The 224,376-nt window shown below is 48.7% G+C and overlaps 4 protein-coding genes and 2 pseudogenes across 14 annotated transcripts; 4 read left to right on the forward strand and 2 right to left on the reverse strand.

Annotated features, from left to right (window-relative positions):
* Nucleotides 1-21,782: 21,782 nt before the first annotated feature.
* Nucleotides 21,783-93,804, forward strand: Nek6 (NIMA-related kinase 6). 5 transcript variants are annotated; one of them, XM_087652896.1, is made up of 10 exons: nt 21,783-22,015; nt 59,633-59,751; nt 67,151-67,291; nt 68,345-68,407; nt 70,600-70,710; nt 76,150-76,258; nt 77,115-77,222; nt 84,875-84,969; nt 89,949-90,062; nt 92,445-93,763. In XM_087652896.1, exons 2-10 carry the CDS (start codon nt 59,662-59,664, stop codon nt 92,553-92,555), a joined length of 942 nt encoding a protein of 313 aa, XP_087509022.1. In that variant the 5' UTR covers nt 21,783-22,015; nt 59,633-59,661; the 3' UTR covers nt 92,556-93,763.
* Nucleotides 93,805-95,277: 1,473 nt separating this feature from the next.
* On the reverse strand, nt 95,278-155,283 carry Psmb7 (proteasome 20S subunit beta 7). Its single transcript, NM_053532.1, has 8 exons — nt 155,215-155,283; nt 154,726-154,819; nt 153,505-153,602; nt 151,243-151,383; nt 143,930-144,045; nt 124,045-124,103; nt 97,791-97,942; nt 95,278-95,520 (listed from the first exon to the last, which is right to left on the reverse strand). The coding sequence occupies exons 1-8, from the start codon at nt 155,274-155,276 to the stop codon at nt 95,409-95,411; spliced, it is 834 nt and encodes a 277-aa protein (NP_445984.1). The 5' UTR covers nt 155,277-155,283; the 3' UTR covers nt 95,278-95,408.
* A 10,597-nt stretch (nt 155,284-165,880) lies between these two features.
* Nucleotides 165,881-167,487, forward strand: Alg11-ps3 (ALG11, alpha-1,2-mannosyltransferase, pseudogene 3; annotated as a pseudogene).
* On the forward strand, nt 167,794-168,313 carry Rps20-ps10 (ribosomal protein S20, pseudogene 10; annotated as a pseudogene).
* On the forward strand, nt 179,396-198,012 carry Adgrd2 (adhesion G protein-coupled receptor D2). The gene is given in 28 exon segments (XM_087654898.1): nt 179,396-179,421; nt 181,237-181,436; nt 181,835-181,968; nt 182,045-182,367; nt 182,369-182,448; nt 182,451-182,537; nt 182,862-182,960; nt 183,282-183,367; nt 183,591-183,872; nt 184,846-184,957; nt 185,631-185,676; nt 185,678-185,758; nt 186,198-186,252; nt 186,254-186,303; nt 186,663-186,714; nt 186,716-186,793; nt 189,528-189,576; nt 190,347-190,373; nt 190,376-190,456; nt 191,217-191,325; nt 191,538-191,640; nt 191,897-191,954; nt 191,957-192,022; nt 192,408-192,541; nt 192,626-192,741; nt 193,499-193,619; nt 197,737-197,778; nt 197,920-198,012. Coding segments are annotated over 28 exon segments (2,790 nt in total).
* Nucleotides 198,013-202,408: 4,396 nt separating this feature from the next.
* On the reverse strand, nt 202,409-224,022 carry Nr5a1 (nuclear receptor subfamily 5, group A, member 1). Of its 7 annotated transcripts, none has more exon segments than NM_001191099.4 (7): nt 202,409-204,011; nt 209,898-210,045; nt 211,693-211,812; nt 217,498-218,126; nt 219,989-220,130; nt 220,235-220,351; nt 223,877-224,022. In NM_001191099.4, coding segments are annotated over 6 exon segments (1,389 nt in total). In that variant the 5' UTR covers nt 220,337-220,351; nt 223,877-224,022; the 3' UTR covers nt 202,409-203,763.
* Between the last annotated feature and the right edge of the window lie 354 nt (nt 224,023-224,376).

Here is a 224,376-nt window from a genome sequence, read left to right on the forward strand (position 1 = left end):
TATCCACAGGGTATCTGTACAATGCTAAAGTATCTCCAGGTATAAACTCACTACTTAAAAAATAACACCTGATTTGGGAAACAAGAGCTAATCAAAGAGCTTGAGGCAACAGCACTGCCCAACACTACTGCCATGGGGGAGTCAACATCAGGAGTTCAGGCCGGAGTGGGTGAGAGCACTTGCTGCATTAATACAAGGACCTAAGTTTGGACCCCAGCACCCACATAGGAAGCTGAGCATGGCGGTGTGCAGCCTGTGACCGTAGAGCTGTTCAAGGCAAAGACAGGAGGATCATGGGGGTTTGCTTGTTACCAACCTAGCTTCAGATCTAGTTCTAGACTACACCTCAAAGGAATGAGACAGAGGGCTGTGGAGTGGGTCATCTAATGGCCTCCTTTGGCCTCCACACAGAGTATGTGTATCTGCAACATGTATGTGCATATGCACACACATACACACATACAAAGAAATCAACACCAGATCCTCCTCCTCACCAACAGAACATAGAACAGAGTGAGCTCAGGAACCATACTGTCAGAACCAGAATCCAGGCACAGTCACATGAAAATATTCTACCTATGATTGCCCTGTCATCTTCCCAAACATCACGGTCTGGAACCTAAAGCCAATCTAGGAACTGTCCTGGGCAGAAGATAGTGAGAGAGACCTAGCAACTCATGACACTTGCTTCTTGTTTCCAAGAGACATCATGGAACAGATGTTGGAGCTTCATGAGGGGTTCTGAAAGGAAGAACATGGGAGGTCTTTGCACTATGCAAATTGTGTCTTCCACAATTAGAAATACTTGCAAATAGAATGAATTTCACACCCCAGGCAACAGTCTTACAATATTGAAGGAAGCTTCTGGACAGATATTTCAAGAAATTGAAGAGGCAGAGCGTTGGGGGACAATTGGGCTAGGCACCTAGAAATTAAGTAAAAGATGAGAAAAATCAGAAAGCTGTGCAAGAAAATAGCATGCAACCTGAATACCATAAATGACTGAGTTGTCAACAAAGTTCATGTGGTCACAAAATGAACCCACATATTCCTGACTACCTGGGCAATGTGGCAAAACTTTGCCTCAAAATAAAAACAAAACCAAATGCCTCAATATCCACTGAACACAAAAATACAAAATGAGCCTAAGGGGACCCAGATCTTACGGGAGGGAGAGATAGGGCTGGAAAGGAAGTATCTCCTTCCAAAGTCAGAACACAATGGCAAAAGCTAAGGTAACTATATAAACATGCTACTTAGAAGCACACAGGTAGATACAAAATAATTTTATTTTATGTTAAAAAAGATGGGTTTCCTCCACCTGTTGTGGTATCCACCTTCAGTGCTAGCATTCTGGAGGTTGGAACAGGAAGATTGTAAGTCTGAGGGCACCAGGACTATTTAGAAAATAAAACAAGGGGTTGGGGATTTAGCTCAGTGGTAGAGCGCTTGCCTAGGAAGCGCAAGGCCCTGGGTTCGGTCCCCAGCTCCGAAAAAAAGAACCAAAAAAAAAAAAAAAAAGAAAATAAAACAAAACAACAACAAAACAAAAAACAAAAGGGAGTTGGGGTGGGGACACAGCTCAGTTGGGAGAATGCCTGACTAACATGAGTCCGTCATTCCATAAATCAGGAATGGTGGTAAATATCTGTAACCCCAACACTTGGAAGACAGAAGCAGGAAGACCAGAAGTTCAAGGTTATGCTCACGTCCATGAGATGTTTAAGGTCAACCTGGACTACACGAGATCCTGTCTTGGGGAAAAAAAATGTGATTGACTTTGGAGGTGGGAATCAAGGGCAAAGAACAATGGGAGATGGCTGGTTTTAAATCTCATAGAGCAAAATGTATTAAAATAACTTTAATAAAGGTAAAAATCAAGCTATAAAAATGTAATTACCCAGTCTCAATGGATACATCTACAAAATAACCAACAGACAACAACAGACATAACAAAGTAGATGGGGGAAAGCCCACAAGTCCTCAACTCTACACAAAGAACTATAAGAAAGTAAGGAGTGCTTAGAGTAGGAGAAATAGTCTTCCCCAGGGAAAAGCACACGAATAGTCAGCCCTGAGAACATACATATGAGTGACATCATACAGACTGAGCAGGTTAAATTTAGAAATTGTATTATAATCTCAAAAAGTGAGAGGAGTGATTTTAAATATGTAATTAGAAGAAGCCTGTTTTGAATGAAGTAGTAAATTTAGACAATGAGTTGAGTTGTCTGTGTAACAAAATCTATGCCAGAGTGGTCCAAATGCTAAATAAATGTTAATAAAACAGAAAAATCGATTTTTTCTTTACCCCTGAGATTTTCAGAGAATCCATCTAAAACACAAATTTCCCATTTGATACCATGCAAAGCAAACCTTTTTATTATGAAAAGTCTGTGCTCCTGGCCTCTGGATTTGGACAAGGTAGACAACCTTCCAAACGCTTAGAACAAAAAAAAAAAAAAAAAAGAATCCATTGGAAGATTCAAGTCAGAAGAATGAGCGGGAACATATAATAAACGAAGACTGACTCTTCAGCAAGCCTTTAGGAGAGAGCTTTTGACCCATTTTATAGTGGGTCAGGGTCCTTCAGTGAGCTTTTGGAGACTTGCCCTTTTTGCTTCGTGTGTGTGTGTGTGTGTGTGTGTGTGTGTGTGTGTGTGTGTGTGTGTGTGTGTGTGTGCAGGCACATGCATGTGTGCCATGATGGTATCTATCAGAGAACAACTTCAGGTGTCAGATCTCACCTTCTACTGTGTTTGAGACAAGGGTCTCTTGCTGTTCACCAGTGTATACCAGGGTCGTTAGCATGTGAGCACCTAAGGATTCTCCTGTCTTTCCTCCCATCTCACTACAGGGATGCTGGGATTACAGACTTGGACTATCACATTCTGGGAATCCAATCTCCGGTCCTTATGAAACATTTTATCTACCCTTATGAACCATCTTTCTACCCTGAGGATGACCTTTTGCTAAATCAGCATTTTGGGGGTTTCACTGAATATGGCTAGGGACCATTTAGGCCTGTCTTCCCAAGATCGGCCCCGTCCCACCCAAAGCCCTTGTCTTTCTTCCCTATCTATTTGGTGGCATGAGTTTATAATCCATTTTACAGATAAGAGAAAGAAGGATTGGAGAACAACATTCAAGCCCAAACCTAACCAACCAGACCTGGCGACAGCTCTGTCCTTACTCTGTTCCTAGGATCTCCCAACAACTGGCGCCAGACTAAATTACACCCTCGCTGGCCCTCAGCTGATTGGCAGGTGAGTGTATCATCAGGGTTCGGGACTCTCGAAGCTCCCCACCACCTATCATTATCTATAATTATGTGAATTCCGGCTTCTGCGTGGGCCTGTGGAGTCAGAGTGTCTCCATGCAGCCAAGAAGTGGGAAAGAAGCTTCTGAAGGATTTGGGTACCCACACCTGAGGGAAGAGATGAGCTCCAGGGCCATAGTAGAGGCCGGAGAGAGGCCACAATGGGGCACTGTGTTTGTCATGGTTTCTCTGGGTTCTCTTCACCAGCTTCTCATGGGCAGGCAGTGGGATAGAAGGAAGGAAGCCTCTTATCTATTTGTCTATCTGTCTCTTTATCTGTCTCTCTGTCTGTCTGTCTGCCTGTCTGTCTCTGCCTTTGTCTCTCTCACACATACACTCACACATGCACAGAAACAGGGTTCTAGACTGCAAATTATGAAGCTTCGAGGAAGGAAGAATTTGCCTCCAGTTCCATCAGATCCATTACATCCTCACGTCTAAGAAAGGGCACAGACGTCAGTGGCCCTGTCCTCCTGACACAGGTGGGCAGTGGAAGGACCTTCTGCATAGGTTCACTTCATAAAAGGGTATCACTTATAGCTCTAAGATTAGAAATAAAGCCCCTTGTCTCAAGGGGAGATAGACAATGACCACACAAGTATGTGTGACACGTCGCGGCAAGCGTCGTGAAGAGCATCTGAGATGGTGGCCTGCCTGGATAACCAAGCTGAGCCACTTTCCCCAGGACCCAGCATCCAAAGCGTAGGTGGAAGAATGAATACCATTTGACATGGAGAAAAGGAGCCTCCCCTCTCCCCCAACATTGCTTTTCTTTAAATTTAAATATTTTAAACACCAAGGAAAGCATAGAAAGTATATGAATATACTTGCCATACATGTTTAAAAATTAATCTTTGGGGGTAGTGAGATAGCGTGGCAGGTTAAGGTATGTCCAGAGCATAGACAAAGAGGGCATAGCTCTCAACTAATTACTCAGAACTACCTTGATATTGAAACATGGTAAAGACATTATTAAAAGAATGTAGGCCCAGCCTGGGTGGTGGTAGCAGTGCACACCTCTAATCCCAGCACTCAGGAGACAGAGGCAGGCAGATCTCTGAGTTCTAGGCCATCCTGGTCTACAGAGTGAGATCTAGGATAGCCAGGTCTACACAGAGAAACCTGTCTCAGGAAAAAAAGAAAAGGAAAAAACCCCATAAGCCCATGTGACTCATGAACACAAATACAATGATATTTAATAAAATATTAGTAAACCAAGTCTACTAACATAGGGGATCCAATGCCCTCTTCTGGCCTTATCGGACACAAAACATACATGTATACATGTATACATATAGGCAAAACATAATAACATACACATACACATAAAAACATAACATACACACAAACAAACTAATCTGGTAAAGACAGCCAGCAACGGGGTTGGAGATTTAGCTCAGTGGTAGAGCGCTTGCCTAGGAAGCGCAAGGCCCTGGGTTCGGTCCCCAGCTCCGAAAAAAAGAACCAAAAAAAAAAAAAAACAAAAGAACAAAAAAACAAAAAAAAAAAAACCAAAAAAAGACAGCCAGCAACAACCCTGATAGTAAAGGACTGAACATTTTCTCCCTGAGGACAGAAGCAACATCAGGATCTCGCTGCTGCCTCCTCTACTTGGCGTTGTGGGTCTTAGCTGGGCCAAGGAGGCAAGTAAGGAAGAATGAGATAGCTTGGAGAACAGTAGGTAACTAACTTGCATTTGTCAAGAGCATGATCATCTATATAAAGAAACAATCCCAAAAATTACTGAAAAGAAAAAAACACAGATGAGGAAGATGGTAGGACCAATATGCAAAACTCAATTACATTTATGTGTAAAAGCTATACAAGTAAAAATAAAATTAAAAATCACTACCATTTATAATAACATTGAAAACATGAATTAGGGAACAAATCTAATGAAATACTCTGTATGCGTTGAAAACTAAAAGTCATTTCCATGGCAAATCCATTCATCTAGGTCTTCCTGGAATTGCCTTGAAAATGATCTAAATGAGTGGAAAGATACAGTGTTCATGAGACCTTAGTGCTCTAACAAAATATCACCAGTTCTAAAGACTTGTCTCAGATCTTCAATTAACTCATAGTCAGCACAGTCCTACTCAAAAGCCTGGCGAGCTTCCCTTGGTAAATATTGACAAATTAATTCTCAGTTACATATGGAAAAGCAAAGACTCTGGAATGGCCAAAATAAAATGTTGACAATGGTAAATTTGGGGTACTCATGCTAATATTTTCAAGACTCATTGTGAGGCTATTTTGAACAAAGCAGTGTGGTAATAGCATCAGATTTGACTGCAGACATGAAACAGAGTAGAGTTAAGAGATAAGCTAAGGCACACATATTTGACAAAGAAATCCAGGGTAATTGACACAAACAAAAGACAAAGAAATAATCCTATGTCCAAATCCATATATAAACTATAATTCATATCCAAATCTCTGGAGAAGCTTAACCCTCATGTCATCCAAAAGTTAACTGAAGATAGATTATAGGTTCAGGTATAAAGTTCCAGAAAATAATGTAGAAAAACCATCTTTGTATCCTTGATACGGCTTCTTCAGATATAATGCAAATGACATAAACCATAAAGACAAACCTTGGAACTTCATGTATCTCAGTTGGTGGAGTACTTGCCTAGTGTGGTGGGTTGAATAAGAAGGGCTGCTATAAGCTTATATATTTGAATGTTTACTCACCAGAGAGTGGAACTATTTGAAAGGATTAGAAGGATCAGAAAATGTGGCCTTGTTGGGGTAGGTGTGGCCTTGTTGGAGGACGTACATCATTGCTAAGCCTGGACTCTGTGTTTCTCTGCCTATCCATCAAGATGCTGTTCTCAGCTGTTGCTCCAGCACTTGCATGCATGCCAGCATGCTCCCCACCATGATGATAATGAACTGAGCCTCTGAAATGGTAAGCAAGCCCCCAATTAAATGCTTTCTCTTGTAAGAGTTGCCTTGGTCATGGTATCTCTTCACAGTGATAGAACTAAGACACCCAGTATTCATGAAGTCCTGTGTTCAATCCCCAGCTTTCTACAAACAAAATGTGACTATGCAGCTATGTAATACCAGCACAGGGAAATGGACACAGGATAATCAGAAGTCAAGGTCATCCTTGGCTACACGGTGGGTTCAAGACCAGCCTGAAGTACTTCAGATTCTGTCGGCAACAGATATAAAGCTTTACAATTGAACTTTATCAAAATTAAAAACATCTACATCTGGTAAGTCGCTGTTTAAAAAAATGAAAAGACAAACCAAACAATGGAAGAGGATGTCTGATAATAGTGCTACTCAGAGTTTTAAAATAACACAAAGATGTTAAATCACTGTATAATAAAATGGGAAACAGATTTTATTTTATGAGCATGGGTGTTTTGTCTGCTCACATGTCTGTATACCACATGTATGTGTATGGTACCCGAAAAAAGAGTCAGATACCCTGCATGGAATCACAGATGATTGCAAGCCATCATGTGGATACTAGTACTCAAACTTGCTTTGTCTAGAGGAGGAGCCAGTGCTCTTGACCACTGAACCATCTCATCAACACCCATGTTTTAAAAGACATTCCTCCCAAAAGACACAGGTAGATTCTGACTATGAATCTGTAGCTTTCAGAAGAGTAGAATAGAAACTTCCCCGTTAAAAGGCCTCCTGAGAACCAGACTTGGTGGTTCAGGCCTATGGTCCCACTTACTCAGGAGGCTGGTTCAGGGGAATTGTAGGTTCAAGGCTTGCCTGGGCAACTTAGTGAGAGCCTGTCTCAAAATAAAAAGAGGACTGAGGATGAAGCTAAACATGGACTTGTTTATTATGCTGGAGGCCCTGGGTTCAATCCCTAGTATGGAGAAAGCATCTTTAGGTGTCCTGGATCATGGTAGGACTCCCATGTGGAGTTATTTTGGGGTATTTTGGGGAGGTTGAAATCGGGTAAAGGGAGACCTATGTACATCACTCATGGGGGAGCTGTCAAGATGAACCCTGAAGTGAAGCCTCTACCTGGCGTTTATGGTTTACAAGGCGGTGTTTGCAAACTGGGTGTGACAGTGTGAACCCGCAATACCAGGACTCAGGGACAGGAGGATGCCCGGAAGTCTGGGGCCAGCTTGGCTTACAGGAGTTACCAGTCACCCAGGGCAAAGCTGAGATAGTCAAATTATTATATGAAGCAAAGCAGTCCAAACTCAAAGAGACAAAAGCATGCTTTCTCTTGTGGACAGACCCTAGATTTTGTGTGTGTGTGTGTGTGTGTGTGTGTGTGTGTGTGTGTGTGTGTGAAGAAACAGAAAGGAGAACGTAAGAAAAGGGAAATATGTCTTAAGGAAGAGAAAGGGAAACAGGCAACAGAATACATGCAACATGGAAGTTAAATGGGAGCCGCAGGCCTTGTGGGAGGGGTGGGGGAAGGGAAGCGAGGGGCTAAGAGATGTGACAAGGGGTGGCAGATCAACAAAAACTAGCTAGATATGGAAATAACACAATGGGGGTTGGGGATTTAGCTCAGCGGTAGAGCACTTGCCTAGCAAGCGGAAGGCCCTGGGTTCGGTCCCCAGCTCCGAAAAAAAAAAAAGAAAAAAAAAAAAAAGGAAATAACACAATGAAACCCAATACTTAGTTTGCTAATTAAAATCAAAACAACTTTTAAAAATTAGGATAGTTTGGGTTTGCAGCCCAGCCATATTCTGCCTGAATGAGGTGAGGCCCCCCACAGAGGTGGAGGATCGGGCCGCAGCTTCTGGGGTTGACTATCCCAGTCCTGGGCCTCCTTTGATGGCTTGGAGGAAGAAGGTTCTGGAAAGCAGGGACATAAGAGGCATGCTCCTAAATCCCCAACACCAATGGCACTCTGCCCTGGAGAATCAGCAACCTAGGCTCAGGAAAGGGCAGAGGGACTCTCTTCAGATGGATTGGGTGACCTCAACTCCAATTAAGTCTCTGTGTATAGATAGGGTGGCAGCCCTGTGCCAGTCTCCTAGGCCAGCATCCTACCCTATTTTCCCTACAGTACCTTACTGCGCAGAGGGACGCTGAAAACAAAAGATGACTTATCAAGGCTGAGGCTTGAAAGTTAAGTGTGTCCTAGCTTTGGACCCAGATCTCCAGATGCAGACTTGGGGATGGCTCGACCTTGATGTGGAACTGAGAGTGATTCTTGGGTTAGAGAGGACATTTTGTAGAGACGAGTGCTCCTGTGACCTCATGGGAGAGACAATGCCATCTTTTCCTTTTGGTTTATCTTGGAAAGACCTTCCATTGCAGAGCCATTTTGTAGTCTATAATTTGTGCCAAGGTTGAGTGGAGGCCAGAGTTGGCTTGACAGCTTAAGAGGGGTCTGGGTCAAAGGCCAGTCCATCTTGTGAGGTTTCCACTAGGTCCTTTAGGTAAGTGACATAAATGTGTATCCATCCCATCCTCTTCTGGCTTGGGGGCCTCTGCCCATACACTGAGGGGAAGGACTAGCTCTGTAGATTTCCATGGGAATTTAACTCTTTCCTACTGTCTGGCCTTGGCCAACTGCCCCCTCCTCTTTAAGTCTTCATTTCTCCTCTCAGAAACTGCAGGTGCTCCTCAGTGGGGAGTGGACAGGCTGACTGAGAACATTTGACAATGGGGCCAACAGAAGTTACTGCTCTGGAATGGGAGCTGAGGACTGTTGCCCAGCAGTCCTTCTCCTTCGAAGAACAGTGAGCTGCATGCTAACCCTGTGGCATGGGTGCTAGCTTTGGCTAGGGGATATACCATGGTGGGTAAGCCCTGATCCTTGCCCTTCAGTCCAGAGAGAAAGGTCAGCCACACCAGGCAGTAGCAGCATGTAGCATTAGGCAGTAGCCAAGGGAGCCACCCAGAGAGGGAAGAAAAACCCTGCCTGGGGCCAGGGGAGGCTCCCCAGAAGGGTGGACTGTTTGTCCAATCACTGACCAATTACTTGAAGGTAATCTGTAGGCCCCCCTCAGTCTCTGCTAGATGAATATTAATATTCTAGGAGAATGCTTTTGACACAGGTCCTGATGGATGAATGAGAGTTTGTCGCCGGTGGACACTCCACAGAAAGGAAACAGCATGTGCTAACATCTAATGACCAGAAAAGGCCTGGCATGCTTGTCTAGGGATGGAAAAGGGACAAGTCCTTACTTGCATGCCACCAATGCTCACAACCGACAGCCCCAACAAAGGACAGGGTAACAGGAGAAAAGCATTTGATCATAGTTTGGCACAGCACAGGGGCCTTCAGACTGAAGTCTTCAGAGCCAGGATGAACCGTCTGTGTGTTTAGCTTCCATGGAGCATGCACACACACGTGCAGGAATGTGATTGGACCAGCTGGAGGGAGCTCTGGAGAAGGGCTAAGTGGAGAAAAACAGCTATGTCATAAGTCTGTCCCAGTATTCCTATTCCCTCTGGCCCCTTAACTGTAGCATTTCTTCCTCCTACGTGTGGGTCAAGATACTTCCTACACAAGGCCATTGAGAGAGCCTCCTTAGGGCTCTCTTACAAGGCCATTGAGAGAGCCTCCTTAGGGCTCTCTTACAAGGCCATTGAGAGAGCCTCCTTAGGGCTCTCTTACAAGGCCATTGAGAGAGCCTCCTTAGGGCTCTCTTACCCAGAGAAGCAGGGTAAGCTGGAGTGACATTTTGAGTTTCAGGGCTGGCATTTTGTGTGGGGGGTAGGGGTGGAGGATGGTAATCTGGTTTCTAGGTCTATCTTGAGGGAAGAGGAATTCTAGAGTCTTTGCTTTGTCTTGGGTGAGGAGAAAGGTGAGAGACAGGAAGAAGAAGGTCCCAATGAAAGTTTGCTTATGAGAAATTTGGGACATTATTTTTCATGGGACGTGTGGGGAAGAGTGGAAGAAAATAACAGACTGAATACAAATTCCTATCTTCACCTCCCAAGTGCTGCGAACTTTTCTGGTTAGTTCCATTGTAGGAGATTCAAATCCAGGGCCTCATGAGTGCTAGGTAAGCACTCTTTCAACTGAGCTCAGGAAGAGTCTCAAATGGTTTCAGTGACACATCTCTGATGTGGCATTCCACAGAGATGATGAACAAACACTGTCATGGAAATTTCTGGAGTCTGGATGCCACAAGTATATGACATCTGTTTGGGGACGGTGACTAGGGTCTGCCTGAGTCTAGGCTCCATTCTTCACAGTGACTGGTGCAGGCCAGGAAGATGAATGCAACTGTGGGGTTTTAGAGAGAACTTAGGGAGACTGATGAAGGTCCCAGGATACAGGGCTGGTCTGACGCAGCTTTCAGCCTGTGTCCCATTCTCCTAGGAACCCTTAAGCTTCCCATCAGCTCAGGAAAACTCAGGGTACTTAGGAATGAGGTGTTCAGTTCCATCAGAAACTCCACTTGTTTTATATGCTGTGTGACTCTGAGTTGGGCATAAGCCCCTCTGGGCCCACAGTCTCCTTGCGGTAGCTCTCCCTTAGAGCCATGTCCCTTGCAGATCCTCTCCTGCTGACCACCCTGGCTGGGCAGGGCAGGAAACCCCAGTGTGTCTGTCTTGGACACAGCTGCATGTGAGCCCCAGCTCTGGGGTATGTATAATATACTTTGGTATATCTGGGTGCTTAACTCTGCAGAGTTGCCAAATGCTGGGCCTTCCTGACCTCACTGCCTGGTAAGATTGGGGCTATGCACCCGGAAGGAAAACACTCCAGAAATGAGGCATAGAAGTGGGAACATGGGGTCGTACTTCCTCTGATGTACCATGTAAAATCTGAGGTGGGCAGGTGTCATGGATTCGAGCAGGGTCCCGTGAACATTAAAATGGCTCCATAAGCAGTTGACAGCCATGAGCCTGGCTGTCCTGGGGAAGTGGGAATGGACAGCCCTGGTAACTGACTTGAATCTCTGAAATGAAGACAGAGTGACAGACATGGAGACTGTTGAGGAGAGAGATGTGGTGAGTAAGGCGTGTCTTGGGCAGGAGAGGACCACGTGCCCAGCCTGCTTTGGAGGCCTTCTGTGGAGTGTGCTGCCTGGCTCTTTCTACTGTGTCTCCCACAGGGCTTTGCAGTAGCTAGGGTCTGCACTGGGGTGGGGTGACTTCGTAGGACCTGAGCCTCTTCTTGTGTTTTTCGTAGTTTGGAACATCCTGCTGAACCTAGGTTTTGCAGGCTACCGGAAAGGCTTCATTATAATTCCCAAGTCAAAAGGCTTTTAGCCTCGAAAGTAGTAGGCCCAGGAGATGTCTGGGTCCTTGACCGATGAGAGAGAGTGTTCTTGTTCTGAAACCCAGTCCACTATTGTTCCTGGACATCTAAACCAACTATCTCTTTCTTGCTGTTGGACTTGCCTAAGTAGTCCTGCCTCTGAAACCTCTCCATGCAGAATTCCTTATCTCTTGACGTACATTCAAGAAGACCTCCAACCTACACACTGGTATTTCTTTCTCTTCCTCCCCACTGGGGGCTGGGCTGGGTTGCAGCTGGTTGGGGCTGAGGGGTTCTCCCCGGACTAGCTCTGCAAGGCCTTTCAACACACTGTTGTAGGCAGAGTCTGCATTCCTTTACCCTTAATGCCTCCTCTGAGAACAAGGAGAAACCTGAGCCTTCTATCCAACCAGAAGAGGTGGGCTAGGCTGGGTAGAGGACCTCAGTGTCTGCCTTCCCTGAGAATGGAAATCCAAGGCCTCCTTCCCTGTTTGGCTGCTAGGGCTTTGAAGTCAGAGAACCTAGCATTGGCCCTTGTTAAACACACCTAAGGAGATAGGGCTGCAAGAGAAGAGAAATTACCACTGATCAGAAAGGATCAGCAATCTCCTATACCCACTCAGGGCAAAGGTCTTCCCACCCAGGTTTCTTCACTGCTCCCTTAGGCTTCTAGGGCCAATCAGAGGTATAAGTTTTCTAGCCTGCGGTTACTGAGCCAGGAAGAGAAAGTAGTTCAAATCCAAGTGGGTTTCACAGTACTCCTCAGTTCTTAAGTTTCTACGCCCCAGGCACAGCTGGAGTCATCCACTGCACCCACTGCATGCTGCACCTCTGTTCTACTTGGGTGTGAAATTCTTCCAGCAACGGTTATTTGTCCAACTGATGTGAACCGACGCTCCACTCCACACTGGAATCAGGAGCAGAGGCAGGAACTCAGTGGTAAAGTAGGTGGTTAGTGCATGCAGGGTGTGGCTTCAGTCCTCAGCCCAATCCTTTCTGGAAACCGAGCCCTTCTTTATTGATTTGTTAATCTTGAAGAAAGCAGAGCGCTGATTTTGTGTGTCAACTTAACATAAAAGCTGGAGTCATCAAAGAGGAAGGAGCCTCGGTTGAAGAAATGTTTCCATGGGATTCAACTGTAAGGTAATGTCTCAATTAGTGATTAATGAGGGCGGGCCCAGTCCATAATGGGTGGTGCCATCCGTGGGCTGGTGGTCCTGGGGTCTATAAGAAAGCAGACTGAATAAGCCATGGGAAGCAAGCCAGTAAGCAGTACCCCTCCATGGCCTCTGCATCAGCTCCTGCCTCCAGGTTCCTGCCCTGTTTGAGTTCCTGTCCTGACTTCCTTTGATGATGAACAGCGATGATATGAAAGTAAAAGCAATAAAATCTTTCCTCCCCATGCTTTTTGTTCATGAGGTTTCATCACCACAATAGAAACCTTAACTAAGACACAGAGATTGGAAGGCAGCCACAGAAACTGGAATTAGGGGATTCTGGTCAGGTTGGCTACCCCTCTGGGTGTGCAGGGGGCAGTGGTACCCTATTCTTTCCCTTCAGAAGGGTCATACTCTGTCTTTCACAATAGCAGACAGACAAAGAGACAGCATGACAAATGTATAGAGGTATCTTTTACAGAATACAAGGTTAAAAAAATTATACAAGTACTCAGCTTTAGAGATAGCTGAACAGATAGTAATACTGAATTAATTAAATAAGATAAACAGACAATGATAAACACTAGATCTTGACATGTAGAGACCTTGATATTAGTGTTATTTTCTGCTATACGTGGGTTTGGTATTATTGGAGGTCTGAAAATGTCATCCTCAAAACAGAGGCCTTAGCCACAAACTACTGCTTGATGTTCTCTTAGCCCCTCTTGAGTGCTGGGGTTACAGGGATGGGGCAACATGCCAGCTGGGCAAGGAAATCTTGAAGGGGAGATGGCTTCCTTGTAAAAGTGCTTTTCTGGTCAGTGTGAGGGCCTGAGTTTGATTCCCTGTGAAAATGCAAGGTGTGGTAGTGTGTGCTTGTGATCACCAGAGAGGCAGAAGTAGATGATCTCAGAGGCTCTGGCTAGATCCTAGCCCAATTGATGAACTCTGGACCAACAGCAGACCCTGTCTCTTGCTCTTCTCTGTCTCACAAAACAAGCTGTGGGAACCGGACTCTTTCTCTTCCCAAGAGGATCATGGGAACCAGATATTCCCTTTAACAATCCACTAGAACTTCTCCAGCTCTCTCTTTATTCAGACACCTTGTCTGATAGTAAATCACATAGCGCTCATTCCAGAGGCATCCTGCTCCACACTCAGGAGGAAAGAATGCTGGGAAAGGCCTACAAGAATCTGTACCAACAGGCCTAGCTGGGTCTGATGCTCTGCAGACAGACGTTTGTCCCATCTTGACTCTGTCCATTGCCATCTGAACACAGACACATGGTCAGCGTTAGTGGATAAGATGGCTCAGCAGGAAACGATGCCTGCTGCCAAGCCTGATGACCTGGGTTGGAGCCCCAGGACCCACATACTGGAAAGAGAGAATTGACTCTCTGCAAAGTTGTTTTTTGACAAAAGACAGACAGACAGACAGACAGACACACACACACACACTCACACACACACACACACACACGAGGGGGGAGGGGGAAGGGGAGAGAGAGAGAGAGAGAGAGAGAGAGAGAGAGAGAGAGAGAGAGAGAGAATAAATTAATTAAATAAATAGTACCTTGTCCTGGGTCTTTGAATCTTCCATCTGAAGGTGTCTGTGTCATATAAAAGTAGGACAAACACGTTTATTGTCCTTTTCCCTCATTAACCTTCTTCTGCCCTAGGGTATCAGCTGAGATCCTTTTGCTAGTCCTGGAAGGGATTGAGATGTCCTTCCCTGAGGTAGCCTCCCCACCCCATCCCAACCTGGTAGGGAGCACGTTCTCACTTTCCAGGTCCTGAGGAGGGGTGAAGCAGCTGTCTTAAGGTCACATCACCAGGAACTGGAGAGCTGGGCTCTGAACTCCCTCCAGAGCCTGGGCTTCTAACTAGACTCTCAGCTCGAGTTCTGCCCAGAGGCATAGTTACAGTATCACGTTATGCAGCTCCAGGCTTCAGGAAGAATGTGCGGGGCTAAACAGCTGCCCGTCCCAGGGCTCTGCTGAGCGATTCTGCTCAGAGCCACAGGCTCTGGCTCCCTGCCACACCGTGCTTGGGCCTGCCTCCTCCATCTTCAGAGGCTGTGAAGCTCTCAGGCTCACTCCCTCTTCCTCAGAGTGAGCATGTACTACTGTAGCCTTTCCAGGGAAGTCACCCCAAAACAGCCAGGTGCCCGGAACACCAATGGGGCAGGGGAAAGGGTTTTCTGTCGTGATGAGGGGTTCAACTGATAGCTTCAGTCTTGGCATAGGGATGCTGCTTCGGGGGTATAGGTGGAAAGTGGCAACACCAAGACAACCATCAGCCCCTTGCTAATCTGGTCTTTAAGATTCAGGCCTTGGGCTGAAAAGTTGGCTCAGTGGTTAGGAGCACTTGTTGGCTGGGGTTCCGTTTCTAGTGTCCACATGGCAGTTCACAACTACCTATAGTTCCAGTCTCAGGGGATCTGATGCCCACTTAAGGCCACCTTGGGCACATGGTGCACATACATACATCCAGGCAAAATACTTATACCCACAAAATAAGAAATTATTTATATATCATATATAATGTATATATATATGATATATATATGATATATATATATATGATATATATATATCATATATATATATGAATCCAGACCTTAGTTGGGTATGGTGATTTACATCTGTAATCACACCACTCAAAAGGCAGAGGCAGAGGCAGGAGGATTGCGTTCAAGGCTAGTCAGGGTTACAAAGTGAGATCTTGTCTTAAACAAGGCTCTGCAGTCCCAGCCATCTTCTTCCCCATGACACCTCCAACATGGCATTGGCACCTGCTGGTGGCTGGAAAAATTACATTCTCCCTTAACCGCACCAGGGCTAAAAAGCCACACTCAATTCCCACCAGTCTGTTCGCTTTGTGTTTGGGACTGGAGGACCAATGGTGTGTCACTGACCTTACATCCAAGAGCCCTTGCTCCCATCTGGTCTGAGAGTAGTCTTTGGGCGTTGGCCATGCAGGAAAGCCTTAAACCCAGAACAGCCTCCCACAGGACATGTGGGAAGGTTAACCCAGGATCCTCACTTGCTCTCAAAGCCAAAAGGACACTGGATGCCCAGAGAGAAACAATCAGGGCAGGACTGGCTGACCTTGTTCATTTGTTTCTGAGCCCTTCACATGTGGCCACGCGGAGAGACGAAATAAGCAACTGAGCCCTACCGGACGCCCCCTATTAGATGATGCATGCTAGGATTAGTGAGATTTCTCAGTCTGTAAAATGCTTCTCTTGTAAGCAGGAGGACCAGAGTTTTATTCCCAGAACCTAGGTGAAAATTCTGGATGTGGGGAGTACGTACTTGCAATACCTTGGGATGTGGAGGAATGAGCATCCCTGGGGCGGACGGGCTGGACAGCCTCACCTAATTGATGAGCTCTAGGCTAGTGAGAGACTGCCTCAAAGGAAGTAGGCAACATTCCTGAGGGTGACACGAGGTTGTCCTCTGTCTCCCCACCCAGGTATAGGTACCTACATTCATCCTCCCGTACCCCAGCGCTGGATGACATGAGGTTGTCCTCTGGTCTACACACACACCACACACACATGCACGGGCACGCAGACACCCTCCCGTACCCCACATTCACATTTAGAAGAAGTGTGAATTAGGACCTCGCCAAGCACCAGTTTTCTTTTGTCTTTTTTTTTGGTCTTTGGTCTTTGTGTTTTGAGACAGAGTTTCTCTGTGTGGCCTTGGCTGTCCTGGAACTCACTCTGTAGTCTGGGCTCAACTCGAACTCGCAGAGATCCACCTGTTTCTGCCTCCCAAGTGCTGGGGGGATTCCAGGCCTGCACTTCCATGCTCGGCAGCAACAGTTGTTCTTGTTTGTTTGTTTTGCTTTGGGTTTTTTTTTTTTTTTTAAATCTGTAAACTCTCTCGTCCAGGACAGGATGCCCACATAGGGAAGCTCACTTAAAGAAGGAGAAAACCAAGTCTGAGAAGGTCCGCTGTTCGTTTATGTTTTTGCTGGGCCAGCTACTATTCCATTCGCTTTCAAGTGTGGAAGGTGGTGCTTGGAGTGTCTGAACAGCAGCAGGTAGCTAGTACCGGGTCTACCCTGAATGCTCGGGGATTTCTGGGCACACCGAGTTCTCAGACTTCCAAGGAGCATCAGGGGCCAAGGTGAACCCTTTACCACCCTTGCCCCAGGGGAGGAAAAAGACCAAGTCTCCAGCCATGACCAACCTCAGAAGAGCTGTGTTCCAATAGCAAATACTCTCAGCTTTAAAGGCTTATTCATCCAGCCTGCGGAGATGACTCAACTGGCAAAGTGCTTGCCAAGCAAACACGAGGACTGGAGTTAGATTGCCAGCACCCATGTAAAAAGCCAAGGGCCATGACAGGTACGTGTGATCCCCTCCCTGTGCAGCCAAGAGAGGAAGGTCTCTGGGAGTCATTGACCAGCCAGCCTGACAGCCTCAAGCCAGTGAGAGAATTCATTTCAAAAACAAAGATGCTGGCTGGAGAGATGGCTTATCAGTTTAGAACACTTGCTGCTCTTGCAATTCAATCCCCACAGAGTTCATAACCATCTGTAATGCGAACTCAAGGGGATCTATTACCCTCTTATGGCCTCTGTGGACATCAGACACACACGTTGCATACATACATGCAGGCAGGCAAAACATTCATAGACATAAAATTAAATTAATTTAAAAAAAATCGAAAGGGGTTGGGGATTTAGCTCAGTGGTAGAGCGCTTGTCTAGGAAGTGCAAGGCCCTGAGTTCGGTCCCCAGCTCCGAATAAAAGAACCAAAAAAAAAAAAAAAAATCGAAGCAAATGGCTACTAAGGCATAATATTCAAAGTTGACCTCTGACCTTCAGACCCGGATATGCTGACTCCAGGGAGGTATCCAAAATGGCACCCCTGGACTCTTTGCCAAGCCTGTGGTCTTTTAGAAGCTGCAAACTGCACACACTCCTGCAGAGGGTCAGTGCAGCATAGTGCTTCCAAAATTCCTGTGTTCACGGGCTCTGCAGAGGGTCCTCAGAACAAAGCTGAGAAGGCCAGTCAAGGTGTCCACGAAAGGCGCAGTTCTGGGTGTTCAACTGGGTGCCTATTATGGCCCATCAGGATTTGAATCTGTGAGCTGAAAACTGGGTGTGGTGGTTGTGTTTTTAATCCCAGGACCTGAACTGGAGGATTCCTGGGCTCTTTGACTAGCCAGCCTAGCTTAATTAGAGAGTCCCAGGGCTCTGAGACAGTAAGAAACCTTGTCTTTAAAAACAAAACAAAAACAAAAACAAAAACAAAAAACCAGGGTGAATACTTCTTGAGGAACAACACTGTGGTGACCTACCACCATCACCCACACACATTGTAAAGGATAATATAGCTTAGAACAGGCCAACTACTTTAAAAAGATGAACCAATAATGGGTTGTGTGGAGGTGAGAAAATCACATGTCCTAAATCTCCTTCATTATCAAATTTCCCAGAGTGTACAGCCTAACCAGCAGCCCTAGAAGGCGAGGACTACAATACTGTCTTTAGGGTCACTAGTGCTGTACACAATACCATGACCAAAGCAACTCAAGGAGGAATGAGTTTACTTAGCTTACTCGTTCACATCACAGGTCATCACCAAATGAAGTCAGGACAGGAGCCTGGAGGCAGGAGCTGATGCAGAGGCCATGGAGGACACTGCTTACTGGCTTGCTTCTCATGGTCTGTTCAGCTTGCTTTCTTATAGAACCCAGGACCACCATCCCAGGGATGGCACCACCCACAATGGGCCAGGCCCTCCCCCTAAGCTATTAATTAAGAAAACACCACCTACATCCTGATCTTATTGAAGTGTTTTCTCAAATCAGCCTCCCTCCTTTCTAGTAACTCCAGCTTATGTAAGGGTGACATAAAACTAGTCAGCACAATTACTCTTGGAGACCATTTTGCCGCTGAGAGTGGAGGTACAGACTACTTCCATGGGGATCCCTGTTCTTTCTTGGACACACCGATGCTTCGATGTAGAGAAGGGAGGGCCCAGAAACTCAGAGGCTCAGTTCCACACTTAATATGGCCTGCAGTCCTCCAAGGGCCTTTCCAAACAGGCAGGTGTCACCAGGTGGAGGGGGCTAGGGTGCCATATACCTTTCCCTTTTTCCCTGCCCTTCAGGAAGACACATGCCTTTGATCTTCCAATCAGAAGCATTTTGGGGGTGAGAAGATTGCTGTGGATGACAACAGATGGGAGGACAGTGAGACCGTGCCTTACCTCCATCAAAAGCCATGTAAGTAAATCCCTAAAATCCTACCACCAAGAAGCCATTGAGGAGAAACTTTGCTCCCAGGATGTGGCAAGGTAAATCTGTTTCTGGTCCCCATGCCTCCCTCTCCCAAACTGCCCTCCTTCCTGTCTACATACAGCAGCAGTGCCTCCACTCAGGAGCACAAACCACCGGGAATCATGCCTGCTTGCTTCTGTGAGCTGCTGTGTCTCCATCTGCAGCCCAAGAATTGCCATCCCCCCCCCCCCCATTAAAGGGATAAAGAAGATGAAAGTCTCCCTCAGAGAAGATCCTAGCTGCTTCTCCAGAGAAGGCACAGAGAGAGCCAAGATGGTTTCCCTTCCTCTACGGCACAGTGATAATGAAACGACACAGCATCATCCTGAAAGTCTCCAGGGCAGACGCAGAGCCTGCCCCAGAGACCACATTCCCAGTGTGGTTGACAGTGGGAGGCACAGGCAAGCTTAGTGCACAGGGAGGCGGCCGTGCTAAATCTGGGAGGCCTTTTGCAAGTACCTCTTTTCGGTGACTCATTTTGGGACTCACTAAAAACTCCTGTGAGTTGAAAACAAAAGTGGCCCAGGCGGAGGTACTCGCACCTCTCCCTCCCTTGTCCTGTCTCTCAGATAAGTGTTGCAGGGAGGGTGAGGGTCTCTGAGCTGACTGAACTTGACTTTATGTCACAGCAGGTCAGCAGGGCCTGCAAACCATCTGTAGGGTCCACAGTAGGGGTGAGAAGGAGGAAGGTCAGGAGCAGGGTGGGTATACTTCTCCCACCTATCCCTTAAGACCAAAGATGCCTTATGTAAGCCCCGCCCATCCTACTCGTGGGCTGGATCCTAATTCTCTTAACATTAAAAAAAAAAAAAAAATCGCTTGCCTACAGCCAGACCTCTAAGGTTCATCATTGGCTGTGAGACCTGGGACATGTTGCTTGACCTTTCTGGGCTTCAGTTTCCTAGCTGGAAAGTGAGGACATTGCACGTATTTGTGACCTCAGTGAGGCCGGGGAAAGTCCTTCCTAGTGGTCTCATGCTGCTCCTTAGCTGTTCTGCAGTTTGCCAGGATAGTTTTTACAGCAGAGCACCCAGTCAGAACATAGCAGGCCTCTCCCCCAAAGGCTTCTGCTCCTCAGTAGAGACCTTCACTCTTCATTGCCTCTTAGAAAGCACCCCTGGTCCTCCTGCCTCTGCCCTGCTTAACTTTATTTATCCTATTTGTCTGCTTCCCAGAGAAACTCAGACTTCCTAGAGTGGGCGCTAAGCTTTCATTGTTTAAAAAAAAAAACAAAAAAACAAAACAAAACAAAACAAAAAAAAAAACAACAGTCATTCATGTGTGCCCGCACATGCTGCAATCCAGTGTATATGTACACATCAGAGACAACTTGTTGGAGTCAGTTCCCTCCTCCCAGAGGCAGGGACCAGCCTGGCTGCTCTGGGTGGGTGACCATGCCTTTCTTATACCAGTGTCCTAGAACCAGGTTGCCTAGCAATAAGGTGCTGAAACCAGAAATCTGTCATCTGCTTCCAGTTCAACCAGTCACCACCTGGGGGACTTTGCACACAGGCTTCATTAAAGCTATCTAAGAAGTGGGCACACAGGTGGCATGGTGCCTCCCTCACAGTAGCTGAACACCATGAGGCAGGCCAAGGGAGCAGTATACAGGTCGTGAGCCTCATTACTGTGGACTCGAGTAGAATAGGTAAAACGGAACATAATCAGCCGGATGCTGTCCTGTGCCCATACTAGTGCAGCAGATTAATGGACAGCTGGAAGGTGCTCTGGGGACACAGACAGTCTAAAAGAATCAGAAGCGGCAATACCTGTCCCAACCAGGAGCAACCTTTCTTGAGGGGAAGTGGGGGTCTCCAGACATCCTAATGGGGTTGTTAAGTATTCATAGATGAAGGCTTTAAAAAAAAAAGGGGTTAGGGATTTAGCTCAGTGGTAGAGCGCTTGCCTAGGAAGCGCAAGGCCCTGGGTTCGGTCCCCAGCTCCGAAAAAAAAGAACCAAAAAAAAACAAAAACAAAAACAAAAACAAACAAACAAAAAAAACCAAACAAACAAAAAAAACCACGCCACTCCGTGTGCATTTGGAGGACATGTGGAGGTTAGAGGCAATTTGCTAGAGTTCTTTCCTCCCTTCGTGTGGGTCTGGAAGATCAAACTCAGGTACTCCCCACCCAGTCCCCAGGATATGTGGCTGGCCCCTAGTGGAGCCGCTTACTCCTTCTAGAACCTTCTGCACCCTGATGCTTGGCTGGCCTGGGACTCTCAGGAAAGCAGTATCCCCAGGAGATACTAGCGCTTTGGAGACAGGGATTTGGATTTATCCTAGGGGCCTACTTTTGTAACTGTATTGAGCACTATTTGTACACTTTTTGTACTATTGTTCATGCTAATTTTTTTTTAAGACAGAGTCTCATGAAGCCCAGACTGGCTTGAGATTTGCTAAATAGCCAAGAATGAATGAATTTCAAACATTCCTGCCTCAGCCTTCCTAGTCAGGGATGACAGGTACCTAATTTCCCTAGTGCTGAGATTAAGAAAGCATTCTATCAACTGAACTGCACCTTCTTCTCCACTCTGTTGGATGGGTCAATTTCAGTCCTGCAAGGGCTGTGATAGGAGCAATGTCGGCTGATGGGGAATTCATGGGTGTGGGGAAGGGTCCACAAGTTGGTTACCCAGCGAATCTGCATCTTATAGAGTCTAGAGCCCGCGCAGAGGGGTTCAGTGGCCAGGATTTGGAGTATGAGCCTCAGTCTTCCAACCTGGGCTGGACGATTAAGCACCCAGGCTGGGAGCGCGCCCCCGGCGCCCCCTAGCCTGCGTGGCGGCCGCGCGCACCGGCGCAGGGGGCGGCGCGGCCCCGCGGCGGGGAGGGGCGGGCGCGCGGACGCGCGCAGAAGCGGCGGCTGAACCCGGCGGACTAGCTGCGGCCGCAGCGCCGCCAATTCGCGTGCGACTCGCGCTTGCCCGCCGCCGAGAGTGCCGCCAGCGCCGGTGAGTGGCCTGGGACCAGCGAGGGGCGCGGGCCAGGGCGTGGGGCCTTTACCCGAGGCGTTGTGGGCGCGCGCGCGTGCCCGGGGAGTCGGCGGGGACGCCCGCAGGAGGCCGAGGTATCTGCGGCGGGCTCCATCCGCCCCGCTGCGCGGGAGTGCGTGCGTGTGCACATCAGGGGCCCCGACTGTGAGTTTGGGGTGGACCGGTGCGTGTGGACTGGCTCCGCTTCGGTTTATCGGTTTATCGTGTGTTTACTGTGGATGCCAAGGAGTACGTGTGCCCACGTGTCTGAACGTTCCCGAGTGAGTGTGTGCACACGTGCACGGGCAAAAGTGTACAAATTCCATACGAGTGTGTGTTTAGGATCCAGGCTGAGCACTCCACACTGCAGGCCAGTGTGTGTGTGAGGTGTCGGCTGACCCTGTCCGGAGACGGTGCTGGGTCGGATTCCGTGAGTCTGGGACCCTGGGACAGACACGCAGATCCCCCAGGTTCTGATTCTGGTGAAAGCTGCTCAGTCTGGCCTTGGCAGAACTCTGCATGGCCACGCAGGCTGAGGAGGGGGCTGCGCTGCACTTGAATTGAGGTTTTCTAAATACGTCTTAGTTCCCTGGCTTTGTTCGTGGCTGTTTCTAGCTAGGCCAGATTTAGACTCTGCCCCCCATATCTAGGGGTTAGGCCCTAGGGAGACCCAGGGCCCTAGATACTTGCTCTCTCTGCCTGCTCCTCTAAGTTAATCATATTCCCCTGATTTATCTGAGCCCCAGAGGCAGTAACAAATGGGTGACAGCACGCTTGGGACACATCCTTAAGGGCTGTTCGTGACGTTTTGATTGACAGTTTGTGCGTGTGTGTTTGAAAGTTTCAACGGCTTTAAAGCAAACTTTAGAAAGTTTCTGTTCAGAGTTTTACACCACTTGCAAACTACAGGTTGACTTATTGAGGGGAAAATGTCCTCACAGGAGTCTGGTGTGTGTAAAAGGGCATGTTAAAAACCCTGTTGCTAATGGGAGAAGAATTTCATTGAATGGGTGCCTGACTCCCAACAGGAGGAACTTAACCAGTGAACTTTGGACATCATCTTTCAGCACACAAAACCTGGAAGGAAACAAAAAAGACCCACGTTCTTTTTTTTCCTCTTTGTCCTGAAAACTGGAGAAGAAAAAATATCCCCACCTTCTGGATGTGTTGAAACTGTTCCCCTCCCCCATCAGGCCCAGGCTCTCCCTGGATCCCCCACCCCCAAATAAAATATGCCTGTGGGGAGCGGAGGAGTGAGTCACTCCCTGGCAGAGGGCCCCACGGCAAACATTTGGGAAGGTTCTTGCCTAACTTCCCAGAAGAAAAGGCCCGGGATTTAAAATGGTCCCTGTGGTTGTAAGCCTCCGAGCTCCGTCTGCTTCAGAGATGACTACAAAAGTCATTTGCTGTCTTTAAAAAGCCCAAGTCTCAGACTTAAGTGTTGACCGGCCAGGATTTAGAGCCGTTTAGGTTCCCAGAAATGGAGATGCTGACCTTTCCAGGTGGCACATGGAGCGGGAAAGGAGGAGGGAAAGGAGTTGGATCCTTTACAGACTGTGTGCTGAGAGAGGTTCTGGGGGTCCTTAACTCTCCTGGTATTCCATTCTGTTTTTGGGTTTGTGCCCAAGGCATCTGAATCATAGAAAGATCAAATGTGTCCCAGGCCACGAGAGAGAGGGTGGTGGCCAAAGTCTGAGCCACCTGCCTGCCTTCTAGGCCTTCCTCCTTCACTGAGCCCAAGACTTGACATTTGACTTCCTAAGGTGCACAGCTTGGGCACTGAGGACTTGAACACTCATGTCCTCATTAGGACTCACCTGTAAGTTGGAGGTTATTGTCTCTATTATCTGAGAAAACAGACACCAGGGGAGATGAACTGACTGGCAGAGTTCTGAGGAAGTAGCACCATGACCCATGTCCACCATTATTGAGGATGTGCCCGGTGCTGGGCTTGGTACACAAGGTTTGAAGTTATTTTTTCTTGTTCCCACCGACATTGTAAGATGAGAACTGTTATGGTGTCCATTCTATAGATGATGAAACTGGGACATAGGCTATAGAGTGGCAGTACACCCAGATTTTGAACCCAGACTTGTCTGGACAGAGTCTGTAAAATCTAGGTAAGTTGATAAATGGCAAAGTCAGGATTCTAGGACCGGCTTCCTTAACTTGAGGCACACCGGCTGGCTACCTTTATTGTGTTTTTGCTCTTCTAGCATGTTATAAAGCTCAGTGATTTATAACAGGCCAGGTTCTGCAGGCCTGCCTGGTTCCAGAATTTGGGGAGAGGTCCTCCCAAGTCTACCGAGCCACCAGAATGAAGGTAATACACAGTCTTTTCAAGTGCCAAGGATGCCCAAACTGTTGTCCCAGGGAGAATACTATTTCTCTCCCTCAGGTTGGACCAAAGAGGGAGGTGAGGGTGGAGGACTTGGTGAATCATTCAAGATTAGATATGGGTTACAGCCAGGTGTGGTGGCCCACGCCCATAATCCTGGCTGAGGCAGGAGGATTGCTTTGAGTTCTGGGCCAGCCTGGACTTACATAGCAAGTACCAGGTGTCCCAGGATTATACACCAAGACTCCATTTAAATAAATAAATTGATTAAATAAACACATAGATACTGGTTGGAGACAAACCTGGACTCGGCCCCAGGAAAAGCCCAGCCTCTGACCTTGTAGGGAGATGGAGCGTGGTCTCCTGAGAGCCTAACTCTCCATAAAATCTCTGACACGATCACTTTTGCAAAGACTCCTTGTCACCTGTCCTTCAGAACTGGGTCCGCCAGTTCACTTCCTCATTCATTTCCGTTTCTGGTGTTTCAGAAGAGGACCGTGTGTAAGTAAGGACCTGTGTGGTTTGGGCTGTGTCTGCCCAACTCTGTGTCCTCCAGGCCTAACAGGGAAAGGTCGTTCTGTCTCCCTTCCAAGAGTGTCATTTGCAGAGTGCTTTGCAATGCAATGCCTAAATGTAAGGTGTGAAATAATAGATGGTATGGGATGGCTCAGCCACGGTGCTGGCATTGATAGATTCCTCTCCATCTGGCCTGTGATTTGCGGAGGTAAAAATAGGCCTCGTTTCTATGTTTTTATTTATCTAATTTAATTTTTGCTGATGTCATCATAGGCAGCAAAGTGCATGTACTTGGGAGTTTGCTAGCTCTTAGGACTGGGGCTGGTGGAGCAGGGAGATTGTGGAGGGGTCATTTAGGATGGCCTGGGTTTCCGTAAAGGGTTTTGAAACTTTTGAGTGGGTGATCTACTATGTTCTTAGTTCCGTCACCCAGGAAAGGTCATCTGTCTGTCCTTCCTTCCTTCCTTCCTTCCTTCCTTCCTTCCTTCCTTCCTTCCTTTCTTCTTTTGGAAACTTTCTCCCATTCCTGTCTGAATTTGGTAGCACACATAATCCATCCTCAGGCCAAACCTGTGGCCTTCTCAGACTCAAGGTCCAGACAGAAGTAGCACTGGGGCACATCCGTTAGTGGTGTAATTTCCTGTGCCATTAATCCTGGGAACTTGGACTTGAGTGTGTGATCTGGCATTTTGACATCTGCCACTCCAGCAGGACTTGCTATGTGAATATAGACCCACACATACAGGGGACTCCAGTTCTGCATTTTAATCCCCCACAGGCGACTTCTCACGCAGTCTGGCAGCTGAGGAGCTGGTCTCCTAGGCAGGCTTCTGGAACTGTGCTGGCTAGAATCGCAACATCCCCCTGAAACCCTGTTCACCACCCCTGGAGCAGCGCCCTGAGGGGGGCCTTCAGATTGCATGTGGGGCCACTGGATTCATTTAGTTCCAAAGGCTTTACCCACGGGGAACTGCTCTTTCTCTTAGACTTCTATGTGCCGGTGACCTCATAGAAAAGAAAAAGGGGGCTTTGTGTAGGAATTTCAGCCAGTGTGAAGGAATGCGACAGGGAAGGGGCGGGCAGTTGCTGTGGGAAGCCTTAGGCGCCTGGCTTCTCCCCAAATTGTTTAACCCTCACATTTCAAAATCAGGGTGGCCCTGGAGAAAGATTCTTTCAAGGGGAGCCCTCCCTTGTTGCCCTGTCATCCGTCAGAGAGGCTCCTGGGGTCCTGCCTTACACACACTCTGACTGCACTCTCAATGCAGGCGGCAGACAGGTGGCATTTGTTCAGGACCCATTCGCTAACACCTGTCCTTCAGCTGGGGGTTTCTGGGAAGGAATCTACTTACAAAGGGGCATGGTTACTTTCCAATGACCTGGTCTGATGTTCAGTGTCTCGCAATGCCAGGGAGAGCAGATCACCAGTGCATGGGGTGGAGGCAACCACAGGAGGCTACTCAGGGTGAACTTTGGGGGCATTGGAAACTGCCGGGTGGTCGATTTTACAGACTGGAAACTGAGGCCCTGAAAGGGTAAGGTACTCATAATCAAATTTAGAATGTGAGCCTTTTCCGTGGAGAGAGGAGGGGTCAGTGGTTAACAGCATTGGCTGCTTTTCCAAAGGTCTTGGGTTCCATTCCCAGCACCCACATGACAGCTTATAACCACCCCAGTTCCCAGGCGTCTGATGCTGCCCTCTTCTGGCCTCCAAAGGCACCAAGCAGGGACGTGGTGCACAGACATACATACATGCAGGCAAAACACCCAGACATAAAGTTTTAAAAATAAAGAATTTGCCAGGCATAGTAGACAGCGGTGGTTTGGAAAGAGGTTGGATTTCAGTGCTGGCGCGCCCCTGTGGCACCTCCAGAAAAGGTTTGGGGATCTGTGTTTGTTTTCTTCCTACTCACTCACCACAGGGCTAGACAGTGAGCCCCCTCGGTTTGGGCATGAAGCTGGAAAGTCTCTGAAGGCCTGTGAGCTATTTCAGGTGTGGTTGTTAGGAAGTGAGGCAGATGTTTTGTTAATTATTTATATAGCGTGGCCCAGCAGAGGTCTGTGTTAATAGGAGTGGTCATCACAGACCCCAGAGGGACCAGAGTCCTCAATGAGGACTCTCAGCCCACACTGAAGTCCACTGGGCCTGAGGGAGGCCACATGTATTGAGGCTGTTCATTTGAGGCTGTTCAATTGGTTATCTCTAAAAGATGGGCAACTCTGATTTCCAGAATGGCTGTCCCTCTTTTGAGGAAGCTTTTGAGGAAATTTGTCCAGTTCCTTATACCTGAAGCCCACTAGGCTTATGAGGGAGGAGAGGCCAATCGGCTACGGAGAGCCACTCCCTGACAGAGATTCAGGCTTCACTCAGGCCCAGCCTCCACTGCCATGTCCATCCAGTGGGCTGTGTGTGCCAGACAGCAGCTTCCGCTTCTCCTCACACGGCAGACTGACCTTCGAATATAGATACTGAGAAGTACAGCGTCTGGGACGAGGACCTTCTCTGAAAGGCCACTGAGCATGAGGGCTGTGAGCTTCTCAGAGGGGAGGGGCAAACCCACCCTGCCTTCTTGTCACCTGTGTGCACAGAAAGGGATCTGCTCAGGAGTCATGTCGAGAAAAGCAGCTCATAAAGAATATTCAGACTAGACGAGTCTGTGGAGTGAAGGCAGGTAAGAGTGCGAGGGCCTGGGAAGAAGGGGTGTGAGGAATAAGTCAGGGCTAGGTAAGTGCAGGGTTCCTCTTGGGGTGATAAAAATGGTTGGAGCTAGGTTGTGCGCCATTATGAATGTACCAGATGTCTCTTTACAATGGTTAATTTGGGTATCGTTCAAATGATAGAACACTTGCCTAGCATGTGTGAAGTCCTGAGTTGGATCCCCCAGCAACACACACACACACACACACACACACACACACACACACAGAGAGAGAGAGAGAGAGAGAGAGAGAGAGAGAGAGAGAGATTAATTTTATATGATTTTAAAGGGAAAAGCAAACCAGAAGAGATTCTGTCGATCTCCTGCCCCATTTACAGATAGGAATTGTGCAGTGCAGGGAGCATGCCTGGCCTGAGATCCTATATAGCTGTCCTGTGGCTTCAATAGGGTTATTCTCCCAGCTTCCAAGCCATGCGTCCTGACGTCTGGGCCTGGGCTTGCGAGTGAGGCAGAGCATCTGCAATCGGAAGCAGGCTGAGTGGACTCTGGTCTCGAAACTGGAGAGACCTGTGTTGGCTAGCATGTGACGCACCCATGTACTCACGCAAGAAACACATCCTGGAGAGATGGTTCAGTGGTAGTTAAGGGCTTGCTCTTGCAGAGGACTCCTGTTCAGTTCCCAGCACACATCAGACAGCTCACATGTGCCTGTAACTCCAGTTCCAGGGGATCAGATGCCCTCTTCTGGTCTCTTTGGGCACCTGCATCTACGTCGCACCCAAACGGACAAGCAGATAAGCAGATACACATACGCGCCCACGTGCGCACGAGCGCACACACACACACACACACACACACACACACACACACACACACACGAATAAATTTAAATATATTTTGAGACAAGATCTCAGTGTAGCTGTAGCCGGTGTGAAACTTCCTAGCTGATTCTCTGCTGTAAGCACGTGTGCTTGGCCTTTGGAAGTGTCCGCTGTGTGGGTTGGGGGAGGGTAACGAAATCTGACCTTCCGACTAACTGGAAGAAACAGCATGTACCACGGTCCTGTGCTGACAGTATACGGTGTCAGTTGTCTATTTCTTTCAGTTGGGAATGCCATTCCATAGGGCAGGACTTGGTGTGTGGCCACCGTGTGTCCTCAGAACGGGTCACACAGTAAGAGCGGGATTATCAGAATATTTCTGCACTCCAGCGTGATGACATGGGTGTTCAGACATCCCAGATCTGGGGACATTTCAGATTTTCAGATTAGGGTTATTCGATTGGTAAAGTCCATGCAATATTCCAGAATTCAGGTCTGATGTCTGAAGCATGGGGCTGGAGAGGCGACTCAGTGGTTAAGGGCACCGGCTGTTCTTCCACAGGACCCAGATTCAATTCCCAGCACCCACACGTCAGTTCATAACCATGCGTGACTCCAGCTCCAGCGGATCTGACACCCTTTTCTGACTTCCGCTGGCATCAGACATACAATTGGTACACAGACACTCATGCAGGGAAGGAATCCATACACCATATACGTAAATAAGCAAATAAATAAAATCTGAAACATTCCTTGTCCCAAGCGTTTCAGATAAGAGATACTTAACCTACGGGAGGAAACTAAGCCTAGAACAGCTTGTACCTCCCGAGTTATGGAATCTCCTTCCTGGGGCACTTCTTTGTTCAATGTCTGTACAGGAGGGCTTGAGGGGAGGCACATGCCTCTCAAAGTTGGTTTTAATTTTGTTGGGGGTGCTGGGGATGGCACCCAGGTCTCCCCCACGCCATGAAGGTTACACTCCCTGCCTTAAACTGTGTTTCTTTTCAAGTAGGCATTGTTGTTTAGAGGGAGTGTCCTTCGTGAAGTGGCTTTGAGAAAATGAAGGAGTTAAACTTTCCAGTGCAAGTTCTAGAGTTGCTGATCCCCAGGTGGGCATGATCCCCAAAGCTACCTCAACCCAGAAATGGAGGATCCTGGGGTGATAAGAGGAAGTCACTCTCTTGTTCTTTTGGTCTTGGTGGATATCTACATGGTAGCAACTCTCATGGCAGCAGACAGCAGAGGCAGGAAGCCTGCCCCAGGGGCTTGGAGGATGCTGCAGCTCCCCGAACTGATTTGTCAGGCCCTTAAGCATGCACACACTGTGGCTGTGACGCAGAGAAGCTACCATGTATGTTTTGTTCCTCCTCTGCAGGAATCCCACTGGTCCTTTTTGTTTACTTTCAATGCCAGCCTCCTCGGCTAGTCTGTAAGAATAAAGCTGGAGTTCGTCTGTGCAAAGCCTGGGAACAGGGTTGGGACTGTGGCTCTTGGAGCCAGCCTGGTGGTGACAGCATGGTACGTGGTTTTCTGTAAGGAATGAAGGGCAGTGGGTCCTGTGCTGCCCTAGGCTTGGCATTAGAATCTTTAGCAGGCAGGTTCATGGTGCTATTCAGCCCAGGCTGGAAATAGCCACCTAGGGAAACACAAGGGATCAGATACGTCCCTCTATCCCTCTTCCTAGGCAATGCAGAGGGAACGATTGTACCTTCAGCTAACAGCTGTCTTTTATACATATATTTCTGGTATCCTACACCCTCTGTCATTGATCATCTATAGGTTAGGCATAGCGTGACCCCACTTTTCTGTTCTCTTAAAGGGCAGTGATGTGTTAGGGTATTTTAGTGTTGGCTTGGGACAGGAGAGGCTGTCCTAAAGAAGCATTCAGCTTCTGGCATGTGAGTTTCTGGATCCTCTGATGGCTTGTGGGGCAGCGTCTCTGAAAGCACACACTGCTGAAAATTCCTGCAACATATGGCCACAGTGATGTGCTAATGTTAGCAATCGAGATACTTAATTACATAGGAAAAAAAAAAACCCTTTTCCTACTCGCAAGGGTTTACTGGAGAGCCTATATGTCTCAGGCCTGAGGGTCCTGCACAGTTTAAATCAGATTGGCAGATGGGGTATCATTATCATGTATGAATTTATTATCTAATAATTATTTTTTAATTTGGTCACAATTTTATCTGGCAACTTCTTTAATTGTTATTTATCCACCTACATTGGATCCATCCTAGTTTGTGCTTGACCTGATACTGGGACCTGGGGACAGAAGGAAACAGGAGTCAGATGGGCCTGAATCTTTGTTGTGTACCACAATGCCCAGGTGGTGCTGAGGGCTGTGGTTGAATCTGCATTTCCCAGTGGGCACTGTGAGAAGTGTATGCTTCCTACTGTGTGTACATCCATAGAGGCCGGCAGTGTGTAGACCGCCCAGCATTTACTGGTTTGATGAGCTCTTTGGGGCCTGGCTCTCTTCTTGTTAGGATCGACTAAATCAGCCACTGCTCACACGCCACGTGATGATGTCCCCTGAACGAACCAGAAACAATCCAGATGCCCCAGGAACCGATGTGAGAACAAGGCACCCCTTCACACATCGCGTCTCAGTTCAGCGTCTTGCCACCACCCAGCATTTTGAGACAGAATGTGAGATCTCGTGGTTGGCTAAATACATAAATATTTTATGTCCCAATATTCTGAAAATGAAGCCCAAATGCACAGAACTGCTGCACATCAGTGCTATGGATCATATGTTATAATAATCTGATGACATGTTGTTTAAATATTTATGGGCTGATGCGACATAACAATGGGGGGAGAGGGGCGTCTGGGAGCAGAGTCATGGCAGATGCTAGAACGGAGGGAGCATATTCTCTCCATCCTGAGATGTGTCACGTGTCGCTGGGGTGTGGGGCAGTAGTGGTGGTTGACATTTATCGGTCATTTGCTGTGAGCTGTACCTGTCAGTGGCTTCATTTTATTTCATCATCACAGTACCCCTTGGAGGATGGGAAAATTAATAATGTCTGCGTTACAGACGGGAAACTAAGGCTCAGGGTAAGACGTGCAGCTAGGAACAAGCTATCAGGGTGACCTGATGCTGCACTTTAAGGTCTTACCACTGTGCCGTTCTTCCACGTGGGTGACAGGTCACATCAGTGCCTGTCCCTTCGCACTGCTCGGAGGACCCCTTACTACATGCTCCTTGGAATTTCCATGTCACAGGAAGGGATGGCTATGTCTGTAAAGTGACAGACGGAATCAAAACTGTGACCATGGGCTGCTATGGTTGAGCGTGTGTGCCCAGCGCACATCCTCAGATGTTCTGCAGCTCTTTCTTTCTCATTTTTCATCCTTGGTTCTGCAGTTGTTACAGGAGGGTTCTCTGCAGATGGTATCCCCTTGTGTCTTTAGTCCCCGGCCCCTGCGTTGGCCTCACCCCTTGCTGCAGGCCAGTAAGTAAAGTTACCAGGTCCTCACTTCCTGCTCAGCTTTGTCATTCCTGCCTCCAGGGAGCCACCTGACTAGACCAGCCAGTGACATCATTCCCTGGTGACATCTGTTGGACATTCTCATGAGCGTCCTGTCCTGAGTTAGCGTGTTTTCTTAACCACTCACTGTCCAGGAAGCTCCCTCAGGGCACAGGCCTCAAGGTTGCCACCTCCATACAGGGCGCATAGACAGCCAACTGAAGTTCAACAAACAAGACTTTCAAAGCATCCTCTTGGAGGTGACAATCCCAGACTTGGTAGTGCCTTCCACTTTGCCAGGACTTTGGAGGTATTCTCAACGCCCCTAGAACTGTAAAGTGCATGTCAGGATCGTGTCAATGGAAGGTGAGAGTGACTGTGTAATTTGTGAGGCCCAGTGTAAAATTGAAGTGCAAGACCCCCCATGTTAAAAGAATCAGCAAGGAGGGAGGGGCTGGGATGTGACTAGACGCATGCAGACGACACACATGTGTAATTACAGCGTTCAGGAGGTGGAGGCAGGGGGATCAGAATTTTGGGGTCATCACTGGCTACTATATGCCATGTTGTGGGCAGCCTAGGATGCATGAGAACCTATTTCAGACCTATTTCCGTCCTCACCCCCCAAAAGGCAACAAGAATCAGAAAACTGGCTTTTCCTTTCTTTGGTATTCACCTCCCTGCCTGTCATGATTTTTATTTAATGTTTACTTCGTGGGCTCGGGAACTCTCAGAGTAAGTGCAGACCCCACCCTGTTGCTCCTTGTGGGGACCACCTGACTCCCACTCTGCCATGGGTGACAGGCTCACTGGGCACCTGTCCTTTGGTGGCAGGACCAATGTGTACTGAAGGTTCAAAGCCCACACCAGCCCCAGGGTTCTCCCAGATATCAAAGGTAATGCCAATAGTGAACCCGGAGAATGACAGGCCACACTTAGCTCCCTTGTCAGGACAAGGTTGGTTGTCCAGGATAGTTTCACAACTGTCCCTCTTAAACACCGTCTTCTCCAACAGAGAAGGTCCCCTTGTCAGTTCTCCCAGAGGAGGTGGGGTTGGGAGCCAGATCATTTAGAGGAAATGATATCTTCATGCAGACCATGATCCCTGGAATGACCACTACCATTCAGCAAGCTGGTCTCTCTTCTCTGGGCCTCGTTTGCTAGACAGACCGTAGAGCCAGCCGTCCTGTCTGTGTTCCTGTCCCTGAGCGACAGAGTTAGCAGTGAAGTAACCGGGCTGCTGAGGAGAGATCAGAATTCGGGGGTCATCACTGTACCATGCCATGGACGGCCTAGGTATAGATTCTGTGGGAAGAGCACCAAGCTGAATGCCCTTCAGAGACCCAAGACATCAGGAAGCTGTAGCTGATGCTTCTGCTAACAGGGACTTGGTTCTAGTTTTGCAGTTAAGGGAGTTGAGAACAGGTAACCAGGGGAGCAGAATGTTTAGCTTCTCAAAGGTCTCTGTGTGAAACTCTGAAGTGGGGAAATAAAACTTCCTTAGTTTCCACTATGCAGCCAGGGACCCAGCCAGATGCTGTGTATGTTTTACCTTCATTTCATTGATTAGCCCTCCTGATCATGCTGCTGAACCCATTATTCAAATTAGGACAACTGAGGCTCAGTATCAGCAGGAAACCTTGAGCCAAAGCTATAAACCAACCCCATGGCTTTAGGTCCCCAGAGTGTAGCCCACAGTTACTGCTGGCATGGCCTCCCATCCCTGCAGCCTGCCATGAGTGTGGAGGTGGGGCACTCAGTGCTTCTGTTCTGCTCATGCCTCTGAGTTCCCACCCTGGCTTCTGGCAGGGAGCAGATTCCAGGGGTAAGCTCCAGCTTCAGCCATGCAAGACTCAGCCCGACCTGCAGCCATCCCTGCCTAGAGACAGAGGAGGTGGGCAGTTAATTTGGACAAGGCTGGTGCAAACCATGCATCCCCCACTTTGCCCACTGTAGCTCCTGGTCTGTCACCTCCCCCCATGGGGCCCCAGTTTTCTTGTTTGCAAAGCCAGGGGTGATACAAGTTTGTTTGTTTGTTTGTTTGTTTAATTTGGCCCTCCGTTCCATGCCAGGTCCATGACTTACTGTGTTGGCAAGCAGTGTAACCAAGCTACAGACTGACTTGCTTGGTAAGAGCTTGGTGGTACCTATGGTGTTCAAGTTGCTTTGAGACACGTGGTAGGTCACTCAGCCCCACCCCCTACCTCACCCCACCCCTCCCCACCCTCACCGAGTCTCCTTCCTCTCCTTTAGTCATTTATTTATCTGAATGAGTGGTGTCCTGTTCGACTGTTCAAAGACATGGTCGTGAGTCATGGGGACAAAGTCCCTGCCTTCAAGCAGCCGGTGTAAGGAGCCACATTACTGCCTTGGAACACCGGGGAAGTTCTGAAAGGGAAATGTCCTAGGGAAAGGGTGGCTCTGTTTGGGGCTAGTGGGATTCCCCAGCTTGTGGGGTTGGAGTGCCCTCAGGTCTTCCCTCCCTGCAGAGTAGCAGTGGTGTGTGGGATTTTTCTTACCCTCTGCCACTGGCCGTGGGCTGGGCTGACCAGGTGATAGTCACACTGAATCCTAGGTGTGACTTGATGAAGCAGATGACATTTTAGTTCCATTTTACAGACAAGAGTGGGAGGCTGATCGTGGCTGGGTCATTTACTCAGTGTCACGCGTTAGGGCCTCAGTCAAGCCAGGATTTGAACCTAGGCCCTGGACTCCAAGCCTTCCCTTCTGACCTCTTCATACCTGTGTCCATGGGTGTCCAGGTAGCAGAGGAGCCACAGGTACCTCTTGGGGCAGTGGGTGCCCTGCAGATGTGTGGTCAGGGAGAATAGGGGCAAACTGCTTGTGCTGAGAAGTGAACCTTCCTGCACAGCCCAGGATTGCATTAGCTCCTTGTTGCAGGAGCTGTTGGGATGATGGGGTTGTGCTGGGATGAGGAGGCTGAGGCTTAAAGAGGCTCCACAGACGACTGAGGTCACACAGCCTCATGATCTGACCCTGTTCACGGCGTCTCTGTACCAGCACTGGCTTCTACCTTCCACTCCTGTTTGGAAGCGAAGTGTGGCAGACACCTTAGTGAACTGGGAGGGTGGGTGTGTGGAGCAAGCTCTTTGCATAATTGTGGAAAAGGACACCTATGCCACTGCAAAAACACCTTTGAGATGCTGCTGATTGCTGGGGCAGATGAATGACAGTGTTCTGCGTGTGCGTGCGTTTGTGATGGTGAGGGCGCTGTGTCATATCCCAGGCAGGGTACACTAGTGCTTTATGGCATCCGGAACAGACAAGCCTTTTAGAAGAATTGTCTCCAGGGCTGTCCTATCCCACTGTTGGCAAACAGGCCTAAAACAGCCAGGAAAGCCGTGTTGGGTATTCACAAAGTGGGGAAACTGGCATTTTAGACTCGCTTATTTAAAGCAGGAGTCAGGGAGACGAGAGACTGAGCGGCTTGTCGCCCCACTGCAGCCTGGGAGCTGAGTCTTCAGGGTTTTCTTACCATTTACAGGTTTCGTCGTCGTTGTTGTTGTTGTTGTTGTATATTTGTAAAATGAGGCTTCTGCTGGCAAAAGCAGGTTTTAGCGTGTGCAGTGGTGCTTTCAAGACCTAATAAGGCCCCAAAGGAGGGCGAGTTCCAGCCACGCTCTCCTCCCCCAACCCTCTGTTCCGTCTTGCCTCCTACACCGTGGGCACAGGGTACCATTCATCTTGCTTCCCATTAACAGAATTACTGCCATCACTTCTGCAGGACAAGATGGGCCCTTTGGAACTGCCTTGGGGACAGAGGCAGGATTGGTCGCCAGGCAGTTTTGCTTAGACAGGGAGTGAAAGAGAAAGGGAGGAGCAAGCACGGGCAGGACTCCCACACAGCATGGACTCCCCGGGTGATGAGGCTTGCAGGTTTTAGAGAAGGGGACCATCTGCTCATGTACCCTTAGGGGCTGTGACAGGGCATGTGATAGCTTAGCTGCAGCACAGAAGTGCACAGATGTGACCCTGCTGAGCGCAAAGGGAGGGAAGGAGAGCATCCGGTCTTTATGGGGTTCTCCTACATCCCCCACATTGTACTGGCCACCTTTGGGTACGTCTTGGGTTGTAGGAATCTTTGTGCCCATTTTCCAAAGAGCGGCAGAGGCCCAGAGTTACATAGCTCCTGAGTAGAGGTTCTGGGATATGACCTTCCCCTTCCCCCAAATGATTTTTCCATTTCGGAATACCCTTCCTGGAGGCTTCAGAAAGGAGCAGAATAAGAGCTCACCATCTGACTGTCACCAACTTGTCCCATCCTACCCTGATTCCTTGTGCAAGTGAATTGACATCTGGGGTTCAGTGTTGTGCCAGTGTTGACCCAGGGCCATGCTAAAGTCCTATAGTCCGTTTGCACATCTGTGGGACCCTGAGAGTGAAGGAGGGAATCCCGAGCTATACCTGCACCCTATGTACCCATTTGCTATAGGAGTAGCAATTATGTCACAGTGATGCCAGCTCAGATAGATTGATTGAGGTTGCCTGATATACCCAACTGAAGTGGCTTTGGAGACTGGGATGGATTAGTAATGTCTTCTGTGGCTCACCAGAAAGAAGAGAGGGCCTGACACTTTTACTGGTCTCTAACCTTAAGGGCGCTGTTGTTCTTGGTCAGAACTCCAGTTCTGTGTGACAGCACACAATTAACTCTAGGAGAGAGGGGGAGGATGACCTAAGCGCACAGTTGGAAATCTATGGGTACTAGAAGGAAGGATTGATGAAGGCTTCACAGCCCCTGAGAGAGCCATCAAGTGGAATTCTTCTACTGTAAATGTTTGTAAAAAGCATTTTTAAACTTCTAGGGATAAGGCTGAAGTGCCTATGTATTTAAACCAGGTCTGTCTGCTGTGCACCACGTTTATTTCCTGAGTGCCTCTGAATAAATGACTTTAGCTCTCAGTCCCGGTCTCCTCATCCTTAAAGTGAAGCTCATTCTCTACTCACAGGACAGTGAGGAGGGGTGTCTCAGGGGATGGAGGACTTGGAGTGCAGATCCATCAGTGACAAATCGGTATTTAGAGTCAGGCCCCGCCCTTGCACCTGCCTTGTGCCAAATTCTGGGCTCCTGTGCTGGTCTTGCATCTCAGGAATTTGGCTTAGGCAGTACTGCCCTGAGGTGGACTGAACAGGACCGTGCCGTCCCCTTCTCCTTTTATGCAACCCCTGGCCTCCAAGGATGTTTTTCCCCCTCTCCTGGACTTGGGGCCCATCTATGGCTAGGACAAGCCCACTTCCTGTGTGATCCTGAACGTAGGCTGGTGCAGCTTTCCATGACAGCCCCCAAGGAACTAGCAGTGTATCCAAGGCCTGGTTTCCAGGGGAGCAACTAAGCCTGGAACTCTTGCCTCCAACTCTAAGAGTGATAAATACGAAAGCCTGAGACTCAGTCCGCACAACCACAAGATACACTGCCCCCGAGGCACAGCCAGCTAGGGTTGCCTGCAGGTTGGTGACATAGGTTATCCTCTAGCCTGCCACATTGCCCAGCGTAACCCTGTGGGCCCCTGGCCTTGTCTAAGACACTCCAGGCCAGCCGGGGTGGGAGGTGGGGATGGATGATGACCGTGGCCCAACCCCAGCACATGCAGTAAGCACAGATGGGTGCTAAGGCAGTCCCAGTGGGACTGCTATACCTGGATTTACAGGGGATTCTGTTTGTCTGTGTTTGAGAGAGGGTCTCATTTTGTAGCTCTGATTGGCCTGGAACTCTCTTTGTAGGCCAAGCTGGCCTTAGACTCATAGATCTACTGCAAGGAAACTCTTTAGAGCAGAGAGTGGAACTCCACCTGTGGTGGGAGGCCATTGGGCAGGTTTGGAGCCAGGGCATCATAGTCTGTGGCAACTGGGGGCAGGGCACTGCGGACGCTAGGGGGGAAGGGACAGGTAGAGGACAGAACTGGCCCAGAGTGAGGGGTGAGTTGGGAAGCCTTTGAGCCTTGAGTGGGACTACAGACCACATCCCATCTTCCCTGTGGTTTACTCGCCCTGGGCCGTAGGGCCAGTGTTGGAGGGCATGGCCTTTCACCTTACGATGTTCCTTATCTGTGGATTCGGGTGAATCAGGTGCCCGCAAGAGTCACAGGGAGAAGGAAATGGAAATCCCAGCGAAACAAATCCCTACGGCAAGTCAAAGGGGCCATGAGTCCTCAGTGATAGCATGAGCCACATTGTGTGTCCTGGGGTGTGTCTTGAGGCAAGGGAGCTCCACCTGACACCCCAAAGTTGACAACTCTCTTAACAGTATGCTATTTGTATATCAATATTTGTCATATTTAAACCGCATCAACTCCTCCCACTAATGTTTTTATCAGCACATCGGCCAGGGCTTTCACACACTACTGGTTGGTTCTCGTCTCTGAACAACTTACTATTTAGTTATTTGTTGCTGGGGATGGGATAAGGTTTTGCTGCATGGTTTAGATCGGTCTGATACTCACTGTGTGCCCTGGCTGACCTTGAGTTCACAATTGTTTATTTAGTGGTGTTAGGGTATGGGGTGGTGGCATGAGGAGTCAGTCAGTTCTCCCTTCTGCCACACCACCTCGCCAGCCTGATGCCCAATCTTGAAAGTGAACCCACAACTGGAAGAGATGGGGTAATTTTCCTAAAGCCACACAGCAAGGAGGCAAGCCCTCAGCCGTCTCCTCTGGAAGACCCTGGGCTACCCCCTTCCAGAACCAATAGCTTTAAGCAGGTGCAGCTTTGTATAAAGACCTGTCAAGCAGCTAGCGTCATCTGAGATGGGACTGTATAAGTAAGAGGCCTTAGGTGTTGAGCCTGAGAATGGCCACTTTATCTGGGAGCCTTAGTGGTCCATAAGGGAGAGGGGTAGGTCATGGACTAGCCAGGATGCATAAAACTGATGTCCCAAAGTCTGTTCATGGCTGCGGCTGCTCTCACTCTGCAGGAGATGCCACTCATCTGGGTGTTGGGTGGGAGGCCCCTCACCTCGGTTCCCTCAGTCACACTCAAAGCTTTCCTGTGAAAAACAAGGTCCTCTCCAACTTGCTGGGGACCATGTGAAAACAACTGATAAAATATGTAAAGCTCACAGCAAAGGGAGAGAAACACCATGGGTGTGTTAATTTTCCTAAATCCGGACTTCTGCATGTTCCCCCCCCCCAAAACCTCCCCCCTCCACAACCCCAATCATGGAAGCTGCCTTGACTCCAAGGGATAAGAGAAGCCAGAGATGATGGGAGTGTGTCAGCCAAGCCCTGGCTGTGCAAGCCGCCTGCCTCTGAGGCATTTAATTTCCCAACTGTGTCACCAATCTGCAGGCACCCCTAGTCGGCCGTGCCTCCTCCCAATGGGAGTGGACCATGTGGTCCTGGTGAGTCTCGGCCTCTTGTATTTATTTACTGTTTGTCTCCAGAAGAGTCTGAGGTCATGCTCTCAGAGCAGTTGCTCTGGGGCTTAGAACCCACCTGTGCTTACTGCATGTGCTGGGCTTGGGCCAGGGTCATCACTATTCCAGCTCCCCACCCCCACTGGCTTGGAGTGTCTTAGACGATGCCAGGGGCTCATAGGGTTACTCTGGGTGTGTGACAGTATAGTAGGGTAGATGATAGCTTGTTAAGATAGTCTTGCCGGTGAGAGAACGGGAAGCTGAATGGTGGTGACAGCAATGTTTGCTGTTCTGTGGGCCTGCTACATACAGCAGCTGGAACCTTCTGGTGGGCCAGCCTTGGGAATAACTTTCCTGCCAAGGAGTTGGGAGTCTTCTGGAATTAGACTGTACTGGGGTCCACTCCCCCCCAACCCCAGGGTCCCCTGGGACACAGTAAGACTAGTTGGTCTCCATCCTAGTCCACTCAGGGGACCTGCTCCTGTGTTGTGTCACATTGTGTCCCAAGTCGTTTGCAGCGTGATCCATTTAACTGTCCCAGTGACCCCCGGAGGCCAGGTCCTCTGATTTCCCCCACCTGACTCAGTCCCAGTCCTTATCTCCTCCTGCCTGCCTGAATGACAATGTCTGTTGGCATCTGTGTCTGTCTCCCTCTAGGAAGGCTGCGCATTCTCCACCTCAAGCCACGCTGTGTCCCTAGCCCCTCAGGCACGATCCTTTCAAAAGAAAAAAAAATGCTTAAGAGATGGCAGAGTGAGTTACGTATTGTCTCAGAAGGATCACTGAGCCCTCCTGGAGGACAAGTGGACCCTCAGCCACATCTTTAGGGCCCCTTGGGAGCCCTTGCCTATCTAGCCTCAGCTGCTCCCCCCTCCCCAACTTTGAGCTTGGAATTCTGAGTGTGCCTGCCTGTGTCCCCACACTGTCACACTGCCCAGAGAAACTTCAGGTCCACGCTTGTGGCACTGCTCTCAAACGTGTCCTGTGACTGCTACAAGAATCTGGGCATTTAGCCCAGAAAAGAGTGTGTTTCTTGGCTTCCTGAGAAAGGGGCCCACCCTGCCCCTCTTGGGGCACACAGAATGGAAAGAGGGCAGATGGGCTTTCAAGCCCTGGGAAGCCATGCTGCACCAGACCTTATCATCTGAGGCCACCTGCTGCCCTGTGCCCATTGGCCCCAGCTGGGGAGTGTGTCCTGGTATGGGAGCTTCTAAGGGAAGGAACACAGCTCCCCTTGCTCTCTGGTTACTGCAGGGCAGATATGGGTGCAATGTTCTCAAAGCACAGGGTGACCCTTGTCCATTGGGTCATCAGGCCAGCATGTTTTGAGAGCTCCTCCCTGAGCACGAGGCATCAGGTCCCACGCTCTGCAGGGGCCAGGCTTGGGTTTACACGATGAGTTTGATGGAGCTGGAGATGCTGGGCCCTTAAGTCCACACATTGTGAGATTTCACTGTTGCTTCTTGTCACTAGAGGGGCTCATGCTTTTCCTTTTTCTCCCCCACTGCCTTGACCTGGGGCTGGCTGTCTCCCTGGTGCTGGGACACTGCTTGTGGCAGCCGGCCTTTGCTGGAACTGTCACAGGTTCCAACGGAGAACACATCTTTGCTTTCTCACAAAAGGACACGAGGAGGCCCAGCCTCACCTTCCTTAGCCAAGACTGAAGGGAATCTCTGGTACAGAGGCTTAATTCCTTGCATGCTGAATCCAGAGCCAGGCCAAACCTGGAACTGTGGAATATGTGCACCCAGCCCCAGTGAAATGAGAGAACAGAAGGATAAGCCTGGCATTAACAACTTTCTGATGTCAACTGTCCTTTCTCCTGAAGAATGGTGATAATAGATGGAAATTTTAGATGCTGGAAAACGCTGGCAGCCTTATGTCTGTCTTCAGATTTTGGGGGAAGCATTATAGGCCTTTGAAATCCTTTGAAGTCCAGGAGCCAGTGTAAGCCACATCACATATGACCATCAGTCTGCCCCCCATTTCCTAAGGCTGTCTTAACAAGTAAGCTCAGAGTGAGTGTTAGCACAGTGGTCTCATAGGCTCACTCTCACAGAGGCCTGCTGTCTGGAGCCAAGGTACTGGGGTTGCTTTTCTCTGGAAGGAGAGTTGCTATGGCTTCTGCTGAATGATATCAGTGTTGAGCTGTAAACCCATCGTGGTCTGCCTCTCTTGTCATGTACTATTGCCTGTCTGTCTGTCTCTGTCTGTCTCTGTCTGTCTGTCTCTGTCTCTGTCTCTCTCTCTCTTTCTCTCTCTGTGTGTGTATTTACATTTCTTCATAGAAAGACCAATTGGATTAGGGCTCATCCTAACCCTGCATTACCTCAGTTTAACTCAATTATAGTGGCAAACAGCCTATGAATATGCCTCAATTTACAATCCAGATAAGATCGCTCTAAATTGAAGTGCAGCTGGGCAGTGGTGGCACATGCCTTTAATCCCAGCACTTGGGAGGCAGAGGCAGGAGGATCTCTGTGAGTTCGAGGCCAGCCTGGTCTACAGAGCAAGTGCCAGGACAGTCTGGGCTACACAGAGAAACCCTGTCCCCCCAAAAAGCCAAATAAGTAAATAAGTAAATAAATAAATAAATAAATAAATAAATAAATAAATAAGTAAAATAAAAAAAATTGAAATGCCCTCATTTAAACCCTGGAGGGACACCGAGTCCCCCCAGCCTTCTGGCAGGTTTTCACACTGCACCGTATAGATGGATGGTGATTCCCCTCATGACTGTGGGACTGATGGGCTATGGCTGCCTCTGCTCAGCCTCCTTAAGATCTAAGACCATGTATGGGTAGTTTGGGAACAGATTGAAATTAAAAATCAAAAGTTAGATTTCTGCAGACAGTGTATCCATTTTGTACCGTTACAAAGTCAACAAGTCGTAAGTTGGAAGTATGCTTCAGTAAGACTGCTTATACTCCCAAGGCCATGTTCTCAGGTTCCAGGTAGACTTGACGTTTAGGGGAATAGCATTCTGTAAGGACAGGAGACATCTGGAATGAGAGGAAGTCTGCAGAGCCTGCTCCAATCCTCTGGAAGAGACAAGCATAGAAGGACCCAAGCATTGGAGGGAGGGAGGGAGGTACAGAGATAAGACTAGGATCACACTGTGCAGGGTAGGGTACTCCCTCTGCTCCTCTGCCTATGCAGTGGGCCTGGAGACTCATGAGGACAGGGTCCTAACTCTAGAACCTGTCCACTCTGTGCCTATGATAGGTGCCCAGACCACATCCACCATTAGCGCAGCCTTCCGAACAGCTTGTCTTTAACACAGGCTATCATTTAATCCTTTGGAGGCATCAGCTGGGGTAATCGAGGGTCCAGAGCTTCTCAGAACTTAGCATCAGTCCTACCTTGGCTGCTCAGAAGGAGGAATTCCTCTCTGGAGAGTGACAAGGCCCTACCATTCTGTTCCTAGCACAGGCAGCCAACAAGGCCTCCCCTACTGTGGATAAAGGAAGGAAGGGAATCTGGCAGGCAGTTCCGGGTATCCCAGCCGTGACACCTCCCAGAGAAATCTTGAGCAATCACACACATCCTGTACCCAGACTAAGCTTCACCTCTCCTCCTCTGTGAAGTAGAAGTAACATTCTGGTCCTGCCCACTTCAGGAAGAGGAAACTAGGTAAACTTGAGGGTGTGAATCCTTCCTGTACCCAATAGAGGGCTTGGCCCTGGCATACAACAGATAGCTTATGAAGTCCTACTGAATAGAAACTTGACGCTGTCAGCACAACACCACACTGCTCCGGAGCGCCTGCCACCAGGTCTCTCCGTAGCATGCATGCCTTCATGAGTGGAGTAGCCATGAGCACAGGAAAGGTGCTTCAGGCATTGAATGCTCGAGTGACCCATCAGCGTATGCCAACACTTGGCGCTCTGGAAAGGAACACCAGAAGGAGAGTCCGGGCAGTTGATCTCTGCTCCTCTCAGGGCTAGCTGTGTGTGGGTAGACTCAGGGCCCTGTGAATCTGAGTCAGACCCCTCTGGTTTCCAGATTCAACTCCACTGCTATCACTGTGGATTCTGTCCCCAGCACACAGCGGGTGTTCCCAGCCTCTGAGCTGTCCTTCCTGCCTTCCACTCACAGGTACTTCCGGCTCTGAGGAAATACTCCATAGCCCCAGGGCCTCTTCTGAGGTCTCTGATGAGAGGCCTTGTGTAAGTGGACAGAGTAGGAAATGCAGGTGGACTTTCTTAATGATTATTCCGAGTTGATAAAACCAAGAACAGAGCCAGGAGAATTTCCTGAGTGATCAACACAGAATTCCCTCTGTAGATTGCAGTGCCTGAGGAACAGGACACCTAGGAAGGAGACTGCTGGATAGTTACCTAAGGTGATAGTTATCCCAACTACCCTTGGGCCTGCCTGAGTGGCTGTCCAGATTACACCCTACTCCAGTGCCTATTTCTAGAGGATTCCAGATGCCAGTGAAGGGGGCATGTGTGCACCCAGAGCCCAGGGCCACCTATATGCCCAGAACTTTCCTTACATCCCCGTTTCTGATGAGGGTACCTCTTAATTTCACAGGCAGAAGACTCTGCCGGGTTCACTTCATACTTTATGAAGTCACACTGGATTTGTTTGTAGGGCGGGTGTCAGGGTGTGTACACTCGTTTGCTACGGACACACCCGTGTGTGTGGCAGTCAGAGGAGGGCATCAAATGTCATACTCCGTCGCTTTCTGCCTTATTGCTTTGAAATGGTCTCTCACTGAACTTGGACCTAGGCAGGCAGCCAGTAAGCACCAATAATCCTCCTGTCTCTGTGTCCCACAGCACTGGGGTTATAGACACGTGTGGCCACTCCCATCTTTTTTATGAGAATACTGGGGATTAGAACTCAGATTCTCATGTTACCACAGCAGGCCTTCTGACCCACTGAGCCACCCTGAATTTTAGACTTTTACTTTATTCCCTTCCCTGCTCTCTCTCCAGAGGCGAGTTTATACCTCTCTGAGCCCCAGTTTCTTGTAGAGGCAGCAGTGCTAGCCCCATGGGGTTAGTTGATTCATCCACATACATTACCTGTGCATGGCATGGGGAGGGGACGAACATGTGATGTAGTGGTCGTTTCCTCTTAGCATGGCTTTTCTTTACTCAGGAGAATCAAGAGAAACCAAATTGGCTGGCTATTCGTTTAAGCCAAAAAATGCTGGAAGAATTCTGTTTGGGAAGACAGGCTTGTGTTTTTGGTCAGAACTATGCTCCCTCTGGAATTGCATGGTCGGATGTCCAGGCATATTTTAAAAGCTTGGTGACCACCCAAGTCTTTGAGCCTTCCGCATGGATGCTCCGAGGTCACACTCCTCCAGAATCCCTCACACAGCTGGTCTGCTCATTGCATCAGGAGTGGCACTTCCACAGAGCAGCGATGTCTGACGATGAATAGATGTTTTTTTTCCTCTCTTTCTTGGACACATGAATGGCAGTCTCCCTCCTGCAGTCCCCGAGGCTGACCTGTGTGTAAAACTCCAGTACGGACATCACAGTAGGGTCATCCATTCCTGTTTGCATGGGCACCTCTCAGCAAGGCTCAAAGAGAGGGGTCGATTGCTGCTGTGACTCAGGGGGCCTCCTGAGGGGCTCCTGGGCCCTGGTCTATAGAGGCTGCTAAGTGTACTGAAGAAATTGGACTTCACCAAAAAGCAGCCGTAGCTGAGACTGTCTCCAAACTGTGCGACTGCTGCCTAACGGGGGCCTCTAGTCACTGTGCAGTGTTCTCTTAAAACTGGAAGATTGCTAGGGACCAGCCAGCACCCGCTACAGGGTGGGGCTGAGCTTTCTGGTCAAGTCACCTGACTTTCAACTAGCTCAGGTAGCCTGCCTCTGTGTTTCAGCTTTCTTCTTTTGCAAAATGGAAATGATGGCACGACACTAAAGGGATCCAGTTAGTTCTCATTCAAGCACACGGGATTGCGCTTGGCACAGAGATGATAAATAAGGGTAAACTGGGGCCCCAGGAGAGCCAGGGACTCATCGATGGTCACGTAGCTAGCCTGTGGGGCAGCCAGGGTTGCAGCACATGGTGTGCTGTCTCGTGGATACACGTCCCTTCCTTCCTGCTCAGACTTTCTCAACTGTCTTCTGCAGAGTAAGTCTCATGACCCTCAGCCACAGGAATTCCAGCATTGGTGTCTGCAGTCTCCTTGGCTGGCTGGGGCCTCTCTGCCTGCTATCTGCTGTTCAGCTGCTGTTTTTCCGTGTCTTTCTTACAACGCCTCAGAGGGTCTCTCCTCTCCTTGCAGATGGAGAAATTAACCTTTTGGACAGGAGTCTGAAGACTTAACGTGAACTTGGGGTATCCCCCTGAAACAGCCCCTCCCCCACCCCGCCCCAGCCTATTGTTTTGTCTGCTGCCTGACCTGCCCACCTGTGATTGCCACAGAACTAGGCCAGTCATGTGGCGCTACCCCAAACACAGGTGGCTGTGGACAGTCAGGGTAATTGCTGATTAAACAAAAGCCCATGACGAATCCTTCTAGGAAATGAGACGCACCCCCAGAAATGCCGCCCGCTTCCTCTGTCTTGCTGCCTCAAAGGTTATCTGAGTCATCAGCACTTTCCCCAGTCTCCCAGTACACTGAGGTGCACGGCCACCACTCGAGCTGGGGCTAGATGGCTGGGGTGTTGCCTCTGCGGGCGCCAGGGTATCCGGACTGAGTAGCTTCCTTGTTTCTGCTGTGCACCCAGCCACAGGCTCTGACATCTCCAGCTAAGGGTGTGGGTATGACTCTTACAGGGTGGTGGGGTGGGGGTGGGGTGGGGGTGGGGGGGTGCCCACAGACTTTCCAAGCCACCAGTTTCCACATCTGTGAAACGTGGAGATGGAGGAGCCAGCAGCAGTGTATGGGGGCTAGCCCACGTTCTGTCCTCTCGTCCTCTTACCTGAGAAACCCTGCCATCACCTAGGATCACACTGGGCCACAGCAGGTGTTGGTATGCTGCTGGCAGAGGTTTGAGGGAGACTTAGCCAGGCCAGGAGGCCTACAGGAGACCATTCATATTTTATCAGAGGGATTGAGAGCTTAGCCCTTTTAGAGCTCCAAGGGGAAAGATATAGAGCAAGGGGACCAGGAGCCCAGACCAGAACCCAGGACACCTGACACATAATCTCCTGCCCATCCTCTTTCCGGATGACCCAGAACCAACAGGGGGCCTGTCTGGCTAACATGGGATCTCCTAGGCAGGAGCCATAGCACGCCAGTGGGGCCAGGCCACTTGGAAGCCTGAGAGCTGTTGTGTGTCACAGTCCCCTCTAGCTTCCTTTCCTCATCTCGGAGATGGATCCCGCCTCTGCTCCGCCTGCCTTCTAAGGCTGTCAGGGGCTCCCATAAGGTGGTGTGGGTGACTGTCCCTCTGCAGACCATCAGGAGTGCCACGTACAAAGGAAGAACGCATCGTGGGTTCCTGGGATTTGTTTATGTCTCTGACCCATGCTGTCCGATAAGAAGAGGGTTCTCAGGGTTACAGTAGCCAGTTTGTTGAATGCCTGTCGTATGCCAAACATCACCGGGGTGCTTTCTCTAAGGTATGATAACCCCCTCATACCCAAAGAGCTTAGATGTGTGCCCATATTATACAGAGGGAGGCTGGGGCTCAGAAATAATGTACTCAAAGACACGCTGTGCAGCAAGGATTCCTCAGCCCCCATGTCTTCTCCTATGTTCCTGGTGTTCTGTTCCCCTTTCATCCACAGAGAATGTTTAACAAAGCAATCTGGGAGGTCTCTGGACATTCATACTATTTGCTAATTTCTTCCCATGGTTAAGTTCAACTGTCTTATCAAATCCCTGAGAACCTACCAAGAAGCACCTCAAGCCAAGTAGTATACAGCTCATCGTACCTCCATGCCCTGCCCTTGCAACCCAACACCCCCACCCACCCTACTCCCACCATGCCCCAAGGCCCTAGAGCCAGGAATATACCTGGACTTCAAGGAATATTTGTGTCTAGATGCCCTTAGACATCCCCCTCACCCAGGTGCAGTAGTCTGTGTCTCACACAAAGACCTGGCAGGTGGATGAACCCAGAGGACGGGCCTGCAGCTAGGATCTGCAGGCCCACCAGCCCCTCCGTGTGCCGTATTCCTGCCAGAGCCCTGTAAATGCAGGATATAATGGACAATAAAAGTCGTCGGAAAATAGTGACTCTCCTAGGACCACAGTCATCCTTGCCACAAGCTGTCTGACAGAACCACGAGCCCTGTGATCATGAGGCACGATCGTCATGTAAATATATAGGGTCTCTCGCCAGTCCCAGCCAAGATTTATGTTACTGAGGCAGTGGGGGAGGGGCAGCCTAGGTTCATTCTGGTAACTTGTGAAATGCTGTCGCCAGCCATCCTGAATGTGTTTCAGTTTCAGGAGCATGAGGAGGGAGCCAGGGTAGGAGGTCCACCAGAGACCCCGAGTGTCCTAGGCCTGGGGTTCCCAGGAGAGTGAGGAATGGCTTTACAGTGAAGAATTGTTGCAGAATTTGTGTTGCAGACATCTGTTCTTGAGTAAGCACTGTTTGGCTCTGAAATTCATCCTCACCGTGTTGCAGTAACCATACAGGAGCTCCTGTGTGAACATGGGCCCTGACAGTCTGCAGCCGGTGTTTACCAGCAAGTTCTCACAGTCTTTCGACAATCTCACAGGTTGGGTCCTGAAAGGCCCCTGTTTTTAGAAGAGAGAATTATAGACACAGATGGGGCACTGGCCCACATTCAGGTAGCTGGACAGAGACAGCATGGGATTTGAACCCAGTGCTCTCAGACTCCGGAGCCCTGAATAAAGACGCCTCCTTGATCCCTCCAAACAACATAGTGAAGCACTTTGGTCTGGCTGTCCCCATTTGCTTCTTCTCAGAAGGCAGGGATGTGGCTCACACAGGGGTAGTTGCAGGTCTGAGCTCTCAGCCACACTGTGCCTCCAGCTGTTTCCCATCTGTAGGTGCACAGGACTGCCTTGCAGGGTAACTTTGTGAGCATAGTCACTGCCAGTGTCCTCAACTGGTCTGGCCCAGCAGCTGGTAGTTAGGGGAACTCTGGGTGTAGTGTACTTTCCATGCAATACTGCCACTGTGGCTGTGTATGGGAGCCCCGACATGGCCATGAGTCTGGGAGTAGCATACAAAAAGTGTTCTCTGGTGAGAGAACAGTTCTTCTTCACTCTACTAGGCCCAGAAGAGCTGCGTTCCTCCTAGAAGTGAGCATGTGGTTGGATATGAGACATATATCCAGCTCAGTTTCAGGGTATCCTAGTGAGCCACAAACCCTCCATCACACAAAAAGGATCACCCCCCAGACCCATGTTGTAGGTGGGGAATCTGAGGTCCAGAGACAGTCTTGGAGTTTCCTGTGACCAAGCAGTCCTGTGAGTACTCAGGTTGTATATCCTGGGCCACCATGCCTTGCACGCCACAACCCAGAGGAGTCCCTCAGGTGGAGTTAAAAGTGGCCACCTATTAGGGCCTAGAAAGATAGCCCATTGGATAAAAGGTAAGCACGGGAAACAACCCCCAGATCACCAGCACCTAAATTGATACCACACCTGACAGAGGAGCCCTGTGACAGCCAATGAAGAGGAGAGTAGAGACAGATAGTGGCTACAAACTCTGGCCTCCACACACGTGTGTGAGCACGCACCCAAACACACATGCCGCACCCTCACACATATGAGACAAAAACTTACCCTTTGGGAAAAAAAATGGCTACGTGATCCAGGTCTAACTCAGGTCTTGCAAGCGTCTCACCGGGAGAGGCGTAGGAAGCAGCTGCAGAGGTTGTCATTAGGTGGCCGTGTGGGTGCACAGGATTGGACTAAGGAGACAGTGTCGTTGGAGATTGTGAAGGGAGCTCCCTGTCACTCACAGTAGGCCCTCGCCCAGCTTGCCTGGAACCTTCGCTATGAACCAGACTAATAGGGTCATAGAAGACACAGGTCTTTGAGCACTTCCTCCTTGAGAGGATCATACACCCCCGGACCTGGCCTTGGAGTCCAGCCCCTATGATGGCTGGCCCGGGCCCAGCAACTGTCACCAAAGGAGCCGGCAGTAGGCATATGCCCAACAGTTGGGGCCGGCGGGGAAGGTGTATTGGCAGGTGGCCGAGCCCTGGTGCCAGAGTCTGGCACAGCACGGCCTCTGGAGCTTCAGCTGCCATATGCCAGTGTCAGTCCTCACAGCAGTGCTGCTGCAGATGGGGTGCAGTAGAAGTGGCTCTTGTTCTGGAGAAGGCAGGTGTGGTCTGTGGAGGGAAGCCTGGAGCAGGCCCGGGGGCAGTAGATGCCATCCTCATGCCCTGGAAAAACACAGAGGACCTGGTGGCCTGTGGAAGGGCCACAACTTGAACCCAGCCTATCACTGTGCCTTTGAATGTTCTGTGTCCTCGACTGGGAACACCCCCACTCCGTCCAGCCCTGCCCACCTGTCCAGCTATTGAGTCTCGGGGGGATCGAGGGGTACCACTGTGTGTGCGACCACCCTTGCCTCTTCGTGAGGTGCTGCTAGATGCTTTTCTGGCCTGTGGCCCCAGTAAGAACAGGGCCTTTTTGTCTATGGCATCCCGGGTTTCCCATTTGTCAGCATAGTCTCTGTGTAGAAGAGGCAGCTGGAAGGGCTTGGCGAAGAGGGGAGCAGAAAGGAAGCCTGGGAACACTCTTAAGACCGCAGCTCTTGGGCCTAGGGCCTCGCTTTAAAGAGCGAAGCACAGTGTGAGAGTAAGGACGGAATCAGAACAAAACAATGACCCCACTGTTTGGGTGCCTGTTGGGAACCGGGCTCAGAGCCGAGCACTTCTGACCCCTGTAATGTCATGGCATTCTGGGAGAGTAGATGCTGTCCTTTTCCCCACTTAACCGATGAGAAGACCTGGGCACATAGTGGGGGATGTGACAAAGCCAGGGCCCAAGGCCAGCGTTGGTGTTTGACAAACCCTCTTTCATGGCCAGCAGATAGGTCTCGTCCAGCATATGAATAATAGGAAGGGCCGAGCTTTCCTTATCTGAGTCTCCTGTTTGTGGGCTGCAAGCTGCCAGGGACCCGCTGCCCTGACTTACCATCTCACGGAAGGCGTGCTGGCGTAGACACACTACCCGACTGACTTGGGTTCTAGGGCTCTGGACTGAAGTCCTCACACTTGCTCAGTGAGCCTTTTCCCCACTAAGTCTAGGAAGGGCTAAGCTTTGAAAAGGTCAACAAGGACTGTTGTGCATGGTGAGGTGGAACACAGGGGTAAGGGAAGGATCTCCGTTTCCCTCCTGGCATCCATTGTCCAAGTGCCAGGTGGGGGATGGGAGTGTCCGCCTAGAGGGGAATCCCTGTGGTGGAGTTGTAGAGGGCATGCTGTCGATTTGGGGGCAGGAGGGATGATATCTCCAGGCTGATATTAGCCCTGTTGTGTTTATAGTCCCAGCTGACCTCAGCCTCAATTTCTTGGTGGATAAAATGAGGAGCTGACCAGGCCATCCCAGAGCGTATTTTAAGCTTCCTGCACTGCATCTGGTGGCCACTGTCACTAGCTTGCACTCCCTGGTAAGCAAGTGACAAGTTCCATTCACCATGGAGGTGGCAGTCCCAGCTATTTTTGGAGCAGTGTGAGGTGGGGGAGTTTCCTTTTGGTGGTGTCTAGGGACAAAAGTCTTGGGAAGGGGAAGTCCCCAGCACAGGCAGAAGGGGCCAGTGTCTCTCACCCGCATTGGCACAGAGAGACCATTTGGATCCCTGGAGGCTTCGGGCCAGTCCTCAACCCTCAGCTAAGTAGACTTGCCCTGGGGCTGCTCACTTCAGGAGGTACCAACCCAGCCAATCTCCTGCCACAGGGAACTCTGTCCCCTTTCCTGCTACTTGTACTCCTGGGGGCTTGTCCAGCTAGTGACAGGAGCTGGACCCCAGAGAACTCCAGGTCCTGAACTCAGAGAGTTACCAGACCTAGCCGCACCTCTGCCATCAACTGTTTCCTCAACTGCCTGCCAGCAGGAGTCACCACAAAGGGCAGCACTGCCACTAGCCTGAGAGACCTTTGCCACTGCTGTGGGGCATGGCAGGTGCTGCCAGCCAGGATCCTGTGAAGCTTTGCTAGAACTCCTGGGGTAGTGATGGGGACAGGTGGAGCACGTGTCCCTGGGGGGGGGTCTAAAGCTAGGGGTGGTCAGGTGGCCCCTAGGGGAGGGCTAACACTCTGCTGGGCCTAGGGGCAAGCTTGGGACAGACCTTGAATCTGGAGCCCCTTTGGACTACTCTGCTGGTTTTCCTCACCTTCTGCTGTTGGTTGTAAGAATAATAGTGTCTGAGAAGACATGGGGACAGATGGATTTTTACTCTTCCAGAATCTCTGCCCTGAAATATGCCTCTGTGGCCCTGTGGCTCTGTGGGTCTGTGGCTCTGGCCAGTCTCTTTTCTTGAAGCCACCGGTAGCCTAGTCCTCTGTGCCCACTGAGCCCTGGAGGTGAGTGGCTTGGTCTCTACCTTTAAGGGAAGGGAAACTTGACAAAGGGCCAGAGCCAAGGGGCTAGCACTGCAGGCAGAGGAGGGAATCTAAAAGTGCTGCCTGGAGGAGGCTGTGCAGTTGGGTATTGGGATAGGAATGAATTTTGCCAGGAGACCATTTACTTCAGACATAGAAGAGCCTGCCAATGTCTGGAGGAAAATTCATTTCTGAGGTGGAGGTGCAGCCCGAGTCACTGAGGTGGTGGGTTTCTTAGAAACCCTGGGGTATGAGATCCTAGCTTCTGACTCCTAGTGATTTCCAAAGATCACATCAGGCTTTCGAAGAGAATCAGGGCTGGGGCCACACAGGTCCTACTGTTTACCAACTTGATAGGTCATCTAACTTCCCTGTGCCTCAGTTTCCTCATCTATTAAATTGGGGTTGCAGACATCTACACGTGTGTGTGTGTGTGTGTGTGTGCACACTTGTGCACGCTCGTGCAGAGGACACACTTAGCAGATCTCAGCTTTATCTTGAGTAATTTAAACCAGGGCCTCTCCCATAGGATTCTTCCTCTAGGAAAAGTGTGAGACCATTACAGCCCCCTTTTTACCCAAGAAGGTGACTGAAATGTGACCAGGAACTAGTGTTGATTTTTACAAGTCCTGGGAACTTATGTCTGCGTGGAATAAGGTTTGTTTTTAATGATAACTTCTGTCTGATCTTCAGCCATAGATATTACAAGGCTTTGGGGATTCTCTTCCCCCGCCAGTGAGAATTTATCTAGTCAGCTCTCACTAGGTCCCCTTTGTGCCAGACCTGGGCAAGGCCTGGTGGTGGTGGTCGTGGTTGGGTCTCTGTGATTACCATGGTCAGCAGAGTAACAGTCATGGGAGGCAAGAAGGTAGTTTGGTTCAGCCTGGCTCAGTAGCCAGTGTTGGCTCAAACTTTGAGGGTCTGACCCAAGTAGTTTATTTTAGGCGTATGCAAGAATGGCACAGTTTGGTGAAAATTTTCTTGGTGATAAATTAAACTAATCCTGTGTGCACAATAAAGCTTAAGACATGACTGCATGGAAACTCTTTGTAAGTACATGTGAAGTCTTCAATAAAGGTGGGTTCTATGGACTGACAAGCTCAGGATAATGGTCCGGGGGAGGATCTGATGTGGTCCTGTAGTCACCAGGCTGTTACCCACACTGCTACCAGCATTCTGAGCAGATAACAGATTATGCATCTCTGCGTTTGTGCTTTTAAGCCTGTGTGATGGCAGCTTCAGAAGCAGATGCGATGACAAAGGAAGCAGTCCGTGTCCCCAAGTGCTGGTTTTAGGGAAAAGTCCATGTGGACCTTGTCATATCGGGACAGGAAAAGTTGTCCTCACTGCTACTCAGTGGCTTACTACACCCTCAGAGAGCACCTGGCCACTCTGGAAAGGTGTGGATATCCCTTCTCTCTACAGAACTTAGAACTCAGAGAGAGGATGACATTTTCCCAAGATCCCACCAATGCCTGAGCCGAGGGAGGCCAGAGACCTGACCTGGTATCGAGTGTGACCTTGTGAATAAGAGGTCATGGGTGGTTCTTTTGGGCAAAGGCTGGTACATAGAGAAGTCTGGAAGGACTGGGTGCTGTCGAAGGGCAGGGAGGCTCTGTAGTGTAGCTATGGTGTGGGGATCTGGGAGGGTGGGATTAGAGTAAGCAGGCTGGTGCCCACTGGGCGTGGCTTGGGCACCTCTCACTCTGACCTGTGGCTTTTGCCTGGGAAACCTTGCAGACTGTTAAATATGCTCAGTGGGTAAGAACACTGCTGTGTAAGCGTGAGTTCAGATCCAGATACTAAGCTGCACCTGGAAGGCCATGCCTATAACCACAGCACAAGTAGGAGACAGGAGGATGGCTGGCACTTGCTGGCTACAAGTCACCTGAAGGCCTCCTCTGGTCTCTGCACATGTGTACACAGACTCCACACCAGCACACACACAAAAATCAGGAAGGAAAGCCCTCCAGGGGTAGGGCCAGGGGTGTTGGGGACTGAAGGATCTGGGAAGGGTTATGTCTAGGAGGGGGTTTGAGGGAGGGAGACTTGGGAGGCAGAATCAACAAGACCACTCAGGACAGTAAGTAAGGGAAGGTGAAGCTTGGGGAGGAGCCTGGGTGTGTCTGAGTTGGGGACTCGGGAAGGATGGGCCTTAAGCTGTTTTGAGCAGTGTCCCTGTGGCTGTGGCTGGGTGCAGAGTACTCCAGAGGGATCCTAGGCTGGCATGAGGAAGATAAAGATAGAGGTGCAATGGATAGGGTGCAAGGAGGGAATAGGTAAGGGGAAGGGAGGGAAGAGGAGAAGAAGTGGAGGGAGCCCTGTGCTCCAGGGAACTGGCTCCATGTCTCTCAGGCCCACTTTGGGGTGGCCCCCGTTGACTGAGAAGGAGGTCCATGTAGGAAGGACCTCGTTGTGACATGCACTCAGAGAAGCCAGATGTCCACCCACCATGGAGTAACAGAGTCTGAGGAGTGTGTTTGGTCTGCAGGGGTGTGGTGGGGAAGGGGTAAGAGGGACACAGGACCAGTATGGGAACCAGATACCAGCTGTGTCTTTTCTAGCCTAGCCAGCCCTCAGAATTCTGGCCCGAGCTCTGTTTCCTGACAAGTGAAAACCCAGTAACATCTGCTTAACCCGAGACTAGTGGGGAAGGGCCACTGGCCCGGGAGAGTGCACGCCGCATCCCCAGGGTTGAATTCATTCCGTCAGCCTCTCCTCACGTGCATTTGTGTGCTCTTCCAAGGCTGTGTGGATGGACAGAGGAAGACTTGGTTTCAAGTGTCTGTTGTTCCTGTTGGCTCCTGTGTAACTTTGGACTGCCCCTCAACCAGTCTGACTTTCACTTCCTCCTCTGCCTGTGGATTCTAGCAGTCACATGGAGTATACGTAATACCCACCACGTTACTGTTAAGTTCCCCAATAACTGGTCCATATACCATGCACTCCAGTCTGCCTCTCACCAGCTGGGTCTTTCAGAGCCTCAGTTCCCTCATCTGCACAGTGGGGGCAGGCGATGGTAAAGACCCGTGGATGTTGGCTAATGCAGAAGCTGTACCAGCTTGACCCCATAAGTGGCCAGGAGCTGGGACCTGCTATGTCTCCTTGCCGGGCCTTGGGCCTCCAGCTCTAGGCTGCACTTTGAATAGTGGGCAAACTAGGTTTCTGTCATTAGATCTAGTTGGACACATCTGCTCTGGGCACTGTCATCTCTCACAGAGACAGTGTCTAGGACCCACCAGCCTTGTGAGGGTTGATGTTCAGCGGCAGATAAAGGAAGAACTTACCCCGAGATGGAGTTCCCAGAATTTGGGAGGCAAGTCTCAGGTGGCAGTCCTGGCAGAAAGGCCAACCTAGTACAGCCTGCAGCCTCCTCTGTTTCCCGAGGGTTCCTGCCACATGAGAGAGGACTTCGTCCAAGGCCAGGCAGAATGGCCGCAGTTCACATGAAGGAAGACATGTGCAGTGTGACTTTGGGCTGGGCAAGTATCTATCTGCCCCTGACTGAACCTGCCATTTATGCAGGCAGTTACCCTCCATTACTCGGTGAGGGTCAGCATAAGTAACGGTTACAGTGGCCAGAGTTTCCAGCACTTTCCACGGAATGTGTGATCCACCAAGATTCTCTCAGAGGTCCATCTGCTGGGCACCTATTTGCCACGTGAGGAAACAGACGCTAGTTGTAGGAAAATGGGGTAACATTTTAACTCTGTGTCCTAGCTCTCTAGCATGTCCCTCTTGAACCCTAGGTTGTTCCAGGCTGCCCGGTAGACATGTGACAGCTCTTTGTCGCTCTCCACACCAAAGCCAGGAGCCTAGGTGAGAGGTCACATGGTGTGTGCAGGGCACAGCACCGCAGAGCACAGCATTTGCTCACTTCAGAGGAAAGGCAGTCTGAGATGGTTCACGAGGCCTGTGGCTCTGGGTCACATTCCACAGATTTTTGACCCCTGGCTTAGGCTTGGCAGCCACTGACTCATTGTTCTGCAACTTGGCAGGGGCTGGAGGATCCTGGAATCCCCAGGGTGAGTGGGCCAGGAGACTCCCCATATTGCTTAAAGCATGTACCTCTGGTCTGTCGCTGCACTGCCTGTCTCCCTCCAAATGCCCTTACCTGCGTCTGACTCTGGAAGAAGCAGAGGTTTTTTGTTTTATTTTTGTAGGAGTGTGCAGTGTGAGGAGGTTGGGTATTACAGAACACAGCTCTCTTTGTCCCTGGAAGAAGGGCTGCTGAAGTCTGAACCCAAGTTCTCATCTGTACCTTGCTGGGCATGTGGTTTTGATCCTCAGCTCCCCTACCGATTATGAGTTTCCCAAAAGCCTTGAGGACGAGTGGGAAAGACCTGGCCCATTAAGAAGGACCCCTACCCCCACCCCCCAGTGCCTGCTGGACTCCTTCCATCAGGAGGGTCTCTCTTGGCGCGTGCCAAGCTAGGCTGTCTTCCTCTCCACCCTGGGGAACACTGTGTGGTTGGTGTTACTGGGCTCTGCATGAGTCTGCGTGTCACTGATTGAATGCCGGGGGATGTGGGGAGGGCTTTGCTAGAAGAGATAGGTGTGGACAGTAGCTGGGTATGATCCGGAGCATAGTGCTACGCAGGTTCTGCCCGGTGGCCTCTGTTGGACAACAGACCTCTTGTGAGCACTGGCCTTAGGCTGCTCCACAACCCCCAAACTTGTGCACTGGCCCTACATCGTGGTTCTCGAGTGGAGACAGAGCTCGTTCTACAGAGTGCCACTGAGAAAGATGACAGTGTGGTCGCCTCTGGAAAGGACGCCACCTTAGGTCTAAGTCCTAACCCCTCTGCATATCCATGTGACCAGGGCAAGCCTTTCAACCTCCTCGTGCCTCGGTTTCCTCATTTGTTCAGTAGCCTGATTGCAACCTGTAGCTCATGGAGCTGTGCTCAAGTTTACAGGATGAAGGGTGTACTAAGGGTCCATGCAACAATCGTCATCGATATCTGTTATTTCAGAGGTGGCTTGAGCCCTCGAAGTAAGGTCCACATAGATGTTTGGAGGCCTGATCCAGGAGGGGCGTGGCCTTCCTCAGCAGCTGCCAGGGTGAGATTTGCCCAGGGTCGCAGCTAGTTTGTGAAAGAATGCAGATTCACATGCAGACCACGCCCCACCCGTCCTCCAGCCTCAAACACTGGGGGGGGGGGGGGGGGGGGAGGCAGGATGAGGGAAGGGGAACTCAGAGACAGGGTCCAGACGCAGGTAGGCAGAACAGATAACTTGAATGGCCAGGACAGGGCAGCCTGTGGGCCCGTTCTGGAGCCTTCTAAGATAAAGATGGAGCCTTCTCCTGAAAATGGTTCTCCAGCTTTTCCCAGAGGTCCCCCTAAGGGCAGAGGACGGTGAACATGTCACCCTGAGGGATGCGGAGGGTGTTGGCCGCATCAGCTGCTAAGCCTGCGGGAGCCTCTGGCTTCCCCTTCAATTCATGCGCATTTTACATCGGGCTCACTCTTATGCCCAGTTTGTTGTCACAGGCTTTCCCCCCAGAGTAACAACAGCGCCTGAGGAAGCTTCTCCGTGCTATCTGTTTATCCTGGGGCTTTTCGTACCCAGCTCCTCCACCACGTCACCCTGGGGGGCGGGAGAGGTGCTGCCGAGGGTTGGAAGATTCTGAGAGCATCTGGGCCCATGTGCATCGCCTATACGGCCTGCACAGGACAACTCGGGGAGGGAGAGACCTACCCATGATGCTCTGCATCCTCAGACAGAGACTGTTCTTGTGTCTCCACACCTGAGGGAAGGCCACATCCAATGTGGATGATGTCACAGACAGTACAAATCCACAGGACCTGTGCTGGTCTCAGCAGAGGCCCTGCAGCCTCACATTCTGTTTTTGACTTTATGTGCTGTGGGGTAGATCAATGTCCCAAAGAAGCAGCGAGGGGTTGGGGAGATGGTGTAGTTGGTAAAGTCCTTGCTGCATAAACATGAGGGCCTGAGTTCAATCCCTAGCAGCCAAATATAAAGAAGGGGAGTTGTTGATGAGAACACCACTGTTGACTTCTAATCTCTACTTGCACACACACACACACACACACACACACACTCACTCACGCACGCACATGCACAAAACCACACACATATTTATGTGCACCCACTCAAAGACAGTGAAGTTACAGGACTGCCCAGGGATGCGGGAAGAATGTTGCTGGAGGCCAGGGAACCTGCTGTAGTGGGCTAGGTGCCCTTGATGTACCCGGAAGTTATAAACACACCTGGCATCTGGTTGAGGTGACTGGTAACTGACTTAGAGGGATCAGGAAGTGGCTTACAGTCTGACCAGATCTGCAGGCTATCTGTTCTGACAATAGCAATGGTGTTGATTCCTGTCTCACTACTGGTGAGAGATGTTGGGACCTTTAAATGGCAAAGCTTAAGGAGGTTATTAGGTCACAGGGGCACTGCCTCCAGGAAGGATTATTTCTTACGAGATTGTATTGTTTTGTTTTTTTTTTTTTTCGGAGCGGGGGACCGAACCCAGGGCCTTGCGCTTCCTAGGTAAGAGCTTTACCACTGAGCTAAATCCCCAGCCCCCGAGATTGGATTGTTTATGGAAGCTCAAGTCTGACCCCTGAGTGTTTGACTGTCTGGATTCCTGACCTGCCGTGGGATCTTTCCTTTTCCCAGGAGTCTCTGCCAGTGTAATGTTAGCTACCCAGAGATTCTTGTTAGAGACGATCAGGCCCTTGACTATTCAAAACTGTGAGCTCAATAAAACGTTTCTTTATAAAGTTGTCCAGACTCGGGCATTTTGGTATAGTGACAGACAATGAGCTAGCTCAGGCAGGCTAGGGCCTTGCCGTGGGGATTACACGAATGTGAGACTTGACTGACCAGTTTGTGTGCTTATTCCCTCTAGATGACAGGAAGGTCGTTTGTGATTCACGGGGACTCCTGGCTCTCCAGGGCCTATCATACAGCTGCTAAGGAGCCAGGGTCAGGACCCCCTGGAGTCCAGACTAGGATGGAACCCAAAGTGTGGGTCTGTAGAAGCTTCTGGGTTTCCCTTACCTGAGCTACGCTGATGCCTCTTGGGATCCTAAGCCCAAGGCTGGCCTGTGGAAGGTATTAAAGACATTCTACGGGGCACATACAGGCTTTCCCACACAAGAGAATCGTTCCCCCAGCCAGAAAGCTCCCACACACGCCAGCCTTGTTCTTTGCCACAAAGAGGCCAGTGTGATGGGGAAGCTAGAAGCTGGAGTAGAAGACACTTGATTGCCCTCTGCCCAGCCCCCACAGCGTGGGCATTACCGGGTCACTCCTGGACACAAGAGCTAACCTGTCCAGAACCCTGCCTGGAGGTTCACAAGAACCTGCGCCCTCCAGCGTCACTGTGTCTGCTATGTACTACCAGAGTCTGACTTTGTTCTCCTGGCCACTCAGGCTGCCCACATGGGCTTACATGGAGAGTTGGGGACAGCAGAACAGACCAGCTCCCTAGTGAAAGGATGTAGAACCATGTCTGGTAGTGAGGTTCTGTGTGGTTTGAATGAGAAGTGTCCCACATAGGCTCAGGTTGGTGCTGCTGTTGGGGAGGTCCGGGTGGTGTACCTTGCAACAGGAAGTACTTTGCCGAGGGGAGGCCCTCAGATCTACAACCTCACCCTACTTCCAGCTCATGCTCTCTGTTTCATGCTTGCGGTGAAGGATGTTAGCTTCTCAGCTTCGTGTTCTGGTGGTCATGTTGTCCCTGTCGTCGTGGTCTCTTAACCGTGTGAAGCCATAAGCCAAAATAAACTGTTTTCCAAAAGTTGCTTTTGGTCCTGGTGTTCTATCACAGCAAAGAGGGAGTAAGTGATGTGGGCCTGGAATGGGCGGTCCTCCTTTTCCCTGCAGAGAACCTCCGTATCCCGCTTCCAGTAGACAGTTCTAGCAACTGAAGCAGCACAGCACTATGGAGAGAACGTTACTCTGGAGTGTTACGGCCTAGACTGGTCACTTGTGATCTAGGTGGCCTTGAGCAGAGTCACATCTGTTCCTCTGCTCTCCCATCTGTGAAATGGGACTGTGACCAGGAGGAGAAAATGACCAGGTTCCTGTTTTCTGTTGCAGCCTGTAACCTCGTGAGTCTGGCATGCAAGATGGCAGGACAGCCCAGCCACATGCCTCATGGAGGGAGCCCAAACCACCTCTGCCACGTGCTGGGGCCTGCACACCCTCCGGACCCACAGGTAAGCCCATTCTCTTGTGTCCCAGAACACTGAGGATTCTTCGTTCCACAGGAGCTGCATAGCACGTGCATAAGGACGTCTCCTTGGATGCTTCCAAGCCTGGGATGTGGCCCTGTACTTAATTCAAAGATGTTTGGTTTCCAATGAGGAGCAACTAAGTGTCTGCAGCTCCGTGCGAGGTGAAGAGGGACTCTGGGATAGACAGAAAGTTCTCGTGTATCCTGGGCCACTGTCGACCTCTGGTTTGGACTGGATTGTGTTTGCCTCTCTTCCATCATGTGATCTAGAGATGGTCTCCCTGTGCCCAGCTCACCCTGGCTTTTGATGCCTAAGAGGGCCCAGCTGCCTTTGGTTCTGCTCTAAAGGTGACTTTGAGTGCCAGACACACTCAGGGCCTTTGCACACTGTTCTCTGACCTAGAGTGCCCTTCCCAGTCTCCCTCCAAGCCACAAGGCCAGATACTGCTCTCTGAGGATACTACCCTTGACCCACACCTGTGTGTGCTCCCCGAACCCACATGCATCCCCCACACCTGTGTACCCGCCCCCACATGGCCCTGGCCTTGGTATGTTCACTCCTGCAGGGTCTTCTGTGCCTACCAAATGGAGGATATCTCCTGCTCCATGCACAGAGGCCTGCTCTATACCACTCAGTCGGCAAAATACATCTGTACTTCAGAATACAGCCTTATGTGCAGTGGACCCCCTAGGGTGTGGCTATATGAGGCAGGCCCAGATCAGCTCTTAGGGAACACATAGCCTCCTGGGATAGAAACATTAAAATACCTAACAGAAAGAACCCCCATGGCTCCAGAGCCCCCAGCAAAACAACTGAGAGGGCAGACCGTGGCCTGGAGGGTGGTCAGCTTGGTGCCTGCTCCATATTCCTTAGGACCCTGTGGGCAAGGTCAGCTTTTCCCCAAGGCCATAAGGCCAAAATCAGAGGGAGATTGAAGACAGCCATATTCCTGCTCCGTGGGAGACTGGCACAGCTTCTGACACCCTAGTTCTGGGTGGAGGACTAAGGGTCTGCCCAATGTGCAAATTTTAAGCTGCACAGACAGCTGCTCAGGGAGCCAGGTGGATTTTGAATTTGTATTTGCTTGCAGTCTTGCTGTGTTGTGGTGTATGGCGTAGGGCTACGTCAGCCCAGGAGAGAGTCCTACTGCAGACCCACACAAACATGGCGCCTGAGCCCCTGGACAGTGTGTGCAAGTATGTAGACAGTCCTAGGACAGCTACGCCATTTGCGCTGGATGCGGTTGTCCATTTCCAGGTAGAATCTGGAGGGGTACAGCTCCGGAGCTGGGCCAGGACATGATGCTGATGGCTGGGGCAGCAGGGCCTGCTTAGGTAATGTAGCCATTTGTCACATTAAGTCTTTCACTAACAATCGAATCCCCCTTGATTAATCTCCCAGAATTAGCCAGTTGCATTTCGAGCAATTAGGGTTAATTACAGGCTCATTTGGCAGAGGAGAGAGGCCCGTAATTATTTCTCATGCGAGGCGAGGCGAGGCAAGGCAAGGCGAGGAGGCAGCGGTGACAGTGTCCTCGGCAGCTTGTCGCACATGTTGGAGTGGGTGATGACATAGTTAAGGGTAATTAGATGCAATCACTCAGTGTCGGTTGCTCTGGGCAGTGGCTGTCAGGCACGGATGCCCTAGTCCCACCTGTGCACCTGGCCAGGCTTGAAAACTTGGGGTGTGTGGCTAGGTGTGCTATGCTATGCCAGCTCCAGGCTGGAGTGGAGCTAGAGGCCGGTCAGGCACACCGTCAGTCCTCTCAGTGCCTCTGTCTTGACTCCATCTGGGGAGGGAGGCACAAGTCTGTCCATGTCAGCATCCTGGAACGAGTGGGGTGGAGTGGAGTCACGTGTCTTTATGGCAGGGGACATGTGACCCGGAAAAGCCTTCCTTAGAACAAGGAAAGAGGCTGCACCTGATCTGAGGATGGGAACAAGAGTGTCTCAGCCTTAGTTTTCTCATCTGTAGAGTGGGGATAATACTAGCACCACCATCCTGAGACATCTGTAAAGTCTAAATGGCATGATGTACTTTAAACATCCATCACAGCACGAAACGCCATGGATGTCAAGGAAATGCCATGTGTAGACCCTTCATTCATCCATTTGTTCATTTGTTTACTTTTTGGTTTTTCTGGCCCTGGTTGTCCCAGAGTGGACAATGACATAGTTAGGCATAATTAGATGCATCAGACTCACAGAGCTTCACCTGTCTCTGCCTCCTGAGTGCTGGGGTTGAAGGTGTGACCCAACACACCCTGCTGTAGACTTTACTTTTGTTATTGAAAAGTTATTAGGAATTATTTCAAAGCCAAAGCTCTCGGTTATATTTACCCTCTCAAAGCAGAAAGGTCAGGAGCTCCTAACAGCCTGCCTATGGCTTTGTTAACATTCTAGGCCCAAAGCTAGTGGTTTTACAGAAACTAAGAGAGCCAGCAGCACATGGAAATCTGTTTGCTGAATCCTACCGTTGGCCTGTGAGGTCCACATAAACTGAGAAAGGCTAAGCTTTATCTGGCATTCCAGTGAATGGATGTACAGAGTCAAGAAGGGGAAAGCCATGAAGAACGATGCAGCTTGTATAAAAGGGGAAGGCTTTCTTGCATGAGAAGTCCCTGCTGACGTGTCTTCAGAAACCTGCTCTGGGCAAGCAGAGTTCACTTCTATTTGGAGAGAGGCATGTGCTTACTCTGCAGGGGTCTGGGGGGCAGCTGTCCATGGGTGTGTTTCACAGACCACAGTTTGTATGCAAACCCTCCCAGAGAGGTGATGGTGGATGGGGAAAGTTTAATGACCAAATGGTATCGGCTACTGAAACTCAAGGAACTGGGAAGATGGCTCAGTTAATAGTGTACTGCGGGCATGACCTCAGTTCAGGTTTTAGCATCCACATAAAAGCTATACACAGTGGCATACTTCTGTAACCCAGAACGAGGAAAGAGGGAGACATATGGGTCTCTGGGGTTCACTGACTATCTAGCCCAGCTGAATTTGGTGAGCCCTGACTTCAGTGAGAGACCCTGTCTCAAAATGTAGAGAATGATTGACATGCACCCTCCATGTGCACAAACACACACACACACACACACACACACACACACACACACACACACACACACGCAATGGAAGAATATTGGCTACTGATTGTAAATTTAGAAAATGGTTGATTGTTTCAGGCCTTTCTCTGAGTAAGCAGCCCTTGAGACTCACAGCCTACTGGAGGACCCTTTATAAACAGACACTGGAGGGCTTGAGGAAGAGCAGAGAGTGGGGTGGCTGGTTCTGTCCAGTGGATGTCCAGCAGTCAGGGACAGAATAGAGAGCATATTCTTAGGCTCCAGACCTGAGGGCAGGCCAAGCAGGTTAGAACCAGTGCTCAACACACACACACACACACACACACACACACACACACACACACACACACACACACATACACAGAGAGAGAGAGAGAGAGAGAGAGAGAAAGAGGGAGAGGGAGAGGGGGAGGGGAAGGGGAGAGGGAGAGGGAGAGGGAGGGGGAGAGAGAGCCAAAAGCAGAGAATCAGTGCTTGGTCACTTGAATTGAGACCACAGCAAAGGAGGAGGAGCCCATGTGGGTTTTAGAAAGATCCCTGGAAGCTGAGGCCTGAAGCTCAAGGAGGGTAGAATGGGGGCGGAGGGAGCAGTGTCCACAGGGAAGTGGCAGCTGTAGGAGATGGAGGTGTGGAAGGACCTCCGGTCTTCACCTTCCAGCCTCCGGCTGGCAGTGCCTTCAACTGCAGCGCTCTCCTAGCTAGGATACCAGACTCATCCCGTGGAGGGGGGACTGCAGTTTGGATGTTTAATGCCAATTGTAGTGTCTCTATGCTACAAGCAGTTCCTTGGTGTGTCCATGAGCTGACAGCCCATGAAGCCTGTAGTAGGCTCCTGAGCTGGGATGACGGCAGGGATGAATCGGGCTGACAGTGCCGTCTCAGAGAGGGAGAAGTCGCCAGTGCTCCGTTTCACAGGGAGGTGAACTGCTGTCTTGCTCCCGGGGGGGGGGGGGGGGGGGCAGTAAGAATGAAGGTTGGCTTCGGGTTTGAAATCGGCCACTCTGCCGAGCGAGGTTGGCCTTGCAAGGTGTCTGACAACATGGACTCTTTGTAAATTGAGCCCTTTTGTGCGATGCATATTTAAAACATTTCACTTCAGAGAAACCCAGTCTCCTGTAAGTTCCTTATACACATGATGTCAGATGTCTTTAAAGGTGAAATTCGTTTACAGGAAATGTCATGCTGATGAAGTGTGCTTCTTAAAATCATAGAAACAGTTGCCTTAAAATTAATGATGCATCACCAGTATGAGGGAGGAGAGGCCCATCCAGTGTAAAGATGATTAAAATTCAGGTCAGAAGTCTGACTTAGTCAGGCTAAATTTTTTAATGAGATTTCAGAAAATTAATTGGGCGAATGCATTTTTATCCTTCTAACGTGTAATTTTATGTTCCTGTTTAGGGAGTGAGCATAGGGGAGAAAAGGGTTTGTCGATGGCCGAGGCATATCGTGGTTCAAACATTTTAAACTCAAATTAGCAAAGGGGTTGGGGAAAAGGGGGGGGGGGGCAGGTATTTCTGGCCTAATTTGATCTGACTTGGAAAAGAAAGCCTGTGTTTCTCTGGGTTTTCTGGGGTAGGATGGGTGTCCTAAGGGAGTCATCTCCCATTATCCCCCTCTATGTCCTGCCTGGGCCTCAGAAAACTAGTGACATTTCTAGGAAGGATGCAGTTGGGGACAGTGACCATGCCCACCAGGCTGCTCCTGCTGTGTGTGGTCATGTTTACAGAGACTGCTTCCTCTTCCTCTTCCTCTTCCTCCTATTCCTCTTCCTCCTCTTCCCCATCCTCCTCCTGATCCACACACCCTCCCTCTGCAGTGCAGGCCTTCTCCTGGGGCCACTGTGCAGTGTGTGTGGGATTACTGCTGGGTCAGCAGCCTGCCCTTTCATAGCCCAGGTCATCTTGTTGCCTGCTCCTCCTTTGAGGGACAGCTGAGGGCCATCTCTCCCCAAAGGAGCCAGAGACTTCCCATTGAGGCATCCCTCCCTGCCCACAGTCAGGCCCAGGGTCACTCGGATTCCTAGCAAACTGGATCCTGCTGAGGGTAACCTGGGAAACAGGCCTGCAGGGACAGGGCAACATACAGACCTGGCCGGGAGGGTAAGAAGACTCCACACCCTTCCTCTCTCCTTGGAGTTAAATTAGGGTCAGGACTCTCATGTGTATGAGATGCCCAGCACTTGAGCAGAGGCTGCCCCAGAAGTAGCCTCCCACCCCAGTGGCCTAGCTGTGCCCCCAGTGCCATAGTACTTGTCAAGCTTCACTCTAGGAGACCGTTTCTCTAGTTGGGATGAATGGAGTATGACAGGGAATCTGAATCCGGGTCATCCATATGCAGGTGTGAGCTAGGACCTCAGTCTCAGTCACCCCACTACTACCAGCCCACATCCATTAGACTTTGGAGCCACTGTTGAACTGGGCAGTGTGGCCTCCTGGTTGGGCAGACTGTCACAGAGGTCTTCAGCCCACAGTTCATCCGCCCATCCTAATGAGAAGAAGGCCTCCCAGAACAAGTAACCTTGGTGATCACCCCGCTACATCCTCCACTGTGCCAGGGAGATGCTGAGGCCCAAGAGAGGAGGGCCTCACCCAGGACCACTAACAGCATAGTCGGGGTCAGACAAAGAACTCAAGTCCCTATTGTACCGGCCTAGGCCTGCAGGAAGAGTCCTTCCATCGGCTGTCAGGCATTCCTGGCAACTCTGAGGTACCACACAGTAGGTTCTTAATGCACACAGTAGGTTCTTAATGCACAGCAGCACATTGTCACCTCTACAGGTCTACCTCCAACCGAGGGCGCAGGAGCCACCTTGGTTCTTTCCAGGGGTGACTTCAGCTGTGCCCCTGTAGTTGGCCATGTAGCTTCACTCCTCCCGGAGCCTCGGAGGAGACACAGAGAGTGGGAGCTGGCTCTGCTGCACCCCACCAGCCCTCACTTCCCAGCAGTGGGGAAACGTGGGGCCCCACTCCGGTCTCTCTGAGGTAGCGGCTGTCCTGTGTCAGGCATGTATAGTGCCGGGGGAAGCTTGGCCTCTGAGGTGCTCACTTAGTGGGTAGGTAGGTACTGGCAATTCCTTAAGAGTTTGCCCAGTAGACATCATCTTCCTCTGGCTTGAGTCTGTAGTCAGGGATCTCTCCGAACCATCCTCCTCCAGTGCTCAAGATTTCAGAGTCAAGCCAGCCCAACATTGACTGTGCCGAGGGAAGCAGGCAGTGTAAGCATGGGCTGGCAGAAGGGCATCCGCAGTCTCCTTGTGTTGAAGCTTGGTCTGTTGCTATGTATTGTGATGCTAAGTACGGGTCCCCAAGGCCTGGTTGCACCAGAGACAGAAGAGTCCCAAGTAGACCCAAGTGATGGTATGTGATCTTGCCCTCAGGTTATTTCCGATTGGTGATTAAAGATGTCTACAGCCTAAGGCTGGGTAGAATTGAGATAGGCCTGGCTTGAGGTTCTCAGGCTTGGGGTTGGGGGAGACCATGAGGAGAGAGAGGAAGGTGGAGAGGGGAGAAGCCACCATGGGTAAGAATCTTAAAATGATGGCCATGTAGTTTGACCAAGTGGAGTTAAGAACAGCCCAGACAAAACATGGCAAGTTATACAGTGGGATTATCGACTGGGAATAGACATGATGTCATAGAGAAGAGACATCTGCTCAGCTCTTGTGCTCACTAAGGCTTATTATAAATATTAAGGGGGCTGGGGATTTAGCTCAGTGGTAGAGCGCTTGCCTAGGAAGCACAGAGCCCTGGGTTTGGTCCCCAGCTCTGAACAAAAGAACCAAAAAAAAAAAAAAAAAATTAAGGTCGTGTGTCTTTTATCCAGGAACTGAATGGTAAAAGGCAGGGCAGAAACCAGGATTGAGATTAGATATTGTCAGCAGTATCCCTGGTCAGGTCCCTCTGGTCCATCCTGGCTTTCAGTGCCGGTTCTGCAGTCTCCACAAAGTCTGGTTTTTCTTTGTCACTGTAACGGGGACAGGTTGTCCAGGGAAGCTCAGATGTAAGCTGCACACCTAAGGCTTGGGTCCCCTTTCTGATGGGCAGTGGCTGTCCTAGCTAATGGTGACTGACAGTGTCAGGACAATGACTATGGTGGGAGGGGCTGATGAGCCTAGAATGAGCCTAGAATTGTTCTGACACTTGTCACACACTCTACTTGTCAGGCCTGTTGTTGGGGGTGGGGAGTGAAATCTCTGCTTTGCTTAGAAGGTGCTGCTGGGGTGCTGGGGTCCTAGCGGTCTAGCCCTAAGCTTTTCACTTCAGCCTGACTGATCACCAATGCCTTTGTCTCCTACAGAGGCACCCAAACACCCTGTCTTTTCGCTGCTCACTGGCAGACTTCCAAATCGAGAAGAAGATTGGCCGAGGACAGTTCAGTGAGGTCTACAAAGCCACCTGCCTGCTGGACAGGAAGACAGTGGCTCTGAAGAAGGTGCAGGTGAGTTCAGGGCCAAGTGGCTTCACTGTGACCCTAACTTCTTAGGGGACTCAAGTTTAGCCCATGGTAAAACATAAAGGAAAAGAAAAGTATGCACACATTAGGCACCTACTGTATACGGGGATGTGTTCGGACCTGGGAGCCTGGCGATAACCCCGTGGGCTAGAATTATTGTCTCATCTTTCAGATGAAGAAAACAGTAGCGACTTACTAACACTCCCCACCTCAGGCTTTGCCTCAAAGGGGACAACCTGCCCTCTACAAGCCTTCTAAATGGAGGGGAGGTATATACAACAGCAAGGCCAGGCTAGGAAGACATAGCATGTGCCTAGAATCCCCACTCCACCCCAGCCTGGCTGCCTATGCCCATTATTCTTCTGGTTCTCCTACAGGGAGAACCAAGTGCCTTGGGCCCAGGAGACCCTGGACAGAGCGGGTAGCTTAGCCAGACACCCATGGGAGAGGACGAGAAGACACTGGCTGCGTAGTGTCAGCATTGACCTGTGACCCTCAGATTCTCTTTGGAGCACTGGGGCATCAGGCTCCCGCAGTTGAGATCCTGTCTGCTCTTGCCTTTCTAGAGGGCATTCTGGGCCATCGTACTTCTTTTGTGTAATGGCTGCTGTGCTGAGACATTGGCAATGCTGCCTTTGGGCTGTCCTTTTAGGTTTCTGGTGAAGGAGCTCTGACAGCATGCCACTTAGCAAGCCTGAGAGGCTGCGGGCCTCAGTCCCGGCTCTGTAAGCTGAATACAGGGACTCGCACCACATAGGAGGCATCATGGGACCCGGCAGCATAACATAGTTTCTGACTTGTGCTGTTGCTGCGAGAGTTGGGGCTCTCACTCCTCTGGGTCCTTGGGAGGGAGCAGGGTGAGCAGGGGCTTCCTTGAATCCCATTGGCAGTGGTTTTTTTTTTTTTTTTTTTCCGGAGCTGGGGACTGAACCCAGGGGCTTGCACTTGCTAGGCAAGTGCTCTACCACTGAGCTAAATCCCCAACCCCCCATTGGCAGTGGTTTTAACTGTTCTGTTTCTGGCTTCTTCTTGCTCTAGATTTTTGAGATGATGGATGCCAAAGCCAGACAGGACTGTGTCAAAGAAATTGGTCTCCTAAAGGTGAGTGGCCTGGATCAAGCTAGTCTTGGTAACCAGCTGCCAAGGTTACTATAGGTCAAGTATCCTAGGCCTCTCAAGATGGCGCATAGGAGCAGCAGGTATGTCTGAGATAGGCCCCTCCTTCCCATCCAATCTCCATGTTGATTTCCCCAGAGCCAGAGAGAGAACTTTCTGGACTAGACTTGGGCCCCAAGCAGGAGGGTGAGAAAGTACAAAAGCCTTGGGTCTCACTCCTGATGTCTTCCTCACAAGAGGCTTAATGAGTAGAGAGAGCACTTGCCATGCAAACCACCTGACTCCTGTTCCCACATCCATGTAAAGACAGGAGGACTGACTCAACAAGATTATCCTCTGACCCCCACACAGGTACCATGGCACGTACACACTCCACATCTCACACACACACACTCACACATCACAGACACACACTCACACATCTTACACACACACACTCACACATCACAGACACACACTCACACACACCTCTTACACACACTCACACACACATCTTACACACTCACACTCACACACACATCTTACACACATATCACACACGCTCACACACACTCACACATCACAGACACACACACTCACACATCTCACACACACTCACACACACACTCACACATCTCACACACACACTCACACATCACACATACTCACACATCACACACATCACACACACATCTTACACACTCACACACTCACACATCTTACACACACTCATACATCACAGACACACAAAACACTCACACATCTCACACACACTCACACACACACACATCACACATACTCACACATCACACACACACATCACACACACATCACACACATCTTACACACTCACACACACTCACACATCTTACACACACTCACACATCACAGACACACACACACTCACACATCTCACACACACACTCACACATCACACATACTCACACATCACACACACTCACACATCACACATACTCACACATCACACACACATCACACACACTCACACATCACACATACTCACACATCACACACACACTCACACATCACACACACATCACACACACTCACACTCACACATCACACACTCATACTCACACTTCTCACACACATATCACACACACATCACACACACACACACTCACACACACATCACACACACACACACACACACACACAATAATAATGAAGAAAAAGTATAGGGCTGGAAAGATGGCTCAGCAGCTAAGAGTACTGGCTGCTCTTCCAGAGGACCTGAGTTCAATTCCTAACACCCACATGGCGGCTCACAACTGCCTGTAACTCCAGTTCCAGAGGATCTGACACCCTTGAACAGTGCACATAAAATAATAATGATGATAAAAATAAATAACAAAAACTCGTAATGTTCTGTGACTGCAACTGAGGCTGGGTTACCCTCCAACAACCTTCTCATAACAACCACAAAACAATGCAGGAGACAGAGGAGAGTTTGAACAGGGCGATGGGACAGTCTGGACCTGCTGATGAGAAAGAGCGAGCTGTAACTCCTGCCTCACACCGTACACACGCGGCTGTGAAATGGATTAGTCTGAAAATGAAATTAAAGACTAAAGTCAGGAACAGTTCTGTAGTTTGTGAGCTGATTTGTGTGCTGTCATCCACCGAGAATTGCCCAGTCCCATCGGTCGGTCCCTAGCGCCCCCTGGGGTGTGCTGGCCTCCCCTAGCACGGGATCTTTGCACACCTACTCAAATCTCTGGCCTCAGCCATTCTCATCAGACCTGAGAAAGCAGCTTTTCCTGCTGGCTCAGACTAGCTGGACTCAAAGACTTCCAGAGCATTTAGAAAACATGCTGTCAGTCAGACCCTGGCTGCGAGCTAATGTCTGTAGTGGTATGGGAATCCTCTCTTGCTCCCCAAGACCCGGTAGCCATGTAGGTACAGTGTCACCACCAGGGAGGGTCCTCTTTCAGATGGAGCTGATTTCTACCACCCTGCCTGGGCTCTACTTACTTCCTCATCATGGAGTCCAGACTGGAGAGTCAGTCAGAGGTTCTTAGGGTAGGAAGGATTCTTAGTTTCCAAAGGACGGCTGAGACATTGAGAAAGGACAATGAGCAGAAGCAGTCTGAGCCTGGCAGAGGCTGGAGGGGTGTGGGGGGCAGGGCAGCACTGGGGCCATACCACTCATCGCTGGCGACTCCTCCTTGGTGCAGCAACTGAACCATCCAAACATCATTAAGTACCTGGACTCCTTCATCGAAGACAATGAGCTGAACATTGTGCTGGAGTTGGCTGACGCAGGTGACCTCTCACAGATGATCAAGGTCAGGAGCCCGGAGTGGGGTGGGCATGGGCTCCTCTCAGTGTGCATGGGCCGGGGCTGGGGGTGTTATGGAGGCTCCTCCATGGCCCAGCGATAGCTTGGCCTGGCTCTGACCTCAGCACCTATGTGGGGTACCCTCATCTTCCTTTCAGGCTTGAGGGAGTGCACAAAACAAAGTAGAATGGTGCCTACATAGGTTGGTGCCTGGGTAAGGGCTATGGTACCCAGAGGGGACTCTTTGGGCCAGCCACACTGCTCCAGCCCAGAGCACTTGGGGACACTTTTCTCAACAGGAAATAGTCAACACCTCCAAAAGTCAGACTCTGTATTTCCGTTTTAGGGTCACTATTGCTGTGGTGAAACATCAGGGCCAATAGCAAATCGGACAGGACAGGGCTTATTTAGTTTACACTTCCACATCACTGTTCATCATTGAAGCAAAGTCAGGACAGGAACTCAGGCAGGGCAGGAACCTGGAGCAGGAGCTGAGGCAGAGGCCATGGAGGGCGCTGCTTACTGGCTTGCTCGGCCTGCTTTCTTGTAGCATGGAGGACCACCAGCCCACAAAGGGCTGGCCCTCCCACATCAACACCGATTAAGAAGATGCCCCACAGGCTTGCCTGCATCCTGATCCTCTGGAGGTGTTTTCTCAATTGAGGTTCCCTCCTCTCCGATGACTCCAGCTTGTGTCAGGTTGACACAGATCGACCCTCTTGTCCGCTTGACACACAAGCACATCACTGTTAGGCCCACAGCCTTTCCTTTCTCATTCGTCCTCAAGATCACACATTAATCATAATAGAGAGCATTTAACAAAAACTTAAAAAAAAGATCCCACCGTCTCTACAAATTCAAACACTTTAAAAATTTGAAGCCTTTCAACTGTGGGCTCCTGTAAAATAAAAAAAGCAAGTTAAGCTCTTCCTCACTTCAATGGGGAAGAACCAAGGCACAGTCTGAACAAAGCAAAGCCAAACTCCAACTGCGTAAATCACTCCGAGTGCAGTGTCTGGGATCCACGCAGGATCTTCTGGGCTCCTTCGAGGGACTTGGGCTCCACCGTCTGCAGCACACACGGCTGGTCTTCTAGGCTCTGGCTGGCTCCCCTCCGCTGCCGCCGCTGCTCTTCTCAAACACCAGAGTCTTCTGCTGCACCTGGGCTGCACCAGTCGCTCCTCCTGGGCCCTCTTCTTGGTGCTAAGCCTCAAATTCTCCTCATGACCCCTTCAATTCTGGGGCTTTAAATGCTACTCTGGCTGTACCGTCACCAATGGCCTCTCGTAGTGCCGAGCCTCAGCTGCTCTCCATGACCCCTGCATCCCTTCGAAGCCACCTGGGTGACTCTTAAACACTACTAGTTCAGCTGCTAGCACAAGGTATGACCGTGGGCGCCTCTGAACGCATCTCCTGTGTGCCGGTCTTTAGGAAACACTACCAAGACTTTGCCTCAGTGAAGCTGGTGTCTTCTTAGTCACTACTGAGTTCTCATCCCCAGCTGACCAGCAAAGCGAGGTTTCACTCTAGTGGCTCTGGTCTCCTGTTAATCACTGCCAATTTTCCAGCCCCTGCTAAACAGAACCACAGATGCTTAATTCAACATACGCAGCAGTGCATTAAGCAGCGTGCCCTGTGGGTCCAACTGCCATTTCCTGTGGAAGGGGAAACTGAGGCCTAGAAAGGCTGCCTTGTCTGAGAACACCCACTACATAGGAACTCACACGACTTACACAGCCTTTGGACAGGTGATACCTTCATTACCCTTAGCGAGGAGTCCATGCCTTCTCTGTGAGGGACTGAGCAACTTTAACCCCGTAAAACTCAGCACCATATTCCTAAGCTGTCCTGTCCCCATCCCAGGACTCAGGAGTGAAACAACCATGTGTTTGGCTTCAGGGACGTGGCAGCTCCATTGGGAGAGTGCCGCTGTCAGCCACAGCCATGCTAAAGCACTGAGCTCAGAGAGGTTTAGTGTCCAGCCAAAGGCAACACAGCCTGTAGCCTCTGATCCTCACTTCTCCCTTGAGGCCCGTGTGTCCCTGCGGGCATAGGTCCTCATCTCTGGCCCCTAGAGTGGACCCCCATCACCTGCCTCCCCCTTGTCTGTGTGTCCTGAGTAAAGCAAGGCCATGCTCAGCCCCACACTGAGCTCCCAATTGTATTTGGCTATGGCGGATGTGGATTCTGTCTTCCCAGCAGGCACTGGGGATTGAGCAATTGTTTATCAGTTGCTCTTCTGAAATTCGGCCCCTAGGAATATGGTGTCGCTGGGAAGCGGCATTACTGAGCCGTTATCACCGGCTTTTATATTTCCGTTGACACGTTAATGCATTCGCAGGGGTGTTAATCTCCACACGCATCCCTGGTGGGAACAGACGTGATACATCATGTCTTAGGCCCCGTCACTAGTTTCTCCTTCACTTGCCATCCCCTCTGCACGTACCCCAAATATACGTGCAGCTCTCTGCTATCTCTGTACGCTAACCCCACTTCAGTCCATCACCTTTGCTGGTGGTGCCCCAGCCCTTAAGTTCTACCAGGAAGGCGGGCTGCAGAGTGAGTCAAGGTCAGGGCCTGTGGAATCAGAGGGGGCTTCCTGGAGGAGGTGGTTCCTAAGTGGAGTTGATGGGGAGATGGGGAGCAGATAGGGAGTGTAGAAGTGAGAAACTCCCAGAAAGCTGAGATGCACTGTGGGGGTGGTCAAGTCTTGGTACCAAGGGGTGGTCAAGTCTTGGCACCAGGCAAAGTGATGACCATGGGGGGAGGGGTGAAGTCTTGCAGAGTTTCTCAGTTCAGGCTCAGAATTGGGGACTGTGCTGAGTTCATAGCAGCTTCCTAAGACTTCCTAAGCTTCCCAAGAGGGAGCAGAAGCAATGGTCCTTGTGTTTGGAAGAGGGTTGGGTGGGGATGGAACAGAAGTAGAGACCTGGAGCCCCCTCCTTACCCTCCACTTCCCCTGTAGCCCATGGATTTTAGACTCCCCTGTAATCTCTCAATCTTGGAATGGAGTTGGAGACAGACAGCGGGGGGGGGGGGGGGGGCAGTGCTAGGCAAATGCTCCCCTCCCTGAGTCTAGTGCCTACCTTTCCTGGTGACCTTTTAGGAGAGAGGATTCTGGGAAAAGGCTGTAGGCCAGACGATTCTTCAGACTGGATAGCCAACCCACTACTTTCGTAGCCAGCCTCTCTCTGTGTGCCCTGAGCTAGCCCTGGCTTGGAGTTCAGGTGGGTCAGGCTACACCAAGAATTGAGTTTGGGTAGTGTGGAGGCTGTTCCTGCCCCAGCCTCACCCTCCATCCTCCCTAGCAGATGCCCCTCTTCTCCCAGCCCACAGCAGCTGACAGCACAGGTTCCTCATAGGGCTGACCCTGCTGCATCTGCAGCCAGCTAGGGATCTGGGGGCTATGCCCTAGCTGGACACACCTGGGACAGTTTAGCAGGCTTTGCACCCAGTTTCCTCATACCCAGCAAGGTGCCTGGGACCAGGTAAACTCTGTTGCCACACCTCTCTCATTCTTCTCTAAGTATCCAGGGGAACCCAGCCTTTGCAACCCCAAGCCTGGGTCACACCACAGTGTTCCCACTGGCCTTACAGGTCACTGGGCAGCAGGGCTTATGTCTGGAGGGCTTGCAGCCCCGGAAGCCGGTCAACCATGGTGCTGGCATTATTTACAAGGCTGGTGAGGCCCAGAGCCGCCACCGTCTGAAACCCACCAGAGACTCAGCGCCTTCCTACTAAATGTCAGCTGGCACTTATAGAATATGACATTTAGAAAATCACCACTCTCGGCTGCACACGTCCCCACGTAAACACTGTAATGAGGACCAAATAACATTATGGTGTAAATAACAGCCCGCCCAGCCTGGCATAGAGGCCTGGGGGTGGCCCAAAGCAGAGGTCTTCTGGGAGACCAGAACAGCTAGCTCTCCAGCTCCTCCTAGAAGGGCCTCGGGAGAGCCTCGAGGGGTTTTACTTCCAGGCCAGTAGCTTGCACCTATCACAGCCCTGTATCTGGAGGTGCCCAGCTCTAGATCCCAGCCTCAGTGCTCCTGATGCTTAGCCATGGGCCTGAGCCTCTCTGGGCATGGTCCCTGTCATGGATTCTCAGCGTCATTAGATGCGATGAGCTCACAAGGCCTAGCCAACCTCCATTTTGTAGCCCTCAGGGCCTTCATGCTGCTTGCTGAGGGCCCAGCAGCATGGCTGAGCATGGCCTGTGCACAGCAGGGCCTTCCTTCACCTCTGTTTCCTCCCCAGGTCCGGTGCTTGGCAATGGGCCACAGTGCTGCCTCTTGCCACTAGAAGCACAGCTTGGTGATAAGATAACTGAGGTACTAGCCATTGCCAGTACAGACCTGCTGCCCAGAGGCTCACACACCCTTACACGCACACACACGCACACACTCCCACACGCATATGCACACACACACACATGCATATGCACACGCACAGGCACACACAGCCTCTTATCTCAACTGTGCCTCAGGATATGTTCCTGCATTATCCTTCCAGAACCTTCTGTTTCAGTCCTCTTTCAGTGCAGCCTGGGGAGTTGTTTCTTAGCATTTTTCTTTCTTTTTTTCTCCCCCTGGTGGTTTGAATGTGGTTTACTAGGTATCCTGGCTAATTTTAAGTCAACTTGACATAGGCTAAAGATATCTGAGAGGAGGGAACCTCAACTGAAAAGAATGTAGCCATAAAATTCCACTATGGGTAGGCAAGACTGAAAGGCATTTTCTTAATTAGCGATTGATGCGGGAGGGCCCAGCCCATTGTGGGTGGTGCTGTCCCTGGACTGGTCTTGGGTTCTGTAAGAAAGCAGGCTGAGCAAGCCATGGGGAGCAAGCCAGTGAGCAGCACCCCTCCTGGCCGCTGCACCAGCTTGTGCATCTGGGCTCTTTCCATGACAGACTGTGATATGGAAGTAGTAGGTAAAATAAACATTTCCTTCTAAAGTTGCGTTGGTCATGGTGTTTCATCACAGCAGTAGAAACCCTAAGACACTAAGGCAAGGAGGTAGATTAATGCCTAAACCAAGCGTCTATTTGACAAAGATAAGCCCATCTCCTCAAGGGTTACTATGCCTTTAACAGTGCAGCCCGGGGAGTTGTTTCTTGGCATGACACTGAGACTTGATGATTCTGGGGACATGGGGACAGCAATGACTGTCTCTCAGGCCTGGCTTGGATGTCCTCCTCCCACACCAGGCTTGAACTGATGGGAGTCCTTACTCTCCCCAGCACCTGTGAGCAGATCACTGAGAGTCTCTTCCTCGGGATCTCTCTGGCCAGGCTCCGACCTCATGGTGCTCCTCTGGGCTGAAGAGTGGCGTCGACACAACATGCTGGCCCCTCACTGTTTGCTCAGCCTTTGCTGATGCGATCACTGTGCCACCCTTGCTGAAAGCATGCTTATCCGGGCCTGTCTGTCTGTCACCCTACAGTATTTCAAGAAGCAGAAGCGGCTTATCCCTGAGAGGACTGTGTGGAAGTACTTCGTGCAGCTGTGCAGCGCTGTGGAGCACATGCATTCCCGACGTGTGATGCACCGAGGTGAGTGCCCTGTGTGGCCAGGGCCTCTAGCCCTGAGCTCTCGAGCGAGCGCCCCAGGAGCTGTCCTGAGAACGAGGCCATTTAGTGTTCCCCATGCTGGGTACCCAACAGCTGCACTCACATCTGTTCCCTGTGAGGAGACACCTGTGAGGGCGAGGGAGTCTGACTGACTCTGATGCCAGCTTGTCACCACATGAGCTTCAGGGAATGGGGCCATCTCAGCACTCGTGACTCCCCTCGTCCCAGGTGCGGCCAAACCTGGTGCGAAGGCCTCTTTTGCCCAGAGAAAGAGTGTTTCCCGTGGGCTTTGACATCTTGGTAGGCATTGGCTGAGCTAACTATATCCCCACCCCACCCCAGAAAGTGCTTTCGGGAGGCATTTCGAGTTGTGAGGTGGTCAGTCAGGAAGGTGTCTTTCAGTTGGTATCACCTGTGTGAGGCCCTGCCCTGGTCGCTGCAGTGCGAAGCTTCCAGTCAGTGTCTGCCGTGCGGTTGACACTCGTCTGGCACAGGGGAGGCAGCTGTACAAAAGGAGAGCATAGAAATCTCTGCCCTCCATTCACAGCCAACCTGTGACGAAGGGGAAAACAGAGTCAGTTACAGATGAGGTAAATGAGGCTTCGGGGAGAAACTGTCCCCAGGTTCCACAGTGGGTGGCAAGCAGAGTCACAGGGAAGCCTCTCAGAGAAAGGAACCCTTCTATGGGCTTTGCTGTCTTAGTAGAAGTTGGCTTTGCCCTGAAAGAGGGCCTACCCTTCTCAGAAAGGTTCTTCATGGTCACTCCCATGCCTCCTGCCTCCCCCAATCCCTTCTAAGCCTGCTCTTCCCACACCAACCCCATGTCCTCGTCCTGCAGACATCAAGCCTGCCAACGTGTTCATCACAGCTACGGGCATCGTGAAGCTTGGTGACCTCGGCCTGGGCCGCTTCTTCAGCTCAGAGACCACTGCAGCCCACTCGCTAGGTAAGAGGCCTATGTTCCCCCACAGCCCCTGTAGGCCTGGGCGACCCGACCTTCGGAAGGGCATACATTCTCCTGGAACCATTTGCATTGTGTGGGGAAGATCTTTTTTGAGTCTTTTTTTTTTTTTTTTTTTTTGGTTCTTTTTTTTTTTTTCGGAGCTGGGGACCGAACCCAGGGCCTTGTGCTTGCTAGGCAAGCGCTCTACCACTGAGCCAAATCCCCAACCCCATCTTTTTTGAGTCTTAAGAGTTCCCTTGCTTCGGGATAGATCCAAAGTAGAGGAGGGAACTAAGGCCAGAGGGGGCCACTGCAGGGTGCGCGCAGGGGTTAGGGCGTTCTCCTTGTATCCCCAGGTCATCTCTCGAGTACTTTCTGGAAAGCTAGCAGACCCTGTCATACAGAAAGGGTTGCATCTGCCAGGCTTGTGGTCCTTTTGCCGTGCCCAATTGGCCCTGTGGCCTACTCCCCAGGTGGACCTCTTGCAAGACTGCGAAGAGGCAGCCTTGGGGGATGGGGCGGGGGGAGGGATGGATTGAGGAGGAAGCACAGCTGGGAAGGCGGAGAGGGAAGCACGCCCAGTTGTGGGAACTGCGCATGAGCATAAGCAGGTATCTGGGTTTGCGTCCAGGCCTTTGATGTCCCTGTTGGGAGGGTGGAGAGGGCTTCAGGTTAGGTGGGGCTGTGCCGGCTTCAGAATCTGTGTACCTGGTTTGTAAGAGCAAGACACTGGCTTCCCTTTAATTAGTTTAAAGAGCTGGCCAGTGGGACACAGAGACAGCTGTCTGTGTTGTTAGCCCAGGTGCAGCAGGGTTTCACCAGGAATCCATGAGAGGCCGGTGTCTCCCAGCTTCTCCCCCAGTCAGTTCCCAGCATCTCTCGGGATCACTGGGGGAGACCGAAGAGGCCGAGAGCCGGCATTGTCTGCGTCAACCTCCCAGAGAAACCTCTGGTTCTACTCATTTTCACCCGACTCCACGGCGCCAGTCTGGGTGTCTCCCATCACCCCGCACCTGGGTGCCTGCGGCCAGCCATGTGCCAACAGCAGCTTCTGGTGGCGGCATGGGTGTCCTGTGGGAAACTCCCCTCTGGAAACTGTTGCTGCTCATTCGGGTCATGGTGGCTCAGGCATGTACTCGTGAGAAATGAGCCAGCTGTTTGCAGGAGTGTGATGAGGCCCGGGAATACCTGGGCTGGCCTCTCCCTTGACTCCCGCGGCCTTCCCCAAGGACGCGAGGATGCTCTGTCCACTTCTCCACTGGGACTCAGGGAGTTGGAATGATTTCAGGGTCACATGGTATCCTCCAAGCTACAATGCTGACCAGTCCTGTGTAGTGCCTACTTCACAGGGACAGGCTTGAGCCTCCATCAGTCAGGGGTCCCCAGCTACTGACTCTGTGACAAGAAGGAGCCTCAGTTTCCCAGCCTGCTCTAACCTGTTTACTGAGGTTGGATGTCGGTGGCAGAACCTAGGGCCTCCCACAGGGCCGGCAAGTAAGTGCTCTACCCCTAATAATGTACCTCAGCCCCTGTCTGGCTTGAGAGTTTGGAAAAGGTCGGAACTCAGAGGGAAACTGTCAGAGAAGAGCAAAGGCGCTGCTTCCTGGGCCTGTCAGTCAGGCCCGAGTCCCACTCTGTCCTGTCTTGGAGAAGATGGCTGCGGTGGCTAGTCAGAGCTGGTTAGGATCGCCTTGTTAGGGATGACAGAGACCCGGCTCCTCCGACAGTGTGATTTTATCCGCTCAGACTGCTGCACTTATTACATTAATGAGAAGGAACTGGGACTCGGAAGAGTCTACCCTCACATGCCAGGCACCTCCTGAGGCCTCCTGAGCATGGACCCCGCGTGATGGGTGCAGAGGGCCTCCCAGGCCCATCCCTGCTCCAGGCCATGTGCACTGGACTCCAGGAGGCACCGTGGAGCTGAGGGTGCTCCACCAATCTGCCCTTGCTGAAACAGCTCTGGCAGCTGAGGCCTGTCCTCTGTACCTACCCTGGAGGTTGACAAGTCAGACCCACAACCCGGGACCAGAAATCTCCAAGCTCCAGGGGGGAGCCCGCTTTTACTACCAGTTCTGTATATAGCTAAGTGCGCACAAGTCTGGTTGGGCACAAAAAGGAGCTAATTGCTATCACACCGTGACACAGGAAGGATGTAGGGGCCCTTCACACCCTGTGTGTGACTATGAATTATTCATCTTCTGCATCTAATGTGCACCTACTATGTGGGAATGCTGGGGCAGTAGCCACATTGTCCTGGCAACCCCCTCCTTTACTAAAGCTGCTGACCCGGAGCTGGGCTTATGCAAATCCCTTCTCTGCCTTCCCTCCCTGACCCCTCCCTATGCTTGTATTTGCTAACAGGAGGCTGGCATGAAAGGGCATTAGTCAGTGCCATGGTGGGGCTGACAGGTGCGGTACCCAGCGGTGGCAGAGTGGCTGCCTCGGTGTCAGGAATAGGAGCCGTAATTAGAGCTCGGAACAGAATGAGCGTCAGACGAATTACCAGGCAGCAGATCATATTTGTCAGGAAGGATTGCATACATAAAAATTAAGTGACAGTACACGCCGGCATAATGAAAGAAAAATGAAAGATTTGCCTATACACAGCTCACAAGCTACAAGCAAGTGTCTCGCTCCAAGCAACAGCAGCAGCTTCGAGACAAATGGTGGGTCTGGAGAGCAGGGAACGCAGGCCTTGTGCTTGGCAGCGGTGACAGTGGTGACAAGGTGCCTCAGGCTCAAGACTGGACGGACGGGGCAGGAAGGGAGGTTGCTCATACCCAAGCCCCTTGCAGGGATGCCTGGCCTCTGGGACTGGGGATAATCCCATAAGGGACAAGGCCTGGCTTAGTCATGGGCTTGCAGACCATTCTTTGGCCTTGTGCCATGCTGGGATGTGTGACCCGGAAGGCTTCCTGCCTTCCAGGGGTCACAGATTGGCAGAGAGAGCTGGTTAGAGGATGGGTGGATTGCTTTCCCAAAAGGCAGAGTGTGCATGCAGATGTCTGCTGTGAGAGTCTATCTGGTTGAGCCCAGTGTCACCCAGGATCCACAGCCACCCTGTACTTGAGTATCCACTTGTTCACTGTAGGGACAAATCAGAAGAAGTGGGGCTTTAAAAATATTTAAGAAACATTTTGCTTTTCTAAGATGGTGTCACACCCAGGACTTTCATTCCCTTGGCTGAGATGGAGACTGAAGCTGAGAGAAGGGAGACCACGTCAGCATGAGGGCAGGAAATCATTCCCATATCCAGGTGGCCTTCAGAAGAGCCACCAGCCCACAGTGTGGCAGTGGGCTTGGGCCGTGGATGGCCCAGGAGGCAGGTCAGAGAGGGATCCCACCAAGCTGTCTGGGGCACGGACACAGTGGGGAGCAGAGCTCGCCTTGCCAGATGCCCGTGCCGCCGCGTGCATGACCTTGCTGTGCGTGACCACAGCGTGCTGTGAGGTGGATTTGTGGTCCACACAGACAGACATCCCCAGGGGTGTGCCCTCGTTAGTGAGAATTCATCATGGACCAAACTCAGTTCTGACCCCCGCTCTCCACTGTGCAGATGGGAAAGCCAGCTGCTAAGCACGAGGTCTCACTGATGAGGAACCAAGGCAGATCTTCTTGGCCTTTGGCTAGAGAGTGGCCAGAGCAGGTCACACTCGACAGGCTTCGGTCCCCACCTGGTGGGTGCCACAGTGGCTTTTCAAGGTGTGTTACAGAAGCACCACCTGGGGAGGGTCAGCCTGCAGACAGATGCTGGCCTCTTAGGTGAAGTCTGCCTTTTTCCTGTCTAACGTTTCAGAGAAGTGAGCCAGGTCACTTGTGTGTCTTGACAGGAGTCGTGCATGTTGTGGGAGGACTCTTTGGTCAGCCTTCCACTTTGAGGCCCATGTTCTGTGGTTTCTGCAAGTTTTGCAATCCCCATTTCTAGGATAAAGACCCAGGTAGGTCAGGTTGGATAGACTCCTCTTTCTTCTGCACAGTCCCCCTGCTCTGAGGGACCAGGCATGGCCAGCTCTGATGCACCTGTGAAACTGCTTGGTGCAAGGCGGATTGTGTCGGCTGGGACAGGACCCCTGTCCAGGGAGATACCCTTTCCTGCCAGTTTCCCCAGAATCACCATCCCTGGGGTCTGGAGGCCTCCTGTGCCTGCCGCAGGTCCGGGTTTCTCTGAAGTCTGTTGTTTAGTCTGTTTCACACAGTGATGCGTTATGTTCTGTTACATCTGTCATTGGTAGAAAATCCAGGTAAAGTAGATATAGCTGGAGGATGTGCTGTGTTCTTCAGCTTCATACTCTCCTGCAAAAGTCGTACAACCCCCCACCTCCATAGCACCCCACCTTTAAGAGGCACAGACTGAGGAAGCCTGGGTCAGGGACCAGAGGGTACGGTGCCCTCCAGAATGGGCCAGGCTGTCCTCAGCTATAGTTTAGGATTCCCAGGTGAAGCAGAGGTGAGTAAGGCTTGTCTGCACCTCAGACTGCAGCAGTGTGCTCCCAGAAACCTGTGAGAAAGACAAAAGGCCAGACTCCAGGCCTGGACAGTGGCTTAGCTGGACCTTTACTAGATCCCTTCCTGTGGTGCAGCCTTTCTGGGTCTCTGGCTAGGACAGGCCTGTCCCAACTCATGATTAGCTATTCCCTGCTGGACACATCCTGGGACGGGCAACTGTCACCTGAGAGTCCACCCAGAACAGGGTCAGCTTGGAGTCATCACAGCTCCACCAACACTGGAGTAGAGAAAAACGGGAAGGCAGGTGTAGGGACAGAGCGATGGATGTGGGCTCTGATAGGCAGGTAACAGATGCGTGGTTAGTTGAGGACAGACAAGTGGATGGATGACATGTTGGAGGCATCTTGGAAGAAAGTTCCTCCCTGGACATGGTGTCTACATCTGTAATTCTTGCACAAGAGGCAGAGGCAGGGATCGTGAGTTCAGGGTCAGCCAGGGCTGCTTAGTGAGAAGCTATTTCACAAACCAAGGGCTGGAAGTATATATTTCGGGAGTAGAGCACTCGCCTGGGTGAAGTCCTGATTCCAAACCCCACACTGCAACAAAACAGGAAGTGAAAGGTGCAGGTGAGGCTCGAGTTCAAGGCCCGCTTGTTCCACATAGGGTTTCAGGTCAGCCAGGCTACACAGTGAGACCCCGTTTACAAACAAGAATTTTCTTTAAATTACACCAGTGAGGTAGAAGGGCAGCAAGAGGTAAGAGGAGGCAAGGACCTCTCCCGCCTCTCCCGCAGCACCCCTGGATTTCACTGCAGGCTGTGGCAAGGACCTGCTTTACAGCTAAACAGTGAGAGATGGTGGTGGCTGTCTTTGCTGGAGCTCCCCAGTGCATAGGCACAGTGGAACAGAGCTCAGAGGTGAACAGACAGCAGCTAGAACTGGTTTGGGGAGGTAGACTTATATTGGCACAAGATGTGGAACCCCCTCACCTTCAGACAGGTCTGGCCCAGGCTTCCTGCAGATCACCTCACCCTAGAGTCCCTCCTGCCCGGACCTAGGGACAAAGAGGAAGCCAGAACAGGTGGGAAGAACCAGAGGCGGCTCTTACAAGGCTCATCAGTGGGGCCTTACGGCTGTGGTGCAGCCTTTCTGGGACGCAGCTCCTGGCCAACTCCATACTGTTATCCTAGCATTATGGGTACCTCCGGTTGTGGCACCTAGTTGCTGAGACCAGTGATGCTTGCCCCTAGGTTCTCCTACTGACCAAGGTCTGTGGAGTCTCTGCTCTGGTTTGACTGCAATGCCTTTATAGCTTAACACCCGGCCATCGGTTTGGTTTTGTGTTCTCATCACTGGGGTGAGCAAGTGTTTATTCGTGATATCCCACTTGACCTCACGAGGGCCAGCCAGAGTTACACATGTTGGCCGGCAGCCCTTTTACTCAGGAGCCACCAGCCCCTGATTCCAACCATACAGAATCCATACAGGATAGGAGGTTAAATTTTCAACTTTGCGTGCTGGCTGCCACTGTGATAAAGTAACGGTCATGGTTAGACATGTGAGTTCATGAGGATCATGGCTCTCAGACCACTGTCTATTGAATAACTGGGACATTAGGCTGCAAAGACTGAAAGACATGTGCAGCCGGCTATATAACGTCCCACGAACCCCTTGACTCCTGCTGTGGACCAGAGCTGTCCTGCCCAGGGTGTCAGGAGCCACAGCCCAGAGAAGTTTAGAGCTGGCCCCCTACCGATCTACAGCAAAACCGGGGTTTTATTTCACATCCTAAAGATCCCATCACCTCCTAATTACGCCTAATTATGCTAGGGACTGTTAGCATGTAGTTTTGGGGGAGGTTTCAGACCCAAGCCATCTGGATCCACGGCGGGTAGACTTTGAGGTGGTTTTCTCTGTCCATGTGTACTAGTTACTTTCTAGTTGCTGTGATAAAATACCACAACCAAGGCAACTTACAGAAGAAAAGGGCTTATTCTGGCTTAGAATTCCAGAGGGAGAGTCTATGAGGAAGCATGGAGGCTGTTGGCTAGTTTTATGTCAATGTGACACAAGCTAGAGCCGTCAGAGGAGGAAGCCTCAACTGAGAAAATGCCTCAGTAAGATCAGGCTGCAGGGGCTGGGGATTTAGCTCAGTGGTAGAGCGCTTACCTAGGAAGCGCAAGGCCCTGGGTTCGGTCCCCAGCTCTGAAAAAAAGAACCACAAATAAAAAAAAAAAAAAAAAAAAAAAAAAATCAGGCTGCAGACAAGCCTGTAGGGCGTTTTCTTAATTAGTGACTGGTGTGGGAGGGCCCAGCTCATGTGGGTGGAGCCATCTCTGGGCTGGTGGTCCTGGGTTCTATAAGAAAGGCTGAGCAAGCCATGAGGAGCAAGCCAGTAAGCAGCAAATTCCATGGCTTCTCTCTCTGCATCAGCCCATCTCCAGGTTCCTGCCCTGTTTGAGTTCCTGTCCTGATCTCCTTCAGTGGTGAACACTGTTGGTGAAGTATAAGCCAAATAAACCCTTCCTCAATTTGTTTTGGTCACGGTGTCTCTTCACAGCAGTAGCACAGTGACTGAGACAGCAGCAGACAGGCAGAGCGGGAAGCTGAACGATCGTGATGAACTGAAAGCGCGATGCGGCTGTAAACTCTTACAGCACGCTCCCACTGACATCTTCCCTCACATGGCTGCACTGTTAGACGTTCCATTCCCTCCCCAGACATCTAGAGATCAAGTGTTCAAGCAACTGAGCCTGTGGGGACATTTCTCACTCAATCTGTCACATCCTGGTTTGCCATTCAGCTCTGAAAGGCGTCTCTGGTGAACTGAAAGACTTCGTCATCATGAACTTGATTATTTTAATGCCTTTGACTTTATCTAAGCCTCTTGACCTGCTTGAGCCTCCACTTTCCCTCATGTGTGTTGGTCAACTTGGACAGTGGTTCTTTTCTGTTGAGATATAAACTGTCACCTAAAAGGACAGTAGTCACTTGCCTCTCTGCATTGAGCGGTCACTTTGAATCCTGGCCCCTAACCAGTTCTTAAAAATAGAGATTCTGAGGATCCACTTAAAGTTCATGGGGTCCCAGGTCCATTTCATTGCCCTATTAGCATGGGCAACCGTCTCAGATGACCAAGGAGGGGACAGGCCCTATCTCTTCTTCCTGAGGCCCCCACCCTAAGTCCCACCCCTTGCTGTGTTGCAGTGGGAACACCATACTATATGTCACCCGAGAGGATCCACGAGAATGGCTACAACTTCAAGTCAGACATCTGGTCCCTAGGCTGCCTGCTGTATGAGGTAAGTGATGGGCTGCACGGCAGCCTGTGGGGACTTCGTGGAGGCACAGGTAAGACAGGCTCACCTACCAGTTTAAGGAAGTACCAGTGCTCCAGATACTCACCTGCAGACTAAACCCTAGTTACAAGACCCTTGGGGACCAGTCCTTCACCCCTCAACAGACATGGTGTTAGTAACGCCGTCCAGGCAATGATTGCTGGAAGGGTGGTTGGTAGTAAGCTATACTTCTGGGCTTCGAGAAGGAGATGGAATAGCATTGTTCTTCCCTGGTGTCTTTGGTAACCACGTCTGTATATTGGTAAACAGGCACTGGGAGTGGGTACGGACTCAGGCTTGGCTCATGCCCGTGTTACCCCTCCTAAGGAGGTACCCTGTTTTTGCAGTCCAACAATGTGGGTCTCACTGCAGACCTTTCACCTCCCTAGCTATGGAATGGGGCCATCCCTGGCTGTTTCCAGATCTGGTAGCCAGCCTGGAGCCAGGGACAGGACTGTTGAATCTTAGTATGCTCAGGATGAGATAACATAAGAAACATAAGCTCTACCCATCTCAGCCATGGTAGGAGGATCGGGGGTTCCTGGGAATGGGTCTAGGGGAGCATAGGCACCAGGAAGGGCGAAGGATGTCTCCATGTTGGTGGCTGCACCTCCCACTTAGGACATACTACGGGGCATTCCCAAGAGTCTCCACTGAACACTGGCCACCTTGCCACAACATTGGAGCCCTAATGTACAGGGTGACAGACAGGTGATTGATTTAGGGTTAAACTAACCCTAAATCAATCTGTCTTTTGCTTCCCTGGAGCTGAGGTGGGGTGAGGGTCTGTCTTGGACTAGTCAACCTGAAGGTCAAAACTCTCAATTTCTTTACAAAGTGTAGAGTTCCTTGTCTTTTTGAGCCAGGAGGGGCACCATGGTTTTCTTTTCTGTAGGGGATGGGGTGGGACCAAGACCTGGTGTGCCAGAGAAACATCACTACTGAGCTGCGCCCAGCTGAAGAGGATGCATTTTAAATGCCTGGCTAGAAAGGATGTCCTTGTAGAGCGGTTGGGTGGGCCACCTCCTGGGGCTTGGTAGCCCTGTATCAGGAAGGCCTCTGGGCTTTTCAGGCCAGAGCAGTCAACAGTGGGGTAGGTCCAGTCTTTTTGAGACTCTGGGCATCAGTTTCAGGAATAAACTTAATGAACACCTGAGTGGGACCTACCTGAGGTCAGAGGGATTCAGAGACTCCTCTGAGAGAGCATCACCCATGCCTGTCAGGTGCTGGAGTGAAGGGACAGCTGTTCAGGAGCTCCCAAATGCTCTTCATGAGTAAGGTCTGCGAGAGTGAGCAGTTCTGAGGTCTGTGAGCTGCCCACAGAACCCCCAGCCATTGGGTCTTCTGGGGAGATAGTGTCTGGCAAGAGCCCAGACTGGGCGAGTCAGCCCCTCCCCCTCTAGCTCCAGCTGCCCCATGTGTGGGATGGAGTCCCTGCCTTGTAGAGAGAACATGAAGCCGTGATTGAGGCACCCAGCTCCAGACACTCCGGCCTCTCTATGAACCCATGGACCAGCTGAGCTGCGCAGCTGGCATTTGCTGCCCGTCTTTGGAAGCCCGACAGCTTGACATATTTCCCTTTTTGCTTTGGCCAACGGGAGGTCTCAGCACAGCTCAGCTTGGGTCCTTGTGGAGGGGGTCCCCTTTGACCTGCTCTCATGTGTACTGTCCCTAGCCCAGATGGCTTATCATTTTCCTTTTTCATCCTCTGTTGTGTATTTTCAGAAACCGCTTCCTGTCCCCTTAAAGTCACAAGTGTCTCTAAACATAAATAAATGCAGGCCAGTCTGAAGAGAAGAGCTCTGTGCATTCCCCAGGGCCAATGGAAGATGACAGCTGGCTCCCTGTGTTCCTGCCAGCCCTGGTCCCTGCCCAAGCCTTTGTTACAGCTCCTCAGAGGCAAATGTACCCAGTCTTGGTCTGCACCAAGTCCACGATCATGGCCTTGATGGGTTCCCAGCCAAGCAGGCTGTTCTAAGTCCTAACTTGGTGCCTAAACACACACTTGAGGAGGTGGCTTCCAGTGTGGTGGCAGGGCTCAGCCTTGTCAGTTGATCTAGTTGTTGGCAGTGTGTCGCTGCGTGCCTTGTAGCTATGCAGTAGCAAAAGGCAGTGGGAAGCCAAATAAATCAATCAGTCCTCTAGGAATATTCACCCACAGGACAGGACAAAAGGTGGCATGGCCATTCATGGGCTGCCCTCCAGGGTGACAATGGGCTCTGTTGAAGCTGGCATCCCTCTGCACCCCTGCAGTGCATTAGGGGAAGAAATGTATATTTTCCCAGCACACAAGGAGGAGCCTCATCTGGGCCCAGTGCTGGGTAATTGGCAAGAGATGTCCTGCAGTCATGGCTGCCACCTCCCTGAGACCACCTGTGGTGCCTTCCTGTGGTATCAGTGTAAAAAGAGCTGGGACAAATATCTCTCTCTCTCTCACACACACACACACACACACACAGACACACACACACAGACACACACACACACAGACACACACACCTCCCCCGCTTCCTGCTTAACTTAGCTTAGACCATTGAGGATTCATGTGGACTCCATGGGACATATGGCATGCCAACATGGCCTAAGGTGCAAAGAGGACAAGATCAGAAACAATCCCCTTGGCATCCTTTCTTGAACCCTGAGAACTGGCTAAAGGCCCTTTGCACTTTCCTGTGGAGGAAACGGAGTGGCATTGAAGCTTAAGGCTCACTTGGTACCAGCCCCTTGCAGTGGGGACAGAGACCCAGTAAGACAGTGGACTGGGGAAACCTGCTTTGGAATTCTGGCTTAAACAGTAGACTGGCCCAGAAAGCCCCTCCCTCAGAGAACTGGGCCACACATCCTCTCCTGATCACCCGTCACTCCAGGCTGTGCTTGGGAGAAGGTGGGTGACGAGAGTATCTGGGGTCCTTTTCTCAAGTCAGGTTTCCTTCCTCCACATCTTAGGTTCTCTGAGATAGATACATACTCCTTACACATAGAAGAGAGCCATGACTCTGGTAGTCTATAGGTAGTAAGTATCCGAACCCCCCCACCCCCCAACAGCAAGCCCTTTTGCTCCGACCTGCCCGGGGCTGGCCGGCCACCGGTCTGAGTAGATCTCGCCATCCTGGGTAATTGTTATAATCCCCATGTCGCCAGCAGGCCCTAAAGTTACTTCACAGACTGCTGTCCTGATCAGGGTGGCAGTCCCGTGGCCAGCAGCTGGATGGTGAGTAGTTTGGACATGGCTTCTGTTGGAACCTACAGCTTAGAGAAACCCTGATAGTAGGGAAGGCTCACTGCTACCCTGTGCACAGCAGCTCTCTGTGATGATGAGGGGAAGGTTCTGGAGAGGAAGGAGAGAAGATGGCTCACCCCTTGCCCCATTTTTCTGAACCATTTGGAGTTAGTTGCAAAGGGCTACATTTGTGAAAGTCCAAACAGACTGGCTGGTGAAGGGCAGTCAGTCCCTCTCCCAGGTCACATAGCCATCAGCAGAGCCAGCATTAGTAGACTGACATTCAACACCCTGTCTACCCATAAGCCACCTTCAGAATACTCACCTGGATCCTCCAGCTGTGGCTGAGGGCCACCTAGGAGCCTTCGAGGTTCCCTACTGTGCTAGCAAATGTCCTTTCGAAATTGCCCAGTAATTGCTGGCACCAAGGTTCGTTTTAATTTTTTGGAGGCATGTCATGCCATTTTGCAGGCTCTGTGGTAAAACCAGCTCCTCAGTGTGGGTGGGGACTCCATATACTTTCCACTCCATCTTGTATAGGTGATTGCAGCCTAACTATGACGTGGGGTGCAGACAGACTGGGAGGCGGGCATGATGACCCAATGGCTTACTAGCAAGAAGGATTGGCTGTCATTTGGCAGGATGCATTAGTGAGCACGAGTCAGAGGAACCACTTGAATCCCACTATGGACCTATCAGCAGATGGGGCCGTCCGGTGCCATGCTGGGCTATGTCCATCCCCTGCAGACCTTCTCTGAGGCTTCCCTTAAGTGCCTTAAACTCCGGGTGGGGAGTCTGGGTACTTAAGGGAGAAGTTACCTCCTGGGATGAAAACATAGTAGGACCACCATCCCAACAGTCCCGTCACTCACCAGTGCCTGCCTCTCTTCAAGGTGCCCAGGGTGCTGTGTGAACCTTGCCACACCCTGTAGGCCAGAGCCTCCAATGTTATAGGACTAGACAGCCAACTTTTAGGGCCTAGCTTCTCTCTGCCCTGGAGCTTCATCATTCAGGCAGACAGGTTCCCAAGAATGGTGTCCCACTGTTCTTTAGACAAACTGGTCAGAGCCAGGTATGGTGGCACTCACCTATAGTCCAGGCACTCAGAGTCTGCAGCAAGAGGATTACCAGAAATTCAAGCCAGCCTGAGCTACACTGTTAGTTACAGGATAGCCTGGGCTACAAAGAGCGAGCCTCAAAGAGATAAAGGTGGGTTGGGAAGTGCTTGCCTTGGGTGCATAAGGACTTGAGTTAGAATTCCCAGAATTCTGAAAAAGCCACGTAGTGCGAGTGTGTACGGGGGGAAGTGGACAGACTGGTCCTGAGGGTCACTGGCCAATCAGCTTAGGCTACCCATTCGACAGACTTCATGTCAGCGACAGACCCCATCTCAAAGGAGCACTAGCTCTAGAGGCTAGCTGTCCCCTGAACCACACACATATGCGCAGACAGAAAAAAGGGAAAAAAGAGAGCTTTTAGAGAAACTGTCAGGCCCAGTCTGGTGAGCAGCCGGTCCTTGAAAGAAGGGGCCCTAAGTGAGCTGGGGACATAGCCTCAGGATTCAACAGCACTTCCTTATTGCAACCCCAACCTCCCTAGGCTGGAGGGAGAAGCCCACAGGACACTGCAGTGGGGGACCAATCAGTGGCCCCTCTGGCTTCTCAAATCCTTTTAATTAGACTTTAAGGCTGGTGTTTGAGCCTTTGCATTCCTTGCCCTGCAGATGGCAGCTCTTCAGAGCCCCTTCTATGGAGATAAGATGAATCTCTTCTCCCTCTGCCAGAAGATTGAGCAGTGTGACTACCCGCCTCTCCCGGGGGAGCACTACTCTGAGAAGGTGAGCACACGGGGCCGGGCCTGGTGCACTTCCGGGATGGGGGTGGGGATTCTGAAGTGCCTGAAGTTTGTAGGATGGCAGCAGCAAACAGATGCCCTACGACCTATTGCTAGGTTAGTGGAACCGAGTACCAGGGAGGTCAGAGGTGACCACCCTGGGCTCACTGGTTGGTCTCCTGCTCTGGCTTACAAGGCCCGTAACTATGGATCTCTGACTTTCATATTTTATGCTGGGTGCAGGGGCCCTGGACAGTTACTGGCTGTGTGAAGCTCATCCTCAGATCCATCATTTTTATAAATGGGTTAAATTATATCTCCCTCGTGAATAAACTACAAAGGACAGCTGACAGGTCTCTTGGCACAATAGTGCCTCAGGGCACAGGCAGACTCCCTTCACTGTCCTTGAGGCTCGGCTTCCTCATCTATAACATGGGGTCAAAACTACAATCTCCTGTTCTACCACCACCATCAAAAGTAGCAATTGGAGGTATCAGCTCCATGTGAATATTTGCAAAACATCTGTGATGTCTGTTGACAGTGGATGCTGAAGGTGACAGTCTAAGGTCTTCCTGGGGCCACTCTGCAGGACCCTAGGCCACTTCCCCATAACTCACTAAGGCACTGGCTCTCAGCCTGTGGGGGTGGTGCATCAAATGACCCTTTCACAGGGATTGCATATCAGATATCCTGCATATCGTATTTACAGTTCATTAACAGTATCAAAATTACAATTATGAAGTAACATAGCAATGAAATGATTTTACAGTTGGGGTTACCACAAAAGGAACTGTATTAAAGGGTTATAAGCATTAGGAAGGCTGAGGACCACTGCACCAAGTCCATCATCCAGATGAGTTAAGGCTTTACAAGGAGCACCTTGCATATAGGGGCAAAGCCTAGGCAGAACCATGCAGACTCCAAGCCAGCCTGCAGGCCCCCTGGCCTCACCCATGCAGATGGCCACCCCTGAGGTGGGAAGGACACAGGAAAAAGAGAATTGTACATCACCCCTCTCTTCCATCAGCTCCAGTGGCTGGAGGAGTTCTCACTAGCCATTCGGGAAAGTATCTGTGGTCTGAAGAACAAGCGGGCAGGAAAAAAAAATGGGTTACTTTCTTCACAAAGTTTGTTGTGCACTAGCTTGTTCCTTTCCTTGTTTACTCTAGAATTTCTGCACTACTAGAAGACATGGGACTTTGGCTCTAATCAGTTCTGCACTCCTGTGCTAGTCTGCCAATGGGTACCACTCACCCCACTTCAGTTGCAAGGCAGAAATGAAGACCCCCAGAGCCCTTAGCTTTAATTTCCTAAGGCAACCATTCCATCTCACTAGATATGTGCCTGGCAGGCAGCAGCTCCAGATTCTGCTACTTAGCACAGGGTCTGTCCCTAAACATACCCTACTTTTAAAGTTATCATCATGCTGTATTATTTTGTTATTTTTTGTTGTTTCTCTTTTGGATTGCTTCTAAGTGATTGCAGGGCAGACTTCATCTTGACCTAGCTTTCAAATTTTCACCTGATGGGTCAACCATGGTTCCCTTCCAAAACAGCTTCAGGGATCACTGTCTGTAGTTGATCTTGTACTCCAGATAAGTTGCATATATCATCGTCATCAGCTCATGGATTCCTAGTGTTTTACACAGCAATGAATGGGATCACAAAATGGGCCAGTTAAAGCAGCTCAGTGCTTCAGAAGTTCAGGACTGACCCCCTGAGCCTGAAGTGGATGCTGCAGCCCCAGGGCCTCTGAAACACGCCTGGGCCCTCCTCAGACTCTTTCCTGAGTCCCTAGGACTCTCTGGTCCAGGACTTCCACCTCTCATATTTGCTAGTGACCAACAGCACCCCCAGCAGTAGGCACTGAGATAGAAAATGTTGCAGCCAGCCCAGTGGTGCATGTTTAAGACCCGGGCTTTTTAAGGTCATTATTTTAATTACCATTAAAATAACTAGCACTCTGGCTATCAGAACTAAAGGGATCAGAGGCTTAAGGTGCCCCTCCCCCACCCTGGCGGGCAAAGCCTTCAGTGTCTGGATAATTAAAAGCGTGTCTTTCATGAGCACAATGAAGAGGCCAGGGGGTGTGCAGACTGCAGCCTTGCTGCATGTTAATGCATTTATTATGATCAATAAGCCCTTTCCTTGAGTTTTCTCTGGTTTGGGCTTTGTGTGACTGACAGCGGACATACATGTGCACAGTTGAAAACTGAAGGTTATTTGAGGGTAAAATTCTCAGGGTCTCAAAGCATCACCTTTGGAACCAGATAGGCCTATGCACGTGTGGGATCTGTGTGACCATGTAACTTACCCTGAAAAGTACTGTTCACTTGAAACCATCTGCAGTGCACTGTAAGACTAACAGAATGGTCTTTCCTTGCAGCTTCGGGAACTGGTCAGCATGTGCATCTACCCCGACCCTAACCACCGACCTGACATTGAGTATGTGCACCAGGTGGCTAAACAGATGCACGTCTGGACATCCAGCACCTGAATGCCACACCTCAGCAAAGCCAAACGCCACGTGTCTTACTTGAGTCCTCTCCCCAAGTGGTACCTGGAAGCCCCCACAGCCAAGACCAGAGGACTCTCAGCTGCCTCCCAAAGGTGGCTACCTCTGCCACTGAGCTGAAGGCAGCTGGGTTATGGTCAAACTCCAGAGTCCTTTCTTTGAACTGCTGCAGACAATCTGAGCTGGGCTTTAGTGGGGGAGGGGCTTGGCAGTCATCAAAAGCCCTGTGCCTACTGAAATGTGAACCTCTGCCTGGCTGCCCCAGACCTGTCCAGGCCCACACTGTCAGGAGACCTGAAGGGAGCTGGGTGACTGGTGTGGGCAAGACTCTGTTGGTTTAGTTCTTAGTTCCTTCCTATACAATCAGACTGAGTGCTTCATTTACTCTCTTGTAAAGGGATACAATGAAAATAATGGTTTAGAGTAGGGATTTCGCTAGTATTTTCTCTGCATTTGCTAATTTGATGAATGACAGTGAGGAGGAGCACCTAGCACCCGGCATTTCGGCGTAAGTGGCGTCTGGGAGACAGGAGGGTTCTCATGATCTTCTGATCCCTGCCTTGTACCATCCTCACCTGCTGGAACGCTATGGCTCACTTCAGGACAGTCCACGGCACTTCATCCACCAGGAAGACAGCAAGAAAATGCCAAAAACTTTGCTCTCACACTGTTCTTTTCAAATTCTGGTTCTGTATCTTCCTAGTGACCTGGGCAAGGTGTTGGTCTTTCTGGGCCTTCGTTTCCTCATCTGCAAATGGGACTAATAAGGTATCTATCTTCCAGGTGGCTGACAGGATTTAAACAAAAGATGTTATTCAGCTGGGCCAGTTTAAGCATGTTATCCCAGCACTTGAGAGGTAGAGGCAGGAGGATCAAGAATCCAAGGTTGCCCTGAGCAATACAGGAAGTTTGAAACAGGAATGGACTACATAAATAAGACCCTGTCTCAAAAATAAACCAACCAACAAAAGCCAAACCAACAGAGATGCAGATCAGCCAGCAGTGGCAGGTGATCCAAAAATATGGCCTGTCACCCCTTCAGAAAATTCAAGTCATGGACCATTCGTGTCAAGAATTAAAATATAATTGTATTATGTGCAGGAAAAGCAGAAATATGTTCACTTACTTTTTATTCCCAACAGGATTAACTGTGAAGACTAACTTATAAATGTGAATTTAAGGAAACTGAAGTGTTGGAGGAAACAGTCTGAATTTTGTTCTTCTATGCTAGTGGTTCTCAATGTGTGTATCGAGATACCCTTGACAAACCTGTCTCCAAAAGTATGCACATAACGATTCATAACAGTAGCAACATTACAGTTAGGAGGTAGCAGTGAGAACAATTTTATGGCTGTGAGTTACCATAACACGAGGAACTGTATTAAAGGGTCGCAGCATTGGGAAGATTGAGAAGCACTCGTTTATGCAATATTCAAGAAGTAACCGCTTGGTGACAGGCCTGTGCTCCTGTGTCTTGGAACTTTCAGGCTAGCCACTGCCCTCTGAGCAGGCCTATACTCCAGATGCAGCCTCCACTCAGACCAAACTCCCCATATTTTAGACAGAACGGGGTCCCTGACTCCATGTCAGTGCTGTCTCGGACTGCAGACCAAACCCAGCACACAGCAGCAGCACAACTTCTTGAGGTGCCTTTAGAAACAACCTGTGAGGCCCCAACAGTCCAAGTAACACCAGGCTATGTTTAAGTTCCCCAAATAATTCTGACACTCATCAGCCAAGCTGCTGCCCTCAATAAATACACTGTACCCTTTCGAGCAGTTTGCACAAGGGAATCTGCACTCCAGTGTCCAGCCCCAGAATACTCACTCTGGGGAAGGATCAAAGTCACTGCTTCCTACCCAGTACTAACTCCTCAAAGTTTTCCTAACTCTTTCCCCCCCCCCTTTTTTTTTTCTTCCGGAGCTGGGGACTGAACCCAGGGCCTTGCTCTTGCTAGGCAAGCGCTCTACCACTGAGCTAAATCCCCAACCCCTTCCTAACTCTTTGTAAGAACTGTTTCTGTTCTGTCTGTGGTACGAGTAGCCTCTGCAAACCAAAGAACTTAATTTCAGCACTCCGCCCACTGTCCATACCCAAGAGAACCATCTGTCTAATAAAATGGCCCTTGGGATGTGCACAGTCTCCACCAATCACTATCTAGAGAAGCAATGCAATGCTATATCCAATTACTGCACAACAGCAAACATCAAGCACTCCTTTGGCTATCATGAGAATGGCTAGAGTGCAGCCCACCAGTCTCACACAGCCATGCCAAAGCCAAGTGTCCATCTGTCTTTTTCTAGACCTGAACATGGTCTAAGAATTCAAACTGAAGATCTCTGTCCTCTGTGTGAGGGGTGGGGGTGTACTAGGGATGCAAACTTGGAGTCTTGTGTATGCAGGGAAGCCACCCACGGGGCCTGAGACTCCCTTGCCAGTGCTTTCTAAGGCATAGGCTGCCATACATTGATTCACCCTGTCAGGACCGATGCCTGGGGTTACCCCCAAGTGAAGGTGAAGTAAACAAGCACAGGCCCTGTCATAGACCTGTAGAACCAAAGAACCCAATCTGGTTTCTGGCCACAAAGAACTAATCGGTTTCAGAGGGCCACACCGCTAACACCCCAATACCCCAGAAAGATCTGGTACATAGAAAGGAAAGTCAGGTCAGTAGTCCCACCGTCCCCACATTACAGCCACTCACTAAGTTTTCTGGTTTGTTTTAATTGAGCAATAGCCAAATGCATGTTTTCTGATTGGGGTAGAGTGGGGTGGGGCAGGGGTGGCATGTACACCGAGTCACCCAGAGAGCTATCCAACTGCCCGCAGCACCATTCACGAAGTGTCCATTGTCTGAACAATCTCTTCTAGCACCTCGAGCTCCAGAGGGGTGACTTTCTCCGTGAGGACAGCGGTAGTGCCTTTCTCACACCTGTACCGGCCAAACCTAATGAGGAAAATAAAAGCAATCAGACTTCTGCTCAAGTGCCTAACTGAGGTCAGGACAAAGACATTCTGGCCAGACAGCAACAGGCGTGACTGGAGTCCTGACTCTGGGGACTCCACCTCTGTGGCTTCAGGGAGTCCTTCACTTCCAAATGCTACAAATGGTACACCTGAAAGGGGTGTGTGTAGGCTGGTGAGTGTCAGACAACACTTAGGAGATAATAGAAAAAGCACTGGTTTCCAATTTTCCTTCCACACCCCAGCAGAACTTAAAAGCTATTTGGTCATGTGACTTGAGGTTTCCACTTCCTTAAAACTCACATCCTATGTATCAAATGTGAGTGATGTAATCCAGCCTTCTGCCCCACAACTCTAGAAGCAACAGCAATACCACATAGCCCCCAGCCATGCTCCACGCTCCTCACTTCAGACAGCACTCAAGATCAACTGTCCCTGCAGGGCACCACTAGGACATACCCACCTGACCTGCCTCCTTGGGGCAGGTCTCTGAGCACAAGGTGCTCACCCTGATCCACGTGTACTCTCCTAACTCTCCAGTCCTGAGCCTGGCAAAATGCAGAGCCAGACAGCTGCTCCTCTGTCCCAACCCTCTGGAGTGACAGTTCCATCAACCTTACATCCAACCAATGACCATATGCTCTTAAAACATTTGTCCCTTCAAAAAGGCTCTTGAGCTCCAACAGGAAGCAGAAAGAGGGTACATGACAGTGCAGGTGGACTTTAGGAGAAGGTACGCTTTTTCAAAATACATCTGTCCTCATTCCCTTAAGGTTTAAAAACGTCTCTTGGACCCCACCTTGCTGGGTCACTGGCAGTTAAGTGTTGCCTTGAGATAACAGCTCAAGAGGCTGACTCATTTGACCTTTACCTTGTCTGTGGGGGAGTGGACACAGAGCCCTTGTGCCTTTTGGGTAAGGCTTGTCTTAGCAGCTTGCAGGGCAGCAGCCAGGTCCATGATGATGATAGGCATGGAACAACTGCCAAGCCTTTGCCCCTCACCTGCTGTTCTTTCCAGAAAAGGTTCCCTCATCCAGGCAGCATTCTCTGAACCACTAAGTAGTCTAAAGGACAGTGGGGTTCTAGAGTGTGTGTAGCATGTGTACCACTCCAAGGCAGATTATTACACACCTACTATGTTTAGCCCCTCCTCTTCCTTGTCACCTTGTTGGGTCCATCCCCACCCCAAAGGCTAGGAATGGAACCCAGAGTCTCCCACATTCTAGGCAAGTGTTCTGCCACAAAAACTACACCCTTGGCTCTGTGGTGCTACCCTTAGCACAGAGGTTCCTTTTGTAGCCACCCACTTTTCAAGGGTGGCTTTGAGAACTCTCTGCCTGGGTGACTATCATTCAGGCCACATGGAACCGAGGCTCTCCCCGGGTCTCTCCCAAAGGATCAGCATCCTTCAAATGGAAGCTGCTTCCCCAAACCAGCCCTATATCTTAAAGGCAGGTGCCCTTTTCCAGCTGTATCATTTCAAATACAGGACTGATACAGAGCCATCATGCCAGCCAGTGGCCATGCGGTCACCAACCCAGAGCTGTCTGACACTAAGGTTCCACAATGAAGAACTGCTAGCAGTGAAGACCCAACCTTTCTTATGAATCTAGAACTAGGGACCCTTGGTGGGTGGAGAAGCAAGCCTTCCAGAGGTCCCATGCTACAAACCAGAGCCCAGAGTGCTCAAGTAGCTGCAACTGTCAATTAATGAGCTACAGCTGCATGCAAACCTAGACCATCACCTCACAGCTCAGATCCTGGCTTGCACCAGTGAGGTGAAGCACCCATGGATGTAGGCCATGGTTTCAGTGGCATAAACAACACCGGTACATACCATGGCCACAGTTCAGAGGTTTATAGCCACCAGATCAGAACTTTTAGGGTGTGTTGGGCCAGTCTGAAGAAAAGCTGTGGGCTGGCTATCATGAAACCTAAACACTACACAAGATTCCATACAGGGCTTAAGATGCTGAAAAAACCACAGGGTGTGGGGCAGGGTCTCAACTCAGCCTAAAGTTCTCTCTTGGACCCATTCCACCTCTCCTGCCAACGCATGACACATGAAGACACTTCTCAATGTCTGACCACCACTGAGATCATAAAGTAGCCCTGACTCAAAGGACTACTGTATAAGTTACTTTGGAATACTTGGCTTTTCTCAGTGTGGTAAAACATCCAGAGAGCCCAATACAGGTGGCATGGAGATGCCAAAGGTGACAAGACAAGAAAAATGGTATCCCTTTCACTTACCTGGTCCCTTTCTTGTTGGGCACTGAGTATGGACGGAGAAAGTCCAGCTTGCTCTTGCTGATAACACACAGATCAATGTTGCTTCCAGACCCCAAGTCATTAAAGATGCCAGCTGCAATAGCTTCACTCACTAGCTTCTTGGCTTCTTCCTCCTGAGAAAGCAAAAGGCATCCATCATAAGTTATGCCGATGGAGAATGGTGGGGTACTCAGCACACCTAATAGTTCACAGGTCTGTTTGTTAATGGGTGGTGCTTAAAACCTCCCTCAAGCTGGGCAGAGGAGGCACTTACCTTTAATCTCAGCAACTGGGAGGCAGAGGCAGATGTATCTCTGAGTTCCAGGACAGCCGGGGCTACACAGAGAAGTGCTGTCTTAAACACCACCTCCACCTCCCTAGAACTCCAATGGCTTGCCTAAAGCTCCTCAGGTGGTAAGTAGGGGCCTGGAGGTCTCAAACCCTTCATACCCATGCCCTTTCTTCCCTACAGAGTCTTCCATTGTATGAAGACTCAGTAAGTTCTTCTCCTAAGGCCTGGGCAGTAATATTTTAGGTTTCAGCGCACACTCATTGTCTGTTAAAGTATTCAACGCCAACACCTAGCATATAGCAGCCACAAACTATGCATAAACAGGGTGATTTGGCTAGATTTGTCTCCTGGACTTAGTTTGCTAAATGATCAAAATATCTTAACATTGACCCCAGGATAGAATCCCCCCATTCAATAATGGGGAAAGACAAAGCTGAAGTTTATGAAATCAAGGAGTAAGGTGAACAGATACCAAAAAATAAGTAAGAAGTAAAAAAAGAAAAAAGGAAAAACAAAACAAAAACTATGAAAACCAACTTCTTGGTAACATAATAGACAAAATCAGCACTATGAGGCTGAGACAAACTGGTAAGAAAACACAATCATAATTCTGGGGAAATGTGGCAGAGTCAAACTCGAGACCACTTGCCCTCACAGAATTTGTCTCTACCCAACCTATGAGCCTACAGGTTTATTAAAGTGACTTACTATTTTTCTCCAAAATTTCCCCATAATTTATTTAGTTGAAGTAGCCATCATATGCCAAGGGAGACACTAGGACCACAGATAGAGGTCCCAGAACTTCATCCTCTTGGAATTTTAAGAGTTCACTGGGAGCATCAGTCCCATGTGACAGTTTCAAGGCATGTCAAGGGTCAAAGGCTGAATAGGAGAGACAATAATGGCTGCCTCAGCAAAGCTTCAAAGAGAGTGGGAGGCAGACTGTAAACAAAGGCATCCAGGAAACAAGAGCAATGCAGGCAGCAAGGCAGAATGTGGGCCTACCAATCTGAAATCCTTTATGAAACAAGGGCGAAACAGAGCCAGCCTCTCCTAGCATGTGCTGCAGCTGTTCCCAACAGTACAAGGACACAGACACTAGAGCCCAACGAAACTCGCATCTCAGTAACACCACACTCAACTTCAAGCCCCACTCCCAGACTGCCCCAAATTTAGTCTAAGAACCTTGATGGGCAGATTCAAGGCTTCAAGTAGTGAGAAAATCTGAGCCAGGCTTGAATACTAGTGACAGGAGTGCCCTCTACAGACCCAGAAGAGGAGAGAGACAGCTCCACAAGAGTGGGAAGGGAAGGATCTTTACCAAACCAGCAGTCAGAAACCTTTGTGAGAGCAGTGAGGCAAGTTATTGTCATGTGCATCTGCACAGCTGTGAGAATTCACCTCACAGGATCATTTAATCAGGAACGTCTGTTTCTGACCAGTCCCACAAAAGCCTTACAAGAAACGAGAAAACGTGGTAAACAAGAAATGGTAGTGGATGGAGACTGCTCCCACATAGAAAGCAAAAGCCAATCACTGGCTTAACAAATGCAGCCTCATTCCAACTCTGTGTATTAACCAACCTTAGATGTGCATGTGCACGCACGCTGGGAGGGCCCTGCTTGCTCCCCTGCTCCGGGCTTCTGTCTCTTCCCCCCCTTCTCTTTTCTCCACTTCACTACCGCCTTTCTTTGTCTGTTCTTATCCCCTTAGCTAGTGCTCTGAGCAAGGCAAATGGGACAGAAAAAATACACAACAGGCAGCATTTAGCACCACAGACCTCAATTCCCAAGGGAGGATGACGCTGAGGGCATGGAAATATATGAACTGTTGTTTCACGTGCCTGTCCAGTCTGTATTTATTCACCTGGGCAGGAGGAGCGACAGAGTGCAGGTGATTCTTCCTCTGCTCTGTAAACATTTGGACATGGGAGTAAATCCTGGCAAAAGCCCATTTCAGAAATACAAAAATTCCAAATGTATTATGCATAATTTGATCCACTTGTATACAGATGTGTAAAGACTTTTACAAATTGAGGAAACATATAAAGCTTCTTCACCAATTGTAGAGAAGATGACTCTTTAAGGAATCCTCCCCCTTGACACATACCCCGCCCCACCATCATGAAATGGAAAACTTCACATTAAGTGAGTTCCTATCATAAGGTGTTAAAATACTGAACCAGGCACAAGGATAACCACTATCCAGTTTTACAACAATCCCCTAACATCTTCTGCGGCTCATACTAATCAGAATGTTTGGCTGAGGGGGAGCCAAGGTCACACAGCTAGCAAACAGTAAATAGTAAAACAGGTTTGTGGTAGCCTCAAACCATATCAGCTAAGAAGTAACCTTCTTAGGCTCTGGGCTCTTCACTAATCGGGGACACCAAGGCTGTGTCCCTATGAGCCTTAACACCTAGGTTAAGTTTAAGGATGGTGGCTGGGGCTTGGCAGTCATCTCTATTACAGAACAGGAGAGCTGTGTACTTCCCCCAACACCCACAGATTATCTGATGAGGGCCTCTCTACTTTCCACAAGATGGAGTACTGTTCCCACAATGTCCCCTCAAGAATCAATATGAAGATGAAGGTCTTAGCTAGGCAGTGCCAAACCTTCAGGAGACAGAGGCAGACAAATCTCTAAGTTCAACTTTGGTCTACAGAGCAAGTTCCTGGATAGCCAGAGCCACACTAAGAAACCCTGTCTCAAAATGAAATAAAACATGAGATGGTTTGGAAAGTATCATCCTGAGTTAGGTAACCCAATCACAGAAAAGCACACATGGTATGCACTTATTGATAAGTGGATATTAGCCCAAATGCTCGAATTACCCTAGATGCACAGAACACATGAAACTCAAGGACGACCAAAATGCAGATGCTTCACTCCTTCTTTAAAAGGGAAACAAGAATACCCTTGGCAGGGAATAGGGAGGCAAAGTTTAGAACAGAGGCAGAAGGAACACCCATTCAGAGCCTGCCCCACATGTGGTCCATACATATACAGCCACCAAACTAGACAAGATGGATGAAGCAAAGAAGTGCAGGCTGACAAGAACCGGATGTAGATCTCTCCCGAGAGACACAACCAGAACATGGCAAATACATAGGTGAATGCCAGCAGCAAACCACTGAACTGAGAATGGGACCCCTGTTGAAGAAATCAGAGAAAGGACTGAAAGAGCTGAAGGGGCTTGAGACCCCATATGAACAACAATGCCAACCAACCAGAGCTTCCAGGGACTAAGCCACTACCCAAAGACTATACATGGACTGTCCCTGGACTCTGACCTCATAGGTAGCAATGAATAGCCTAGTAAGAGCACCAGTGGAAGGGGAAGCCCTTGGTCCTGCCAAGACTGAACCCCCAGTGAAGGTGATTCTTTCGGGGAGGGCAGTAATGGGGGGAGGATGGGGAGGGGAACACCCATATAGAAGGGGAGGGGTAGGGACTAGGGGGACGTTGGCCTGGAAACCGGGAAAGGAAATAACAATCGAAATGTAAATAAGAAATACCCAATCTAATAAAGATGGGGGGGAAAGGGAAGGAAAAAAAAAAAGATGAGATGGTCTACTTCATCTTCTTCTCACCACCAAACTCTCTCAAAGCACAAGAAAGTTGAAAATGGCTGCTGTCTACCCATTACTTACATAGTACTTTCAAGAAATATTTTCAGAGACCTGTTTGAGGAACTGCTTTATATGTAAATGTTGTCCTTGAACATGGTACTTTACAAATAGATTTCCAGGTACAGATGTATCTATATTACTAGGCATCTTCTCTAGAGTAAAATTTCACAACTAAATAACTTGCTTTTAATATGTGCTACCATTCTTTTAGAAAATTATCAAAAAACTTTCAGAGAGGTAGAGAAAACACCATGTTTTATCATCTTTGGCCCACAGAATATTCTGAAAACATGTTTCTTCCTCTAGGATTCATTCTTTCTAGCACTGTGTACACCTCACTTTTCTGGAAGATCTGAGGTGACCTGGGTCCTGAGCAACATCTGCCTGGGACAGGTGCTGCTTAGGGGGCTCTGACCTAGCCCTGCAGACCCTGCACCCCCAGATGGCCTACCCCAGGTGCTCTGTTCTCCCCCTACTGCGCTGGCATCCTTCTCCAACCGGCCAGCTGCTCATGGATTTACACTGCTTATCTCAAGGGAACTTAGAGATTTAGTGTTAGAGCAGCAGGGTACATCCCAGCTACTAGAAAAATAGCCCCTCAGGACAAGAGCAGCTTTGAATCATTCAGGCAGAAGTCCACCATGGCCCTGATGACAGAAAAACCTGAGGGTCTCTGGTTCAAGGTCATCTGGCAGTGTGAAAGCAGGCAGGCAGAACTGCATCTTCAGACTCCTACTTCCTGCTGTATAGCTGGGAGCAAGTAGCCACTTCTCTGAGATGTCTCCCTTCTCTGTAATAAAATAGTAAATTCTACCTCGTAGGTTTGCTGCACAAAGTAAAAATCAAATACAGAAAGTACCTACTACAGTGACTGGTACACGGCAAATGCTTAAAGGTAGGCAGCTTATTTGATAAAGCAAGCCAGGAGACAGTCCACCTTTCAACAGCGGCTGCAGGTACCAAACTTCATGCTTGGAAAAGGTGGTCCAGACAAACTTGCTGACAAACCTTCACCCAATGCCATGGAGAAGTCCCTGTAATAATTAATCCAAGCAAACCACACTCCCTAAAAGTTCAGAGAATATAAAAGGAGCACTTCCTGCTTTATGGCTACAAAGACCAAACTAACTGGGAATATCAGTCCCCCGGGCCACCCTGCTTCTTAAATGAGATTACAATAAGAGTGATGTACTGTACTCCAAGTCAGCTGTGACAAGCAGCACTTTATAGAGCTATCTGTTTGTCTCCATCACTGCACCGCACAATGTGTCCCTGGACTCCAATGTGCAGCTCCATTTACCGCTACATGACAAATGGGCAGCACTTGTAAAAGGCACAAAGAGGTCCACGTCGGCCATGTAATGGTCACCACAGCTGTACCCGAGTGCTTGAGGGGACAAAACAGACCCCCAAGTTCATTAAACTGACCAGTAATGGATCTTTCAAAAAGTGCCTTAGGAATCGTACAGAAAAGGCTAAAATAAATAACTCAGCATGGAAGGCTAATCTGAAACGGTGTTTGATAAATTATTTATACCACAGGCGATTGTCTGCATTTAATATTGGAGCTACTAGTAGCATCTTTAAAAGATGATTTATGTGTTGTAACGCTATTAAACTTTATATTGGCCCACTGCTAGCTATAAAGTCTGCTGAGATTTAGAGAATGAGTTTTAAACTGTCACTGCAACATCATAGGAGATGGAGACTGTATTAAATCTTTACTTTAAACCTGTTATCTAGAGAGTTGTGTTTTGTAGACACTCACAAACTGATAGATTACCTCAGCACCGCTACGGTATGGGTCCAAAGAGCACTGCAGAGAAACTTCTCCACGTTATCCCATCTATAGCTGCAATCCAATTCCTCTTCTCACTATAGTGATTTTCAGATCAGCAATGTCACCAGAGTACAATGTAGGTCTGCCAGCCAATGGGCACCCCGCACAGTTCAGCCTCAAATTAATCGTGTGTGTGTGTGTGTGTGTGTTTGTGTGTTCATTCGTGTGTGTAGCCAATCATTTGAGACAATACATTTGTAACTAAAAATTTTAGAATTAAAAAGAAACAGAGCTGATCATTTGCAGAAAAATACCCTCTGGTAAGCAGCTAGATTGAAAGGGGTGGGAAGGGGATAAAGGGCAGGCAGAGCTCTATCTACTGTTTGTTTTACTGGCTGGGAACAGGATATGTCAATGTGTGCATGGGGAAACCACAGGGTGATGCTGGTATCTTCCTCAACTGCTCTCCACACTTTTTAAAATATCTATTTATTTATTTATACATACATTGGTGTTTTGCCTGTGTGCTTGTCTGTATGAGGGCACTGGATCTTGGAGTTGCAGACAGCTATGAGCCAGCCATCTCTCCAGCCCATTTTTTTTTTTTTTAAGATAGGTTTACTTACTGACTGGCTACACTGGGTCAGCCAGCCCCAGGGAACCTGCCTGTCTTAGTGGACCCACTGCACTCAGTCCTCAAGCTTCTTCAGTGTCCAAGAACTTTACCTTCTGAGCCCTTAGTTCAACTCCTATTGTTTCACAGCATCACAGGAGCATCCCTTTGCCTTCTACCAGAAACTGGAGAAGTTGGTTCTCCTCCTTGGTTTCCTCTGATAAGGATGTGAGATAGCATGGTACTCTAATTCTCGCATAGATTCTATTCCTTTTTCTATCTGCTACTGATCTACATTTACTCTCATTAATTGCCAAAATTTTGCTCCTTTACTGACAACATATAGTTAACTCCTTAGAACCAAGTATGAGATGGCTGGGCAGATGCTAGTCACAGGATTCAAATTTCAGTAAGGAGAGATGGGATCAAGAGACCTCCTCAATTATATGGCTACCACAGATTATAGAAATGGCTGAGCATAGTGTGAATGTTTTAGTCCTAGTACTCCTGAGGCAAATGTAGAACATCATGAGTTCCAGGATAGTGAGGATATACATCTCATAGAGAGAGGGGAGGGAAAGAGGGAGGTAAGGTATCAGAATTTAGTTTATTAAAATAATCCAAATTAATCTTAGAAAGCTTATATAACCTTTCTTTGATTTGGAACAGCCTGCTGTTCTGTACTGGAGGTGGGGATCAGTGTCTGACTGCCTATTGAACAGAGGCCCTGAACCCTACCAACCTTAGCACCATCACCAAGTATACAACACATATGCACAAGCAGTAATATATTCTACTACTCAGATGATCTGAAGCAGAGCAGGTTAAGTCTGGGTGTGTGATTCAAGTTTAGATTCCATAAAGAGAAAACCACACTTCTGCACCACACACCTTTTCCATTTGTATCCTAGGATGTCAGTGTGCAACATGTACAGCAATAAATTAAGGAACAATCTCAACTTCAAACACACACACAGCTTTGTGAGACTCAAAGATGAAGCCACAGGACAGGCCAACAGCAAAGTGAGAAATTCCAAAATTACACCAGTCTCAACTGGAGACCAGTCAAGGACAATTGACAGCAAGGAAGAAAAGGGCTCGAACATGTTATTTTGTAGGGACTTGCTAGTACGATGAAGTCTTAACTATGCCATTGATGAGGCCTAAAATTTAATTGCTGGTAGGTGAATAAAACGTAAAGCATTCAAAGGAGTATTTAAAACAGCCCCTCCCCCAGCAGTAGGCTTTCTGCACAAATCTGATACAGCCCATGTGTAGCCACATCCTTTTTAGTGGAAACACTAATTTGTTTTTTAGATTGGGGTGGGTAGCAAAGTAAAGACATCCAAATTCTGGGTCTGGCTTGAGCTCTGGAGTAAAAGGCCTGCCTGTGAACACCTGGGAATCGCAACGTGGAAGGGAATCGCAACCGTGCCTTTAAAGTCAACAGCGAGCCAGGTACTTCAGCTGATACCTGTGATCTAAGCCCACACTGCAGGAGCATGATTACGTTCAAGGTTGGCCTGGGCTCAGGGAAAACCTCATCTCAAAAAAACAAAACTTAAGAGGGCTAAAGAGATGGCTCAGTGGTTAAGAGTGATTGCTACTCTTGCAAATTACCTGACTTCAATTCCTAGCACCCAAGCCAGGTAGCCTGTAACTCTAGCTCCAGGGGATCTAATGGCTTAGGCATCGGTCATTACCTGCACTCATGTGCAAATACATACCCACTTAACATTTAAAATAAACCTTTACAAAAACTTAAATAGGTAAGTCTTTAAGCAAGGTGGAATGTGTCTTTATAATTGCAGTGGTGAAAGCTATTCTCTTGGGACAGAGTGGGCCACCTGTGGGTACAAGAGTGCACCAGTTATGTGGGTGATACAAGTCATCAGGGAAAGCTTGTGGTGAGTGCAGGAGAGATTTTAAGGGTTCTTAGCAAGGATGGGAAGGCCCAATTGGGCAACACAGTCACAGTGGGCCAGAAAACAAAAATGAAGCTCTGGATAGCCCGATCACTCTCTGAGCTGTAGCTTGAAAGAATGCAGACAGTGCCTCAGCCAAGAGCTATAAGGAAGAATAAAAAGACAGGAATGCCCTAGGTGTATATGTTTACAAATCTATTGGTGAGTTCTAGGGTAGAAGAATAAACTGTGGAGAATTGCTGTGCTAGACATGGTGCATGCTTACCCAGCCGTCCTCTGCTTCTGCAGGTGAGGACACAGGGATGTACACAAAGCTTGGCTGATGCTCCTTGAGGCACTCAGTTATGTGTGAAAAGAGCCAAGAACGTGTGCCAAACTAGTGCCTGGCACCACCAAAGTCTCTCTCCCTATCCTACCATTAGGAAAACTGGTGGCGGGCAAGTGGTTTCTCTGTAATCTGTGAAAGTGAATGGAAAGAAAAATACCTACGCTTCCAGAGGGAAAAGGACCAAAAGACATGAGAACATATTGCTTTCCACAAGGAGAGGAAATCAGTGTTCACAGCACAGTGTGCACAAATATACATTTCCAAGGCTGCATTGAATCAAATGTAAGAAGAGAAAAGGACAAAGCCTAGATTTAAAAAGAATATGAGAGGGGCTGGAAAGATGGCTCAGCAGTTAAGAGCACTGACTGCTCTTTCAGAGATCCTGAGTTCTAATCTCAGCAACCACATGGTGGCTCACAACCATCTGTAATGAGATCTGATGCCCTCTTCTGGTGTGTCTAAAGAGAGCTACAGTGTACTTATATATAATAAATAAACAAACATATCTTTAAAAAATATATACCCAGAAATTCTCAAAATCTATTATCTCTCTCTGGAAATGAAATGGCCAGTTCTAGAGACACACAGAGTTTACGACTGATAATGGGGAAGAAGGTAGGGAGGTTGGACCTTGGGCTGGGGATGCAGTTCAGTCATGGGGTAACTATAGCTTATGTGAAGCCCTAGGTTCAATTCTCAACACAGAGAGGGAAGAAGGCAAAAATGTGCTGGGAAAGGAGACAGAAACAGACAGGAATTTGCACTACAGGGCTCAGCAAAGAGGCAGGCCCCAATCTGTGGCCAAGTAATTGCATATATTCAGAGCCGATGTAGGTGGTGTCCTCTATACCATTTCTGCTTCCATAGCCTAAAGGTCTAGGAATAATGGGCAGAAGAACCAGGGTTGGAGAGTGTATCCTTGTCCTAGGAAACAGTTATGAATAAAGCAAACTCCAAGTGATACAAAATTGTTCACAGAATGTGGAGGTCGGATGAGCTTCAAATGAACTCATGCCTGGATGCAAGGACATACTGCAGGAACCACTGTGCCAGTGATGAGGTCTGCGCAAAGCCTACCAGGGAGGAACAAGCCTAAGGAGAAAAGAATAGGTAATCTTCCTATGGCAAAATAAGAGCTACCAAGAGGCAGGCATGACAAGGAAGTTGTGGTTAGTCAGAGGTTTCATGTGTCAAGTCATGAAGACTGGGCCAAGTCTTGAGACACGGGTGATATCAAGCCAACACAAGGAGCAGAAGTAGTGTGTCAGGACAGTCAGGACCTGGGAGTGAGGAAGGCCCTGACTCTTCTCCTGACATAGGCAGGTAGTTCAGTGGAGCTGAATTCCTGAGAACCTTCCACATCATACAGCCTCAGCCCTGCTAAGCACTGGGAAGCCATGCACATTTGAAGCTACAGGCTGATGTGATTAATCGTATGTTTGCAGAATCTAGGACTGGGCATAGTGGAGGAGAGACCAAAGCAGGAGCAGGTGGAGAGGACAGCTTGGTCCACTGGTAGGAAAAGAGGAAGAGATGAGCAAGTTTGAGTTCAGGAAGGGTCAAGAGAGGGTGCCCACCTCGACTTCTCCCATGCCATGGCCATGGCCACTAAACACTCCTTTGAATGAATGCAGCATGCACACAAGGGATCTGTATAACTTCTTAGCAACTATTTTTTCTGGTGGGTTGATGGAAAGACTAATTGATATAATCCCTACATTAACGACATAAACATAACGTTTAGGGAGTCTATTATAGAAGGCTATAATTATTATATTATTATTATTATATTATATTATAGCCTTCTATAATAGACTCCCTAAACAGTGTCACCAGAAAGGGACAAGATCAAGTTAAGGTAGAATCACTGAAAGTTTACTGAACTTACAGGGGAGAGGTGACAAGTGAAATAACAACAAAAAACCTACCTGGGCAAGAATCAACTTGTAAATGCCATTTCCCATTTTGTGAGTGGCAGGACTATGAAAAACTCCCATCTGGCCCCTGGAGTACCACTGAATGAAGACACAGGATTAGTTAACTTGGGCACAAGGGATGCAAGTGTGCAGAAAGAAGCACCAAGCGACCACCATAGGCCCAAGGACGGCCGCCCTGTGTGAGGGCAAGATATGAGGAAGAAAAAGGAGAAAAGCTTAAGAAAGCTAACTGGTGGGTGTGGTGGCATCCATCTTTGCACTCAGGAGGTAGAGGAAGAGCTCTGTGAGCTCGAAAGGCCAACCTGGTCTACCTTTCAAGCGCTAGCAGCCAGGGATGCATAGTAAGACTGCTTGAAAAACAAAACAAGAAAGAATGGTAACCTAAGTAGAAGCTAACCCTCTGAGGACCAAGCTGATGACCTCAGCCCTGAGGAAAAGCCTTCACACAGACTCTCAGTTCCTTAAGGGTGGAGAAGAGATGCTTCTAAAAGGACACAAAGAAGCCAGATGTGAGGCCAATCCTCTGTACCCCAGGATTCAAGAGGCAAAAGCAGGAGGTTTGTCTCAAATTTGAACCTAGCCTGCTCTGCATAGTTCCAGCCAATCAGGACTATGCAGTGACTCCCCATCTTGAAAGAAAGGAATGAAGAAAGGAAGGGACAATAAGACTTCTAGAGTCGGATCTGATGGGCATAGTTTAAGAACTAAAGACTAAACATGACCCCAGCCCTGCTAATTACCAGCTGTGTGACCTCAGTGGTTTTATCGCACAGCAGTTTTAGGTCTTGTCTACAAGGCACCCTAACCTAGCATAGCATCTATGGTTTAACGTATTATTTGTTCCTGTGTGGACTCTAATTACACAAAGTTCTGAAGCACAGTGGAAGTTGCTAGTCCAGTGCCTTGCTTGATTCCTGTTTTTGCTAGCTTTTGCCAGCCAGGCAAAGCCTCACTCTTCCAGAACTGATAATAACAGCACCTAACTCAGAGCCTATGAATCAATTATGAAAGCAGCCATCCTACTGCAAGTGAAATTCAATATGAAGTCTTAAGTGTTAGCTGCCATTGTGCCTTCCACATAGAATTTACTTCTCTATTTCGGAGGTGAATCAGAAAGCACATTCGCATTGTTTCCTCTCTTTCATCAGAAGCTCCTAAAGGAGGTAGAGAAACACTATGCACATCCCTTCCCACTTACTCTTCAAAAAAAAAAAAAAAAAGCCCTCAAGTGCCCCCTTCCCACCACACCAATTTCACAAATGCAAGAAATCAAGCAGCAGAGGATAATCCAATGGTGCTTGGGCAGACAGACCCTGAAAGGCCTCAGATAAAACCATTTGGTCTGACCCCAAAGTCTATACTTTGTTCACCTAAGGAGACAACCTACAAACAATAAACGCAATACTAATGACGTTTGTTTAGTCATTAATTAGCTGGGGCTGACCAATACTTACAGGTCTACATCACTTTCCCTGTAAAATTATGGCATTACTGTGGCTTAATCCATGCAACTCTAACATCCCTCCTGTGTCCAGCTGGTTACATCTGGAAAAAACTGAGACCTTCCCGATGACTGCACTGTACCGTCTGTCCTTAACAAATCTTATGTAGAAGCCTAAAAGATCCACAGGCTCACATTTTCTAAAATGCAGCTCTCCCCAAACAGAGTGAGTCCAATTCTTCACTTTGTGAGTCAGCAATAAAAAGAGGCCATCTAACTTTGTTTTCATAAGGCCATTTATTAATTGTAAATCTTTAACAAAATTAAAAGGCAAGAACAACTTTCTTTAAAAGTTTTGAGAGAAGAGGCTAGAGAGTAAGCTTTTGACTAGCAATTTAAATACCCCCTCTTTCCAAGGTGCCCCTTGAAGGGCTGGTTCCAATCCACATTAGACGTGAACTATTTTATTAGCAGGCCTATGCAGAGCTGCAGGAAAAGCAAAGGTCCAAGGCACAAGCAGGTTTCTTCAAAATGCACACACTCATCACACCAGTCTTGGTGCTCCTTTACTCCAACAACTCATCTGGGCTTTTTTTTTTTTAAAAAAAATCCTTTTTTGGGGCTAGAGAGATGGCTCAGCAGTTAAGAGCATTGGCTGCTTTTGTAAAGTATCTGGCTTGGGTTCCCAGCACCCACATGATAGCTTTCAACTGTCACTCTAGTTCTGGGGATCCAATACATTCTTCTGACCGCCTTGGCCGCCAGATATACACATGTGGTGTACTGTACACGTGTACATGCAAGCAAACACCCATATCTATGAAATAAAGAATGTATTGGGGACGGGGGTAAAGTTCTTCTGAGACAGAGTTTGCTAGGCAGTTCACACTATCCTCCTGTCTCAGCTTCCCAAGTGCTGGAAAGGAGTGTTACTACTACATTCAGTTTTCATCTGAGTTAAAAGCCAATGTATTTGTCAAGAGGTCAACAGATCATGATATCTCTTTAATTTTCTGCTATCATCACAGTTCCAATTTTAGGAAATGATACTCCAGTGCTGTAACTACCAGTATGCTATATTACACAGACACAGTGCTCTCTGGAAGCATTTTCACAAAGCTATATAACCAAGAAGCGCGTGTGTGTTTGTGTGTGTGTGTGAGTGTGTGTGTGTGTGTGTGTGTGTGTGTGTGTGTGTGGTGTTTAGCACAACCTGATATCAGTTTTAGTTTCTGCACAGCTTCAGGGCTAGGAAAGAGTGGTATAAATTATCTCACAGAAAACCACAAGTAACATTATCTGTGAAGGTTAAAACTTTAACCACCTTCCTGAGGTATGCTGCTGGGGTCTCATTACAGCTGGTAATCTCACATTCTACCATGCACAACACACTAAGTACCAGCAACTCCCAATTACACTGCCACATAAATCTCAAAGGACATCTGAAAAGTCTACACAGCTCCCGCACCCACTGCTGAAACACAACCACCTCTAATGGAACGTGGCACCTTTCTAAACTGAAATATTCACAGGCAGCATGCAGGCACAGGGCTGCTAAGCTCCAGTACTAGCACTTGGTGGAGAACACATGCTAATTAAAAGGCCACACTAACTCAAAAGATGACCACTCAAACAACTTTGGACAAGGTACATGTCTGGAGTTTTGTTTCCCTATTTCCAAACATGCTCAACTTCTAGGACTACAAACGGCAGAACCTCACCAAATACCTTAGTACAGAATAAACTCCTCTTTGGGCTGGTGTCCTACTCTTCCACGACCCCCCAAGACAAACAATGTAAGTGACAAGCTGCATGCTCTCTGCAATTGTCTCAAAGTCCCCTGGGGAAATTCCAGCAGTGCATCATCGTCGGACCTTCCCCACAACCCCGACATCTTACCTCTAAAACCTGCCCCGTTTGCCAGTTTCTTGAGTATTTCTCCACATACTTTCAGTAGCTGTTTGTGGGCCAGTCCATACACTAGATCAACAAACCTTGTCTGAATACAAACCCAACCTCCATATTTCTGAAGGACTGCTGCCTGTCAACAGCTTACACAGAGAGCTCCTCAGAGACTCCCGTGGCCACTCAGCTTTTCTTCTGGGGCTATGGATAATGGCTTATCTTTACCAAGTTTGCTGCTTAGGAGTCTGAGAGAATGGGCACCTTTTTAAAAAGTCTTCACAGTAAGCTGAGAGTATGACAGTCACTCTTAACCACAATCATTTCACCACTTCTCGAACTATTTTATATTTTACTCCAGCTTCCAAACTACCATTTGTATAAGCTGTCATTAAAAAAAAACAAAAAACAAAACAAAACAAAACAAAAACCCAAAAAACCCAAAGCCAAAGTGGTAATGGCTTTGAAATATCTCATCTAAGACAACTTGAATTGCACTCCTCTCTTCTTAAGAATCACCAATTCCTTCCAATATTGGCAGCTGTTTGCTCAGGTATTTCAATGCACGAAAATCTGCTAACTTTCCCCATGAGAAGACAGATATATAAAACGGGGGCATTCTTTTTCCTAGAAATGAAATTTCTCTGCCTGTGCAAAATACAGTTTTGTGCTTTGTTTTTGTTTTTAATTACCATGGTTTAGATTAGAAGGTAAAAACAACACAGAAGCAACTTAAAACTTTCTAGGTCATCAAAGCTGACCAGTGATTCAGTGAACTCAATTCAGGCCCTCTAGGCCTCACTCTTGCAAGTAGAAACCTCTCTGAATGCTTAAATACCTGTGTACCATGCCTGCCATTTTTTTTATGTTAACCAGTATGTATAACATAAACCTACTACACAGACACTACATTTAAATGTTTAGCCCCCAAATGTTATTTTAAGCATAATTTCTCCACAGAGCCAATTCATTTTTTAAAAAGGGAAAAAAAAAGGGGGGGGGGACTTCCTATAATTCCTAATCACACTTCAGTGTGTATTAGTGGATGTGTAATGTTGAGTTGCTTTGCACACCCACATGCCCAGCACCTCCCCCTTCCTGATATCGCACACCACACAAGTATAATAAACCATGTTAATATTTCATACCACTGTGAAATATGCTGGAGTATCAATTCAACATCTGCTGTCTTTAGGGCCCAGGAGTCCCGCAGAGACACTTTCAATTTGTAATTGAGTTCTATGCTGAATTAATCAGCAGTTTATCTTTTTTACTAAAATAACATCTTCACCACTAACCCAGATTTACATTAACAATTTATGCCAAATTACCTGCCAACGCAAACTTACAGGATTCCATGCTACCATCCACTAACACTCAGTCTTATGCTTCATCTTGTATTTCTCTAACACACACACAAGAAAAGCAGAAATCCATTGTTCGAGAGGATACAAGCTTCTGACCACAGGCGGCTCCTTGGATTTGTAACACAGCCTGATTTTGACACTAGACTCTGCGCTCACACCCCACACTCCCAACAGTCACTTGGAGGTAGTTATGCTAAACAATTATTTATGAGCTTCTTTTATTCTTCTCCTAAAGAACTCTGGTGTCCCAAATTTTGGTGTCAACTCAGTACCAGGAAGATAAAGGGATCATTTTTAAGACTTTAAATTATGTGAGACTCAAGTCAATAAAGGCAAAGCTATTAGACAAGAGGTGAAGACACCACTTACTCTTTGACATCACAACGCATAGTATTTAAGCAGAATTATCTTCTTTCTCATTCTACTTACACACGGACATCAGCAGACACTAGGTACCCCTGCATCTGGCTCCTGCCCTCTGAACGTACAGCCCCTACACACTAAGCCTTACTTTGCCTGCTGGATTTTTGCCACATATGCAGACAACAACATACTGTGAAATATTTCTCCTACATGGTACAGTCTCTTTATACTTCACAGCTACAGGAAATATGTGAAGCAAACGCATTTCAAAAAGAGCACCTGCTCCAAAGAAATGCATCACAAATAATTACCTATCGACTGGGGTGTAGGAGAGTTCCTCTTTACATCTGCTTTGCTAATGGCTGCACAGGAAGTCTCTGCTATACTTCGGATGGCCTCTTCCAGCAGCACTCCTGGCCCAGCACCATGTGCAGTGTGCTGCACTCAGCTGGCACCAGCAAGAACGCTGAGTGGTCACATACTGGTTCTGTCACAGTGTGAAACTCAGCACAGATTTAGCAGAAAAACTCTTTAAAAGAATTAAAGTCAATGCACTTGCCAGGTCACTATTTGTAAACATCCTCTAATTATTCCTCAAAGAATCAGAAATAAAATGCCCTTAGGATTTACAGAGTCACTTTCCTAAGATTTATTAAATCTTGAGTTCTAGAAATCTGGTCCAAGAAGAACCCCTCCCCCACAAAGGGGATTTGGGAATACTGACTTTCCCTCTTAGCTTCTGTTCCTTTGCTTCCCAAGATTAAACAGAACAGGCAGGACAAATGTAATCCTTCACAATCCCATACCCCAACTATCTGACTTTCAACTTTTACTGAAAGTCAAATGTAATAAGGGTAGAAATGAAAAGCACCCACTAACAGTAAACTGGCATTCTGGGGAGAGCTGAGAAGACAGGGACTTGCCAGAGGAATGGACATCTAAGCATCCACATCTAAGTCAGGAAGGCTCTGGAATCCCAAAGAACCAAAGGGAGAAAAAAGCAATATCTTGTCAAATCCAAATACTGTATGCAAGGATCGGATACAATACCAAAGAAAACTTTGCCCTCTAAGGTTCCATAAGAACACTGCTCTGAACGGGGAAAACCGGGGAGAGTTGCCTTAATGCAGGATGTCCCTTTCTGCCATTCCGGGGTAGGCTGAGCTGGGTTCCACTTCAAAAGAACACACACTCACATTTTAGGAAACGTCAGTTCTACTTATGATTGTTGTGTTTGGGGTCGGGGACCTCTGAGCACCCACATACCATAATGTATATCTGGGGGGAGAGGGGGTCAGAAGACAACTAAAGAGATTAATTTCTCTCCTTCCATCATGGGTTCCAGAGATGAAACTCATGTCCCCAGGCTTTCATGACAAGTGCTTTTGCAAGAGCCATCTTGCCAGCCCATTTTGGTGTTGTTTTCAAAGATTATTCTTTTTTTCCTTCCCCCAATGCTCAAGATAGAACCCAGAGTCTTGCATCAAACTCACTTTAAAAGAGAGAACGAATTTGACATGCCTCCCACTTTAGAGTCTTCCCACTCTACAGTGTAGACTATAATCCCTCCCTTCTCTGACCTTAGCCCTAACTCTTTCCCCTAACTCCAACTCCGCCATCACGATTTCTAAAAATGTTGACTATACATCTGAGCTGGCAGGTAGCATGCCATCAAGTGCTTCCCATTATCATCCATCAAGAGTTGGCGGGGAATTCCCTCAAACTGCCTACTAACCCGTAAATGCCGATTTCAGTATCTATTTATTGCTAAGCTTCACTAATCAATTCCACTGGAAAGCAGCACTATAAATAATTCTATGCAGGGCTTATGGGAGTGTGTCTTGGGGGTTCTGACACTTCCTAAACCTTAAGTTTTAAAACCAGAGAAAATAGTAGTACTAAAGAAATTAATGTATTTTCTTTATCTAGTATAAAGGCACAATTTTACTATATCTAATGCTTCTGGTCTTAAGGAAAACCAGTAAGTAGAAATTATGATCAAAGGGGGGAAAAAAAATCACAGAAACAACCTTCAAAAGAGCCTTGAAATGATCTTTCACTATTTAAAGAAATACACAATCAGCCCCATCAATCCTCCAAACCAGAGTTCATAAGCATGTCCAATATTAAACTGTTCAATCTGCACATGTCCATAGTCACACCTGTTCTTAATAAGGGAGTCATTAAAGCTGAAGGGAGATTCCATTCGCCCTTACCTGGATAACTGTACTCAAAATGCGAGGTGGCAAGCACTGGTAAGGATGCAAAGCAATCACAACCTTCCTATGCTGCTACCCACGCAGAAATTATGGAATGAGCCGGCAGCACCCATAAAAGGTTAGTCCCGCTCCACAAATGTACAAGAGAGGTTCACAGTAGAGTAGCCAAACAGTAGAAATAATCCAAATGTTCATCAACTAATGGATATACAAAGTATGCTATGTCTATATAACGGACCACCCCACCAGTAAAACAATAAAGTGCTGATACCTGCCACAACATGAATGAAACATTATTAAAATAAGGACACACAGACACACACACACACAGACACACACACACACAGCACACACATGACCAACACATACAGTGACATCCAAGTCCAGAACATGTGGCTTGGCAGGAAATAGGCAAAGACACAATGTTGGTCTTTTGAATCAGAGAAAGTTTGAAAATACTCTAAACCTGAATGTAGTGCTAGCTATACAACTCTTATTAACACAGTACAAGCTGCTGACTTATACACAGGCAAACTACATGGGTGTGAACTACGTACATCAATGAAACTGTCACTAGATAATAACTTGTCTAGAACACGGTGACCTAAAAAAAGGTCAAAATACTTAATGACATGTCACAAGTTAGTCAATAAATCCATGCTCTAGTTTTGGGGTGTTATTGTTGTTGTTGCTGCTGCTGCTGCTGCTGTTGTGGTTGAATCAGGGTTTCTCTGTGTGGCCCTGATTGTCCTGGTATGTAGACCACGCTGGCCTCGAGCTCAAGATATCTACCTACTTCTGCTGGTATTAAAGGCATGTGCCACCACTACCTAACTACACTCTAATAATTTTTAAAAGCAAAAGATCACAATAAACAAAAGGGCCAGCACTGAAAGAATCTTGGTTTAAACTGCACATTTTCCTCTAGACATAAGATATTTAAACTGATATAGCTACCACATAAATATGAGCTTAAAAATTGAAATCTGAAAAACTAAGTCAAGTGAAGCTCACTAAGCTGACACTATCTCTACTATTTGTTAAAGGTCAGGCCTTTTTAAAAAATTGCATTTACTTAAAACTGTGTTTGATGTCAATGGGGTTCAAGCTGCACAGGAAGGTGCTCTGCTAAACACCCATAGTCCTCCTTGATCACCACTCTCTGTGGTGTGGATTCTGCCAGCAAACCTCCCAGTTAGTGGTCACCTTCCTGTAGAGTCATTAAACCTCTTGGTGTCAGCTGGGAGAATGAACCAGCAGCTTCCACACCTGAGCCCCTGTGGCAGGGACAGAGGCATTAGGATCAAGATCACTAATGAATACAGAATTCATATGCTGCTTGTCAGGGTCCTGAGCTCAGAGTCCACAGATGCGACCTAAATAGGATGGCGGACAGAACAATTGTTGACGAAGATTAAAAAGTTTTGGCAGTTGGGGAAGAGAGAGCACCTCATTATTCAAATGCAATAGTCTTGCTTTGCTTTTCCCTGTCCCAGTTATTTGTGACTTGCCTCAAATGGACAAATGCCACTCACCAGCATTTAAAGAGCTCTTAGTCCCATCACTAAATCTGAGGAGGATTATGTCATCTATGCATCAGCCATCTAGAGAAAACAACTCTCGTGAATAAATATCATCAGAAAACTTTGGGGGAGAAAAACCATCGAATATTTAGAATGGGGAACACGTAAAGATGAAAATAAGGGGAAAAAATCAAAAAGTTTTACAATCTAAGAAAAGAAGCAGGGCAGAGGTGGTGCAAGCCTTTACTCCCAGCATTTGGGAGGCAGAGGCAGGCAGATCTCTTGAGTTTGAAGTTAGCCTGGTCTATAGAGTACATTTCAGGACATGCAAGGTTTCTCCTCAGAGAAACCCAGTCCAAAAAAAAAAAAAAAAAAAAACCAATCAAACAAAGAGAACAAAGAGAAGAAAGCATAGCCAAATGTATTGCCCCTCCTTCCCCTGCCCCTCCTCTCCTCTTTCCTGCTCAGGTCTCTCTCCTGTGGCTGAGCTCATCAGACAAGTAAGCTGATATTTGTGGGCCCCTTCTGACATATGCTTGGCATTCTGCTGTCTTCACAAGACCTGCCCCACGAGTAACATACCTTCCACTCTATTGTCAGAGAATTACACACTGAGCAAAGAGACAAAACACAGTAGTTGGTTTCAGCAAAACAACTCCAAAGTCAGACTGGTAAAAGTTCAAATTCTGACCTCATTGCTGACCATCTGTGTAACCTCACATAGGTTACTGATCTTCCTACAGCCTGGTTTTCATTCCTTCAAAGTGTGGATAACAAAACACTGACTCCAGTAAATATCTGAAACTACAGTCACTCCATTCACTATCCTTTCCCAAAAGCAACATTTCCATGACACACAGACATATGCTGTACTCATATCTACCACACAGGTCTATCGTAGATGGTGAGCTTTCTGATGGAAAGGAAGGCTCTCACCGCTCTATGCCATAAACCACTAAGCCTAAGTGTGAGATCCTCTTAGTGGTCGTTATGTGACATTTTCAACCTACTACTAACCAGAAGACACTCACCATGTTTTAGAAAGCCATAGAAGGTGTCTTACTGCCTGCATCTATTCCTCTCAGCAAACTGCAGGTAGGTCTGTGAAACTTGGCTTGCAGACATGCATCCAGACCCATACTGTAGCAGCAATCCTCCAGCACCTAAGTCCCATTCCCCTTTCTAGATAACCACATTCATTTCCCTCTGGGACCATCCTTTGTGATAAACACAACAGATTTTTTTTTTAAATCAAAATAATGCAGATTTCTGACACTACTGTCCTTCTGCACAGCAGATATGAAGTCTGCAGCTTTGCTTCTGTTACTTAAATAAACACACACACACAATCACTTTTAAGATTTGCTGTCAGAGCAGCATATTGATATCAAGTCTTCCATTATTTAAATGGATCTATAGCTGCCCACAATGACAGATTAATCCTGTTTCTTCAGGAGCTAGGTGTTTGGCATCATATTTGTGAGATAACCACAAACCTTTAGGGCGATAGCCGCTCACATCTTTAGCAATCTGCAAGGGCTTCTCTAGAGGCCAGCACTGGTTGAGAAATGAAATATGACTCCATAAATCAGACGGCTGAAGTGGCACTTGTATGCGTCACCATCTATCTTCCTACTTTCCCTCTGAAGGGTACAGGGTAAGAGCTCATCACTCGGGACTGCAACCACAAAAAGGGCCATCACAGTGGGCACTGACAAAGCATGTGCTACTTAAAGCTGAAGCCACACTAAGACTGGGGGAAAGATCCTGCTGGTGTTAGCATGCCTCAGGCAGTGGTAGAAGCTTCAGCAAGTCATCTTCAAAAGGCAGAGAGCCAGAGCTCTAGAAACCTGCAAAAATTGGCTAAGCCTGCAGTCTTCATTGCTTTAAGTTGAGCATCTTCAAAGTCTAGAATTCTAACTGTAGGGCACAGCAGCTGCCACTGCAGATCTGATCCTCTCAGCTTTTGGCAGCTCTCAACTTGAGATTCTAGCAAAAGAATTTTTCAAGTTGCTATTATTGCCTGTCATAGATTTATAAATATTGTGCACTATCTGCTGTGGCATGGCTCTCATGGGACGTCAGAGCATGCCAAATGCATAGCAGAATGAAAACAGTTTCTATTCTTCAAATAAATGCTAATTTTTTAACTGTGCTCACAATGTGTTTGGTGACCAGCTCCAATGGTACAGAATACGTATCAGAGAGGGGGAGCTGACTGTCTTCTCCAGCAGCATTCAGCTGCTGCTTTCATTAAGCTTGTTTAATTAGATTCCAGATGCTAATTTGCAAGTCGATACCAGAGGGTGCAGGACAGTTTGCCTTTGAATCCACTCCCTGTGATGTCAGGGTCCTGCCGCACACCACTAGCCTTCGGCGGCCCTCGCACAGTATTCTGACAATTAGTGCAAAGAGGGGACAGTATTGATCTTGACAGACTAAATATTAATCTTCTACCCATTTTAATGAATTGTAATCTTCAAGAGTTGAAATTTCTCACCAGGCCAAATGAAAATGTTCCTTCTTATAGAGAAAGGGACTAGAAGGAGAGGTAACCTAAGTTAGCCGTCCAAGAGCTTCATTCTTTCTCACCCCAAGGCAAAGTCTGCACTTCTGGACTAACATAGCATTTCCAGGTGCTCTAGTCACATTCCTTACAATTGAATGGAAAATGATCTGAAAAGCCACAGTCTGAGTAACAGTGGAGTCCCCATCCAGCTATCCTGTGGATAACAATCACTGTCGGGTGTCTCACATAAGCCTTGACAGCAGAGAAAAGAATCAGAAGGCATGGCAACATGCAGCTTCCCACCGTCTAAACACTTCTCAAATTACTGACCTTGGCATCATGTCACCCTTCACATTTAAAACCCACTATTCTAAAACAATGCCTAAATGAGCTCTTTTTGCTAAGTAATAAATAACAACAACAATAATAATAATGTACTTATCACCAGTTAAAAAAAAATCTACCTTGATAAATTTTTCTTTTCTGACACAATTGAACACTATGAACACAAAGGTAAAGTCTATAGGCTGCTTCGACAGGGGATGAGCCTGAGCACAACTCAGTAGTTGCTTTTGGCCCATCTGAATCTACCTGTCCACAAATACCGACTGACTACGTATGTGCCAAAAACACCTGTAATCCCAGCACCAAATAAAGAAGGCAGAAAAAGATCAAATGTCTAAGACCAACTTGGACTACAAACTGGGACCCTGTCTCGGCTAAACCTCCATTAGGTGCCAATCCTATGACACATGTAAGAAAAAAGAATGAATAAAGGTAGTCCCAACCCTCAGTCCTTCAGGCTAACAGCAAGGGAGAAAAACAGGAAAATTTAAATTATGAGACTGCTCCAAGCAACACTCGGGTATCAACTAGCTGAGGGTTTTTGTGTCTTTTAATGTGTCTTATATTCATCAGCTAGCTGCTTGCTCCTCTGAAACTCTGAACTAAGGGCTTTCACTGGAGGCAAGCCCAAGGCTTAGGTGACCTACAATAGCAGAGGCCCATCTCACAGCAGGGGCCCATCTCAGGGTGCTGGGCTGACAGCAGCTTCTGTGGACTGTTCCTTCTCAATGAGAACTTGCTCGCCCTGTGCCCCATGTTCTGCCCCTGGGTACCTAATGGGATGTCTCTAGCACTGTAGAGAACTGTAGGGCTATCTTCCTGTTGTCTCAAAAGTACGTTCTGAACTTTCCAGACAGAAAAGGAAGAAAGTCCCTTTGGGCCGTCAGGTGGTTTTTGATGACTCAGACTCAGCTTTAGCTCATGGTCCTCCTGCCTTGACAAGCGAGTACTGAAAGCTGGAAGCTGAAGAACAGAGACTGTCTCATGACCTCTTGCACTCAAGGTGCTCCCACTCCTTGGCAAGTGGGAAAGATGCCCTTAAAAACAGCCACCAAATATGTAGAAGAGGTTAAGATAAAGCACAGAGACATACATTGATAAGAAATCCCTGCCGGCCATTGGTGGACAAAAGCAATCAGAAGTCAACATAAAGTAAGAATATTTTACAGAAAAGAAGAGCTGAAGTGACATCTGTCCCCAGTATTCTTCTGTTCCCAAGACTCAATGTTCACCCGGGGCTTATGTTAGGCTGGTTATAAACAACGTGCACTCACTTTCTGGTGTCTTAGAGAATATTAAAACAAGCACATAATGTCCAGGATTTCATGATACTAATTATATAACTATATCTAGAAAGTAAATCTAAGACAAAGTAAGAGGGCCCTGGAGAAAGCTGACTGAAAAGGGACACTGGAGGCAAAGAAACTTCGACGTTTTCATTCAGTGACAGTTACTGTGATTACAATGCTAAGGCTCATTGACCGTAACTCTACTCCTGTGCATCCTATGATGTGTAAACTACATCAAGTTACTGTAAGAGAACAGTTCAGAGTAAAGCAAAAGCCTAGCTGGTACATGGACAAGGCAGAACAGCACAGTCACCCAAGACTGGATGAAGTCTCCCTAGTACACTTTTCTTCTTGATTTTTATTTTTTGTTTTCTGACACAGGTTTCTCTGTGTAGTCCTGGCTATCCTGGAACTCCCTCTGTAGATCCACCTGCCTCTACCTCCCAAGTGTTAGGATTAAAGGCATGAACCAAGACTGCCTAGCAAAACGTCTTAGAGTACATTTTAAAAAAGACCACATGAAAAGAGCTTTACTAATGTTTTTGTTGAATTGACACACTTAAAATAATGTCACATGTCTGGTGGGGTGGGGACATCCTTGTGGAGACCGGGGGAGGTGGCATGGGATGTGGAACAGTCAGGGGTGGACTGGGAGGGGAATAAAATCAGGAGTGTAAAAAAATAAATTAATTAAAAAAAAAAATCACCTGTGTGTATTGTGGGGTAATTAAGGGTCAGGCTCGGGGCCTCACAATAGGCAAGTACTCTACTACTAAGCCACACTCCCAAATCAAGATATATTTTTTTAAGTATCTATTAACATGAATGCAAGCTTTTACAGTATTATCTCCTAGCAGTTGTTGAGACCATCATTTGGGCTTTATAGTGATTTTTCACTAATTGGCAGTGTTAAATTTCAACCTAAAATTATAAATTTATACAATGGGAATTATTTCAGCCTGTCTTGGGGTCTCCCAGGTAATGTAGAAGAACATTAAATGTTTCAAATACAGGCATACTAAATCTAAGAAATGCTCTCTTCAGAATGATAAAAATCCCAAGTTTTACTGAAGGGAGGCTGATATTTTCCTCTTCTCTCCAAATCACATCCACCTTTGAACTATTTAAGAGTTCAGACTTGACACAGTATAAAAATTACTTTAGTGGAAAATCAAGTCACTTTTAATATGCCTCAGACTTTAACTCTTTGTGCAATTCTCAGTTTTCTTCAACATATGGAGAGTCTAATTAGTTGGAAAAGACAAAACTTCCAAGAAAGTCTGAAAAGATTAATGTGGTTTAAAGAGGTGCTTGACATTAAGCCTTTTTTCTGTAGAAAACTAGAGGCCTTGGTTTTGGTTCCTTTCCTTAAGTGACCTAGAATACATAATTTTTTCTCTATGTATTTAAGTACACCAAACAAAAAATAATGCTGATAGAGGAATAAATTTTCACACTGAGAAATGAGAACAAAATTCTAATTTCATTTACAGTTTTACACTTGGCCCTGTTTATTCTTCTTAATTGGAGTTCAGATGGTATCATTTTTAATAGAAAATATCTACCTAGATTCTGTATGTTTTAATTCCTGTAACTAAGAGAAAAGGAGGAAGCCGCGCTCACAGAACACATCACGTGTGTATTATCCTCGTGTTGCAAGGGCACAGGAGATACCTGTCCTGGCTGATCAGTACTACAGTAAGCCCATGTTCTCTCTCATAGAAGTTGGCCCAAACCTAAAGGGCAAAGAGAACTTTGGGCCTCCATGACATGTACTGCTGCAATGACAATGACAGAATGAAGAATGAAACATCTCTAATACGCCATCTTCCCTCAAAGAAGATCAGACACAAAACACTGTCAAAAAGTTCATTCTCACCAATGTCTGTCCTTGGGACTCTAAAGAAAACACTTTTAAACTTCGAAAGGACAGAAAAAAATGAGGTAAAAACACTCGTAGACTGTTAACTTATGAAAAGAGTTGACACTCCCTATCGAAAACTTAGCGATACAGACATCAAGTAGGAACGGTGAGGACCGACCTCAGCACTGGTTCAGAGAAGGTGCAGAGAGAGCAGCTGGGGACGGGGCCGGAGTGGGGTGGGTAACATTGCTACCACAGACACCCGGCACATTGACCACACCTTTGGAAGCAACAAGAGGGATTTCTTTTGGGAAGCTTTCATGGTGAATTCATGTATCATTAAAGTAGGCAGGCCAAATGTCTTTCATAAGATTCTATCTCTTCTAATACCAAAGGAAATATAACGAAACAATCCCTTACAAATATATTTGGTACATTAGACCCACACCCTGAAAGTGAGCACAATTTTGTCCCAACTTCTGCCAGAGACTGGAAAGTCTACAGAGATTTTAAAAAGTGACCCATTTTTAGGTCAGGTCTGTGTGACATGAAAGACATACACAGTTGCTCTATTTTTAGTGAGAGAACAGAAAAACAGGTTGTTCTGGTACCCTGACACAGAAATCTCCGTACACAGGAAAATATTCTACACTGCAAGGAGCCTGTAAGAGCCCAGAGCAGAGAGCAAAGTCGAACAGCACTGGCTCCTCAAGCCTGAGGGAGAACACAACAGGGCCACCACAAAGGATGTTTTTCCCAAGAAGCAGGTCTCCTCAACAAACCTGTGCCAAAAACAGTCCACAAAATGACAGTGTTGTGCAAGCTCTAGAGGAGGAATCAATTTGTAAATGTTTGACATACAAGTGGGAAAATATCAAAAAGAAGGAAACTTCAGGAGCTTACATACCTCCATATCTGGCCTAAACTTATCTTCAAACACAGCCATTGCTGCCAAGGAGCCAGAACCTGTAAGAAAAAGATGCATTTTTAGAGTATTTTACCAACACTCAGCTTCTTCATCTTGAGTTTACCTTGGGACAGCAAAAACAGTCAAACACGCCCAGTGTCACATTCAAGTGTAGTGTTAGGTGTCAAGTCTAGAGGCCACATCCAAGCAAACCCCAATATTCTTCTAAAGTCTGGAGTCACTTACTACTGGGTCAGCTAATCCTGCAATTGGCCCTCCCATCACTGGCAGGGCCAGTCCTGCATAGTCGCAGTGAAATGCTGAAGCTTAAAATTGAGGTCATGGAGAATTTGTGTTTTTCCAAGAGGTAAGTGCCCGGTAACTTCCTTTATCCTGTGAGGGGAAGCTTGCGTTCCCCACTTGCCTTGGCAAGCTGCTGGACACAGTGCTAAATACAAAACCCGTTAAGAAGACAATGTTTTAATGAGCTGGCCCTGGTAGAGTCACCTTGGCGTATAGGCAGGGAGGAAGATACGGCACCAGCAATGGTAATGGGACTTTGTGCTGTGCCACCAGGTTACCCAGCTACAACTGTGAAACACTGCATTCTGTGGGGTTTATTTGGAGCCATTATTTTTAGTTTGTACTTTGAAGAGTAAGAGCTGAGTAGACAAAATGACAAAGATACAAAAATTTATTACAACAATAGCAAATGTCTGAAAGGTTATACTGTGCAGATAACGGAGCAAATTTATCCCTACCAAGGTTGGCCGTGAAGGCATTACAAATAAGCCTGGCCTGAGTGGACACAAAGGCAGCTCAGCATTATTTGAAAATTTAAACTTGCTTTGTTCAGAACCCAGAGAATCTTTAGGAAATTGTCATCTATCTGTACAGAGCTCTGGCATTATTTCAGGGTACTCTACTTTTGGAGAGAGGATACAGCTGCCCACAATTTTTTACTCCAATTAGAAGATTTTTTGGCATTTATTACTTTTTAACTTGTTTTGCATAACACTATCTATTTAGCTGGGTCACAGAGAAAACCATATTTTCTATTTAAAATGATTTGTGTACATCGCTTGACCACCTCAATGGTTTAGCAAAGGAAAAAGGCGGCGATTAAACAGTTTCAAATGAGGTGTCCTGCTGATTTTATCAAGTCTGCTGAATGTATAATGAAAAAGGAGAAGCTGACAGCAATACTGCACTGAGGAAATACAGACTACCTTATCTGAACCATTTAAGGAGGTCCAATTATAGATCAAATTTAAAGGGTAGAAACGGCAGATTTACAGACACAAATCAATGAACATGGTAATCCCGATGAATATGACAGATACTCCTGTTAGAGAATATTGCTGTGGTTGGGGATCATTACCTTCACAGTACCGGATACATCACATCCAAAGCAGTGGGAAACGTCAAATGGAGACCGGCATCATAAGCAATGACTATTCATTTAGGTTCTGGGAGCAAAGGCAACCCCATTTCCCCCTCTTGCATTTCTTCTCTTTGGGGTTAAAAACAAAACCCTAACTTGGTCTAAAGGAACATTAAAAGCTCTTTGGAAAGGAGACAGACATTAAACATATATAGAATTGGTGTATTCCAAAACACCCCGGCATATGCAGAGGCAGGCTCACCACATCAAGCCTCTGATTTCAAAATAAATATGTCCTTGAAAAATGTGGAAAGAGGGTCACATCCCACCATGGTTTCAATAGTTCCCAGCTCACCAGGAGATTCAGGAGTCAAAGGAAAAACAAAACAAAACAACAAATACAAAAACAAAAACAAAAAAACTCTGCTCTGTTACAAGTAGAAACCTAAAGTCTCTAGGTCTCACTAAGAAAAGCCAGGCTGGTTTTATGTGGAAAACAAAGGACAGCTGTCAGGAGGAAACAAGAAAATTGCAAATGAGGAAACCTCTGAAAAGAATTCTTCTAGATACAAAATGTTCCTGCAGAGTGGCCAAAGGCAGGCTTGCCTTCCGATGTGTCCAAGATTATCTATCTTGAGGAAGAGCCCAAGGGTAAATGGACTAACAGGCTCCAAATCCACATTTAAAAAGGATACAAAAAGACAGGGTATTTACCCAAGAGCTAACAACTTTGTAGAGAATGGAAAAGAATTATTGTTAAAGAAACAAACCAAGCTTAGCTTAAAGGCATTTTTTCCTGGAAAAAAAAAATTGCCAGCCAATTTTTTGTCTTCTGGTCCTTCTTTCCTGGCACTTTCACGGTAAGTACTTTTGCTTATTCCCTCTCCTAGGCATGTAAATGCTTCTGTTCAGTTTCATTCAATATTTTAATGAAACACAATAGTTCCTGCCCAACCAAACAATTCCTCCTTGATCAGAAGCTGTTTCCTGCTTGGCAGTAACACTCCAGACATAATTTCTGTAAGTCGAAAAACTACACCAGAACTCCCAACTACTGTTTCAGAGAGGATCTACTGTGTGTTTGTGGGGGTTGGGGGTGCACTCCACAGTGTAGAGGTGGTAGGTGACTACAGGAAGGACATGAACAAGATATTTCTGCTTTCCTTTCTATTCCTCCATCTTTGGCACACACAGTAGGAAATGCTCTCTAGAAAGAGCCTCCTGAACTATGCTTGATTCCGCTCCCTCTGAAGTCAAAGACAAATAAGTTCCAAAAGAGATGTAAAAAGAAATATTCAATCTCGAGAGAATTTCTACATCATTTGCAATTAGCTCCTACCCCCAGTTTCAGGAGAGGGCTCTGGCGCCCCCTTTGCATGACACCATAGAAATGCTCTAGGAAGTGTCAGTCCCAGGAACAGGTCTTTGGCTGCATACATCTGCTACACAGAAAGTTTGGGTAACGATTCACATAGGAGTGCAACTGGCAAAGCCACAAGAGGGCAGAGTAAAATCATCACAGAACTTCAAGGCAATGGAATGAAAGGCACAAGAAAAAAGGAACTGTCAATTAAAAAACAAAACAAAACAAAACAATATTGTTAATGCTTATTGAAGCTCCCAGATCTTGGTTCTAGCCCAAAACCAGGTACAACAAATCCTCAGACACAGCCATCATGTGACCTACAAATGTTCAAACAACACATCTCACTTTCCCCATATGCCACTGATAGACGCCCAAGTCATTCACTGCTTCAGCTTCTAGTCACCTGGCCAGGAATTACCTACACAAAGCCAGGGCAAATTCTTTTGAAGGACCATTTGCACTATTTTCTATTCTAAAAACCTCTGAGTTCCAAACTATGTGGTTTCCCTTACAGAAGGAATGTACAGAAAGGGAGGGGATACAGGAGACTGTGCCTTACACACAGTGTGTGCAGTTAAGGAGCCAGATGCTAATGACAACCTGCTTCCCATAAGTTGAGCTAGCTCTGTGAAGACAACACACATATGGACAGTGCTTTACGAACTCTCACCCTAGCAGAAAGGAGAGCATCCCAGGAGGAAGCAAATAGGACCTAAATGGTGAGCAACAACGTGCTGCAGGTACTGCCTGTCATTTAGTTCTTATAGCAACCCAGTGCAAAAGTAACCATCTCACGCAGGGCAGAACTCCTGCCCAAATTCTGCACAGGGCAGAATTCCATCTCAGCTGCTACCTTAGTGGCCAGGAGTGAACAGGTCCTAAGGAGTGACACCAGCAACCAACATCTTATGAGGTGTAAAATACCATTTACTGCCAGGTGCCTAATTCACCACACCAGGATGAATAAAGGCAATTAGATATAACCCAAGTTCAATGTTCAAAAAGAAGTTTTGAAGCAACAAAACTCCATCCAATTCCTGTCTTACTGTAGCCGAGCCTCCCACTGCCACAGGAGCGGGGATCTTCCGGGCTTCTGCATTCTACTAGTGAAGCTCTCCACCTCATCAGGAGCTTCCAGGTAGTTGCTCCTTAGCAACCTCCACAAGTCTGCCTGTTTCAGATCACCCACAGTGACTGAGTAGCCACTGCTGTTTCCAGAACAAAGCTCTTTAAAACAGAAAAGCAAGAAACAATTCAGTAATTGGCATTTAGAGAGATGACTTTGTACAAGCCCTGGAATGGCTCCATACATAGTCACTCTCGACCTTATCCCCCAGGCCCACTGTCCTCTTTCGTGTCCAACCCTCATTGAGTCTCGATACCTAACACACTGAGAAGCCAGGCTGTGGAAAGACAGACATAGGAGAAAATCTACATCCCAGGGAGCTGGAACTAGCAGGGCCAGGAACTGTGCTCTATGTACTCTTAATCCATGGCAGCCACTCAGGTGGGCACTGCCTGGCCTTGGCTGCCCTAGCAAGATGCTCATTAAAAGACTCTTCCTGCAAATGACACCCTGCAAAGTCCTGGGAAGAGTCGACCCTATCACTGTCCCACCCAAAGGTCACAGCTTCACTCAAGATTTTAAATGAAATATCTGTTCCTATAAGTCCAAAGTCACTGGCTTTAAAAAAAAAAAATGCTGTAATGTAAATTGTAAGTGTTGAGACAAGAAAAATGTGCAAAGTACAGAATATTAATAATAGAAAATGCTCACACAAAAGCATCATTTCCAAAGATACTGCAGTTTATAAGCTGAGAAGACAGAGATACACAGTTAGAAACACTTCATTAGTAGTCAAAGAAAAGGAAACTAAAATAAAGCAGCCATTGTCTGCCTTTTAAATTAACAAAGATTAAAAAGAAATAACAACTAGTACCAACAAAAATGTGGTACAATGGGCACTAAATCATTGGAAGAGGCAAAAGGGGACAAAACTTTTCTGTTGGTAATTTGGAAATCAGAAGTTGTGTGTCCCCACCAAGCCCTCCTGCAAGGGAGTTGCTCTAAGAAACAAAGTCATATACAAAGAGGGGTTATTGTTTAGATCAGCAAACAGCAGCAATAAAGCAAAAACCTAGAGAAATCTAAAGTTCTAATAAGCAAGAGTAAGAGAAATAAATAAATAACACAATAGTATATGCACAGATCAATTAAACATGTTAAAACAGAAGTATTTTCATTTGCAATAAAAAGGGTCCACAGAGAACCTTCAGGAGAGAGAACATGTACAGTAGTATTGGTACATGTGCTTCCATAATACAAATGACACAAGGCGGCAAGCCCATGAGTCAAAATAGCCGCCTATTTCTGAATGACTATTTCTATTCTGTTTACTTGTACTTTACATTTTCTCTTCAAAAATCACACATTGCCTGCACTTTAAGTTTGTATAAACCTAGAGAAACTCTAACATCATGAAAGAAGAAACAAAACCAACAAACGATGAAGACTTTGCCGCCACTACATCTAGCATTAGCAGCAGCAAGCGTCTCTGAAATCCTCACAGGTCAGGTCAACCCATGTGTGAGTTAAGAGGACCAAGAAGAGTCACCGTAGGTATATCTGTCTCTCTTTACCTGGTCCTAAGGAGACCTTCTTTAGGACTGACTGACTCAGAGGAAAGCCAACCATCTAATGAAGTCTAGAGCACACCACTCATCTAGAAGCAGACTCTGGTAAACAAACAGCAGCAACAGACACACGGTCATAAGGAATTCCAGGGCACGCTGACATCCATTGGCTCTGTGGCTCTTTAGACATGGTACATTGTACTGGTCGCACTTCTTAAACAGAGGAGGTTGACATTCGGGGATAAGGACCTTGATCCAATCTCATGGCTCATGCTTGCAGCACAACAATAATTTTGAAGTCAAAATTTGTTTGTTTTGTTTTTGGGGGGTTGGGGGGTGTTTGGTTTGAACAGTCTTCCTCCATAGCCTAGATTGACATGGAAGAATGATCCTCCTGCCTCAATATCATCACCCTCCTTCCTGTCTCCACCTCTACTTTTCTTTTTTCTTTTGTTTGTAACTGTGGTACTGGGCATGGGATCTAGGGCCTCACACATGCCAGGCGAGCACAGTGCCAATGAGCTACACTGTCCTCCTGAGAGTCACAGGCCTTTCTCCCTTCTACAATTTGCCTCTTACACAGGAAAGACAAATGCTGAAGTCAAGATTAGTCTAGAATTGAGCTAATTCTCACAGTGAGCCTAATTACCACACATGTGAATACAATCTGTATTGCTTTATGACTTTAGTTTTACTTAAAAATTCAGAAAACCTATTTGAACTTTGGTTAATGTTTTAAATGATTAAATGTATTGCTATTGTCTACCACTGACACCTAGATATATTCTAGGAATATTTATATTGCAACAGCCACATTTTTCAAAAACAAAATTAGTCTTAATTTTCTGAAACCTCAGAAGGTACTTAACAGTATTAGTGCGAATTGAATAGCCTTTATCCAAAATGACTGGGATCAAAAATAATTTGAATTTCGGATTTGGGGAAATATGCATACATACAATTATAATGAGATATCTTGGGATGGGACTCAAGTCTAAACATGAAATCATCTGCTTCATATGCAATCTATACACATAGCCTGAAGGTAATTTTATGCAATACATAAGGGGATCTCAGTTCCCGCTGCAACCTGTCACATGAAGTCCAGTGTGGGATCCTCCTGCAGAGTCAAGATCCCCAGTTCCACACTTCAGAGTTGGGATGCTCAACCGATGGTTCAGCCTAAACATTTTTTTTCTGTAAGAATTCAGAACAAAATCCGAAATGTCTTGTGAAAACTCACAGCCTCTTACTTGCTCTGTATGTTTAAAAATGCTTGCATTAAGACTGTGTGCAGTTTTGGTCTGGGGGGTATGTAGCATCTTCTTTTCATATATCAATGTTTGCTTAAATACTAAATCAAACATGGCAAGTCTATAATCACTGTTACTAGACAACTGGAGAAATCAAAACCGAGATGCTTCTCCACAATGTGCTGCCTACCCAAGTTCTAAGAGTTTGGTAGGAGGAAATCTGCTTCTTCTAAGACCCATGCTTAAACTCAAACTGAGGGGAAGGGGGACATTTACTGATGGTCCCAAAGTCCTCTGCCCTGAAGCCATGTATAGAGGGTCGTCCCCATTTTAAAGACTAGAATTGATGCTCCACTTGTTTCAAGTGATTTTCCTTTGCTTTCAGCAAAGCAGCTGATAAGTAGACTGAAGACTTAAACCTAGGTCCAGAGGTAACTCAGAAGCAACTTGGGACATGCCAGTTTTCCAAACTCTGTAAACACACAGCTACTCAGGTAAGGCACAGTTCTGGACTCCCTGGTCTCTCTGGGTACATCACTCTGAGCTCAAGGTACCATTGCTTCAAAAACTGGGATGTCCAGTGCAGCAGCTTCCCTGGCTTCCTTTCCCCACACAGTCAAGATGGCAATAGCTCACGTTTGATCAGTGACTCCTGCAGACTGAGGAAGACACTGTGTACAAAGCTGAATGCTGGGACATAGTCAGAGCTCAATGAAAACTAGTTATTGTAATGACTCTGGGACAAGCTCCCTGTCCTCCAACAGTGACTTGATATACTCATTCTCAACAGGTCCCTGAGTGGCAACTTTAATGGGAATCAAGGTGTTCAAAATTTCTTTTCTCAATGTCGAGAAGTTCTAAGAGACAGCGAGAAATGGATCCCCACTGCTTTTCCCCAAATCAATTTTACCAGATCTTCACAGGAAAAAAAGGCTGCCTCTGCTAAGGAGCAGTCCGTTTTAAGCACCCAAGGACCTGTCTGCCACTGTGGTCTGCCAAGGTGGAAGATGTATGCAGCGATAAAGGAGTCACCGCAGAACTTTCTAATCCATCAGTGTCAGCTCTTCCTGACAGAGCGCTTACTCACACTTGCTCATTGTTAGTCAACTGGCCACTCTTCCTGCAGAAAATCTGGTGCTTTCCACAGACCTATGGATGGAGGTCATTTTTCACTCCATTCCTGCCTACAAGGCCTTGTCTCCTGATACTGGTGCTTGCACTGAGGGCCAACAATGCCAGTGTGCGAAAAGCTGATTTATGAATATAAAGCAATGCCGGTGCCAGGGGACTGTGCTCAGCCACTAGAGAGCAGTGGAGCACCTCTCCAGGCTCAGACAGACTAAGCCACAGACTTGAAAAGGTTTAATTGTATGCATGCATTTCATTATAAGCCTTGGCCAAAAGCTTTAGAGGCAGGCGGCAGGGCAAGCAATCAGACAATCTTGCATGGCTTGCTGAAATCCAGATTTGTCCTTTGTCAGCATAAACAGTTTAATTTGATGTTTTCACTCCTGAGTAAGCACTGAGTATTACATCTAAACCCTCGTGAGGGGAAGAATGCTTCCTTTTCATCAACAAATGTACTTCAATGTCAGGGTCTACTTTTAATTCCCAATAAATTATTGAAAATATATTCCCAGTTAATATACTGGAAATATATATTCTCAATCATCCAACATATTTCACTAAAAAACTAGTATCACAAGCAATGCAGATCCTTCTCTATACATAATTGTAAGTAAATATTTAAAACACCATTTGAAGGGAACAGGATTTTCCTCATAATTGTAACTGTAAGGTCTCACAGACCTGACAGATTATAAACACTCCTAGGAAAAGCTTTAAAATCTGGGGGCATCTAGGCTTAAAATGTGACAGGTTCTCTTATTACTGTGTTGTGGTGACATGTCACTAGTTATGTCAAGAAACGTTCTCTTAAAACACAGGGCCACCTAGCCCACACTTATGGGCTAAAATGGAGTGAGAATTGCTACAAATGTGCCTGTCTTCTTGATCACCCACAGGCAGGGACCAGAATAGGAGGTCACAGGTCTCAAGCTAGGGACACCACAACCTGTCTGCAGCAGGAGAAGGCGGAGCACTTGGGGACAGGTACCCTTTAGTCTGGGCTCCACTCCAGAACTACTTTCTGTCCTGCAGGTCAGTCTGCTTTGCTAGTCTTTTCCAAGCTGCCATGTCCCTCAGAACCCTCAAGAGCAAATTGTAAGCATGCCTGATTTTAATAATAAGTATTGTGCAAAATAGAAATCTACCTACTGAAAAAAAAAAGTCAGTTGTGAATCTTTTGTTGAACTCATCTCTAGCTTCTTTTTGGACATGGAAACAATATATATTCAGAGAGGTGAAGAAACGTACTCAAAGCTGCACAGCTAGTGACAGTAGAATGGGACACTGACCCTATCTCTGGAGGTAGCATCATCCTCAACCTATGAACTACTCAGAAACACAGGAAACGACTTTCCACTTAATCTGACCTAAAATCAGAGAGTAAAAGAGCAGCAAGTGCTAGGTTGTAAGTACAAAGACACTTTGCTTTTAGCTGGTCCAATTTTGAGAAAAGAGCAGGGAAAGAGGAATTAGTTAACCTCAGTCTCTCTGAAGTGGGATTTAAAGCAAAGAACGTAAAACTGAACACTTTGTTTAACCGATCTAAAAGTACTCCTGGCAAGGGCTTTTATTTGGTTGTGGATAGACTGAGTACTGAACTCAAACTCGAAAAGATTTCATAGGAAAATGTCAAAGCTTAAAAAAAAAAAAAAGAAGAAGAAGATAACATTAATTCAATAACTTCAGAATTTTACCGACACCTTTATCTACCCCACAGAACCAAGAACAAAGTCCACTCTGGTCAGAATAGGTTAAGAACCGTCAAAGGCTATCTGTATTACATTCCGTTCCAGGTAACGTCATGAATTTTACAAGGAAACGTTTTTCTCATCTCTAACCTAAGGGCACCATCTATTGGCTTAGTACCACCTTTGCAAAACCCAGGAAGCAAGATACAGAATTTAACCTGCAGGGACTTTCAGCTCCCAGCTATTTCCTTTTTGGCATTTCATAGCTACAGAAATCTTAACATTCAAAATCCATGTGTTATACATTTTAAATCTTCTAAAATGGACCTTACTTGTACTAATCAAAGCTTGGAAAGGTGCCAGAGAAATCTCAGCACACAGAACTGCATAGAAAATGTGTTGGCACTGCACATTCCACAAACATCCACTATGTGCTTCCCAGCAAGGGTTGACACTCAGGGCACCCACTGCATCTTCAAAGCCCAGCTCGAGGAGACAAGACCTTTAGTCACTCCTGTTTTTCTTTGGCAACAAGTCTCAGATAGCTCAGTCTGGCCTAGAACTCAAAATATAGCCCTACTAGAATCCACCCACTTCAGCTTTCATACTGTTAGGATTAAAAGCATAGCTTCCCCACTTTTAGTTTCTAGCCACCATTTTACAGAAGTCAAGTTTCACAGCCAGGGAATTCTGGACTTACGATTTAAAGATACATTGACTCTAGAAAAGAGCTCTTTTCACAGCACCTCAAAAACAGCACAGAGAGCAACACATGCAAGTGAAAGTGTACAGTGCCCACAGTGTGATCACATAGACATAACAGCTCAGTGCCCTAGAAGGATCCTAAGCATTGGTAGGTGTAGCCTTGACATTCCCAAGATTAAAAGGCAAGTTCATTCATACACTCACAGACCTGCCAAAAATAAAGGTACTATACCACAACTCCCAAAACCACATCAGCTTCATTACACACACACACACACACACACACACACACACACACACACACACACACACACACACAGAGAGAGAGAGAGAGAGAGAGAGAGAGAGAGAGAGAAAGAGAGAGAGAGAGAATTTTATTCTGCAGAAGTCCAGCACACTGGGGTCTCTCATTACCAAGATAGAGACCCTGAAGTGAGTTTATGGGCCCAATTTATAGCTCACTGGGGAATTCTGGAGTAGAAGAGCTTTGTCTTATTCTGTCTCTAAGGACACTCCATTATCAGGGTGTGGGGGCTGGCTAGAAATGGCTGACCCATTGTCCTTGCTTCAGGTCAGGTGATGGGGCAGTCTATGATTACCTGTGATTTTAGGCCTAATCTCCTGAACTGCCAATGTGAAGCCTGTCAGGAATCAGCCTAGCCTTCTCATTTTCCCCTTTCAATAGTGGGCCATCTCAAGTTCTTGAGATGTTTCTAAGGACCCTACACTAGCAGCTCCAGCCTGCCCTAGGTCAAGGAGAGAACCTAGTAACAAGCAGAAATGGCCACCTTTTTTTTTTTTTTTTTTTTTTTTTTGGTTCTTTTTTTTCGGAGCTGGGGACTGAACCCAGGGCCTTGCGCTTCCTAGGCAAGCGCTCTACCACTGAGCTAAATCCCCAACCCCAATGGCCACCCTTTTAATTCAATTGTTTGGAAGTGCTAGCTGGTTAGGAAGACATCGGTTTCATTTTTAAAATAACAGATCCCGGGTTCCAAGAAGGTAGGTCCAAGCAGAACTAGGCCTAAAGCCAGGATTTCCAGGGCTTCTTCCAGTGTTTTAAGTCACACTTCAGTACTTTGCAAAAGAGACCCTCAGGGTCACTGGCTATCTGCACCAAACTCCCAGAGTGAAGTTCTATACTAGCCCAGATCCTTCCTGGCTGCCTCTGACTCACAGGATTCAAGGCACAGACAAAATCATAGCAATACATGATTCTAGGACTCTCAATAGAACAAAAAGAACTCCCAGCATGCTTTGGGGGTGAAGTCCATACACCAGTCTTCTGAGAAGGTATCCAAGAAAGCCAAAGAACTAAATACTGCTGCAACTAAACCGATCCCTGACTCAGGAACTGAAAACGAATGTGGAAGAAACATTTTACCATCCTGAAGCATGCTAATTTGAACCCAGACAGGCTAACTTTCAAAATCGAGTCATGTGGAGACACCAAGTCTGCACAGCAGGCATAGTAGCACTCATTTGCACTAGGGAGGCTGAGGCAGAAAATCAGGAGTTTGAGGCCAGCATGGGGTACATGGCAAGCCTCAAAATAATTTTATAAATAATGTAATAAATAAAATGAGGGACATGGCCGCACTAAGGGTTATAAAACACAAAACAGTGACTCTCGCCTTCTCTGTACATGGTGGTTTGAATGAGAATGCTTAGTTATCAGGGAGAGCATCATTTGAGGGTTACTAGGTGTGGCCTTGTTGCAGGAAGTTTCGAAAGTCCTCACCAGGCCCAGCTTTTCTTTCTCCTCTCTACTTTCAGATCAGGACACAGCTCTCAGACACTTCTCCAGCACCATGCCTTCACGTCACCATCTCCCCAGCTCGAGAATGTCTAAACCTCTGAACTGCAGGCAAGCTCCCAGCTAAATGCTTTCTTTTATAAACGTTGTCTTGGTCATCTCTTCACAGCAACGAACAGTGGCCAAGACATCATCCATGTTCCAGTTTAATTTTAGGATTACCTGTCTATAAGACAAGATACTGGTTTGTCCCTGCCTCTCCGTCCCCACCCTCTAAACTGCTCAGGGCCCTGTAACTGGAACACAGTAGGCACACTCTAGTAATTAGGAAACTGTGTGCTCAGTTTATCTGGATAGACTTTACCTCAGTGGCCCTCAGAGTGACCCCACATCTTCCCTAATGATGCATACCAATGTTTATTCCTTAAGTTAGTATTCCTAAATTGTCCAAGGGCCTCATTGCCAGGAATGTCATGCTTGAAATGTATTCATGTTAATTCTCTATGTGGATAAGCAGGCAAAATAAAAATTTTATACACCATGCCAAAGCTGCTACAAGGAACACTGCCAACCTAACGAAAAGACAGTCCCCAAGCTTCTCCTGACATGACTTCAGTCTGCCTAATAAAGGAAAACTGGCAACTTCACAGAATAAGCTAATTAATCTGAGAATTAAGAGCCTGCATTTTGTCTATCTAAAAAGAAATGACTAAAACCTTATCTCTTTTTTAATTTAAAAAAAAAATGTCAGAGACTCTTGTCCGGCTTTCACAAATCACATTAGCAGTCTCTTCCAAATTAATTTTCTAAAAGGGTGTCAGTAAACTAAAACTTTAACATCCCCTTTTATGCACTTCCTTGATAGCTGGAAAGTGGGAGCCTCTCTCTACATCTGAAGGTCAAACACAACAGTAGTGAAGTATCTTGCCACAGCTGTGCTGCTGCAGGGGGCTTGAGTGTTACTGTCACTGCGGTCAACATGACTGAGACAGCGCCAGACCACAGGGTGGTCACCATACCCTTCTCCCAGTAAACCCTCTGAAAAACCAGGCTTTAGCGAGACATCCAGATCAGTGCCAGGAGATTACGCTCTTCAAATGAGGAAGAGAGGATGGGTAACATATTTAATGTAGAAAAGTAGATTCTGTGAACCTGGCTGGTTGCCTATACTACCTTGTGGGCAGGAAGTTTTGGAACTCCTTTCTATCAGTGCTTACTGTCAAATCAACAAAACAAAAAAAGCTAACAAAAAGAAAAACAAAAAAACACCTTATCACAAAGTTTGGCTTCTACTTCTCATAATTAAGTCTGTTTAAGTAAAACAGAATATAGTCGAAGCACTCGTTTTCTCAAACTATGCTAGCAGAAGGCAGAAATCAATCCCCCCAGGATGCTCACAACCCAGGAGAGCCTTACACTGAGAATGGCCCTTGCTCGTGCCATTCATTATTTGAGGTTTGGGCTGTTGCTCATCCAAAATAAGAAGCATGAATTAAAATAAAATAAAATCCTGGCAATTCTAGAGCTCTCCCTCAACACCTAGCTCCCCAACCCCTCAACAGGATAGAAAGGGGAGAAAAGGAAATCAGCAGAACAAAGACACAAAAACAAACCACCACAGAAATGGAAGCCAGGCTAGGGAGGAAACACCCATCCAGCACCTGTCTGAAGGAGGCTAGGAAAGCCCAAAGGCAAGAGCAAAGCCCAGGGAGGGCACTATGTAACTAAACTTAGATGCTCTTGCAAAGATCTCCTTTTCACAATGGACATGGATTTGAAAGAAAGAAAAAGTAAAACCATGTTGTCTTAAGGTCATAAAATTATGAAAAATTAAAAACTGTTTTTGCTCTATAAAGCTGTTTCAATAAATACTTGGTTGTTATTGTCATGGAAGATGGCAAATCTACACAAGGAACAATCAGAAACACAAAAAGCAAATATCTTTGGGAATTTTGACAGATATTTTTACTACTCAGAAGCTTAACAGCTTAATGAGACAACATCTGTGAGAAAGCTTCAGGTTTTTCATCAATAAAAGAACAGTAACAGAATCGTCTCGTCTGCACAGATTTAACAGAAGATAGTGTAGCAGCACTCAGCAGACTGTGACTTAGAGGCACTATATAAATATGCTTTATTTTTAATAAATTTAAAACAATACTACATTCAATGGTAACCAAAAAGGACCAGTCACATGAACACTGGTTTGTGTAGTTTTGCTACAGCTAAACTGGAGCCGCAGCCATAGAGCAGGATCAATGCTAACTCTACTCTAGAACTGCAAAGCTCTAGTCCACAGCAGGCAGCAGTTGAAATTACTAAGTAACATACATTTGTTGGTACCAACGCATTACAGAAACAAGATTCTGGCAAGTTCTAAAGACAAGATTCCACTCTTACATATCACAGAATTTTTGCAAAGACAAAAGGGACAACGCCAGGGGGTGGCAGTGAGAATTTACTCAGGTAAGAGCAAGAGGTTGCTGCCACAGAGGTCCAGAATATACACAGAAAAAGAGCTGGGAATGAAACTAAGGAGGGAGCTGCCCAGGTGGAAGAGTCACTACCAAACGGCAGCCAACAGCAAGCAGGTGGGCAGTGGCACAGAAGAAGACAGTAAAGAACCAGCACCAGGAATGCAGGGTCAGCCTGTGGTTTGGCAAACTACTAAGAGTGCTCCACAATGACAGGGCCAACCCTCTCAACACCGGGCCGGTCCACGGCTTCCACATGCCTGGTCAGAACACCACCTACCTTTCTAAGCCTCATTCATGTCAATGCTCCTTTTAGATGTCAGGCTGATGTCAAACATCCAGCCTAGCCCTATTAAGATTAACACTGCCTAGGGCTGGGAACCCCCAAACAAAAACTTCTTGGCTTGCAGCTTCTAGACCCCCATTTTGCCTCAACTCTGGCCCTTGCTGGGCCCCCTAGATAGAACCCTCCCCCAATGCCCAGCACTGTTCCTGCCTCACCTCCAGTAAAGCCAACCTGCAGAGCTTAGATCACCACAGGACCTAAGAGTCTTCCCTGTGGCCAGAGTGAGGCAGCAAACTTCTTCCTGGGGTTTTCCCATGTCAAATTGGCAAAAAGATACAGTGTTTGAGAGGCAGCTCCAGAAAGACATCTTTGTGTTCTCTTTGTGAGAATAAACTAGTACCATCTATTTGGAAGGCAATTTGGCAATGGCTCTTGAAAGGTAAAACATCCTGTACTGCCTGCCAACTGTCACTTCTGGGGGCCGCCTGCCCAGCAGCTGTACTTCCTTCCTGTGTCTGGGGGAAGATGACCTCACATGAGCAGGCTGAGTTTCACCTTCAGAAGCACTCACCCTTTCCCCATGCAGCTCTCTAGCATGTGGAGGAATCAGCTCAGAGACTGTCCCCTGCAGTCTACAGATTACCAGGCTCACCTGCCCCGCTGGGAATTGTTTTTATCCCATGTTCTTGGCACCAAACTCAATGTTTCCCCTCCTAGGTAAGTTAGAAACCACATGCTATCCAAAAAGGAAAGAAAAAAAAGCAAAACACCTCTTCCTTAAATCATGCAAGATTGTACTACTTATAAAAGAATTCTGACAGAGACATGAACACATCCTATGCTAATCTAGGAACGTATACAAATCAATCAATATGCTTGTAAAACTCTGAAAAGCAAACCCATCATTAGAATAACCAGTAAGTCACAGTACAGACATGTAAAGCAGCCAATTACAGCAACTACTGAAATAATATTCTCCATATCACTTAGACCGACAGAGAGACAGAATCCTTAAAACTTGAGCTGCAGATGTAGCTCAGTGACAAAGCACTCCCCTCACGCACAAGGCCCTACTTTGATCTCCAACACCACAAAAAGTAAAAAAACAAGACAAATCAGTGGGAGATGATTGCATGAGCCAGCATGGTTTCATCTGTGTATTTTTTTAAAGGATCCCTATACAGGCAGATGGGTAAGACATAAAGGACAGATGAAGATGAAATATTCCATCCCTTACAGAGGTATGTCTTGGGGATGGGTATGAGGTAGACTTACTTTCCTTAAATACATGGCCTCTCCAGCATCGTGTCATGTGCACACTACTCTCATCAGACAATGAATGCTTCAGTGTCACTTGCTCAGAAAGAACTCTTCAAACAGCACACAATCCTTCCACAGTAACTCTCTGTTACTGTGCTCTTTTAGAGTTGCATGTACTCACCTGCTTAATGCCGTTCTGAGCCCCAGGCAACAGGCTAAGAGGTGGCACTGTGCTGAGCACTACTTCTCAGCACCAAACACAGCACTGGTGCTGCCAAATAAACATCTGGCAGATGAATGACAAGACTCCTTTTAAGACCCAGCGAAACTTTCCCTGCGTCACAACAGTTTAGAAGTGACCCTTCCTCCCACGGATCCCACAGGCCTTTGTACCCAGCCTTTGCAGACATCTATCTACTACACGACTGTCTTGAAGGTAAAGACCCTCTCAACAAATCTTACTCAATAAAACAGTTGAAGGACTGGCAGGAATGGTCATACACCTCTCCTCCCAGCATTTGGAAGGCTGAGGATCTATAAGTTTGAGCCATCTTGGTGCAAGCTATTTAATAGCTGGGGCTCCATAAAGACTATGCCTAGGGCTGGAGAGATGGCTCAGTGGTTAAGAGCACTGACTGCTCTTCCACAGGTCCTGAGTTCAAATCCCAGCAACCACATGGTGGCTTACAATCATCTGTAATGGGATCTGATGCCCTCTTCTGGTGTGTCTGAAGACAGCTATAGTGTGTGTGTGTGTGTGTGTGTGTGTGTGTGTGTGTATAAAAATTTTATATATATATTTATATATCTTTAATATATATTAAAGATATATAAAATAAATCTTAAAAAAAAGACCATGCCTAAAACAATAAAATAAAAATCTAAACAAATAGTTGAGGAACAAATGGGCAAATGAAAAAACAACTCTCAGCGTTAACCACTTCCCTACATTATTAAATCAGACGTTAGTCTTAATTCAGTCCTTTAGGACAGCAAAAGCAGACAGTGGGCTAAAGAAGAAATATATTACAAGCTGGGCACAGTGGTAAACACCTTTAATCTCAGTACTCAGGTAGCAGAGGCAGATGGATCTTTTTGTAAGGTCAAGGCCAATTTTGTCTACAAACCAAATTCCAGATCAGGCCAGGTTACAGAGTGTGCAAAGACTTGTCCCAAAGCTTGTGTGAGTGTGTACATGAGTGAGAGAGAAGAAACATTCTACAAATCCAGTTATGGACCTGTTGTACTGAACTCAATTAAGTTCATAACAGCCTAAGACCATGGCAAGCCAGGACAAAGCACAAGCAAAATAGGCACTACTTACTTCAAACAACTTTTTCTAAAGTCAGCAAGCACGTGGCAAGCCACTACAGTTCAAATACAAGAGAAGGATATTCCATTTCCCATTTTTAAAATGCTTGGTATCAAAGTTAAATGTCATGCCAGGCAGTGGTAGCACTCCCCTTTAAATCCAGTACCAAGGAGGCAGAGGCAGGTGGATCTCTAGAGTCCATGGCCAGCCTGATCTACAGAGTGAGTTCCAGGACAGCTAGGACAGAGTGTCTCAAAACAACAAAAACAAAAGACAAAGACAAGTTAAATGTCCTGAAATGGGTGGTTTTTATCAGACTGTTGGAAAAGAAAGAACATCTTGAAGGACAGGTGAGGATCTATGGCGACACCTCACACAGGAGAAGACTGACGGTTGTGTGAAGTGTGGCTTACCTGTATTCTGTTATTTTTCTCAAGTTCAAAATCTTTCAAATAAAAAAATAATGAAACCAAGCCTGGCATGGTGGCAGAGGCCTTCAATCCCGGCATTCCAAAAGCCAATCTCTTGGAGCTCAAGGCCAGCCTTGTCTGCACAGTGAGCTCCAGAATGGCCAGGGCTATGCAAAGACCCTGCTGTCTCAAGACCCCACCTATTTTAAGAGAAAATATGAAGCTGAGTCTGATGGCATAGTTTAATATTACTAGCTACTCAAAAGACTGAGGCAGCAGGATTACAAGTTGAAGGCCGGTCTAGGCTACAAAGTGAGTTCAAAGCCAAACCAAGCAACTTTGTAAGTAAGATAATGTCTCACAATAAGAAGAGGGCTGAGGCTTGGTACCTAACGCAGTGATAAAGCACTCACCATACTTGAGGCCCTGTGTTCAAACTCTGGTGCCACAAAAAAACAAAATAAAACTCTCCCTTTACTACCACTTCAAGGAATTAGAAGGGGAAAAATAAAAGTGCTTCAATAGAAAGACATTTTTAATAAATCACTTTAGAACAATCTTTAAATTATAGTATCTTCACCTTAAGATAATTATAAAGACCCAAATATATATGAAAGCATGGTCATGCACACCTACACTCCCCAACACTTGGGAAGTGGAGACACGAAGATCAGGAGCTCAAGGCCATAAAGAATTGAGGCCATCCTGAGCCATATGAAATCCTTTCTGAAACAGAAACATTAATTACAAAGACCCACTCATGCTGTAAGGTTGGTTTCCTAGCACGGAGGAAACATCTATTATAAAGCACCTTGTACAGGGATAGACCACACAATGGTACAACAAAGTCTCCAACTGGTAACTTTCAACTATGCAGAGAGACCATCTTCCCAGCTCCAGAGCCAAGACAGAAAGGTAAGACAGCAAACAGCAAGAAAAACAGCAACCACAGATAACCAGATTTACACAATTTGATTTGGAAATTTAATATAAATTTTCATTTGAAAATGTCAGTTTGTCTAAGGAAATTTTTACCACTCTCCAAAAATTTTAAAACAAAAGCAAACAAAAGGAGCAATTGGAGCTAAACCACAAACACAAAAGTCTGACCCAAAAAACATTGCAACTGTTGGTAGATCAGGCATTGGTTCAGATTTCCCCTGTGTACCGTGCCACTCACAACAGCCTGGTATCACTTGACACTTCACAGGGAGGAAACTAAGCTTCTCCACAGTCCAGTAAAAGGGACCCTGTCACTCTAACCTCATCAAAGGGCCTCTTGGGCTAATGAGATGGCTCAGCAGGTAAAAAGCACTTGCCACAAGTTTAGATGACCTGAGTGTGATCCCCAGAACCCACATAAAGAGAGTACTGACTCCATAAGTTGTCCTCTAACCACATGTGTGGCACATGTGTACCTGCCCACATAAATAAATGTAAGAAGTTAAAATGATTTAGAGACTTTCTATCAGTTCCAGCATGTTGAAAGGTGTGACTTCCACTCAGTCTTTCCACCTGCTTAGAGGGCTCTGTATACTTCAATATCACCTTTTCCCAGGACCTGCCCAAGCTTCCACTGCTTTCTGCCTGCCCACAACTCCCAGATCCTCTTAGGATATTCATAACCTTTTGTATTTAGATCATTGCAAATTCTCATATAGTTAGAAGTAACAAAGAGTTCCCATATATCCTTGGTCTGGTTTCTCCAAAGTAACACCTGATGTGACCACAGTTCAATATTACCTACACTAGTAGCCTTTAGCTGAGTATTTTTTTACTTCCTTACATTGCTATTAACATAGTTTTATAGTTGTTTATTGTCTGTGGGTATCTAATAAATAAATCCTTACAACCAAGAGTTTTTATCTAAATTTGTTCACTTAATTCTTTATCCAATTATATAAAAAATCTTTTTCTAAAGCCAACCAGACACAGTGGCACAGTCCTTTAATCTCAGCACTCAAGAAGCATAGGCAGGTGGATCTCTGTGAGTTCAAGGTCAGCCTGGTCTACAAAATGAGTTCCAAGACGGCCAGGGCTACATAGAAAAACCCTCTCTCAAACGCCACCCCCACACTGAATATATAGGTAGAAGTAACATGAATATATAGGCATATGCTGCTGACTAAGCAACATCACTAGAATGCACTGTTGCCTCCCTCAACGATGGAAATAGCTCTCTGAAAGGCCCATTTGTTTTCCAGTCTGAAACAAGAAAAACCTAACACTCACCCATGGTGACATAAGGCAGTTTATCAGTTGATCCATGCGGATAGATGCTGTAGAGATGAGGTCCAGTAACATCGACTCCCCCCAAAACTAGGGCTGCACCAATGTAACCTTGATACCTGGTGGTCAGAATAGACACAAGGGAAGAATTGAGTCCCGAGTCACTGTAGCTTATGCAAAAAGCTGCAGAAGTCAGACAAGGGTTTCCTTACATGTTTCACTAAGGAATTATTGCCTGCATAGGAACCAGGCAGGGAATTACAATCAGTTGAACGTCTACAATTAGCTACTGCAAACTGTGTGCAGTATACCACATGACTCACTTGAGATCTGACACACAGCCATCTTTTTAAAAGCACTATCAGTCCCATTTTAATAAAAAGGGGGTGGGGGGATAAAACAAAAGAAACACAAGACAAAAAGCTTAGAGACATAGAGAACTTGCTATTTCAAAGACTATCAGCACTGGATAATAAGCTACCAAGCTAGTGAATAGTGAGGAGCTGCTAAATTCAAGCCATACAGCTCTTCTAACAAGCAGTCTCAACACACAGTGGTTCATGTCACAACACCCTTTCCCTCTGAATAAACCCACCACATAATAATCACAGATGCTATTAAGTAAAACAGAAAACTGTTGCATCCTTCAGGACATGCGGAGCTCCATCATGACCTATGAAGCTGCTGTAACCAACAGAATAAGGTGTTGAGGAGCACAAACAAGAATGTTTCCCTCCATCTTCCCACCATGGAATATGCACTCAGGTCTTGGACATTTGTTGAACTCTTTACCTAGCTGGTGATCATTTCTATAGATCCCCGTCTCTAGATTGGCTCAGTTTTTCACCAAGACAAACTGCTTGGCTAAGATAAAACTGAACATGTTGGATTTAAAGTTTTCCACTCTAAACTTTTAGCTCTTTAAAAAGAAAACTGAAACCAACACAAACTTACTTGCCATGCCATGCACTAAAACACAAATGTAAGAGCAAAGCCATCAATCTGACTGGGAAGAGCTACACGACATCCAGAAGCACAACTGTGGCATCCAGGCACCAACTGCTGATAATTTTCCATGTTTAAAGTGAAAAACTCAAGAATTTTAGGAGCAACATGATGAGAAGCCAGAGATGGCTCAGCAGATAAGGTGCTTGCTGCCAAGCCTGATGAGTTGAGGTCCAATCCCCAAGACGTACATGGTGGAAAGGGAGAATCAACTCTTCTGTTATCCTCTGACTTCTCCACATGTGCATCACCACCACCACCACCGACACCAACAGACGCACTGATGCTCCTCTCTCTCTCTCTCTCTCTCTCTCTCTCTCTCTCTCTCTTTCATGCACGTGCGCACACATACGCACTCTAAAATATATGCAATTTAAAGTATTTTTAAATTTTTTTAAGATGGTTGGAGATGGCTCAGTGGTTAAGAGTATGTACTGCTCTTACAGAAAACCCAAATTTAGTTCCCAACACGTACATCAAGAGGCTCACCACTGCCTGTACGTAACTTTGACTCCAGACAGGCCTCCAAGGACTGACAAGGTACCTGACATACATACCTCACCCACCAACAGGCACAAAATTAAAAACAAATTTAAAAGACTATTATTTATTATTTATTTTACAAGTCTCAGCATAAAGAGGGAACAGAGCCCTCTAACTGTGGAAACATCTGGTCCAAGGCTTGTTACCAGCAGTGTCAAGACTGAAACCTGAGACACTGCATACAAGCCGGAAAGGCAGATGCATGTACCCACCAATGCTGAGCTGTCTATTCTACTGTCTGCTGCAGAAGGTATCTGAATAAAGTCCCTTCCAGACCATAATACCTACTGCGTGCCTTCAAAAAGAAATCTAAAATGTTTAGACAAATGACTAGCATCCTTAAAATCTGAATCAGAGGGCTAGGGGCAAAGTTCAATGGTAGAGCATTTGCCCAGCACATGCAAGGCACTAAAACAACACAAACGCCCTGATCCAAAAAGCCTACTTATAGAACGCCAGCCCAAGAATACAGTCAGAGAAATAAATATACAGAAATATGTTTATCACAGCACTGTTAGTGATGTAAAAGATGGAAAAATGGCTGAATGAAGTATTATACACAACAGAATATGACATGATCATTAAAAATCATACCTTTTCTAAAACCATTCTGGAAATCAGTCTGGAGGTTCCTCAGAAAATTGGACATTGAACTGCCTGAGGATCCAGCTATACCTCTCTTGGGCATATACCCAAAAGATGCCTCAACATATAAAAGAGACACGTGCTCCACTATGTTCATCGCAGCCTTATTTATAATAGCCAGAAAATGGAAAGAACCCAGATGCCCTTCAACAGAGGAATGGATACAGAAAATGTGGTACATCTACACAATGGAATATTACTCAGCTATCAAAAACAACGAGTTTATGAAATTCGTAGGCAAATGGTTGGAACTGGATAATATCATCCTGAGTGAGCTAACCCAATCACAGAAAGACATACATGGTATGCACTCATTGATAAGTAGCTATTAGCCCAAATGCTTGAATTACCCTAGATCCCTAGAACAAACGAAACTCAAGACAGATGATCAAAATGTGAATGCTTCACTCCTTCTTTAAATGAGGAAAAAGAATACCCTTGGCTGGGAAGGGAGAGGCAAAGATTAAAACAGAGACTGAAGGAACACCCATTCAGAGCCTGCCCCACATGTGGCCCATACATATACAGCCACCCAATTAGACAAGATGGATGAAGCAAAGAAGTGCAGACCGACAGGAGCCGGATGTAGATCTCTCCTGAGAGACACAGCCAGAATACAGCAAATACAGAGGCGAATGCCAGCAGCAAACCACTGAACTGAGAATAGGTCCCCCGTTGAAGGAATCAGAGAAAGAACTGGAAGAGCTTGAAGGGGCTCGAGACCCCAAAAGTACAACAATGTCAAGCAACCAGAGCTTCCAGGGACTAAGCCACTACCTAAATACTATACATGGACTGACCCTGGACTCTGACCCCATAGGTAGCAATGAATATCCTAGTAAGAGCACCAGTGGAAGGGGAAGCCCTGGGTCCTGCTAAGACTGAACCCCCAGTGAACTAGACTATGGGGGGAGGGCGGCAATGGGGGGAGGGTTGGGAGGGGGACACCCATAAGGAAGGGGAGGGGGGAGGGGGATGTTTGCCCGGAAACCGGGAAAGGGAATAACACTTGAAATGTATATAAGAAATACTCAAGTTAATAAAAAAAAATAATAATAAAAAAATTAAAAAAAAATCATACCTTTTCTTGTATACTATTAATTGTGACATGATCTTCTGGTTTTGACAATGTGTATCAAGGCTAAATCTGCCTTTATGAATCACAGAATTTTTTGGAGCCAAGAAATTATTCTAAAATACAGCCTGAGGAATTATGCAAGATCCAAATATTCGTGAAAATATCTTCAAATGGACCATACCATTAACATGATATCAAAAGCTGGTTCATGTAAGCTGACAACACTAAAATAATATGTATACTTATTTACTATATAATTAATTATATATTAATGTAATTGGCATAATATTACTACTAATTGGTACTTGAAAAATTGTGGGTCAGGTCTCTTTGAGAAATTACCAAAGTTCAGTCTTCACCTCTAACAGACATTCATTCACTTAAGTATTCCCTTATTTCATGTGGTGCTAGGTCTCTAGTACTCTTCTCTGGGCTGGAGAGAACTCCTGAGTCTGAGCTCTCTACTAACCAATACAGCACTGTACACAGGGAAGGTACAAAGCACTAAACGTCCTAGCATGCCATTTCTGTAAATACATACACATGAAGCTGTAGCAGAAAAAAGCCAAATAAAAAACATTTAGGTCCCATTACAAACACCATCATCAGCCTTGCTTTTTACTTTTCAAACTATCACACTCACACACTTATGGTGCTGTGAATGTGATGCATATGTGGATCCCTTTCTCCCTCATAAGTCAAGGAGACAAAAACTATCACTGGTGTTTTCCAAAGAGGGGGAAAACTGTAAAGTTTAAGACAGGGCAGGAGAAGTGTCTTAAGTTCGGAGTGCTTGATGCTTACAGAGGACCTAAGCTAAGTTCTGAGTTTTCTCAACAGGTGACTCAAAATTGCCTTTAACTCCAGCTCTAGGAATTCAGTGCTCTCCTTTGGCCTCTGTGGGAGAGGGAGGGAGGGAGGGAGGGAGGGAGGGAGGGAGGGAGGGAGGGAGGGAGAGGGAGAGGGAGAGGGAGAGGGAGAGGGAGAGGGAGAGAGAGAGAGAGAGAGAGAGAGAGAGAGAGAAAATGCACACGCAAACACAAATAAAAACTTTTAAAAAAAGGTTACATGACCCAACAAAGTTACAGCTGGCAGATCTTGACCCAAAGCACTAAAGTCAAATGCAAAGCCTTCCCCCCAACCACTCTCACTTTATGGAATTCACCCAAAATGACACCAGATATGAAGGACAATGTTATCTTGGTTTAAATTTAAATTTTTTCTCAAAACATTAGATAAAATTTAACTCTGGCGAAGCATGGTAATGCAAACCCTTTAATGCCAGCACTTTCGAGGCAGAGGCAGTGGATCTCTCCCTCTGTAAGTTCAAGGTCAGCCTGATCTACACAGTGGGTAGATACAGTTGAGACCCTGTCCCATAAAATAAGTAAATAAGTAACTTTTACAAACTATACTAAGTAAAAATGAAGCAATGGTGAAGAAAAAAGAGCAACTACAGAATTCTTAAGCCATATAAGAGATTAAATATTTGCTAAATTGCTTTGAGAAATTCCTTAAAAACAAATATAAAAATTCTATGTAATAGCCCATATGATCCACTAGGGGGAGCTTTATATTTAAAATTAATATCTATCATTTTTTTAAAATCAGTATCATAAATGATCAATTGATCTCATGCTATAACCAAAGCATTGTTTGGTAGTAATAATTCCTCTCCATTAGCACAATGGCTTCGTATACAAAGGGCTGAGCGGCAGAGGAGAGTTATGGCTCCAGCTTAGGGTATCTCATCTGTAAAGTGGGAACTAAGTCACTAACTTCCCTGCACAAACACCATAGAGAATGCAGAGCTATCCTACAAGGACCTCAAACACTCAGAAAAGCCAGAGGACAAGGGCAACACACCGCAGCAAAGTAAGAGCTATGACAAATATACTCCAAAGGTGACATTGACCACAACACCCCTAAAAGTTATGGTCACATCATTCTACCTTTATTTTAAATTTTTAAAAAAGGACAGAAATTTTTTTTTTTTTGGTTCTTTTTTTCGGAGCTGGGGACTGAACCCAGGGCCTTGCGCTTCCTAGGTAAGCGCTCTACCACTGAGCTAAATCCCCAGCCCCTTTATTTTTATTTTAAATCTCCCGATTTATAATTATTGGCCACTATTTGTTTTAAATGCCACGTGACCTATACAAACCTCTCTAGGCCAATGAGCTCATGGCATTCATAGGACAGGTGTCTGATGCTCACTGCTCACATGCTAAGGGTGAGGCAGAAGAAAATCAAGCACTATTTCCTCTGTAATAAACTTGTGAGGGCTGATCTTGGTGGTCAGCACACCTGGGAACAGGGAACCTCAATTGAAGAACTATCTCTACTAGATTGGCACTTTTCTTAATCCTTAATTACTAATTATGTAGGAGTGCCCAGCCCTCTTCTGGCAGTACTATTCCTAGGTATGTGGTTCTGAACTACAAATATTTAAAAAAAAAAAAAAATCTAGCTGGGCAGTGATGGACAAAACCTTTAATCCCAGCACCTAGGAGGCAGAAGTAGGTGGATCTCTGAATTTGAGGCCTCCCCAGTCTACACAGCAAGTTCCAGATCAACCAGAGCTATAGAGAAATCTTGTATAGGAGGAGAAAATCTAGCTAAGAAAGTTAGTGAAAACAAGCCAGTAAGTAAGCAGTGGTTTCTCTGTGGTTTGTTTCAGGCTCTTGACCTGAATTCTTGCCTTGGTTCCCCTGGAAGATGGACTGTAGCCTGTAGGATGAAGTAAACCCTTTCCTTGCCAAGTTGTTTTCAGTAAGAATATTTATCACAGGGGTTGGGGATTTAGCTCAGTGGTAGAGCGCTTGCCTAGCAAGCAGAAGGCCCTGGGTTCGGTCCCCAGCTCCAGGAAAAAAAAAAAAAAAAGAATATTTATCACAGAGAAGCAATCTAGAAAAACAGCTTCCCACTTATGTAGCACACATGAGAAAACCAACTTAAGATTTTAAAACATCAAAACCTCTACAAACATAAATAATGTGATTATTAATGGGGAAAAAACGAGACTCTATGAACTGTGTGTGGGAGTTAGAACAAAATGGGAGTTTGGAAAACCATATGCATACACATATGTAAATATACTGCATATGTTTATACATACATGTAAATATAATATATTCATGAATATATATATATATAAAGGTGTGCAGCACCACTGCCTGGCTTACATGTATTTATTTTAAACGGGACACAGTAATATCCCTTAACTCAGAGTTAAAGGAAAAACACAAAACATGCATAAGAACACTTTATTTTAGCAAGGGTCTGCAAGGCCAAGTGAGAAAGGCAGTCTGGGTAAAAAAAAGTCATATTATTTTCCCCACACTTTCCCCACATGACTACAAGTCACTTCTCACTGTATTGCTACTTTGCTGCTAAAATGGAAAGAAAAAAGAAACAGTTGTGCTAGCCGGGCAGTATGGTCTTTAACCCCAGCAGAGGTAAATCTCTGAAAGTTTGAGGCCAGTCTGGTCTACAGAGATAGTTCCACACCAGCCAAGCTACATGAGAAACCCTGTCTCAAAAAACAAAAGACAAACAAACAAAAACAGAAAAATAGCTGTGTTTAAATGGTGGGGAAATGAACAGGATTTACAAAACAACATGAAGTATGGTTTTACTGTGAGCAAAAGTGGTTGTATCCAATAATATCTCTCTCTATGCTTCAAGAAATTACTACACTGGCCACAATTCAGGGCAAATGACCCCATATGATACATCAGACCATACAATCCATTTCATTATCAAATGCTTTAAAAACAGCTTTCTTTTTTTTTTTTTTTTTTTGTTCTTTTTTTCGGAGCTGGGTACCGAACCCAGGGCCTTGCGCTTCCTAGGTAAGCGCTCTACCACTGAGCTAAATCCCCAGCCCCCTAAAAACAGCTTTCTAATTGATTTCTAGAACAAAATGTTCTTCTGAATATTTTTCCCTAGTTTCTATACATCTTCAGAATAAAAATCTAAGGTTTAAAAAGAAGAAAGAAAAGAGAAGAAAATCGATTCTACAGAAGTGCACACCCTGGAACCTGACCTGAAAAGCATCTGCTTCAGCATCCGATTCGCTGTGACAACTCTGGGAAGGCGGCCGGTGGTGAGAGAGTGGAGCTCCAAGTTAGAAGAAATAAGCTGGGTTGTCATGTCTGTGTCTGCAGCTGTCCCAGCACCACAGCAACTGAAAAGCACCACAGAAACATCACTGGCAGTCAATTACCAGGAAGCTCAATTACAAGTACAGCCTCTTGGCTAACCCCACAAAGTTCAAGTACATGAGAGGTGTTCTGAGTAGAATGCAATGCAATTTCTGTCTAACCAACCTTAAACTTAAAATTGAGGAGACACAACTAATTACATAAAAATATATTCTCTATGGTGCAATGGGACATTTCAAACAATTCATTTCTCCGCCCCAAAGTGTATGTTTTAGTCCTATTACAAGTGTAACCAAATTGTACAAAGGAAGAAGGCAGTGTGTTAAAGTCTTACAACTCAATAGTGACACTAGACAGTCTTGATTTATTATTTCAGAACTGAGTAAAGACAAAAATGGAAGATAAAATTATAATATACCATAAAATAACACAGGTACAATAGAGCATGAGAAGATGGAGAATAAAGCAATTTCTTTTTGTTTGTCTTTACTCTGTGTGTGTGTGTGTGTGTGTGTGTGTGTGTGTGTGTGTGTGTGTGTGTGTGTGGGTGGCGTGAGGTGTGTGTGTGGTGTCTGTGTGTGTAACACACTTGTACCATGTAGGCATGTGACAGTGAGAGAACATCTTTCAGAATTTGGTTCTGTCCTTCCACTATGTGGATCCTAAGGATCCAACCCAAGTCAGGCTTGGTGGCAACAAGCTTCACCTGCTGAACCACCTTGGAAGCCCTGAAGAGAAAGAGTTCTGAGTGTTAATGCAAGGGGTTTCTTTCCCCCCACCCCACCCTACCCCCACCTCCCCGGCTGGCTTTGGAAGAACAGAAACAGTCTAAAAGTAAAAAAGGAGAAAAGAGTGTTTTTATTTTGTTTTTTAAATCTTATTTATGTCTGTATGTGCATGCATCTGTGTGAAAGTCTGCATACATCTGTGTGTGGGGTACCCTCAGAAACCCCCCAAGAAAGCACTGGATGCCCTGGAACTAGAATTACAGGTGTTTGTGAACAGCCTGAAGTGAGTGCTGGGATCCAAACTCTGGTCCTTATGATTGTGCACTGAGGGCTCTTAACTGCTCTTATCCGGGGAAGGCTGTTTTTAGCTAGAGCCACAGGCAGCAGCACAGGAGAAAGCTTACACTTAAGAGGAATAGGAATAACATGAGAGAAAGAAGCTGGAACACACACTGCCTGAGGTCTCAAATATCACCCAAGAATTTCAATTTTACCTAGAAAATAATGTAGAAACATAACATCTCTCAAAAAGTTTTTAAAGAGGAGGAAAGGAGCATGATCAGCTCTGTGTTTTACAGAAGTATGGCAAAAGAGCCATACTTTTTTTACATCAGTAAAAAAAAAAAAAAAAGAAGCAGATTCTGATCTCCACAAGATTTCTTGATCTCCACATGATTTCATGGCACAAGTGTGTGACACAAACACACACACACACACACACACAAACACAAACATGCACGCACATTCACATGAACACACACCACTGTAAAAACAAACAAAAAAGAACTAAGTGATTTATTCTCCATCTTCCCATACCCTATCGTACCTGTTATTTTATGGTATATTATAATTTTCTCTTCCATTTTTTCTTTACTCAGTTCTGAAACAATAAATCAAGACTGTCTAGCTAAAACTGCCCAGCTGAGAAAAAAGAACCCAAATAAAGGTCACAGCAGAGAGGAAAACAGGAGGGAATGGATTCAAGAGGCACATAGGAAGCAGAACTTTCTACCAACTCAAAAAGACTAAAGCAATAGGAAGACTTGGCCATGAGGAGTACAGGTGACCAAGTTATGTTTTCAACTATTTGACACAGAGTCTCAAATTCACTATGAAGCTAAGGATGGCCTTGAACTTCTGATTGTCCTGCTTCCACCTCCTCAATGCTCAAATCACAGGCTTCACCACCACTTCCCATTTTCTGCAGTGCTAATTGATGATAAAGACCAGGACTCTGTGCACACTACATAAACACTCTACCAGCTGACATACACCCCAGCCCAGAAACACATCTAAGGGAGTTAGAAAACACAGTCTCAACAGCAAGCAGGCTGCAGAGAGGATGCTGATAATGGTCCATTTTTAGTCCCAACGCACCAGAAGATTTTAGAGTAATTCAAATTCATCAATACTTACTAAATATTAGGAGATATGAAGTGAATTTTTGAACAGTTTTTGTCAGCAACAACCATCCCTTCAGTTGCTCTCGTGTCTGCTCCAAGAACTATTCCATCCTATTTTTAAAGGAAAAAAAAAGTTTTCAATAATTTATATACATAAGGAATTATTTAAGAAAAGCAATGTTGGCCATTCTCTGCTCCCATAATTCCATATCCCTAGTCAAAATTCCTACCAAAACTATTGTCCTACATTTTCAGCATATCCTTAATAAATGTTACGGCTAAATCCTCAGGTGATTAAGACTTATTTTCATCTTCAATCAAGGCTCAGAGATTCAGTAAATTCCTTACAAATCACAGATCTAAACTGGAAAGAAAAAACGTAGAATGAAGATCCACAATCTTTCCAACAAAATAACCACTTCTAGGTCAGCAAGGTTGTTCAGCGAGTAAAAAACACTAGCCCTGCAAGTCTGTTAAACTGACTTCCACTGCAAGAACCCACATGAGGCTCAGAATAGACTCCACCAAGTTGTTCTCTGACCTCTCCACTTTTCCCATAGCATGTGCACACACACCTATACAGAGAAAAATCAAGGAAACAGCTACCTCTATCAGTTTTTGAAATGTGTCTCTCTTTACCCATTAACAACATTAATCACTAGCCTTTATGATTTTTACAGTTTATTTCAGGATTTCTCTCCATTTGATGGATGGAGTTTTAACTCTGTGAAGAAAGCTGAGGGCAGAGTGGCCTGCCAGTAATCACTTAATCCCAACGTTCCAGAAGCGAATGCAGAAGCAGGTAAATCTCTGGGAGTTTAAAGCAGCCTGATCTACCCGTTATGTTCCAGGGCAGTCAGGGCTATATAATGAGACCCTGTCTCAAAACAGGGGAGACTGAACTGTCCATGCAGTTCAATAGAAACAGTATAAATGCATTAAACATCTAGACTAACCAATTAATCCCAAATTCTGTGCTTTCCCATTATATCATCCCGCTTCCTAGAGCACCTTAGGAAAAACCAAATTGCCCTCACATCTAAAACTTCAAAATGAATAAATACAAACTATTTAATGGGTAAAACCTCCTGGTTAAAGCATTTCCTAATAAAAGCCGTTTTTTATGATGCACCCTGACATTTGCACTGGCAGATCTAGCTGGAAGTTTGAGTCCAAGTGGTCTAACTACTGTTAAAAGGTCAGTTACTGCTACGGTCGGCCTATCTCGGCTTACCTTATAGACCACCCCCGCGATGGTAGTGCCAGTTTTCCGAGCTTTCGGAAGTTTGAACCCCTTTTTTGCAAAATCAGCTTCCAAGACCGCATTCCTAAGGGAAGACACAGAAAGCAAGTGTTAGAGGACAAGACCACTGGCGCGAAGAGTGGGTGCTTAGGAGGGAACTCAGTTTGCTTCCACCCTCGTCTGTTTACTGGATTCTCCCATCATCAGCACCATCCGCGAGCAAGAAGAGACTGGGGCTATGACCCCCGCCCCACTAAAGACACAGGAAGGACCAAATCCTTACACACAGGCAAGGGGAGAGAGCCGCGCCGGTCTCAGAAGCAGCCCACGCTGGGGCCCGATTCCCTGAGTCACTCGGCCGCGGGCATCATCCCCACGCTCGCCTAAGGCCTCCGACCTAGGCCGCAGCCCAGCTCCGGCACGACCCCGGGTTCGGAACTCCTACTCGCGTCCCGATCGCGCCCCTGAGCATGAACATACCTGCGGCAATTATCAAAAGAAAAGCCTCCGACCGGTGCCTGAAACACCGACACAGCCGCCATCTTCCCAAGAAAGTGCTTCCGGGCCGAGGGCGGAGCAACCAAAAAGAATTTACACTTCCGGCGCAGCTGGGGAACAGGATGAAAGGGCGGGGCAAACTTGGAACTGGCTTTATTGGGCATAGAGTTCCTGAGTTCTCCTGAGTTCCTAGAGAGGCTCGGATCTTTGGAACATTTTGCCTCAAATCCTGGGGAGAGGAAACTAAAGACCAGCCGAAGGGACAGTATTTGTTAAGTCAGATAAATAAAATTCCCCCAATTACCAAATCTCCTGGCGCTCAGACCAGATCTGTTTCTACCGTTAAATTAGAATCCCTCATGTTTCAGGGACATCCACACACCCCAGGTCCCAGCCGCTGAGCAAGTCCCTTCAACTCCCTATTTCCTCCTGTGCGGCGAAGCTTTCACCTTCCTCAGAAAGCCAGACACATGAAAAGATGTTTCACGCCACGAGGCATGAGGGAAATGCAACCCCCAGCCCCCAATGAGATACTTTGGACCCACTACAACGACTGGAGTCGGACAGAGAAAATCACAAGTGTTGGAGAGAATGTATAAATTTAACTCTCATCTGTGACAGGTGGGAATGTAAAATGGTCATCTGCTCCCCAAAATGAATTGGATCTTAAACCTGAATTGTCACTGAAAAACTAAGTTCACAAGTGCTTCTTCACAAATAGGCATAGCAACGAGGGTCATAACAGACAAATCTGGAAACAGCAAAAATGCCCATTGACAGATGAATGAATAAACAAAATGTGATATATCAACATAGTGGAATAGTATTGGGCCATGAAAGGGAAGGAAATGTGATACCAACTAAATCAGGGGTGAACCTTGAAAACAATTTGCTAAGTATAAAGAGGGTAGGCATGGAAAAAAACACATTGCATAATTACATTCACATGTGATATGCATGTACATTCATGTGTAATCGAGTTCACATGCCTGTGAGTGCATGTGGGTGCATGTATATGGAGGCCCAAGGTTAATGTTGGGAGTCTTCCATTACTCTCCACCTTACCTTTGAGGCATAGTCTCTCAGTTGAACCCAGAGCTCACCAATACAAGATGGTTAGCCATCTTGCTCCAAGGATCCCTGCCCCTGTCCTCTGAGCACTGGCATTACAAGCCAACCGATACACCCACCAGCATTTACATGGATTCTGGGGATTCAAACTCCAATCCTCATGCTTGCATAGCAAGTTGTTCAACTTCTGGGCCATCTCCCTAGCCCTATACAGTTCCATTTGTATGAAGTATCTCAAAATAGACAAATCCATAGAAGCATAAAGTGAATCAGTAGTTATTAGGGCTGAAGAAGAGGCACGGGATTGTACAGTGGGCACAGAGTTCAAAATGTTATTCAGCATTATGAATGCAATGTTATGTAAATTTTAACAAAATCTCCTACTGAGAGAAATGTAATGCTTGCTGTGGAAGTCAGGGAAAAAATTTAAACTTACTTAGACAATAGGTGACACCCTCCACGACTATGAAATTAATTCATTTGCAAATATTTATTAAGTACCTACTATGTGCCTAGCATAATGAATGAATGAATGGCATCCCAAGGGTCTAGAACCAGTGTCTCAACTATGATTTTAGTAAATGTTCACTACAAATAAAGTTCTATCTGATTGCATCTCTGGGTCTTTTGAAATAAAATAAATTTAATTTTGAAGCCCTACCCCTTGTGCTAAGAATAGACTAGGAGAGTGGGTCCTAATCCAGTGTAGCTTGAGTCCTTGCTTGTTGACAGCCACAGGTGAAGATAACAATTCCTTATAATGTTTCTGCGGCTAGGAAATACAAAGGCCGCCTGTCAAAGCCCCAGAAAATAGACAATGGGCTGGACCAGACCCTCACACATGACCTCAAAAGGAAGTCACAGTCCTAATATTTCCAAACTCCTGAACTGTAAGGCAACTTATTTCTGTTGCCTATGCCATCTGGCTTAGAGTAATTTGTTATGGCTGCCTATCGAAGTCAGACACATCACAAGTTTACAAGCCACAGAAGAGAAAAACTCAAAACAAGTCTCTCTGGTTGGGAGTGGGCTGGTTTAGAAGCCTGAGAATGTAAGCTTATGAGATAAACAAGAGGAACAGATGAGAAATAACAAAATCAAGTTTTAGATGCGGCTTTTTGCGGGGACAGAGTTCCGAGCCTGCAGCAGAAGGAGGAACTACGGTGGGAAGATGACTGTGTCCTCCTGTGGGGTCTGACAGAAGCTACGGAGCCCACTATTTTCCTGCCAGGCTGATCTGAGGAAGTGTCGTTGCCTCTGGAGATGGTCGGCAGAGCCCAGCAGAGGGCGACTGGGAGCCTCGAGGAATCCTGGGAGCACACAGTAAGTGGCTGAGCCAGGGGACAGCTAGTGAGTGGCAGCTCCAGGCCGACCAGGAATCAGCAGCTGCATTTCCAGCCATAATCGGTAAAGCTCTAGGCCCATCGCTAAGAGCCCTGCTCAGCTTTCTTGTTTAGCTTCAGTGCTGTTCCCTGGAACTGCAGCCCCGTCCAGAATGCTCATCCTTTGTCCTGGACACTGCCCCACTTACTCCTTAACTACCAAGGGACTGATTAATGAAGCCACTGCTTCTGCCCTAGGTGGCTGTGTGATCTCAGGGAATGTCTCAATTCCCAAATAGCACAGTAACAGCCGACAGTCATGAGCAGACTCAAGGTCCTGATCTCTGTCCTATAGACAGGATCTCGGGATTGTCTCAGGCACCGTAAATGTACAAGACAGACACTGGGAAAGCAGATAACATGGAGACAGTCACAATGCCTGCCCGTGGGAAACTGACACACTCTAAGGACCCACTGTCATTTTTGTCCAACTACGCAAATGAGTCATGGAAGGGCAAAGTCTTAGCTCAAGACCATACTGTTGATGAATAGTGGAGGTCAAGATTCACCCTCACATCAATCACCTTTACTGTCAGCCCTGACATCTGTAGTTCATCTGCAACACTGGCTCCAGAATCTGTTGAGCTCTGACAAAAGTAAGGTTTTCTCCTCCCCAGCATCTACCCTCTGTCAGCTCCTAACCAGCCATGTGATGTCAGGTTCATCTTTTTTTTTTATCTCTTTGTAGCTCCGTTTTTGGTTTTTTTTTTTTTTAATCTATAAAATGAGAAAACATTGCAGTCTCCCTCAAATGCTTAAGTGTGACATGAACACCTGTTAACACTTCACTCATTCACTCATTCATTCATTCATTCATTCAGATTTTATTAAGACCCTCCTTGGTGACAAACTTTGTGCAAGATCATAACCTTGAGGGGTATTGTTCTAAGGACTATTTGTCCAGTTCTCAGTGCTAAGTGGCTTAAGGGACACGTTGCAAACGTAGCTAGAAGGCTTCCACATTCACCTAAGGCAGCAGGCAGGCACTCAGATGACAGCAGCTAGCAAGAAGACCTAAAAGGAAGATAGCACTTTCCACGAAGCGAGCTCAGCTTTACATGGCCCCAGCATGCCCCTGAATTTTCCAAGCACCAATAAAACAGCAGCCCCCACCTATCAAGTCTACAGACTGCCTGGGAACCCAGTGCAGGACAGGTGGAGAAGGCCCACCCCAGCCTCCATCAGGATATGCACAGTAGAGGGCTCCCCACAAGAGCTGACTTGGCCCTCTTCCCATTGCAGGGAGAGCGGTCCATGATGCTCCTGGTTACCATGGCAACTGGGCCCTTGTTTTTCCTCCTTCATAAATAAGCTATAAATAGACAGGGTAACCTGTGTGCCTTCCTTTGCATGAATTAGCGCAGCTGCTCCAGGCTCCAGGGCCCTTGGCCCAGCACCCAGGTGCCAAGCCGCCCCGCATGGCCCACAGAAGCCCAGCTCCAGTGGGAGGGGTGCAGTCAGACACATGACAATGTCTCCAAGTGTAGATTCCCTCCACCTGAGACCCACAGAACTATAGACACATAAGCACAGGCTAGGTTAGGTGGGTCCCGTGTTTGCCAGCCCTGGCTGATGGTGAGCAAAAACAGAGACTCCCTTCCTGCTTCTGGTCCAGCCCTTGCAAACCTCGATGGAATTATCAGCATAGCCCCCACTTCCCTAGTGTGGGAGGATTTACCAACCTACAATCCTGGTTGAGTCATCCTGGTTGATATTTGTTGAAATCTTTAGATATGCCAGAGGCTGTGTTAAGTACCTCCCAGGTTACATCGCCCATTCATTTCTCGTTACTGACTTGTAGGCGATGAACTCTCCACCTGTAAAAAAAGAGGTACTCGGCTCACAACACGCAGCTGATTCGAAAGAGAACAGTAATACAAACGCAAGCCTGGCTTGTCCACAGGGTTTGTTCTTAACCCCAAGTCATTTGGGTCAGAAACCTGATTTGCTCTCCCTAACCAGGAGAGAGAAAACAAATGAGCCCTTTAAGTCAGGAGCTTAGAAGGGCCAGGGACTAACTTATAGTCACACAATGAGGCAGTCAGTCAGTGCAGACTCCAGAGCCATGTATGGACAAAAGCAGGACAAAGCCTGGTCCCCTCATGAGAGCACTGGAGAACTATGGAAGGTATTTAAACAGAAATGGAACACATGTCATTTAAGTAGAGAATCACCAAGAGACAAGACCCCCTGAAGGCCACTTTTCTGCTTGTTTGTTTGTTTGTTTGAGGCAGGGTCTTACGTAGCCCAGGCTGCCCTCAAACTTTCTATGTAGCCAGGAGCGACCTTGAACTTCTGATCCTCCTGCCTCTACCTCCCAAATGCTGAATTTACAAATGGGGAGCCACTACACCTCTGTGGTGATTTGAATAAGGATGGTCCCCATAGGCTCACATGTCTGAATGCTTAGTCATCTGGGAGTGGCACTACTTGAAAAGGATTAGGAGGTGTAGCTCAGTGAGGCCTTCTTGGAGGAAGTGTACCACTGAGGGCGGCCTTTGAAGTTTCAAAAGCAGAAGCCAGGCCCAGTCTCTCTCTTCCTGCTGTCTGTGGATCTGGATGTAGAACTCTCAGCTACTTCTCCAGAACAACATCTGCTTGCCTGCTGCCATATTCCCCTCCACCCTCCCTCCCATGATGACAATGGATCAAATCTCTGAAATTGTCATGATGTTTCTTCACAGCAGGAGAACACTAACTAAGACGATCTGTTTTATGTGGTGCTGAGGCTCAAACTCAGAACTTTGTGTATGCTAGGCAAGCACTCTACAAGCCGAGACACATCCCTAGTCCCTGGCTTCTTTATCAGTTTTGCAGGGCCTGTCTTGACAGTGCCCCTGACTCTAAGGAACACCCATTATCTTCTACATGGTTAAGAACTTCCTGGCTCTTCAATCATTTATTTATTCTGCCACTGCCTCTCGGACTCCAGTCCTGTAAATAAAAGAGAAAACGAAAGGGTCAGAGGCTTCCAATAAGGACTCCAAAAATCCACAGAGCCTCCAGGGAGAGGGAACGCAACTTTCTCTCAGCAAGTGCTTAGACAGGTTTGCTACCACAGACAAAGTCACAGCACTGAGTAGGGCCTCAATAGCTGGGGCTATAGTGAGGAAGTAAGAGAGTGGTTTCAGCAATCCTGTGCATAAAACTGTGGAATTGCTAGGCCTTGAGGGTAGCAAATACTAGAACAATTTCTAGGATGAGGACAAGTACAAACCTGGGCAAGCTGGATGTGGCCACCTCAGCAGCATGGAATATGTTCGCTTTGGCAGTGGGCATGGTGGGGAGCAGGAACGATAAAGGCTGTGAAGGAGTGCAGGAAAGAGCGATGAAGGAGGCCTAGACCAGACTGGTAGCAGGAAGGACAGTGGCGGGGACAGTCACTAGAGGTAGTACAAGGCGCCAGACAGACCAGGCAAAGATGAAAGTTGGGGGTGGGGACAGAGAGAAGAGTCCCTGTTGTCCTTTCAGAGTCCAACCTGGGGTGGTGATGCTGACGGTAGCTCAAAAGTTCACGTGAGCACCATTGGGTCACATCACTGGAATTGAAAACCAGTCTGTGATGGGGACAGGGGACAGAGGCCTAAAACCTTGTGAGAAGTCATGTGTTTTTTGAACTGTTCTAGTAGGTGACAGAGGTTTGATGGCTGACAGTGGGAACAGGAAGAGTGAGCAGGTGCCAGGAGCCCACTTCTTCTCTAATGACAATACTCAGAAATCACAATGATATCCAACAGGAGGACTTTTCTAACTGCTGTTGGGTGAGCAGAGCAGAGCAGGCCTTCTGCAAAGCCATTGGTCAAATGATTCAAGATCTTCAGGAAAGGTTTGAACATTTGGATCCCACAACCTCTTACAAGAGATCTATTCTCAGCAAAGACAGATGTTTAAAGATATGCTATTGTAGGGGCTGGGGACATGGCTCAGCAGGTAAAAACAAGTCTTCTTTAAGCATAAAGACCTAAGTTTGAACCCCTAGCACCCACATAAAAAGCTCTGCATGCCTGTGACACCAGCAGAGTGTGCAGCGACACCCTCAGGAGCACACTGGCTGGCCAGACTATCACAAATGCAAAAGTTCTAGGTCAGCCAGAGACCTTGTCTCAACATAGAGGAGTACTAGAGGAAGATGCCCCATGTCCTCCTCTGGACTCTGTATGCTCTAGAGGAAGATGCCCCATGTCCTCCTCTGGACTCTGTATGCACTAGAGGAAGATGCCCCATGTCCTCCCTGGACTCTGTATGCACTAGAGGAGGATGCCCCATGTCCTCCCTGGACTCTGTATGCTCTAGAGGAAGATGCCCCATGTCCTCCCTGGACTCTGTATGCTCTAGAGGAGGATGCCCCATGTCCTCCCTGGACTCTGTATGTTCTAGAGGAAGATGCCCCATGTCCCCTCTGGACTCTGTATGCTCTAGAGGAAGATGCCCCATGTCCTCCTTGGACTCTGTATGCTCTAGAGGAAGATGCCCCATGTCCTCCCTGGACTCTGTATGCTCTAGAGGAAGATGCCCCATGTCCTCCCTGGACTCTGTATGCTCTAGAGGAAGATGCCCCATGTCCCCTCTGGACTCTGTATGCACTCACGTGAGCTCACACAACCACACTTCACACACACTCAGTAAATTTAATAAAATAAAGATGCCCGTTGCAGCATTATTTATGGTAGCATATTGCTAGGATTTACCAGGGATTATATATTGGGTAATAGATCACATGTTTGTTATTAGGCTGGATTATCGATAGTATATAACAATACTGTAATGAAGCTCCAGAAATGAATTTACTATCAAACAATGGGAGAATAGTTAAATAACATAGTGAAATATATGAGAACATTAAAAGTTGCATTTTCAGCAACAGAAGAAACAAGAGATGTGTGCAGTGTGTGTGTGTGTGTGTGTGTGTGTGTGTGTGTCTGTCTGTCTGTCTGTCTGTCCCTTAATGTGTTGAAAGTGTCCTGTGTCACCAGGTAAGATTCCTCACTGGAGAGACCTCAAGTTGCTCTTAATTTTTTTTTCTCCTTGCAGCTCTCTGTATTCTTTTCAAATGCTGCAAACGTTTATTACTTTCCCCATGCATTTTTGAAGCTTCCAACCCTCCAGAATACTCAGCAAATACAGAACTTGCTACCTTGAAACTGATAAGAGCTCACACTATTTTTTTCCGACTATGTGTGCTCTGTGCACGTTCTCATCTGTGTGTGTGTGTGTGTGTGTGTGTGTGTGTGTGTGTGTGTGTGAACATGCTATATGTGTATACGTCTTGGGGTTGGGGGTGCACATGCCTGTGTATATACACGCAGAGGCCAGAGGAAGACATTAGGTTTCTTTTACTCACTATCCTATTCCTTTGAGACAGAGTCTGTCATTGAACCTGGAGCTAGGCTGCTGGCCAGGAAGCCTAGTGATTGTCCTGTCTCTCTGCTCTGCACAGCGCTAGGGTTATAGACATATGTGCTTTCCCTTAATTTCTTTATGTGGATGCTGCAGACAGGTCCTTATGCTGATGCAGCAGGCATTCTAGCCAGCATCTCACCAGCCCCCATTGTCTGTTCTTGGGTAGTCATTGTTGCTTTATCTTCAACTATCCCAGACTTAACCCATGGAGCCCAATAGGGTCTCACCAGTGTGAGTTCTTTGTCTCCTGGTCCAGGAAAGAGTTTAAGAGTCCACTATGTCCTTCCTGCCATGTGAACCACAGAAGAGGTGGACAGGCAGAGCGTGGCAGCAGTGTAGGGACACTAGGCAGACAGCCCAGCATTCACTAAGGCTTCTCCCTGAGGACAGAGCTAGCTGCCAGCATGTGCTGCATAGGCCCAAGGCACCAGCTTGCTTAGGCAGCCCCTTCCTGGCTTTCATATCTTGCCATTGACTTCCTGAACAGAGAAATAAATTAATCAGAGACCAAACATGAAGAGAACTGCATTCTTTTACAGTTTCCCTGAGGAAAGAAAAAAGTTGAAAGCAAGCCCTGACTTTAGAAGGAAAATGTTTACGACTGCCTGTGACAATGGGGAGAGGAAAGGGGAGGTGGTATGTGTTAGGTCTGTGAGTGTGGAGTATGAAAGTTTGAGAACCAGCATTACGAGAGTGTGAGAGTGTGAGAGTGTGTGTGTGTGTGTGTGTGTGTGTGTGTGTGTGTTTGTGTGTGTGCATGTGTGTGCATGTATGTGCATGCGTATGTATGTGTGTATGCATGCATTCACACCTGTGTGTGTATGTGTATGCATGCATGGGAGCACATGTCTCTGTGTGTGAGTGGGTGTCTGTCCCAGGTCCCCCATCTTTCTTGCTTCCCTAACTTTTTTAATGGAGAGATGTGGGTGGTCCTAGTGGGAAATGTGTAAATAAAGAACCTAGTATGATGAGCTTGTGCAGATGCATGTTCAACACCAGCTGAGATCTAGAACCTTTCACCTCCTCCAGAAAGCTCCCTCATGCCCCTCTTAACCAATTTCCATAAGGCAACCATCCCCAGGCACCCAGAAGCCCCAGACCTCTGGAATACACTTTAGGAAAGACATACCCTATCCTCCGACCTAATCGTAGTAGTCAACCCACAGTGTGTATTGCCCTGGGCATATCTTCCTAAGAGAGAAGGAAGGCACAGGGCTATGGCCTTTCCACACCCTGCTCCCAGGCTGCTGGCTCAGAAGAGGATCCTTCCCAGGCTCGTGTGCAGTCTGGAGGAATGATCTTCCAGGGCTCAGAAACCGGCTGGCCTTGGCGGGAACTGTCTAACCAGGAGTGACACTCTTGGCTCAGGCAGTCCCTGAGACCTTGATTGGGAGGACCCCTGGGGATTGGAGTGCTGTCCACCTGCCAGCTAGAATGGCACAGCATCGAAGCACCAGCCCTCATGCTGAACCTTGCTGTCAATCTGCCCACTGCCCAGGGTTGTTTACTGGAAGCTGGCCTCCCTGCAAGGGTTCAAAGCTCTGGCCCTGGGCATGTCTGCGGCAGGAAGCCGGCCAGGCAGTAATTGGCGGGCTGGTCGAGCTAAATGGCCAATGCTGACCCACCACCTTCCTCTAGCAGTTGCCTTTGAGTGATTTCACACTGGCCTTCCAGGCCTGTAGGGACTTCCTGCCCAGCGCAGAGCCAGCATCAGGAACAAATTACTCATTCCCTGAGAAATCTATTAAGAGGTGACAGCCGTCTGGGGACAGGTGGTCCCCAGCACATGAAGCCTAATGCTTTCGATCCCTAAGGGCCACAAGTCATCTCCTGCTGAACCGACTGGCTCAGAGGACACTGAGTTAAGTCTAACTTTTGGGGCCAAGGAAAAAATGACTCAGAGCTACACACAGACCACTGTCCTTGGGGCCTGTTTGTGGCTTCATGAAGGTGGGGGACACAGGACCTTTGTCCCTCGCTTGGTTCCATTTTCCATGCCATTCTATGTGGCCTCAAGAGAACAACTTAGCCTCTCCAAGTCCACATGCTTTTCAAGGAAATAAAAATCCCCAGCCTTTGACTGACACAAGGCAAGTTCATGTGCACAGCAGGTCCATGGCAGACTCTCTGCAGGTCAGAATGGATTGTATATATTTTCTTTTCTGGCTGAGAGCGAGTGACCCACTATGTTCACATCCTAATCGAGGGCAGTGGCTGAGCCATGAGCTAGAACCAAGGTGGGGTTTCAGTTGGAGGGATCGTGGGGGTAGGTCATGGCAGTTTCTAGTTCTCCCTGAGGGAAAGCTCATCTCGGACTGAGTCAGAGACACCACCGGGTGCATGAGCAAAGTGGGGGTGGACAGCTATGTTGCAGCTACATGCAGTCAGCTGAATAATGAGGCCCTGGGAGAGTGTATTACTTTTCTCCTTGCTATTTGTAGTAAGGCAGTAAGGGTTATTTTGGCTCATGGCTCATGGTTTAAGGGGATACAGTCCACCACGGTAGGGGTGGGGCATGATAGCAGGAAATTATGAGTCAGCTAAACACATTCCAGTCACAGTCAGGAAGCAGAGGGAGATAAATGTTTCCACTCAGCCCAGTTTCTTTTTATACAATCCTGGACTCCAGTTCATGGGATGCTCCTGCCTGCATTTAGAAAGGGCCTTTCTACATCAGTCAACCTAATCTAGAAAAAAATCTCAGACAGGCCCAGAGATTTGTTTCCATGGTGATTCTAACTTCCAACAAATTTAGACCATTAAGATTAACCACACTGGGAGGGGAAGGGTGGGTTAAGATGGCGGCGGACACAGGGAGCTGGTGTGTGTACACAGTGCTGCGATTTTTTTTTTATTCACTCTTCTTTCCTGGACTAGTTATATGTGGAGTTCTGTGCATATATTTGGTCACTGGCCTTTGGGTTATCAGGAGACATCTACAGAAAAAGAAAAAGTCAGCCTCGACCAGCAAAAACGGAAAAGATCAAATGGTGGTTGCATTTTCCCACCCATACTGCAATGCAGGCGGAGGAGGCAAGAGAGTTCTGTGGTGTGCTCTGAGAGCCCTGCAGAAAGAAGTAGGTATCCTGATGTGGTTTATGTTGTGTACACTGGTGACATTAATGTTAGTGGTCAACAGATACTAGAAGGCGCTTTCAGAAGGCTTAACATCAAGTCGGTTCACCCAGTGCAGTGTATTTTCTTAAGGAAATGCTACCTGTGGAAGAGTCTCGCTATCCTCCCTTCCCATGGCTAGGCCAAAGTCTTGGATCCATTCTTCTTGGCTGGGAAGCTCTGATGCAGTGTGTTCCCGATGTGTACATTGATTCGATGGGATACGCCTTCACACTCCCTCTGTTTAAATATGTGGGAGGTTGCCAAGTTGGGAGCTACATTCACTATCCCACTGTCAGCACCGACTTGCTGTCTGTCATGAAGAATCAAAATCCTGGGTTTAATAACGCTGCTTTCATTAGCAGAAACGCTCTCCTCAGCAAAGCAAGGCTCATCTATTACTATTTATTTGCTTTTATTTGTGGCCTTGTTGGATCGTGCAGTGACATTGACATAGTTAATTCTTCTTGGACACTAAACCATAGTCTCTCACTGTGGAAAGTTGGGCTTGCACTAGCATTGTTTATCCACCTTGTGACGTGCAGACATTTCTGGACATCCCTTTACATGAGAAAAAGGTGACCCCAGGGCATTTACTGGTTTCCATTGGCCAGTTCAGGCCGGAAAAGAATCGTGCTTTTGTGGATCAAAGCCTTTGCTAGGTTGCTAAATGAGAAGGCAGCTGAGTCCCGCCGTTCTCTAAAACTTGTCCTTATTGGAGGGTGTCGCAACAAAGATGACGAGTTTAAAGTAAACCGACTGAGAAGACTGTCTGAGAATTTGGGAGTTCAAGAAAATGTGGAATTTAAAATAAACATGAATTGAAGGATTACTTGACTGAAGCAACAATTGGTCTGCATACCGTGTGGAACGAGCATTTGGGGATTGGAGTTGTCGAGTGTATGGCGGCTGGTACAATTATCCTCGCACACAATCCCGGAGGCCCAAAGCTTGACATTGTCATTCCTCATGAAGGACCAATAACTGCATTTCTGACTGAGAGCAAAGAAGGCTATGCTGAAACCATGGCCCATATTCTCTCTCTGTCCCCAGAAAAGAGACTTCAGTCAGGAAAACTGCTAGAGCATCTCTGAGCAGGTTTTCCGACCAGGAGTTTGAAGTAGCATTCCCGTGTTCCATGGGAAGCTGCTTACTTAATGCCCGGTCTGCACGTTCTCCATGTTTCATACAACGTAGAGCTGGAGACAGTGGGAGAGCTGGGCTTGGTGTGTGCAGTCCCCAGTTCATCTCCAGCACCAAAAGTAAAAGGAAATACCTTCACATGTAAATATTTTCTAACTTTATTCTTTATTGTAATAAAAGCACCCTGAACAATTAAAAAAAAGATTAACCACACTGGTGTGCTTCTATAATATTTGAAGTTGTAAGCCAAGATTAGTATAAGAACCAACGGAATGGCATAGCTAGTAAAGGTGTGCCATCCTGGCAACTTGAGTTCAACCCCTGGACCCACACAAATGCAGAAGTAGAGAAATGACTCTACAAAGTTGTCCTGACCTCTACACTTGGCACATATGCTCCCTCTTTATTCCATGAATACATACATGAAATAATAACTTACATGCGATTAATATCCTTTCCGAGACCTGTGGTGCGTGCTGTGGAGCCTTGTCAAGTCTGCTCTGTCCTGACTCACCGCTGTTCGCTCCTGCTGAGGAACAAGTCGGTCAGGAAGCTACGCCTCAGCCATGACATTTAAAGATACCGGGAAGACTCCCGTGGAGCCCGAAGTGGCGATTCACCGGATTCGAATCACGCTCACCAGCCGCAACGTGAAGTCGCTGGAAAAGGTTTGTGCGGACTTGATCAGAGGCGCAAAGGAGAAGAATCTGAAAGTGAAAGGACCAGTGCGCATGCCTACCAAGACACTGAGAATCACTACCAGAAAAACCCCTTGCGGTGAAGGTTCCAAGACGTGGGATCGTTTCCAGATGAGAATCCACAAGCGACTCATTGACTTACACAGTCCTTCAGAGATTGTTAAGCAGATTACTTCCATCAGTATTGAGCCTGGAGTGGAGGTTGAAGTCACCATTGCAGATGCCTAAGTCAACTGTTTAAATAAATTGACTTAATTGTTTAAAAAAAAAATGCGATTAATATGGAGTATTTGGGAGGCCCCAGTGAAATCATGAGTCTTTAGAATAGAAGCACAATCAAAAGAAGCAGAATTTAAAATGTACAACAGAAGTTGTCATGGTGGTACATATCTTTAATTCTAGCACTCAGGAAGCAGAGGCAGAGGCAGAGGCAGGAGGATATCTGAGTTTGAGGCTAGCCTGGTCTACAGAGTGAATTCCAGGACAGCCAGGGCTACACAGAGAAACCTTGTCTCCAAAAACCAAAAACAAAAAGTAAACAAAAGCAAGCAAACAAACAAAAAAGTGTGACATAGACATGTAGAAAAGGCAAAACAAAAAACAAAAACAAAAAACAAAAACAAAAACAAAAACCAAACAGAAAAAACAAAAATCCTGTGGTAGAAGGGGTGACCCTGGGAGTGTATTGGCCTGCCTTCCTGGCAGGGGCCCATGAAAAGCATAAGAAGGAACTGGACCCTTTTCAGTGTGAGGCCCAATTTCTGGTTACAAGTGGCAGGGGTCCTTGGTCCCACCACTTGGAGACAGAACCTGGCCAGCATTCTAAATGTGCTTATATATACATGCTCCAGGTTCCTAGGGAAGGCAGACAGCACCCAGAGCAGAGGACACAGCAGAGTCATGCTAGGCTCCTACCCACCAGACCTCAAAGTCGTCATGTATGTGACTCAAGGCTATTCACGGTCATTGTAACTCCTCATGGAGGAGTGTCTAAAGGCAGGAAAGGGACCAGCGGCATCCTCAGAACCCACCTTTACGTGCCAGGCTGTCAGCCAGAATTGCTTTCTCCTGGGCCATGGCCAAGCCCAGCAGTGGTGTGATAGGTGGTTCCCATACTCGGGACACACTATAGCTCCCTACACTCCACCCTGCATATTATGGTTTTTAAAGATAATTTTATCACACTTATTATTTTGTGGTGTGTGTGTATGTGTGTGTTCTGTGTGTGCACACGCACGTGCATGCATGTGTCGGTGTGTCTGTATGTGTCTGTGTCTGTGCCAGGGCCCACATAGGGAAATTAGAGAAAAATTCCAGCATCAAATCCCCCCCCCCCCACTATCTAAGACTCAGAAATGAAACTGAGGTCTTCGGGCTTGGCAGTAAGCACCTTACCCACTGAGCTATCTCACCAGACCTCCACAGTCTGTCTTGTTCATTTGCATGGCTGTACTCAAATATCCAGAAATTCCCTAAGCCTGCCCATTTCCCTGGGATTGGCATAAAACGGGATCCACAGAAGTCCTCAGCAATCGTAGAGTGGGATCCTGAGAGGAGGTGACGCAGGAGGAGCAGGCTACCAGCACTTTATGGCTGCTTTAGGCAGGACTCCTTACCAGCCCACGCGTGGCCATAGGCCCTGATACCTCTATGAGCCACTTGTGCTTTAGACTGACCATCATCAGATGTTTTTAATCCTTAAAACGTGTGTGCGTGGGGCTGGAGAGATGGCCCAGTGGTTATGAGCACTGACTACTCTTCTGGAGGTCCTGAGTTCAAATCCCAGCAGCCACATGGTGGCTCACAACCATCTGTGATGGGATCTGATGCCCTCTTCTGGTGTGCCTGAAGACAGCCACAGTGTACTTATATATAATAAATAAAATAAATCTTTTTTAAAAAAAAGCATGTGTGCATGTGTATTTGTTAAGTCCCATTTGCATGTCGAGTTTTTTATGATGTGATCACGTGACCCACATCTTCACAACTTTTCGACTCTGAAACCCTAAAGTTAGGAGAGCTGCTCTTCTCACCAAAAGGGCATCCCAGCGAGAGCTCTGAAAGGCCCAGATAGCTTCACACGCTGTGGTGCAGGCCCTATCGGATGAATTCTGTGTAACCTGTTTGCTGTCAAGGCCAGGCGTTAGAGTGAAGGGGAACTCCCTACAGGTAGGTCTGTGTAAGTGGGTTGTCTTCGTGGGGAGTGATGGATACCTTCAGTATTTATTGTGATTAGTTTTTCCGGCTCACACACCCACACTCTCCCTGTTTGATAGTCTGTCTTGGAGAAGGGCTCCTGAGCCATTTCTCAAAAGCCAAGACCATGAAGGAGCACTCTGGTATGAGTCTGACTTTTCTAGGGAAGGCCACTGGACTCAACAGGTGTGGGTCAAGAGGACAAGGACCAGGGACTCCAAGGCCACCTCCTGGGAGTACATTGAAGCCAACACCTCCAGGCACTCTTAGAGGTCATGTGACCCAGAGTTACACTGGGGTCAAAGTCTGCCTCCTCAACCCCAGCTGTGACCACTTGGTTTCTCTTTGATCTGCACCTCCTTCACCACTGCCTTGGCTCTTTCCCTAAACCTTCCCTGCCCTCTCCTTCCACTTACTTAGCCCACCTCAACAGCTCCCACCACACTCAGCCAGGGATGAAGGTATCACTCCTTGCATCCTGGTGACAAGCTTCCCCTGGGGCAATGTTTAAAAAAAAAAAAAAGATCAGAAACAAATGGATCAGATTTGAACTGGTGAAATAGAAGCCTCCCTCCAGCTCAGAGCTCCACCCTGCGTGCCTTCCTCACTCCAGTACCTACCCAGTGACGTGTCCATCAGTAAACCACCCTCTGGGTTCCTGTCTGGGGCCATGAGCCCAGAATTAGCTTCTCTGTAGATTACAAACAACTTTCCCCAGATCAGGACAGGGCTAGTGTCCCTGAAAGACTAAGGCAAGAAAAACAAACTTTTAATTTCTGTTATTTACTTTTCATTTATTTAATACGTATTCGTTAAAATTGTGTTTGCATCCCGTGAGTATAGTCACATTTGTTGCTCAGCATGGAAAACCAGCATGTTCTGAGAAACACATCATTTTGGAGGTCCTGTCTTTGGGTAGACACCACAGTACTCAGACACAAGCCCAGTTCCGTTAGCCTGTACCTCTCTGCTCTGAGGTCCAGACAGCAAAATTATGTACTGAATGCTGAGAGTAATTGTGATGTAATGAAATTGTGTATAGTTTTAAATGTACTTTGGTGTTTTGCCTGAGTGTATGCCTGCATGAGGGTGTTGAATCCCTAGAATAGGAGTTAAAAACAGTTCTGAGCTGTAGGTGCTGGGAACTGAACCTGGGTCCTCTGGAAGAAAAGCCAGTGCTTTTAACCACTAAGTCATCATTTTCAACTCCCATTATTTTCTTAACAACAACAACGACAACAAAAACAAACAAATGACAACTTTTTTTTTTTAAAGGATTGTCATATAGCCCAGACTGGCTTCGAACTCACTATATAGAGGTTAATCTTGAACGTCTGATCATCCTGTCTTTATCTCTTGTAGATCGAGATTATGGGCATGGGCTACCATGGCAGGTTTATGTGCTGGGAATCAGGGGCTCCAGGTACCAGCTCAGGACCTAGTGGGCAGGAGGGGGTCCAGTGTGTTGGAGAGGATTGGAAGGATGGTGGGAGAAGGGGAGGGGACACTACTCTTACCAGACTTCGCTGGACCTCACAGAGACCAGTATTTCTTTTTGGAGGGCACTGGGAGGATCAACAAGCCCTAAGTCTAGATTCCAGAACCATGAGCACCAGGACCTCCACGCAGGGAGATAAAAGCAAACGTAGGATATACTGAGAATAGGCAAAGCCGAAAGGAGGGACTTGGGGACAAAGAGAGGTACTTTGCCTATTTCTGGAGACACTCAGACGGAGCCCTAGCCTTAGTAGAGAAAGGGGGAAAAAAAAAAAAGCCTTGGCTAGTGGCCGGGGACCGCCCAGTCCTCACTCCCCCACCCCTACCCCCACCCTCCCCTGGTCTCCTCACTCCCCTCCGCCTTCCTGCTGTCCAAGAAGCAGTGATGAAGTTGGAACCAGCCTCTCCGGGATGGCTTGCAGGCTTTCAGACCGGATTGGCACGCGGCCGTCGAGCAGTTGGTGGCAGGAGCCAGGGGACGGGAGAGCAGGTTTTCGCTGGAGGGGACGTGAGCTTTATTTCCCTCTTGGTTGCTGACAAGGAAGCAGCTGGCCTTCCCTGATTATTTTTACCCGGAGTCACAGCCGTAGCTGCCGAGGCTCCCCCAGCGCCCGCCGCCGCGCGCCCCTCTCAGCCGCGCGCCACCAGCGCCACCTGCCGCCACCTCGTGCAGCCGCAGAGAGGGTACCCAAGCCCTCAGACCATTGCTGGCCACTGGCCTCTGTACTCTCCTCCTCACTCCTCCCATCCCTTCTCTTTTGGTTTTGGGTCATTGTCGTTGTTGTTTGAGAGACAGACTTGCTTTGTAGCCCAGGCTGACACTGGACTTCCTACTCTACTGATTCTGGGTCACAGCCATGTCACTAGACCTGGCCACAAATATGGTTTCAGTCCAGAGGCTGACCCTAAGTATTATTTTACAGTTATCACAACACATCCACATCTGTAGAGTCCACCGTCAAAAGCTAGGTACATTGGGGTTCGAGAGGGCTCAGTGGTTACAAACCCTTGCTGCTCTTCCGGGCTTGGGTTCCCAGCACACACATCTTTTGCCTTACAGCCAGCCTGTGACACTGTTCCAAGGGATGTGATGCCCTCTTCTGACCTCCTCAGATACCTGCCCCCATGTGGCGTTCACTCACACAGACACATACGTACACATAAAAGATAAAAGTAAATGTAAGGAGGGAAAAACCTGACACGGTGTCAATACACAGGTGGAAGGAAGGGGCTTGCCTAGAACCACGCGAGATTAGGAAAAATGATATTTGAATCACAGTCTACCTGGCTCTAAATCTTGGCACCACCCATTTGTATCTGTCACAGTGCTTTTAGTGAGCGGGGACTTGCTTTCCTCGTTGGTAGGTGAGGTGGGGAGCCACTCCACAGTGCCAGGAACTCAGAGTCTACAGCATCACTGTTGCTGCTCTGTCTGCCCAGAGAGATCATCTTTGGACATGCTTCTAGTTCACAAGAGCTACTGAAACTCTGGGCATCTCACCAGAATTCAGGGTGGGGGTAGAGGGTAGGAGGAGGTGATGTTTGAGGTTATGATAACCCCCTTTATCAGGAAATCGAAGTATTTTCCCTATTTTCTACCCCCTACACACACACACACACACACACACACACACACACACAAACCCTGTGGGTTCCATCTCAGTGGTAACATGACTACCCAAAACTGTGAGGGAGGCTGAGAAAAATCAACATTTCTCGGATAAGGAGGAGGGAAGTAACAACAGTTGCTGGGTCAGCAGCCGCAGTATCTGCCCCAACCCACGTGAAGTTGTATTTAGTTGCAATTCTATCACACAGAGGTTTAATTCTTGCTTCCTACTCTGTTCTTTTACTGTGTGGCCACTTGCAGTTGCCTTATCATGGTGTTTTGGTTTGGGGCTTTTTGAGACAAGTCTCACTGTGTAGCTCTGGCTGGTCTAGAATTCCCTTGTAGATCAGGATAGCCTCCGAGTTACGGCAATCCTCCTGTGTCTCCCTCAAAAGTGCTGGGACGATGGAGATGCATTACAATCCTCCGCACTATGTCGTCTTGATAATTTCCATTTTTCTTTTCTTTTCTTTTCTTTTTTTCGGAGCTGGGGACCGAACCCAGGGCCTTGTGCTTGCTAGGCAAGCGCTCTACCACTGAGCTAAATCCCCAACCCCAATAATTTCCATTTTTAATGGCTTACTTATTTCTTCAAGTGAATATATCACAGGGTATTTATAGGGCATTTAAAGAGATACATTTTTTCAACGCACCTGTGTGTGTGTGTGTGTGTGCAAGTGCACATGTGTGTACATACAGAAGTTGGAAAGCAAACTGGAGTGTCATCGTCAAGAAAAGAACCCACTTCTTTTGAGCCGGCTCTCTCATAAATCTGCAGGTACCAGTTAGACAAGGCTAGCTGGCCAGTGACTCCCAGGGGATTTCTTTCCCTGTCTCCCCAGTACTAGGATTACAAATATATGCCCAGATATTGCTTGTTCTTGTTGTTGATTTTTTGAGGCAGGGTTTCTCTGTGTAGCCCTGTCTATCTCGGAACTCACTCTGTAGACCAGAGACTCACTGCGTGCCTGTCTCCGGTGTTAACATGGAATTAAAGGCATGCGCCATCACCATCTGGCTTGCCTGGGTGTTTCAAGTGGTCCCTAGAGAGCAAATGCAGGTCTCTGTGCTCGCAACAAATACTATACCAACTGAGAAATTCCTCCAGGCTTTGAGCCTACCATACTTTTTTAGGATTGTAGAGAATATTCTGAATACTACTTTTAGAAAATATTTTATTATTTATTCTTATCCTATGGGTATGGATATTTTATGTTTGCCTGCATGTATGTAGTATACCATGTGCATGTAATACTCTGTAAGACCAGAAGAAGGCATCAGGTCCTCTGGAACTGGAGTTGCAGATGGTTGTGAGGAACCATGTAGATTCTGGGACCTGGGTCCTTTTAGGAGCAGCAAGGGCTCTTAACCAGTGAGCATCTCTCCAGCCCCATTATCACTACTTTTCTGCACAAAGCATTCACCATTGAGTGAACTCCCCAGCATCTAAGACTGCAGCATCTTTAGTGCTACAACACTATTCCATCGATCTCCAAGAGGGCTGTGCTGTTTTACACTGTAGCGGTACCTAAGTATATTCACTGATTTCATCATTACTTTGCCAGCACAGAATTTTATGATTTTAAGAGACTTTTTTGGTTAAATTAGTATCATGAAATGATGTAAATTGCTGTGGTTTTATTCCTTTAATCAAAACTGAAGAGGAAAATTTCTCTTACAGTATTTGTTTATTATTATTATTATTATTATTATTATTATTATTATTATTATTATATTTAGCACAGGGTGGTCTAGAACTTGGTACTCTATAGATCAGGCTGTCCATGAACTCAGAGATCTGCCTCCTTCTTCCTCCTCAGGGCTGGGACTAAAGGGGTGCACTACCATACCCACCTTCCCAGTGGCATTTTTGTCCTTCCTTCCCTCCTTCCCTTCCTTCCTTCCTTCCTTCCTTCCTTCCTTCCTTCCTTCCTTCCTTCCTTCCTTCCTTCTCATGGCTAGCAATAGAACAAAGGGTATCATATACACCATGCAAATGTTCTTCCACTAAATATCACCCTGATGTCCAGCAGTTTTTACTTTTCTCTTTTTATATATACAACATACATGTCCGAAGATATGGAATGCAGAAGTCAGTGTTGTCAGGCATGTTCCTTTATGGCTTGGTTTTTTGAGACAGTGTCCCTCACTAAACTTTGACATTTCCATTTCAGCTTGGTTGGGATCCCCGCCTTTGCCCCCTGAGGACTGAGGTCCTCATACACACCAATAAGCCTAGCTTCTAGTAGATACTGTGAATCTGAGCTCAGGTCTTCATGTTGGACGTCGAGCATTCTTACCCCTGAGCCGGCTCCCCAGCCCCATGCTTGGGGTTAAACTTACTCAGTACTTGTCCTCTTTCTTTGGTGAAGTCTTTGCTCATCTTTTGAGGTGAGAGACTCATTTTTCCCAGCATGATGATGGGCCACCTCTCTGCACCCACCGCTTTTCACTGTCTCATTGGGTCTTGTGAGCTCCTGGGTGGAGGCCAGGACCCCAGGTCCCAGATGGGGGGGGTGGTCTGGGCTCATGAAGTTCATGCAGATGTTGAAAGCAGGTTCTCTGGGTCCAAGTTCCATCCCCAGAAAAGTCTTCTCATCCCCAGAAAAGCAGATTTTATGTGCTGAAGCTTGCATAGCATCCCACCCACCCCGTCAGAATACACAACTCGGTGCTCTTTGGTGAATTCGCAGTTGTTCAAACTTATCACAGTCCATTTACGAACATTCTTGTCACCACACAAAGAAACATTATGCCTAGTGTTCAGAGCCACCAGCCCAGTGAAAGTAAAAATCTCTTTAAGCTTAGAGAAAAGAGGTGCCATGGACTTGCTGTCTGCCTTCTAATACAAATAAGCATGGTTAGCTTTTCATTTGTCTCTTTGTCTCATGTATCCCAGGCTACCCTCAACACTAAGTAGTTTAGAATGACCTTAAAGTTCTGATCTTCTGTCTGCACTTCCCAAGTGCTGCAACCCCTGCTGGCCTGGTTTATGCAATGCTGGAGATGGAGTCCTGGCCTTTATGCCTGCCAGGAAAGCACTCTACCCATTAAGGTTCACCCTCAGCACAACTTAATGAAACTATGTAGTACAGGCTGGCCTTGGACTCCCTGTGTAGCTCTAGGCTAGCCCCAAACTTGTAGCAATCCTCTCATTTCAGTCCTTTAAGTACTGGGATTTCAGACCTATGTTATACCCAATTTCAAATGATCATGTATTGTGCACTTGCTGTGTGCTGGGCACCAAGATGTAGATGTCACAGATAGACCAAGAGCAAAGACTTGTCCCACTATGGAATGGCAAGGACTGGATGAAGAATGTCCTAATGTGCAGGAAAGACCATTGCATCTGCCTCCAGAAATATCCTAGAAGCAGGTGGGGACAGGCAGCACACATACACACACACACACACACACACACACACACACACACACACACGGGGTGGGGGGTAATACTAAATACTTGTCAGTGGGACAGGTGTCAGGCCTTAGAGGGCCCATTAGGCAGAGTCACATCAGCCCCCACCGAAAGACACAGATCAGACCTGAGTCACAAGGTTTCCACCTGAGTCCGCTCAGCTCTGTGGATCCGAAGTGCCCATTCTGTCCAGCTCAGCCCAGGTACTGGAGCAGATGTGCGGTAGGCAAACTACTTGGTGTTTGTAGGGACCAGTAGCTCCTAAAACGGCTCAACATGGTGGGGGCATGAAGACAACCTAGAGAGGTCTTAGCTGAGATGTAGAGGACGAGGAAATATGAACCAGAAAAGACCCAGAGGTTTCTGCCTCCTCCTAGGTTCATCTTGGTCAGAAACTGAGGGAACAAAGGCAGGAGAAGGAGAGGGACAGACCTGGATGGGTCATGGTAACCATGGGAGGGTTGCAGGACTTTCTCCTGGAAGTGCTAGGGGCCACAGGAGAGTTTAAGGAAGGGAAGAAACTTGAGACAGACACTATGGACCTCATGTGCCAAGGCCAACAGGATGTGTCTAGTGTGGAAGCCAATCTCCTCAGAGAAAATCCGTGATCCTGACAATCAAAAACCTCTTCTACCCTCAGAGAAAGAGGTGACTCCGCCTCAGATGGAGAGACTGTCAAAGTCACGAGAGAGTTGGTGACGTCCAACCTCATTCCTGGTGACCTTGAGGTGAAAAGGTCCATGTGTCCTGCTGCCTTCTGGGTCAGCTGAAGGTCTGAGACTGGGCCAGGCTCAGGTCCAGAGAAGGGCCAGTGTCCTCAGGTCACCCCTGAGGTGCCCCTGGCTGTTTGTACCCTTCCCATTTCCCCCTAAACAACGGGCCTGAGATGCCTGATGACTATCAGTCCCTTCAGCCTCTGGAACCATAGCCAGAGACAATGGGCATGCCATGACCGACGCAGATTTGATGGATGACGCTCACTGGCAGCAGGGAATCACCCAGTGTCTGGGAAGAACAGACTGGGTAGATCTGCTTGCTGGACAGGGCCTGGGTCGGGGCCTATAGATCACTCCAGTGCTGCTTGGCCATCTTCAGGACTGACCCCTGCAGATGCGGTCACTGAAGGGGGAAGAGGGTTGGAAGGGAGCCTAGGCAAGGGCCCTGTGGAGAAGACAAAGTTGTATCAGGCTACAGCTTTTCTGTGTCAGTAAGAGTGAGGCCAGCATGCACATGAAAGAGACTGGTGTAACGGCATGCAGAGAAAGATCACAGCTAGGTGACAGACAGGGAGTCCACACCTTCTTTGAAGAACCTATTTTCTCTCGGGGATCAACTTGCGCATGTGTAAAATGGGCTCCTGTGTTGAGTTAGTCTGTTTTGCAGTGCTATAACAAGGCAACTGAGGCATATAAAGAAAATAAGCTCATTTTGGCTCAAGGTTATGGAGACCCAAGGTTAAGGGGCTGCATGTGGTATCGGCTTTCTTGCTGACAGTGGAGAGGAGTGCGTGGAGAGATGTCAGAGTGCCTTCCCACTCCCCACCCCCACCTTTCCTTAAAGCCACAAGGATTTAAGCCTGAGCACACCCAGCCTAATCACCTTCCCAAGTCTCCATTCCCCGATAGCAGAGCCACATTAAATGCCCATTCCCTAAATGCTACACAGTGGAAATTAAATATCAGCGCAGGAAGCCTAGGCGGACACACTGAAACCAAAGCCAAGGATAGGGAAAGGGCCCTGACAACCAGGCAGAAGAGGGTTTCTTTTCCTGCTTTTTCACTGGCTCTGGACGCTTGGGCTGGATAAGGTGAGGGAAGCCAAAAATAGGATAACCGTGTCCTACCTATACTCTGTTGGCCCCCAAACACACTGAACTCTGCCCCAGATGTTTATCTGGATATTTTTGTTTCTTTGGACTTGGGGGTGGGGGGCGGTATTTGCAATATTTGGTTTCTGAGGCAGGGTTTTCAGTGTAACAGAGTCCTGGCTGTCCTAGACTCCCTTTGTAGGACATGTTGGCGTCTTAGTCACAGAGATCCCCCTGCCTCTGCCTCCTGAGTGCTGGAATAAAAGGTATGCTACACTATACCCAGCCTGTTTGGTTTTCAGACAGGGTCTTCTGTAGCACAGGCTGACCTCAGACTCACAATGTGGCTGATGCTGGCCTTGAACTCCCAATCCTCCATCCTGCCTGTGAATCGATCCTGAAATTTACATATGTGCAGCAATGCTCAGTTCTGATTTTTTTTTTTTTAACTTTCAAGCCCAGAGAGAAGTTGGGAAATGAGAACCAGTGTGTCATTTGCCTCAATTTCCCTCTCTTCTAAAAGAAAGCCCAGCGTGGCACATAAATAATAACACTGGCGTGTGGAGGCTGAGGCAGGAAAACCACAGGTTTTAGGCGACCCTTGGCTACGTATGGCTGCCCATGCCTTTGATCACAGCATTCAGGGGGTGAAAGACAGGCTGATATCTGTGAGTTCAAGACCACCCTGGTCTATGTGGCCAGCCAAAGCTACAAAATGAGATCCCATCTCAAAAACAAACAAACAAAAAACAATGAGATTAAAAATAAACTAGCGCAGTTTAAAAGACATGGAGCTAGCACCCCACCTCTGTACTGTTCGGCTTACACATGCGGAAGCTGAGGATCCATGACAGGTAATAGTCGTCCAGGAGGCAGTGAGAACATGGCAGTGTGGACCCGAGGCCTTGGTGGCAGGTCATCAAGCCAGAGTTCACACCCAAGTAGGAATGTTAAGACCACTGAGGAAGGTGGGGTGGGGCCTCCAACACGCCAGCCCTCAGCCTTCCACTGTATTCTTGGCGATGCCCCGCCCCTCCTATCGCCCCGCCCTCCTATCTTCCAAGCAAATGTCTCTGGACAAAACTAACTGCCCACAGTTTGCCTGCAAAACAGAATATGCCAACTGTCCTCATGATGGGGTAGATGTTACGGGACACAGGCCGCGGGGAGCAACTCAAGCTAGCAATATGCTGAGGGCTGGTCCCCTCTGGTCTCACTAGCTTGGTCTCCTAAGGTTTTCATTATTTCAAGGACCCTTTCGCTTCCCCAAGTTCATTCTTTAATCCAAGCATCTATCACAACTCCACTCTTTCTATAGGGAGCCTTTACCTGTGCTAGTGGAAGAACTGCCACGTTCTGTGCAGCCGCTAAAGTTTCCTCCCAGACACAAGAGGGCAGGTCTCAGGGAGGAGTCACAGAGTCCCGCCCCTATCCTTCAGGAGACTGGCTAGGCTGCCTAGCAGAGAGCCCGCTCCAGAAACTGAGCTGTGGACTTGTGGACCAGTGGAGGACAGCACCAGAAAAGCTGGTGGGAACCAGGGACTGGAAAGAGGAGAGGGACCAGCAGTGAAGGGAGGCTCCCGTCCTAGGCCTCATCTGCCTAGTAGAGAGAAGACCCGTGATGGCAACAAATTTATTTGAGCAAGAGAGGTGGGCCCAAAGGGGTTGGAGGGTACAGGCAGGAACAAGGGACACAGCACCCACTGAACACTACTGTGATGCTACAATGATAATTGGACCTCAGCTCCCAGCTACTATTTCCTACCCACTTTTGTTGGGATGACACAGATAAAAACAGGTGTTACTTTAAAAGTGGCAAAATGGGCTGGAGAGATGGCTCAGTGGTTAAGAGCTCCGACTGCTCTTCCAGAGGTCCTGAGTTCAAAAATCCCAGCAACCACATGGTGGCTCACAACCATCTGTAATGGGATCTGATGCCCTCTTCTGGTGTGTCTGAAGACAGCTACAGCGCATAAATAAAATAAATCTTTTTTTAAAAAAGTGGCAAAATTACAAGAAATTGGTGATTTTCAGAGTCCCAAAATGTGCACATCTGAGTTCTCTTGAACCCAGGACTTACTCTTATATAAAGAAAGGGCATGTATCATTATTGTGAGGGGCCAGACTCCCAAGTGGCATGAGGCCAGGATAGTGTGTTGTCTAAGTCATTTGTGGATGCCAGGGCTGGGACAGAGACCCAGGAGGCAGATCCCTGTACCTTGCCAGGAGCGGCCTCCAAATCACCCATGACTACATGTATCCCCAGTTTGTACATCTGGGCAATGATAGGCTTACCACTAATGTTAGTGGGTGGGGGGCTGAGAATCTATCCCGAAGAAGGGAAAGCTGATCCAGGTAGAGGGGACAGTGTCAGCAAAAGTTTTAAAGAAATGGGGTGGGGTATGGAAATGGATGGTGCTTAAATGGGTGCATGTGGCAGTCCACAATTGTAGTGGACCAAAGCCCAGCATAGCAACATGGCTGACCCTGACTCAAACAAATACCTAAGAAAACAAACACTGGTGGTCGCATGGGGGAATGTAGGACAGACAAGGCAGAGCCTTGACTCCCAAGCTGAGAGCTCCCAGAAGACCACATGGTCCTGAGCTCCTGGGCAGTGTCCACCTCTCCCTGGAGAGTGGATTTCGGTAGCCCTTGAAACTCACCAGGGTTACTGGTTCCCAGACTGCAGAAGAGTTGTGTGAATTCACAGGACAGCGGCTGAACTGGTGGCAAGCCCAAGAGTCCTGTGACCAGAGGTTTGGTCACCTGGCACTGGGGCCCCCAGATAGGACTCTCACTTCACATCTGCCTAACTCGGTCTGGGTAGGACAAAGAGAGGACCCGCTACAAAGTCAGCCCCAGAGGCGTGAGTATGGACTCAGAATCTGATGTAAGCGGGAGTGGAAGGGTGGGCAGGTGGGGGTGAAGAGGGAGTGGGGGGTGAGGTGGGTGCGGTGGGTGAGGAGGGTGTGGTGGGTGAGGAGGGTGTGGTGGGTGAGGAGGGCGTGGGGGGTGAGGAGTGTGGTGTCTGGACCTCCAGAGATGGGGTCTCACTAAGACAAGAGTGAAGACTGAGCTGGAGTTAACAGTGTATGCCCATTCTGGAAGTGTGGGTTAACCCTGAGCAGGGGGCCTGGAACCCACATTTTTTCTTCTCCAGACTAGAGGAACCCCGGAATCCATGACAGGCTCCGCAGCTATGCCAGTGAGAGGCAGGCCCTGCGGCAGCTAGGGAAACTGAGGCTCTGCTGTATGTCCCTACAGGTGATCACACCACAGCTGCTCTGGTCTTCCAGGAGATGACTGCTGGCAGGGCCGCGCGGTTGCTGGAGGTTCTGCCTGCACTGGCGGCGCTCACGGCTTGCGCGCATGTTCAGTGGGACATGGCAGCAACGGAGGTGGCCACTCTCTTCTCCCTGGCCACACCTGCTCACGGCTTGCGCGCATGTTCAGTGGGACATGGCAGCAACGGAGGTGGCCACTCTCTTCTCCCTGGCCACACCTGCTGTCGCCAACGCTCTGCAGCTGCGCGCCTTCGCGGAGCCCAGAGGCTCCGTGCACGCAGTGCTAGTGGTGTGAGGCCACCAAGCGCCCTTCAACGCTGTCTTCCGCTCTGACAGCTGCTGGCACCACGTGTGCGCCACGTGGGAGTAGTACAGCGGGCGCTGGGCGCTGTTCACCAATAGGAGGCGATGCGCTGGGGCTCAAGGACTCAGTGTGGGCCAGCCCGTACCACCAGACGGTGTGCTTGTGCTGGGTCAGGATCAGGACTCCCTGGGTGGCGGGTTCTCAGCCCGTGACCCTCACCGACTTCCACCTGTGGGACCCGGTACTGAGCCTCCAGCAAGTGCGCAGAGCTCATGCCTGAGCGCCACCCCCGGGGGCCTGCTCTTTCAGTGGGACCCAGAGGCCCTGAACGTCACGCCCACGCTGTTGCCCACTGTGCTTCTGAGCCTTCTTTGTCCTGGTAGGACATCAGCTCCGACTGCCCAGATGCTATGTCCTTCCCCTGGCTGGCCCATTGAATCTGGCCCCGCCCCTGTCTAGCACTCTCCAGTTCAGCCCTTGCCAATTTGATCTCGACCAATTCTGGCCACTCCCTCTTCAGGCTAACAGTTCCTGCCCAGAAGCTTACTTAGTGTGGGCTTGCTCAGTGCTAGCTTCAGGGCCTCATCCCTGATCTCCACATGCCCCATGGTGTGGCGATCTTGCATGCTGTGCGCATGCGCCTTTTGGGCCTGCTTGGGTAAATAGCCAAGTTGTGCTCTTGACACTTTGCTACTCTGGCCAGTACCCTCAGAGCAGTGCCCCAGGTAGAACCCAGGACCTGGCACCAAAGGCTCTGAATTCTGCTTGTACCCACAGCCCTCTCTCTGCTGCTATCCAAAAGGTGCGCCTAGCTGTGCCAGAGCTCTGCTGAATAGTAGAGTAGTTAGGGCATTTATAATCTTCAGTTTGAGGACTCCATAGGTCTAGACAACAGGGCAGTCTGTCCAGACAGGCTTGGGGACAAATCTCAGCTGTGTGACTTTGAAAAAGTGATTTTTGCCATGCACGTTATGCCTCAGTTTCCCCATCTACTACATTGTTTAATATTTCAGATACTGCCACAGATAATGCTTTTCTCCCCAGAACAGTACTTTGAGGGTGGTCATGGAGCAGGCTGGCCCCTCCTTTGCCCAGGGTCCAACCTGGCCTCCACCTTTTGCAGAGACCTATCAGCAGCTTCAGGATTTCCAGACATGGCCGGATCAGAACATTCTCAGCAGAGTCAATGCTTTGGCCAGTGCCACTGTGGTGAGCCCATCCCTGGAGCCTGGAAAGTGTCTGGAACTGTGCCTTATTTTCCTTACCTTTCCTATCTAAAATATCTACAGGACCACCATTTGTTCCTGCTTTTGTTTTAGAACCCCTGACAGCTGGGAGCTCTTGACAAATATGATCCACTAAGAAGACCCTGGCAGTGCCTAACTGTGTTATCTGGAGAGTTCCCTCCTGTCAGTTATCCCTTTACCCACAGCTTGTCCCAAGCCCCCTGTCTGAAGCCCCCAGGATCCTGTCCTTGGACAAAGCTTCCAGCTTCCTGTGTCTCCTGGAGAGAGTCATGGCAGAGAAGCCAGGTCCCCTGGGACCTGTTACCCTGCTGGCCATGCTGCACTTCCTTAGGAGGGTGACTGCTCTCAGAGTTGAGCAGCCAGAGCTGCTGACCCAGCCCTGGGAGGAGCTTGACAGAGGATTTGTGTCTGTGGCCAGCCTGACCCTGGAGGAGCAATCAGCCAGTGTGTGGCTGGCTGTCAATGAGGTGAGGCAGGCAGGGCTGGATGGGATATGGTCTTGCAGCCCCCTTATTGTGTAACTGTGGGTGAGTCCACACCTATTTCTGAGGGCTGCATCTCTCCATCCCATCGGAGAGGCTCCTTTTGTCACTGTGAGTGGAAAGTCCACTTGAGCGCAGCACATAGTTAAGAATGGTATTAAGAGCCACTGGTGATAAGGGCCCTCCCCACAGCCAAGAATCTGCCAACTGTCTCAAGTGGGGCTTCCTCTATGTGGAGTGGTCCACCCATCATGTCCGCCTAAATACACGGGCAGGTGCTCTGGAGGACAGGAAGTTGCCCTGGAGGGAGAGGCTATTAGAAAATTCATCCTTGCAAGTTACTAGTGAACAGGATTAGGAACAGACCGGGTAGAAAAGTGAACAGGAATGGAACAACCGATGAAGCTGGTGGTATGGTACTTACCTGGACAGGTAGGGAGTTCCCCTCCCACGTGTGTGAAGTCCGCCTGTAACTACAGATCTGGGGCACTGTAGCAGATGAGGAAATCCAGGGCTGTGGACCTGTTTTCTTACCTAGAAAGTGGGATTCTCACACTTGCTTTGCTGAGGCAACAGCAAAGTAAACAGGGCGATATTCACAGCAGAAAGTGGCTAATCGCCCAGTGAATTTGCTTCTTTGTTTGTTTGAATGTGAAACCTCAACACGTATATTATGAGTTTGACTCTGAATCAGTGTGAAGAGAGAGGTGGCCCAGCCAGAGTGTTGTTGGCAAACAACAGACCAGCAGCTACGTGGCATGCTAGGAGACCTGCTGCTTGACCTGACAGAGTTGGAGAGGTCAGAGGAGGCTGAGGCAGACAGGGAGCTCAGGCCTTGATCTTGAGGCCATTGAGGGTTTGGATCCAGAACCCCAAGTGTCTGTGGCCCCCCCGGGTCAGGGCCCATGGTGTCTGAGCCTGGAGTGGGAGCAGGAGCAGAATTACAGCTTCCTCCCAGGTGGTTGGTGGGCCTGTGGCCCTGGTGATGAGTGTGCAGCGCCTGGCATCCCTGCTGAGCTCCATGCTGACCTCTGCACAACCCCGAATCGGCATCAAGCATCATCTTGCTAGTGAGCAACCATCCATTTCCACAGCTGATTTCAGCCATCCTTCCTCAGTGTGGTCCCCTAGAGGTCACTGTCTGTACTTCCCTGCCCTTCAACATTTCCTCCCTTTACCCAGGATGTATCTTCTGCCCACGATGCTCTTTCTCCCTTGATCTCCTAGCAAATTCCTCCCCTTGGAGCCCTGCTTGAGTACCAACTCCCCCCAACACGCAGGCATGCACGCACACACACGCACACACGCACTCATTCAGGAACGCTTGCAAGTTCTCTCTCGATAGGTTGACCTTCCCTTCTCAGTTACTCTAACATCTATCTTGAACATGTCCCTGCGTATAGCACTGCCTCTCCTCTTCCTGACGCCCCTGGGGTTCCAGGGCTATTTGAACAGTATCTGCCCAGAGCTGGACCCAAGTTCACATTGATTAAGTGCTTGTAGATCTGTTTGGGGACTCTCACAGTGATCTTTAGCCACAGGACCCTCCTACCCCCATAATAACACCCTTCACTCAGGAATCCAGAGAGTCATTTTACCCTGGGCTAGTGGCTCAACCTCTCTGGTCTTGAATGGTGGGCCCCAAGTCCTATAGGAGGGAAAGGACAAGTCAGCCTTGCAACCTGACACCCCAAGAGAAAGCCCTCCCTCCTGAGATCCTGCAACTGCTCCATCTGATCCCAGGCCTGGAGGTGCGAAGCCTGCACCTGAGGTCAGCGCTGGAGGGCATTCATTCCTGGTGAGCATCCAGATGGACCAGGCCACATCCGCATCCCTGCAGGTGAAATGAGGCAGCTCCCCAGGAAAGGTGAGTAAGGAGAGTTGGCCAGAGCCATGCTGTGTTTCAGGATAGATGTCTGCTGTGCTCCTTAGACAGGGGCTACCATCACATGCAGAGCCTCTGTTTCTTTATGTGTGAGATGGGCTATCAGCTCTTGACTGGTAGATGGCTATCACCGTAGCTCTCACCACATACAGCATCTACTTAGTCTCCTCCAGTGAGTCCACATGATTTCCTCAGAGGTGACTAGGTGAAAAGCCCCAGCCCTGACCACTCAGGGGTTGGGAATCAGTGTACAGGACAGACGAAGGGACTTGGAACTACAGGTTGGGATGTGTGAGCCGTGGCTGGTTGGAATTCTGCATTCGTCACTTTTCTATTATGTGATCTTAGAAAAGTCCCTGTGAAATGGAAAGACCAATGCCTTCAGATGCAGCTAGTGTCTCCCACCCTCCCAGGCCTTGCTGAAGTCATGGTCATCACACCATCACCTCAAGAATCTTCCAGCATACCCTGGGGGGCAGTTGGCCTAGAGTTCCAGGCCGATAATGGCTCAAAGGATATAAGAGTGCAGAGGTGAGCAAACCCCTCCCAGTGGATTGCAGAGACCTGTCTCTCCCTCACACCCCAGGAGGCTAGGCCTCTATCTCTTCCCAGACCCCCGTCATGGTGGGCAGATCAATGTTTATCAGTGTGCTGGGTCTGCAGAACAGAACCTGGTGGAGCCCTACTCCCTTCTCCTCTGGAGTCTGGTTTTGGAGATGAGACTCTGAGAGGAAACAGGGCTTTCTAACAAGTCCCTGAGGCTGGACCTCAAAGCTCCGAGTCATGGTATAGTGGTCTCCCCTTGACTGAAATGACCCAGGGCATGCATATCTCATCCTTTCATTCCCCGTATCCACAACCACTCTTAAAAACTCCATTTGTTCCCACAGGTCTCTAAGCACCCAAGTGGGGTCAGCTCTACTCTCCTCAGAGGTGTGGGACAAACACTGCTGGGGAGCTGGACACAGCTGTGACCTTTCACCTGCAGCACCAGGCCCAAGCACTGGGTGGTGCAGCACTTGTCTGACTAACCCCTGTCCCTGCCCCCCTGCCCCATGCTTGCCAATATTAGTTTACTGGAAATATACTAAAGAGCATATTTGGGCTGGAGTGATGGCTCAGTAGTTAAAAACTGGTCTTCCTGAAGACCAAGATTCAATCCCCAGCATTTACATGGCAGCCCACAGCTGTTTGGAACTCCAGTCCCAGGGGATACAATGTCCTCTTTTGACCTCTGAGGCACTGCACATATGTGATGCACAGACACACACACACACACACACACACACACACACACACACACACACACACACACATGTCCAGTCATATTCATCTCCAATGATCTCCTCCATTCTCAAGGGACTAGAGGTGGGTAATGTGCACTTTTCACAGTAGCTCCATAAATAATTTAAGCAAATTTGAGCCCTCCAATGCCCGTGATGCTCAGAAAGACTATGTGATTGGCGCTATCTTTAAGTGGCTAGATCAAAGATATATATATATATATATATATATATATATATATATATATATACATATATATATGAATATATGATACATACACACACAGGCACATACAATCACACTGGCCCCCACTGTATGTAGGAGTATGCGTGCAGGTTGATATTCAAGAAGTCTTCTCCAAGTTGGACTTGAGGGGAATGGAAGCTAGCCTGGGATAGAGGTGCATCTCAGGACCAGTGCATTTGCCTAGCCATGAGGCCCTGGGTTTTGTCCCCAGGATTTAAAATAAGAACACGCAACCTCGGTGACAGAGTTAGGGCAATACTCAGAAAGCCCTGGAGAGCTGCACACTCGAGGGATGGACTGGTCACTGTGGTTGTATGAAGAGGAAGGGGATTCTCTATACACTGGCTTTTATACCATGGTATGCAATGTCCAAAGTCCTAGGTTTGTTTTTTTTTTAATCCTTGGGACATTTTAAAGAAAGCTAAGGGATCTGTTGCTCACAGGGAGTCATTGTGGATGGACGGGTGCACTCAGTATGGCTTCTGTATCAGTTAGTCTGCACATCCTCCCGAAAGTCTCAGTCAGCTTGGGTGCAGTGTACCCTCAACGCTCCTCATCCTTGAGTGGGTGGTTCTAGCCCAGAGATAGATGTTCAAATCCCCTATTCAGAACGACTTGTAAGTTACACTTTTCTAGATGCTCCCAGTTCCCTTTAGCTCACTCATGGTATCCAGGACAATGCCAGTGAACAGCTATACACTAAGGTCTGGCGTAGGGAATCGTGACCAGAAGAAGTCTCTATATGTTTAGGACCGAGGCAATATTTTTTGTTTTAATATTTTCTTTCTGTTTAAAAAAATATTTTTGATCTGTGGGTTGTTGAGTACATGGAGGCAGAACCCAAGAATACAGAGGAAAGAGTGAGTAAATAGGCAGTTTAGTGTGCTACATAAAATGTTTTCAGTTAAGATTTTAGCTATCATTTAAATAATAGACTTTATTATTACATTTTCATGCCCGTGTATCACTGTCTGTATATCCCTTTACTCCACCCATCTATTACCTTCATTACTCTCTCCCTCCTGTGTCCTCCTTTCTCCTGCATATATGGGGATGTTTGTGTGTGTGTGTGTGTGTGTGTGTGTGTGTGTGTGTGTGTGTGTGTGTGTGTGTGTGTTCTGTGTGTATATATGGTGCGTCCCAGAAGAGGGCATCAGATCCCATTACAGATGGTTGTGAGCCACCATGTGGTTGCTGGGAACTGAACTCAGGACCTCTGGAAGAGCAGTCAGTGCTCTTAACCGCTGAGCCATCTCTCCAGGCTCCATTGTTTGTTTTCTTGATGATGCAGTGGGTGAGAGGAATCTCGAAGCTGTTTTGATTCGCAGTTCCCTGGTGACTAAGGATGTTGAACATTTTATCATATATTTATCAGCCATTTGCTGATAAATCAGCCCTTTGAGACCATTTATAGATTGAATCATTTGTTTGGAGGAGGGTGGTGTTTAATTTTTAGAGGTCTTTATAGATTCTAAATATTAATTTCTGGTCATATGTATAAGTACATATTTTCCCATTCTGAAGCCTGTCTCTTCACTTGACTGTCTCCTCCTTTTGTGCAGAAGCTTTTTAACTCCACACAATCCTATTTGTCAATTCTTATTTTATTTTAATTGAGACGAGGTCTCACTGTATAGTCCTGGCTGACCTGGAACTTGCTATGTAAACAAGGCAGGCATCAAATTTACAGAGTTCCAACTACCTCTGCCTCTAGAGAGCTGGGATTAAAGGCATGCACCACCATATCCAGCCCCCATTCAAAGCTTCATGTGTTATATAAGATTTACACTTTATATTTATTCATGTATATGTGCACATGCATGTACATACATGCACATGAGCCATAGTGTGTGTGTGTGTGTGTGTGTGTGTGTGTGTCCGTGTGTGTCAGAGAACAACTTGCAGAATTAGTTCTCTCCTACAAGGTGTGCCCCAGAGAGTGAACTCAGTCACCAGTAGCAAGTACCTTCACCAGCTGAACAAAGTGAGAATTAGGGGATCTAGTTTCATTTTTCTACAAATGGATATCAAGATTTCTCAGCACTGCCTGTAGAAAAGACCGTCTTCTCTACAATTCATGTTTGTGGTAGTTTTGTTGAGAATCACACTCATACACACACACACACACACACACACACACACACACACACACACTCATAAGCACACCTGCCCCATGTCCCCATACACACTCATACACCTCCTCTTTCCTCATGGCCTACCCCTAGGTTTTTCCTCAGAAGATTCTAGAGCCTGTCTGTGCTTTTTGGGACTTCAGTGTCAGGTAAGTTTCCACATTTATCTATTTGTGTCTTTGCGTGTGTATGGGAGTCAGGGGACAACTCACAAGAGTCACTTCTTTCTATCATTAAACTCAGGGGATTAAACTCAGACTGTGAGGTTTGCCCGGCAGCAAGGGCCTTTGCCTGTTAAACCATCTTACCCAACTCTAAATTGGACAATTTAAAAAATTATGTCCCCTCTGGTTGCAGAGGAACTAGGGCTTGGAGGTGTTTGGGGTCCCCCAAAAAACTGTTTTTCAGGGTAACTCCAGACCCCATATGGCTCCAGGAGAAGCTGGACAAGGAGGATGTGTTACCCCCAGGATATTGAGCTTCACCCTAGGATGCTTATGAAGGAGGCAGCACTGACACTGGGAGGTGCCCTGAAGGAGACTCAACTATCCAATGGCTGCTAAGAGGGCTTCCTGGGAGGCTGTGGCCCTGAGCATTGTCAGAGTCTCCTCCTGGGTCTTCGGCAGAATGAATGACATCACCCACAAATGTTTAGCAACCCGTACAGGCAAAAGAAATGGAGGCCATCACTTCTGGCCTCCTCCGGTCTTACCATCACTGAGAAAATTAAGCACATTTGTCAGATGGGAAACTGGGGCCCAGAGGGTTAGGTACTGGCCAAGGAAATATCAGCAAAGCAGCCCTCAGGTTTCAGGTTTCAGGAAGAAGGACCTCTGTCTGCCTTGTCTTCCCCCGTGTCCACCACATCTCAAGAGCCCTTCTGCTCCCTCCTAACCCCAAGCTCAGATGCAGGGGGCTCCTGGGCCACCACGGGCTGCTTAGGGCTCCTGTACACCCAGACTCGACCACCTGCCCCTGCAACCACAGCACCAGCCTCGCCATCCTGCTGCAGGTGTATGAAGGGAGACACAGGGCAGCCGCGTCTGCAGAGGGAGATTCTGCATGAGGCCAATTCATCCTGACGCCTTGCACTGGATGCCTGGAGGGTGGGTCAGAGACCATGGCCCAACTGGACGTGGGGCTTGGAGAGGACCCAGGTGGGGAAATGGTGAGGTGTCAGGTAGGACTGTGTGGAGCTATTAGGTCTAGGACTGGGTGGGCTTCAGGAGGGTGTCCTGATGGCTGTGAAGAACCTGTAGATAAATCATGAACCCAAGTGGGTTTGAGATGAAGAGGAGACTCCATGAGACTAAGAGAAGGGCTCCATGGAGATAGAAAGGAACCCGGTAGTCATTTGCTAAAATGTCAAGTTAGACAGAGCTGCTGCCTTAGAAAGACTCTGGGTCTGGAAGAGTCCCCAGGAAAGCTTACACATTTATTTCCTGTAAATGTCACATATAACCCATCAGCGGCTTCATCGTCAGTAGCAGCCTGTGCTCCTTCTGAGTGCTGCCTACCTCCCAGGACCATCCCCAAGGACTTGTCAGTCAACTCCAATTCAGGACTCTGTTGAGTCAGTAGAAGTTTGTCAAGAAAGGCAGCTTCTAGGGAGATCCAGCAAGAGAGAGATACATTCGTTTACTAAGCACCTACTGTGTGCGGGCCTAATCCCCGGTGGTTAGTACTACTGCCATCCTTGATTCCCTAGGTAGACTTGAAGCCAGCAGGCAGGGCGAGTCTTGTGCAAATCAGAATGAGGATGGGCTCCTCACTGTCCTTCCCTGCAGGGAGGTCCTGGAGAGGAGTCGCTGCTGAGGACTCTGTCATTCGTGGGCTGTGGCGTGTCCCTCTGTGCCCTTGCTACCACCTTCTTGCTCTTCGTGGCGGCTGGGTGAGGAAGTGTCCCACACTAGGGCTTGTTTCCTCTTAGATTCCACAGCCATCCCCACGAGACTTTGGTCTGGGGCATCCCTTACAGTGAACTAGGCCCCTTGCTACCTACAGGAGCCCAGCCGTCCAGAACCCCCTACACCCCAAGGTCTGACTGAAAGTGTGTGGGGCTGGTGGGGCTGTCATCATCAGCCAACCCTTCTGCCTATACAGGGCTCCCACTTCCAAGCGGACCACGATCCACAAGAATCTTATTCTTTCCCTGGCCTCTGCTGAGGGCTTCCTCATGACCAGTGAGTGGGTGAAGACCAACAAGGTAGGCAACCAGCTAGTGACTTGTAAGCTCTGGGACCAGGAAAGCCTGAAAATCCTTTTGAGGTCTCCTCCCCTGTTACCTGCTAGTGGCTTCCTTGCCCTAGTGGAGAGTGAATCCCAGAGAAAGATCCAAATGATACAAATGACGGAGCCCTTCTCCCTGACTCTTCTTTGGATGAGCATGCCAAGCCTTACCTTAGGATTGGGGTAAGTTGTGCCCAAAGCTGAGCTCGATAATGACCTCCATCCTCCCCCAGGTGACCTGTGTGGCTGTCACAGCAGCCATGCATCTTCTCTTTCTGGTTGCCTTCTCCTGGAGCAAGGTGTAGCTGTGAGCATGCACCCAGGCCCCAGGATGAGGCTGTACTGTGCTGCATGCTGGGGTGAGGACCCCTGATCCCCACTCTTATTCTTTCCATTGCTGCCCAATACTGCCCCATACCAGTACCACCCAGACCCATCCTTGGGCCCATTAGCACCATTCAGCATCCAACAGTCCCTAATACCCAGTACCCAGTACCATTGAACACCCAGCACTCAATACTGCCCTATACCTGTTTCACTCGGTACCACCTGAAACTTGTCTCTCATGTGGGCTCAGTTTTTCCAGTTGCATCAGACGCTAGCTGTACCCAGTCTGTTTTTAAGTCCCCTCCACTCAGTGGCCTCAGTCTCCACCTCTTAGCTTGGCCCAGGGGATAGTTGTGGGCTGGACCTTGGACAGCAACGAGTGTTGGCATGGTCTGAGTCTATTTCTTCCTTCCCTAGGCATTCCTGTGGTCATCGTGGCCATCACTCTAGCATTGCACACTCATGACTACGTGACTTCTGGACACTGCTGGCTCAGTGTTTGCACTGATGCCATCTGGGCCTTTGTGGGGCCCGTCCTGTTGGTGCTGACTGTGAGCTGGGAGGTGTGGGTGCCACAAGGGAGGGGCATGTCAGGAAGAGGTGATTCCTCTTGCTCACTGGCACCCAACCTCCAGGCCAATACCTACATCCTGGTCCGTGTGGTTACGGTCATTGTATCCAGCACCCGCCGCCATGCACGAATGCTGAGCCTTCAGCCTGACCTACATCAGAAGATCAGGTTTTAGATGTGGTGAGGCTCAGCTAGGGGGTAGGATGAGATGGGGGAGGTGTGCAGGACCAGCTGGCACCTCCCATGAGCCTGGTTTAGTGTGAGCATGTGAGTCTGTGTTGGCCAAGTGTGAGCCTGTGTTAAGTCATGAGTACCTGTGTGGCTTTACTTACATGGTTGGGCTTGTCATGTTGTATGAGACACTATGGATACCACCCACTGTCCTGGGGCCTCACTGTCTGCAGAAGGTAGTGAGAGTCTGCTTGAGACAAGACAGGAGGAATCCTAAAGTCAGGCCATCCCCGGTTCAGGATTGGACTAAGGATTCAGGCCTCCAGCTCTACCAAGGACCCTTTCTACTCCCCAGCACCATGACCACTGGAGCACAATGGGGTGCCCTTCTTCCTACAGCCCAGCCTCTTCTGTAGCCTTCCTCACTTGACCAGTCCCTGCTGCAGCAGAACAACTCAAACCAGCAAGTGCTCGAGAAGATAGGGAGGCCAGGCCACCACAGAGGGCTGCAGACGCTTCATGACTCACGTTCTCATTCCCTGCCCAGTTCTGGGCAGCTGCCTCCCTTTTGCAAGACTTGGGAATGAATGAAATCTTATCTCCCCGTCCTGCCACCCCTACTAAGAAGAAATCAAGGTCCACCCAAAGAAGCTTTCTCCCAATCTACAGTTGCAGGCCCCCCTCCATGTACTTCCTGGGTACCGCATCACCCATCAGAAACTAGGGGGTCACACTGGCCCCTCATCTCTGCCTCCTTTCCCCACAGGGCCATGGTGAAACCTGTGCTGGCCCTGCTACCTGTCCTGGGCCTGACCTGGCTGTTGGGCCTCCTGGTACACATTAGCCCAACCTGGGCCTACGCTGCTGTTCTTCTCAATTCCTTCCAGGTATTTCTAGGCCCTGACCCCACATGGGATGGGGGCTCTGGAACATTGGAACTCAGAGAGGGCTTGTGGTTTGCCAAGACTAAGAGCCTACATCAAGAGGGCATTCAACAGCAACATGTGGCATTCTTCAAAAAGAGGGGATAAAGGAGACGTGGCAAATGGTGGCCTTATGTCCACAAGTGGGACACGATGGAGGACTTTTGGCTCACTGGACAGTTGAGGAAGGCTCTCCAGTCCTGCTGGGGCGGGGCACAGAGGTGTAACCAGTAGAACACCCTAGGCTCCCCATCTCCCTCCCCCGACCTGTGGCTTCTTTTGTTTCTGAACTGTCTCTGATTCTTTCTGTCTCTCAGGCTTACCAAGGGGATGGTCAAGGTCACAGTGTCTGGGCCAATTCAAGGATCACCAAGAGGCCAGTGAGGGCACACAGGGAACTTGCGCCCTCTCCTTAGGTGTCTCTAGCTTACTGTGGGGTTGGCTCAAGCCACCCTATCTGGGATAACAAAGGGTTAGGAAAGGGTTCAGTGAGGGAACTGATACTGAAGTCACACAATGAAGCCATCCATCACAGCTTGGTGACAGAGAAGTATCCAAGCACCTGAATGAATGTTCCTGTCTACAGGATTTACAGACCTCTTGGGGACCCAGACAGGTACAGATGTGTCAGCCTCAGACTAGGTGGCAAGACAGTAAGGGCCCTAAGGAGTGGTCCCTGTCACTGCTCTCCTAACCCTTGCAGGACTGACCTCTGTCCATGCCAGTTTTCCCCACACCACTCCCTCTCAGGGACAAAAAAGAAGAACAAAAAGGCTGAACAAAGTCATGCTTCCCAAATCAAGGGCAAACTCTGTCTAGGCCCCTGCGGACTCAGAGCAGTTAGCCTCCCTCAGAGAGGAGGGTTGTATCATCAGTAAGACATGCTTACTGACAGGAAAACAGGCCTTGTGCAGTTGCTTTCCTGAGGCCTCAAAGCAGGAAGAAGTAAGATGGGCCCTATATTCAGTGTCTGAATTCTTCGTTCTTGGGGGTAGTCAGCTTTGACTACAGGGAAATCCTGGCACAATCCTCAGGAGGGGACCCTGACTACTACTCTTCAACTCATGTCACAACCCATGGTTACCTACCATGATGTGAGGTGCTAGGATACAACAAAAGTCAGGTTGAAGATGACATTCAGGAAGTAGAAGCCAACCATGATCCAGATAAAGAGCGGCACAGTCGTGAGCAGGCAAGGCAAGGATGGAAGAAGTCCTGGTCCAAGGTGTCTTTACCCCTGGACCTGGGAGACTCGTCTAGTCTCTGCTAAATTAGCATAGAGATGTGTACATCTGTGTGTGGTGTGTGTGTGTGTGTGTGTGTGTGTGTGTGTGTGTGTGTGTGTGGCAGAGGAGGGAGGAACTTAGTAGTTGAAGTACTTGCTGTAAGGACAAGGACCTGGATTGGATCCCTAGGGCATTAAAGAAGTTTGGGCACTGCAATGTAGACCCCAGCCCTAGGGAGGTAGAGGTAAGAGGATTCCTGGACCTTACTCGCCAGCCAGACTAGCTGAACGAGTGAGTTGCAAGTCCAGTGAGAGACCCTGTCTCAAAAGACAAAGTGGATAGCAGTTGAGGTTGAGACCTAACATCGACTCGTAACCACCACACGCGTGCATATACATGTACTCACACACTTGCAGAAATATATGTACACCCCCACACAGATGTGCACACAGGCTGGGAGCAAGAAGATAGGGGTTCACTGTAGAAGAGGGCCTCACCAACCCCTGGCAATGATAAAGAGTAAGCATGGACTCTAGTACCCTCTTGGCCTAAGCAACGGCGCCCTGGGTGCTGGGTCCTTTCCTGACATAACTCCAAGTCCCCAGTACTCAGAGGCTCTATCCCAGCTCTCCCTGTGTGTCTGAGTGACCCTGGTGAGGTTTCTCTAGCTCAAAACAGGACACTGAAGGTGAAACAAGCTTGTTGTCATGGTGATTACTTCAGCTTGCTGACAGTACCCCCTCCACGATCAGGAATGCTCTTCAGCCCTGCTGGGGGGGGGGGGCGGCCCTCAGAGGAGCAACCAGTAGAACACCCTAGGCTCCCCATCTCCCTCTCCCCCCACCTGTGGCTTCTTTTGTTTCTGAACTTTCTCCGATTCTATCTGTCTCTCAGGCTGTCACTGTCTTCTCTGTTGATTTTTGTTTCCCTGACATTGCCCCGGGGCTCTTCTCCATCTTCTAAGCTCTCTCCTGTCCCAGTCTGGGGCCTGCTCCTGGTTCCTATGGGTGTGGTGCTGTCAGGCAGGTCCCTGATTCATTCTAGGCTGTGTCCTTGGAGCCTGGATGCCTTGTGACCATGTCCAAGCCTGGCCTTTTTCTCCTCTCCTTTCCTTCACGTCTCCTGTATCTGTGTCTCTCTTCCTCCACTCCACCCAAAGCCCCGGCTTTCTGTCTCAGGCATAAATTAGGCAGGACTTACCCCAGCACTGCGATGAGGCCCAGAGAGACCAGAATGAATCCAGCCTCCTTTGTTATTCAGGAATGATCTTGTTTTCTTCCGACCCACACTATGTCTGGCTTTGTGGAAGGAAAGCAATGCCAGCTTCTGTAGCCAGCTGTAGCTCACGTCTACCTTGGGGGAACCTGTCTAATGGGGATTCGAGTCCTCTGTACCCCAAGAAATCTTCTGGCGATCCAACTGAGATAACCTTTACATAGGGTTGAACACAATCCCCAATGCACATTAAAGCTCTGTGAATGGGGACTCCTTCGTTCATTCATTCATTCATTCATTCGTTCATTCATTAGTTTGTTCATACTTTACGGATCTTCCCCTCTCCCCCCAGGCCAATTGCTTGGCTGGTTCACATCCCAAAGAACATAGTGCATGGGACCAAAGTGCCCACCTCATTCTACCTAACTACCTACAGTATGGCACCACAGAAGCTGAGAGGGCAAAGGACAGTCAAGGCAGTATGGGAATAGAAAGAAGTCTTATGTAGAAGGACTGGTTCTCAGTTAAGGTGTGAAAGCCATATGTAGAGGGGGGGTTGTTGTGGGACCCAGGGGAATGAGTGACATGAGGAGGGCTGGTAAGAAATGGGTCAGGAGGGGACATGGGCCCAGACTGTTCTGACTCTAAAGATGCTATAAGGAACCGCAGTATTATTGTAGGGAGTGTGAGCCACAGATGATGTCATGCACGGGGTGGTAGAGTCCAGAGAGATACTTCTGTTTGCTGGTGTTGAGATGAAAAGGAAATACAGGGAGAAGGCCATGCAGAGGCTGCAGAAGAGACAGGCTGGCTCTGGGTATAGTCACCTGTATTAGGAGTCAAAGAATGTGCTGTCAACTCAGTCATTCCTGGGAACCAGAGGCCTGAAGGCTGGAAGACCTAGGAGTCCAACGCCCTCTGCTTCTGGCCTCATGCTTGAGCAGGTTGCTGCCTTTTATGTTGTCACATGGTGTCTGAGTAAGTCTCTAGATCTAGGTCAACACTGTCTCTGGACTCTCTGTCCATCAAATGGGGATACATGAGACCCAAATATGGTGGTGCTTTGTGAGTGTCAAAGTCCTGCTGGTCCCTACACCTGTGGAGAGGAGTCAGGCATGCCCTAGCCCTGAATGCTGAGCCCTTCACACCTAGTCTCTGAAGGAAATAAGAGACTAGGCCCCTCTCCCAAGGCATATGGCAAAGAACTTGGCTTTGGTTCTTCAAGAAGGCGTCCCCTCCATCCCTGTGGGGCTGCAGTAGGAGTGAGTGGACTGTAGACTAAAGGACTAGAAAGAGGGCAGGGCAGGCTTTGAGTCCTCTGCCTCTCCATGTCCCTCGGTGTCTCTACTGTGGTCCTGGGCTCTTTTTTTTTTTTTAAGATTTATTCATTTATTATATATAAGTACACTGTAGCTGTCTTCAGATACACCAGAAGAGGGCATCGGATCTCTTTACAGATGGTTGTGAGCCACCATGTGGTTGCTGGGATTTGAACTCAGGACCTCTGGAAGAGCAGCCAGTGCTCTTAACCACTGAGCCATCTCTCCAGCCCGGTCCTGGGCTCTTGATCCAAGTAAAGTGGGAGGCCAGGCCACAGAGCAGGTACCGTTCCTTCTTAATGATCTGAGGCCTGTCCACAGGGCCCATACATCTTCCTTGTCTACGCTGCTTACAATGGAGAGGTGAGTATCGTGAGCAGACTGTGGGGGAAAAATCAAGGGAGGGTGGACTCAGGTCCCTAGCCCTGCTTCTCACAGATTCAAGGATGAATCCACCGGTAGGGCTCCAGGGCGGGAAAAGGCTTGATCTGTGCTATCCTGCAGGTGCAGAATGCGTTACAGAGGATGACAGAGAAGAAGGCAGCTGAGGTGCTCAGGGCAGAGCAGGTGCACCTGGCCAAGGGAGAGAGGCCCTGAGGCCCAATGGGCAGGACCAAGCATACCACCTCTCCTTTCAGACACTCTCTGGCCCTTCTGACCTACAGGCTTCATGCCCCTGGGCCATGGCCCAGGAGAACCCCCCAGCCTGGACCCCTCTGAGAAGATCTGTTGCTCTCAGAGGTACAATCTATCTTTGTGCCTAGTGTTTTCTGCTGCCTTGATTTCTCCATTGATCAACCAGAGTTGGGAGAACAATGGCAGACTCTATAAGCTCCTAGAAAGACAAAGAAATCAAGGCCTTGGGTGTCCAGCCAGAGGTGGGGTTTACCCAGAATTCCTGTCCAGGATTCCTAGCTGGTGGGGGGCGAAGTGGGCGGTGCGACTGGGCCCCTGACACGAGAACTGGGTTTAAGTACTTGGGCCTCACTTTCCTCACCACTAATCTGAGAGTAAAGTTCTGAGTAGATTTTTAGGGTGTCTGATAGTGGAGGCCCAATGTCTTACCTGTACACAGTTCATCGAATATTTCCCCCTCTTAGAGACCCATGGACCCAGGATCCCCCTAACCTTCTCTTCCATTACAGAACCCAGGAGACCGGTAAGGACAAAGGACCAGCTAGTGTCAAGGTAGGAACGAAGTTCACCTGCACAGATGGGGCAACTGAGGCATAGCTATAGTCATAGATGTGTGATCCACAGACCAAGGTTTGTGGCAGCCTTCAGTGTTCAGCTTCCGGTCTGCTAAAAGGGGCCGAGCGCCCCCTGCAGGCAGATCAGGGGCTCAGGACTAGGCAAGATCAGAGTGCGCAGCCGTCCCTCACCCGATGGGCCCAGCCCCCCTCCACTCCACCCCCAACCACAGGCATAGCTGTCTGCGATAACAAGAGCCACTGCAGCGCCTCTGTGCCTTTGTCTCTGCTGAATGGGTGCGTTGCTAGGGCTGCTCGTAGCAACGAAGCCGCTTCTACTTCGGCCCCACCTTCCCGACCCCTACCCTGGCCGGACGATCCCTGCTTCGTACCCCCAGCTCCTCCCAACCACGTACTCAGGCAACTTGGGCAAGGGTCCCGGTGAGGGGTGGCTGCTAGCCATGCATCCTTTCCGAAAGCTCTGGGGACAGTAGGTGCAAGCAGGTGTTCTAACTGTAGAGAAACCGTCTCAGGGAGACCATGAGGGGCAGGCTGGGGTGGCAGGGTTCCCCCCAGACCCCAAGTTTCTGCTCCCAGACCCTGCCTAATCTTGGCCATTCCTGCCAGCCCTGCCCAAAGAGAGCCCTTACACTTTTCTTACAGGGGACTAAAAGGCATGTGCAGGGTTTTCCTCCCAGGCTTTCAGGAGCTCCACAGCCAGAGGACCTCAGCTCATCGTCGGAACCCCAGACTGAAATGCACAGCTGGCAGACCCAAGTGAGAGAAAGGGGCCTCTGGACTAGCCTGGCTGGTCCTGCTGTTTGTCTTGGTTCCTCCCACTTCCTAGATGTGCCTGTCAGTGTCTGATAATAAACCAGGTGTTGAAGCTTTCCGCCTGTGACGCCCCCCCCCCGCCCCCCGCCGGGGCAGGGGTTGTCTTCCTGGCCAGGAAGGGGTAGATGGATAGGGCTGTCTGGGAGGAGGAGCAGAGAAGCTGCCAGTTTGACTTTGGGATTCTGCCTTGCCACCCAGCTAGCTAGTTCTAGTTAGCAGTCACACACACACACACACACACACACACACACACACACACATTTATCTTGTGTGTGTACATGTGCCAGGATGCGTGTGTGGAGGTGAGGGGACAGCTTACATGAGTCAGCTCTCCCCTTTCACCGTGTAGGCTCTGGGCATAAAGGTCAAGTCATCAGGGTTTGTGGTAAGTGCTTTTAGTCCCTGAGTCATCGCTTCTGCCCATTCAGCACCTGCAGTGTCCCTGGCCTGAGACTGGAGTTCCTCACTCTGACTGGAGATTGACTTCACCTAACTTGCAGACACAGGCCCCGGGCTTCCCTGCTGGCAGCCTGAGTGCATGGGCGATGGTTGTGGACCCTGTTTTCAGCCAGGCACCAATCAATGCTCACAGGGAGCTGGGATTCACTTGGGAGTGAGGGAATGACTGTCTCACTGAGGAGGAGCCTGAATGGAAGGAAACTGAGAGCAGGCCAGGGCACTCTCTCACTAGGCAGCCACCAGTCAGGTCCCCAACACCATCCAGACTGCCTCCCTTCAAGCTACAGAGTTGGGTCAGGGTGTGTGTGAGGCAAGTGAGGCAGAGAGAACATGATGAGCGAGAAACTCCAAAGAGCCAGTGAGGCACAGACATTCCCTGGGCCTTGGCGGCTTCCTCCCTGAACCTTAATCGGGTTGCAACTGGAACACAGTTTCTGGACAGCATTGGCTCACCTATGCAAGTCCAGGTCTCCAGGCATTTATTTCTGGGGACCTAGGATGTGGAAGAACTTGAAGCCTTCCCTGTCTGTCATTTGCCGAATGAGGGATAACAGGCTCTCTCTCGGAAGACCTTATGATACAGTCCTATGCTAGTTTGGGGCATGGCAACCACCCTGCACCCAGTAGGTACACAGAGAAGGTCAGCTGTGACCAGAGACATGTAGGGCTGCAGGCAAAGGAAGCCGTGTTTGAGGCATTGAAGGCTCTGTGTGGGGAGGTCACACAGGAGAGAAGCCAGCAGAGCCCCTGGGAAGGCCGAAGAAGCCCAGGAGGATGAAAGGCTGGGCCAGTTGGCCATTCCTTCCAGAGCAGGTCAGCTTTGCTAAGTATCAGCAGAACACATGCTCAGCCCTGGCAAAACCCATTGCCTGTGGCTAGGGACCCAGGGGGCATGCAAGGAGGTAGAAGGGACTGGTCCTTGGTGAAACATAACCATCTGCATTTCCATGCGCTCTGAATCCCTTCCCCCACAGAAGGCCCCTGTTCCAATCATAAAGGTTTGGGGATCAAGAGACAGAACAAAGGGGTTCTTTCCAGTCCTTTCCATCCCAGATATCTCTTCTTCTTCCCACACCCTCTATGCTCCAGCCAAACACGGTCAGCTGGCACCACCCTCTCTTTTTATTGTCACACCGTTCTTCCTGGACTGTCTTTGTTTCTGTTAAACTGGTGAATTCCTAGGCCTCCTTAAAAACTCAACTCACATGACCCCTCAGCTGAGAAGCCTTCTCCTGTGAGCTGAATCAACGACTTTCTTATTTGTGGTTCAATTACATAAGGGATTGCACCCCATAATCTGTTTGGTTAAGATTGTTTTCTTTAAGCCTGGACATTGCCCTGGGACAGGCACAGAGCAGGAGAGGAACATCTTTTTCTGTTACCTCCCCCTAAAAGAGGTACCTTTTTCTAGTTGTTTTGGAGACCCTGGGTGGAGCAAGTATGGCCCCAGGTTAATCCTATTGATTAAAGTGGGTGGGGCAGTGGCTGAGCCCCTCCTGTGGAGAACCTACAAAGATGGCCTGAAGAGCAGATCCAACAGGGCCTGAGGTGTGGGAGCGCTCAGGTGTTGGTCAAGCTCAGTGCTGCCACCTAGCAGGACTCATCAGCAAGGGTGGGGACTGCGAGCAGGGTAGAAAAGGAAAGCCAGGCTGGCGTCTGGGTCCCCAACCCGAGTGACACCCCTGCTGGTGTTGACGCAAGGACAGGGAGCTGAGGGAGGGCGTTTGCAAAGTGTTCATGAGATGAATACGCTTTCAGTATGGGGCAGAACTGGCATGACCCAGTGAAGCTGAGGTGAGACCCCTGAAAGTCACCGCACCTCCCAGGCCTTTCGTATACTTGAGTCCCAAAGTCTAGTAACACCTGCTGTCTCTACACCCTGGGCTCTCCAACCGCCTCCCGTCTCATTTTTAAAAATATCTTCAATGCGTATGGTATGTATGTAGACACATATATACACTGTATTTAGATCATACCCATCCCCCACTGCCCAGTTTCCAGGACTCTCTCCACATTCCCCTCCCAACTTCCTTAATTCGTGTGTATAATCTTCTGAGTCCATTTAGTGACATAGGTGCAGGGCCTTCCAAAGGAGCACCGGAATGTGGGTGAAGCTCACATCCCTGAAGAAATCTGACTCTCCCACCCTCAGAAACCATTGACAGCCAGAGGTAGGGGCTACATAAGTTCCTCCCCCAGCCATGCTGGAATGTTGAGTGGCTTGGTCTTGTGCAGGTCCTAAGTGTGTGTGTGTGTGTGTGTGTGTGTGTGTGTGTGTGTGTGTGTGTTGCACCTAGGTCAGAGGACAATTTACGGGAGTCAGTTCTCTCCTTCACCTCAGGTCATCAGGCCTGCAAGCACCTTTACCTGCTAAGCCATTTCAGTAGCTCTCCTTCCCAGAGGGTTAGAGCTGAACACTATTTTGGTGACAGGCAGACCAGCACTACCCCCCCCCCCCCGAACCTACCCCAGGGACTACACCTTGCTTCACAATGCAAAGTCACAAAGGCTACTGGAAACTAATTGCAAAATTTATTTCAGGGCTGCAGGGGTTTATAAGGGCACTTCTTGTCTTGGGGCTGTGGGTCTCTGGCCTTGGTGGGATCACGCATTTCAGGGGCAGAGGTGGGGTCTGAGCCAGGGTGGTTGAAGACAGGAGACAGCCTTGTCCAGTTGGGCAGGCCTAGCGTAAGCTGTAAATCTGACACGAAAGCAGGAAAGACAGTGGATGCCCAGTCTGAAACAGAGGATAGCTTAGGCCTCTCCCCTCAGTGCTTGGCCCTGAAGAGTGACTTTTGGGAGGCAAAGCAGCAGCCAGGGGACTGAGGCCAGCTTCAAGGGTTGTGACAAGGGACCCAAAAGGATAGAGCCATGAGAGAGTCCTCAGCACTGTCGTCATATAAAGATCCGTGAGTTCTCCTAGGTTTACCCATATCCCCACCTGAAAGGACTCTAAGCCCTTGCAGGCCTCCCGTTGCTCCTATAGTGGGGCTGGGACAGAGGGCAAGCAACAGCTCTTCTCAGGAGTGAGGCAAGATACATGAAGATGACCAGATGATCAGGAAGGAGATGTCAGGAGAAAGAGCTTTGGTGCTAATCCCCACATCCCAGTTCAGTCCTCAGTCTGTCTCCTGCCCATTTCTCTCTCACACACTTTCCAAGGACTGTCTAGGTAAAAGGAAGAGAATCCTGGTGACTGCAACCTTGCAGATAAGTACCAGCCCAGCCAGCTGGTGGAGGGCAGGGCCAGACTCCTCCTCCTCCTTGGGTAGCTGGGATGCAGGAAAAGGATGATCACAACAAAGTCCCTTTCCAGGGAGTGGATCAGAATTAGATGGGGGGGGGGCTGGAGGGGGTCTTTTTGCCCTATCCGCTCTCATGGTGTCCTCTAGAGACCCAATTTAGCAAACTCAGTTTGCAATAGTGGACTTCCTTCCCTGCTTCAGGGGAGTCTGGAGACCCCCCCTCCCCTGCCTTCATTGATGCCTACAGACCTTCCTCTGCCTCTGATCACAGGAGAGAGGGAAAGGATGACCTCTGACCCAACAGACATTCAGGCCCACCAAGGAATCCCAAGCCTCCTCCTGGGACCTCAGATACCAGGAAAAAAAGCTGGGGGCAGACGGAGGAAGGAGTGGTTAGAAGTCACCCCTCTGGGGCACTCCAAGTGGCAGACACATGCCAGTGGCTAGCGAAGGCAACCTGTCCCGGGCAGTCCCCGCCCATCCTTGCCCATCATCCCAAACACACAGCTCTGGAGCTCAGGGGCAGGGGCTTAGGGACAGGGCTCCTGGATCACCTAATGCAAGGAGTCTTTTGGAGGCAGTGGCATCCCTGCCTACTGCCCGCTGCCTGGCACCCAGGCTCAAGTCTGCTTGGCCTGCAGCATCTCAATGAGAAGGTTGTTGCGGGGCATCTCGTTGCCCAAATGCTTATGGTACAGATACTCCTTGGCCTGCATGCTCAGTGCCCGCACCTCCACCAGGCACAATAGCAACTGCTGGAATTTGTCCCCGCAGTGTGGGTAGTGACACAAGGTGTAATCCAGCAGGGCGGCGTTGGCCTTCTCCTGGGCGTCCTTTACCAGGCTGTGGTTGTTCAGGAATTTCACATCTGCAACGGGAGCAGCCCATCACCCTCTTGTCACCATCTACCCACAAAGTTGGGCTGACACAGTCACCCGCATTACCAACACCACATTCCCAGGGGATACCAACCTGTAGGTGCAGAGACTGCTATAAGCCTCTCGATGGCAACCTTCCCATCTGCACCCTGTGGCCACCACCACTGGCATCACTTTGCACACCATCTCCAAGCTTCTCCCTGTGCTTTCTTTGTCTTTGGGGGGTTTTAGTGTTTGTTTGTTTTCTTTCTTTTTGAGACAGGATCTCACCGTGTCTCCCTGGCTGGCCTGGACCTCACAGAGATCCCCTGCTTCTTTCTACCTCCTAAGTAAATTAAGGGCATGTGCCACCACACCTAAAAAATTCCTATATAGAATCACCACTATGGCCACCGCCCTCACCAACCACTAAGCCATATCACTGGCCCGGTCATCCTCGATGTTGTCACTGTGGATACTTGACAACTAGGACCATCAGGAACATCAGCAGATGCATCGCCACTGTGGTGTTCACACCTCTCTATTTTCTCATCTATGAAATGGGGTGAACTGGTCCCTAGCAAAGCCTTTCTGTGGCCATCACTCCTGCCCTGATAGACATCGTCATCAGCATCACTGTCCAAAGGACCCGTCTAAGGGTGCCAGACCCATGGGCACTCTGGGCATGGGCACCCTGGAAAGAGGCTCCATAAATTCAGTCATGGGGCTCTGGGGTCAGCCTCTTGGCAGCATTATTCGTGGTGAGGAAGAGGGGCCTGGGTGGGTGTATGTCAGTTACATCTGGGAAGTTGTGGAATGGATACACCCAGAGCCCGTGGGGCCATGTTGAAAAGCAAGGCAGAGTGGGAGGTAAGAGAGTGGGAAGAACCAAAGGTTTGCAAGGCAAAGCCGTTTACATAAATTTAAAATGGCACTGAGGTCAGGAGTGGCTTAGAGCACACCGTTGGCCTGGCACACACAGGCCCTGGTTCTATCCCTTAAACTATTAAAACATGAAAAGGGAGGGCTGGGGGAGGGTGAGAAGAAGGCAGGCGAGAGGGTGAGCAGGCAGGCAGGCTGGCCCACTAGCTCTCTCCATACAGACATGCTGTGTGAGAACAATGGGGGCCACGAAGCTGCAGATAGGCATGGAGGGCCAGCTCCCAGTGAGAGGGCGAGGAGCAGGTGGCTCCATGTGGACCAAATGCGACTGGGGCTGGAGCACGAACAGTGCGCATCCTTGGGCCTTAACACAAAAGAGGCCTTCGGAGTTGGTTGAGGAAGCTACTCCGTGGGAGAGTCCCTGTCTGTCCCGCTTAAAAGGTCCCTTCCCTCAGGGAAGCGGGCTGGAAATAGGATGTCTGGGTCCCTTCCTCAAGCCCCTGTCACAGCCCTCGGCCTCTAACAGCTCATGCCCTGCCTAGGAGTTTAATTAACATCAGCTCCCCAGCCCTCAAAGCCTAACCTGGCCTCCTCTGGGTTCTGTTGCTTCCAGAGGTTCACAAGATGGGTCCCTCACTGCTTTCTTCCCTTGGGGTAGGTACCCCCCAGTCTTTCCACTGTGGGGGAGTTTGGCCAGCATGTGCTCCTGGCCCTCTAATCCCTCTTAACACCCACTGCGCCAGGAAAGCTGAGGTGCTTGGCAACCCTGATCCCCAGCCGCCCCCAGCAGACCCGCCGAGGCCTGTGTTGTCCGAAGATGGATTTAGGGAAACTGGAGCTGGGCCTGAGTCGTATGGCAGGATTTGGTCGCTGCCAGCTTCTGCCCTGACTCCCATCACTCTGCAGTAAGTGAGTTAGGGTAATTTTCTTCCTCTTTCTGTGGGATGACCACCAGCTCACAGATACCTTTATGCCCTAAAGGGGAAAAGAAAAGCTCCTTCTGTCTAGAGAGGGACTCTTAGATTCCAGCCCAGTCCTTCCTTCTCTGCCTCTGTACAGCGAAACCCACCCAACTGGACAGAGCAACCCAGCTCGATAGCCTGACTGGCTCCAGGTACATTCAGTGGTGATCGCTGGAAGTCATTGCACCAAGAATGCCTCCTGGAAGCAAGAGAGGTCTACTGATCCCATCCGTCCTTGCCCCAACCCTTTCCCATCCCTGGGTTATCCATACCACTTTAGCACTGCCATACTATCCCTGGGTTATTCTGACATTCTTAATAGATGAAAGATGGGGTCTATCTCAAAGCTACCCAGTAAAGGGGCCCAGAGGAAAGAGATGAGGGGGAGGAGGATGGGCCAGGGTGCTGCTCAGATAGAAGGAATGGTGACACCAGGGCCTAGGCTTCTAGCTTTACCAGGATTTACTGTTCTCAGCAACAAGCATCAGGGACTCAGGATGACAGTGGAGTAGAAAGGGGGAGGGTGCAGGGCAAGGACAACTTTTCAGGGTCAGCACCTCTGTAGAAAAGCCTCTGGACTCTCAGTCCCCACATATTAAGGCCTCCATGGCCCTGGAGCATGGAGGCAGCTATGGGGTGGATAGACAGACACAGTGGCCATAGACCAGAGCTGGGATCCTTTTCATGGCACCAGGCCTGTTCATCCCTTGAGATGTCTAGACTGCAAGAAGTGCATCCGAGTGTGCCTAGACCACCCACACAGCAGGGCAGGATTCAGACCCACGCTAGGAGCTGCAGGACTGCCTGCTGCGGGCAGGGCGGGGCTGGGATTCCCAGAGCTGGAAGGCTTTAGAACCAGGTTCTCTGCAACCTACCGAATTTTCTCTAAGATCCCACCCTGGGTCTGACTTTAAACCTAAGTTTTCCCTCACCTGGAAAGCTTAGATCAGTTTACCTCTCTTCTCCAACTTCCTGAGCTCACTCAGTCTAAGGGACGGAAGACAGCCATGCAACACTGAGCATGCCCTCAGATTCGGGAACAGGGATCATCCCGCAACCTGGAGATTCCCCCTTTGCATGTCAAGGGGTTCACACCCCAGCTCTGCAACCAGACGCCACCTCGGAACCTATCTTTTATAAGATGGGGCAGGTCAGGACTGGGACCCTTGCCGAGTACCAGCTTGGGGCCTGAGCCTGCAGGACAGACAGTGCTGCCCACATCCCTGGAGGCGGAGGGGATGGGAGATGGCACCCCACCCTGGGAGCAGCCGCTAGCTCCATGAGCTGGGGGCCCCCAGGATCTCAGAAAAGCCCCCTTTTCACGGTTTAATTGAATATTTGAATAATCCTTTCATTCCAGCGAGGCATAAAGAATGTTGTCCCAATAGCAGTGACTCAGGCAGGCGCCCCCGCTCACAATGGCCCCTCGAGTGGCACTGCTATTCAGTCCGTCTTTTGTTGGCTTGGAGCGGTGGGTAAATTGCAAACGCTTAAGGGAATGCTGCCGTGCACCTCAATGGGAATCAGGAAATCGAATGTTAGGTCAATCCATTAAGCTTCGATTAAGTCCTCGGCGGAACAATGCCGGCCGGGCCCATCTTCATAAACACTGCGATTGCCAGGAGAGAGGCACTAATTTTAATTAAGCCTCCTTACCTGCCTCTGAGCTGCCTGAGATGCTATTTAGACGCCAAATGGCACCCTTCTGCAGAGACAGGCGAGAAGGAGGTGTGTAGAGGGGGACAGGGTGGGGGGTGGGTGACAGTTACTGCCTGGGTTTGAGGCGGCCCAGCCCAGGGCGGTGATGCTGAGGGTGCCACGAGCAGGCAGACTGGAAGTCTGTGGACAGGTGACCAGCCCTGCCTTGAGTTCTAGTTTTCCTGAAAGCTCAGCTCTGACGAGGAGCCCTGCATTTCAGAGTCAGAGGGCCATCCACCATCACCCAAATACAGGAGTTGCCTGCTGCAGGGCTCTGAGCTATCAACCTACTATCCTACCCCAGGCTGGAGCCGGAAGGGCCTTAGATGGTGATATGCAAATGTGAGGTGGTCAGGTTATCCCCAGAGTGGGATCCATTCCAGAGGAAGGCTCAAGGTGCCCAATAACCGAGGTCATGCACAGTTCATCCTGGGTCTACCTTGTGGACTCCTCTCCACCCATTCCCCTCCCCATAACTTCCAACAGGCTGCTTCTTCTGCTTGTTTCACCAGAACACTCCTATTCACACTGCAAGGCCCAGCTCAGATGTACGCACCTCATCCTGCATCCCAACCCAGTAGGGTTGCCCCGACTCTGGTCATACTGGACTGCTCACCTCCTATCCCAACTTGAAGCCTCTTTCCAAGGACTCTGTGCCCCAGTGTGTGTCTGTCATTGTTCCCTCATTCTAGGCTCCAGTAGGTTGAGGTCCCAGAATCACTGTCTCCTGTGCCTCTGACATCCCTAACCTCAACTCAACTTCAGGCCCACCGAGCTAAGAACTCCTCAGACACCATGGCCAGACCCGAGACAATAAAGCCCTCAGCCAGACACAAACCATTAATAAAGACTGAGCCTGTGGCCTGGTTAGTTCAGTCACTCTGGCTCATCTGGTTATGGACTTAATAAGGATGATTAATAAAGAACATCAGTACATGCTTCTGAGGGCCAAGATCGTGGTAGAATTACCTCATTGTACCCTTGCAGTATGTCAAGGACACTTACGGATGTCATTTCACACATGGGGAAATAGAGGCTTGGAGAGTGACTTGCTCAATTGCACAAAGCCAGAGGGATCAGAGTAGAAACCAGGCAGCCATGTACTTATACAGAGACTCTTCCCATGCTCCCCACTCTAGCACTGATCTCTCCAAGTTACTGGAGGGGAAGTTAGCATATGGGCTGGGAGGGTGGCTCTGAACTGCCCCAAGTCAAGGCACCACTGAGCCTAGCCCCTAGAGAAATAGGGAGGCCAGCATCCAACTGGACCTAGTAGCTTTGGCTGTAGGAGAAAGGGGACTGTGGGGCTCCCTTAAGGGAGTCATGCTGGGGCTCTGACTGGTGCTGAGAGGTCCTCTTTGCTGAGCACCCCCACCCAAGATTCTCCCAATCCTGACCAGGGCCCCTAAGGCTGTGCTACACTCTAAGGTGGCTACTTCATTGTGGTCATTTCCTAACACTCTCTAGAGCACTAGCCAGGCTGAGAGTCCCCAGGCCCTTGTCCCTTGCCACATGGATGTGGCAAGTAGCCCAACTCTGCCTGAGTACTGGGCTTTCTCTCCAGCTCCCTTCTTCTCTCTGTTTCCAAATACTTCCTACACTCTAGGTAGCATCATTGCCAGACTGCTGCAAAGACAGGTCTCCATTCTCTCTTCCCTCCCATCCCATAACTGCTTCCCTGCTGCGGAATCTTCCATCCAACTCATACACTAAGGCTCCTCCAAGCTTTCTATCCCAGGACTTGGGCTCTCTGAGGCATACCTTCATATCTGTGGCATCTAGCTGCTATGTAGTCCCCATCTATGTATTCCTCCCTTTATAAGACACTTGCTGTTCCCCCAAGTGCATGGCTCTGAGGGCAGTAGTTGGGGTCTTTCCCATTGGCTACGTTGCCTCCAGTCCCTGGCACCAGGCAGGTGTTCAGCGGGTGTTTGCAGAATGAATGAATGAATGTACAGGAGAAGGGATCTAGCGTCAGAACTACAGGGGGTCCCTGTAGTTCAGGGAGTTAGGGAAAACAGGGACCCCAGGATGGGAGTCAGGGAAGAAAGAGTCCTAAACGCAGCAGGCATTTAAGTGTGCTGGGTATGAAGAGCAATTTCTGTCGTGATTGGTCAGAAACAAATCAGATGTTCAGAAAGGTTTCCACCCCATAAAAAGCAAAACACCGACAACATCTCGGTCTTTGGGATTTCACACTGAGAAACCATGGCCCTCCAGGGAGCACCCAGACCCTGGCCATGTGCCCTTATAACACTCACTAAAGGAGGATCCTTGTCCCTTGGGTTCTCTAACCACAGTACTACCCCAATGTCTTTACCACCCTCCACTGCAGAGCCTCCAGAGGCCACTCACCGAGGCTGAAGAGGATGAGGAACTTGAGACAGACAAACTCCTGGCGGTCCAGTTGCAGGGCATGCAGCTGCAGCACCAACTCCTGTGCCCGCAGCACCAGGCTGTGCAGCAGGGAGCCAGCCTGCACAGCCACCGTGCTCAGCTCCACCTGCACCGGCAGAGGGCAGGTCAGAGAGGCCGGCAGAGAGAGAGGGAGACAGGGGCTTGGGTGAAAGGGTACAGGGCAGAAGGTTCTGATCAGTGACTTGGGTCAAGCACTGAGCCTCTGGCCACCATTTTGCCAGCATTGTTCCATTTGTTGAACCAAGCTGAGCACCCGTGGCTGGCTGGCCCCATCTTTAGTGGCAGTGGGGCAGGCATCAGGTAGTGGGAGCACTGGGAGCTGAAGGATACTTCCTTTAAAAGGGGTTGCCTTCAGCCCTGTAGTGCGGACTGTTCTTGCATAGCTGACTTTGACAAGTGCCCTTCCCTGGGGCAGGGGAGGAGGCAGTGTGGGTGGTTCTGCTGAGCACAGGAAATGGCCACCATACAAGAGCTGGTTCATTACCACCTTACTTGTTCTCTCTCTCTCTCTCTGTGAGTCTCTCTCTCTCTCTCTCTCTCTCTCTCTCTCTCTCTCTCTCTCTCTCTCTTCCACTCTGTCACACAGTTACCTGTTCCCTGAAGCTATGGTACTCATGCTGCACACCCATGCCCACTCCTGGCCTTCAGTGGCCATGCTCAGCGACACAGACACACACCTGCATATGCATTCATGCTTACACAGTGCAGGCACTTATGGACACCCACGCATCTCTGTGTGTGCAGAGTCACACAATCAGACATAGGTGGGTGGCTATACCCAGGATGTTCCTGCAGCCAGTGTGTCCTCACTCACACCCCAGATCCTGTCCTGGCACTCCTGTGGCCCAGAGTAACCCCTTGGGACCAAGCATGCCCATTCCTTCTTCCAATGGCCTTGAAACATGAGAGATATGAACCCAAGGTTAGGACACAGGTCCTGAGAGGCAGAGGTAGAGAAGTAGGAACTTGGTCTACATTTGGTTCCTGTTCCCACTGTGCCCACTATTCAACCCGTGTCCCTCCTGGGGCCACACTGTTGTCTCCAGGAGTTTTCTTTTCTTCCTCCTACTTCTCCCCCATGTCTGCGTTGCCCTCTTTAAAGGTCTCCAGACCCCAGCACTTTAGGTTGCCTCACCCATATCCACTGGCCACCCTAATGTCCCTCCTGTGGGGGGCAGCGTTCAGGAGTTCCCAGGCCTTCTCCATGGCTTCCCACCTTTGTCATGTTACACATTCCTATCTAAAGGAGCCAAATTCTGAGTCTGAACTCTCTGGGTCTTTCCCCCACTCTTACTCGTTCATTTGTTCACTCACTCATTCATTCATTCATTCATTCATTCATTCATTCATCATTATGAAAATGGAGACCCTACAGGGTCTTGCCTGCTCTCTAGCCCCTAGCAATGCCTGCAATCTCATCTCTCACACTTGCTACCCCACAGTCCCTTGGCCCTACTCTGAACCCCTTCTCAGAGTCCTTGATCCTGCAGCTTCCACGTGTGTGACAGCATAGACTGTCACCCGCCATTTTAATACCAGCTGACCAACTCTGCCTTATTTTGGGGAGTCCAATTCCACTGTTATCTCCTAGAAGAACCTCCACTGGCCGTTCCACGCAGTGGCTCCTCAAAAGGCCCCAGGACACAGAGAAGTCTGGCTAGTGCATGTCCCTGAATTTGGAATTTGGGGTATCCTGAGCCAGCCTCGAGAGGCCTGAGACCAGTTCAGTCACCTCCTGTCCAGTGACCAGCAAGATGCTGTCTTCCTTGCCGTACTGGACCTGGCGGTAGATGTGGTCCAGCACCAGCAGCTCACTCCAGCAGTTCTGCAGCAGTGTCATCTGGTCAGCCACCTGTAGGGTAGAATGATGCAGAGATCCAGCTGGGGACTGTCCTCTGGGCCCCTCTCTCAACCCTCTACTCAAAGTCTTGGATGGTCCCATCTGTCCACCTGTTTGCTTCATTGGGGCCCAGTGAGAGCCTCCTTCAGGCCCCAGTTCGATCTTTCATTAAGTGTGCGACCTCACACATGTCCCCAAGTCTTTCTGGACCTCCATGTTTTCAATCCTTCGGTGATTCAAGTGCTTGGAGATGTCTAGTCACACATCCCATACCCAGGAAATCTAAAGACTAGGAGCTAACGCTGTGAAGACCAACCCTTGTGCCCTGTGGAGGGCCTGTGATCATGGCTGCCCCTGAAGGGTCCCTAGGGGAGCTGCAGAGGTACCTAGGCTCCTGGGGAAGAAAGAGGAGCTACTTGACTCATGGATACCTCAGCTGTCTGCAGCAATGACAGGACGATGAACAAGGTAGATCCTAACCATCAGGGTGCAGTGGGCCTTGGAGTCCAGGAGAGGACAGTCCCTGCTGAGTGTCCCTCAACTCTGGGGTCATTGCATGCTCCCACAGAACAGGCAGATGCTCCCAACAGGAGCAACTTCTACTAGAGCCATGAGAACAGCAGCCAGGGACGCTTTGTCATCTCCCTCTCCTCTCTCACTGCCTCATCCCCACTCAACTCCTTTTCCCACACAGACAGCCCAAAGCTTTTCCTTTGGTGTGTGTGTGTGTGTGTACCACAATGTGCTTGTAGAGGTCAATTCTCTTCTTCTACCATATGGGTTTTCCAGGAATGGGACTGAGGTTGGCTAGATACTCCCAGCTCTCCCTGGGCCACACCTTGCCACCACTACCAACCTTGCTACATGTCAACCGTGTTGACAGTCACCATCACTTTACAGAGAGAAGAGATTGAGCAGTGAGCTCAGGCAAGCTACCTATGGTTGTACAGCTCAGTGTGGCTCTAGGTCCATGTTCTTTACCCCCAGGCTTAGAAGACAACCTGTCCCCCGTCCCTCTTGCCACCAGGAGTTCAGAGTCTCCTATAGACTGTCACCTCCTCCATGAAGCTATGCTCAACTCCTCTTTTTTGCTGCCCTTTGGGATGGCACCAATCCATGCCTGTCTTTCTTGGTACTTTGGAGTATGAGAGGGCAGGACTGGCTTTCACCTATGCCACTGTTGGGCGTTCAGGCATCAGCAAGAGGCTGATCAAGGGGCATTTGCTCCACAAAACATCCACCTTTCCCTCAAACCCAGGCCCAAGGAGAGATAACTAGACACAAAAACCAGCTCTTCTATCAGCCTAACAGCCTTCCTCTCCCCTCTGGAGCATCCTCGGGCAGGTGAGGAGAAAGGAGAGGGCAGGTGTAGGCTAGTTTTATGTCAACTTGACACAGATAGAGTCATCTGAGAGGAGTGAACCTCATCTGGGAAAATGTCTCCATACGGTTGGGCTGTAAGCAGGCCTGTAGTGCATTTTCTTAATTAGTGCGTGTGTGGGGGGTTGGGGTGGGGGGACCTACCACTCTTCTAAGCTGGTGCTCCTGGCTCTATAAACTGGCAGGCTGCTCAAGCCATGGGGAACAAGGCAGTAAGCAGCACTCGTCCATGCCCTCTGCATCAGCTCCTGCCTCCAGGTTCTTGCTCACTTTGAGCTTCTGTCTTGGTTTCCCTCAATGGACTGTGGGATATGGACTCAGGATATGTAAGCCAAAGAAACCCTTTCACACCTAAACTGCTTTTGGTCATGGCGTTTCAACACAGCCACGGCAATCCTAACAAAGACAGAGGGGCAAAAGGAAAGAGCATCCACACAGTCATGCAGGCTCAGGACTCCACCCACCCACCCCTGCTCCAACACACAGGGCAGGAAGCAGGAGGGCCCTGCTTCTATCCATCCTTACCCATCTCCTCTCTGGGTCCCCAGCCCAGGCCTCTGCTTGTCCTGAGCTCCATCACTGTTAGAACAGAGAGACCCAGCCTCTGACCGCAAGCTACTCCATCTCTCCTCACATCTCCCTCTCCATCACCCTTTCCCAGGAGAAAACCAACGCTCCAGAAACACAGTGCCAGAGCCCCTCATGCCTGCCCAGGTGACAGATACTCGTGGGACAAATGATCAGACAGGATCACCAAGAACCTCTGGACCCCTGGGTGGGAAAAGCCTATAGGGCGGTCTCAATAGCAACAAAGTAAATACAGAGCCATTTGGGTGACCCAGAAAGAGGCCCAGCATGGCTGCACATGCTCTACCCCCATCTCAGGCACAGACGCAGATACCCTTGTGCCCAGATGGGAGAAATGCAGGGCAGGAGAAATGATAAAGAGGAGTATTAGGGAGATAAGCAGACTGAGCCTTGGCAGAAGGCAGGGAGGTCATAATGACCTGGGTGCCCGGCCCTGCAGCAGACTCTACCCAGACCTCAGCTGTGGGGCTGGGTGGCCCGGCTTGAGGACTGATGAGAAGGCTGCAGCATGAGGCCACATGAGGCTACGCTGAGCACGCCAGACTCCGTGTCCCAGTCTCTCAGCCGGTCATGCACTCTCCTCAACCGTAATTTCCTGATCTGTGATAGGAAAGGCCATCTTCCCTCTTTTGCAGAGAGACGATCAGGCACAGTGGGCACCGGAGAGAGCACGGGGCACCTGAACCGGCCCCAAAGGTTCTGCAGAACCCGCCGAGCTACATCTTCCTCTCGGCCAAGCAAAAGTTCCTATCATGCCCACCTCTTTCTGTGGGTGGGCAGATGGACACACGGACATCCAACCCCAACATGCTGCACTGCCTGTGCTCTCCACAAGAAACTGCGTGTGTGAGAGATACTCTCACCTTCCTCTTGCTACCTTGGGAACAGGGTCATCTGCAGTCCTGGCTTGGGGTCCCTGGCCAGCCCAGCCTGTCTGCTGAGCTCTCCCGTGGCCCACCACAAATCTTGGAGCCTTGACACTGGAGCCTGCATCCAAGAAGGATATTGATGGTATTGCACTGACCTCTCCCTCAGCAGGCCTCTCTGGAGCCCCCGAGGTCTGATCGGTCTGGCAGCCAAGGCCAACGAGCTCAGTAATTCTTCAGGGTCTGACACTCCATGGCTGGCCATGGCACACTCCTGGCTGAGCAATTGTTTATCAGCCCAGTACTGGCAGACTTAATTAATAAACCATCTCTCCGAGCAATTATCTGCTGCTAGCAGGGGGTCTGTGGGGAAGCAGAGTGGGACGTTGAGGAGGGACAGATGTCAAGATGGAGTCCTATCACCTCCTCCAGCCTGTCCCTTCCTGGTGACTCTGCTGAACACTTGGTAAAGGTGAAACTATCACCATTCAAGTAAGAATTTGGTACACCAAAGTGGGTCCCATTTTACAGAGCTCAGAGGTGTGTGGGCCTTGTGTGTCCTTCCCTGTGCTCTTCCCAGAAGGCCTGAGAATGGAGTTTCTTAAGCTACAAACAGGGGCAGACCAGAGAGGAGGAATGAACTCTACCAGTGAGGCTTCTCGTGTACTGAGCTACATGACAAATCCTTTACCTATTCTAGCTCACCCAGCCTTTACAAGGCTCCAGAGAAATATTAGGCTCCTCCCACATTACAAATGCAGAAACTGAGGCCAGATGAGCAAAGAAACCTTGCTAAGTCCACAGGCTGCATGCCCCGACCTGTCTTCTGATCACCTCTGCAGAGAAACCTTTGACTCCCACAGATGGAGGAATGCTTTCCCCCTGGGTCCTCTATTTCCCTCCAGGTGAGGAGCCCAGGGACCTGTTTATCGACAATCTGCATATGTCTTCCTGCCCTCCCTACAGCTTCCTGGTCCAGTTCATTCTGATGTCCCCAGTGCTCACCTCAAGGGCTGACCTAGTCTCAGAGCCACAGAGCCCCTTTCCCATCTCCCATCGCCTAAGATTTGCATGTGGCATGGTGGGAACCAGCTCACTGGGCAACCTCAGCTCTTCCAACCTGCATGCCTGGCCTCCTAGACACAGACCCCCAGCCTGGCAAAGCATGCCTGCTCAAGAGGCCGTAAGGACTGGGCTCGGGCTTATCTGCAAGGTCCCTCACAAGCAGCAACTGAGTATGGCTAAGATTCCTGGGCTCCTTTCACAGGTTCTGGGAAGGGGAAGCAGGAAGGTTTGGGCCACAGAGAAGCCAGAAGCAGGAAAAAACACTCAGCAACGCTAGGACAAAAGCCCTTCCCATCCTGCGTGACCCCCCACCTCCCCAACCAGGAAGGCAGCCAGAGGAAGTGCCCTGCCCCTGGATCCAAGCTTAGCTTCTTCTACTCTCTGTTCAGGGACTTCGGGGGATGTTTGCAGTCTTGAGGTGGGGGCTGGGGTATCTTCCAGCGTACTGAGCACCTAGTACAGGGCAGGTGGGAGGCTCCGCCATCTGACTAACATTCACCTCCTATATCAGATGGCCTAGAAAGGGCCAGCGAGAGAAGTCACCCAAGACAGAGACACGGCATGTCCTTGGTCACGGCAGGCTTTACACAGTGGAAATGAAGAGTCACGGTCAGTCATCAGACCCTAACTCTCAGAGTGCCCTGGGTCAAAGCTTGAGGTGCCCCCATGGGGCTCGGGCTGCTCCTGCTACACCTTATTCGCCTCGATGCCAGGCAGGCAGGCAGGCAGTGCCCCCAGCCCATCTGGCCATATGCCCAAAGGAAGCCCAGGCAGAGTGGCGTCAGCACTGACAGCCGCTCAAGGCTGCAGGGCTTCCCGCAGGGAGGGCAGCGGCCTGCTGTTTATAGCTAGCCTCAGAACAACCAGGGGGGCTTGACCTAGGAGGGTCAGGTTGGGTTGTATCCATGCCAGGCAGCAGTCAGTCTTGGTCAGGATTCTGGAGTCTTGGGGGTGGTGCACACAAGGAGCTAGGTAGGGCACTACAGAGTCAGCTCTCAGATCTCAGGGCTTCACACCGATAGATGAAATGACTGACTGGAAAGTTCTTCCTGTTGCTAGCCTCAGTCCCTCCTGCTCTGATCATGCTTTCTTTACCTTCATGTGCACTAACCCTGGGAGAAAGAGGGCACTGAGATAAGGGAGGGCAGCAGCAGCATCACCATCACCATCACCACCACCATCACCATCACCATCACCATCACCATCACCATCACCATCACCATCACCACCACCACCACCATCACCATCACCATCACCATCACAGGGTAGTAGATCACATTAGCCAGGTAGTAACTAGGTTCACAAACACACAAAGTCATACACCCAGAGCCACATCTATGACAGCTGAGGATGGTGGGGTTGGTGTTCTTTCTGAAGAGATGGGAGGATAGGATGGCAGGTCCTACTTCTGACATAGGCTGGGGATTTGGGGGCCAAGACACGTGTTCGAGAGAACCCAGGGTCTCAAAGAAAGAGGGAGCTGCCTGTAGAAATGCCAACTGGGAGAGAAGCAAAGGCTAGCAGAACACGGAGGTGCTGAGAGACCACAAGCCAGGGAGGGGACAGAGAGAGGAAAAGGCCAAGAGAGACAGACTGAAGAGATAGGGAGAGGGATGGACAGGGGGGCAGCAGGCACCAGGAAGCTGCAATAGCTCAGAAATGCCCTCCTTCCATGCAGCTGTGCTTCCCCAGACACTGCCTGAAGCCACTGGGCAGGGCTGTCCATCAAAGGGTGATGCCAGGCAGCCAAGATTAGTAGCTAGAGCCAGGGGTTGGGGGTCTGTAAGGAGGTACCCACCTCCAGCTCCTTAAATACCATGCACCTTCGTGCCCAGTCGACAATGGAGATAAAGGTCTGGTCCGCCATCCTGCAGAGGAGGCTGAAGGGCGCTGGCTGGTCAGGGCGGCTTTTGGCTGGCTCCTGCAGGCAGCCCACGATGCGAGCACGCACCTGGTCCTCCTCTGGCTCTAGTTGCAGCAGCTGCAATATGAGCTCTGGTACATTGGGCCCTCCTGAGAAGGGCTCCGGATAGCTGTAGGGTGGCCCTGGCTGTTGAGGGGGGCTGGCGTAGGGCTCTGGATACTCAGACTTGATGGTGCGGTTAGAGAAGGCAGGATAGAGGTAGCCAGCCAGAGGCCCGTGGGGACCAGGCACGGCCATGGGCAGAGATGGGGCTCCAAAGTCACCCAGCGGCCCACTGGGTGGGCCAGAGACCAGGGCCTTGGGCTCCGGTGCATGCAGGCTAGGGGGTAACATGTAGTCCGGTGGGGGAGGGGGTGGCGGGGGAACCCCCATCGGTGGTCCGGTCTCCAGTTTGAAGCCATTGGCCCGAATCTGTGCTTTCTTCTGCTGCTTCAAGGCCCGGTCTCTCTTGTACATGGGCCCAAACTTGTTCCGGCCGCCCCGCATTCGATCAGCACGCACAGCTGTGGGCAGGAGCAGTCTGTCAGGTTTCACCTTCCCCAACTGTCTGCCACAGATCCTTCCCAAAAAGGTATGTCTCACACACGCATATAACACCCCCCCCCCCCAGCCGTATTCAGTGGCCTTCTCTGCCCACAGGTGAGAGCAACAGCCTTGGCTTGGCATCCCAGGCCTTCCTCCACATTCTCATGAGCGGATCTACTTCCCCTCTGCCCACTCACCTACCCTCCCCTCTGCCTGAAACCCCTTTCTTTCCCTTGCAATTTCTTAACACCCAGTCCAACGTTGCCACCTCCAGGAAGTCTCCGGATTCCCCCAGGCAGAATTTCCTGTCCTACCCCATATGAATACCTCAGGCTGAGAGCTCCTGGGTGCCTGGACCTTGGTCTGACAGGGAGATGGTGAAAGCAAAGGAGCCCTGCTTTGCTCACAGTGGGGTGCCTTCTCGACTCTACAAAGCTTCCCCAACTGCCCTCTGCTGTGAGCCTGGATTTGTGCTGGAGGAGGGGATTTATTCTGCTGACCAGATGTTTTTCTCCTGGCCAAGAATGTGTCACCCGCCAGACTCAACAGGTGCATTTCTGCAGCTCCAGTGTGGTTCCAGCCCTTGCTCAGACAGGACCCCACCCAAGCTCGAAGAAAAGGGAGAGAGGGGTGGTGTTCCACAGAACTTGGGAGCCTGCCCGACATAGATCTTCTTGCCTGGAGGTGAACAGCATTCTGCGCTCCCTCAGGCTGCCGGCACAGGCTGCTGCCACCCACAATAGCCAGCTCTCCGCCTGCTCAGGACCTGGACCTAGGGGGGCTCCCCACACAGGACAGGGTACCTCCTTCAATCCGAGTCCCTCTCTAGGTAGCAGGCTATGGCCACAGCTTTCCCCAGCCTCTGGGACCTTCTCTGCAAAAACTTTAGCCAACAGCTGCCGGCTGGGCGCTCAGCCCGACTGAGGCCAGGAGGGTAGAAGCTATGACTGTCCACTTTCTGAGTCTGGACCTAATGGACTGTTGCTGTCTTCTCTGGACCAGAACAGGAGGGGAGAGGTAGCCATAGGCCATTGTTCCCTTCACCCCAACCCTGAGTCAGGGCTGGACTCAGAATGCATGGGAAGGAACCTCAATTCCTGTGAAACTTAGATGCCTGGACAGACAGATAGATGCACAGTCTGAACAGCGATGGACAAACAGCAGCAGAAAGGGTGATAATAATGACAGTTCCAGCTATTCTACTGAGTCTTTCCCCTCACAGCAGGCAACTCCCGCTTTTGCTTGCCGCCCCCACCCCACCCCCAGGCCTCCCACTAACACAAGACAAGCATTACTTTTTTACTTCGTTATTCAAATGGGGGCATCTGCAGCTCAGCGAAGTCCCTAGCCTACAAGTGATACAGCTGGAATTTGAACATGGTCAAGTTATTGAGAGCTGAGGCTTTGGCTGGTGTGGGGAATCTATGGGGGTGTCTGGGAGCTTCTCACACAGTGAGTCATTGGGGGTCAGCTCTGTCCTGGAGAAAGACTTAACCCCCTCGAGGGACGGGATACTGGATCTCAATACGCAACTCATGACTGGCCTTGTCTTAGTCTCCCGAGTCCTGGGATTGCAGGGATGGACCACCATGCCGGAAGTCTTACTTTTGATATTTTGGGACTGAGCCCAGGCAGGCCCTACACGCACGGACTCTTCTGGCGCTAGACTCCCTTAGTTGCCTCTGTTCCCTGCAGAGCTGGGGCCCCAACGTCACGCCGAGGGGCCAATCACCTGGATCCAGAAACTGCTCGGCTTTCCCCTCAGCCCCTCTCCCAGGCCCGCCCGCGGCTCCCTGGGGGCGGCCAGCAGTCAGGGGTCCCGGGCGTGCAGGACGCGCACCTTCCAGGCGCATGCCCACCGTCAGGCACTTCTGGAAGCGGCAGAAGGGACAGCGCTTACGCTGCGTCTTGTCGATTTTGCAGCTCTGACTCTCGGTGCACGTGTAATGCTTGTTGTTCTGGACTGTGCGCTTGAAGAAGCCCTGCTCCAGAGGAAGGGAATGAGCGCCAGGTCTCGACCTTCGTTCGCCGCCCGCACCCTTGCCACCCGCAGCCTACACCCTCCCTGCTCCCGCTTCGCGCTCACCTTGCAGCTCTCGCACGTGAGCAGCCCGTAGTGGTAGCCCGACACCTTGTCACCACACACTGGACACAGCTCGTCCAGGTCCTCGTCGTACGAATAGTCCATGCCCGCGGCGTCCGCCTGTGAAAGGAGGATCGAGTCAGCGCGGGCCAACGGCGACTGGCCTGGGGTTGCCCTGGTCTGTGTACACCGGGCGGTCCCCAGCACCGGCCGGGTGCGGGGGTTTGCGGGCCGCGTCCCGGCGCTGCAGCTCAGCCACCCGCCGCGCTCCAGGGATGCTTCCTTGCCGCCTCTGCCGCGCCCGATCCGGGACCCTCGGATTCGATGCATTTCCATCCCGATTCGTTTGTCTGAGAACAAAACCCCGATTCTGAGAAAATCAGATAGGCTCAGGCGCGGGGAAGACAGACGCCAGGGAACCAGGGCGAAGTAGGGCACACAGCTGGAGTGGTCTGGGGGCCCGACAGAGACCTAAGGCAGAGACGAGTCTAGAAGAGACACAGAGAGACCCCAGCCAGCACTGCTCAACGGAGAGGGGATCCTGGGTGACGGGGACAGGAATGCTGTGTCAAAGACATTGGGAGAGATTCGTAGATGGTTGATTGTTAGGTAGGTAGGTAGGTAGGTAGGTAGGTAGGTAGGTAGATATTGATAGATTATGTAGATAGATAAATGATAGGTGAGGTCATGATGGACAGATGATGAACGGTGACTGATAGATGATCTAAAGATCGATACACAGTACGTAGTAAAAAGATGAAAGACCAGTGATGATGGGCAACGAAAAAGACAGAATCAGAGGCTAGGAGTGACAGGCCCAACGAGAAAACCAAGGAGACACAGAGTCAGAGACACAGTGAGAGACACCGAGCAAGGAGAGACACCCCGGGAAGACCGAGGCAGCGAGAGTGACAGAAACACAAACGGAAAACCTGGAGAGATGAAGGTGCCCAGCGAGAGGGTCGGAGATGGGGAGACACGCGGGCAGAGAGCTCCAAGGCGTGGCCCCGTGGAGGGACAGGGGCCGACCCTGAGAAGCAGAGAACCCTGGAGCCGGGCCGCTGGGTCCGCAGACAAAGCCACGCAGCGACGGCACCCACCGGCGAGCCGAGACGTCGGGCCGAGAGCGGGCGTGGAGGGCGCAGCGGGGTCGAGGGCGCGGGGCGGAGACCTCCGGCGGAGACGGGGTACAGAGAAGGGGATACAGGCTCCGGTAGACCTCAGACGGGGAGTCCAGATCCCGAGAGCCGTGGCCGGGAATGTGAGGGCCGGTACGACGGCGGCGCCCACACAGGCCGCTCCCGCGAGCAGCACCCCGCGTTCGGCCCGCACCGAGCCCCGCACCTTTTGGCCGCGCCGCCGCCCGCGATGAAGCCGCACCCGGGCTCAGCGCCGCCCGCCCGCCCGCCCGCCCGCAATGACGGCCACTCGGGCCGGGGGCGGGGAGACCGTCCCGCTCTGCCCCCGCCTCCCCGCGCCCGCCGCCTGCGGGGCTGCTCGAGGCGCACCTGGGACCCGGGCCCCTCCGCCGCACTGCGCGCTTCGCGAACCCGCCGCGCGGGGCCGGGGTGGCCGCTCTATATGCGCGCGTGCGGTATCCGGGGGCGGAGGCGCGGTCCTTGTCCTCCCCACAACCCGGCCTGTGTCCTACCCTCTCTACAGCCCCTCTCGGCCTTCACCCTCACCTCCTGGCCCTCCAGTCCCAGCTCGATCCTCCGAAGCCCGCGAGTTCTAAGAGAATTGGGGACCCTGAGCACCCCAGAATACGGTCAGGTGCCGTGCGCGGGGAAGCTTCGGGCCTCCGCCTGCGCAGGGAGGAGGCGAGCTCCGGTTTGCTAGTCCAGTTTAGGGGTGCCAAGGCCTGAACGCTGGTCGTTTTGCCGTGTGAAATTGGTTAAGGGCATGAGTGGGGTGGTGGGCAAGGCACAAGCAAGGAAGAAACTAGACTTTTGAGTTAGCACTGCCACATTTGCCTACTCAGGCTGCCGAAGCCAGCCCTTCCAGAGGGTGGCTGAAAATGGATGCGGTGGAGTGGACAGCAAGAGTTCGGGGCGAACCCCATTTCCAGGAGTCTCCCTCAGGGTGCTCGTGTGGAAATGGGAAGCATGGTTATCCCACTCTGCGACATCCCAAGGTCTGGTAAGCAGCCTGAGCTCCATGGGCTCAGAGACCCAAAAGCTAAGCTGTGGAGCTGTACCCACGCGCCCCTGTGAGCTATCCTCTAGCTTGGGCATAGGGGGAGGGGGAGAGAACGGGAGCCTCTGGAATACTGGTCCTGCGGGTGAGGTGGCAAAGCAGTTGTTCTGGGCTGCAAACGTCCACCAGACCACACAGCTTTTCAAGTTAAGTAACTGTGGTTGAGAGATCTTTGAAGAGGCCTACTCAACCCAGCCCAGTCCCCTTAGCCACCAGGGGGTGGAAGGCAGTTCGGGAGGCTGGAAATGGATTCCAGAAAGCCTCAGTGGGGAAGTACAGCAGTTATGCCTTGGCCGAGAACCACCCATCCAAAACTCGGTATGGATCCCACCCCGTAGCTCGGGTTTCTGTGAGTGCCGGACTAGGGTGCTTGCATAAAGCTGAAGACCCAGCACAGCGAGCCTCTCAAGACATTCATGGAGGGAAGCACCACAGAATCTGACGGACTTGGCTGTCCTAGCTCAGGCAAGTCACTGCCTTCCTGTCCTACAGAGCTGTGTTGAGTGAAATTGCGTGGGTGAATCGTAGAAGGACAGAGCCAGAGCCAGAGGCGTGTCAGGCCCTCTCCCCACACTGAGCACTTACACCTCAGGGATAGGGGCTATATAGGCTTTTGCACAAATCCCCTTCAGATAGGAACCCTCAGAAAGTGAAACTGGGGAGGGAATGGGGTTCAATGGCAGACCACGCCCAGTGTGAGGCTCTGCCATTTCATTTCTAGTCGCAAAAACACAAACAAAACCAAAACAAAAGTCCCCAGATGAACCTAGGCACAGAGGCCAGTAGGCAGCGGGGACGAAGAAATGGGGGCTGGGCTCCTGACTGGCATCTCTAGAGTAGCCCACCAGGGGCATCTGGGATGATGTGGGCTCTGGGCTAAATCCCTGGTGGGATGGGGGATGGGCACCAAGCTGCTCTCTCTCTTTCTGCCTGTATCTCAGCCCTTTCTTCCAGGGTTCCACTGAATGCCCCCTCTCCCTGTATACCCTTACAGTGACTCACACCCTTTCATCCATCTACCCAGGGAAGCAAAGTAAGACTCTGACCCTGACTGACAGTAGAAACACAGACATACACACATGGAGGCTCAGATACCTACACAGAGGCAAGCCAGACACTCAGGCAGCAAGACTCCAAATCCAGAAGACCCTCAGGACAGACACGGAACACCATACTCTCAGGAACCCCCGGCCACCTCTAAGACACCACCAACCACCCTCAAACCCTAGGGTCTGTCGCCATAGGCCTAACTCCTCTGTAGCACACCATAGGAAGAGATGAGGGGTGTTGTAATGGGGAAATGGACCTGGGGAGACCCCTGGCCTTTTCCCTGCCCAGAGTGGTAGGAACTGGTCATTCTGTAGAGCAGGCAATGGCCAGTCTAGGCCGGAGCAAGGCACTGAGGAGGGAGGCTGGCCAGTAGAGGCCTGGGCCCCGGCCTTCACTTACTGAACGGAAGGAGAATTCTCAGCCGGATAAGGGTGGACACTGGGCACCAGGGTCCTGGTGGGGAGGTTCCCAGGCCCCAGGTAGGGCAGTGGCTATCGGGCTGTCAGGAACTTCTTCCCCCAGCAGCGGGCAGGCAGCGGCGGACTGCAAACTGGCCCTGTCCGATCGTCCTCTCCTCCTCCCCTCATGGGTGGGGGGGGGCCACCGGAGGCCCAATTGGTCTCTGCCCCCACGTGACTCTGCAGGCCTTTCTCCTCCTTTATTGGTGTTTCTCTTCATTTGGGTCTATATCTTTTTTCACTCTTCTAAAAGAAAAAAAATATTCCTATCTTTATGGGGGCCCTGGGTGGGGGCAGAGGCCAAGGCACTGGGGAGGCCTGGGCCAGCTGGTTGTGCAGGCTGCTGCTGTGGGAGCCTGAGGCAGGGACCCCATGTAGGCAGATAGGCAGCGGCTTGTTAGTGACTGGGTGGGAGTGGGACCTGATTTATGGGCTGCTCCC

This window comes from Rattus norvegicus, chromosome 3 (assembly GCF_021556685.1).
Source record: "Rattus norvegicus strain SHRSP/BbbUtx chromosome 3, alternate assembly SHRSP_T2T, whole genome shotgun sequence".
Taxonomy (NCBI): Eukaryota; Metazoa; Chordata; class Mammalia; order Rodentia; family Muridae; genus Rattus; species Rattus norvegicus.

Coding starts and splice junctions, on each gene's coding strand:
- Nek6 (XM_087652896.1), top strand. CDS start 59,662: ATGGCAGGACAGCCCAGCCACATGCCTCATGGAGGGAGCCCAAACCAC. Junction 77,223..84,874: donor CACTGCAGCCCACTCGCTAG/GTAAGAGGCCTA, acceptor GCTGTGTTGCAG/TGGGAACACCATACTATATG. Junction 90,063..92,444: donor GGGAGCACTACTCTGAGAAG/GTGAGCACACGG, acceptor CTTTCCTTGCAG/CTTCGGGAACTGGTCAGCAT.
- Psmb7 (NM_053532.1), bottom strand. CDS start 155,276: ATGGCGGCTGTGTCGGTGTTTCAGGCACCGGTCGGAGGCTTTTCTTTT. Junction 151,384..153,504: donor TTCATATCTCCTAATATTTA/GTAAGTATTGAT, acceptor GGTGCTTTTCAG/TTGCTGTGGTGCTGGGACAG. Junction 124,104..143,929: donor ACTGCCTTATGTCACCATGG/GTGAGTGTTAGG, acceptor TTTTTCTTACAG/GTTCTGGCTCCTTGGCAGCA.
- Nr5a1 (XM_087654753.1), bottom strand. CDS start 220,567: ATGGAAATGCATCGAATCCGAGGGTCCCGGATCGGGCGCGGCAGAGGC. Junction 220,352..220,438: donor CAAACCCCCGCACCCGGCCG/GTGCTGGGGACC, acceptor CTCCTTTCACAG/GCGGACGCCGCGGGCATGGA. Junction 220,131..220,234: donor TCACGTGCGAGAGCTGCAAG/GTGAGCGCGAAG, acceptor CCTCTGGAGCAG/GGCTTCTTCAAGCGCACAGT.